This window comes from Schistocerca piceifrons, chromosome 8, assembly GCF_021461385.2.
Source record: "Schistocerca piceifrons isolate TAMUIC-IGC-003096 chromosome 8, iqSchPice1.1, whole genome shotgun sequence".
In the NCBI taxonomy this organism is placed as follows: Eukaryota; Metazoa; Arthropoda; class Insecta; order Orthoptera; family Acrididae; genus Schistocerca; species Schistocerca piceifrons.
The window spans coordinates 160,790,540-161,034,332 of NC_060145.1; the positions used below are offsets into that span (position 1 = coordinate 160,790,540).

At 41.3% G+C, this 243,793-nt stretch overlaps 1 protein-coding gene across 8 annotated transcripts; it reads left to right on the top strand.

Moving 5' to 3' along the window:
* Positions 1-76,402: 76,402 nt before the first annotated feature.
* LOC124711709 (uncharacterized protein DDB_G0284459-like) lies at positions 76,403-243,528 on the top strand. 8 transcript variants are annotated; one of them, XM_047241916.1, is made up of 10 exons: positions 76,403-76,505; positions 170,356-171,172; positions 171,257-171,400; positions 186,044-186,175; positions 187,924-188,088; positions 201,928-202,008; positions 203,285-203,368; positions 214,171-214,527; positions 224,177-224,313; positions 243,202-243,528. In XM_047241916.1, exons 2-10 carry the CDS (start codon positions 170,363-170,365, stop codon positions 243,356-243,358), a joined length of 2,067 nt encoding a protein of 688 aa, XP_047097872.1. In that variant the 5' UTR covers positions 76,403-76,505; positions 170,356-170,362; the 3' UTR covers positions 243,359-243,528. The 8 variants fall into 8 exon arrangements, with proteins under 8 accessions (XP_047097872.1, XP_047097868.1, XP_047097870.1 ...); XM_047241912.1 differs by lacking the exon at positions 76,403-76,505 and adding an exon at positions 169,925-170,051; XM_047241914.1 differs by lacking the exon at positions 76,403-76,505 and adding an exon at positions 169,925-170,051 and having other exon boundaries at positions 187,927-188,088.
* The last annotated feature ends 265 nt before the right edge of the window (positions 243,529-243,793 follow it).

Below are 243,793 nucleotides of genomic sequence, written 5' to 3' on the forward strand. Positions count from 1 at the left end.
TTCTTAGTTCGGGCACTTACCGATTCAAATGTTTCAAATGGCTCTGAGCACTATGGGACTTAACATCTGAGGTCATCAGCCCCTAGAACTTAGAACTACTTAAACCTAACTAACCTAAGGACATCACACACATCCATGCCCGAGGCAGGATTCGAACCTGCGAACATAGCGGTCACGCGGTTCCAGACTGAAGCGCCTAGAACCGCTCGGCCACACCGGCCGGCTGCACTTATCGGGGTCAAGTATTACTCCAGTAGAGTTAATAATGTGACCAAGGAATTTAACCATCTCCCTGACAAATTTAGACCTTTGCAAATTAGCTGTCACTTCTGCCACTGAGAATATGTGTGGTGTCTTTTCTAACAATTGTACATGTTCTTCTCATGTGTGTGTTTAGCTATTAGTATATCATCAACATGTAGTGTAACTTGGTCAAGCAGTTCAGGTCCTAATATATCTACGTCGGTTATATGGAAATGGAAATGAGCGTATGGCATCGTTGGCCGGGGAGCCACATTGGGCGACTTGCACGCCTGTGATGAGGATGAAATGATGATGAGGACAACACAACACCCAGTCCCCGATCAGAGAAAACCTCCAACCCGGCCGGGAATCGAACCCGGGCCCGCTTGCATGGAAGGCGAGCACGTTACCACCCAGCTAAGCAGGCGGACTACGTCGGTTATAAATACCCCTGAATTCACTTTCAAGCCACATGGCAGTACACAGAACTGACAGCTTCTTCCAAAGAAAATAAAGGCATTGTATTTCCCAGACTACTGAAAGTGAATCTTGCCCAAACAATTTCGCATGCAGCTGCAATTTTTATCTCGGTGGATTTGAGTTTCTTGTCTACTGCGACAAGTACACCAGCTCCATTCCCCACTAGCCTGTCGTTTTGATATAAACTTAAATTTTCCCCAAAGATCTCACTGGTATCAACTTCAGCTTTTAACCGGATTTGTATACCTAGTATTACATGAGCTTCACTGCTTTTCAGGAGCGCTTCAAACTCTGGCACTCTGTTACGAATGCTTCTATCGTTAACTACAAGGATTTTAATTCCCTCGCCCTTAGGGGGTGGGGGCGGGGAGGAAGGCATTCCTTTGGACATTACATTAATACTTCCAGCTCTGAACTGGATGGAGAATCGCCTAATCTAAAAAATTCATGAGTATGCCCCACACCTGGGGAGTAGTCTCTGATGTGTAGTACACATCCGACCTACAGTTATCAGCCCTGCGGTGCAAGTACAGGAAGTAGCAGCCTAACTTTTCATAGAACCTTCGAAGCCTTTAGTTCAATCCTTCCTCTTGATTCAGAACTAGTTGGCCACGATCAGTTCTAGGACAGTGCTGCAAATTGCGAGCTTCGTTGAAACTCTGTGTGCAAGGTTGGTCGTCTCAACTTTCTCTGTCAGTCGTGGAATGATCCAAATGTCAAGGAAGAACTCAGAGCTGCAGTCTGGAACCGCAAGACCGCTACGGTCGCAGGTTCGAATCCTGCCTCGGGCATGGATGTTTGTGATGTCCTTAGGTTAGTTAGGTTTAACTAGTTCTAAGTACTAGGGGACTAATGACCTCAGCAGTTGAGTCCCATAGTGCTCAGAGCCATTTGAACCATTTGAAGAACTCAGACAACAGGCATCTATTGTTCCAATGTGCGCCACAATCTACAGTTGATTGCACCTTTTTTCCTCAATGGCTGCCAGGAGAGTCATTTAAACATCTTGAATGAGAGCTGCAGGCTTACCCACTAAGTTTTTTTCAATTTTTCCATGGAAAAACTGGTAGAAGCTGACCTCGGGGAATATCAGTTTGGCTTCCGTAGAAATGTTGGAACACGTGAGGCAATACTGAACCTACGACTTATCTTAGAAAATAGATTAAGGAAAGGCAAACCTACGTTTCTAGCATTTGTAGACTTAGAGAAAGCTTTTGACAGTGTTGACTGGAATACTCTCTTTCAAATTCTGAAGGTGGCAGGGGTAAAATACAGGAAGCGAAAGGCTATTTACAACTTGTGCAGAAACCAGATGGCAGTTATAAGAGTCGAGGGACATGAATGGGAAGCAGTGGTTGAGAAGGGAGTGAGACAGGGTAGTAGCCTCTCCCCAATTATATTCAATCTGTATATTGAACAAGCAGTAAAGGAAACAAAAGAAAAATCCGGAATAGGAATTAAAATCCATGGAGAAGAAATAAAAACTTTGAGGTTCGCCGACGACATTGTAATTCTGTCAGAGACAGCAAAGGACTTGAAAGACCAGTTGAACGGAATGCACAGTTGTAAGTAGGCTGTTTAGGTTTTTTTATTGGTAACGCCACCTCTGTATGAAAATCACTGGCTGTGCTGTGTGCAGTCTGTGGCTGCTTTGCATTGTTGTAATACTCGCCATTGTAGTGTTAGGCAGCTGGATGTGAACAGCGCGTAGCGTTGCGCAGTTGGAGGTGAGCCGCCAGCAGTGGTGGATGTGGGGAGAGCGATGCCGGAGTTTTGAAATTTGTCATGAACTGCTATATTTATATATGATGATATCAAGGTAAATACATTGTTTGTTCTCTATTAATATCTTTCATTTGCTAACTATCCCTATCAGTAGTTAGTGCCTTCCATAGTTTGAATCTTTTATTTAGCTGGCAGTAGTGGCGCTCGCTGTATTGCAGTAGCTTGAGCAGCGAAGATTTTTGTGAGGTAAGTGATTTCTGAAAGGTATAGTTTAATGTTGCTCAGGGCCATTCTTTTGCAGGGATTTTTTGAAAGTCAGATTGCGTTGCGCTAAAAATATTGTATGTCAGTTTAAGCACAGTCTTGTATAATTGTTCAAAGGGGACGTTTCATATGTCGACCCTTGGCCTAGGATACCTCACTGGAATCTTCTGATTTTTTCTTGTAGTTTGTGTAATTAGTGTAGCCTTTGTTTATTGCTAGCGCGCAATTGTAGAGAAAATCTCCTTTGTAGTTGCAGACTTTCATTGTTGTACAGTAAAACAGTTCTGGCATGCATGTAGATTTGCACCAAGTATTTCGCAGCTGCAATTAACTAGATATTATTTTCAGTGTTATGTTAATGTGTTCTCTTATTTTTGCTCTTCAAATTGTGTTTTTCTGTGTTATCGTGTGAAATATTGTGACAATTATGGCGTGTGAAAAACGTAATACTAGGCTCCAAAGTAAACTGAGAAATGACAGTGAAGACGAAAGCAGTGTGTTAGCGCCACCGAGTAGTGAATTAACTGATGTTCAAAGTAGTAATTTGGTAATTGTGAATAGGGAAATGGAGCGGGCTGCAAACAATGGTGTAGACAGTGAAACAGGTAGTGAACAGGGAAGCATTATCGATCGATCGGTCGGCAACAGCTCGCCTCAGGAATCCGAAATGACAGGACACAATTTCGCAAATACTGTAGATTCAGGTTTTGGGTCATCACCGTTTTCTCAAATAAGTCAAGACACATTTTCTGCTTGTCAAAATGTGAATGTTGCCGGTGCAAATGCACCGCCGAAAAGCGTAGAGAAACAGATTCCAGACACTAATACATTATTATTGCAATTAATGCAACAAATGGAACAAAATCAGAGACAAATGGGACAAAATCTTAAAAAGTTAGACACAGTGGAACAAAATCTTAAAAAGTTAGACACAATGGAACAACACCATAGACAAACACAGCAACAGTTAGACACAATGGAACAAAATCTTCAAAAGTTAGACACAATGGAACAACACCAGAGACAAACACAGCAACAGTTAGACACAATGGAACAAAATCTTCAAAAGTTAGACACCACACTTGAACAAACACGTGAAGATTTAACTACTGAGTTACATAACATCGAATCGAAATGTCAAAAAGTCTGTAATGACGTAAAAACACAAATTTGTGAGCATTTCCAACCTATTTTTTCGCGTCATGAAAATGCATTACAGAATCATGAAGCAGCCATAAAAGAACTGCAAACTATTGTTCATGAAAATCACAACACCTTGCAAGCTAAAATTGACTCAGTTGCATCTACCGATTCGGTTACGCAACTTGCAAAAACTCAAGAAAACTTAAAGGACACAGTAGATACGATTTCAACACAAATGGACACTCTGAAACTTGGTTCAGAAAAACACACTGAGGAAATGTGTTCACTATCGGAGAAAGTAGCCGAACTTTCGGATAAGGTCACTAACTTATCTACAAAGGTAGATGATGATCTGAATGACACAAGACCTGTAGCCTTCACTGACACAGAAGAGTATGAACAAATTAGAAAATTCAAACAGAATCAAAATCAAATCAATACACAGTACAAAAGAGAAATCCGGGAAGTACAAGATCAGCTGACACAGGTAATACAAGAATTACGTATTTCAGAGGATACTCGCGCCCCAATACGGGAAGAGGGACACAGAAATACGGAACAGCCACAAAATAATAACACAGGGCATTTCGGAAGTTATGAAAGAAATTGGCAATGTGCACCGAATTTTGAGATGGAACGGCCGACACGACCTAACAATGACCGATATGCGACTCGCCGACATGATGATTTTGACTATAGGCTGTTCATTACTACACGTAAATTCAAAACATTTAAGAATTCTGGCAACGACATTCATCCACAAGCATGGCTCCATCAATTCTCTCATTGTTTTCCTCCCAACTGGTCGTTAGAACACAGATTAGAATTTATGTGTGGCTACTTGGAGAATGAACCAGCTGTAAGAATGCGATCGGTAATTCACGATTGCCACAGTGAAGGAGAGTTTTACCATGCCTTCCTCTCAGCATATTGGTCTCAAGCCACACAAGACCGAGTAAAACATAGCATCATAATGATGAAACGTTTCGAACAATCTGAATTTTCCAGTCTTATGCAATATTTTGAAGACATGTTGCATAAGAATCAGTATCTTTCAAACCCATACAGCCCCTCAGAACTCATCCGCATTTGCTTAATCAAATTACCTGAACATTTACGACATATTATTTTGGCAGGACGTTGCAAAGACGACATTGAAGCATTTCAGGGACTCTTACAAGAATTAGAAATTGACACTGACAATCGCGGAACGCGAAACCAGGAACACAACAATTACAGGTCACATCCGTCGCAATTCCGCGATGAAAGAAGTAATAACTTGACAAGGCAAGGTTATTCTTACAACGCAAATCGTGACCAAAACAGACACCACCCATATGACCACCGCTGGCAGAGTAATAATAGTTACAGAGAAAGATCGCATTTCCGTAGTAGTGACTATCACAGAGACAATCAGAGAAACAGACAATATGGGAACCAAAACAATTATTATCAAGGGAGGCAGAATAACTTCAGACGCAACAGTTCGGCGCAGAGTTACGATTCAGGGAGAAATTCTCCACCACATGACCGACAAACAAGAAACTATGTAAACTACCGACAAAACGACAGACCTGAATTGCATCAGAACTGGCGGGATTCAAACAGAGCAGGGCACTTCCGACAATGTGAATTTGTAGAAGCTAGGTCTCCTAATCCCAATAACGACGCGCGCCAACAAAGGGACAGACAATGACTCGCACCGCAGGCAGCCGCTTGCGCCGGCTGGCTCAGAGAAAAATAACATACAAGCTAACCTTGAGAAAAATTCCAGTATTCTTTACCGACATATACTGCATGATAATTGCGTTCAAGCTGAAACTCTGAGTACTTTGAAGAGTAAAAGATTGTACCACATTTCAAATGTAAAACCGTTTATTGAAAGATAATCTGCTTTTTAACTTTGTCTTTGCCATAAAACTTTTCAATTGACGCTACTAGTACGCTTTGTCAGACTTAGAATCTGTTAATATGCAACAATGTTTGAAGTTAAATATCCAGTCAAGAACCAAGAGAACTTATTTCAACAGAAATTACGAATGCATTGTTATTGTGAACAGGCGACACAATGTTGTTATTTGTACATTCTTGCTTGTTAGTTGCACGATTACGTAACGACTATAAGGCTGACATACTTAAAACATATACTGGTACTGCTAATGAGATTTTAATGCAACACTTTGGTTCACTTGAAAATACATTCTGGATTTAAAGTACTTTCTGTGAGATACCAGATGACACAGTGGTTAGTTTATGTGACAACTACACGGTTTTATCATGACGCTACTAATGAGTGACAATTTACAATGTTGCTTTTGCGGTGTATCTGTTTTATATCTGCACAGTTTTTCTGAATTATTCTGGAAAGTAAAACAGGTTTTAGTAGTAACTTTTGTAGTATAGCTACAATGAGACAGGATTTTCCGTAGCACAACAATACGTTACAGTACAGTACTTTCTTCATCACAACAATAAGCGTAATAACTACGATATCTATACACAAAGCATTTCACTTTTGTTTATCATGAGGTAAGTACATTGACTTCTGCAGAACTTAGCTTTCGGAGGACAATAACTACGACACTTCCACAGGGATTATCTTACAACAAGATGCACATTTAGTGCTACAGTACACGTATTTGAGTGATTAATTTTGTACTTAAAATATTTATTTTTAAAGATTTTTGAATTACAAAGAAAGTTTTCCGTGATACATCTCATTCCATTGCTGTAATCTGTAACACCTGAGGGTATAATTACATTAATCCTCAGGGGGGTACACGCTTACTTTGTGTACCATGTGTGTGGCAACCACAAGGAACCCTAGCTAATATGGTATTTGCTTATACAACTTTACACATCGGTACCATATTTCTCTAACACACAAATTACACAGCTATCTGATCATTTAACTGAGAGATAAACATTTTTTTACTACATCAGTGTCACATGTTTACGCAATACACAGTTGGGTAACTTCACACTTACGAAACTGTATTTTGTCTGTACTTTGTAAACTGTTCATATTTTTTCGGAATCATTGTGATACTATGAGAGTTTGAATGATGTATTTGGTAAGGGAGCATGATTTTAAAGTACGTTTGAGGTAGATGACACTATTGAAATGAGCAGAGAATTTTTTTTAGGTTTTGAAATTATTGCAGAAAGCTACGACGTTTTTGAGATTTGACTGAGGTGTTATGATGTTATTATTATGACGACGATGTGTACTATGCTGTTGAGATATGTTTATGATCAATAAGATGATGCTACCGTATATGAGGAATAAGAAGTATGTTGGAAACCAAGAATCGTACTTTAAGAGTTATGAAATGTGCGTAAATGCGTGACTGTATCACAATGCTGACGAATATTTTATTTGGACACTTATATTTATAGGATTTTCTTTCTACAGATTTGCAACGCTAATTCTTGACCTGTGAAATATTTTTATGTGAGACTGTCACTGTAGCAGAAACTGCTGTCGTAAATATTTCCGTAAGAAAGTTAAGCGACCACCTGCACGTAATGCGTCGCGGGCACCCACCTGGGCGACAGCCGCCCGAAAAACAGCCATTAGCCTTTCAGCGGCACAGGTAGAAAAAAAAAGGGGAGGCCATTATCCTCACTATTGACATTTCCTTGTTGAAAGCATACTGTGGAGCTCGTAATTTATGATATTTACTAAAATGCCTAATGAATTGATTAGAAACATTTTACATCTATTGTCTTTGTAGTTAAGAGATTGCTCATTTTGTTTAATATCTGGTTTCCAGCTGTGTTGCAGCATTGGTTTCATAAAATAAAATTAAATGCATTTGCTTATGTGAACACTTTCTGTCAACAGATCTATTAAATAATAATTTTGTGATCCACATTCTGCAAAAAAGGAGCACTTGGAAAGGAAAGAACAATAAGAAGGGACTAGTAACAGTAACTGCATACATAATATTCTTTTCAAGTACATGGTAATATTTCTTTTACAATAAGTTGTTGTGGGGCACCACTTTAATTACTTAGACATTAAGATGTGATTATACATTTCCCTTATCTGCATTGTTATCTTTAGTGTACTATTTTTTCTGCTTGAGCTATGTCATGTTTAGATATAAGCTGCTGTTTGCCAGGCATAGTGCTACTGAACTTTAATTTGTGTTACTCTGCTAAGCCAGATTTATTTTTTTGTTTGCTGCGCATTGCCTCATATTAGTTGTAATGTTGAATTGCTTGGTAATTTAGATTTACTGTAGCTTGCTTTGCGATTTTCCATTTTTTTATTGCTGTTTATATTAGTTGATTTATGTGCTGCTGCATTGCCTCGTCCCATAGTTTAGCATCTGAGCTCAGTAGATTTAAGTTAGCTTAAGAGGGGGTAGACTATATAAGAAACTGACTATGGAGAATAGGTAAAGAATGCATTGCGAAGTTATATGAAAAAGATTTGGGCCCAAATGAGTATTGTACAATCAGAAATAATTATTTTGAAAGAAATATGAACAGAATACAGAAAGCAGGCTTAGATAGGACTTTTTGGGAATAATGATGAACAAAGGGAGATCTCCATGCAAAATACTGCAGTAAAACAAACCCTGTCCTTTCCCTTTTGTGTTATCTCACTATATGTTTGTGTACCTTTGTGTATTTGTTTTCTTCCTGTCTCTGTGTACTGTTTCATAGAACTTTTTTCTCTTCTAATACTAAGTTACATTCACTATGATGAGGAATACTGTTATCCTCAAATACAATTGGCATTAATAATGTGTTATTTACTTTGTAAAGATGTTTAGACATTATTTATTCTGTTTTGTGTTAATGCTCATGTGTGAAGTTGATGTTTCGAAAGTTATTCTGATCTTTTATGTATGTACTCATGTCATAATTCCTGTAACACTGACGTATATGTCTATTTCTATTCTTTTGTAACGCCTGTTTTACTACAAATGTTATCTGTATTGTTATGTTCTTTAATGATGTATTTTGTACCTTTGTAATTGTATTCTCATGTTATAAAATTGTAATTGACACCAGTTCATCTTATTATTAACTTGTAAGTTACATTTCACTGCACACGTTTCTGTTGGTCATAGTATATGGACAATATGTGAGAAGTAGGGACTGTTAGTGTTTGCACGTGTGTTAATAATTCAGCAAGGGACTGGATAACAGCATTGTTGGTTCTAAGGACAGTTTCGAAAACTTTGTGAGTGCACAAGTGGTGGTTTATGGACTTGCTATATTATCCGCAAGACTCTTCAATGGTGATTGTGCACCTGCACAGTCGCAACAGATGGCTGCTGGCGTCTCTACAAGGACTACAGTGGGTCTGCATCTTTGATGACCCACCAGTACCATTATCTCTACAAGGACTACAGTGGGTCTACATCTTTGATGATCCATCAATACCATTATTTCTACAAGGACTGCAGTGGGTCTGCACCTCTGGTGGCCCACCAATACCGTAATCTCTACCAGGACTACACTGGGTCTGCTCTGTGATGACCTACCTACCAATATTCTTCAAAACTTCGAATGACTCTGCTGTGGGTTTGCTCTGTTGTGACCCATTACTTGTCTGCATGTCGAGAGTCAGAACTGTCTTTCCGTTGGGAGGTCAACACTACTTCTTCAAGACTGCATGGAAATCCACTACTTCTGTGTGCATTTTCTTTTACTGCTCAGACTTTGAGAAAAACACTGCAATTTTACTGTGACAAATGATGAGGACTGTCTTTATGGACTGTGAAAAAAATTTGAGCTATTGACCAACATTGTATCAATAAGTGTGTGCATTTGATTTCTTTGTTATTGTAATTATGAAAAATTTTTTCAAATCTGTATTGGCCACTGCCCAAACCAATTTGTAAAATTTTTTTGTGGGGAGCATGGGGGCTATGTAAGTAGGCTGTTTAGGTTTTTTTATTGGTAACGCCACCTCTGTATGAAAATCACTGGCTGTGCTGTGTGCAGTCTGTGGCTGCTTTGCATTGTTGTAATACTCGCCATTGTAGTGTTAGGCAGCTGGATGTGAACAGCGCGTAGCGTTGCGCAGTTGGAGGTGAGCCGCCAGCAGTGGTGGATGTGGGGAGAGAGATGCCGGAGTTTTGAAATTTGTCATGAACTGCTATATTTATATATGATGATATCAAGGTAAATACATTGTTTGTTCTCTATTAATATCTTTCATTTGCTAACTATCCCTATCAGTAGTTAGTGCCTTCCATAGTTTGAATCTTTTATTTAGCTGGCAGTAGTGGCGCTCGCTGTATTGCAGTAGCTTGAGAAGCGAAGATTTTTGTGAGGTAAGTGATTTCTGAAAGGTATAGTTTAATGTTGCTCAGGGCCATTCTTTTGCAGGGATTTTTTGAAAGTCAGATTGCGTTGCGCTAAAAATATTGTATGTCAGTTTAAGCACAGTCTTGTATAATTGTTCAAAGGGGACGTTTCACAGTGTCTTGAAAGGAGGATATAACATGAACGTAAACAAAAGCAAAACGAGGATAATGGAATGTAGTCGAATTAAATCGGGTGATGCTGCGGGAATTAGATTAGGAAATGAGAGGCTTGAAGTCGTAAATAAGTTTTGCTATTTGGGGAGCAAAAAAACAGATGATGGTCGAAGTAGAGAGGATATAAAATGTAGATTGGCAATTGCAAGGAAAGCGTTTCTGAAGAAGAGAAATTTGTTAACATCGAGTATAGATTTAAGTGTCAGGAAGTCGTTTCTGAAAGTATTTGTATGGAGTGTAGGCATTTATTGAAGTGAACCGTGGACGATAAATAGTTTAGACAAGAAAAGAATAGAAGTTTTCGAAATGTGGTGTTACAGAGGATTGCTGAAGATTAGATGGGTAGATCACATAACTAATGAGGAGGTATAGAATAAAATTGGGGAGAAGAGAAATTTGTGGCTCAACTTGACTAGGAGAAGGGATCGGTTGGTAGGGCATATTCTGAGGCATCAAGGGATCACCAATTTAGTATTGGGGGGCAGCGTGGAGGGTAAAAATCGTGGAGGGAGACCAAGAGTTGAATACACTAAGCAGATTCAGAGGGATGTTGGTTGTAGTAGGTACTGGGAGACGAAGAAGCTGGCACAGGATAGATTAGCATGGAGAGTTGCATCAAACCAGTCTCTGGACTGAAGACCACAACAACAACAACAAGACACACTAAGTGCACATGGCGTCCTTTCCTGTGGTCTGCTGCCATTTCCTTAAGGGGCTCCATTATTCGTCGTATGTTTGAATGGCTGACGATTAATAGACGCCTATCCTTTTGCGTCTGCAACCTTTAGGCACAGGACAAAGCAAGTTTCCCAACAGGCAGAGTGAGTCCCACTGACTCAGTTTTAGTTTCACTGGAAGACAGCACTTCGAACCTGTTAGCCTTGGGGACACCCTGGTCTCTGTTTACTATTTACAGGAGGCCCATACCTACCACTGACACGCCACTCCCGAAGTGGACGAGTAGTAACAGATCGCATACTTCCTGCAGAGGAGGCAGGAATCACAGGAGAAGGTGGTACTTGAGATACCATTGGTAACTCTGGTACACGACTGTTGGGAACTCTCCCAACACAGCTGCCAATCGTTTGACTATAGTCAGTGTGATTTACAACTGCTTACAAACGTCAATTAACTCATCCTGTGTTTGACAGAGTTCACGGTGGGGCTGCACTGTGGCTAGTGCAATCTTTTACAGGGCAGTAAACAAATAAGTTTACACTAAGTCTCCTGATTACCTTTTAATCTGTTGAGCTAAAAATGTTACTAATTTTCCTTTAATAACTGAAACAGTTAGTACACAAAACGAGATTTCTATTAAGGCAAGAGAATAACCTGTGGGAAAAATTACTGGTTTCCCAACTTTTTGAAGTTACCGTCGCTAACAAATTCGAAAATAGCTTTAAATTGCGATAAATGGACATAATATATACTCCTCTTAAAAGGGAAAACCAGACGCAACACGATATGTTAGTTATAAAATGTGCTACAGTAACTAAATCACAAACACTGATTTGCTACAAAATGGTTAATGAAAACTACCATGGTACCTTCCGAAAATTTTCAGAAATGTACGTTTATTGACGTTGATATGAACTGAAATCCGGGGTGATAGAAACAGTAAATTACAAATGTTGATCTGCTACGAATTAAGTTATAAACAACACTTGTAACTTACGAAAATTTTCAAAAACATACTTTCATAAATGTATCAAAGTTCTCAAAAAGAAACCTGTTTATCCATGTGATTGTAAAATGAAATTAGGGAACTATTGTTTCTGAAAGAGGATAGGCCTACTATTAAAAATTTCTTAAAGAGCGCAATATACGTTTAGGCGTACAGTTGATAGTAACAGAATCAGCGTCACTTGCAAATGTTAAGAAATTCGCAATATATCACGATGCATACAAGTACTGACACAATTCACTTGGAGTCAACTGTAATACAACAATTGTTGTACACGGACACAGTACATGTGAACGCAGGCTTCAGCACATCCCCTCATTGACGCCCGTATACGTTCAAAAATCCCAGGCATATCCTGAAAGCTTTGATAACCAGCTGCAATGCATTTCCGGAATTCATCGCACTACTATCGTGGCTAGAACACACCACGTCTTTTAAATATCCCCACACAAAAATATCTGATAGCTTCAAGTCGGGGGACATGGGAGGCCATGCTATTTGCGAACTATGACTGATTTACTTGCTATTGAAACGGTATTTAGTAGTACTTAGGTAGCCAGAACGATGATAAATTCAAGTGAGGGTACTGCTATGGCTGTGAAGATTCCGGCTCACTTGGTTTGCACATGACTGACCCAGGTCATTGACCTTTCAACTACATCATAAGATTACAACCCTTCATCTATGAGAGCACAAGCCACACCCCTTTTTTTGATGATCTCATCAGGAGATGGACACCATAAAGTTGAAAACTAGTGAGAAATTTTAATATTAGGAATGGTGGTGATTAGTAATTTTAAAAAATTGCATACCTATTTTTGAACTATTCACAAAACACACACACACACACACACACACACACAGAGAGAGAGAGAGAGAGAGAGAGAGAGAGAGAGAGAACACATGCATGCACACATGAAGTCAAAGATGGTAATAGTCAAAGATATTTATGTAAAATGGCAGCCATCACTCTCCACTGACCAACATTCTCTCCACTAACCACCTTTCTCACCTCTGACAATAAATCTCTGTTGATCATAGTTCTAAAAATGGTTCAAATGGCTCTGAGCACTATGGGACTTAACATCTGTGGTCATCAGTCCCCTAGAACTTAGAACTACTTAAACCTAACTAACCTAAGGACATCACACACATCCATGCCCGAGGCAGGATTCGAACCTGCGACGATCATAATTCTCTCCACTTCATAGTATGCATGGTAATGGTGCTTACATATTTCCACATCTGCTGTACTACCTCCTCACAAATTTTCATTTCAAACGCATGCACACAATACCAAAAAAATTATGTACATTATTTCCACATCTGCCACAGCATCATCTCTCTGATTTATACACCACAGTAAATTTCCTCTCTCTCTCTCTCTCTCTCTCTCTGTAATACTTGCTGTAATGAGGCAACAATATTATAATGTATATTACAGACAGAATGAAAGGATGTAATGCTAACTTTAATTATGAAAAAACATTTTAATACATATTACAGAGGGAATATAGTTTTCCGTTGTGTAACAGCAAAGATGACGATGTTAGTACTGTACTGTTGTAGGCCTTCTGATCACGATGCCATTCATTCCAAGATGTACGGCAAATGCTTTCTGTGTTAATGTCATTGTTTACCTTGTTAAGTCGTGGTGTACTTTAGCCTGTATGTTGGATCTGTAGTATTCTAAATGAATTTTACTTTGTCAGTAAGCGAACTGTGTGTATTTTAATAAGTTATACAGACAATTTACAAGTGGAAATATTTAATTTGACGTTCCATTGAGCGTGTAAAGTGTGCTACGTCACCGAACTTTCGTCGTCAACTTAAAGGTTTTATCAGTAGTGCCAATATGCGAGCACGTCATTGTATGGCAGTGAATCAGAGACTGGGGAAAACCGGAACAGAAGAGAACTGAAGCGTTTGAAATGTGGTGCTACAGAAGAATGGTTCACATGGTTCAAATGGCTCTGAGCACTATGGGACTTAACATCTGTGGTCATCAGTCCCCTAGAACTTAGAACTACTTAAACCGAACTAACCTAAAGACATCACACACATCCATGCCCGAGGCAGGATTCGAACCTGCGACCGTAGCGGTCGCGCGGTTCCAGACTGTAGCGCCTAGAACCGCTCGGCCACTCAGGCCGACAGTTTTATATCTTTTGCTCTGTGTATTATAATAGTGGCTTTATGCTAGGGTATGAACTTCATCTTTTGCTGCCACAGAGTGAAAGCTATATGACAGTTAGATGAAATAGCGTATTTTCCTGACGAGACATTACCTGGCTTCTTGTTCAGAGAAGTAGAAGTACTTAGCCACTCAGCCAGTACTTTCGCAATCTCCAAGCAGGAGATATATCAGTGACTCGACAAAATGTATGTGTGCTTTTCTCAGCACAAGTTGAGATTTGCAAAATGCATTTTCAGCAAGTTGAGGGTTGCTAATGTCTAACTGGCACAAATATCATATTATGCCAAGTCGAGAGTCAAATGCAGTGGTGTCTGTCACATGTGTGCAATCATTACTTTTAGTAAAAACGTTCACTTTATTTTCAGAGGGCATAATAAACTTTGATAAGAATTAGAAGTGAATGCTACTTCAATAGCACCTTCTCACGACACTGTTTGTAAGCTCTTGATGTCGTGATGAGGAAATATCGTACAAATTATTGAGTAATTACCTACTTGAACTAAGTTTCTTCTCAGCTCTAATACTGAAATGGTAGAGAGCTAAGATATGGGAGTGGTAAGATAGTGAACATAAAGAAAATAACTTATTTTAACCCATTTATTTACCACAGAGGCAAAATTTATCATCGGCAAAGATGACCAATACTAATTCGCCACTGAGCCTAAGTGTAACTTAAGCAATTATGAACCAATAAGCTCACAGGCACACCACAAATAAAAAGTTTAAATTATAGTTTCTATAACAGTACAGAGAATTCCTTTTTTGTTATCAAAATTAAATACATTCTTTGAACTCTATAAAGATTAGAAAATTGCCTGCGGTACTTACCAGATATAACAATAGTTTTTGCTGCTTGGAAATCAATAAAACAAAGACCACAATGTGCGCATAGTTTAAACATAAAAACTTCCAAGATAACGGAATACGCAACTTCTATATAGGCTTTAAGAAAGTGAACGTTATCAAAGCGACAAGCATGACCAGTTCATCAAGAGCAACCAAACACAAATCCAAAGCAAATAAAAGGGCTGAAACACATCGATTAACTTATGCGCAGTAAGTGGCTTGAGCTCGTCCCACGCCCCAAACGGTTGCTCAATTCAGTACAGATTCTAAAACACACACAGGTAATAAATTAAATTCACATGATATGTAAATGGCAAATAGCACCCGTGCCTCCAAATATGACAGAGAAAATGAGAGCAGACATCTGAGTCCGTTTGAATCACAAGCATTTAGAGTTAACAGCGTATGATTTACATAATTAGATAAACTGCAAAACATAAACGGACGTTTTAGTCTTAACTGATAGTTAAAACTTTTAAGATACCTAAAACCACAGAGTAAATGCACCAGTACCGCAGTTAAAGGCAAGTTACCTGGCAACGAAAAATTTTAAATATTCCTAAACCCAGAAAATATACACACACCAGTAGAGCTAGTGAAGACAAATCTTTCTAGATGAAGGTGAACAGACAATGAAAAAATTTTAAAGATACCTAAACATAGAAAACACATGCTCCAATAGTGCAGGTGCAAAGGAGTTTTTGTAGACCAGGTACTCACAAACAAAGCAAGATGAAATGGAAGTCCCCTTACGGACGAATAATATTGAACTCGGGCACGTCCTTGTTACTTGCGTGGTGATCCGCATTAAGCGCTTCGGCCAAAACAAGGACTAGCAGTACAAGCCACATCAGCTTACAGGGAGAACGTCAATCGAAATTCAGCAGTAAAAAACACAGGGTTTTTCACGAACCATGGTGGACAATTTACTGTACACAAGAGATGATGCTCACTGTTACTGCTGTGTCAGGCCTACGAGAACTAAGGACGATGTATGTGGCCACGTCCACCGACAGCGCCAACAGGAGACAGGCCTAGTGGAACTGCAGACTATGGTCCGCCAGTGCATAGGTAGAGGGAAGGGAACTTCTCTAGTAGGTGTACGCACGCTCCTCAGAGTAAACATCCACCATCCCAAAAGCAGCGAGCGGAGCCCCATGGCTAGCAACCTCAGATCGTGGCCCAGAGAGACTCCTTCTCATACAGTCAACCCCCCGCAGACACCCCCCCTAATTTGAGCAGCTTGCACACACAAATCTTGCTTGTAGTGCCACAAGGCCGCCACCTACCAAGACACCTGATAAACTAGCTAGATAACGAAACCAAAAGACGTTCTTCAGGCAAAGGCATGAATGTGAATGTATACTTGGTTCATGTACATTGCAGTTAAACGTTCGATAATTTACGAGGGATGTTTGAAAAGTCCGAGAGGTGGCACCACCGGCGGATATCGAGGTCGTGTTTAGTTAGTAGCATCTTTGGAAGGAACGCACAGCAAGTTTCAGCCATATTGGTCTATTTCTTTGTGTTTGGCATTCGTGTGAGTCAGGGAAGTCGAGTGATTGTCATGGACGAAAAAGAATTTCGTGTGGTGATTAAACATTACTTTATGAAAGGCAAAGCGCCTCAGGAGACTAAATAGAAGCTTGATAAACATTACAGTGACTCTGTACCTTCGATTAGAACAGTTTATAAGTGGTACAAAATTTTCGGAGTGGCCATATGGACACAAGTGACGCAGAGCGTTCTAGACGCCCTGTGGAGTGTACGACTCCAGAAATCATTGATAAAATCCATGATATGGTGATGGATGACAGAAGAATTAAGGTGTGTGAGATTGCTAGTGCTGTGGGCATCTCGAATAAACAGGTAGATAATATTTTGTATAAACAATTGGACATGAGAAAGCTATCCGCAAGATGGGTCCCGCGATTGCTCACGCTTGACCAAAAACGGAATTGTGTGAAGTGTTGCAAGGATGATTTGCAGCTGTTCAGGAAGAATCCGCAGGACTTTAAGCGTCGTTTTGTCATTGTGGATGAAATATGGATACATTACTATACCCCTGAGACCAAACAGGAATCTAAACAATGGGTTACCAAGGGAGAATCTGTACCAAAAAAGGCGAAGACCATTCCTTCAACCGGAAAGGTTATGGCGACTGTCTTTTGGGATTCGCAAGGGATAATCCTCATCGACTATCTGGAAAAGGGTAAAACTATCACAGGTGCATATTATTCATCGTTATTGGACCGTTTAAAAACTAAGCTGCAAGAAAAACGCCGGCAATTGGACTGCAAAAAAGTCCTTTTCCATCACGACAATGCACCAGCTCACGCCTCAGCAGTTGCGGTCACAAAATTAATAGAAATAGGATTCCAACTCGTTTCACATCTCGCCTATTCTCCAGACTTGGCTCCCTCGGACTGCTATTTGTTCCCCAACTCTAAAAGGAGACTATGTCGAAAAATAGAAAAGGTTTACCCCAAACACGTAAGTAGTTTTTATTTTTGAGCGGACTTTTCAAACGCCTCTCGTACGTAGATTCTGCTTACGCTCCTCGGAACTTACATTGTTATACAGAGACAGTGCGAAAACCTGTGCTTTTAACTGCTTGAGGAGACATTGTAACTCTTTGTAGCTCGCTAGTTCTCGCGTGCATTGTATTTTATCCGTCTTTAAGGTTATCATTTGTAGCTCTTGGAGTGCCATAAAAAAAAATTAGCTGCGAAAATTCTAAATTAATAGGGAAAACACCCATGGGGCGAGACAGAGTGTTTAAGGCATAGTAAATGAAGAAGTAAAAAACTTATACCGATACAGTAGTGTCTGTTGGAGTATCTATCGAGCAAGCACAAAATACTGCGAATGTTGCCAACATTGAATAAGGGTTGTTACTTGAAATTAGTATAATACTGTTTGCTGTGCTAAGAGCTAAGCAGTAAAATTACATTGGAAACAGAAATGATGAAAATCGAAATACGTCGAAGTTGCTTTCCACTTATAAGTACCAGAAAGATTTAATATTCTTTATCAAAATACGCGTAGCAAGAAGAGCTGTATGGGTTGGCGAATATCGCAACAAAGAGAATCACATATTCTGAAGCCTCACGAATGTTCACAATAAATCTACACTCCTGGAAATTGAAATAAGAACACCATGAATTCATTGTCCTAGGAAGGGGAAACTTTATTGACACATTCCTGGGGTCAGATACATCACATGATCACACTGACAGAACCACAGGCACATAGACACAGGCAACAGAGCATGCACAATGTCGGCACTAGTACAGTGTATATCCACCTTTCGCAGCAATGCAGGCTGCTATTCTCCCATGGAGACGATCGTAGAGATGCTGGATGTAGTCCTGTGGAACGGCTTGCCATGCCATTTCCACCTGGCGCCTCAGTTGGACCAGCGTTCGTGCTGGACGTGCAGACCGCGTGAGACGACGCTTCATCCAGTCCCAAACATGCTCAATGGGGGACAGATCCGGAGATCTTGCTGGCCAGGGTAGTTGACTTACACCTTCTAGAGCACGTTGGGTGGCACGGGATACATGCGGACGTGCATTGTCCTGTTGGAACAGCAAGTTCCCTTGCCGGTCTAGGAATGGTAGAACGATGGGTTCGATGACGGTTTGGATGTACCGTGCACTATTCAGTGTCCCCTCGACGATCACCAGTGGTGTACGGCCAGTGTAGGAGATCGCTCCCCACACCATGATGCCGTGTGTTGGCCCTGTGTGCCTCGGTCGTATGCAGTCCTGATTGTGGCGCTCACCTGCACGGCGCCAAACACGCATACGACCATCATTGGCACCAAGGCAGAAGCGACTCTCATCGCTGAAGACGACACGTCTCCATTCGTCCCTCCATTCACGCCTGTAGCGACACCACTGGAGGCGGGCTGCACGATGTTGGGGCGTGAGCGGAAGACGGCCTAACGGTGTGCGGGGCCGTAGCCCAGCTTCATTGAGACGGTTGCGAATGGTCCTCGCCGATACCCCAGGAGCAACAGTGTCCCTAATTTGCTGGGAAGTGGCGGTGCGGTCCCCTACGGCACTGCGTAGGATCCTACGGTCTTGGCGTGCATCCGTGCGTCGCTGCGGTCCGGTCCCAGGTCGACGGGCACGTGCACCTTCCGCCGACCACTGGCGACAACATCGATGTACTGTGGAGATCTCACGCCCCACGTGTTGAGCAATTCGGTGGTACGTCCACCCGGCCTCCCGCATGCCCACTATACGCCCTCGCTCAAAGTCCGTCAGCTGCACATACGGTTCACGTCCACGCTGTCGCGGCATGCTACCAGTGTTAAAGACTGCGATGGAGCTCCGTATGCCACGGCAAACCGGCTGACACTGACAGCGGCGGTGCACAAATGCTGCACAAGTAGCGCCATTCGACGGCCAACACCGCGGTTCCTGGTGTGTCCGCTGTGCCGTGCGTGTGATCATTGCTTGTACAGCCCTCTCGCAGTGTCCGGAGCAAGTATCGTGGGTCTGACACACCGGTGTCAATGTGTTCTTTTTTCCATTTCCAGGAGTGTATATTATCGGATCTGAAGTGTTGAGAAACTCTCTATCGAGTAACTACTTGCTACCATCATAACACTCATACAATGTGTTCGATAATCTAGTACATCTGTTTATGCTCTAATCTAGCAGGTTTACGTCGCTCCCAATCTGTATCTGCTCCACCCTTTAAAATCTAATCTCGACGACATCGGCACCTTTCCATTAACAACGAGCAAGTTTTGTTACATGGGATTCGTATAACTGCAAACATTATAATAACCTGATGGAGCACAGTTACTCGCCGATGTCTCTCCTCATACGCTAGAACTTGTATCACATACCGTTAGTAACTTCTCACGTCAAAATTGACAGTTCGACAACTCAGTGTCAGCGATTCTCTCTGGTCTGCACAGAGTCTAATTTGCTTGTTCGATCGAAAATTCTCACAGACCGAAGGTGACTTATCTGTGATATTCAGACGATTGCTTATTTGACCGAAAAAATCAGAACTACATCGCAGAACAGCTAGGAGACTTAAGAGTTACGAGAGTTAAGTGTTGCGAGAGCAGGCTGTCTGGGCATGGTGCAACACATGTTACTTGAGATATCTACAGACAGCTGTCCTTTTAAAGCCCACCGCCAGCGCACGGTGTCTGCTGAGGCAAGAAAATTTAAAATTCAGCATGCTTCAAGGTTGCTTCCTGGATGTCAATAACTCATACTTTTTTTTTTGAGACATCAGTCTTCTGACTGATTTGACGGAGCCCGCCACGAATTCCTCTCTTGCTCTTAGCTCTTCATCTGAGAGTAGCACCTACAGCCTACGCTCTCAATTATTTTCTGGATGTATTCCAGTCTCTGTCTTCCTCTACAGGTTTTATCCTCTACAGCTCCCTCTAGTAACATGGAGGTTATTCCCTGATATCGTAAACCATGTCCTATCATCCCGTCCCTTCCTATTGTCAGTGTTTTCCATATCATCCTTCTTTCGCAGAGAACCTCCACATTTCTTACCTTATCAGTTCACCTAATTTTCAACATTCTTCTGTAGCACTACATTTCAAACACTTCCGTTCTCTTCTGTTCCGGTTTTCCCCTGTCCCTGATTCACTGCCATACAATGACGTGCTCCAAACGTATGTTCTCAGAAATTTATTTCTCAAATTAAGACCTATGTTTGAGACCAGTAGACTTATCTTGGACAGGAATGCCCATTTTGCCTGTGCTAGTCTGCTTGCTCCGTCCGTTGCTGGTTGTTTTGCTGTCTAGGTAACAGACCTTCACTTCATCTACATCGTCACCATCAATCCTGATGTTAAGCTTCTCGTTATTCTCATTTCTGCTGCTTCTCATTTCTGTTATCTTTTTACGGTTTACAAGCAATCCATATTCTGTGCACATTAGACTGTTCATTCCATTCAACAGTTCCTAGAATTTTTCACTTTCACTGTGGATAGCAATGTTATCAACAAGTCTTATCACTGATATCCTTTCACCTTGAATTTTAATCTTGCTCTTGAACATTTCTTTTATTTCGTCATCTCTTCGTCGTTGCACAGGGTGCAAATTTTAAGTTGACAAACCAGAATAACTGGAAAAATAAGCTTAACACGAAAAAATGTGTAGAATCCAAAGTTGATTATTTTCGAGGGGGACATCTGCTGGTGCTAAAATTAGACTGCCACCCCAGCCCCTTGGGAGTGGGGTGTGAGGCAACTTTAAAATTTCAAATGGGAAACCCCATTTTTTATTGCAGAATCAGATTCTACATAAAAAATTTACGTACATTTTGTCGTAGGATTCTTGGTAGTTGGTGCTGTAATTCAAGAAAATCCATGTTCTCATTTTTGAGTGGAAAATGGTTAAGGATAAATAAAAAATACTTATTTACTTCGTAAATTTTGATGCGTTAAAACTAAAACTCTCCCTCTCTCCCCATATGGTGGGGTTTGAGAGAGAGGGAATTAGAATTTAACAAATGTTGACCACGAAACAAACAAAACTTACCTGAATCTGCGGAAAAAATTAATATTGGGTCAACATTTGTAAAACTCTAATTCCCCTCTCTCAAACCTTACTCTATGAGGAGAGAGGGAGGGTTTCAGTTTTAGCGAATCAAAATTTACGAAGTAAATAAGTATTTTTTATTTATCCTTAACCATTTTCCAGGCAAAAATGAGAACATGGATTTTCTTGAATTACAGCACCAATTACCAAGAATCAAAACAAATGTTTAAGACAAAATGTACGTAGTTTTTTATGTAGAATCTGATTCTACAATAAAAAATGGGGGTACCCATTTGAAATTTTAAAGTTGCCACCCGCCCCCCCCCCCCCCCGCCCCCCCCCCTCCCCCTCCCAGGGGGCTGGGATGGCGGGTTAATTTTAGCCCCAGCAGATGTCTCACTCGAAAATAATCAACTTTTGATTCGACATATTTTTTCGTATGAAGCTTATTTTTCGAGTTATTCTGGTTTGTCAACTTAAAATTTACACTCTGTATAGACAACAGGAGCGGAAGACTGCTTCCCCATCTTTCACCTCTTTCAATCCGAGCACTACGTTCTTGGTCTTCCAATCTTATTGTTCTCTCTTGGGTCTTGCACATTGTATATTACCCGTCTTTTCGTATAGCTTACTCCTTGTTTTTCTCAGAATCTCGAATACATTGTACCATTTTGCACTGTTGAAATCTTTTTCCGGGTAGATAGATCCCATTAAATTGTCTTTATTCTTCTTCTCTTGCTTCCATATCAAGTGCAATGTCAGAATTCCCTCTCTAGTGCTTTTACCTTTCCTAAAATCAAACTGATCGTCGCTAATACACTCCTGGAAATGGAAAAAAGAACACATTGACACCGGTGTGTCAGACCCACCATACTTGCTCCGGACACTGCGAGAGGGCTGTACAAGCAATGATCACACGCACGGCACAGCGGACACACCAGGAACCGCGGTGTTGGCCGTCGAATGGCGCTAGCTGCGCAGCATTTGTGCACCGCCGCCGTCAGTGTCAGCCAGTTTGCCGTGGCATACGGAGCTCCATCGCAGTCTTTAACACTGGTAGCATGCCGCGACAGCGTGGACGTGAACCGTATGTGCAGTTGACGGACTTTGAGCGAGGGCGTATAGTGGGCATGCGGGAGGCCGGGTGGACGTACCGCCGAATTGCTCAACACGTGGGGCATGAGGTCTCCACAGTACATCGATGTTGTCGCCAGTGGTCGGCGGAAGGTGCACGTGCCCGTCGACCTGGGACCGGACCGCAGCGACGCACGGATGCACGCCAAGACCGTAGGATCCTACCCAGTGCCGTAGGGGACCGCACCGCCACTTCCCAGCAAATTAGGGACACTGTTGCTCCTGGGGTATCGGCGAGGACCATTCGCAACCGTCTCCATGAAGCTGGGCTACGGTCCTGCACACCGTTAGGCCGTCTTCCGCTCACGCCCCAACATCGTGCAGCCCGCCTCCAGTGGTGTCGCGACAGGCGTGAATGGAGGGACGAATGGAGACGTGTCGTCTTCAGCGATGAGAGTCGCTTCTGCCTTGGTGCCAATGATGGTCGTATGCGTGTTTGGCGCCGTGCAGGTGAGCGCCACAATCAGGACTGCATACGACCGAGGCACACATGGCCAACACCCGGCATCATGGTGTGGGGAGCGATCTCCTACACTGGCCGTACACCACTGGTGATCGTCGAGGGGACACTGAATAGTGCACGGTACATCCAAACCGTCATCGAACCCATCGTTCTACCATTCCTAGACCGGCAAGGGAACTTGCTGTTCCAACAGGACAATGCACGTCCGCATGTATCCCGTGCCACCCAACGTGCTCTAGAAGGTGTAAGTCAACTACCCTGGCCAGCAAGATCTCCGGATCTGTCCCCCATTGAGCATGTTTGGGACTGGATGAAGCGTCGTCACACGCGGTCTGCACGTCCAGCACGAACGCTGGTCCAACTGAGGCGCCAGGTGGAAATGGCATGGCAAGCCGTTCCACAGGACTACATCCAGCATCTCTACGATCGTCTCCATGGGAGAATAGCAGCGTGCATTGCTGCGAAAGGTGGATATACACTGTACTAGTGCCGACATTGTGCATGCTCTGTTGCCTGTGTCTATGTGCCTGTGGTTCTGTCAGTGTGATCATGTGATGTATCTGACCCCAGGAATGTGTCAATAAAGTTTCCCCTTCCTGGGACAATGAATTCACGGTGTTCTTATTTCAATTTCCAGGAGTGTATATACTAAATTTTCTTTTCCATTCTCATGTATATTATTCTTGTCAGCAACCTGGATGCATGACCTGTTAAGCTGATTGTGCGATAGTTCACGCACTTACGTGTCCTTACTATCTTCGCAATCGTGTGAATGATATTTTCCCGACAGTCCAGTGCTATTTCGCCAGCCTCATAGATTCTGCACACCGGCTGGAATTGTAGTTTGCTTGCCACTTACTCCAATGATTCTAGAAATTCCGATGGAATGCGGTCAGCCCATTCTGTCTTGTTTGATCCCGGGTCTTCCAGAACTCTTTTTAAATTCTAAGTCCGGTAATGTAAACCTGTCTCCTTCATATCAAATATATTTCTTCTTCTGTCACATCATCAGACAATTCCTTCCCCTTAAAGAAGCCTTCATTGCACTCTTTCCACCTATCCGCTCTCTCCTCTGCGTTCAGCAATGTAATTTTCATTGCACTCTAATGTTACCATCCTTGCTTTTTAATTTCACCGAAGGTTGTTTTGACTTTTCTCTATGCGGAGTCAGTCCTCCAAACGATCATATCTTTTCGATTTCTTCACATCTTTTCTGTAACCATTTCGCCTTTACTGTAATGTACTTCCTACGTGTTTCATTCCTGAGGGATTCAATTCCCTGAACGTTTTTGTACTCTTTCTTTTTTCGATCAGTTAAAGTATTTCTTCTGTTGCCCAAAGTTTTTTCACAGTTTCTAGTATGTCCAACATTTGTGATTGCTCTTTTTAGAGATGTACACTCCTCTTGAACCGAATTGCCTACTCTGGTATTTCTTACTGAAGTATCCACGTCCTTAGCGAACTTCGAACTGTCTCATCATTCCTCACTACTTCAGTATCCCACTTATTCTTCTGGACGATTTACTTAAACTTCAGTCTGCTCTTCATCATTACTTAATTGTGGTCTGAGTCTATATCTGCGTCTGGGTACGCCTTACAATTCAATATTTGATTTCGGAATCTCTATCTGACAGTGACGTAATCCAGCCGGAAGCTTTCAGTGTCTCTGGGTCTTATACAAGTAGACCTCCTCCTTTCTCGATTTTTTAACTAGGTATTCACTACGACTATATGAAATTTATTGCAGATCTCGGTTAGGCTTTTTCCTCTCTGCTGCCAAGTTCATATTTTATTAGATTTTTATCTCCCTTTACAAACTAAATTTCCCATTTCGTATCGTCATATTCTTTCTTCGTCGTGCTTGCGACGTTGGCATGTGTACCTGAACCATCGTTGTTGACGATGATTTGACGTCGAATTTGAGGAGAACAACTCTGTCACTGTACTGTTCACTGTAGATAACTCTCTGCACTACTTTCCTATTCATAAAGAATCCCTATCCTGTAGTACCATTTACTGCTGCTGCTGAAATTACCGTATATTCGTCTGACCAAAAATCCTTGTCTTCTTTCCATTTCATTTCACTGACCCCCTCCAAATCTAGACTGAACCTTTGCATTTCCGTTTCCAAAATTTCTAGCTTTCCTAGTACTTTCAGACTTCTATATTCCACTCTCCGACGCATAGAATGTTATCCATTGTTTGTCAAGGTCCCCTCCCCATTGGCACTCCCCTAGTGGCAATTCGAATGGGGGACTAATATGAAATCTTTTGCCAACGGACATGTCATCATGATGCTTTTCAGTTATATGTGTCTTTAATGCAGTGACTTCCATTGCCTTCTGCATCCTCATGCCATTGATCATTCCTGATCTTTCCTCCTTTAAGGGGCAGTTTTCCTCCCTAAGGCAAAGAGAATGCCCTGAATCTCTGCCCGCTGCTCCATCGTCTCTGACAAGGCTGTTGGCTGGATGAGGGTAACTTGTTACGCCGTGTATTACTGTTACCCAGTCTTAGAGCAAACGTTATAAGTCTTTAGCAAAAGTAATAATAAGTATGAGACAGCCACCATAGAGTGTTGCGTTGGGTTTAGCAAAACAAATGCGCTCCGGAGGTATATGAATAAATCTGCATTTTGAAGCAGGGTCACTTCTCGTCGCCTATAATCAGCAGCATCGCCAGTCCTTCATAGGGCTCGGTGCCACAGCCCCGTCAACCTGCCGTCCGTGCCTGCTGCCGACAACAATGAGTTCCTCGTGGGACTTAGCACTACAGCACCAGCCACAGTCCGACTCCTGCCATTGGGCAGCGAGTCATACCCCACACTCAGGTCTCTTCATGTGCTGCCGCGGTAATACTGTGAGGGCTCCACAACGTGGGGAAAGTGGTGCACTGATGACGTCAACGGCCGAGACATCTAACACATGATTGCCATCAGCAACATAATAGGGTGCCGTCCGTCTCAGCAGACAACTGCCGACCTTGTCAGCGGCTGTCAAGTACAACAGAGGGACATTTGGTTGTCTCACTGTGCCATGTATTGCAGTCAATAAAAGTCATTTTTAATTAGTAACAGTGTTTCCAGTGGCCTACCAGCCCACCACTCACCACCATACCCTTCAGTGTGATGTCTGAAGTGGGATCTTCAAGGCCACCAGGCGACGTTTGGTGACAACGGAAGGAGCAAAAATGCCTATTATTTCTTCAATGTGGGGTGAGTGCACCGGGTTTTCTCAAGGGCTGAGCTGTAGTTCAGTGAGTGACAGGGGAACACAGGCGGTATTTTTTTAGGAAACGTAAATATGTGTTAGTTTCCACTTGGTTGATATGGGTAGTATGGGGATCACGAGAAAGGGGCGTGGCTCATTGTCTAGTAGTATAAAAGCTGTTAACCCTCAGTAGTGATTTGGGAGTTGAAGCTAAGTTCAGCCATTTTTTCAGTGTATAATAATAAGTGTGCAGCCACTGAGGCGAGAGTGATTAAGTTGTAGTAGGGACTAATATGAAAGTGCTACACTTAAGTGCCTCGTAATTTGGTTTGGTTTTGCGCGGATCAAATAATGAGGCTCTGTATTTAAGTATGTAAGATCTCACAACCCTGCGTGTGTTAGGATAGTGGTACGTTTGAGTGATTTTTCTCGTTGAAGATCGTGTAACTGCTAATAGGCACTCGTGTAGTGGTCAGTATCGCAGGTAGCAGGGTTGTCAGTTGAAATATTACTGTATCTCATTGCTACCTATTAGAACCCCTCGTAGAGCATTAAAGATAAACACCAGTCCTAATTGTCCAATTGTAAAGTGACCTGTTTCCAAATTACATAAAAAAGTAACCAGTATACATATAATTCGAAAATGATGCTTTGCTTATTAACATTGTTCTTATGTGAGAAACACAATATAAATGTGAAATTAATACTGTAACTAATCGAAAGAAATGTAGCACATGGTCAGGATGTACCAGTAAACCTATGATTATAAAATTACTACAGCAAATTAAAGAGAACATATAAAAAATTACGGTAAATGAATCTCCAATATACGTTAGCACTAAAATTCGGGCACTAGTTGATGTGTTATAAACAAATTTAGAAATGTAATTGTTACCTGTAACATAATTGGCCAGAAAATGTTATATTAACTCGTAACTAAGTTGAAAAGAGATTCACCTTGTTCAGGACTGAGATTGTAAATTTTTAGCAACGTGTAGCTCATATTCGGTTTAACTTTTAATTGTGATTTTACATAAAATTGTAAATTTCATTGTAGGTAATTGTTAACAAAAGTATAAATAGTGGTCATGCAGGCGCCTTCGGGCACTCGTTTTTTGGCTAGGGTTGCGAGCAAATGTATTGTAGGCTCACTCGTTTGTTGACTGTTGAGAACTCTGTGTCGTTTGATGTCAACTTTGGGTACATGTGATGTAACTGGTACAGTTCACCAGGCTCGGACACCAGTCCTGGAAATATATTGGTATTAAAACTGCACTGGATTTTGGACTTTATTTGGGAGTCTTCCGCAATCCTTTTCATAGGCTGCACAGCGACGAGACATGAATCCAGGAATTTTACAAAACTCCGAGAACTAAACAACTCTCAATGTTGGTAGAAGTGACATGAAAACAACAGCGCATCAACTGGGCATTTCACTCAAAACATTTGCAACGCGGAGGTGGAAAAAAATAAACATCTCACAGTACTGCAAGGAGCTACCAGGGAGCAGGTATTGGGATTCTTAAGAGGCGAAGAAGATAAGCTACAAGACGAAACGATGGAGCAGGATAAGGAATTAGAAGCACTTGATGCCGATGTGAAGGAAATGACTTATCATAAAACTCTGGATTATTGGGAGAAGTTGCAGAGAGAGTACAAGGAATGAATAATGGAAAATGGGTATACTGACATGAAAAATTTGTTAATTATGGAGAGGACGGAAAGAAAGAAAACAGGGGGAGCAGAAAGAAGAGAGAAGGTGGATGATGAAAGGGGAAGGAACAGGCTTGTGGGTGTTTTACAAGTTCCTGCAGAACGTCTGACAGTGTTGATGTTTAAACCTGTTGATCCAATGAAAAGTAGCATCGAATGTCTTGATTGGTTAGACGAGTTTTTTGGCGGAAAGATTAAATTAGTTGTAGATAGTGTAGTAATAGTAGTTCCTGAGAATTTACGTGAGGCACAGTATGACGACGTTGTCGAAAGTAAGACGAGTAAAGTAAAAGTTCCAGCTCTAAAATCCAATGGAATTGTGGAGTCTGTGGTTGTGGGAATGGATGTGTGCTGTTCTAGAGTGACTAAGTGTGGGGTTATCAAGAAGGGTGATTTCAGAGCAGCAGTATCTGCGTTACTAAATGATGATGGGGTGTTGTTTTGATGCCGGAGAGCTAGGGCCCCATACACAGGGAAGGGCATGTGCTGGTGATTTTTGTGTCGTGCAATGTGGAACCGCAGATGATGTTGTTTTTGATACTATAGGGAATACATAAGAAGTTATTGATAGCTATGTTGTAGATGTCGTGACAGAAATGGTACAGACACACACATTTTCCAGAATCAGGGTGAACTGAGGAAAAGAAAGAGGAGGCAAATTGGTTGAGTGGCTGATCAAGTCGACAGGACTGAATCTGTTGAAGAGTGTACGGCAGAGATTATGAATGTAGCGTGAACGCAAGTGCTGGATTACAGATTTGCAGAGCAAGCACGCCATGTGCGCAGCGAGCTGTTTACAGCACGGCCGTGGTCTGGCGTACGCGATGAATGTGAAGTGAGTGAGGGGTGCAAAGCGAGTCAGGAAGTAAATATTTTGGCTGGACGTCACGCCAAAGTTAACCTTCGGTGACAGAAAGCTGTTGCCAGTGTAAACATGTCACGAGGCGGGTAAGATACACAAGGCAAACCACTTAAACCGTGTATGAATACAATAAGGAGTAATTCACGTGTTACTGTGCCACCAGGCACCGGGAAGTTGTTTTGGGTGAGTAGGAGTACCAGATACCCAAGCATTTCGAGTAGAATGCGACCGGTAATGAGAACGACAGTAGGTGGGAGAAGTGCGACTACCTGTCGAAGTGTTGTGAATGGTAGTGTTGAATGTGATTCTCTTGTACGGATGGTTTTGGGAGCGCGTTGCCTTTAGAAGCATAACGAGAACTGTTGTCTCAAGGACGAAGTTCCGAAAGTTGTAAAACAAATGGTTAAGAAACCACTGGACACACAGATGAGATGCCAAGCGGAAGAAGTTAATGAAGTCAGGCGATGTCTTCTTGAAGTTGATATATTAAAGATAATTTATTAAGAAAGAAAGATAGTCATTCTAGTTTATAGGTATGGAATGGAGAGTTAAGAGTTGCTGTTGCATAAGCATGGCAAGGGGCCTAGTTGTGAAATATATTTCGTAGTATTTGAATTAATGATGAGGGCAGGGGGAAAGCTAGGGATGAAAGATGGATTTACGAAGGTACATATTAATACAGTAATTGCATAATAGTTACGAATAGCCTATTTAGTAATAAGTGCTTTTTTTCAGATTAAGGATAAAGGTAATTGTGAAGGTGGTTCGATGAACCCTCTGCCAGACACTTAAATGTGATTTGCAGAGTATCCATGTAGATGTAATTGTAGATGTAATCAAAGTATAGTCAGAGCAAGACCCGAGGGACTGAGTCTGAGTCTTCTCCAATAAGGGGGTATGTGGAGAGGGGGGGGGGGGGTAGGGGGGGGGGGAGAGCAGTGTAGTGCCACTACCCAGTCTTGCAGGAAAAGTTATGTCTTTAGCAGTTTAGTATTCGCTATTACCATATGAAATTTTTTGCAGAACTCAATTAGTCATCCTCATTTCTCATTGCTGCTGCGAAGCCCATTTTCTCCTGCGACCTTTCTTCCATTCCTCCCCCTACAACTGCGTTCCAATCTATCATGATTATTAGATTTTCATCTCTCTTTAAATGTCGAATTACGCGTTGGTGCCTGCTGACGCTGTCCGACTCCTGCCAGACGGTAGCAACTCATACTCCACGCCCAGATATCTTCACGCACTGCTGCAGTGACGCGAACAGAGAGAGGGTCTGCAAGAGGCCATGAGGGCTCCATGATGTCCAGGAAGATAGCACGCTCTGTCGTTAGTGACCATGACCTCTAAAGGTTCCTGGCCTACACGAGCCTACATCAAAAATGCAGATCGCTGGCACAGCAGCCGCGATGGATACCGCAACCTATACGTCAGTGCTGGGCAGCACAACGGAGATGGGCATGATTGCCTCTCTACCTCATGTACTGAAGTCAATAAAGTCATTCTCAATTGCCAATAGTGTTTCCACTGGGCCCACCACTAACCACCATAACCTTCAGCCGGAAGTCTTCTCCTGATGATTTTTATTCAAAATTTGAGCTGTGGTTGGATTCGTACTCACTGAGCGAGGTGGCCCAGTAGTTAGCTCACTGGTCTGGCATTCTAGAGGACGATGGTTCAAATCCACGTCCGGCGATCCAGATTCAGATTTTTCCGTTATTCCCCTAAGCCGCTGGGATGCTACCTTTGAAAGGACATAACCAATTTCCTTCTCCATCCTTCAAACACTCCGAGCTTGCGCTTCGCCTCTAATGATCTCGATGTCGACGGGATGTTAAACTCTAATCTTTCTTCTGTTTTTATGTTTCAAATCCTTCACACAGGATGTTTTGAATACTTGTTAACTTCGCTTCCCCTAGATCATGAGTCTCTTAAACTCATACTGTGTACATTACGCTAATGATTGTTTATTTTTCGCTCTACAGACACCCAGCATGACCCTACGAATACATGATGAGTACTACAGGGTGGGTAGAAAGTTTATTCCTTTTTTAAGCCACCAAAGTGTGATGCTGTGTGGAGATAGTTCCACCTTACACCAACAGGTGGTTCTGGCTATATGATCTTTGTGCTAGTCTGTGTTACTTGCTGAATCACTGTGAACACATTCCAACAGTTGTTTGTCTGCTGTTGACACGTGTTGTAGTGGTTCAAATGGCTCTGAGCACTAGGCGACTTAACTTCTGAGGTCATCAGTCGCCTAGAACTTAGAACTAATTAAACCTAACTAACGTAAGGACATCACACACAACCATGCCCGAGGCAGGATTCGAACCTGCGACCGTAGCTGTTGCTCGGCTCCAGACTGTAGCGCCTAGAACCGCAAGGCCACTCCGGCCGGCCATGTTGTAGTGGTTCACTTCCTCTAATCAGATCATGTTCTTAAATTTATCATATCTGTTTTGGTAATTTCATTATAGTTTTTCATTCAATAATTTTTTAGGTACTCTTTTATATTTACCTAAAAAAGAGCGAAAAATAATTTATATTATCATTAAATTGCAATGAGAGATATAAAGAAAGACAGTCTCCCATTTAATGGGTTGATTACACATTGCGTATTTAAATTGATCTTGAACTTTGTTCGTATACTGCTCTGTGGCTATTTGTGTATCTCATTCTTTTTCAGGGTGCCATAATTAAGAAATGGGACCAAAACGTGAAAATGGTCCTTCCCAAATTCCAGGCCTCCTTTCCAGTGGAATGTCTAATACCATAATTGCTCGAACTTTGGGTGTTGATCCAAAAACCGTTACACATTGGGTTAAGAGAGGTGATCGTAATGTTAGTGACAGCAACAGAGTTGGATAACCAACAAAACTCACACCAAACACAAAATATATTTGGTGAAGGATAAAATTAGTGTCAGTAGCTGGGCAGATGCCAAATGTCTGAATTTCTCAGATGGCTATCAACAAAGCGAGAAAACCAATCGTAAGACAACTATAAAAGGCTTTATTTGTAGACCATCCGCGGGAACAACACACTTACGTCTAGCCAACAATATCCACACAGTCAGAAAAAAACAGTGTTGATTGTAAGGCATTATGAGAAAGAATGAACTCGGATGATTTCTGTGATGCTAACCACTAACGAGAGTCCAGACACAAGCCCTGTAGAGCACCTGTAGGTCAGACTACAGGATGCAGTCTTCAGGGAATCTCATCCTTGCAATGGAGGCCAGCTTATTAGTCATGGAACTTTCGGAAGATGGGAAAGATAATGTCTTCATAATCAGGGATGCCATACAAAATTCTGAAAAAAGTGAAAAGATGACTGTCAAAATCATACATTCATATGTAGAAATGAGTTTTTGTAAAAAAAAAATGTCTGTATGATGAAGATATTCCAAAGATACTTCAGGGAAAAACGTTCTCTTCAATCTATATTATATACGTAGGGGTCATCGGCTGCTGTGATGGAAACCCTACTGTTTCGTTAGGATGGAGACCAAGGAACCTGCGTGGTGTCATTCAACTCAATAAAATAACATTAAATGTTACTTCTTTTATTCCTCAGAATGTATCTTGTCGCTATGTCCCCTGCAGCAGCTGGTGATTTCATAAGCCAGAGTGGAATCTGCTGAATCCAGAGGCAGACTCACGGCTGCCGAAGATCCCTGCATCATCCTCAATCACAAGCTGATGACTCGGAGTATGGTAGGTTGCCCATACATTGGTTCAGAAGGCGCTTCCCATCTGCTGGTCTGCTACAGATGAGGCCATGATTGAAGCGCGTGTGTGTATGGTTCACACGCCATCCTGAGAGGGCTACATGGGGTTTCCTATCATGGGGTTTCCTACAAGGGTGCAACAGGTATCGAAGCTGTCCCGAGCAACCGGTTCCCTAATGAGGTGTTTGCGAACTGAGCCTCCCCCACTGCTTGTCTATGCCGGCCGGAGTGACCGTGCGGTTCTGGGCGCTACAGTCTGGAACCGAGCGACCGCTACGGTCGCAGGTTCGAATCCTGCCTCGGGCATGGATGTGTGTGATGTCCTTAGCTTAGTTAGGTTTAATTAGTTCTAAGTTCTAGGCGACTGATGACCTCAGAAGTTAAGTCGCATAGTGCTCAGAGCCATTTTGCTTGTCTATCCCAGTCGCTCACCCTCAGTGCAGGTGTTGTCACCCTTTCTCAGACAGTGTCGTCGTCGATAGTTTTTGTTCCGTGTATTTTCCTAAACGACTTCTGTTCTATGCAGTGTACACGATGGAAGTGATAACAACAACGAAAGGGAGGCCGTGTATTTCAAGGATTTATAGGAAAAAATGAAAGAATATACGAACTGGATATGCGTCAAAAACGATCCGAGTTGGTGCAAAAACCGTTTAAAAATTTCAAATTGTGAAATCGTTGCTCAACAGCAACATTCTTATCCACCTCACAAAACAGATGTGGAGATAAAAAAAAGACTACATAATTGCAGAAAAATAGTTCGTGAAGAAAAGACAGTGCCTGTAACCCAAATTTTTAAGCAGGAATTTCAAGATTTGTAAGATAAAGGATTAGAATTCGTGGCATATATTCCGAATTATGACAGCTCCAAGACTCAATTGTGTAAGGCAAGAAGAGGAGCTATTGGGACAACCCAGAACCCTGGCTCTAGTTTGGAAAATCACCTTAGCGAAGACGTTTTGAAATTAACGGAAGCTAATAGTTTTTGAAGACTGGTGATGACTGTGTTCCAGGCAAGAGACTTCTAGTGTTTGCTTGTGAAGAAGCAGAGAAAATCCTTTGTGACAATGGAACTGGCTTATGGATGGGACATTTGAAAGCTGTTCGAAATAGTTCAAACAATTGTAGACAATCCATGTCAACATCGGAAGTACAGAAGAGGCAACTAAGATATTTCTTGTTTTATTTGCTTTGCTGCCAGACATAAGTCAAAATTCATATAAAAGACTTTTTTTCTGGATTGAAATCCAAGATGCCATAACTGCAGTGCTAGATTTTGAAATGGCTAAAATAAAAACAATGAATTCAGTGTTCCCTGAAACACAACTTTCCTGTTGTAATTTTCACTTTAACCAATGTCTGTGGAAGAAGATACAGGAACTGGGATTAATGGAAGACAACAGGGATAGGGAGGAAGTCAGATTGTACTGTCGCATGTGTGCTGCAGTGGGACATCTTCCACTTAACACTGTCGTTGAAGCGTGGATTTTAATAATGGAACAAATGCCCAGTGGAGAGAGGATCACAGCATTTGCAAACTATATGGTTGATCAGTGGATGGAAAATCCTAATATACCTATTGAAATGTGGAATGTTTTTAACCAACGACACAGAACGACGAATGCTGTCGAAGGTTGGCATAGAAAACTGAACTCCTCAATAAATCAGAAAAAACCAAATGTGTACATTCTGATTCCAAAGGAGGAGGCGGTCAATGCTATTTTTGAAATTAAAAAAGATTCAATTGGCCTAGCTCTTCAAAAGAGAAAGAAACGGTACATAGATCTTGACAAAAGATTAAAAGACATTATGAAAACATATGAAGGCTCTGGAGATTTGAAAAGGTGTTTCAAATCTCTAGCCATTTTACAAACAATTGAATAAGAAACTATGATTGATAAGCAAAAAAGGTTATCAATTTGCTACTGTAATGTTGAACAACAGCAATAACAACAAAGAATAAATAAAAATAAATAAAATTAAAAATAAAAACATTTAAACATGCCCATGTACTACGTGCACTCTGTTGTTCGAATCATGTAACGATTTCTGTCGTATAACGGGCAACATAGCTATCAAATAATAGCAACGAGATTACGATAGCAGTCACTTTCAGTGTTACGTAAAATAACGCTATACCTTGTAAATTATCACGACACAAAATGAAGCTGATAAGTAATGTGGGACTACCTTCCGTTTGCGCTTGAAACTCTCAGAGAACTACTGTGTGGCGAGGAGGGTGGGAGGGGGCAGCAAGGGGAGCCTCAATTTGTTTTGCCAGCCCGGCCCTCTGACAGGTTAGTGCGCCACTGAACGTAGGAAACCCCACGGTAGGAAACCCCACGACACCGTTGCTCGGCCACCTTTGACCAGACGTTTTCAATTGGTGAGAGATCTGGAGAATGTGCTGGCCAGGGCAGCAGTCGAACATTTTCTGTATCCAGAAAGGCCCGTATAGGACCTGCAACATGCAGTCGTGCATTATCTTGCTGAAATGTAGGGTTTCGCAGGGATCGAATGAATCGTAGAGCCACGGGTCGTAACACATCTGAAATGTAACGTCCACTGTTCAAAGTGCCGTCAATGCGAACAAGAGGTGACCGAGACGTGTAACCAATGGCACCCGATACCATCACACCCGGTGATACGCCAGTATGGCGAAGACGATTACACGCTTCCAATGTGCGTTCACCGCGATGTCGCCAAACACGGATGCGACCATCATGATGCTGTAAACAGAACCTGGATTCATCCGAAAAAATGACGTTTTGCCATTCGTGCACCCAGGTTCGTCGTTAAGTACACCATCGCAGGCGCTCCTGTCTGTGATGCAGCGTCAAGGGTAACCGCACCCATGGTCTCCGAGCTGATAGTCCATGCCGCTGCAAACGTTGTCGAACTGTTCGTGCAGATGGTTGTTGTCTTGCAAACGTCGCCATCTGTTGACTCGGGGATCGAGACGTGGCTGCACGATCCGTTACAGCCATGCGGATAAGATGCTTGTCATCTCGACTGCTAGTGATACGAGGCCGTTGGGATCCAGCACGGAGTTCCGTATTACCCTTCTGAACCCACCGATTCCATATTCTGCTAACAGTAATTGGATCTCGACCAACGCGAGCAGCAATGTCGCGATACGATAAACCGCAATCGCGATAGGCTACAATCCGACCTTTATCAAAGTCGGAAACGTGATGGTACGCACTTCTCCTCGTTACACGAGGCATCACAACAACGTTTCACCAGGCAACGCCGGTCCACTGCTGTTTGTGCATGAGAAATCGGTTGTAAACTTTCCTTATGTCAGCACGTTATAGGTGTTGCCACTGGCGCCAACCTTGTGTGAATGCTCTGAAAAGCTAATCATTTGCATATCACAGCATTTTCTTCCTGTCGGTTAAATTTCGCGTCTGTAGCACGTCATCTTCGTGGTGTAGCAATTTTAATGGCCAGTAGTGTAGTTATCAGTAGTAATGTGTTTATAGTTTGGTTAATACCTCCAAGTATATGTGGCAAGAGCAAATCATTAATGCTTATTTTCCTCTGGGCAGCACGTCAGGTGTTGAAGTGTGGACGCGTCGATGCAAAACAGTTAGTCTATAGTAACTGATCAAGTCCACTTCGTGGTGAAATTACGACTGTGCATAAAACATCATATGGTAAATTATGTGATGTGTTTGGGTGGAGACTGTTAGACGCAGAAAAAAACAAGTAACACAGTGAACCAGATCCATATTAAGGTACCAGTGATCACAATATCTGTACTTATAGCCCTAACACCAATTCTCTCTCTCTGTCTCTCTCGTTTTATACACACGCACACCCACCCACCCACCCACCCACCCACACACACACACACACACACACACAGCATCAAATCACATCACGTAAGTTCTTCCCCAGCAGAGAACGGCACAATAGTTCTCACGAAACAATCAAAATTAGCGCCACGCTAAACATATGACAAACAATGAACAAGTGAGCAGCGACATCGACATAGCACCCCTCAATGAGTGGAAAAGGTGAGAGTGAAATTATATATAATACCGGTGTGCAGTGTACTCAGTAGCAAGACAAAGAGATATCCATTAGACATACGCAACAGGACGGAAAATGTTAAGTTCAGTAACATACATAACCACTACCCACGAAAAAGTACCTCGCGAATACTTTGCAGAGGACGTACTGCCAAAACTACAAAGAAAGGGCACAAAAACCGATCTGTAAGAATGCATTTTCACAAGGAATCTAATTTTTAGGTGAGTATTCCAAACAAACCAAACGAAATGCACGTGTTGTAATTTTTGGGCATACAGTAAGTAATGGATTAAAAATTTGTATTATACCTTACGGAAATCAATTTGACTCACATAAGATGACACATAAATGTCGAAATCTGTCTGGGTGAATAGAAAGAAATAAACAGCGTTTTGCCCAAGGCGGATTTTAAAAAACCCAGATTTTAAATCGCAAACACAGAAAAGCGTCTAGAGGAGCTTCCAACCTGAGCAAGATGATTTTTTCAACCAAGTATTGTTGGTAAGCTTAGCGAAGTAGGATTCTTAAGGCGGTCAGTAAGACCTGCACGCTTTAACACTCGAATATCGTGCTCTGTCTGTTGTTAGTCATAGAATAATTTTCTGGGGAAATAGCTGTGGATCTCATTCCATTTTAAATCACTCAAGCAACCAGTGACAATTTTATCGTTTTAGAAAAAATATGAACACTGTAAGCCACTACTCAAACAATTTAAATTTTCACCCTAGTGTGTATCGCAATGGAGCATTTACAGACATTACACAGAAACTCTGATCACCAATTCTCTAACAGAGAAAAGCCAATTAGACGTCTCACTGGGCAACAACATTTAAAGTGCTTTGGAATCAAAATGTACAATAATGTGATAGTTCCATTAATGAAAATCACATCGTAATACTGTCATTCATGCAATGGCAATTATACGGTCCACCACTCCTTTTTAAATTTACGATAGTTGCGATCCAGAAAAGACTATTAAATGCGAAGAAAATCTTTTAAAAAAATCTGGAACTGAACCTCAAGTGGGATTAATATTGTTAGTAAAATAAAAATAAAATGTCTCATATAACATTTTCTCGTTAAGGCCGACTGATAAAAGAAGCTTGTGAAAGTCTTAAATCTCGCATCAACCTTAACAGAGATCGAGTTTACCGAGTGGAGCAACGAAGTGCACTATCTGATCAAAAGTGTCAGCACACACCTTTAGTGAACATTAATATAGAAAGTGCCCACCATTCTCATTTATGGCGGCTTTAATTCTGCTGCAGGCATTTTCAATGAGGTGTCCGAATGTCTGAGGAATGGTAGCCCGTTCTTCCTCAAGAACCGAAACCAGAGAATCTAGTGATGGATGCTGAGGCCTAAGGCGAAGTCGACGTTCCAACTCATGCCAGAAGTGTTTTGCTGGGCTCAGGTTGGGACTCTGAGCAGGCTAGTCCATTTCAGGTATGTTATTGCCCACACACTATTGCCTCGGAGATGCTGCGTTATGAAAGTACACTTTTTATACTGAAACGATCATCGTGTCCGAATGAGGCGTACAGTACACTGTACACAATGCTTTAAAACGTGTACGTATCCTTCCACATTTAGCGTTTTCTTAAACACGGGAACACACACTAACCACGGAAAACAGCCCCATACTGTAAAACCACCTCCTCCGTACTTCACTGCTGGCGCTACCTGACGAAACGCAACATTTCAGGGCATTCGTCAGACCCAAACACAAACTCTTCCATAGAATTTCCACATGGTATAGCGTGATTCATCACTCCAAACAACTCATTTCCAGTCATCCACTGTCCATTGAAGCCGTTCTTTGCACCATTTCAAGCATCACTTAGTACTGACTACAGAAATGTGTGGCTTATGAGGCGCAGTTCGACCATCGTACCCCATTCTTTTTAACGCATTATGTACTGCGCTCTTAGAAAAAAGTGTTCCGAGACTGTTACCTGGAATGCTCCTCCATGATACTGACAAGAGGGAGATTGAGTTAATAATTAAATCACTAAAGACCAAGAACTCTCATGGATATGACGGGGTATCTAGCAGAATACTGAAGTATTGTTCTATGTATGTTAGCCCAGTACTTAGCCATATCTGTAACTTTTCCTTTAGGAGTGGTCGGTTTCCTGACCGATTAAAGTACTCGATAGTGAAGTCACTTTATAAAAAGGGAGACAGGGATAATGTTGACAATTTTAGATCTATTTCTATGCCATCGGTGTTTGCTAAAGTTATCGAGAAGGTTGTATATACAAGGTTGCTGGAGCATTTAAATTCACATAATTTGCTGTCAAATGTTCAGTTTGGTTTTAGAAATGGTTTAACAACTGAAAATGCTATATTCTCTTTTCTCTGTGAGGTTTTGGACGAATTAAATAAAAGGTTGCGAACGCTAGGTGTTTTCTTTGATTTAACGAAGGCTTTTGACTGTGTTGACCACAAAATATTACTGCAGAAGTTGGACCATTATGGAGTAAGGGGAGTAGCTTACAGTTGGTTCGCCTCTTACTTTAAGAACAGAAAGCAGAAGGTAATTCTCCGCAGTATTGAGAGTGGTAGTGACGTTCAGTCCCAATGGGGCACTGTTAAGTGGGGCGTTCCCCAAGGGTCGGTGCTGGGGCCACTGCTTTTTCTTATTTATATAAATGATATGCCTTCTAGTATTACAGGTGATTCAAAAATATTTCTGTTTGCTGATGACACCAGTTTGGTAGTGAAGGATCTTGTGTGTAATATTGAAATAGTATCAAATAATATAGTTCATGAAATAAGTTCGTGGCTTGTGGAAAATAATTTGATGCTAAATCACAGTAAGACTCAGTTTTTACAGTTTCTAACTCACAATTCAACACGAACCGATATTTTTATCAGACAGAATGGGCATATTATAAGCGAGACGGAATAGTTCAAGTTCCTAGGCGTTCGGATAGATAGTAAGCTGTTGTGGAAAGCCCATGTCCAGGTTCTTGTTCAGAAACTAAATGCTGCTTTATTTACCATTAGAACAGTATCTGAAATAAGTGACAGATCAACACGAAAAGTAGTCTACCTCGCATATTTTCATACGCTTATGTCGTATGGTATTATTTTTTGGGGTAATTCTTCTGATTCAAAAAGGGTATTATTGGCTCAAAAACGGGCAGTTCGAGCTATATGTGGTTCGAGAACCTCTTGTCGACCCCTATTCAATAGTCTGGGAATTCTGACATTACCCTCACAGTATATATTTTCTTTAATGTCGTTTGTTGTTAGCAATATTAGCCTATTCCCAAGAGTTAGCAGCTTTCACTCAGTTAATACTAGGCAGAAATCAAATCTGCATGTGGAATGCACTTTCTTGACTCTTGTGCAGAAGCATTCTGCTGCATTCATTTTCAATAAGCTACCACAAGAACTCAAAAATCTTAGCAGTAGCCCAAACTCTTTTAAGTCTAAACTGAAGAGTTTCCTCATGGCTCACTCTTTCTATTCTGTCGAGGACCTCCTGGAAGAACTAAAAAATTAAACAAATTCCAGTGTTACATTGTTGATTTTCTTTATTTAAACTTACGACTTGTCACCTCAATATGTTTTTTATATTTCATTTTATCTGTTTCTACTATCGTGTTATAATTTCATGTATTGACTCGTTCCATGACCATGCAGACTACTCCTTAATTTGGTCCCACGGAGCAATAAATAAATAAATAAACAGCTACTGTGGGCAACGGCTATGCCGCAGTGGATAGATCGGTTTCCGTGAGATCACTGAAGTTAAGCGCTGTCGGGCATGGCCCTCGCAATGCCAACAGAGGAACTACTCGACCTATTAGTAGCGGCTCCGGTCAAAGAGAACCATGATAACGACCGGGAGAGCAGTGTGCTGACCACACGCCCCTCCTATCCGCATCCTCATCTGAGGATGACACGGCGGTAGGATGGTCCCGATGGGCCACTTGTGGCCTGAAGACGGAGTGCTTGCTTATGTACAGTCACTGTGCTAGCTGGACTACTGGTAGCACTTTGCAACTCACGAATGGTTCCCTCCGCTGGTTTCATGCAATTTTGGTTCAAATGGCTCTGAGCACTATGGGACTTAACTTCTGAGGTCATCAGTCCCCTAGAACTTAGAACTAATTAAACCTAACTAACCTAAGGACATCACACACACCCATACCCGAGGCAGGATTCGAACCTGCTACCGTAGCGATCGCGCAGTTCCAGTCTGTAGCGACTAGAACCGTTCGGCCACCCCGGCCGGCTCATGCAATTTTTTGCAAGCATTCTCTGCAATGCTCGATTTTACCTGTCTGCCAGTACGTGAAGTCTGCCTGGCATTGATCGAGCGAGATGGCGCAGTGGTTAGCACACTGGACTCGCATTCAAGAGGACGACAGGCTCAATCCCGCGTCCTGTCATCCTGATTTAGGTTTTCCGTGATTTCCATAAATCGCTCCAAGCAAATGCCGGGATGGTTCCGTTGAAAGGGCACGGCCGAATTCCTTCCCCATCCTTCCCTAATCCGATGAGACCCATGACCTCGCTGTCTGGTCTCCTCTCCCAAACAACCCAACTCTGCCTGACGCTGGCTTAACTGAAGTTGTTCCTCCGCATTTCCCCTTCACAATCACATCACTAACAGTCGACTTGGCAGCTTTAGAAGGGTAGAAATAACGCTGATGGGTTTTGTGGTAACATCCAGTGACTATACTTCGTTCATCGTAAGAATTAACCTGGTGTAAACAAACACAAACGGGATGATTTGTCAGAAGCCGTAGCACACGTTCACTGGTGTTGTTATGCTTTTGGAAGTAGGTCCTACTTATGTGCCGTCGGAAGCAGATTACTGGAAATTGTGTACATATCTAGAGGTATTAACTGCTGAGTGCATACCACAGACAATATACGCTTATTTAGTGTAAATCTGAGTCAACTGAGACACTGATGGCCTTCTCAGGTATTCAGCGATGGGTCTCCCTTTTGTTTGTAGCGGTCAAATCGACGCCAACAAGCCTGTAGATGTGTAAGATCACAGGAAGCAGCAATTCTCGAGCCCCTCCACATGCTGCGTTCTGTTTGCTAGAATCTCTTCAGTCCAGTCGCACAGTTGGTCTGATATTCCATACACTCGCATTTCATTCATTAGGCGGGAGTGCGGAACTGTATCGAACTTCTTTCGTAAGACAAGAAACACGGTACCTGCGCCTGTATCTACTGCTCTCTGTGTCTTGTGGACGAGCAGAGCGAACTGGCTTGCACACGATCGCTGCTTATGTTGGTTCCTACAGGGCAAATTTTCGGTCTCCAGAAACGTCATAATACGCATGAAACACGTTCCGAAATTCTACAACAGACCGACGTCAGAGGTATAGACCTATCTCGACGACGCTTCCACTTACACATAGTGTTACAATCGATAAATTCGCGCTAACATGGTGAAGTACTGAGTCTCGTTCGTACCGCGCGCCATCCACAATTCCCTGCACCAAGCGTCGGTCATCTGCAGGTCTTCCTTCATTGCGCTATAATTTTCTAACGTTGCAACTTCTCTGTATCACCAGCAAAAAGCCTGATGCAACTTCTGTCGTCGTCTACTAGGTCACGTCTGCTAGGGAATGGGAAAGGTGGTGTACAATGATATTCGTACATTATGTACTCTCCTGTAGACATTATACGAGGCATTTTCAGAAAGTAAGTATACTAGATTTTTATATTCTTTTAGAAGAAGTGTACCTAAAAAAAAAGAACTGTAAGATATTGTTAGTACACTTATTGACTATTTTCCCACATAATCAGCATCCCGTTCAGTGCATGATGTGAGCCGTTCCACAGGCTTTTTTATGCCCTCCTCGAGGACCCTCCCGCAGGCTCCTTCCCCCACTTCAGAACCTCTATCTGCATTTGCGCGTCAAGTGCATATTTAATTCCACTCATGTGTGCCTTCAGAGAAGTGTAAAGATGATAACTGAAGGCACTAGCTCAGGGGAATGCGGGGCGTGGTTCAAAACATCTGACCCAAACGAGTCCAAGAGCTTTTTGGTGGCTAAGCCTGTGTGAGGGCGGGCTTTGTCGTCCAACAAACATGCTCCTCTCTTCAACATACCTCTCCTTTTGTTTTGAATGGCCGTTTAGAGGCAGAAATTCGACCAAAATGATATCTTTTCGATCCCAAACCACTGAAGCCATGACTTTTTTGCGCGAAACTGTGCTTCTGAATTTTTTGGCCGATGGAGAATTGGTGTGATGCCACTGCGACGACTGTCTTTTTGTCTCAGGTGTGTAATGAGCCACCATGTTTCATCTCCAGTCACAGCAGAGTTCAGAAAGTCCTCACTGTCGAGTTTAAGTAGCTCAAGAAACACGCGGGAGCTACTGACTCAAAAAAAAAAAAAAAAAAAAAAAAGTTCAAATGTGTGTGAAATCTTATGGGACTTAACTGCTAAGGTCATCAGTCCCTAAGTTTACAAACTACTTAACCTAAATTATCCTACGGACAAACACACACGTCCATGCCCGAGGGAGGACTCGAACCTCCGCCGGGACCAGCCGCACAGTCCATGACTGCAGCGTTGAGATCGCTCGGCTAATCCCGCGCGGCGCTACTGACTCGACTTGTCTTGTGCTGCTCTGTCAGCTGTTTCGGAACCCATCTTACCCACAGTTTCGAGTATCCCAGCGTCTCTGTGAGTGCATCGTGAGGGAATTCTGGAGAGTTGTGTAAATATCGCAGAAATTTCATCCACTATCAATTATCGGTCTTCACGAACAGTTTCCTCTATTTTTTGGACCAGTTCATGAGTGAAAATGGAAGGTCTTCCACGTCTCAGTTCGTAATCAAATTTGTTCGGCCTCCATTTAACTTCTTACACCATTTAAGCACAACCGTTCTGTTGATAACACCTTCGCTGTAAGCAGTTTTGATTCTCCAAAAAATGTGGTAAGTGTTGCTCCTTCTGCGAGTAGAAAGCGGATCCCAGCAAATGGCTTGTTCTTGGCGGGATTTTTCACTGACATATTTCAGGCATTTGGACAACACAACGTGTGTTTATGTGCTATCGTGTTCCTGCGATGCTCACTCTGGTCAGGGGATCCACCTCTACCATTCGTTGCTGCCAACCTTCAAAAAATTAGAAACCGTAGCCCATTATGGTCATAGTACACTTACTTTCTGAATGTGCCTCGTACTGTGGTTGCGGCGAAAGATTTGTACGAGGGTTGAAACTTTAAGAGTGGCAACTATTTATTTACAGTTCGTACAAAATATATACGTGTTTCAATGTTTTACTAACCTTCAAAGTAGTCAACAATATTGTGTAAAGCCCGTTGCCAGCGATGTGGAAGTCGTAGGATACTCTTAGCAGTGCCAGTTGTGTTGACTGTTCGAGTGGCGCGGTCTAGTGCCCGAGGAACTGGTAGCAGCTCTGAAGCGAATGCCGTGAAGTGTTTCCTTCAGTTTAACAATAGAGTTGAATTTACGAGGGCTTAAGTCAGGAGAGTACAGTAGGTGCTATAGCACTTAGCAGTCCCATGAGTGAAACAAATCAGTAACAGCTCGCACTGTACGTGCTTGAGCATTGTCTCGCAAAATGATGGTCAGGTCCTGCAGAAAGTGTCATCACTTCTGTCTCTGTGCTGTTCATTTTTGGAACACAACCTACGACCAGCTTAGAGACAAAGGTGACGACACTTTCTGCAGGACCTGACCATCATTTTGCAGGACAATGCTGAAGCACGTACAGTGCAATCTGTTACTGATTTGTTTGACTGATGGGACTGCTAAGTGCTATACCACCTATTGCACTCTCCTGACTTAAGCCATCGTAAGTTCAACTCTATTTCTAAACTGAAGGAAACACTTCACGGCATTCGCTTCAGAGCTGCAACAAATTCCTCGGGCACTAGACCGCGCCGCTCGAACTGTCATCACAACTGGCACTGCTAAGAGTATCCTACGACTACCACATCGCTGGTAACGAGTTATACACAATGCTGGTGACTACTTTGAAGGTCAGTAAAACTTTTAAATACGTATCTATTTTGGACGAACTGTAAATAAATGGTTGCCACTCTTAAAGTTCCAACCCTCGTATATGAATGCTACTAAGTGGCAAGGCTTATCTCACTAGGAGTAAGATAGATACTGCCTACGGGAAAATTGGAGAGATCTTTGGAGAGAAGAGAACCACTTGTATGAATATCAAGAGCTCAGATGGAAACCCAGTTCTAAGCAAAGATGGGAAATCAGAGAGGTTGAAGGAGTATATAGAGGGTCTATACAAGGGCGATGTACTTGAGGACAATATTATGGAAATGGAAGAGGATGTAGATGAAGATGAAATGAGCGATACGATACTGCGTGAAGAGTTTGACAGAGCACTGAAAGACCTGAGTCGAAACAAGGCCCCGGGAGTAGACAACATTCCATTAGAACTACTGACGGCCTTGGGAGAGCCAGTCCTGACAAAACTCTACCATCTGGTGAGTAAGATGTATGAAACAGGAGAAATACCCTCTGACTTCAAGAAGAATATAATAATTCCAGTCCCAAAGCAAGCAGGTGTTGACAGATGTGAAAATTACCGAACTATCAAACTTCCTGGCAGATTAAAACTGTGTGCCCGGCCGAGACTCGAACTCGGGACCTTTGCGTTTCGCGGGCAAGTGCTCTACCATCTGAGCTACCGAAGCACGACTCACGCCCGGTACTCACAGCTTTACTTCTGCCAGTATCTCGTCTCCTACCTTCCAAACTTTACAGAAGCACTCCTGCGAACCATGCAGAACTAGCACTCCTGAAAGTTTGCAAGGTAGGAGACGAGATACTGGCAGAAGTAAAGCTGTGAGTACCGGGCATGAGTTGTGCTTCGGTAGCTCAGATGGTAGAGCACTTGCCCGCGAAAGGTAAAGGTCTCGAGTTCGAGTCTCGGTCGGGCACACATTTTTAATCTGCCAGGAAGTTTCATATCAGCGCACACTCCGCTGCAGGGTGAAAATCTCATTCTGGACCGAACTATCAGTTTAATAAGTTACAGCTGCAAAATACTAACACGAATTCTTTACAGACGAATGGAAAAACTGGTAGAACCCGACCTCGGCGAAGATCAGTTTGGATTCCGTAGAAATATTGGAACACGTGAGACAATACTGACCTTACGTCTTATCTTAGAAGAAAGATTAAGGAAAGGCAAACCTACGTTTCTAGCATTTGAAGACTTAGAGAAAGCTTTTGACAATGTTAACTGGAATACTCTCTTTAAAATTCTAAAGGTGGCGGGGGTAGAATATAGGGAGCGAAAGGCTATTTGCAATTTGTACAGAAACCAGATGGCAGTTCTAAGAGTCGAGGGGCACGAAAGGGAAGCAGTGGTTGGGAAGGGAGTGAGACAGGGTTGTAGCCTCTCCCAGATGTTATTCAATCTGTATATTGAGCAAGAAGTAAAGGGAACAAAAGAAAAATTAGGAGTAGGTATTAAAATCCATGGAGAAGAAATAAAAACTTTGAGGTTCGGCGATGACATTGTAATTGTGTCAGAGACAGCAAAGGACTTGGAAGAGCAGTTGAATGGAATGGATAGTGTCTTGAAAGAAGGATATAAGGTGAACATCAACAAAAGCAAAACGAGGATAATGGAATGTAGTCGAATTAAGTCGGGTGATGCTGAGGGAATTAGATTAGGAAATGAGACGCTTAAAGTAGTAAAGGAGTTTTGCTATTTGGGGAGGAAAATAACTGATAATGGTGGAAGTAGAGAAGATATAAAATGTAGACAGGCAATGGCAAGGAAAGCGTTTCTGAAGAAGAGAAATTTGTTAACATCGAGTATAGATTTAAGTGTCAGGAAGTCGTTTCTGAAAGTATTTGTATGGAGTGTAGCCATGTAAGGAAGTGAAACATGGACGATAAATAGTTCGGACAAGAAGAGAATAGAAGCTTTAGAAATGTGGCGCTACAGAAGAATGCTGAAGATTAGATGGGTATATCACGTAACTAATGAGGAGGTATTGAATAGAATTGGGGAGAAGAGGAGTTTGTGGCACAACTTGACAAGGAGAAGGGACCGGTTGGTAGGACGTGTTCTGAGGCATTAAGGGATCACAAATTTAGCATTGAAGGGCAGCGTGGAGGGAGACCAAGAGATGAATAAACTAAGCAGATTCAGAAGGATGTAGGTTGTAGCAAGTACTGGGAGGTGAAGGAGCTTGGACAGGATAGTGTAGCATGGAGAGCTGCATCAAATCAGTCTCAGGACTGAAGACCACAACAACAACAACAACAAGTGACAAAATGATCTTCACTGTTATATGTCCCACAGCGCTCGTCTAATGAGCCTGCCGATGTGGCCGTGCGGTTCTAGGCCCTTCAGTCTGGAACCGTGTGACCGCTACGGTTGCAAGTTCGAATCCTGCCTCGGGCATGGATGTGTGTGATGTCCTTACGTTAGTTAGGTTTAAGTAGTTCTAAGTTCTAGGGGACTGATGATCACATATGTTAAGTCCCATAGTGCTCAGAGCCATTTGAACCACTTCGTCTATTGATGTGGAAGTGGAAAATATGTGTATCTCATGCACAGTGAATAGCCATAGGGCGAGGATTGAGCGTGGCTCATGAAGGCATGACGTGAGAGAGCATAGTGGAGCCACTGCACGTTGCAGGTCGGCCTCGACCGGTCTATCCGCAACGCTCGCGTAGCCGCCGAGAAATGCGGGTGGGCGCGTGGCCGGGCTGCCTTCCTTAGCGAGCTAGCTGGAGGGTCCCAAGGCGGCCCACACCTGTCTACTTTCTCCTGGCACGCCCGCCGATTAACGAACAGACCACGGCCGGCCTCGTGGTCGGTCACAAACCATTGATTAGTTCAACCTCGAGCGTTCAACGAGAACTCTTTACGCTCGCTATTTAGATTGATCAAAAGAATTAGGGGAAGATGACTTTTAGGCGTCCGCCACACTCCACTGAGCAGTAATTGAGGACTAGATACATTTGTCGAATTATACTTTTGTCTTTCACAAATGAAGTACACGACAAAACACGATTACATCTTCGATCGTTTATATAAAAAAACTGAAAACAAGGTGCAAAGAATCATACATCCCGCCGTCCTGGGTGTTTTTCATTGGAGCTTCTATAACGTGTATGCCCTCCGTGAGCGTTTGTCACTGCCTGACACCTACGTCATCTACTCTGTAAATGTCTGCGGAAGTCACCCTGTGTGAGAGCCAATAAGAGTTCTAGGGGAGCCTGTGGTGGAACAAGACGACCCCAAACACGTCTGTCACGCTTGTCCCACAAATGCGCTATGGGGTTTAGGTCGGGAATCACCGCCGGGCATTCTATTACTTCTATGTCCAGGCTTCGCAAGACTTTCCTACTGACGCCAGCCACATAGAGGCTGGCATTAGAAGTAATTCAGGTCCATCACCGTATGCAGCAGCCAGTACAAGGTCCAACAGGATCTGTTCGTTGTAATGGCTGGTGGTAAGACGACCGTGGACTACTAAAAGATCCGTATGGCTGTCAAAACTAAAGCCTCCCTACAAAATCACAGAACCTTGGAAATCGATTTCCTGGACGACATTTGGCTGGTACTCTCACCATGAGTCTCCGCACACGAACAAAGCCATCGCCTTCCGTCACATGATATCTGGACTCGTCTGTGAATAACACGTGGTGAAGTTGCCAATTGTAATGGGAATGGCAGAATTGAAGACGGCTGCAAGATGTTGTCATGTCAAACGAGGCACTCGAACAGGACATCTGGGTCTTAAGGTCCTTTCCCGTAATCTGCTCATTACAGTCTGATCGGCCATAGCGGCTCCAGTGGCCCTTCTGAGATCTTCTTGCAGTGCTCTGGTGGTGTCGGTATAAGGCTGCAACCCAGATATGGCGAGATATCGGTCTTCACGTGGGATTTCAATGTTTCAACAACCTTGTCCATCTCGCCTTGTGTACTGACTTGTCTCCCTGTAACATCTCCACATCCTATGTATGCAGCAACACGACCGAGTTCATCAATTTTGAAGCAAACAGACTGCCCTTGCAACTTGCATTGCATTAAGATGTCGCACTGCATGTGCTTGGTTGGTTGAGTTGAGGGGAGGGGACCAAACAGTGAGGCCATCGGTCCTATCGGTTTAGGGAAGGATGGGGTGTGAAGTCGACCGTACCCTTTCAAAAGAGCCATCCCGGCATTTGCCTGAAGCGATTTAGGGAAATCACGGAAAACCTAAATCAGGATGGCCGGACGGGGGTTTGAACCATCGTCCTCCCACTGCGCCACCTCGCTCGGTGAGTGTGCTTGGCTGAATAAAATACGAAGTCCACACTGGAACACCAACAATCACTTCCTTCCGAGGGGTCACCCAACGCTGTAATGCACAAGACAGCCAATAGATGGTGAATGATTTTAATTGCTGCCTACATTGAAAGCGAGTATCTCAAGCCACGTAATAAGACCATCCCCTGTATCAAAATAAATTTAACATACCGGACGGCGATACTTCTGTTCCCCCAATTCTTTTGAACATCGTACGGGCATATTACTAAGTGGTTATTCCGAGGGACTGAATTCATACCCAGTTGCAGGTATCTAGCAACAAAAATTTGATTTTCGAGATTTCGTATAAATAGTGACAGAAGTAAAAAGTGTAAAACGTTGTCAGCCTTTACTCATTAAGAAGTACAAACTTGTCTGAAAGCATCGGCGTAGTAAGACAAGTATTACCGATAAAAACTGTGTGTATGCATTGAGGTAGCGTAACTCACTGCACGCGAATACGCAGACTGTATTCAGCAAGTAATTGAGAATGAGAGCACTTAGTGACTTCCAACAAACTTAACACATAATTTCTAATTTTTGCGAAACTTTTACTCGCTAACAACCCCCACAAAATGACGAAAGGGAAAAAGTTAATCACTTACCGTATTTTCGTTGTTCGGCAATGAAAGTGCCGCATCAGCCATGACGTTCCAATTTATTCTTTATTCTAATTTATTACTTCTTTACAACACAAAGCTGGTGTACGCACAAGTGGTCCAGAGCACACCGTTCATTGTACATTGTTGAACATCGGGTCCGCAGGAACCACCCCTACGTGTTCACATTTTGACCCAACGACATTGTCAATTACGACTGCAGTGGGCACAGGACCATCGGGTTTCGACCGTCGATCAATGGAAACGTGTCGGTTCTTCGGGTGGATCACATTTTTGTCACACTAGGTCGATGGTCATTTACACAAACGCCGTCATCGAAGTGAACGGCGTTTCGAAACGTGCATCTTGCCACGGACACTGGTGGGAGCAGTATCATGCTGTGGGAGACATTCTCTTGTGCTTACGTTGAACCTGTGGTAGTAATCGAAGACACGTTGACAGCTGCGAACAACCTGCATCTCTTTACGCCTGATGTCTTCCCTGACTGCGATGTCATTTTTCAGCAGTGTAATTGTTCCAGTATCGGAGCCTGAACCGTGCTACAGTGGTTTGAGGAACATTATAGTGAACTCACGTTGATGTATCGGCCACCAAATCCGCCTGATGTAAATGCTCTGGAATCCATCTGGGTCGCTAACAGGCGGCATCACCGCGTACGAAAATCAGCGGCCCGTTATTTACGCAAATTACGTGACCTATACGTAGACACCTAATGCCACAAACCTCCACAAACCTGCGCTGCGAGTTCAGTGATGTATTTCGATCCAAAGACGGTCAGACAAGCTATTAAGCAGGTTCAGATACAAATGGCTCCAAGCACTATGAGACTTAACATCTGAGGTCATCAGTCTCCTAAACTTAGAACTACTTAAACCTAACTAACCTAAGGACATCGCGCACATCCATGCCCGAGGCAGGATTCGAACCTGCGACCGTAGCACTAGCGCGGTTCCGGACTGAAGCGCCTAGAACCGCTCGTCCACAGAGGCCAGCTATATTTAGCAAGTAGTCATCATGTTTTAGCTCATCGGTGTATAACATATTAACTCATTTGCAAAGACGCCAGAAAGTTGAAGCTCTTTTACACAAGGGGTCCGATTCTTTAAATAAGCGAGAGCTGCTGGCGTAGGCATAATGTGTTATCAAAATAACCTGCTATTCTGCCGCTATTCATGACGAGAATCTGCAGAGCAAATGTATAAGATAGGAGGATAGGATTTAACGTTAAGTCGACATCGTTATAATTTTATAGGTGTTATTATCAGGTGCGACTGTACCCGACTTGATAGCGAAAAGATCTCATTTTTTCTCCATGTGTTCTTTCTTTCTTCAGTCTATTTTGGTCCGGTGTCTTCGCAGTATTGACTTGCCAGTGTGTCAAATCTGGTCTTTACGAGTTTCTGTCTAAGATTTTTGAGGAATTTGGTGTCTTCCAAAATATTTTTTGACTTCTTGAATTCAGATACCATTTTCTCTCGTTCACTGTATATTAACATTTCTTGAGTGGGTCTTGTTGCTGGGAGTCAGTGGGAAATGAAATGAAATGTCGTGTGGTTAGGGCCTCCCGTCGGGTAGACCGTTCGCCTGGTGCAGCTCTTTCGATTTGACGCCACTTCGGCGACCTGCGCGTCGATGGGGATGAAATGATGATGATTAGGACAACACAACACCCAGTCCCTGAGCGGAGAAAATCTCCGACACAGCCGGGAAGCGAACCCGGGCCCTTTGGATTGACAGTCTGTCAAGCTGACCACTCAGCTACCGGGGGCGGACATTGTAACAATAGTACTATCATGTCGGATGCCTACCGCAAGGTTGGGTAATTCTTATGTTGTTTTCTGGGATTTTAGTCAGTAATCATCTTCCATTTACTGCGAAAATCTTTCTCAGAATTATGTGTCACCCTTTCAGGATGTCTCTCTGCCGCGAGGCTGTTGTTTTCAGGGAATTAAGTCTGAGCCGTGTTTTGTTTTCTTTGAGGAGAAAACCTTTGCTATTATTTTGCGTTCCTCTTTCAGGATGTTTTACATGTCACCTTTTACGTAAAGTGTGAATGTTTTGCTGGCGGACAAGCTTTTGATCTGATAACCTTGTTATAGTATCTCATTTTTACTTTTTCAGAGAGACATTTTTTGTTGTAGATGTGGTGAGTTCTTCCACAAGCTCTCTTGAGTTTCCATAGGTGAATTCTCCATTCTGTTTTTTCATCCAGTAGACCTGAGATCAAGCCTAGGTACTTAAAGTGAATGACTCTCTCGACTGAACCATGTCCCACGGAATAGACGCACATATACATAGCACAATTATCTGTAAGCTTGACTGCTAAGATATCTTCTGTGCAGATGCACAACAGGGTACGTGACTCTTGCGGGCATACAAGAAACGCTGCGAGAAAATGAGGTAAATGGACAGTGGATGCTTCTAGTCTGTGGCGAGTTTAGAATTTTTGTGTGGATGGCCGAGGGGGTTAAGGCGACTGCTCACGTAAAGTTTCGAGACCCAGTCCGGTACAGTTTTCAACTTTCACCATTGGATTATTTCAAATAATATGGAAATATTTATTTTATTTAGTGTATTTAGTTTGCTATAGAATACGGGGTTTTCATTGGGTTACACCTTCATCCTAAGCAGGGAGGGATTCATGATAATTCTTTTCTCCTAGGTAGTATCGAAAATGGTATTAAAAGATGTTATTATGAGCGTAGTCGTCTTAGACGTATGTGAAGAAAGAGGTAATTAAGACTCAACGAGTGGAAAATGAAATCTTATTCTCACAGCAACCGCACATTCTTCTCACGAACCAGAGGTCGCTAAAACTCACAGCTGACGTCTGGGAGGCAAGAAATGAAGTTCGCCGATTACATGGTATGTTCATAGACTTAGCTACTGAAGCAATCAAAGAGGAATTCTAATGGATATACAGACTGAATATAAGGAATTGAAGTTTTCCTACGAGAAACTAAGCGCTCAATTGCAACTACTGACAGGGATGGTTCCTGAGTCACTAGTGCGAAAGAAGAGATGTTATTTAGACGCTGGTGGAAATGGTTCAAACGGCTCTGAGCACTATGCGACTTAACTTCTGAGGTCATCAGTCGCCTAGAACTTAGAACTAATTAAACTAATTAACCTAAGGACATCACATACATCCATGCCCGAGGCAGGATTCGAACCTGCGACCGTAGCGGTCGCTCGGCTCCAGACTGTAGCGCCTAGAACCACACGGCCACTCCGCTGGTGGAAAGCTGTTGGAAATAATATTTGGGACATCAGATAATAAGGATGTCGTGAATTCAAATAATACTATAGGGATGGTACAGGAAATAAACAGCTTCACAGAAACGACTAAAAGTTGGGATATGACATAGATCACGAATATGGAAGAGGGAATGTTGAACAATATAAAAACTATGCACAAAATAACAACAACCGAGTTGCAGCAGTATGCTAAAGGAGCGATGGAAACGCTAAACAAAGATTTTAGAGAGATACAAAATCACTGAAGGACACTAGGTGAGAATCTAGTAGTAGCCAGACTAGTACACAAACTAGCTGTTAGCTTCGGAGATGCCAGAATAGAAACTGAAAAATTACTGAAAGCAGTTCACCAAGCCGTACGCACTTGGACAGTTAAGTATAACATTATTAATACTACAGCAGTTTTTACTAGGATTACACCAAGCAGAAAAAGAATTTCCGTTAGGGTAATGACATGTCGTACCTCTAGTAAAAAGTAATACAGCATTTTCCTATCACGTTTATTCGGTTAAGGTTTACTCAGATCGGATTAGAGCATACATTAACATACAATTTCGAGTAGCGGGTTTAATCACTCGATGCGAGTGTTTAACTGAACCGTAACCAATGAAATGGATGCGTATTAATAAGCGGGTATAGGTTACTAGCGATGTATTACTTGTTTCTGAATAGAGGAATATGCGTGTTGTTACGTCAATAAGACAGCAGTTGTATCAAGGTGTCAGTCAGTATTTGTCCAGCTTAGATGTTGCGAACCGACAAGCGATCGTGTGAAACTCAGTTAGTCCTAGGAAAAATGGAAGCACCAGAATGCAGTAGGATAGTCTCAATGCGAGAACCACACTTTCAGCCGTCTGGCAATCATTGTACTTATTCCACGTTCTCGCCACAGGCAGTAGTTGTTAACTGCAATAACAATAGAACATTTAAGGGTATGATAAAATTAGAACTGCGACTGTGTGGCTTACTGAATAACTGAAACACAGTTTTATCTTCCTGCTACAATTAGAGGCACAACGGTAACTACAAGAAATCGACGAATGTTGTATCGGCTGGAGAAATCTCGAAGCGTGTTACCCATGCTAAACCTAACCTTGCTGAAAAGTACCTTGGATCTCACTTTGCTTCAGGCGATAGGTGAATTAATTATTTCAGAAAAAGGAGAAATTTCGATAAATAAAATGATACAGAATGTAAGGCAATATCAAGAGAAACGTAGACGGAATATCATCATGTTCAACGTATCAACCACTATAGTTCAATTCTTTTATCTTGGCGGCTCGCGCATGCCCGCCCAGACGCTGGAGATTGCTGCGTTGCCAGTTGCACACGACGCACGCGCCAATAGAAGCAGCGCCATAGTATAGCATAGTTCGCAAGCTTACGTGTAGGAGAGGGGGGGGGGGGGGGGAAGCGCGCAGTTCATGAAGTAAAGCCACCACGGCCGCATTAACCCTTTCGCTGCTACAAAGACGTGCTCCCTGCATTCCTCGCTGTGGGCGATTTTGTCACTGCACTGCTCGCCTGTGCAGACACATTGTGTTCCGACTGCTTTGACACTCTTTATCATTCGATTCCACAAAAACTATTTGGCTCAAAAATTAGATTTTTACCTATCTTCTTGACTGATACCTTCCCCCCATAAATGACTTAATTTTGTTTCGATGTTCAACGCAGTTATTATGCAGCATTAAATATAGTAAATCTAAGCACGAAATTTTGAAGAGTTTGCAGAGGTAAAAGTCCATAGAGTATACTTTCCGAATGGTCGATTTTAGTTGCCACAATGTTGAGAATGAAATGTGGACAAGATACCTATATATTTCATTTAATTTAAGTACCACATAAGTGTCGTATGTAATATTGAGAAATATGGTTCAAATGGCTCTGAGCACTATGGGACTCAACTGCTGAGGTTATTAGTCCCTTAGAACTTAGAACTAGTTAAACCTAACTAACCTAAGGCCATCACAAACATCCATGCCCGAGGCAGGATTCGAACCTGCGACCGTAGCGGTCTTGCGGTTCCAGACTGCAGCGCCTTTAACCGCACGGTATTGAGAAATATTCCACCTTTCGTGACTGTAACAAAAGTTTTACTTACACTGGGCACATTTGGCTTTATTTTAAAGCACTTCAATCAATCAAAAGGAAGTAGACAAAATACATTAAACAAAACTGTGGACTTACAAAAACATTAGGACTTGAATATACCATCTGTCAGTGAAGTGCTCAGAGCTATGTCAAATATAATTTTGTGTGTGGCACACACAAACAGCATTTATTTGCTAAAACACTGGTGAGCCATCACAAACGTTGAATATTGTGCTACCGCAGCACAAAACTACGAAAGGTGACTTGGCAATGGAGGACACAAAATACAGTCCTCTTTCAGGGTGTATCAAAAATGACCGGTATATTTGAAACGGCAATAAAAACTAAACGAGCAGCGATAGAAATACACCGTTTGTTGCAATATGCTTGGGACAACAGTACATTTTCAGGCGGACAAACTTTCGAAATTACAGTAGTTACAATTTTCAACAACAGATGGCGCTGCAAGTGATGTGAAAGATATAGAAGACAACGCAGTCTGTGGGCGCGCCATTCTGTACATCGTCTTTCTGCTGTAAGCGTGTGCTGTTCACAACGTGCAAGTGTGCTGTAGACAACATGGTTTATTCCTTAGAACAGAGGATTTTTCTGGTGTTGGAATTCCACCGCCTAGAACACAGTGTTGTTGCAACAAGACGAAGTTTTCAACGGAGGTTTAATGTAACCAAAGGACCGAAAAGCGATACAATAAAGGATCTGTTTGAAAAATTTCAACGGACTGGGAACGTGACGGATGAATGTGCTGGAAAGGTAGGGCGACCGCGTACGGCAACCACAGAGGGCAACGCGCAGCTAGTGCAGCAGGTGATCCAACAGCGGCCTCGGGTTTCCGTTCGCCGTGTTGCAGCTGCGGTCCAAATGATGCCAACGTCCACGTATCGTCTCATGCGCCAGAGTTTACACCTCTATCCATACAAAATTCAAACGCGGCAACCCCTCAGCGCCGCTACCATTGCTGCACGAGAGACATCGCTAACGATATAGTGCACAGGATTGATGACGGCGATATGCATGTGGGCAGCATTTGGTTTACTGTCGAAGCTTATTTTTACCTGGACGGCTTCGTCAATAAACAGAATTGGCGCATATGGGGAACTGAAAAGCCCCATGTTGCAGTCCCATCGTCCCTGCATCCTCAAAAAGTACTGGTCTGGGCCGTCATTTCTTCCAAAGGAATCATTGGCCCATTTTTCAGATCCGAAACGATTACTGCATCACGCTATCTGGACATTCTTCGTGAATTTGTGGCGGTACAAACTGCCTTAGACGACACTGCGAACACCTCGTGGTTTATGCAAGATGGTGCCCGGCCTCATCGCACGGCCGACGTCTTTAATTTCCTGAATGAATATTTCGATGATCGTGTGATTGCTTTGGGCTATCCGAAACATACAGGAGGCGGCGTGGATTGGCCTCCCTATTCGCCAGACATGAACCCCTGTGACTTCTTTCTGTGGGGACACTTGAAAGACCAGGTGTACCGCCAGAATCCAGAAACAATTGAACAGCTGAAGCAGTACATCTCATCTGCATGTGAAGCCATTCCGCCAGACACGTTGTCAAAGGTTTCGGGTAATTTCATTCAGAGACTACGCCATATTATTGCTACGCATGGTGGATATGTGGAAAATATCGTACTATAGAGTTTCCCAGACCGCAGCGCCATCTGTTGTTGAAAATTGTAACTACTGTAATTTCGAAAGTTTTTCTGCCTGAAAATGTACTGTTGTCCCAAGCATATTGCAACAAACCGTGTATTTCTATCGCTGCTCGTTTAGTTTTTATTGCCGTTTCAAATATACCGGTCATTTTTGAAACACCCTGTATGATGCTTCAAAAGAGAGAAACGCGTCTGGTCTAAATAAGTCGCTTATTACAGTTGCAGAAGAGGGATATATTTCAATACCATTGGTAAAACTGCGACTGTGGGACAAAAACAAGAAATAGAACATGAATACCATTGTGTATGTGCCATACCTTTCACCGATGGAAGTGCTTTAAAATAAAGCCAAACGCGCCGTGTGTATATAAAACTTTTATTACAGTCGCGAAAGACGGAATATTTCTCAATATTACATACACCTATGTGGTACTTAAATTAAATGAGATATTGTTATACAGTAAATATTATATGAAATTTAGGTATCTTGTCCACATTTCATTCTCAACATTGTGGCAACTAAAATCGACCATACGGAAAGTATACGCTATGGACTTTTACCTCTGCAAACTCTTCAAAATTTCGTGCAATGGTTTACTACATTTAATGCTGCACATCAAAACAAAATTAAGTCATTTATGGGGGGAAGGTATCAGGCAAGAAGACGTGTAAAAATCAAATTTTTTGGCCAAATAGTTTTTGTGAAATCGAATGATAAGTGTGTCAATGCAGTGGGAACACCATGTGTCTGCACAGGCGAGAAGTGGAGAGATGACAAAATCGCGCACAGCGCGGAATGCGGGGAGCACATGTCTGCAGCAGCGAAAAAGTTAATGAAGAGGCAAAGCACTAGAAATTTCATTCAAACGAATAAAATTCGTGAAGCAAGGCACTCCAATATTGTTTTTAAATAAAGAAAATATTAAGCACCGCACAAGAGTTGATCTCATAACCATTCACTTGGCAGCCCAACACCTTATCCGTTCTGCTACCTCAGCTCATCCAACAGTGTGACCCCATAAGGACTCTAACATCTCATGCAACTACTTATAAACGCTGTTGGTATGACTATGAATTACTCAGGCTTCGTCGGAGTACAATAGGAAATAAACAATTACCGCTGTTCTTTATTGCGAAAAAGGAGTTCGTAAGATTGAAACAAACACCTTTGCTTGCTATCGCCTGAATTAGGAGTCTTATTGCTTGTTTGGTTTAATTAATTAATAGAATATGAAGCAATTGGTATAAAGAATGCTTTTTCCAAACTTTCTGTAAAAGAAAGTCTGCTATCAAGACATTGCTTTTGTTCTATTACTTTATTTATGACTGAATGTTTCTAAAACTGAAGACACTCGTCCGTGCTCTGCACTGCTGTCGAGATCTGGCAACGTCGTTCTCTGTTCATTGGCTGACTGTGTTTTGTGACGTCAGATGCGCAGAACGAACCTAAACTCGGCCGCCAAGATATATGACGCGCACTTTAGTGCTATCGGGATACTAGCACTACCTGAGCAGTTTACTTTTGTCTAAGACGGAAAATCACTGCTCATGAGATTCCCATGGAACGGTTTCTTACTAGAAAGTAAGTCATTCTGGAATACGTAATGTACAAAGAAACAAATTAGGAAGATAATGTTAAACTAGGGCAAGATTTCTGTTACGATTAAAACAACCAAAGATTCAGAGTAAACATTAATGTGCGAGACAGGTAACTACAGGACAAAAGCACTGTGTCTTCAAGCCACAAGTGGCCCATCGGGACCATCCGACCGCCGTGTCATCCTCAGTGAGGATGCGGATAGGAGGTGCGTGTGGTCAGCACACCGCTCTCCCGGTCCTTACGATGGTTTCCTTTGACGACTACCGGACAACATAAGAGTAAAATTCAGGACGAATTTTATTAAAGTGGGGGAGAGTATTACGCGTCAAGATAGCAAGGGAACGGAAGAGGGAAAATTTTTTTAACTCCCTACCTCCATTGTTCAAACACACAGAAGTATCAACACAAGCCAGGCAGTAGGCGTAAACAATTCGACATGGTTGGTTGGTCACCAAGGGTGCGACACCAACATTTTTGTGTGCGAGCAACTCCAACAGGAAAATGTAAGACTAGTGCAGACCAACTTGTTCCCGTTACTCTCGTAACATTTTGTAAGAAGCACTAGGTAGGACGCAACAACATCTATTAGGGATTTGACGAAGCAATTATGATACTGAAACAAACTGACTAAACCAATACAGAAAAACTGTAGACGCCGACAACTCGTAATGAGCGAGACCGATTTGTCCATTGCAAGTGACGTTGCACAGCAAAATCGCTCCTTCAAGCTAAATACTGCACCACGCTAGCCTAGGGGCAATCGATAACATAACGTTATGCGTATGTAGGCGAGCGATTTGGCCACTGGAAGTGGCATGACGGAAGATGAAATTGTTGTCTAGCTGAACGCTAGCGATCCCAAAGCTCAGGGCACCCCATGGCAAGTTCGGCTAGATGACCAGTACGGGCGGGCCCAGGTACAAAGACGAGCAGCGTCGCCAGAAATGCGTAAATCCCAAAGCTGGGAACCTGGACGGCTATTGTTTTCATGGACTTTGTGCAGAAGATGCACCAGGAAATGGCGGAGTGTCAGACAAGCTGAAAGATGGCTTCTTGCAGCTCTTTGAGAATCTATAATAATTTATAGTCAAATATTAAAGCAAATTTTCGATCTCAGAAAAATGAGGTGCATCCAGTGACACGACAATGTTTTCAATATTTTTAAAACTACAGAAGTTAAATTTCATAGTGGCTAAACATTGTCAGGATGAACCTCAGAATTAACGACATTTAAACGTTTCATGCGATTTCAACAAATGATATCTCAGATGATAACATTGCACTGTAGCTATCATCCCTGAAACCCAATCTGCTCTATTTGTTTTATTTATTGACTTACAACGCCTTTTATATCTTTTTTATTACGCAAATGTTTGTAAGAACATCGTGTCCTCCACCATTGCACAGCAAATAAATACAGTATGATTACCTCACATGTTGTCATACTTCTGTAATCATTTAATGAACTGTTTACTATTTTTCCAGTAACTTTATTTAAATGATGATTCTAAGTGCTATTAAAAACTAATGGTAATTTAAGAAGAGGTCAATTGCATGTGTTAGGTGACACCACTATTGAAAAGAGTAACAAAAGACGCTTCTAACAAGCTGGCCAAAATAATTATTTAAATAACATTTGATCACAATACGTTGTCATTTAAAGTGAGTTCACTTGTGTATGAATACTAGCTTATTTATTTATGAACAAACGTTTATTAGCAATTATTCTGAATAAACTGAGTGTGTGTGGATATTTAGAGCATTATATGGGATGGCGTTTTGAAGAGCAATTACACTAGCAGTAACCGCCAGGTATTGACATAATCAGTCAAATAAATGGCATTCACGCATTTCACTTCGATTCTCTGATTATCATTTTGTTACATCTTGTGTGATATTGACCCAGTTTTGGGCATACTCTTGCTACCTGATGTGATGACCACCAGTCAATAGCAACATATGAATATGAACCAGCTTCAAGTACTGAAGCTGCCACTGATGGGTAGTCTACAAGACTACCAACACCGTTATAGTTCAGGGCACCATCTGATCTGAATTTTTAGCATAGTTCAGGTCAGATGGCCTACCAAAGGGATAGCCCAGGATCAACATTCATCACGACATCAGTCTAATGGAAAACACGGGCAGTGACGTGAGAGGGACAGAGTACTCTCAGGGGTGTCGTGGGGATTCCTACCGTGGTGTCGTGAGGTTTCCTACTGTGGAGTTTCCTACGTTTAGTGGCGCACTAACCTGTCAGAGGGCCAGGCCGGTAAAACAAATTGAGGCTCCCCTTGCTGCCCCCTTCCACCCTCCTCACCACACAGGAGTTCTCCGAGAGTTTCAAATGCAAACGGAAGGTAGTGCCACATTACTTATCAGCTTCATTTTGTGTCGTGATAATTTACAAGGTATAACGTTATTTCACGTAACACTGAAAGTGACTGCTCTCGTAAGCTCGTTGCTATTATTTTATAGCTATGTTGCCCGTTATACGACAGAAATCGTTACATGATTCGAACAACAGAGTGCACGTAGTACATGGGCATGTTTAAATTTTTTTAATTTTTCATTTTATTTATTTTTATTTATTCTTTGTTGTTATTGCTGTTGTTCAACATTACAGTAGCAAATTGATAACCTTTTTTTCTTATCAATCGTAATTTCTTATTCAATTGTTTGTAAAATGGCTAGAGATTTGAAACACCTTTCATAATGTCTTTTAATCTTTTGTCAAGATCTATGTACCGTTTCTTTCTCTTTTGAAGAGCTAGGCCAATGGAATCTTTTTTAATTTCAAAAACAGCATTGACTGCCTCCTCCTTCAGCTTTGGAATCAGAAAGTACACATCTGGATGTTTCTGATTTATTGAGGAGTTCAGTTTTCTATGCCAACCTTCGACAGCATTCGTCGTTCTGTGTCGTTGGTTAAAAACATTCCACATTTCAATAGGTATATTAGGATTTTACATCCACTGATCAACCATATAGTTTGCAGATGCTGTGATCCTCTCTCCACTGGGCATTTGTTCCATCATTAAAATCCACGCTTCATCGACAGTGTTAAGTGGAAGATGTCCCACTGCAGCACACATGCGACAGAACAATCGGACTTCATCCCTATGCCTGTTGTCTTCCATTAATCTCAGTTCCTGTATCTTCTTCCACAGACATTGGTTAAAGTGAAAATTACAACAGGCAAGTTGTGTTTCAAGGAACACTGAATTCATTGTTTTTATTTTAGCCATTTCAAAATCTAGCACTGCAGTTATGGTGACCACCCAGGCATCTTAGATTTCAATCCAGAAAAAAGGTGTTTTATATGAATTTTGACTTTTGTCTGGCAGCAAAGCAAATAAAACAAGAAATATCTTAGTTGGCTCTTCTGTACTTCCGATATTGTCATGGATTGTCTTTTCTTCACGAACTATTTTTCTGCCATTATGTAGTTTTTTTCTTAATCTCCACATCTGTTTTGTCAGGTGGACAAGAATGTTGCTGTTGAGCAACGATTTCACATTTTGCAATTTTTAAACGGTCTTTGCACCTACTCCGTTCGTATTTGACGCACATCCAGTTCGTATATTCTTCATTTTCTCCTATAAATCCTTGAAAAGACACGGCCTCCCTTTTGTTGTTGTTATCACTTCCATCGTGTACACTGCATAGAACAGAAGTCGTTTAGGAAAACACACGGAACGAAAACTATCGACGACGACAGTGTCTGAGAAAGGGTGACAACACTTGCACTGAGGGTGAGCGACTGGGATAGACAAGCAAAATGGCTCTGAGCACTATGCAACTTAACTTCTGAGTTCATCAGTCGCCTAGAACTTAGAACTAATTAAACCTAACTAACCTAAGGACATCACACACATCCATGCCCGAGGCAGGACTCGAACCTGCGACCGTAGCGGTCGCTCGGTTCCAGACTGTAGCGCCCAGAACCGCACGGCCAATCCGGCCGGCATAGACAAGCAGTGGGGGAGGCTGAGTTTGCAAACACCTCATTAGGGAACCGGTTGCTCGGTACAGCTTCGATACCTGCTGCACCCTTCAAGGAAACCCCACGATAGGAAACCCCACGAAGCTCGAGCAACTGGCTAGTTACAATACACCAGTCACTACTCTTGATGAACTGTCGTATCTTGTTGAAGCTGTATGGGCAGCTCTACATCTACACACCAACCAAATTCTGTTTGACTCAATGCCCAGGCATTTCAAGGCCGTTATTACGGCCAGAGGTGGTTGTTCTGTGTACTGATTTCTCAGGGTCTATGGACCCAAATTGCATGAAAATGTTATCACATGTCAGTTCGAGTGTAATATATTTGTCCAATGAATACCTGTTTATCATCTGCATTTCTTCTTGGTGCAGCAATTTTAATGGCCAGTAGTGTATAATTTTTAGCCTGGAAATGACTTGCTCTTGCCACATATACTTGGAGGTATTAAACAAACTATAAACACACTACTCCTGATAACTATAATTATTAGTCTGGAAATGAAGTAAACACCGATTTATTGTCGTTCAGTATACTGTCCTCAGCCACCAATAAAAACATCTGCACTTAGGGTGTTATAACATCCCGTATATACTCTGTACAGGGTAAGGCAGCTAAGACAGGCCACCCAAAATATATCCAGAATGCACTTATGCGCCTGACACCCTCTATATACTAGGTACACGTCGTGGAAACTAAGACAGGCCACCCCAAATACACTGAAGAGACAAAAAAACTGGTACACCTGCCGAGCACGCGGAAATGCCGCAACACCACATGGCATGGACTGGACTAATGTCTGAAGTAGTGCTGGAGGGAGCTGTCCATAAATCCCTAAGAGTTCGAGGGAGTGGAGATCTCTTGTGAACAGCATGTTGAAAGGCAACTCAGATATGCGCAATGAAGTTCATGGCTGGGGAGTTTGGTGGCCAGCGGAAGTGTTTAAACTCAGAATAATGTTCCTGGAGCCACTCAGTAGCAATTCTGGACGTGCGCGGCGCCGCATTTTCCTGCTGGAATTCCCAAAGTCCGTTGGAACACACAATCTCCATGAATGGATGCAGGTGATGGGACAGGATGCTTACGTACGTGTCACCTGTCAGAGTCGTATCTAGACGTATCAGGGGTCCCATATCACACCAACTGCTCTCGCCACACACCATTACAGAACCTCCACCAGCTTGAACAGTCTCCTGTTGACATGGCAGGGTCCATGACGTTGTCTCCATATCTGTACATGTCCACCCGCTCAATATCATTTGAAACAAGACTCGTCCGACCAGGCAACATGTTTCTAGTCATCAACAGTCCAGTGTCGGTGTTGACGGGCCCAAGCGAGGCATAAAGCCTTGTGTCGTGCAGTCATCAATGGTACACGAATGGGCCTCCGGCTCCGAAAGCCCATATGGACGATGTTTCGTTGAATGATTCGCACGCTGATACTTGTTGATGGCCCAGCATGGAAATCTGCAGTAATTTGCGAAAGGGTTGCACTTGTGTCACGATGAACCATTCTCTTCAGTCGTCGTTGGTCCCGTTTTTGCAAGATCTTTTTCGTGCCGCTGCGATGTCGGAGATTTTACGTTTTACCGAATTCCTGATATTCAGGTTACACTCGTGAAATGGTCAAATGGAAAAATCCGCACTTCATCACTACCTCCCAGATGCTGTGTCCCATCACTCGTGCGGAGACTATAGCACCACGTTTAAACTGACATAAATCTTTGTAACCTGCCATTGTAGCAGCAGTAACGGATCTAACAACTGCAGCAGACACTTGTTGTCTTATATAGGCGTTACCGTCCGCTTTGTGTGTTTACTTATCTCTGTATTTGAATACACATGCGTATACCAGTTTCTCTGGCGCTTCAGTGTATATCCAAAATGAATAAATATATTGGTGTGCGGTTTTCGGTAAGCTATTGCTGGCAATATTGTGAATTTCCTGACGTTCACAGGTATTTTTTATCGTTTACAGTCACCTAATTACAACATGGACTTCGTTTTTCCAATGGAACTATGTTCTTTTTTCCGTGGCATTTGAAAGAACTTTCTAAGAGACCTCCAGTGACATAACATGTGTGTGCCTTGATCAAATAGTATCAAGACAACAGCGCCACAAACCACTGCCCTACTGTCAGGAGAAAAGGTTCCATAAACAGGGCCCTACCAAATGTAAGCAAGCATGCAACTCAGATACGGTTCCTTTGTTTATTATCACGGCTGTCATACCATGCACTCAGAGTGTTCACCTTGCATTGCTACACGCTAAAAAGTGGCTCTGGAGAGACAGTACTGGACGTTGAATTTCATCTGGAGTTAACGGCAGCACAGGCCAGTGTTGCAAGGCATTTCATGCCCTAGAGAGTCGTCGGTGTTTCCTAACAGGCCTTTTGTTTCAGTTTTCGCCAAAGGAAAAAGTACAGAATTGTTAGGTTTGCTGAGTGTGCAGACCCTTTTGCGTTTCAACAACGACCGTTCCTGTGCTCTCCAAATGTTTTCTTAAGAGGGTCTTTTGATACAGGTGCGGAATGTGAGGGACATCCGGCAGGTTGGTGCCACACTGTTTGCATTATGTCCAGTGGGATGTCTTCCAATAACTGCAACAGCAGCATACCGTAGGAACTCGAGACACTTGAGTGTATCTAGATTCTCATCAGTAAAACAGGGACCAAGGATGCGAATCTTCAAAAACACGCACCAAACGTTGATAGTGCAAGAGTGTTGTTTTTATCCACTTCTCTGAGCCAATTTGGATTATCAACTGAAGATTAATGCATGTTTCGAGAATTGATTTGCCCATGGTTTGTAAACGATGCCTCTTCCTCAGATAAAATTTAGCATAGATATACCGCATCACTTTGTACTTTTCGTAGATATTCGGATAACTGTAACCAATTTTGGAAGTCACTATCATGAGGCTATAGATGCACTGAAATGTAAAGAGGATGAAATGCTGTGGAATGTAGCGTTCGAAATGGTTCAAATGGCTCTGAGCACTATGGGACTTAACGTCGGAAGTCATCAGTCCCCTAGACTTAGAACTACTTAAACCTAACTAACATAAGGACATCACACACACATCCATGCCCTAGGCAGGATTCGAAGCTGTGACCGTAGCAGCAGCGCGGTTCTGGACTGAAGCGTCTAGAACCGCTCATCCACAACGGCCAGCTGTAGCGTTCGGGGAACACTCGTTTTGTTGGTCCCTCTCGTACTTCCGCGATGTCTCTTAGTGGAATTTGCATCACGTGTAACTACTGAATCCCATCGCTCGTGCGCCGACTATAACACCACGGTCAAACTCACTTATGATAGCCTGCCATTGTAGCAGCAGTAACCGATCTAACAACTGCACCAGACACTTGTCTCATATAGGCGTCGACGACCGCAGTGCCGGCTTTGCCTGTTTACATATCTCTGTGTTTGAATACGCATGCCCATACCAGTTTCTTTGGGTCTTCAGTGTATTTGATCAAGCCCCATACATATGTCGCTGAAGTTGTCGTAGAAGCCTCTTTCAAAAACTACAGAAAAAGTATACAGTGCCACTAGAAACTACAATTCAATGTCGTAATTCGACGACTATGAACGATAAAAATTACTTGCGACCGTCAGGAAATTCATCGTATTGCCCGCTATAACTTGGCGAAAACCGCACCTCAATATGTTTACTCATTCTGGATGTATTCGAAGTGCCCTGTGTTAGCTGCCTTAACCTGTATGAAATTTAATTCAGAATGCACAATTTACATTGACATGGAATGATTATGCCGATTTTCCTCTGTCCATTCGACTAGTGATAAATTTTTACGGTGACCTGTATAGATCACTCAGCTTAACTTTCAAACAACTCGCGAATCTACGAAATGTTTAGTCAGTTCGGTGGTCCTGTTTCTCCTTCAAGTATTCAGAGTCGTTCATACAACAGCTTCCTACTGTCAAGGGGCATCGGCTAAGAGAGAGTAATAATGCAAATTGACGCAATACACTCAAATTTCGAATGGTACAGTTTACACATCATTTATTAGCGTGCCCAAACGTTTTTGTGTATCCTCAATATTTTAAGTAATGTGTCTGAAGATTCATTATACTTGCAGTGACAGTATCAAGCTTGCCTGTAGAAAGGCCTTTACAAGTTGATTTGAAGTGCTTCGATAGCAGTTGTCTACATGTAATAACGCACAAAGCAAATGACGACCTGTGTATGTGTTCTCATCATTGTATTTCCCCTAACATGTGATCACCTCTTTAGCACTAGGTCAATACTTTTTCAGTCGCTAGAGAACCGTAAAACGGCTAGTAAAGTAACAACGTGGGAGTTCGTTAAACAGCTGTTATTCGATGTTTTTGGTCGCCGAGACATGCCGTCACACTCGGATGCGGAAGCTTACGTCAGTATTCCTCCCCTCCGCTTTGCGCAGCCAAGCACACGCGAACAGTAGACCGTTGTCCATCTGGACACGCGTCAGCTTCTGCATTTGGGAACAATAAACTCCATTCCTCAAAACTCGACGCCTGCTGAAATATGCATAACGAAAAGACTGTCGAAACAGTAATGTTGCCTCCGCGTTTTATTACGTAGTATGACGAGTCGTCACTCAAACCGTTAACACTTCAATTTGAGAAGACGAAAATATACTTTTCCACAGCGCTTACTGACAATTAGGTTATCGGAATGTAAGATATGCTGGGGACTAGTAAAACCATAATCAACGTTTGCGGAACATTTTTGAACAGAAGCCGTTCATACGGTGTAGATCGTGGTATTTTACATACTGTTCAGCAAAGGTGAAAGATGACACTGCTGGAAATACTTGAAATCAATAATAATATGCTACAGAATTCCAGTTTAGCTATAAATGAGCAAAACAATTTTCTTTCTCCCTTCTCTGTTAAATTAAGTTTCCGTCAGGCAACTGTTAGATTACAATAGTAATCTATATTTCACATCCTTTTTGCAAATATGATGATTTTCACATACAACAAATAACTTTATTTTAAATTTTTTCTTAAATGTAACGATTTCTGCGTAATATAAAAAAGCACTTTTCATTGTAAACACTTTTTATCTCATCATCTGCGTATCTTCTGTATCTGCATCAGTAATATCTGTGTGAGTCGTTCGTCATTCTATCTGTAGTTGCGATATTCAGTTGTCACCTGAGGATGGCTTAAAATGGCGAATGGCAGTTTGTAATCAAATATATAACATTTTGTACCTCACCAGGAAACTGGTTCCTAATTAATACTGGTATACCTCTGTTTCAAACCAACAGCTCAGTTTACCGAATCAGTACTAGGAATAAAAACAATCTTAGTAGCTGTTTAAAGCAACATGGGCATAGGGACATATACTGAGAGCTGGTGACAGAATGGTTATGAAGATATTTAAAGCAGTGCTTGAAGGAGCCAGCAGATTTGCAAGAATAAAGCTAAGGTGGGAGAAAGGTATCTGAGAGGACATAAGGAAAACTGGAATCCAGTGTTCTGTTCAAATGGATTGCCATTTTAACTCTTCAGCGACCTGGTTAACCATAAATTAATCGACACGATATCCAAGGCCAAGTTCAGAGGAACATTTCCGAAGTCCCTCATGAAAAAATCTGAGGTCAGACGGGGAGACAGACTCTCCTTTTTGCTCTTTAGCAAATGTGATCAGGGAATGGTCACGAAAACATAAAAGAGTGGATAGAACACGACTGGAATGTAAGAAAAAAGGAGTACAAATAAACTGTTTGGTATTCACTAACGATACTGTGTTATTATCGGAGTCATGAGAAGAAGCAATTAACCAAACCGTTTTCCAGAGACAAGCGGCTTCTTTGTAGAAGTATACAGTATATGACGAACTTCTAGACACTGTTACACGGACGACATCAGAAGGAGGAAAAATTCAAAAAGGCTAAATTCGTACGAAAATCGACAGAAACTTATCTGAGAGAAGAAAAATTACAACATCACGGACAAATAAGAGAAATTTAGAATACAAACGCACAATGAACATCTAGAACAAGAAAACTCTGTAAAAATGTGACATTACCAGACAGTGATACCCCGAAGCCTTACGCGCTATAGCACGTTCGAGCTTTGTAGAAGCACGATTACTTAGGATGCTATACATTGTGGAACGAAGGATTCTCAGGTGGATATTGTGGCCTCGGATATGTACGCGGACAGACATCCGACATCATTAGGAAAGGAATATCCATGCTCATCAGATCGTAGAATGGACCGGGAAAGGCGGACACATCAGATATTGGAATTTATTGTGAACAACAGGACCAAAGTACGCAGGATCCAAGAACAGCAAAGGACTGAATTAGACCCAGGACAAAAACATGATGTACAGGAGAGCGGGGAACGCAGTAAAGAATAAGAATGAAAGAATATTGGACAAGGATAAAGACCAGAACAAAAGACGCTGATCTGAGTTAACGTAGTCTTCAAATGATCAGGAAAGACGAAATACGAATGTCATACTTCTACTAAATTCTGGCGGAAACTCATCCAAAGTTGGTGAAGATTTATAAGGAGTATGCTTCTCCATTATCAACAGTTGAGAAATAGGCTCACCAGGGAAGGTACTAGTAGCCCCCTTAAAAGAGTACAGTGGTCACATTGGAGCGATCTAGAGGGTGCTGAATTGTTACCAGCTGGTCACTGACACTTCACCGTTGACGTAAGTCATGCTAGTGAAGAAGTGTGTGTACGTGCCAGTGGGCTGTATGGATTGGATGGGTCAACGTGGAGAAAAGAAGAAAAATGAACTCTCATATTTGGACGCTTACGCCACCATACCGTGAATGGAAGTGCCCGATTTGTTTTTATACCAACGCGGGCTGTCCACTGTATCTACAAGGAATGGGGTCCCGCTGGTATCCATTTAACACGGCGTAATAACAGTGGTCGTAGAAAGATCCTAACCGACAAAGACTGGAGACGAGTCCCACGTCTTGGCAATGAGAGTCGGGTTGAAAGCCGACGGGAATTTTTCTGCCAGTGAATGTATGTGCATTTGAACCAGTTTCTGAGCGAACATTGCGAAGGGAATACATGCAATGGACATTTGGCGTCGGGTACTTTTGCTCGCAACGACACATATGGCTTCACTTGTACAGTGGCCGAAATACCACATAAACTGTACAGTAGCTGACGAGTAGGGTGATGTAGCACGACGAGTAGCGATTTTGCCTCTTTCCAAGTGAAGTAAGGTGTCGATTGAAGTGTGACCTGCAGCGTCTAAAGGGTGTACTTCAGATCGAAGATGTTTCCGTGACATTTTCAGGGTGTTTTTCGCATCATGATTTGCACACACTGATTTACTTTAGCTGGATCTGAACCGAGACGTTTATTTCAACATCCTAGTTTACCAAATATTGGCGTTGCGTTGTTTGGGGAAGGAGACCAGACAGCGAGGTCATCGGTCTCATCGGATTAGGGAAGGACGGGAAAGGAATTCGGCCGTGCCCTTTTTAAAGGAACCATCCCGGTATTTGCCTGGAGCGATCTAGGGAAATCACGGAAAACCTAAATCAGGATGGCCGGACGCGGGACAAATATTGGCCTCTCCTTTATATCTTCATGATGAGTATACCGTGGACAATGCCGTCTATCAAGAAGATAACACACGTGTTCACAGGCGTTGCACGCACACATTCTTGGTTTGACGAACACCCAGGCCCTCAATGGCACCACGACCACCTCGACTGGGCCACCCATTAAGCGTCAGGATTCTGTTCAGCCAGTTATCAGACAGGCTGATTGGGGGAGGGGGGGGGGGCAAATGGAGGATCCAAATTGGGGATAAAAGGGAAAGGCTTACCAGTTCCAGCATACACCTTAGAACCAAGGGAAACCCCCCAAAAACCTTGGTCGGAACATTAATTTATACATGGTACATCATCCTTCGTTGAGGACGTTATCCCAAACAGAAATTAAACTGTTGTGTATGTGTAAGGTGTGTAAATGTTGTATATGTGTGTATGTACGAGTTTTACTGAACAGAGTGACATAAATTCCATACAAAACGCCTGGGACTATTTCTGACTGCAGGAGAAACGTAACGATCAACAGGCCCGCAATTTGGTTGCTCTACGGGATCAAATTATCAATGAGTGGCTTGAGCCTACCTGAAGCAACTTGCGGAATTTCTACCTCTTCGAACAGCCTTCATCATCCATGCTAGGGGTGGAGTTCAACGGCATTAGCTTCACATACCCTGGAAGCCGACTATTTTTTTTCGGAGCACTGTTGCTTTATTCAAATAAGGTCGGACTACTCTTGAACGTGGTACACTCAATGAACGTTCCAAGAATACAGAAACTTGTAAAACCATCAATAATTTGTGCAAATACGGTATTGGATGATTGGCCATAGGCAAATCAGAGAAAGACTATGTTACATTTTGCTTGTAGTACTTACTGTAATTTTGCCAATGTGAATGTCGTATTGCTTGAGTGCTGACAGAAAGGAAATTTGGAAACCCACATCCCGATCATTTATGAACTGTTTAAAAAAGATTCCAACAAACTTTGTTCGCCGATATGTGACTGTGGATGAGATGTGGTGCTGGCTCACGTCAAAAATGAACGGCAATCAAAGCACTAATGGAAGCCACTAGAACTGCACGAGAGAAGATAAATATCGATTTCGAGCTGTTGGTTTAGGAACACCAAAGACAATATCGATTTCATTTACCTGAAATACAAGTGTTTTCCAACTATACAAAAGGGGCTCTAGTTACACACCACCTTACAAAGTAGAGGCCTGTAACTGACGGATATTACCGCATAATAAATGCCCGAGAATAGGAACTAACTTTTAGAAAAATAATTCATCGAGATAACGCAACTGGTCACTTAGCAATGGGATAACTGAGGGATTTTAGGTACTAATTGTTGTAATACACATCTGCTCGAATTTGCCCCTGTGTGACTTCTATCCATTCCCATCTCAAACTTTTTTTTTCGGCTGAAAACATTTCGACTAATCAAGAGTTTCTGGCAACTGAAGATGGGAATTTTTGCAGACCCTGTCGAATCGCAATTATGTGATGTGACCTTCTTACTGGGAGAACGTTGGACAAGAAGCAGTAACCTAAAAGTGCACTTTTGGTCTAAAATTCTCGATCATTATAGTAAGTTCGACGTAAGGGCCCATTTCATTACATGTGCCTTGTAAGAAACTGTGTCGTCCCAGACACTTGATTTTTTTAGTATAAAAAGAAGGCATGGAAAAGTGTTGCGAACTGATACACAGTATGGTAAGCACACTAAGAAATTTAATTTCTTAGTTTTTTATGTCACTGATTGCGGAATATTATCTAAAACGTCGTTGTACTGAAACAATATTTTCTTTTGTTTCCTTCATGTGAAGCGCTGTGAGTCATGGGAGAGATGAACACTCTCACAACTGAAGACGAAGATGTGGTGCAATGAGAACTTTCGCGGCGAAATCACCTTATTTCTGCATTTTGGCATCAGATGACTCCAATGTTTCTACCCACACAAAAATTTAAACGTTCATTCAAACAAAAAAGAACTGTATAATAATGTATTGATTTAATGTAACTAAATGTTTCATTGTAAAAAAAAGAGAAATTGTAAATATTTTATATGACAGAGAGACCATACACACTATGTGATCAAAAGTATCTGGACACCTGGCTGAAAATGACTTATAAGTTCGTGGCGCCCTCCATCGGTACTGCTAGAATTCAATATGGTGTAGGCCCAATCTTAGCCTTGATGACAGCTTCCATTCTCGCAGTCACACGTTCAATCAGGCGCTGGAATGTTTCTTGGGGAATGGCAGCCCATTCTTCACGGAGTGCTGCACTGAGAAGAGGCATCGATGTCGCTCGATGAGGCCTGGCACGAAGTCGGAGTTCTAAAACATAGGACTGAGGTCAGGACTGTGTGCAGGCCAGTCCATTACAGGGATGTTATTGTCATGTAACCACTTCGCCACAGGTCGTGTATTATGAACAGGTGCTCGATAGTGTTGAAAGATACAATCGCCACCCCCGAATTGCTCTTCGATGGTGGCAAGCAAGAAGGTGCTCAAAACATCAATGTAGGGCTGTGCTGTAATAGTGCCACGCAAAACAACAAGGGTTGCAAGCCCCTCCATCCAGAAACATGACCACACCATAATACCACCGCCTCCGAATTTGACTGTTGGCACTGAACACGCTGGCAGATGATGTTCACCGAGCATTCGCCATACCCACGCCTCGCCATCGGATGGCCACACTGTGCACCGTGATTTGTCACTCCACACAACGTTTTTACACTGTTCAGTGCTCCAATGTGTACGCTCCTTACTCCACGGAAAGCGTCGTTTGATATTTACCGACGTGATGTGTGGCTTATGAACAGCCGATCGACCACGAAATCCAAGTTTTCTCACCTCCCGCCCAACTGTCGTAGTACTTGCAGTGGATCCTGATGCAGCTTGGAATTCCTGTGCGATGATCTGTACAGATGTCTGCCTATTACACATTACGACCCTCTTCAACTGTTGGCGGTCTCTGTCAGTCAACAGACGAGGTCGGTCTGTACGCTTTTGTGCTGTACGTGTCGCTTCACGTTTTCATTTCACTATCACATCGGAAACAGTGGACCTAGGGATGTTTAGGAGTGTGGCAATCTCACGTACAGAAGTATGACACAAGTGACACCCAATCACCTGACCACGTTCGAAGACCGTGAGTTCCGCGGAGCGCCCCATTCTGCTCTCTCAAGATATCTAAGGAGTACAGAGGTCGCTGATATGGAGTACCTGGCAGTAGGTGGCAGCACAATGCACCTAATATGAAAAACGTATCTTTTTGGGGGTATCCGGATACTTTTGATCACATAGTGTACCATAACTGTTAAGAAAACTGTATCTATGTGATCTATGATCACTGTTTTTTGAGTCTGTCGAACTGAAATATAGCTCGTTCTTCGCTTGTTGTTTTGAGTGACTAAATGTAATGTAATGGTTATCCGTGTAAGAAATTTTATTGAGTATTTTGTAGTAAAAAGCTGTTAAATGAATGCCAACTGGACTTCTGTGCAGCAGTATGAGGAAACACTTTGATTAGGAAGATCAAGAGTATTAGTGGTTTTATCTGTGAAGGATGTAATTGTAAATGTAGTTCTGTGCAGTTCCGAACTGGCGTGTCTCACAGATCTAATTTGTCTTTTCGGTTTGTATTGAACTTAAAGTTTTAATTGTAATGAGGTATTTATTGCCGTTCATGCTTCTTATTACTCTAAAAAGTGAGCAAAATATGATAATATAAGTGATTAGAACTGAAAAAGTTAATCTGTTAAAAACTCAGAAATCTTTTATTATTATTATTATTATTATTATTTTACAAACGACACGGAAAGTAATGATCCGGTATAAAGAGAATAAAGACAAAACCGTTTTATTTTAGTCTGTGAGAGAAGTACGTGGGCTGTCAAGATAATAAATACTTCTGCACTCTTATACACAATATCTATACAACCCTATTTAGACAACGAAGAAACCTGTGAGTGATCGGAGAGGCGTAGTATCTGAACGCTGAAACAGGCGTGTAACCCGGCCAATTCATATGAGGAAACAGTATCATCCGGGATAATCTGTCCTCTGGGTTTCATTCAACGGCTTTTGTTTAAGGGTTAGGTCATGTGGAGATTCTCAGAGGATCCTTCGGGATCGACCCAGAGTGATATTATTCCTGCCTTAGCTCGAATACCCTTGCGCGGCGATCAACCACAAACTTGGAACTACCTCCAAGTTTTCCGACTGAACTTTGCACCATGACTCTATTATAACAGTTACACCTAATTATGTAAAACATACCGCTCTATCAACAAAACACTATTTTTTCGGTTTTGTAACGATATTTAGCAAAATTCAGCAGACACAGCGTGAGGTTTAAGATGATGAATGTCATGGCAAGTCATGTCAGATTTGGTGACGGTCACGCGAGCGAGACAAACTGAAAATTACTCAACTAAAGATTACAGCAAATGAAATTCATCTTTGCCACAATACCTTATTAAAGACTACAAATATCGGAAGGCACCTGTTAAAAGTGACTATATTATTAATCAATCGAACAAAACGTAAATGAAAATAATGAAGAACATATACTGAACCGCCAAAGAAACTAGTATAAGCTTGCGTATTCAAATGCAGAGATATGTAAACAGGCAGAATACGGCGCTGCGGACGGCAACGCCTATATAAAACAAGTGTCTAGCGCAGTTGTTAGATCGGTTACTGCTGCCACAATGGCAGGTTATCAAGATTTAAGTAAGTCTGAATGTGGGGTTACAGTCGGCGCACGAGCGGTGGGACACAGCATCTCCGAGATAGCGATGAAGTGCGGATTTTCCCGTACGACCATTTCACGAGTGTATCCTGAATATCAGGAATCCGATAAAACATAAAATCTCCGACATCGCTGCGGCTGGAAAAAGACCCGGCAAGAAGAGAATCGTACAACGTGACAGAAGTGCAACCCTACCCCAAATTGCAGCAGATTTCAATGTTGGGCCATCAACAAGTGTCAACGTGTGAACCATTCAACGGAACATCGTCGATATGGGCTTTCGGAGGCGAAGACCCACTCGTGTACCCTTGTTGACTGCACGACACAAAGGTTTACACCTCACCTGGGCCCGTCAACAAATATGATGTACTGTTGATGACTGGAAGCATGTTGCCTGGTCGGACGAGTCTAGTTTCAGATTATATTGAGCGAGTGGACATCTACGGTTGAGGAGACAACGTCATGAAACCATGAACCCTGCCATGTCAGCAGGAGACTGTTCAAGTTGGTGGAGGCTCTGTAATGGTGTGGAGTGCGTGCAGTTCGAGTGATATGGGAACCCCGATACATCTAGATACGACTCCGACAAGTGACGCGTATGTAAGCATCCTATCTGATCACCTGCATCCATTCATGTCCATTGTGCGTTCCGACGGACTTGGAAAATTCCAGCAGGAAAATGCGGCACCGCGCACGTCCAGAATTGCTACAGAGTGGCTCCAGGAACACACTTATGAGTTTAAACACTTCTTCTGGCCACAAAACTCCCCAGACATGAACATTATTAAGCATATCTGGGAAGCATTGTAACGTGCTGTTCAGAAGAGATCCCCACCCCTTCGTACTTTTTCGGATATATGGACAGCTCTGCAGGATTCATGCTGTCAGTTCCCTCCAGCACTACTTCAGACATCAGTCGAGTCCATGCCACGTCATGTTGCGGGGCTTTTGCGTACTCGAGGATGTCCTAAACGATATTACGCAGATGTACTAGTTTCTTTGGCTCTTCAGTGCCTTAATACTACAATATTAAAATATTTTTGGTCGATTTGTAGCTTACTTGACGTGAGTAATTATAATCACATGGCGTATGATGGAGTACTTTTACAGTATCACTTTCAGTCTTATTTTCCTTTAGCTCACAGTAATAATTTAGTCATTTTTAACCGACGGCTGAAGGTGTAGGGTTAATTCCGAAACCGGTAGCCTTTAATGGGGGAAATTATAGCAGAACCGAATTTTATTCCTTACAATTAATAAATGATAAGTCAGAAGTGGATAAGTTTATGATCTACAGATATTTTGTGCAAATAACGCTCTCCTGGCCACTACCAAGTACGCACCACGTTTGTTACTTAAACAGTTCTCTTAATGCGTAAATAGGTGTTTAAGTGAAATGGAGACATCGCATGAGTAACAGAGAGAAATGGCATAAACTGAAAAGAAACACTGCTTCTGTACACGTTCGGCGAGAAAACTCCGTTCGAGGAATTCCGCATTCCTCATTGGAGTGGGCCAAGGGTAGATGCGTTATTGATTAAGGTCACAATAGAGCAATAAAGGCAGTGGTACCACTACAGTTCACTTCGCTGTTGTATGTCAGTTTTAACTCGAAGCGCAGGAGTTCGTCGGCACTCAGTAACAGCAGATGTATTTGGAAGAGGTTGCAGCTTTTACTCTAAATGTCATAAAGACTTCAAGATCACAAGAATAGGAAATAACAATTCGGAACATCGCCTTTAGCCGCAGACAGCGATCGTGCAGGCGCAAGGAAACGGTTTTAGGGCCGAGGTCTTTTCCTTGAGAGAGCTCGCTGGCACGTCAGAAGCGAAGCGGTCTCCGAGCAGGCAAGCCGAGCAACTACAGGTACGTGTCTTGTCAGTGTAAACAGTGTGAGATAAGTGAGGGCTTTTTCAGTATAGGAGCGTGCACTATGTTCACTGCTTAAAGTTTAATTGTCGCTGACGTTAAGAGTCAGTACAGGACTTAACGGTTCCCACGAATGACATGGAAAGACGATACGCCAAACGCTGAAGATTATTGCGGGCGTGCTCGTTTGCGAACAACGTGGTAAGCAATAGAGAAACGTCAACAGTAGGATGTATTGTCTCAGTACTAAATAAGATGTATTACGAAAAGAAGGGATTACTAGGTCGATCGCTTTTACTGCTCTTTTGAGTATTTTTAAGCTGCGTAATTAGGTGTGCTAAACATGCCAAGCCGGTTTGGAGTACACTTGAGCTGAAGGGCTGCTTTCGTTTATCTTATATATAATATATAGTTGTGCCTGTTAGCTAATGTACCGTTATTTTATGATAGACGAAGCAAGTAAAAGTTATGCCTTCTACGAAACTTTTTCATTTTACTTTTATGTTTTATTCTATAAGACCATTACAACATTGTCATACGAATGTACAGCATGCCACCACATTAAATGAATACTTTTTAAAGTAAAACTGTTGAAGTAAGGATTAGTAACCGCCCCCTACCAGATTCTTTAAAGAATGAATAAAACAGCTTCAAACACTGGAATGGGATGGTCTTTGTAATCTGCCTCCGTTTTAAGAAATTCTAGTTTTTCACGCTTATCAAAATTTTTGACGTCATATCTCCTGAATTGTGTGCAGTACATTGATATAATTTTGCAGGTACTTTCAATACTATATGTGGATGGTGTCTATAAAATGTGTTGCGAATAGATTTACTAGTAAAGAAGAAACAAATGATAGCGTTATACCTGATGCTCTAATTTTACTGAATGAACAGCGAAAATGTAGCAAGCAATAAACTTTTTTTCATTATTTTGTGGGTAGTATAGGGAGAAATAGTTTAGAATAGGCTTGAAATGTTTTCTAAAGTTTATTGGAAGTCACTAAGTGCTCTCATTATCAAATAATGGATGACTTTATTCTAGGTAATTTGCGAGCCGTCAGTTGGCTGTATCAAGACCCCTAGACAGTTACCAATTTTAATACCTAATTTACTGTGTTAAACTTTTAACGCAGGATTATACCACTTAATGAGTAAATTATGACATTTTCAGATTCTGTGAATAATAATATGCAACAGCGAAAATCAAACTTTTGTTGTCTTTGGAAGTCGTTAAGCAAATTAAAATTGTTAGTATTCGTCATGAGTGTGAAGATAGCGTCCACGGCATGATATTCGAAGCCATATTCGTAAAATGTAATATCTACATCTGCACATAAGCCACTGTACGATGTGTGGTGGAGTGCCAATATCATCGATTTTCTTTCCTGTTTCATTCGCTGCTGAGCGAGGGAAAAGTGACAGTCTAAATGCCTGTGTACGGGCCCCAATCTCTTCTATCTTTTTCTCATTATTCCTAAGCAAGCTATGCGATGCTGGCAGCGTAATGGTGGCACTATCTTCAGTAGACGTACTCTAACTTTACCCACAGGGTTTCGCGAGAACTACAGCCCCTTTCTTGCATGTGTTCCCATGTAAGTGCACCGAGCTTTTCTGTTACACTTTCGTATTCTACCTTATATGATGCGACGTTCTCGATATATTTACCGCTAATCTTGTAATCAGATACTACAGGGTTCTTTCTCTTTGTTCTAGGCATCGTAACCTGTTTACCTACATTTAAAGAGAACTGCCATTCATTACACCTTGCAGCAAATTTGCCCTAATCTTTCTGCAGTGCCTTACGATGGTCCAAAGAGGATGTTTTGCTGTACGCAACAGTACCGTTAGCGATCAATCTTCTTGTGCCTCTGATCTTTTTTGACAGATCGTTTGTACAGGGTGTATCATAATTAATGGCGTAAACGCATACAGTTGAAAGTACACGATATTAGAAGCAAAAGAGTCTCAGCAAACATAGGGTCGAAAATGCATACCTTAAGAGCTACGAGCAATTTTTCATCTTCGATACTGTGAAAAAATCTCTTCTACTGCAAGTTCTTTGCTTTCCATATTTTGGGAACCGGTAGTATGGACCAAAACAAGAAAAATATGTCCAACAAATATGTGCTCTAAAACGCATACCTTAGAAGTTACGAGCACTTGATCATTAGAAGACTTGTGTTTCAAAGTAGCAAAGATGAACAAGCGCTCATAGCTCTTATGGAATGCATTTTAGAGCACATGTTTACTGGACTTGGTGAGGATAATTTATTATTGCGGATATTTTATCACCGATATCCATAACTTGCTTACAAACATTTAGCGGTAAGTCCAATTTTTATTTTCCTAAAATCATCCAATCTCAAGTTAGGGTCAAGCCTTTCTAATTCAATTGTATTGTAATGTAGGCCAATCTGAAGATGCCTTGAATTAGGCGAGAAGTGCGTCAGTGTTGAATTAATAAAAGCAATGCAACATCGCAAGCAGGTCTATTTTCTTCTCCTGACATTATTAGGTTGGTGCGTAAGTTCGTAGCGTTTTTGTTTTGCATGCTGCTATTCCGCTTGCTATGGGTTTATTTATCGATTGTGATCTTTATTTGAAGCTCACTGTTGCTATTTGAATTTACATAGTATCATTTTGTTATTGGAGATAGTGAACGGAGATGTGGACACCAGAAAATGAAGTGCCAAGTGGAGAAATCGGAATATTTCGACGTATTTTTCTTTTTGAGTTCTATAGTGGGATGACAGCAGCGGAGGCAGCCACAAACATTTTCACCATGTATGGGGATAATCCGATTGGATAGAACACGGCAAGAAAATAGTTTTATCGTTTTAAAGAGGATCGTTTTGACATTAGTGACTCTCCATGTTTAGGAATACCTTCGGGATTTGATGACGATCTTTAAATGATTTTATGCACAGTGAACTACGCAAGTATACTCGGCAATTGGCGAATGTGATGAACTGTGATCATTCCACCATCGCGCGACATGTGCCGACGATTGGGAGGTTCAAAACGGTACGAAATTGTGCACCACCCAATATTATTAAGATCTGTTACATAAAGATTATGTGATTAGTGACTGATGGGTTTGCAGTGCTGGGACTGTAATATTCTGCTTACGTACTGCAGTAGTACATTGTCAGTTTGTCACAGCCAAATCACTTCAGGGAACGTCTATTAGAAGAACCTATTTTATCATTAGATCACTAGTGCTACCGCAAGTGCTCAAGAGGACTGTGTTAATTTGGTTTATATGTCTAGTGACGAGTGCCGCTAAGTTCTACTACCACTTTCCTCGACGGTTATGATCTGGCGCAGTACATAACAGCAAGGACTGTTACGACCTTACCGTTTTTCTCTGCCCTATGCATTGTGTGTAGAACGTAGTTTATGATAACTGATACTAACGATGACGCAGAGGCCGATGAAACAAATGGTGATTCCTGTGGTCGATGACAACGGAGTTCACGAAGTGAACGGCTAAAAGTCCAGAGCGTTGCGAAAGTCGTATACGTGCCACGAACAGTCCAGGAAGTGACCCGAATCGACAAACGTAAACACATACAAGGTCAATCACACTATCAATGGCACGTATCGAAGGTTTCAGAGAATAGCGAGAAGTATCGAACTAGTACGGGCCGCGATATTTACGTAGAATGTCACGTCCATGGGAGCGATATGCGGCCGTGATATGAAGCTAGAGTATCTCCGTCCTTTCTTCCACATCGATACCTGGGTTGGTGGGCTACCCCAATCACCGTCAGATACAAAAATATGTTTCAGTTAAGACCCGATGCTCGAGCCAATCACACGTTTGCGAAGAAGGATCGTACACTGCTGGAAAAAAAATTTTAGTACACCGGTAAAGACGACGTCTACTTTGATCCGATGACGACACATGCCACCTGGGAGATAGTAGACGTATTCTTAGGGTCCCAACGTCGTCCACCAACAGATGGCGTAGTGGCGTAGCTACCAGAGCGCCATCTGTGTTTACCCTTTAACAGGGAGTGCTCACAGCCAGAAGGCTTTGTGTGGTGCAAACGTCTGAAGCAAGCTGTCAGCCGCGCCACGGAGACGCACTCGTGCTTCCTACAGCCAACTTAGCGAGTTTGAAAGGGGTCAAATTGTGGCCTTTCGAGTGGCGGGATGGTCCTTTCGGGGGACTGCCGCACTAGTTGGACGTGCTGCGTCAGTTTTGCAACGATGATGGCATCAGTGATTACGTGAACAGTTTCACACTTGTAGACGGGGTTCTGGACGTCCAAGCAGCACAGACGTCCGCCAGGATCGTCGTATTGTAAGGGCAGCAGTTGCAGACTGTACATCTATCACAGCAAAGATAATAGGGCATGTGAGCCCAGACGTGTTAACAGGAACTGTTGCGAGCCGGTTATTAGCAGTGGGACTACCGGCACGCACATCTCCAGCTCGTCTTCTACTCATGCCACAGCATCGACGTACACGGCTCGACTGGTGCCATCAGAGGATCACGTGGAAGATAGAATGGCATGAATTGATCTTCTGCGATGGAAACAGATTCTGCCTGCACGCAAGTGATGGTCGTTTGTGCGTGCGACATAGACCTGGTCTCCTACAGTGCATTTGTCCAAGACACACTGGCTCCAGCCGATGCCTTATGGTCTAGGGTGCCATAAGCTACAAATCTCGTTCACCTTTGGTGTTTCTGGAGGGCACGCTAGCCAGTGGTCGGTGCGTGCATAATGTTGTTAGACTCATTCATTTGCCATTCTTGCAAAGGGAAGATGATGTGTTGCTCCAACAGAATAATGCTCGCCCACACATTGCCCGTTTAGATTAGATTAGTTTTTCGTTCCATAGATCCGTGCTGAGGAGATCCTCGTGGATGTGGAACATGTCAATTTTTTTTAAAGCTGAAATAACAATACTAATAGTATGAGTGTATACAATACATCATTTGTTTCTATTAAAAAATTCATCATTGGAGTAGAAGGAGTTGGCCACTAGTAAGTCTTTCAGGCTCCTTTCAAACTGATCTTTATTTGTAACTAGATTTTTTATGTTTGCTGGCAAATTATTGAAGATGAGTGTTCCTGAGTAGTGGACCCCTTTTTGAACTAAAGTAAGTGCTTTTAAGTCCTTGTGCATTTTTGTTCCTGGCATTGTATGTATGAACAGAGCTGTTTGTTGGAAAAAGAGATGTATTATTTAGGACAAATTTCATTAAGGAGTAAATATACTGAGAGGCAGAACTTAGTATATCCAGTTCTTTGAAGAGGTTTCTACAGGACGTCCGTGAATTTACTACACAAATAATACATATTACACGCTTTTGGACTATGATAACTTTTGTTTGACTTGAGGAGCTACCCCAAAATATTATACCATATGCCATTATGGAATGAAAGTAGGCAAAGTATGCAAGCTTTTTCATTTTTATGTGGTCTATGTCTACTAACACTCAAATTGCAAATACAGATTCGTTAAGGCGTTTCTGCACTTCTGTGGTGTGCTCCTCCCAACTGAATTTATTATCAAGTTGTAATCCCAGGAATTTAAGACTGTCAACCTCTTCTATCTGCTCTTCTCCATACTTTATGCATATGCTGGATGGAAACCTCTTACAGGTTCTGAATTGGATATAGTGAGCCTTTTCGAAGTTTAATGTCCAGTGAGTTGGCTTTAAACCATCTATTAATATCCATGAAAATATCATTAGCAGATCTTTCTAGAACTACACTCGACATACTATTTATTGCAATACTTGTGTCATCTGCAAACAAAACGAACTCTGCTTCTGGCAGTGAAACTCAACGTGCTCTGCAAGATGTGCAGCAACTTCCTTGTCCAGCACGATCTCCAGGCTTGTCTCCAGTCGAGCACGTGTGGAATACGATGGGACATGAAGTGACTCGTCAACCAATAGCTCTTACAGAACTACGTGAACAGGTCGAGCAGACGGGGCATAATGTACCCCAGGACAGTATTCGCCATCTGTACCATCGACTGGATACCAGAGTCATTGCCTGCATTGCCACTCATGGAGGCTACATAACGTACTAATGTGTGTGTTTCATCATGGATCTGTAGTGTTGGCAGAAGAGCCAACGCCGTGTTACTAGTGGAGGCCGAAATGCACACGTTTTAGCTCACGCAGGCTAGCGTGAGGAGGGAAGAACTATACTGACGTGAGGTCTGGAACATGACAAGGAACTAGAATTCAGAAAGCGGACGTAATTAGTTTGACACTTAACTTTAATCCATTAATGAGGAACGTCGCTCTTGACGGTACATGATTCACAATCTTATCTGTTCAGAAGACATATAGTAACTGAATATGGGGCCTTGCTAGGTCGTAGCAAATGACGTAGCTGAAGGCTATGCTAAACTGTCGTCTCTGCAAATGAGAGCGTATGTAGTCAGTGAACCATCTCTAGCAAAGTCGGCTGTACAACTGGGGCGAGTGCTAGGGAGTGTCACTAGACTAGACCTGCCGTGTGGCGGCGCTCGGTCTGCAATCACTGATAGTGGCGACACGTGGGTCCGACGTATACTAACGGACCGCGGCCGATTTAAAGGCTCCCACCTAGCAAATGTGGTGTCTGGCAGAGACACCACAGGATCGATACCTGGCACCTCAGAGCCGCTTGTGCATTCATCTATAAATGTAATCATTTCACGAACTCCATATGCACTATTGCAACAACAAATCTTAAATGAACTGGAAATCTCTGAAAAAGTGTACCAGTTTTTTTCCGGCAGTGTATTTTGATTACTAGTCGACGATGTGGCACAGTGTTGAAGAAGATGAAATCTACTTGTTCACATGCATCCATTGTTTGGAAGATGTCTCGCATCAGTGAAGAAAACTAGTGCTTTTCCTGAATGTTGTATGCTACTGATGGGTAGAATATCCCCTAGGGGTTCAGTAATCTAACTCGGGAATGCATTCATTATTCGCACCGAATTTTGTGTCTTGAGAGTGACTGTTTCGCTGTAGATGACTGTGACGTGTGCTTGTTATGAGGAGTCTCGTATTTGTATTGCAAATGACGAGAGAGAAGAAAGAGGGTGAACCTCGGTGCTGGTAAATAGACTACTCCCCTCGAAAAATACAAAAGGGCGACGAGCACGAAGTACTCATCCAACGGATGAATCACCCTTAACAATGTCACATATCCTCTCTACGTGACAAACTGCGGAGAGGTATTAAATGTAATTCGAGACTTAGCTGCAAATTATAGTGATTAGGAGCTTTACGCCACCACCAGTCCTACCATTGCCGGCTAAATATTGTAGGCAAAAGTTTCTACTACCAGTTTTCACAGCAGCTAACCTCCGAGTCTAGCGCCCTCCATGTCGCACTTGTGTAGATATGTACCTCTACATTTCACAAGCCACCTTATGGTGTGTGGCATAGCATACATGGTATTCCATTGTCACTTCCTTCTTTCCTGTTCCATTCACCAAAGGCCAGCGGAAAGGAACATTGAAGAGTGGAGATGGAAAACGCTGTAACTGCCAAATCTGACATTTGTCAGGAAGATGATAAACCAACGTATCTCTATTGAGATCTGTATCCAAAAAATTGATACCACAGAATTATGCTGCTCACCGCATAACCATAGAATATAATGAGACAAATTACAAAGTAAATACTTTATTAAGAACGTAGAATTTGCCGTACCAGGAAACTGACTGGTCCTAAATATCAATAGAACAGTTTTTGAAAGTTTATTCTTGCAGAGAAGAAAATAGCAACCAGTCACTGTTAATAAAGCTACTGATTTACTGTTTTATTTTCCAGCAACTAATGAAAGCAACGAAAAATGTAATGTAAACGTGAACAGCCGTCTCAAAATGAACCTGTCAGTTCGAAATCGATAACGGAGGTATTTAGTAAATGAACAGCGTCATTAATAGTGGCTGATTGCTGTTATCTTCTTTGCAAGATCAACTTGTCTTTTGTACACAGCCACGAGCTAAGAAATGTCAGTTATCGACAAAAGAGCAGGAAGAAAGTTTTCGTTTAAAGTACCATTAATACTGAGACATTACGTTTTGTTTGTGACATAAGAGTACAGAAATACAGCATTAGGCTTCTGACTAGTAGAACTGTAGTCAACAAAAATCACTTCTCATACCTTTTAAATTTTGGAACACCTGAGGGAAGCACAACGTGACACAAAGATAAGCTAGAATCTCTCTAATTTTCCCTACATGACATTTTCGCGAGATATACGTATGAGGAAGCAAATATATTGGTTAACTTTTCTACAAACTTTTCGTGTTTTCTGAACAAAACTTCATGTTCACTGAATGAACCTTTCATGCTTACTGAATTATCCCTTCTCATTTATCAAATGAACCTTTTGCATTTACTGAATGACCCTTTTGTGCTTACTGAACGAACCTTTAAAATTTACTGAACGAGCCTTTCACATTTACTAAACGAACCTTTCGCTTTTACTAAACAAACCTATCGCATTTACAGAACGAGCGTTTGACGCTTACTGAACAAACCTTCAGCATTTATTGATCGAAAATTTCACGTTTGCCAAACAAATTTTTCATGCTTATTGAACGAACTTCCACGTTTACTGAACGAACCTTTTGTGCAGGCAGAACAGATCTTTTGCGTTTACTGAATGAACCTTTCACATATACTGCATGAACCTTTTGTGCTTACTGAACGAAACTTTTGTGTTTGCTGAACGAACCTTTCATGCTTACTGAATGAACCTTTCGTGCTTACAGAAGAAATATTTTGTGTTTATGGGACAAACCTTTCATGCTTACTGAATTAACCTTTCACTTCGGCAAAACAAATTTTTGCGCTTACTTAACGAAACTTTGACATTTACTGTACGAACCTTTCGATTTAATGAATGAACCTTTCGTGCTTACTGAATGAACCGTCTTCATTTACTAAACAAACCTTTCACATTTACTAAACAAACCTTTCACATTTACTGAATGAACCTTTCATGCTTACTGAACGGACCTTCCACATTTACTGAACAAAAATTTTGTATTTAGTGAAAGAACCTTTTTCGTTTACTGGACGAATTTTTCACGTTTACTGAATGAACCTTTTGTTCTTACTGAACCAATATTTTGCATTTACTGAATGAACCTTTCATCTTTATTGAATGATCCTTTCACAGTTACTGAATGAACTTTTCGAGCTTACTGAACAAGTCTTTCGCATTTACAAAACTAACCATTTGCATTTACCAATTAAACCTTTAATGCTTACTGAATAAAACCTTTCACACTTGCTGAATGAACCTTTTGTGCTTAGTGAAAGAACCTTTCTTGTTTTCTCAACGAGCCTGTAACAAAACACGCTGCTCCCCTTTACATTTTCTCTACTCCTCTATCATTTCTATCTGATGCGGGTCCCAGAGAGGAGAGCAATACACAAGTATCAGTTAAGGTTTCCACAGGTTCCTGTTGTCTAAATCGTCTGCCATATTGCAGCTAGGCAATAACCTTTTATCGATTTGTGCTCACTTACATATTTCTGGCTATAAACATTATCTCATTGATATCAACAGTATCTAAAGCAGGGAACTGTCACATCGATACACTATTCTAATTTTTCATTAGCTGAACCTTACATAACTAGAATAATTCCTGCCTTCAGACAAGCTAACAGTTTTCTAAGTCTCTTGTGGTTTTGTTTCTGTAAAAGATAACAAACATTATGACTAACTTATTACATTAATATTGTGGAGACGTTTTTACTACTTATATACTGCAGGAAACTGCCAATCATTTACAAAGCTGTTCTCAAAATATATTATCCGGAACGTTGTAAACATTTCTATGTTGCAGAAGTAGACATATGAAGTATCCAAAAGTGCAGATTATCTTCCAGAAAACTTTATGTTCAATATATTATTGAGAAAAATAAATTATCAGGTGTTTAGTACGTGTCTCTGTGACACCGAATGGTAATATACATAATATACATGCTGGTACCCAACGCATCACTTCAGATACACAGTACCTAAAAATTTACTTGCCTTAGATTGAGAAGTGTCCTTGCACATGTCAACATGTCTGACGGCGCACAAATTAGATAATATTTATCCAATATTTGAGAATGAGAGCACTCAGCAACTTCCAACAAACTTTGGACATAATTTCAAACCTTTTCCTCACTGACACCCGCTACAAAATAATGAAAGGAAGAAAGTTTATTGCTTACTACATTTTCGCTGTTCATGCAGCAAAATTTCAGCATCAGGCATCTCATTTTCACTTATTTGTTCTTTGCTGCTAAATCTATTGGCAGCAGATTTTGCAGACAATATCTACTTATATGACTGCAATCAGTGTACTAACCACAGCTCAGGAGATATGACGTCATAAATATTGGTATGCGTGGAAAATTAGCTTTTCTTAAAATGGAACGCCAAGCATCCAGGCTCCACTCATCATCTGTAGAATAACCACATGTTTGAAGTTGTTTTATACTCGTATACAATTATTTTGCAATAATTTTGAAACAGTTTATTCTGTTCTTCTCCAGAAATTATGGAGTATCCAATATAACAGATTTATGAGGACTTTGAATCTTAAAGTATTTTCTTCCACGCTCTGTTGACATTTCGTGGCTGCCACCCGGTAGATGGCTAAGGAACAAAAAATACTGTGATATATATCCGGCACACGCAGACGGCTACAGTCTGTCATCCAGTTAAGGTAAAGATCAATGGGTAGAGGTTATCAGCTGGCACGTTCAGACAGCTGCAAAGACATAATTCTTTAAAATACGCAATCATCTGCCTCATACAGTGTCACTTGACAGAGATGCATACAAGTGAACAATATTTCATAGCTATCAGTACGCTTGTATTGACTTGGATGATACAGAATTCTGGAGATGAATAAAGTGAGTTACTCGAAGGTAATGCAAAAAACCGTAGTAATTCTGGTGTATCATTTCAAAACTCCCGTGTCATCTGGACATTGACAGTCTGATTGGAGAATGATTCTACGTTCTTTTCACTTTTACTTTACTCAGTAATCTTAGTGTCGCGGAAAATAACGCCAAGAGAGGAAGTAAAATAGATAAATTAGATACTGTATGGCATATCGTCAAACGGCAGAGAGGACATCCAGTCAGTTTACAAGTTAACATAACAGTTAAACTAAATGACTATGTTGTGACTGATAATTCACAAGTATTTTTTGCCATGACTTTGTAAATGTAGGAGCAAAAATAGGAATAAACGGTTCAGTTGAAGAAGCAAGAGAATATATTAAAAACATAAGTCCGCAAAACTTTAAGCAGCTACATGTAACATCAACATCACATAGCAATTAACAGAATATTAACGTTTCTAAAAAACAAAAGCACTTATGGTGTGGATATAATTTCAAACAGAGCACTGGAAAGTTGTGCTAACTGAACAAGTAGTAGCCCCAGTGATATAGGTAATGCTTCACTGACAGAGGGAGTTTTTCCAAACTGATTAAAATATGCAATTGTTAAACCTCTTTCTAAGTAAGGTGTCAAGAGAGACTTGAATAATTATTGTCACATTTCCTTAATAATATATTTTTCCAAAATATTGGAAAAAGTAATTTACTTAAGAGTAATCTCACGTTGAAGTAGAAACGATTTACTTAGCATATCACAGTTTGAATTGCAGGGTGGTTTCTCGACTTAGAATGCTCTTTATATCAAAAACTAAAAGCCCTAAAACCGTCAATTTTTTTTTGCCTATTTGATCATGTAGATCATGTTACTCTCTTAGAAGAACTTTATCTTTTTTATGGAACTGATGGATTTAAACACAAGTGGTTTGAGTCATAATTAACAAACAGAACACGAAAGTCTGGGAAGGGTGAAAAATTTTAGTGATTGGAGAGAAACTATGAAGGGTACTGCACAGGGGTCACACCTATTCCTTATGTAAGTGAATGGCCATCCATATACCACTGAACAAGCAGAATTGGTGCTTACTACTAGTATTATAATAAACTCCACTAGAGAGAAAGCAAGAGAATGTTTTTCAAAGAATTATTAACTGTGTCCCTAAATTTTGAAAAAACGACATTTTATTCATTTCTGCACAACAAATAGAGTCATACCAACAACTGATGCAGCACGTGATCAGGGATCAGGAAATAAAGCACAATACTCCAAATTCTTCGGTGTACTTGCCGATAAAAACTTGAAACAGAAGAAGCGTATTAGTGAGCTACTCAAACAATTAAGTTCAGCCACTTTTGCTCTTCGTGTAATTGCTAGTCTCGGAAACAAACGAATCAATCTCCTGGCATATTCTGCGTATTTTCATTCAACAAAGTCTTATGGAATAATTGTTTTGGGGTGGTTAGTGTGCTACGATGAATACAGGCATGCATCAGTGCAAGAGGACGTGCTACTGGGTATTAGAGGTACCGGTGTGTACAGCAATCTGGACCACCACCTCTAAAGGACTCCCCGTATGGCGGTACAACATGCAATGTGTGGTTTTCATGAGCAATAAAAAAGGCGGAAAGTTCCTGTACAAATTCCGGAACTCTCGGAACGGAGGTGACGCAGAACCTTTTTTTTGATGGGTGTATAAGCCATAAATCGGTTGACAAAATACATTAACACTGAATAATATACTAAATACTTTGCTTTTAATTTGTGGTATCAAAAGACGAAATTTCGATGTACTAATGAAAAATGATTACCTCTAAGGTATGAGGTGTGGCTAAAATAACGGGGCTAATGCCGTCACAGAGTTAAATAGGCATGCTCCAAAGAAGAACGACCAATAACTGTGAAGCGTCAAGCCTTCGAATGCGGCATCTCTGGTTCTGTACAGAAATCAGTGTGGCCATGTCCTCCGTTGGTACAAAAATATTTACTTTGTTTTGACTGAAAAATTGTAAGTGCAATAATTGATCAAAGAACTGTCGTGAAGTTTCACATGAAACTGCTCTTGAAACCTATCTTTTACTAAAAGGAGTTTATAGGGAAGAGAGTTTATCACGTATGCGAATTTTTGAGTGGTTCAAGCGTTTCCAAGACGGCCGAGATGATGTCGAAGGTGACTCAGATCGGAGGCGCCCTTCAACATAAAAAAATAGATGAAAATATGAAAAAATAGATGATCTGATTCGATCTGACCGTCGGTTGAGTATTCCATCGATTGCTAAAACTGTAGGAATTGACAAAGAATGCATAAAGCAAATTGTACGTAACCAATTTAACATGAGAAAAGTGTGCGGGGAAACTGTTCCGAAAATACTCAAGATAGAACAAAAAGGAACTCGTGAAAATGTTTGTACTGACACTTTGGATACCACTGAAAATGATCCTCATTTCTTGGTTTTTCACTTTTGATCAGCAACGGAAGCGCCGATCGATGCATTGGTAGGACCCACCTTCACCGAGAGCGAAAAAAACCTTGAATGAGGGAATTAAGATACAAAGCGATGATGATTTTTTTTCTACATGCAAGAAATTGTGGATCTTCACTGGGTTCTGAATGACAAACTGTTGATCAACATTACTTCCTTAAGGGTCTAGCCAAACTCCGTGAGAAAATAAGAAAAAAAGGACCCGAGCTGTGAAAGATTAAGTCATGGGTTCTGCATCAAGACAATGCATCTGCTCGTACCGCACTGTCTGTTAGAAGGTTTCTAGCGAAGCACAGCATCCCATTGTGAAACCAACTACCTTATACACGAGATCTAGCACCATGTGACTTTTATCTAGCCCCCAAGGTCAAATCTGCAACAAAAGGAACAAGATTTCAGCCGTTGAAGCGGTGAAAGAAATTGTGGCATGCGTCATCAAGGAGTTCACAGAGGAAAACTTCATGTAGTGTTTCCATCAACGTAAAATTCGCATGGAGCGTTGTAGGGATAAAGGAGGGGGGTGCTAATAGCTAAACTTGTAGGTTTTTTTTAAAAAAAGTTTTGCAGCAACACTCCCGTTATTTTACAGCCACAACTCGTATAACAGTAATCTACCTTCAATAAAATATTGACGGGGTAATTTCCAGACGTTTATGACGCTGTAGTTTTTGTGAACTTCTTGTCAAATTTATTTCTTGGGGCACAACACGATATGAAACTCAACTAATCAGCTGCTGAGTATAAAACTTGGCACTTTTTGAATCCTGCCCCTTCGATGCCCATGTTTGTATCAAAAAGTTGTTTTTCTTTCGCTGTTTTTGTAAAAAAAATAAATGGTATTCCTCGTACTTGACTTTGGAGAGCGAAATACGCGCTGCTGAAGACGCGACGGCTTGCAAACTAACGCCCGCTGGTCTGCGACTGCGACTTGCCGTGGCGGTGACCTTAACGTTCGCGGAATGATGTCACCGCCGTTGGTTGCTACTCCACGCCAACGCAAGCTCTCTCTCTCTCTCTCTCTCTCACTCTTCCCTGAGCCACGGTTCGTTTTAATTTTTAGCCTCAGTCATTACTATTCTCCACCTGCCTCCGAACAATGGACACTAGCTGGTTACGAGCATGAGCGGAAGGGACTATTAGTTTTAGGCTGCCATCTTTAATCTGAGTAGGAGGACGCTGGAAAACGAGCTACTTGTATTGCATTCAGCAATATTTTTACGGAAACCGAAGGTTATCTGAGATGTGCGGGCAAAAACGTTACTCCTGTTTCGAAGTATATCTGTTGTCCGTACGTCGTCAGGAGACAGTCAGACACAAATGGAATATGGGCGCCGGAGAGATGACCGTTGGTTTTGCGCGCCGGTTAATCTGGGCGGCGTCGTTTAGGTCTCCTCACCCGTCTAGCCGATTCCTCGGCTGATTTCCTACGTGTACCTGGCACAGTAGCTTTCTTTTTATTTTTTTCTACCTGTGTAGCTTTCTAATGGAGTCTTTTGTTTCTCGTCACCCTTCATTACTGATCTCCTATTTCAGGCAATAACTACTTCATAGCCCTGTGTTGCTCTTCCCGTCGTGTGGTTCTAGGCGCTTCAGGCCTAGGCGCTACGGTCGCAGGTTCGAATCCTGCCTCGGGCATGGTGTGTGTGATGTCTTTAGGTTAGTTAGGTTTAATAGTTCTAAGTCTAGGGGGCTGATGACTTCAGAAGTTAAGTCGCTGAGCCATTTGAACGATTTTGAAGCTCTTCCCGTACTATCCTTAGCAGTTTGATTAACTCAGCTCATATATTGAAGTCTTTCTCTGCTGTACTATTCTTGATGATGATGAAGTCCCATAATCCATGACGGAGCGTAGGGGAACGATGCGGGAGACCCGCACCGCCGTAGGCAAGGTCCTAGTGGAGGTGGTTTGCCATTGCCTTCCTCCGACCGTAATGGGAATGAATGATGATGATGAAGACGACACAACAACACCCAGTCATCTCGAGGCAGGAAAAATCCCTGACCCCGCCGGGAATCGAACCCGGGACCCCGTGCTCGAGAAGCGAGAACGCTACCGCGAGACCACGAGCAGCGGACTATTCTTAGCAATCTGATTATCGAAGCACGCATTTCGAAGACAACAGCTTACTGTAACCAGCAATTTATGCTACATTACGTCCAAAACAGAGTTTTAATCGCAGCCAGTATTTTCATTGTTTCTAAAGTTTCCGGTACTTTGAATATTACTTTGTTGACAATCTTGTGGCAACATCGGAAATGAAACGCGAAGGAAACAAATTAAAAGATTATACAGTGCTACAGCGAACACCTAAACTGGATGCAACCAATTAATTCTTACCAGTTCCACTGTGCTGATAACTACCATCACAAACAAAATTGAAATTTCGGTCTGATGTTACGAAGTTTTTTATCCATAAAGGAAAACAGAAGAAATTCACTGTCAAAATAACTCTTACATATGACAAGAATGAAAGAATGTAATAAAATATTTTCAGCATTCAAGACATAACAGTTCAGTACCTTATTACAGTTAGTAATGCAGGTGGTAGTGATTGTAATTGGTCCTTCTGTTTTGTTCCAAGGCGATTTTTAAACAACTAACGAAATATTTTGCTAGGGAAATAAATCATGAAGTATATCTTGTGGCCGAAAGATTCGAGGGCTTTTCTAAGACAAGCAGTTGGTGATATTTTACTTGGTGATGAGAAGGCTGAATTTGAAAGTCTTAAAAATATTGACTGCTTACTACTATAAAGCTTTTAACACATACACCGTAAGTACACTCTAAGGTAAGACAAAGAAAACCACGCACCACGAAGGAATTATCCGAATGGGATGGAAATCAGTACATGTGATTTACGTGTACAGAGAAACAAATGATCACAATTTCAGAAAAATTACGCCTTCTATGCCCATGTTTGTATCAAAAAGTTCTTTTTCTTTCGCTGTTTTTGAGAAACCGCGCATCCCTTGATGCACAAAATGTGTCCTACCAACTAATCTATTCTTCTACTCACGTTGAGCCACAAGTTTCTTCTCTCCCCAATTCCATCCAGTACCTCCTTTACTTTGGTAAAGGATGTGTGATGGGTACCCTGTATTCTTACGTCGTGATGGTTCACTTTTCCAATTGAACTGAGTGGAGCGCATCATTAAACATCACATGTGAAAGGAAACGATCACTTTCCATTTCTACGTTCAAAATGATTTCACAACTCTATACATTGCTGCTCATCACCATCGTGAAGGGCTTGAAACAACTGAATCATGTACTGTTTGAAACTCACAAGGGCTGAGTGTACCCCACTTGCCAACAGCACTCGGCAGACCGGATGGTCACCCATCCAAGTGCTAGCTCAGCCCGACAGCGCTTAACTTCGGTGATCTGACGGGAACCGGTGTTACCACTGGGGGAAGGCTCAATAACGCGTTTGTCCACCTCTGGCTCTCATGCAAGAAGTTATTTGGCGTGGCACTGCTTAACAGAGTTGTTCGCTGTCCCACTATTGGTATCCCACCACTGTCTGGGACGTCTCCAGACATTTCTTCATTGGTCATCGGGGCTCAGTTAGAGGCGGGAATCATCACTCTAGCCAACGATATTCTATGCCGAAGACATGTCAGGAAACACACTGGACAGCGGCGGGATACCAACCTGACTGTCGCCCGCCATACTGCCCGAAAACCAGGAGTATTGGTCTGGGGTGGCATTTCGTTTCGTAGCAAGACCTCCTTGGTTTTCACCTGCTGCACCGTTACAGTGCAGCGGTACGTCGGCCATGTTCCACGCCCCGTTTTGTTGCCCTTCATTTCAACAAGATAATGCCCCACACGCGCACTGCTTTTCTTCGTGCTTGCCAAACCCTACCTTGGCCAGCGATGTCGCCGATCGCTCCCCAGCCGAGAACGTTTGAAGCAGGGAGCTCTAACCAACTCTGGATTTTAACGATCTGATGCGCCAGATGGAGGGAATTTCGCACGATACCCCACAGGATGACATTCGACGACTCTATCAATCAATGCTACGCCGTATAATTGCTTGCATACGAGGGGCGTTTGAAAAGTCCGTGCAAAGTCCGAGAGATGGCACCACCGGCGTGTATCGACGTCATGTTTAGTTAGTAACATCTTTGGAAAGAACGCACACCAAGTTTCAGCCATATTGGTCTATTTCTTTGTGTTTGGCATTCGTGTGAATCAAGGATGTCGAGTGATTGTCAAAAAATGGACGAAAAAGAATTTCGTGTGGTGATTAAACATTACTTTATGAAAGGCAAAACGCCTCAGTAGACTAAATAGAAGCTTGATAAACATTAGGGTGACTCTGCACCTTCGATTAGAGCAGTTTATAATTGGTTTCAAAATTTTCGGAGTGGCCATAAGGGCACAATTGATGCTGAACGTTCTAGACGCCCTGTGGAGGTTACGACTCCAGAAATCATTGATAAAATCCATGATATGGTGACGGATGACCGAAGAGTTAAGGTGCGTGAGATTGCTAGTGCTGTGGGCGTCTCGAATGAACGGGTACATAATATTTCGCATAAACATTTGGACATGAGAAAGCTATCCGCAAGATGGGATCCGCGATTACTCACGCTTGACCAAAAACGGAATCGTATGAAGTGTTGCAAGGATGGTTTGCAGCTGTTCAGGAAGAATGCGCAGGACTTTAAGCGTCATTTCGTCACTGTGGATGAAACATGGATACATTACTATGGTCCTGAGACCAAACAACAATCTAAACAATGGGTTACCAAGGGAAAATCTGCACCAAAAAAGGCGAAGACCATTCCTTTGGCCGGAAAGGTTATGGCGACTGTCTTTTGGGATTCGCGAGGGATAATCCTCATCGACTATCTGGAAGAGGGTAAAACCGAGCTGCAAGAAAAACGACGGCGATTGGACCGCAAAAAAGTCCTTTTCCATCATAACAATGCACCAGCACACACATCAGCAGTTGTGGTCGCAAAATTAATAGAAATAGGATTCCAACTCGTTTGACATCCCCTCTATTCTCCAGACTTGGCTCCCTCGGACTAATGTTTGTTTCCCAATTTGAAGAAATGGCTGGCGGGACAAAGATTTTATTCAAACAAGGAGGTAATTGCAGCAACTAATAGCTATTTTGCAGACTTGGGCAGTTCCTATAATTCGGAAGGGATCAACAAATTAGAACAGCGTTGGACGAAGTGTATAAGTCTAAAAGGAGACTATGTCGAAAATTAAAGAAGGTTTACCCCAAACATGTAAGTAGTTTTTATTTTTGCACGGACTTTTCAAACGCCCCTCGTAAGGGCCAGAGTTGGATCAACGCTTATTGAATTGCTCAATTTGTGAACCTCTTTTTCTTGAATAAAACTTCCAGTTTTTCTGAAATTGTAATCATTTGTTTGTCCGTACATGTACATCTAAAACTAAAAAACAAAACTCCGCCCAAACAGGCCATGAAGGCCCAACGGTACGGACGGGCCGGCGTGTCATCCTGAGCCCACAGGCGTAACTGGATGCTCATATACAGGGTGTTACAAAAAGGTACGGCCAAACTTTCAGCAAACATTCCTCACACACAAATAAAGAAAAGATGTTATGTGGACATGTGTCCGGAAACGCTTAATTTCCATGTTAGAGCTCATTTTAGTTTCCTCGATTCACCGCCAGTTGGCCCAATTGAAGGAAGGTAATGTTGACTTCGGTGCTTGTGTTGACATGCGACTCATTGCTCTACAGTACTAGCATCAAGTACATCAGTACGTAGCATCAACAGGTTAGTATTCATCACGAACGTGGTTTTGCAGTCAGTGCGATGTTTACAAATGAGGAGTTGGCAGATGCCCATTTGATGTATGGATTAGCACGGGGCAATAGCGGTGGCGCGGTACGTTTGTATCGAGACAGATTCCCAGAACGAAGGTGTCCCGACAGGAAGACGTTCGAAGCAATTGATCGGCGTCTTAGGGAGCGCGGAACATTCCAGCCTATGACTCGCGACTGGGGAAGACCTAGAACGACGAGGACACCTGCAATGGACGAGGCAATTCTTCGCGCAGTTGACGATAACCCTAATGTCAGCGTCAGAGAAGTTGCTGCTGTACAAGGTAACGTTGACCACGTCACTGTATGGAGAGTGCTACAGGAGAGCCAATTGTTTCCGTACCATGTCTGAATCAGAGGCTCAGACGGTTTTGCGACCGTGTTGGCTGCAGATTCCTTGACTTGCGCCATAGGGTGGTGGGGTTTCGGGTTCCGCTGAATAGGTCAGGAGTTCACTACACTCAGTTGGCGGCTACACGGGTAGCGGAGGCTGTGTGGCGTGAACTGGGCGGTTTTTTAGGTTAGAAGGCCTCGGGAAAGTACGGGGTGGGCTGCAATCTCAAAGGGTGAATGCAAATACAGGACGTGCTTGGATCAAGGAAAAGTCGGAATTGTAGTTGTAAATTGTTGTAGTTGTGCTGGGAAAGTCCCTGAGCTTCAAGCGCTAATAGAAAGCACAGAAGCTGAAATCGTTATAGGCACAGAAAGCTGGCTAAAGCCTGAAATAAGTTCTGCAGAAATTTTTACGAAGTCTCAGACGGTGTTCAGGAAAGATAGGTTAGGCAGAATTGGTGGTGGAGTGTTTGTGTCTGTCAGTAGTGGTTTGTCTTGTAGTGAAGTCGCAGTAGATACTCGGTGCGAATTGGTATGGGTGGAAGTTATACTTAACACCCGAACTAAGTTAATAATTGGCTCCTTCTACCGACCCCCAGACTCCGATGATATAGTTGCTGAACAGTTCAGAGAAAATTTGAGTCTCGTAACAAATAAATACCCCACTCATACGGTTATAGTTGGTGGGGACTTCAACCTTCCCTCGATATGTTGGCAAAAATACCTGTTCAAAACCGGTGGTAGGCAGAAAACTTCATCCGAAATTGTCCTAAATGCTTTCTCCGAAAATTATTTCGAGCAGTTAGTCCACGAACCCACGCGAATTGTAAAAGGTTGCGAAAACACACTTGGCCTCTTAGCCACAAACAATCCAGAGCTGATAGAGAGCATCATGACTGATACAGGGATTAGTGATCACAAGGTCGTTGTAGCTAGGCTCAGTACCGTTTCTTCCAAATCCACCAGAAACAAAAGCAAAATAATGTTATTTAAAAAAGCGGATAAAGTGTCACTAGAAGCCTTCCTAAGAGACAATCTCCATTCCTTCCGAACTGACTATGCAAATGTAGACGAGATGTGGCTCAAATTCAAAGATATAGTAGCAACAGCAATTGAGAGATTCATACGTCATAAATTGGTAAGAGATGGAACTGATCCCCCGTGGTACACAAAACAGGTCCGAACGCTATTGCAGAGGCAACAGAAAAAGCATGCGAAGTTCAGAAGAACGCGAAATCCCGAAGATTGGCTAAAATTTACAGACGCGCGAAATTTGGCACGGACTTCAATGCGAGATGCCTTTAATAGGTTCGACAACGAAACATTGTCTCGAAATTTGGTAGAAAATCCGAAGAAATTCTGGTCGTATGTGAAGCACACAAGCGGCAAGACACAGTCAATACCTTCGCTGCGCAGTGCCGATGGTACTGTTACCGACGGCTGTGCCGCTAAAGCGGAGTTATTGAACGCAGTTTTCCGAAATTCCTTCACCAGGGAAGACGAATGGAATATTCCAGAATTTGAAACACGAACAGCTGCTAGCATGAGTTTCCTAGAAGTAGATATCTTAGGGGTTGCGAAGCAACTCAAATCGCTTGATACGGGCAAGTCTTCTGGTCCAGATTGTATACCGATTAGGTTCCTTTCAGATTACGCTGATACAGTAGCTCCCTACTTAGCAATCATTTACAACCGCTCGCTCACCGATAGATCTGTACCTACAGATTGGAAAATTGCGCAGGTCGCACCAGTGTTTAAGAAGGGTAGTAGGAGTAATCCATCGAACTACAGACCTATATCATTGACGTCGGTTTGCAGTAGGGTTTTGGAGCATATACTGTATTCAAACATTATGAATCACCTCGAAGGGAACGATCTCTTGATACGTAATCAGCATGGTTTCAGAAAACATCGTTCTTGTGCAACGCAGCTAGTTCTTTATTCGCACGAAGTAATGGCCGCTATCGACAGGGGATCTCAAGTTGATTCCGTATTTCTAGATTTCCGGAAAGCTTTTGACACCGTTCCTCACAAGCGACTTCTAATCAAGCTGCGGGCCTACCGGGTATCGTCTCAGTTGTGCGACTGGATTCGTGATTTCCTGTCAGGAAGGTCGCAGTTCGTGGTAATAGATGGCAAATCATCGAGTGAAACTGAAGTGATGTCAGGTGTTCCCCAGGGAAGCGTCCTGGTACCTCTGCTGTTCCTGGTCTATATAAATGACCTGGGTTACAATCTGAGCAGTTTTCTTAGGTTGTTCGCAGATGATGCTGTAATTTACCGTCTAGTAAGGTCATCCGAAGACCAGTATCAGTTGGAAAGCGATTTAGAAAAGATTGCTGTATGGTGTGGCAGGTGGCAGTTGACGCTAAATAACGAAAAGTGTGAGGTGATCCACATGAGTTCCCAAAGAAATCCGTTGGAATTCGATTACTCGATAAATAGTACAATTCTCAAGCCTGTCAATTAAACTAAGTACCTGGGTGTTAAAATTACGAACAGCTTCAGTTGGAAAGACCACATAGATAATATTGTGGGGAAGGCGAGCCAAAGGTTGCGTTTCATTGGCAGGACACTTATAAGATGCAACAAGTCCACTGAAGAGACAGCTTACAATACACTCGTTCGTCCTCTGTTAGAATATTGCTGCGCGGTGTGGGATCCTTACCAGGTGGGATTGACGGAGGACATCGAAAGGGTGCATAAAAGGGCAGCTCGTTTTGTATTATCACGTAATAGGGGAGAGAGTGTGGCAGATATGATACGCGAATTGGGATGGAAGTCATTACAGCAAAGACGTTTTTCGTCGCGACGAGACCTATTTACGAAATGTCAGTCACCAACTTTCTCTTTCGAATGCGAAAATATTTTGTTGAGTCCAACCTACAAAGGTATGAATGATCATCAAAATAAAATAAGAGAAATCAGAGCTCGAACAGAAAGGTTTAGGTGTACGTTTTTCCCGCGCGCTGTTTGGGAGTGGAATGGTAGAGAGATAGTATGATTGTGGTTCGATGAACCCTCTGCCAAGCACTTAAATGTGAATTGCAGAGTAGTCATGTAGATGTAGATGTACAGCGTGTGCAAGCACTATCAGCAGCTGATTGGCCTCCACGGGTACACTTCTGCGAATGGTTCATCCAACAATGTGTCAATCCTCATTTCAGTGCAAATGTTCTCTTTACGGATGAGGCTTCATTCCAACGTGATCAAATTGTAAATTTTCACAATCAACATGTGTGGGCTGACGAGAATCCGCACGCAATTGTGCAATCACGTCATCAACACAGATTTTCTGTGAACGTTTGGGCAGGCATTGTTGGTGATGTCTTGATTGGGCCCCATGTTCTTCCACCTATGCTCAATGGAGCACGTTATCATGATTTCATACGGGATACTCTACCTGTGCTGCTAGAACATGTGCCTTTACAAGTACGACACAACATGTGGTTCATGCACGATGGAGCTCCTGCACATTTCAGTCGAAGTGTTCGTACGCTTCTCAACAACAGATTCGGTGACCGATGGATTGGTAGAGGCGGACCAATTCATGGCCTCCACGCTCTCCTGATCTCAACCCTCTTGACTTTCATTTATGGGGGCATTTGAAAGCTCTTGTCTACGCAACCCCGGTACCAAATGTAGAGACTCTTCGTGCTCGTATTGTGGACGGCTGTGATACAATACGCCATTGTCCAGGGCTGCATCAGCTCATCAGGGATTCCATGCGACAGAGGGTGGATGCATGTATCCTCGCTAACGGAGGACATTTTGAACATTTCCTGTAACAAAGTGTTTGAAGTCACGCTGGTACGTTCTGTTGCTGTGTGTTTCCATTCCATGATTAATGTGATTTGAAGATAAGTAATAAAATGAGCTCTAACATGGAAAGTAAGCGTTTCCGGACACATGTCCACATAACATATTTTCTTTCTTCGTGTGTGAGGAATGTTTCCTGAAAGTTTGGCCGTACCTTTTTGTAACACCCTGTAGAGGGGCATATGGTCAACAAGTCGCTCTCCCGGCCGTATGCCAGTTTACGAGACCGGAGTCGCTACTTCTCAATCAAGTAGCTCCTCAGTTTGCCTCACAAGGTCTGAGTGCACCCCGCTTGCCAACAGCACTCGGCAGACCGGATGGTCACCCAGTCCGACAGCGCTTAAATTCGGTGATCTGACGGGAACCGGTGTTACCACTGCGGGAAGGCCGTTGGTGTGCGTGTACATCGCAGCTACCGATTTCTGTTCCATCTGGGTAATTCCTTCGTGGTGCTGAAAAATTGGGCTAAGAACTTTTTTATTTTCAAAAAATCTATCCGATTTTACAAGGGAATATCTTTTAGATTCATACACATACAAACTGTACTTTTGCGAGCATCTCTGGAGTTGTTGCATTCACTATTATTGCTATGTGGGAGGCACACGGACAGAACCTCTCACAAAGCCCCACAAAAGAAGAATGGCATACCGCGAGACAGCCGACCTCGGAGACCAGTGGTGCAGCGCGAGATCATACGCCCCTTACAGTTGATCTATCCGTCAGGTAGCTCATCGTTGAAAAATGCTCTTAGATACAGGTCCAAGGCGCGGTGCTCTGTCCTGTTGAAAATCAGTTTTGAGTGTTGTTCTCTTAATGGTGCAAAAAGCCAGATGTCCGACGTATACACGTATGTGGTTCCAATAATCGTCGTTTCTGCACAAAAAGAAGGGACTCGGCGGAAAACACATGAAGATTTGGAGAACCTCTCTCGCGTTCGACTTTCGTACGTGTGTGATGGTTTCCCCATATTATTACGTCGTGGTGGTTCACTTTTCCGATACTGGTTACCTTTGTTGTTGTTACGGTCTCCAGTTTTGGTTTGATGCAGCTCTCTATGCTACTCTATCCTGTGCAAGCTTCTTTAAAAATGGCTCTGAGCACTATGGGACTTAATAGCTATGGTCATCAGTCCCCTAGAACTTAGAACTGCTTAAACCTAACTAACCTAAGGACATCACACAACACCCAGTAATCACGCAAGCTTCTTTATCTCCGAATAACTATTTCAGCCTGCATCCTTCTGAATCTGCTTACTGCATTCACCTCCCTCTTCGATTTTTACCTCTCGCCCCCCCCCCCCCACACTTCCCTCAAAACTAACTAGGTGATCCCTCGATGCACAAAATGTGTCCTACTAACCAATCTCTTCTTCTGCTCACGTTGAGCCACAAATTTCTTTTCTCCCCAATTATATTCAGTGCCTCCTCATTAGTTACGTGATCTACCCATCTTATCTTCAGCAATCTTCTGTAGCACCACATTTCAAAAGCTGCTATTCTCTTCTTGTTTAAACTATTTATCGTCCATTTTTCACTTCCATATAAGACTACACTGCGTGCAAATATTTTCAGAAAAGACGTCCTAATACGTAAATCTGTATTCGATTTAACGAATTTCTCTTCTTCAGAAACGCTTTCCTTTCCGTTGCCAGTTTACAGCTTATATCATCTCTACTTCGGCCATCATCAGCTATTTTTCTGCCCAAGTAACAAAACTTATCTACTACTTTCAGTGTCTCGTTTCTTAATCTAATTGCTCATCGTTGTTTCGCTTTTGTTGATTTTCCTAAACCTACAAATGCTTTAAAAGTATGTCTGCTTTATCTTGACCTATCTTCTAAGATAAGTTGTCCGGTCAATATTGCTGCACGTGTTCCTACATTTCTCCGGAATCCAAGCTGATCACCCCCGAGGTCAGCTTCTGACAGTTTTTCCCTTGTTCCGTAAAGAATTCGTGTTAGTAGTTTGCAACCACGACTTATTAAACAGATAGTTCGGTAATACACTTCTCAGCACACGCTTTCTTTGGAACTGGTTTTGCTATATTCTTCTTGAATATGCATCTTGCACACCAGGTGGAAGAGTTTTATCACGACTGGTCCTCCCGAGGCTGTTAGTAGTTCTGACGAAATGTCGTCTACCCCTGGGGCCTTGACTCGACTCAGGTCTTTCACTACTCTATCATTGCCTCTCCCAGTATCATATTTGCCATCTCATCTTCATCTAGGTCCTCTTACAGTTCTATAATATTGCCCTCAAGTTCATCTCCCTTGATAGACCCTCTATATAGTCCTTCGATCTTTCAACTTTCCCTTCTTTGCTTAGGACTGGTTTTCCATCTGAGCTCTTGATATTCATAAAACTGCTTCTCTTTTATCCAAAAGCCTCTTTAATTTTCCTGTAGTCGTTACCATTACGTCTCGCTTATTTTTTAATTACGGTTTCCCGTCGATGAGAATCGGTTTCCCGAGAAATCATTTATCCATTGCTTCGGTTTCTCACGTATTTGTGAGCTCGGGTTCTCTTAACTCTGCGAGCGCCACTCGCCGAAGTCTCTGCACTACAGTCTGGGTTGCTCCAGAGCACTATGAAGGCATCACGAACGATTCAGAGCTCACGAAACTACCGAAGCCGTAGTTTGCTGCAGGTCTCTCCCACACAGTGGCCTCCCAGTAGCTTGGCTTACAGGAGTATTCCACGACTTCCAGCCCTTTTCTTGCTTATGAATACATAAAGATGAAACAATCGCACTCGTTCTGCCATTAACTAAAACTAAGTTCTCAGCGCAAACTGCGGAAAACATCAGTGACCTTCAGTGTCGTCACAATACAACTGAGGCAAATACCTCTCAGTAAGCTTATGCCATGGTCGCCCTCACGACTCCTCGTAAGCTGCTTCCGCCACTCGACGGACCGATGACGACATTGTTTGCACCACTCGTGACGTAATGCATTCGTTCTTCTGGCCAGCGGCGTCCGGGACTATCAGCAGCATTATCAAAACAGCTGCCCATTACCGGTGTTTTACTTATGTTTATGTTCATAATATAGCCTCTTTTCAAGATACTGTCCATTCTGTTTATCTTAATATCCAAGTCCTTCGCCGTCTCTGACAGAATTGGAGCGTCATCTTCAAACGTCAAAGTTTTCATTTCTTCTCCCTGAATTTTCATTCCCTTTCCTAATTTCTCTTTGGCTTCTCTCACTGCTTGCTCAAAGTACGGGCTAACGAGAATTTGGATATGTTACAAACCTGCCTTACGCATTTCCCAACTACTGCTCCACTATCATGTCCTTCGACACATACAACTGCAGTCTGGTTTCCGTACAAGGTGCTGATGACTTTTCATTCTCTGTATTTTATCTCTGCCATCTTCAGAATTACAAAGAGTGTATTCCAGTCAACATTTTCAAAAGCTTTCTGTCGATCTACAAACGGTAGAAAAGTATATTTGCATGTCCCCAATATATCTGCTAAGATAAGTAGTAGTGTCAATACTGCCTCCCGTATTCCCACTTTTTCCCGTATCAAAAAATTATCTTTCCTGAGATCGGTTTCTGCAATTTTTTTCCATTTTCCTGTAAATAATTCGTGATGTAATTTTACAACCACGACATTTTTATGTGGTCCAGGCACATTAATGTGACCACTGCCTACATTCGACGTTAACGTGCAGTAACCACTCAATAGACAGCAGGTGGCAGCACTAGCAGTGGAGGGTACATGAGGTGCGATGGGGGGACCTGAAAACAGTGCACTCATTGTCATAATGCCAAGTGGAACGATTTATCAGACGTCCAGAATGGTATGATCATTGGCTTCCGGGCCAAGCATGGAAACGTTTCCAAAATGGTTAAGTTTGTAAACTGTTTGTGTGGCACCATGTTTAAATTATATCATGCATGTCAAAATGACGCTACCCAAAACCGGTGCGAGGCAACTGTGGTGCACCATATCCCATAGATGACGAGTGAATGGTGGCTGCAGAGATGTGTATGGGCAAATAGACGTACAACTGCTGAGCAACTGACTGCCCAGATGAACCAACAGGCTGCCAGCAATGTCTCCTCAAAGACTGTTCAGCGAACATTGATGCTGCAGCGGTAACTTCTGCCACCGAATGTATCAGGATGACCAAATATAGCGCGAAGAGGTAGAAGGCACCATATTAAGAGTCGTCCGAGCTTTCCAAGTGATTTATTGTTTCCAACTACAGTGCCATGTTCTCCTTGGTCTGTGTCATGGGGTCCCGCAATGCTGAGGACACCACTTTACAGTCTGCGAAACAGCTTGGCGCGGAATGGCTGCCTCAGTGACGCTGCACGTACTGTGTGTCGGCCTTGTACACCAACGGAGTTGCGTCGTCGTCAGGATGCCGGCAGTTGGCTCAGCGGTCTGCATACCTGCTGACTCAGCACTGCTCGGTGTGAGCCACAGACAGCCAGCTGCATGCCTCTCGCTGGCATGGCTGAGATCACAGCGGCAATGAGTGCCCGCGATTGGCATCCAAATCTGCGGCCCTCGCTTCGGGATGCCTCTGGCCTTTGTTGGAAGCCAGGACACCTGCCCGTGGTAGCGAGCCATGGAGTGGCCCACTGCTGGCTGGCTATGGTTCCCGCATTGGCCTCAGATGGTCGAACCAGCGACCCACCGTGGACTCGAACGCTGGCGCTCCATCTGCTGCTGCATGTAGCTGGTGGTGTGACACGCCCCACATTCCAGGAGAGCTGCCACACTTGAAAGAATATCATTATAAACCCGCACCTATTTATAAGTGGCTGTGCACCTCTGTTTTGCCATATGTGCCACTTCATGTCACGTAGTCATATCACGCTAGGTTGGCCAGTGGGCCCCTTCTGTCTGTGATTTGTGACATGTAAAACCACTACTTATACTCTTTCAGTAATTTGATGGCCCTGTGGCCTCTATTCTACTTCGCAACTGTTGGTATGCATAACTCACTCACAGCAAAATGGTTCAAATGGTTCTGAGCACTATGGGACTTAACATCAGAGGTCATCAGTCCCCTGGAACTTAGAACTACTTAAACCTAACTAACCTAAGGACATCACACACATCCATGCCCAAGGCAGGATTCGAACCTGCGACCGTAGCGGTTGCGCGGTTCCAGACTGAAGCTCCTAGAACCGCTCGGCCACCAGCGGCCGGCTCACTCACAGCAATCCGACCCACACCTGGCTGTAACTTTTGCTCAGAATATTGCACAAAACTAACTTTTCCTATCCTAAACGGTGGTGCTGCTACCGCGTGTATGGTCCTCCATAGCAGGCGCCTGTTTCATGTACCCATGCTGAACGCAATTCATCGGCGTTGGAGGCTGGAATTTGCACGCCAATACCGGATCTGGACGTGCGCTGAATGGCGACAGGTAGCCTTTTCAGCTGAATTTCGTTTTACGTTCGATCGTCGTGAAACGTCTGAAAATAAATATCCTGCAACAATCGTCGGAGTTTCACACAGAGGAAGGGGCGTTATGGTTTGGGGACTGTTTTCATGGCATTCCCTGAGCGATCTCGTTTTCTGGAAACCGCAATGGATCAACAAAAGTATGCATCTATCCTTGGGGACCATATCCACAGGGTTTATTTTTTTCCTCAGCACGATGGGATCTACCAGCAGGACACGGCAATGTGTCACACAGCTCGCAGTGTATGTATGTGGTTCGAAGAGCACCAGGATGAGTTCACCATAGTTCCCTAGCCATCAAACTCGCCTAATTTAAACCCAATCGAGATTCTGTGGGGCCACCTCGATCGGTCTCTTTGTGACTTGGATCTTCAGTCGAGGAACGTAGTGCAGCTGACCACAGCACTGGAGTCGGCATGGCTCCACATACCTGTTGGTACCTTTCAGAAGCTCACTGATTCTCCTCTATCACGTCTCACAGCGGTCCGTGGTGCAAAAGACGGTTATGCAGGCTTCTGACTGTTCGTCACATTAACACTGGACAGTGTTTCTGTGTCACACAGGATTCCAGACATACTTTTCCAGTTCCTCCATCTTGCTTGTACTGAGTGATCTATCTCAAAACCCAGATTTCCATTACTTGCAATAGATCATTTGACGTATTTGAAGCAATCTATCCTCTACAGGCTCTCCCCATTCATTATGTCTGTGTCACCTTCCTCGTTTCCCAGGCATGAATACTCCGCTTTCTTTCTGCTGATTTTATGACCTCGTTCCTCCAGTGCACGTTCCAGTCTTCCAGTTTGCGCTACACACCATCTTTGCTGATGCTGCACTACTGGACCTGATCTTCACTGATGAGCCAAAATATCATGACCACTTTCAACCGCGAGACTGAATGCTACCTAGTCGCGCAGCAGGCACGTGATGTGAAAGTATAGAAGCACAGCAGAGACGAATGCGAAATAATTCTAGCGATGATAAAGACCAGAAATTGGAAAATAGACTGATATAAACGACTTTGACAAAAGGCAGACGTGCCTGAGAACGAGCATCTCAGAAACAGCAAAAGTAGTCGGCTGGCCGCGTGCTACCATTGTGACGATCGACGGAAAGTGGTTGAAACACAGTGAAAGCACGACTAGGCAATGTTGTTGTTGTTGTTGTTGTGGTCTTCAGTCCTGAGACTGGTTTGATGCAGCTTTCAATGTTACTCTAACCTGTGCAAGCCCCTTCATCTCCCAGTACCTACTGCAGCCTACATCCTTCTGAATCTGCTTAGTGTATTCATCTCTTGGTCTCCCTATACGATTTTTACCCTCCACGCTGCCCTCCAGTACTAAATTGGTGATCCCTTGATGCCTCAGAACATGTCCTACCAACCGATCCCTTCTTCTAGTCAAGTTGTGCCACAAACTTCTCTTCTCCCCAATCCTATTCAATACTTCCTCATTAGTTATGTGATCTACCCATCTAATCTTCAGCATTCTTCTGTAGCACCACATTTCAAAAGCTTCTATTCTCTTCTTGTCCAAACTATTTATCGTCCATGTTTCACTTCCATACATGGCTACACTCCATACAAATACTTTCAAAAATGACTTCCTGACACTCAAATCTATACTCGATGTTAACAAATTTCTCTTCTTCAGAAACGCTTTCCTTGCCATTGCCAGCCTACATTTTATATCCTCTCTACTTCTACCGTCATCAGTTATTTTGCTCCCCAAATAGCAAAACTCCTTTACTACTTTAAGCGACTCATTTCCTAATCTAATTCCCTCAGAATCACCCGACTTAATTCGACTACATTCCATTATCCTCGTTTTGCTTTTGTTGATGTTCATCTTATATCCTCCTTTCAAGACACTATCCATTCCGTTCAACTGCTCTTCCAAGTCCTTTGCTGTGTCTGACAGAATTACAATGTTATCAGCGAACCTCAAAGTTTTTATTTCTTCTCCATGGATTCTAATACCTACTCCGAATTTTTCTTTTCTTTCCTTCACTGCTTGCTCAATATACAGATTGAATAACATCGGGGAGAGACTCCAACCCTGTCTCACTCCCTTCCCAACCACTGCTTCCCTTTCATGTCCCTCGACTCTTATAACTGCCATCTGCTTTCTGTACAAATTGTAAATAGCCTTTCGCTCCCTGTAATTTACCCCTGTCACCTTCAGAATTTGAAAGAGAGTATTCCAATCAATATTGTCAAAAGCTTTCTCTAAGCCTACAAATGCTAGAAACGTAGGTTTGCCCTTCCTTAATCTAGCTTCTAAGATAAGTCGCAGGGTCAGTATTGCCTCACGTGTTCCAACATTTCTACGGAATCCAAACTGATCTTCCCCGAGGTCGGCTTCTACTAGTTTTTCCATTCGTCGACTAGGCAATAAGGTTTTGGAATTCCACGCTTCATCGCATAGCGTGGAGGTCGGTTTGTAGCCCGGTCTTTAAAGCAGGATAGGCAGTGAGCATGTAAGCTCCAGAGTACAATGCTGGAGCAGGCACAAGTGTTTCGGGCCACACCGTTCAGCGCACATGGGGCTTAGCAGCGGGCAACCCCTATGTGTACACATAGCGAGCGAACGCCGAACGACATTGCTAATTACGATTGCTGTGGCCGTGGAATATTCGAGATCGTGAAACGTCTCTCCTCGTCTGATGAATCACATTTCTTCTTACATCAGGTAAATGGAAATGAGCATTTGGCGACATTGGCCGTGAGGCCCCTTACGGGCTAGGTCCGGCCGCCTTGGTGCAGGTCTTATTACATTCGACGCCACATTGGGCGACCTGCTCGCCGGATGGGGATGAAATGATGATGAAGACAACACAACACCCAGTCCCTGAGCGGAGAAAATCCCCGACGCAGCAGGGAATCGAACCCGGGCCCCTTAGGACGGTAGCCCGTCACGCTGACCATTCAGCTATCGGGGCAGACCTTACATCAGGTCAATTGTCATGTTCGAAACACGCTCCGCGTCACGGACGCAGAAGTGTGGGGGCTTGCGATAGTACGGGAGACATACACCCGGGTTTCCGTGGGACCTGTGGTAATGTCGAAGGCACCACGCCAGCTGTGGATTACGTGAACATTTTTGCCGATCAGCTAAGTCCCTTCCTGATAGCGATGGCACCTTCCAGCAGCATAACTGTCCGTGTGACAAGGCCAGAGTCGTGCTACTATGGTTTGAGGAGCATGACATTTTATTCACGTTTGTTTCTTGGCCATTGAATTCGCCTAATGTGAACTCTATGGAACACATCTGCGACACTGTCTATCGGACATCAGCTCCATGCCCAAAAACCACAAGCCCAAACTGTGCGTAGACATCTGTTGTCACGTATCTATGCAAACCAAGGATTTGTCGAAACTATACTATGCAGAATAGCTGCCGTATTGCGTTCTAAATGTGCACCAACACACTGTTAAGCAGATTGGTCAGACTGTTTTGGGCCATCAGTGTAATTTGTTGGACGAACACATCTACGATGTGACATGGCTGTATTCTTCAGAGCCTTACACAACCGCTATATCGAATGTAGTTTCAACAAGCCTTGATGTATCTTCTTTGTCCTCTGACAAAATTTGAACTCTAACTGTGACTAAGTTGTGTTGTTGGGGAAGGGGTATCCTTTTGCGAATTTGGGACGGATCTCGAGCAAGTACACTGCCGTCATGTTTGTGCCTGGTCTTGTGGAACTAAGCCTTTCTACAGCTCTTTAAGGGATGATGGGGGAAATGACGAAGAAAAGATTAGAGGCTCTTTTTCGGTAATGTTATATAAAGGTTTACGCCGTCATTAATCCAAAACAGCATAGAAACCAACCGCGTGCCGAGAAAATTTACAGTGAACAGTCTGGCGATCAAACAAACCGTTGCTAAGACCATACGTTTCCTGCTACACTCCGCAGCACAGCAGGATCACAGACAATCGTTTCTAGAAATGCATGAGAATTTAGTAATGAATAAGTAATCTGTAACTCAGATTCCAAGAGCTGCAATTTCCTGTGAACAAACAGATGAAAGGGATTGGACTTTTCCAACAGCGAAACTTGCGATCCTGAAACGAGATGTAGTGTGTCGGTAAGAATCGCCAGATTGTGCAAAATGTAATACAAATATGAGTGTTACTAATACTGTATGTGATTAATTTGAGTTGCTAACGAGAAAGACAGCAACGAAGTTCCGCAAACCTAAATTGATGGATAGCAAAGCATTAAGCACTGTAAAGTAACTTTTGTTGTTTTGTGTGGTGGAACGTGATGGTATACGAGCCTCGGACATTTGAACTGGATTAACCAAATCGTATTGCAACTTGACACTTTTCACACAAACTTATCGTACCTATACATAAAAGTGATAGGAAAAAATGTCACGAAGTTGCTTTACACACTGGCCTTCTTCAGTTATCTTCATAGATACAGAATTTGGTCAGTTCTTAAAAAAATAGCTCCATAAAAATCGCCTTTGAACATCAGAAGACTTCTGAATGCTGTTAAGTTTCCACAGTTATACTAGATTGCCCTATAGCCAAATATGTAATGTATTAATTTTAAAATCGGAAAGTCCCTGGTTCAGTTCTCGATAGTACCAACATGTTTTGGCTTTTATTTAAATGTCATGTTATTTTTATTAATGAAGTATGATTAACGCTTTTGTTAATTAACATTTCCATTTGATAATACATATATAATTTAAATCAGAGAAGGAAGAGTCGAGTGCGGGACCTCATAATTACATGACTTATATGATGTGTGACAAGGCCAGAGGAGCTAACGACTTTGTTAAACTAATCGAAATGTTTTGTACTTGTATTCAGAACTGCGACGTACATACATTAAAGGTACGAGGAAACTGAAGAGGGCCATATCGTGAGATACACTTGTAAGACCAAATGCAGGTTGAACCAAGATTTTTGGATTTGTATCCACGCACTATTTTAGAGAGTATACATGTGTTGACTAGTTCAAGAATTTATCTGCTGTGAACAAAGAAGCAAAAAAAAAAAAAAAATATTTTAGCTGATGAGCAGTTTGATGAAAAACGGTACTAAGCACACTGATGTAAAAGTGATACCAGAACATGTGGAAACAAGCAAAAAGCGCCATTTTGTGTCTATTACAATACTATAAATTGTTTTTGAACTGCATGAAGGCAACAGCAGATACAAATACATTATTCTGAATCGTTATTTCAAACTCCGATACGTGAAAGGATATTAAACTGAGCCATCGAGCCACACATTACTTTTATCAAACAGTGACTCGAAAGTATGCCTCGGACTTGGTTTTTAAGAACAATTCGTCTATGTCCACTGCCCCATTCGGTGATCACATTGGAGATATAGGCTACTCCTACGTCAAATGTAACAGGGGCATCAGAAGGAAATGTCATATGGATTTTATAATGTAGTTTAAGACTGAATTCAAGAACGTTCTGTTACATAATTCTTTGTACTCCACTGAAGAGTATCTTTACAAAAATTCGTAGATTTATATTCTAATCAATAGTAGCACAGTTATACGATGTTTCCTAGTGTTAAGTAATGTCTTCGTACTGCATTTGAATAAAATGTACATCTCTGACGTCTTTCCATACCTTTTCGCTATATAGATCGAATAAAATTAATGTAATGTAGGAAAGCGGTGGCTTTATATCATAATCAATATTAACGCTGTTATATAATAACATTTCTTAATGTCAAGTAATTTGTGTTGCACTTGTCTAAATTGTAATTTTTTTTTACTTCTTTATATATCTTTTCGCTGTGGTACCTAAGGAATAAGAATAATGTAACGAAGAAAAGCAATAGATTTATATTCCAATCAATATTAGCACTGTTTTATAATAAAATTTCTTAGTGTTACGTAATTTCATAGTGTTGCATTTGAATCAAATGCACATCTTTGACTTCTTCCCACATCTTCTCGCTGTATCCATGGAACAAGACTAATGTAATGTAGCAAAACGGTAGCAAAAGTATTGCGTGCTAAGAGCTGATTAGCATGAGAGTGACTGATTGGTTTACCCATATTGGTAATTTCCAAGAATGATTGCCTATCGAAGTCGGTGGGTCCAAACGATACACACCGGACGTGCGATCGTAAATCGATCATGCGACTCTGGTGGCGGGCGTTATGAATATATTTACGTTGGTCACTACAGCAACGACAAAAGAAGAGCGTTACAAAAATACTTGTAGGCCTAATTGCAAAGGAGATGATTTACCTTACTCGTCGTCGGCGTTGTCGTCATGTGGAAGTCCATTACGGTGGTCTGGATGGATAATTTGGCAGAGTCGAACCCTGTATTCTTCCTGATACTCGTTCGTTTTCCGCACTGTCCGCAATGAAATTGTAACGGTATTTCAGCATCGAAACTGTTCTTACACTTCGCACCACCACAGTCTACACAGTCCATTCTTTCCTCGTCCAGTAGTACTTCATATTTGCGACAAAAAGTCGAACAATTTTCTATGCTTTACAAACATGGAATTATATTCTTCGATGTGAGAGAATCCGCTGAAGAAACATCAAGAACACCAGACATCCCACTCACTAACGACGTAAATCGTCTGGCTTTACCTAACAACTCACAAATAATTCACGGAGGTAGGTAATTTAGACAAGTAAGGGAAAGACGGAAGACAGATAAAAATGACGATCACAAATCATTGGACACAACGCCCGCCACCGGAGTCGCATGATCGATTTACTATCGTACATTCGATATGTATCATTTGGACCCACCGACTTCGATAGGCAATCATTCTTGGAAATTACCCCCATTTTCATATAACTTTGTTAAGAATACGAATATGGAAGTCAAAATTATCCTAGTATTTAGGAAGAGTCGGATTTAAAGACCGAATCTAAAACTTCTAATTAACTCTTCGTTTGTGTCCCTTCCTACTGATGACATACTTTCATTCCATTTCTTATTGGTTTGCAAACTTTTCGTCTGATGCGATGGCTCCATAGATTTACCAGCAATGCTTCAGTCTGATATTATATACCTATAACACACCAGTTGGAAATTATCCAATTTTAAGGAGACCGACCAGTCAGTAAACAAAGTGCAAAATCAGTAGAATGAATAAATCGTATTTGATTTGACTATTGCCGTGTTCTATGATTTATCGTACGCCTTTTGACTTGAATTTAACATGAGCAGTTCATTTATGTTCACGAATGATAACTTACCCATACATAGAGGAGTGCTATAAAGTCGTTTTATTCTCATTATTCACGATCCCACTCTCTGAGTGTGCGCCAAGGATCTTATTTACAGTTACTGATTACGTAAGTTTTATTTAACAATGCATTTCAACGAGTTCGTTCGTGAAGCACTGGCTGAAATACAGGACGCAGTGTAAAGTGTGACGCATTCGATGGGCACAGATTTTGTATTTAGCAACTGACAGTTCTCCGACATCGTTTCCAATCCCAAATCTAACAACAAAACACAACCTCTGGTCACTTCCGTTTCCAGTCGCATTTCAAACGCTGAAACGCTCACTGTTAGTATTTTGCTTTGCGTGTTGTTGAAAGTGACAGACGAAAACGAGTGTTGTGTGTTTCGAGAAGATGCCATGGAAACTGATGAATTCCGTGTGTTTGTTTCTCGGGGGTATCTACATTTGCAGCAGGTGAGTATAATACATGATTTTTGTTCTTGACGTTAGCCGCTATACATTTTTTTTGGTTCATTTTTCTGTAATTGTGTTGGTTAGAATCGTTATGGTAAGTTGTAGTTGCAAGCAATAAAGGTTCTCAAAGTTTCTCGAACGTGGATCTTCCAAAAAACATGGTACGTTTGTGAAACGTAATTTCAATAAACCAGAGTTCACAAGAGACTCGTTAAATCTTATTACAATTCATAACAAAAATATGGGAAACGAAATTCCTGTTAACACGTGAAAGGACTTTTCATAGTTTAATTTTCTTTGTTCAAGTCACTGATTTTCCAGTTTAAATTCGACCGCGGATAAGTTCGCCATTTAGTCCAGTCAAATTGCAGATATACCTTGCAAAAGGTGGAGTAGAAGAGTTTATTTTTTCAACTCGTTCATATGGTTGGAAAGATTAGGAAACCGAGTTTTACCAACAAAATTTCGCTTGGGAAAACTTCCTGTAGTCAAAAAACACGGAAAATTCCGGCGTTTTTTCAATTTTTTCAAAATATCTCAGTTTCATTTGCTCCTATCGCTTTAACGTCTATTTTCTTTTTTAAAGAGTACAAAATTCTCTACAAATTTGATTCTTGCCATTTTTTTTCTACTTCCAATATCTAAGGCGCTACAGCGCCTAAAAAAATAACAATTTTTCAATTTTTGAGCATAGTGGCAAGATACCTTATTTTTGAACACTATATTTTCTGTTTCTGTTTGTGTAGTATAAATACATTATACATCATGTTATATGTTGGATTTAACCACCTCACCTTCAGGTATTCAATTTCTCTGTATGCAACATGAGGATTGCTGGGCACCCAACTACTGTGATTCTTACATCACTACCTTAAGTTCACTATGGGGCACCTCTGCCCTGGTATTTGTAAAAATATAAATATAAAGATACATCATTAAGACACACACACACACAAAATAATTTGTCTCAGGAAACTGAACTATTATTAGCTGCAATAGGCAACCTACTTAGTTAGGTAATTATTCTTGTGTATAAAAGCCACGCAGTTGACATTAAAAATAAGTAGCTTTATTACAATTAAAATGCATTGTCAGTTACTAAAAAATGTTGACAGTTCTGGGTGTGCAATACTTGTAATAACGCACTTTAGCGCACTTGAGACAGATATGAGCATCGCTTCCAACGTTTTGATGGGCCAGGTTCATTAGTGTCACCAGAAATACCTTGAGTTACGGATTCAGGGTCTGTACATAGAGTTGATCCCAGATTGACCTCTAAACAGCGAGTCAGCCTCAGCAAGTTCGTTGATTTCGTCAGCAGTTTCCTCAACATCCTCCATAACATCTTCTTCACTGTCTTCATATAAAAATTTTGGCACGTTTTCACAGTTGACGCCAATACATTTCTTACAAATTGAAGAACGTTTCAAACCCGCTTTTCTGCAGGAGCACGCTCCGCCACAGTTCAGCTTGCATGAGCATGAAACAATGTGAAGAAGTGCTTCAGGTGCTGGATCTTGGCTCATTATAACGGGTATTGGACCGTGGTCACTGTGAGTCCAGCCCCATTTCTCAGGAGGTTTCCAGTTTCCCATCCAACTTTAGACTTGTTGGTAAGTCCGCAACGAATGATGTTGTGCAGCATCTTGTGTAGGTGGCAACCGTGCAAGATTCAGTTTGCTTTTTGTGGCAGACTTGGCGAATAGCTGGTACCGCAAATGGTCTAGTGTGTGGGAACTGCTGACACCTCCACTATACAATGCGATAGTAACCTGTTCTGCTGTTATTATTTCTACACGGGTAGCATGTGGTTTATTGAACGTGCAAAGGGCTGAGGTTAGGTGTTCATTTTTCGCAACAATATTGCAGCACTTAATTTTCCCTTGACCAAAAAAAGCGGATGTTGTATCACATCCGCTAAAGGCGTAAGTGAACAGAATATATTCACTGTCATACTTGTAAGCTGCAGTGGAAAACTACTTGTCTTCTGCATTTCTTCTTCCTGGCTTTAAGAAAAATAAGTTTTCAGTGCCTTGCCCCAAACCGATCATGAGCACAAGCAGGTCAACATCTTCTCCTACAATGACAACACTTCTAAAATCTTTGGTTCTTGAAATGGCAGATGTTAGAATCATAACTTCAGCATCTTCTTGTGCCTGGAGCAATTCAATGCTACACTCCAGAAATTCCTTTTTAAGAAGTGTGATCAAACGCATCTTTTTTCGTTCGTTGTACAAGAACTTGTCCTGAGGGACTTGGTTCACCATCTCTGATTCAACCACAACGTCAACCGAAGAATGTTTTTTGGACCTACGAATCCTCTCAGCACTCTTTGTGCTATATTTGTCTCCCTCACATGGATACCCATCAAATACAATAGCAAATTGAGATCCAAAATGACGTTGCAGGTAAGCAACATAGCTTTGGGCTATTGACTTGAAGCAAGCATTTCGAGTCCAAGTCACTTTGTGGATAAGGTACCCTCCATCAATGACAAAAAATTTACTCGGTCCACCTGATTTCACATCTTCCACTGGAACGAAGGCCAAAGAATAAATACGCTTTTGTCCGCTAAAGAACAATTCCTACATACCTTTTCTTATAACTGATCATTAACGGCAATCAACTGTAGAAAATGTACGGCACCTGCATGCAATCGTATTACATATTGTAACACAAATAAACTTCACGCAATCCGACGTGAATGTGTTCGGAGTTACTGAATATGATGCTGTTTGTCCTGGCCCTGCAGCAGAGTGAGCTGGTAAATTCCAATGAATAACGTGATGAGTAATATATTTATGCTACACAAATAGAAACTGAAATAACTGTGTTCAAAAATTAGGTAATTTGCCACTTTGCTCGAAATTTGAAAAAAATGGTATTTTTTGACATGCTGTAGCGCCTTATATACTGGGAGTAGAAAAAAATAGTGAGAATCAAATTTGTAGAGAATTTTTTTGCTCTTTAAAAAATAAAATAGACGTAAAAGTGATAGGAGCAAATGAAACTGAGATATTTTGAAAAAACTGAAAAAAGTCCGAAATTTTCGAAGTTTTTAGACTGCAGAAAGTTTTCCCAAGAGAAATTTGTTGGCAAAACTTCGTTTTCTAACCTTTCCAACAATATGAACGAGTTAAAAAAATAAAATCTTCTACCCCACCTTTTGCAAGGTACAGGCTTTTTTTCTGACAGTTTCACTGGACTAATTGGCAAAAGGACGATATGAAAGTGCCAGTGTGTGCGTTCTTGCGGCAAACGAGTACCTACGAAGATAATTTCTTGCATTGTTTGTGAAACTTGAACAGATTGCCTGTTATTTGGCCTATATGCTTGTATCAGCCGTCTGAATCTTTGTATCTTTCCCACGTAACCATTGTCACATCTATGTAATATTTTGTCGAGAGCGTTGTAATGCTGTGTAGACAGCGTCTTCTGCCGAAACCCTACGTAAATAAATGTTCCTCTGTGTGATCGTGGTATCGGTAAACCTTTCTTCGCCATATACAACCGATGCAACAGCTAACGACTGATTTTTGTTGTAGTATTGTTTGTCTTTGATTGAAAACGTGTTCTTACAGACGTTTTGCAATAATATGCACTTATCTGCATTTACATCCATGCTCTGTAAACCACGGTGAAGTGAATAGCACATATTACGGTTTCTTCCTATTACATCAGGGAGCGCAGGAAGAATGATTGCTTCAGTACCTCTGTACACACTGTATTGGGATAACTTGTTATTGGCGATTTTTTTCAAACGGGATAAGCCATAGATCAGTCTGTTTTTTTAGTGTCACGTTCGTCGGCTTCGCCACTTCCAAATTACCCTATATCTCGGGCGTAGTGACAGATCAAATGTGTCACAATAACGAGATTTTTCATTTTTTCTTTTCTCTTAAAACTGTGGATATGTGCACCAACATGTGATATGACAGCAGTCATTAACCTCACTGGCCAGAGCCGACGACTCTTGTTAAACATACTCCTCATTGGTTCGTTCCCTCGCACACGGATTGCTGTACCGTTGTGTCCAAATTGGAGGAGAACTCTCAGGAATGTGGAGAAACAGGTCAAAAAATAAATGCCTACAACAATGCCCCTGTCGCTGTATTTGTTGAATCCCTATATTGATAAATAACTACCATTAACTGTTGGTGACATTAGTTATTTGGCAAATAAGCTATCCATACTCGCATTTTCTTCCACAAGCGGCTATATACCATATTTCAGTTTTATCATTTGCTGGTATCTTGGGAAGGTTAACGTGGCTTAAAGCAGAGAATAATTTATCACGCCCTAATGGCCTCGACTGGCAAATTCAGTTGTTCAGTTAAAAGTATGTACTGCTGAGGAAGAGGGTACTATATGCTGATGGCGGTAAGATACATCAAAAGACATGTTGAGGAAGTCATCGACTTTATTTTGTTACGCACACGGTCATCTATACAAACTGGGCTTCCATATTTTTGTTTATATTCTTTCGTCCTAGAGTCAAGATATAAATATATCCAATATCTGGTTCTGGTCAATTTTTCTGGGAGGTTTCCCATGACGGTAAGGTAAATGCCAGAACTATTAATCCTCCGCCAAATATTCCCATTTGAGAACATTGGTGCCCCACCAACAGCTCGCTGTGACTTGACTGAAAAGAACTCAGTTTTACATGAGCTGGATGTCATACTGCACCCTCTTCCCTTCGGGATAAAGATCGAATGTTGACGAAAAGGAACCTTACATATTCAGTATATTTATTACAGACTTTACAAAGAAAGATCGATGGGTGTGACCACAGATGTTTGCTTGAGAGGAATACCCCTAAGCTACACTAAAACTTCAAAACATAGAATGATGAACGAAATTCGTACTTACGTTGTCTATTTAGTTTTTAGGTTTTCTGTCTGTATAACTTGTAGTACTTGAAATTCGTTCTGTTTGGTAAAGCAAAGATGTTCTGGATTGCCTGTATCTATAGGCAGAATAAGCAGCAACTGTTACTCATCACAGAATATGGAAACAACGTTCTTCCCTCTCGTTCTACTAGCTCTACTTTCGGCCAACCAGATTTAGGTCTTCATTAGTGTCCAAAATCACTTTAAGTTAATGTCGGCATGGTTCCATTTAAAACGCTACGGACGGCATCCCGTCTCATTCTTGTCAATTAGATCGTGTTCTCCGTCTCTAAAAGCACGTAAATCATCAATTTCGCTAGCCTGATGAGTATAATTGTACATGTTTAGTGTGTTTACTCTAAATTGTCCAATCCTATTCCTAGAGCTGAATTGGTAGAAGTTAGGCTTCGGCTACCAATCATTTGTTTTTGGTTGCAGCCAACGTTAACTGGCTTACTGTACCATGTGAGGTAGCCATAGTTGTCTTCAGCGTTGTTATTGTTGTTGTTGTTGTTGTTATGGTCTTCAATCCGAAGACAGGTTTGATGCAGATCTCCATAGTACTCTATTATGTGCGAGCATCTTCCTCTCCGAATAACTTCTGCAATCTACATCATTCTTACTGTATTCATCTCCTGGTCTACCTCTACGGTTTTTACCCCCCGTTCTCACACACACTTCCCACCAGTATCCCTTGACGTCTCAGAATGTGTCTTATCAACTGAGCCGTTCCTTTTGGTCAAGTTGTGGCACAAATGTCGTGTCTCTCCGCATCCATACAGTAGGCCTACCTAGTCATTATATAAGTGATCTGCCCATCTACTCTTCAACATTCTTCCGTAGCACCATATTTCGAAAGCTCTTATTCGCTTTTTGTCTGAACTGTTTATCGTCCGCCGGCCGCTGTGGCCAAGCGGTTCTAGGCGCTTCAGTCCGGAACCGCGCGACTGCTACGGTCGCAGGTTCGAATCCTGCCTCGGGCATGGATGTGTGTGATGTCCTTAGGTTAGTTAGGTTTCAGTAGTTCTAAGTTCTAGGGGACTGATGACCTCAGATGTTAAGTCCCATAGTGCTCAGAGCCATTTGAACCATTTGTTTATCGTCCATGTTTTACTTCCATACCTGGTTACACCCCGTACAAATACTTCCAGAGAAGACGTCCTAACCCTCACATCTACATTCGAAGTTAAATTTCTCTTCTTCAGAAATGCTTTTCTTGCCATTGCCAGTCTACGTTTTATATCCTCTCCACTTGGCCATCATCAGTTATTTTGCTGCCCAGATAGGAAAACCTCATTTATTACTTTAAGTATCTCGTTTCCTAATCTAATTCCCCTGGCGTCACCTGATTTAATTCTACTGCATTCCATTACCCTTGTCGCTTTTATTGATGTTAATGTTATAGCTTCCTTTCAAGACAATGTCCATTCCGTTCAACTGCTCTTCCATGTCCTTTGCTGTCTCTGACAGAATTACAATGCCACCGGGAAACATCGTAGGTTTTATTTCGTTGCCCTGAACTTTAATACCTCCTCCAAATTTTTCTTTGGTTTCCTTTACTGTTTGCTCAGTGTACAGATTGAATAACATAGCGACACGCTACAACTCTGTATCATTTCCTTCTCAACCCCTGTTTCCCTTTCATACACCTCGACTCTTGTAACTGCCATGTGTTTTGTGTACGAATTGTAAATAGCCCTTCACTCCCTGTATTTTACCCCTGCTACCTTCAGAATTTCAAAGAAAGTACTCCAGTCAAAACCTTTCTCTATAGGCGACTTCTGCTTTCGTGTAAGCACGAAGCACAAGTTGCGGTGCACCCAAATCGCTCGGCTTCGTACACCGCTGCTGTTCATGTGCTCGCTTCTGCTCTCCGCAGTCTCCTTCGCCCCCTCTGACTTGCTATCGCTCAGCTTACAGCTAACACACTGTGAAGTCTTTTTTTAGGGATGGATCGAATATGGTACTATCTCGTTCCATCTAAGTACGTGATTTAATTTATTACATTAAAAGCTATGCAATTTATAGTACAAAAAATATGCATGCATGTGTATATAAAATTTGCGTCGAGCCCTGTGGGATCACGCAAAGCATACTGCCTCATTTGAGCATTGTTTCTGATCTGACACGATTCTCTCTTTTTTTTATGCATGGAGTCTTTTTGTATTCTGAGCCCACTTTTTCACTTGTTTCTTTGAGACTTAATTCTCTGACCCAACTTTCCACTTGTATAGCTTCTTTCTTTCTATGTTTCTCTCTTGAAATTCTATTGGATTGATTTGTGAATTTTGTAGATCATATTTGGCTTTTGTGATCAGTGGTATTGTTGACTTGGCCCATTTTATGTATGTCGGAATTCTGTTGGTGACCCTTGTTGGTGATAGCCTGCTGATGTGCCCATGGTACTTTAAACATCTTTTCCTGATATCTCCTGCTAAGTTTGATGCCTTCTTTTGAGTCTGCTAGAATGTAATCTACATCACTTCAAAAATGGTTCAAATGGCTCTGAACACTGTGGGACTTAACTTCTAGGGTTATCAGTCCCCTAGAACTTAGAAAAACTTAAACCTCAGTCCCCTAGAACTTAGAAAAACTTAAACCTAACTAACCTAAGGACATCACACACATCCATTCCCGAGGCAGGATTCGAACCTGTGACCGTAGCGGTCGCGCGGTTCCAGACTGTAGCGTCCGGCCGGCCAATCTACATCCCTCTTCTGTCTGCTTTGGTCCAAGAATTTTCCCACGCTTTTGCGTTCTTCTTTCAGAATGCTTTCCATGTCACTTTTCGTAAGGAGTGTGAGTGTCTCACTTGCATACAGTATTTCAGGGTTGATTACTGTGTTGTAGTGTCTAATCTTTCTTTGAATGGACATGCATTTCTCATTATGTATGTCTCGTGTTCAGCCGTAAGCTCGCTTCATTTTTTTTAATAGTGTTTTCTGTGAGATCTTTTCTCCTACTGTAGGTTCGAGGATTTCACCTAGATATTGAAATGTGTGACTGTTTATCTTGCCGTATTTTGTGTATAATTTTTATATGCCTCATTTTGAGCAAAGAATTCAGACTTTTGGAAAGAGATTTGCACACCAACTTTTTCTGCACATTTTTTTAGTATTTCTATTTGTTTGGTTGCTGTTGCTTCGTTACCCGAGAATATGGCCAGGCGTCTGCCAAATGTAGGTTTGATATTTCTATCTTCTCCAGGAATCGTCCCAGTCGTATTGGCGTCCATTGTCCTTGGAATTTCAGTTCTTTTCCGAGTCCCTCATTACTTTGTCTGGAAACATTTTGAACAATTGTGGGGATAATCCCTCGCCTTGGCGTACTCCAGTTTTGATCATGAAGGGGTCAGAGATTTCACCCATGAATTTAACTTTCGATGTTGTGCCAGCCAATTTCTGTTTGATTAAGTCGTAGTGCCTTGGGGTCGAGTCCCTGTTCTTCTAAGACGTTGAATATCTGTGTGTGTGTGTGTGTGTGTGTGTGTGTGTGTGTGTGTGTGTGTGGGCGGGCTCGCGTATGTAACAGAAATATAGTGAAAACGTCAAGGGGTTGTAGAGGGTATGGCATTTGGTGGTGAGCTAAATCGCACGATCCTTAAATACAAAAAATAGTTCTGGAGCGCACGTATATTAAATAATAGTCTCCAACTACTTAACTACTATTTTTTTGAGGTAACAGTATCCAGAAATTGAGTGTAACTATGTCAACTATAATATTGTAGTTTTAATAGTCTGTTACAGTATTACTGAACTACCCATCAATAATCAGTAATTGTAACCAAATTATCAAATGGAATCAAAGTATTATCAAAAAATATCATGTTAACAGAATCTTCCGTCGGTTCTTCGTAGAACAACATTATAATAAATGAAAAGCACCAGTTTGTTTTTGTTCAACAATATTACTTTTTTTGTTAACCGGGTTTCGGTTTACAAGGCCATCATCAGACATTTACTGATGATGGCCTCGTAAGCCGAAAACCGGTTAACAATAAAAGAAATATTGTAGAACAAAAGCAAACTGGTGCTTTTCATTTATCAAAAAATATTACAAGCTAAATACATATTGAAACAGAAGATACTGGATACCAATCCAGATTCCCGTTTTCTAGGCACAGAAAATCGTTAAGATATTAATGAAATTCTGTTGATTTGCAAATATCATATGTTCCATAGTAGAACTTCCGTTTCAAAGTACAAGATGGTGCACGATCGGCGAGATACGGCTTAAACATCTACATGTTACGTAACTAGTTTTAATAATATATAGAATTTTACTTGCCATAACATTTAACAATAACTTCCAAGCCCTTGAATTAAACAACACTTTAAGTATACAACACCTGAAATGCTGCACAAAACACATCAAGTCTTACAACAAGGTTTGCCGGATTACATTGACAGAATTACCGAACATTGTTTGGCGAAGTATGTGCTGAGCTGATGGCTGAGGATGAACACAATTAAGCATAAAAATTATATTTATCATTGCTAGTTACAGCTATTAACAAGTTTTTGTTGCCTTCAATTTTTTGTAAACGTCGTGCTTGTTCAAATTTTAATTTACAGTGAACGTTGCTTTTAACCTACATCGACACTCAGTTTGTTTCCAGCGTCAGACCATAAATGACCCATGTGACTGAATTTGTGATATGAATGGAATTCGAAAAATACCGAACGAGTCATACTTGTGTATCGAACAAGGGACTGAAACGCCTAACAGTTCGGTAGAACACCGAACACCCAGCTCACAACAACAAAAACAGTACTAAATGTCGGGAACCGCTTATGGCACCCTCTAGTGCACAGTCCTTCATGTCACTCCCAAATTGGTTACTATATTTTCTTCATCGTGAGAATAAACCTGATGTAAACAAATACAAACGTGATGATTGGTAAACAGCCGTAGCACACGTGTTTTGCGCTCTTCGAAGGATGTCGTATAAGTATTAGATGTCATATTGGTTATTTACAGTAAACGAAATTTAAAGATATTCTAATGTTTCAAAAATCGTATACAGTCCCAGTGGTTGTGCTCTGATTGTCGCGCCATTAATACGCAGTGTAAAAATGGCTGACGCTGTTTCCTGCTCCGCAGGGAAACAAGCGCTTAAAACACCGTTAAAAAGTGGCGAGAAAAACAGGTTGTTCCTAGTATTTTTCACACGTTTGCAGAAAAATAATCGGTCCTGAAGTTGTCCAGGGAAGTGAGAATGTTTACCATTAAGGGAGGCTTAGATGAATCGATACTTCAACAGAACGCTACTTACGTGTAGTCAATAGTTCCACGGTTCACATCATGCCTTCGTCTTTCTTTTTTTCGTTCAGTTTGGATTATCTACATTTTTGACAGTTAATACATATCTAATGATTATGTTTTTATGAAAAAATCACATCTTCTTGTTTCTAAATACTTCTTGCACGCAAAATCCCAGTTTTCATTGCAAATATAAATTCTTCATTATCGATATTTTATGAAAGATTGTTAATAAAAGTTGTTTAAATTAAGAAATCATAACAAATTAAAATTTTGGGACAAAAATGAAAAATCTTATATCCTTTTTGGCACTATATTCACTGTTATATACCACAGATGTGGTCTGTCACGAGCCATAGTGATACGTATGATAGAAACATGAAAACCAATAATTTTCACAACATCGAGCACACCGTACAGATGCGGCATTTTTATAGTTGCAACCATGCTATTATAATATGAGCCCAACAGAACCGATCTAGAGCCAAGTTAAGGGATTTCTCGCGAAAAATAACAAGACATTTAAGCTGCCAGACGTACTGGAACTAATGCGCGAACCTTTTTTACACGTCACTCCCGAACGGCACGTTGAAAGGAGAAGCGAAAATGTGGCTTTAGATTGCTTTGTGGATCTGTTGTCGATCGACTCGTTATCGACGTAACAGATGACAGTTCCAATACTAAAATGTATTTCTCGGGTTCGGAAATGCAAGGCGTTCACAGATAAGCAAATGAGTGAATGTAAGTAAACCGGCCGCTGTGCCCGAGCGGTTATAGGCGCTTCAGTTTGGAACCGCGCAACCTCTACGGTTGCAGGTTCGAATCGTGCCTCGGGCATGGATGTGTGTGATGTCCTTAGGTTACATGGGTTTAAGTAGTTCTAAGTTCTAGGGGACTGATGACCTCAGATGTTAAGTCCCATAGTGCTCAGAGCCATTTAAACCATTTGAACTCCAAGTGATACTCTCAGTGCCTTCAATGTTTAACTATACGATAAAATCTCTGGAACACGCTTTTGCGTCACACACAGCTCGCTCAGAAAAATTACATCTTGTTTAAGTTGTGAATTTTCATCTCTCTTGTTTTTGATTACAATACCTTGAACGAGAGCATATTATGCATTCCGTGTGGTCCCTGAGAAGCGTGCGGTATTGCTGAAGTTTTATTATCACCCAGTCTATGCGCTCTAACGCGCAGCATAAAACGTTTCCTTATTATCGTACTTTGCTGTACTCTAGACAGCCTGGCTTCCATTCCACTTGAAATAATATCCTTTGCGAGTCCAGCAAACGCGGAAGAATACATGATGTATTTGTATGGTAAACGCAGTTATAGACAGAAAAACCTCGGCCGCACAAAATACCACGGCAGGTAGATGTGCAGTTGGCAGAGCACGCGTGGGTATAGCGGTAGTGGTGGGGGTTATGGGCAGGCCTTTAAAAGAAATGCCAAGCGCTGAAGCTTACTTCTTTTGTAAATATTAAGTGGTGGCCTTCCACACTCACACTTGCATGGTGACCATTCAAAAAATCTGTCACATCTGCTTTTATTAATATCTAAAAAGAATTCTGCTGAAAACTCAGCGATTTGTTTTCAATTAGCTTGTTCACCATTGTAGCTCTCAGAGAAGCGTCATGACTGGCGAATTTTGTGTAAAACCTACACATTTCTCGTGCTTCCACGTTAGAAGAAAGATTAAGGAAAGGCAAACCTACGTTTCTAGCATTTGTAGACGTAGAGAAAGCTTTTGACAATGTTGATTGGAATACTCTCTGTCAAATTCTGAAGGTGGCAGGAGTAAAATACAGGGAGCGAAAGGCTATTTACAATTTGTACAGAAAGCAGATGGCATTTATAAGAGTCGAGGGGTGTGAAAGGGAAGCAGTGGTTGGGAAGGGACTGAGACAGGGTGGTACCCTATCCCCGATGTTATTCAATATGTATATTGAGCAAGCAATAAAGGAAACAAAAGAAAAGTTCGGAGTAGGTATTAAAATCCATGGAGACGAAATAAAAACTTTGAGGTTCGCCGATGACATTATAATTCTGTCAGAGACAGCAAAGGACGTGGAAGAGCAGTTGAATGGAATGGACAGTGTCTTGAAAGGAGGATATAAGATGGACATCAACAAAAGCAAAACGAGGATAATGGAATGTAGTCGAATTAAGTCGGGTGATGCTGAGGGAATTAGATTAGGAAATGAGACACTTAAAGTAGTAAGGGAGTTCTATTTGGGGAGCAAAATAACTGATGATGGTCGAAGTAGAGAGGATATAAAATGTAGACTGGCAATTGCAAGGAAAGCGTTTCTGAAGAAGAGAAATTTGTTAACATCGATTTTAGATTTAAATGTCAGGAAGTCGTTTCTGAAAGTATTTGTATGGAGTGTAGCCATGTATGGAAGTGAAACGTGGACGATAAGTAGTTTAGACAAGAAGAGAATAGAAGCTTTCAAAATGTGGTGCTACAGAAGAATGCTGAAGATTAGCTGGGTAGATCACATAACTAATGAGGAGGTATTGAATATAATTGGAGAGAAGAGAAATTTGTGGCACAACTTGACTAGAAGAAGGGATCGGTTGGTAGGGCATACTCTGAGGCATCAAGGGATCACCAATTTAGTATTGGAGGGCAACGTGGAGGGTAAAAATCGTAGTGGGAGACCAAGGGATGAGTACACTAAACAGATTCAGAAGGATGTAGGTTGCAGTAGGTACTGTGAGATGAAGAAGCTTGCACAGGATAGAGTAGCATGGAGAGCTGCATCAAACCAGTCTCTGGACTGAAGACCACAACAACAGCAACACTTAATTAATGAAACAGTTGTTATATTTTTGCGTTCCACGCATTCATAAATCATCAAGTTGCGTGAAACGTCGTGAAATGAGTAAATAATCAGCCGAATTTCACTGATTCATTGACATAAGGTACAAATTATTCATCAAGAAATTCTTTCGAATTTGTGTATGATTGGAGTTCATTCTGATACAAAGCAAAGAATTTAAACACGTATTTCACGCGTGAGAAGCATATACTTCTGTTGTTGTCTGTTCTTATTATGATAGACACTTTCCTTGACAACTAAAAAAAAAAAAAAAAAAAGAATGATATGGAGTGTACTGATTCTTATGTTCTTGGACTTCACTCGACTTTTTAATGCACCAATATTTTTGTAAATTTATTTACTTTTGCTTCAAAAGCGAATCTCTTGAAGATTATTGCCTTTGTGGTTCTGATGTAGCAATAATATTTTTAATTGATTTCTATAGCGTTGGGAAACAGTTTTGTTGCTTTTGACGTTTTATGATCACGTCTGTGTGGTCCTCCCATCAGCTACGTTTGTGGCTCCTTACTTGGTACGTTAACTACTGCAAGTAGTGCGTTCCATATAAGTTTCCTAAGTACCAAATTCACTGATTTCAGTGGAAGTCTCGTGAATAAAACTTCACATTGTTGAGTAAATATGCAGAATGCCAAGTTTTCTGCTGTTTGCAATCCATTTGCCGGCCGTGGTGGCCGTGCGGTTCTAGGCACTTCAGTCCGGAACCGTGTGACTGCTACGGTCGCAGGTTCGAATCCTGCCTCGGGCATGGATGTGTGTGATGTCCTTAGGTTAGTTAGGTTTAAGTAGTTCTGAGTTCTGAGTTCTAGGGGACTGATGACCTCAGATGTTGAGTCCCATAGTGCTCGGAGCCATTTGAACCAATCTATTTATTTGTTGTTAAAAGAAAACGACATTCTTCAGTAAATATCTGCAGGTTACAAGAAGATCGTAAATAAACTGGCCTGTAATGTACCGTTTCATAACTAATTCTTCAGTAAATATGTTTAGGTTACAAGATGATCGTAAATAAACTGCGCTGTAACATACATTTTCAGACCTCCCATGGTCCTTAGGATACTAAAGAAAGACAGTGGTGTCATTTTTAGCTTATCGCTGATTTTTGTAGCAAAACGTGCCCCCTACATTGTAAAAGCTATATCACAAATCAATGTAGACGACCGCATTCGCTCTCATCCGATATCGTAATCAGAAATGTAGCTGGCTGTCCGCTTGGAGAGTTGCCGTCAGAATGTGTAACAAAAATGAACAGGAGTGTCGTGACTGACATAAGCACTGATAATGCAATTGTTTGTACAGGGACGCGGACATAAAAAATCTGTCTTTGCTAACAGCAAGATATAATCGTGTTGCGAATCTGATTCCCGTGTCAACGCGTTGCATACGAAGCAGTAAAAACAACTGTGAACGTTGGTTAAAGACAGAGGTTTCCAAACTACGGCCCACGGGCCAAACACCGGCCAGCAAACACCATCAATCCGGCCCGTGGTTAACGGGTCAAACATCCTTGATGTCCGCCCGCCGTAATTTTTTTTTTATTGCAGTCGAACGTTGTTTGGTTGGTTGGTTGTTTTGGGGAAGACCAGACAGCGAGGTCATCGGTCTCATCGGATTGGGGAAGGACAGGGAAGGAAGTCGGCCGTGCCCTTTGAAAGGAACCATCCCGGCATTTACCTGGAGCGATTTAGGGAAATCACGGAAAACCTAAATCAGGTGGCCGGACGCGGGATTGAACCGTCGTCCTCCCGAATGCGAGTCCAGTGTCGAACCACTGCGCCACCTCGCTCGGTGAACGTTGTTTATCGAGTATCTTCCATAACGAGTGATTCGCACAGCGAGTGGAAGAAACTGTAAGAAATTAACTCACCCAGCGAACGATGATTCACGTAAAAAGTCTGTGGATAGTGTTTGTTTATTTTGAGTCTTTAATAACCATTTCAGAAACCACCTCCTGGCCTGGATCCCTCTCTTTGGCCACTGTAAATGAACGTTAAGTTAACGTGTTCTCCTATAAGTCACCGCTCTGTAGAGTAGGAGCTCAGACAATGTTGTATTCAGTCGGCTGTACTGATGGAAATGCGTCTCACGCCGCAATATGTGTCGCCCGTACTACTGCTTGGGTTTCCGCGACGATGTTGCAGTTCTGTGCAACGATTTTGCAAGAACTTTTCTTCGCCGGTGCGTAGTAACCCTTTCCCTTGCAATATCTGTTTATGAATTCCAGTTCAGATTTGTCATCGTTAACGAACACCAGTTCATTAAAGATGCCCATAAGGCAGTAGCTGTACACTTTTCGAATATGCTGCCTGTTTATTGACAAATTTTGAAGCACAGGCACAAACAAATGCCCTTAGATATCTTTCTTCTAAAACAGGATGTACTGTACTATAAATTACTCATTGCAGTACTGTATTATAAATCTATTTCAGTACTTTTTTTCGGAGTGGAACTCACTGACGTGTTCTACATGGATTTCTACGGAAAAAAAGTGTTTCACGTACCGATTGTTAATTACGAGTAAGATGCAGGTACGAATCATGCTTATTAAGCGAAGTAACAGTGTAAAATCATTTGTTTTTATGACCAGTTAAGATACACGTTAACGGACAGGTATAATGTTATTCTAATTAATTATATGAGATTTCCCGACAGTGACTAAGCGACATAATTCAATTCATGTAATGAAACTAAGCATAGTAATTATGATAAAAGAGGTTAACGGAACTATTAATTTCCCACTTAAAATTGTTTGTGGTACAGGATCAAATTTATTAGTGGATCAGCAGCGACTTCAAATGCCCATCAGTTTGCTTAATCTGTAAATATTTTTTGTATTTCATTTTGAAGAATATTTTCTCACGGGTAACTAGTGCGAAAGCGGAACAAAACAAACGAGCAAGCTTATACAACTGGTCAAACTGTGTGAGTGAACGTCTTACAAAGTTACAGCAATAATGACTTTAAATATTTATCTTTATAAAAATCGCTACATTACAAATCAACACTTTTCCAAAACTCTGTAAAGAATTGGGTCCTGAGTAAAGAATTACAGGGGATTTATCTTTAAGGTAATTTTAATTAAATACTCACTGTTAAATACATTGTATCTTCACTAAGAAACTGTAGTCACAAACCACACTACTCCCATTATACACTACTGGCCATTAAAATTGCTAACCCAAGAAGAAATGCAGATGATAAACGGCTATTCATTGGACAAATATATTATACTAGAACTGAGATGTGATTACATTTTCACGCAATTTGGGTGCATAGATCCTGAGAAATCTGTACCCAGAACAACCACCTCTGGCCGTAATAAAGGCCTTGATACGCCTGGGCATTAAGTCAGACAGAGCTCGGATGGCGTGTACAGGTACAGCTGTCCATGCAGCTTCAACACGATACCACAGTTCATCAAGAGTAGTGACTGGCGTATTGTGACGAGACATTTGCTCGGCCACCATTGACCAGAGATTTTCAATTGGTGAGAGATCTGGAGAATGTGCTGGCCAGGGCAACAGTCGAACATTTTCTGAATCCAGAAAGGCCCGTACAGGACCTGCAACATGCGGTCGTGCATTCGTGCATTATCCTGGTGAAAGGTAGGGTTTCGCAAGGATCGAATGAAGGCTAGATCCACGGGTCGTAACACATCTGAAATGTAACGTCCACTGTTCAGAGTGCCTTCAATGCGAACAAGAGGTGACCGAGACGTGTAACCAGTGGCACCCCATACCATCACGCCGGGCGATACGCCAGTATGGCGATGAAGAATACACGCTTCCAATATGCGTTCACCGCGATGTCGCCAAACGCTGATGCGACCATCATGATGCTGTAAACAGAACCTGGATTCATCCGAAAAAATGACGTTTTGCCATTCGTGCACCCAGGTTCGTCGTTGAGTACACCATCGCAGGCGCTCCTGTCTGTGATGCAGCGTCAAGGGTAACCGCAGCCATGGTCTCCGAGCTGATAGTCCATGCTGCTGCAAACGTCGTCGAACTGTTCGTGCAGATGGTTGTTGTCTTGCAAACGTCCCCATCTGTTAACTCAGGGATCGAGACGTGGCTGCACGATCCGTTACAGCCGTGCGGATAAGATGCCTATCATCCTGACTGCTAGTGATACGAGGCCGTTGGGATCCAGCACGGCGTTCCGTATTACCCTCCTGAACCCACCGATTCCATATTCTGCTAACAGTCATTGGATATCGACCAAGCGAGTAGCAATGTTGCGATACGATAAACCGCAATCGCGATAGGCTACAATCCGACCTTTATGAAAGTCGGAAACGTGATGGTACGCACTTCCCCTCCTTACACGAGGTATCACAACAACGTTTCACCAGTTAACGCCGGTCAACTGGTGTTTGTGTATGAGAAATCGGTTGTAAACTTTCCTCATATCAGCACGTTGTAGGTGTCGCCACCGGCGACAGCCTTGTGTTTATGCTCTGAAAAGCTAATCATTTGCACATCACAGCATGTTCTTCCTGTCGGTTAAATTTCTCGTCTGTAGCACGTCATGTTCGTGGTGTAGCAAGTTAAAGGCCAGTAGTGTAGTTTTGCCTTTCAGAGATCGCACATGTTGCGCACAAGATGATGCTGTACTACTGCACTCAGTGTTTCTACTGTTCGGAAAACTTCACTACTATATATTTACCATTGTCGGAAGTAGTCGTAACAATACGTAAAGCGCAGCACGCACATCGTCTATCTCCGACCAATGAAGTAAAAAAAATGGTTCAAATGGCTCTGCGCGCTATGGGACTTAACATCTAAGCGCGGTTCCAGGCAGTAGCGCCTAGAACCGCTCGGCCACCCCGGCCGGCTGCAATGAAGTAACATGGACGCTTGCCCGTAAGGGCCAACTGAAATTGCGGAGTGAAGTCCATCCCCGCTCCCTGTGCCATTGATACCTCAACCACCGTCTAGTCCTGAAACGAAAATCTGCGCGTAATTCAACACTTCAGTATGTTGATATGATTAGCTATAATCTGTCCAACTTTTCTTGAACCACGCCAGCAGTGGCCGCAGTGAATGAAGAAGTAACTAACCACTATTGTCGCCACTTGACCAAGAATTTTACGGTCAGAAGATACATTTTATACCATATGCAGCTTACGCCGCAATCTGACCACCTGTGTGGAGTCAATGACACACGGAAGTAAGAAGGTTTCGTGAAAGCGCGTTACAACGACCTTTATGCGTGGTATTTATTTGTAGCAATGTATATAAAATTAAATTCAGGCCACAGCTCAAGGTGAAACAGTAAGCTGTTCACTTCGCAATAACTACTGCAGTGTCACTGAGTGTCAGCTCGTAAAGATTTTCAGCAATGGCAAGTGTCACGAAAATTTCTGAAATGTACAGATGGTTCAGATGGCTCTGAGCACTATGGGACTTAACTTCTAAGGTCATCAGTCCCCTAGAACTTAGAACTATTTAAACCTAACTAAACTAAGGACATCACACACATCCATGCCCGAGGCAGGATTCGAACCTGCGACCGTAGCGGTGGCGTGGTTCCAGACTGTAGCGCCTGGAACCGCTCGGCCACCTCGGCCGGGCTGAAATGTACAGAGGAGTCCGGAGCAGTGCTAAGGTATCAGGCCTCAAGACAGTTTAGACAGTCTATACTGCTTCCTGGCCCCTCCTCCAAGCTCTACAAATTTGTATACCGACAAGAGAACGGTCTGACTTGTCATGCCGAAATTTGTTTAGAATTTTTTCATTGCTAACCAACTTAGCAAAAATGCCGTACGAAAAATTTCAGCTGCCGACATGAACCGAAAGTTAGTCAAAATTAGTTATAAAGTATGACTTTTTTCGCTTGGTTCCCATGCTTGAAACTTCCTCGTGCACAGCTCTGAATTCTCTCGCTACGTGGCACGGCATTGTCTTGTCTCTGCTTCCATTGTTTCTGCGAGGCCAGCGCTGAATCGCGGATTGAAAGAGATTGAAACATAACTTAATATTCATAGAAGAATACGACTTATTTCCTACATAAGTGGGAAGTATACGGAAAAAAATACAAGATTACCAGAATGTCATCATTAAATTTATTTGTTATAAATATTGCAAAAGCATGAACTATTGATAAAATGTTGGTGCAACAAGAAACTAATTAAGGACGACGTTTCACAGTCATGAGACTCGCATACAGACTTTGATGCTTTTACGCAAAACTGACAAGAGCTAGAAAAGAGTCGGGCCTGTTACTGGTATATTTCGAAATGCACCATGCGCTGCTGATTAGATTTTGAAGCTTGGAGAGACAGGAGGTAATGTGTATTAGTAATTACAATTGAAGAATATTATCACTGTGCTGGTCTGCAAAATGCACTGGTCTGTCGATGGTATTTCTTTGTCTTGATGATCTATCAAATGACTTCCAATGATGGAATAATTCTCATTCTAATGGTTGAAATAGATTCGTCGTACCACGTGGAATCCGACATAGCTGTATTTCTTTCCCTCGTTGGTAGACATGAAATTCCAACAGGGTGTTACAAAAAGGTACGGCCAAACTTTCAGGAAACATTCCTCAAATAAAGAAAAGATGTTATGTGGACATGCGTCCGGAAACGCTTAATTTCCATGTTAGAGCTCATTTTAGTTTCGTCAGTATGTACTGTACTTCCTCGATTCACCGCCATGATTTCATACGGGATACTCTACCTGTGCTGCTAGAACATGTGCCTTTACAAGTACGACACAACATGTGGTTCATGCACGATGGAGCTCCTGCACATTTCAGTCGAAGTGTTCGTACGCTGCTCAACAACAAATTCGTTGACCGATGGATTGGTAGAGGCGGACCAATTCCATGGCCTCCACGCTCTCCTGACCTCAACCCTCTTGACTTTCATTTATGGGGCCATTTGAAAGCTCTTGTCTACGCAACCCCGGTACCAAATGTAGAGACTCTTCGTGCTCGTATTGTGGACGGCTGTGATACAATACGCCATTCTCCAGGGCTGCATCAGCGCATCAGGGATTCCATGCGACGGAGGGTGGATGCATGTATCCTCGCTAACGGAGGACATTTTGAACATTTCCTGTAACAAAGTGTTTGAAGTCATGCTGGTACGTTCTGTTGCTGTGTGTTTCCATTCCATGATTAATGTGATTTGAAGAGAAGTAATAAAATGAGCTCTGACATGGAAAGTAAGCGTTTCCGGACACATGTCCACATAACATATTTTCTTTCTTTGTGTGTGAGGAATGTTTGCTGAAAGTTTGGCCGTACCTTTTTGTAACACCCTGTATATCTCTTCATAAAAATTTTCTCTTAATGATCGATAAAATGCGTGCCAGTGATGGAAAAGTCTCAGTCAAACGACCGAAGTACATTCATCATGCCAGCTGAACTCAGACTCTGTATTTCTTTGTCAACGTGATTTCGAAAATCGGCAGATAATGATTGAGGAATCTTATAACCTGAATAAGAATCTAGAAGGAGGAAGACCAAAAACAGCGACGTTCCACGAAGCAATTATCCAAATGGAATGGAAATTGGTAGATATGATTTAAATGTGCAGACAATCAAATAATACGATTTCACAAAAATTGGATAATTTGTTCGGGAGAAGGAACTTAGATACCCTCCTGATGGTCACTGTGCCAGATTCTGTTCAATTGAGGCGTTACAGCGTCAAAATCACGAGATGGGTGGGGGGGGGGGGGGCTGCCCGTAATGGTCTAAACGTGGTCAATTGGGAAGAGATCGACAATCTTGCTAGCGAAGGTAAGGTTTGGCAGGCACAAGGAGGAACAGTAGAAGCTCTTGCCGTGTACGGGACGGCATTATCTTGCTGAAATGTAAGCTCAGGATGGTTTGCCATGAAGGGCAACAGAACGGGACGTAGAATGTCGTCGACGTAACGCAGTGCTACAAGTGTGTCGCAGATGACAACCAAAGCGGCCCTGCTATAAGAATAATAATGAGCGTATGGCATTGGCGGCCGGGAGACCCCTCGCGGGGCGGTTCGGCCGCCGCTCCACAAGTTCTTTAAAGCCACTACTGCGACTTGCGAGTGAACGAGGATGAAATGATGATGAAAGACACACAACCCACAGTCATCTCGAGGCAGAGAAAAATCCTCGACCCCACCGGGAATCGAACCTTTTTTTTGTAACCATATATATTTATTTAAATATATTAACAACGATACATTTAAAAATAAGACATTTTATTCTATTAACCTATTTTATTCCTAGTGTTGGTTAATATTACTGTCATTTCATAGGTTTTCGTTTTTATATTTTTCCTTTTTCGTTTTTCTCTTATTGTTGTTCCTTAAACCCTTTTACATGGCCATTTGCCCTTTTTTTTTTTTTTTTAAACAGTGCATGGCAGGCACCAGTTTATATTTAGCATCGATGCATTGAAGGTGGGACAGTATGAGGGAAACATCGCCGTGATAGATGGTGCAGAAGTGGAAGAAACTGTTTTACATATACTACAGATTATACCTAAATTGGAGAAGAGAGAAAATTTTGTCATATTGTATAAGAGAAGCAGAAAGGAGAGTGGGAGTAAACAACAGAATTTTATAGGCACAAAGTAAAGGAAATCATTTAAAAATAATAATAATAATAATAATTACGAGTAGTTGGCGCTTTGCACTAAGTAATGCTTGTCTACTTTTGACATTGTTTTGGCTGCGAGCATGACAGATGTTTGGTGAGAAGCACTTTGTATCACTGATTTCACTAAGAAGAAACACTTTATACTACCAAATTTCACTATTTGGTGCGAGAGGAGAAAGCACTTTATCTTTTCTGTTGCACTTATTCACCATCACTGCACACGTTATTCTTGTGATGAGTGTGGTGAAGTGGCTGGTGGCGGTGCTGAGGGTCACAGACTGGGGAGGACTCTGGCGATTGCTGTGTACAGTGGAATCTGCAGGAAGTTTTTGAAGTTCTCGCGGTAGCGCCTGTGCTGCTGGGCCGTCTTGTTCTCCTCCCAGAGGTCCATCAGGAAGGCCAGCTTGTCGGTCTGCCTCCTCGCTACGATGGCGTGTGCCGTCATGGCAAGGATCCAGAGAGTCGCCAGTCGCTTGGGTCGTGGAAATGGGTTGCAGTCTGGGGCAGTGATTGCTTCCACTGTGATGCTTCCCGGCGCCGTTCTGTTGATGTGGGCCACCATCTGCTGGCACGCTTCCCAGATGTTGATGGCATTCTCGCAGGTGAATCGGTGCTCGAGGGTGTCGGTCATGCCACATACGTCGCACTTGCCACTTGCGACTAGTTTTATCTCCGCCAGTCTTTGGTTGGTTGGTACCGTTGTGTTAACTATTTTGTACCATGTCTCCTTCGCATGTTCAGGCAACACGTTTTCCGAGACGTTTCCCCATATTTGTTTCCAATTGTATTGCGGGAGTTTGTACTCAATTTTGTTTTTTGTCGGCTTCCCCCTGAGGGCCCAGTATATTCTCTTGGCTGTTCTGTGGCTGGGGTTCGCCACGGTGTCCAGAATGTAACTTTTGTAGGCGTAGTGCAGCCTGACGTGTCGCATTCTGAAGGGAATGTGCCTCGTGTCGATCGGCGCTTCTTTTGATGCGGGCTTGAATCTTCCAATTATCTTGGCTGTGACGCTGTCAGAGCTTTTGTACTGGATGGCGAGCGTTCGTTTTAGTAGAAGGGCTGCATATTTGGTCTTTATATCAACTAGACCTAGTCCCCCTTCTTTCGTTGGCAGCGAGCACGTTGCTTGCGCCACTTTGAATATATTTCGACGCCACAACAGGTAGTACACTGCGCTCGTTAGTGCTCGCGCAATTTCTGTCGGGATGCTTAAGATTTGCGCCAGGTACCCGAGCCCCCTTCCGCGGGAAGCGAGAACGCTACCGCAAGACCACGAGCCGCGGACGGCCCTGCTATGAAAAGAAATGACACGCCAGACCATCACTCCTCGTTTACGGGCCGTATGGTGGGCGACAGTCAGGTTGGTACCCCACAGTTGCCTGGGGTTTCTCCAGGCACGTCGTCGCTGGTCATCGGGGCACATTTCGAAGCGGGACTCATCACTGAAGGATATTGTGCTCCAGTCAAGGAGGTTCCAGGTCCCATACGGGCTGACAAACAGGAGTGATGGGTGGCATTTCTTTTCAAAGAGCAGCATCTCTTTGGTTGTCATCCGCGGCCCTCTTACAGCATGGCGCTATGTCGACGATATCTAGGCCCCGTTTTGTTGTCCTTCACAAGGCTCGCATTTCAGCACAGGGCGCGAGTTTCTAATGTTTATCTTCGTGTTTGCCAAATCCTACCTTGGCCATCAAGGTCGCCAAGTTAAAAATGGTTCAAATGGCTCTGAGTACTATGAGACTTAACATCTGAGGTCATCAGCCCCCTAGAACTTAGAACTACTTAAACCTAACTAACCTAAGGACACCACACACATCCATGCCCGAGGCAGGATGCGAACCTGCGACCGTAGCGGTCGCGCGGTTCCAGGCTGAAGCGCCTAGAACCGCTCGGCCACACCGGCCGGCAAGGTCGCCAAGTCTCTCGACAATTATGGGCAAGGCTCTCCAACCCTCTCAAGATTTTGACGATCTAAAGCATCAATTGGACAGAATTTGGTACGATATCCCGCAAAAGGACATACAACAACTCTGTCAATCAGTGCCAAGCCGAATAAGTGCTTGCGTATGGGCCAGAGGTGAAACAACATGTCATTGACTTGCTCAGTTTGTGAAGCTCTTTCTCTTGAATAAATCATCCAATTTTTCTGAACCACTCGGACAATTCCTTCGTGGTTTGCCTTATTTATGTGTTTTCACGAAACAGGGGAAAAGTGTGACACATGTAACGTTCTCCTTTCTCATTGTTCCAGATGTCAGTGAGGCTACCACAAGTTTCTCTGTGGTTATGGTCCGAAGTGTCGGTTCCATTCAAACAGATAACAATCATCCAGATTAATAACGGGATTTTTTATGTTTAAATATGTAAGTGCAAAAATCGTATGTTCTTCCCCCCTTGAACGAAAGCTTCCTTTTAGTGTGCATTGCTTTTTCGAAATTAGACTAATTTACATTGAACACGCAATATTCACTAAAACCGGCCGTTGTGGCCGAGCGGTTCTAGGCGCTTCAGTCCGGAACCGCGCTGCTGTTACTGTCGCAGGTTCGAATCCTGCCTTAGGCATGGATGTGTGTGATGTCCTTAGGTTAGTTAGGTTTAAGTAGTTCAAAGTCTAGGGGACTGATGGCTTCAGATGTTAAGTCCCATAGTACTCAGAGCCATTTGGTTTTGATTCACTAAAACTAGCGGCGTTATGCCCTGTATTTGTAGCAAATCATAGGGAATCATATTTATCTTCTCCCAGTTCCTAAATAAAACTTTTGCTATCTTTCTAACTGCAGTTTTATACGCTTTTTTTAAAGAAAGTAATCCGATTTGTCTAAGCTTTAATTGCGTTATAAACACGTATAATTAAGATCTGCCGTATGGTACGTATCAAAAATAATTAAAAAATATTCTTATTTAACTAACATCGCCAGAATTCCCAACGTTCTACTGCAGTTTCTTTTTCCCTCCTAAATACGATGACTCTGGCACATGATTCTAACACTGGACTCGCATTCGTGAGGACAACGGTTCAATCCCGCGTCCGTCCATCCTGATTTAGATTTTCCGTGGTTTCCCTAAATCGCTCCAGGCAAATGCTGGGATGGTTCCGTTGAAAGGGCACGGCCGACTTCCTTCCCCTTCCTTCCCTAATCCGATGAGACCGATGACCTCGCTGTCTGGTCTCCTCCCCCAGACACAACCCAACCCAATCCAACCCACATGTTTCTACTTGAATAACATTCACACTCAGAACGGGCAAACCGAAATCTCTTTTCAGTACTACTGCTTTCTCCACGCACGACAAAAACGTTTTAGTCCTTAACCATTATTTAGAAACACTAATTAATCAAGTGTGGTATTATTTCCCGCAGACTCTTCGTGAGAATAACTATCTTCAGTTTCCTATCGTCATTGGATCCGCAGTATTTAATATCGAGTGTTTTCAATCGTTACGAACCATATGTTTGCACTGTTATATTCTTCTAGAAACTTGACCATCACTGCCTGCATCATAAGATCTTCACGCCTTAGAGTCAGTCGGCGACTGTTGTAGGGCTATATCTCCATAGCGTACAAAGTATTCCATATGACCAAAAAATAATTTCTGGAGTGCTAATTACGGACAGAACCATTTTTATCCAGCCGTTTACTAGAAATTAAAAGAAACAGCAGCAAAAACGATATACAATTCCAGAGCTACACTTATGTGATAAGTAACAAGAACCCAAGAGATCGTAAGTAGAACCAAACAGTAATTTAACCACACGAAACTTGCGCTTCAAAATAGTTGTTTCTTACTTAAAAATGAGAGAATAACGAAAAAACTAACGAAAATGAAAACTGCTCCCAACATAGCACAAAAAGGCGAAGATATCCTGGGCAGAGTTAGGAATCTAAAAGAAGAGAACTAGTAGAACTAGTGTTTCGACTTACCTGTCAGCTTCAGAGACATTTAAATCAAAACATCTAGACATATTCGCGCTTTCTCACTTGTTTGTATTAGTATCCATGTAATATAATGCACCATATCAAGTAAAGTAAAGCCGGCCGGAGTGGCCGAGCGGTTCTAGGCGCTACAGTATGGAACCGCGCGACCGCTTCGGTCGCATGTTCGAATCCTGCCACGGGCATGGATGTCCTTAGGTTAGTTAGGTTTAAGTAGTTCTAAGTTCTAGGGGACTGATGACCTCAGAAGTTAAGTCCCATAGTGTTCAGAGCCAAGTAAAGTAACATGATGCGTCCCCCAGGTTCAAATCCACACCCAGAAATTTTATCCCCCCCCCCCCTTCCCCAGAAAAACTTTTTTTAGCTATTGCATGTACCATATTCTTCAACCATATGACATTATTACATTGTTTGATGTGGCTGGCGAATTTTATGGGGTTTTGGCACAGAACCAAATATTTCAGCTTACAAATTGCAAGCTGCGGGTGTGCCAACAACTTGCACGGAATAGAGCTCACTGCACTGGATAAGTTGGATAACCCGCAAAAACGCACGAATACGTCAAGATGTTTCGATTTTTTGGAGCTGCCAGGTAATTCGGAAAAGCTAGTTCCCTTCTTTTATATCCCTAACTCTGCCCAGAACATATTCCCCTTTTTTGTGCTCTGATAGCATTTTTAATACCGATTCCCAACTTTTACCCTACCATGATTTTGACATGAGAGCGCCATAGCTTGGCGACCGATGTAGATTTTTCTTGACTTGGCCGACAACTGATCCGGTAAAGCTTTTTATTGTCTTTCGAACCACGTTGCCTATATCGTAGCAGCGGATAAGCTTTCGCAAAACAACAGAGCGCCAGTTAATTACACTGTATGTGTTTGTCTACCTTCAAACAAATTTTGAACCGATTCACACAACTTTGAATCATATGATTGCATACATAAAAAAACTCACAAAAGCGTGTTTTTTGCACGTACGAGGCGTGTTTTTTAAGTAAGTACCGTTTTGGAATTTAAAAAAGACGTGGTAAGATATCTCAATAATTTTATTTTTACGTGAAAGCATGTACCTTAATCTACGCACTGACGCCATTACAGTCAGATTCTACCTTGTTTACGTTGTGTACTGAGTGTTTAAAATGCCTCAGATAATCTTGAGTCCCGCCGACTGTGAAGCACGGGCTGTTATAAGATTTCTTAGTGCTAAAGGCCTAAAAGCGATCGATATTCATCGTGAGATCTGTGCAGTTTACAGTGAAAACATGAGTGATGGAATGGTAAGAAAGTGAGTGAAAGCATTTAAAGATGGCGGCACAAATGTGCATGATGAACAACGGAGTGAGCGTCCTTCGGTCGTTAATGAAAGTTTGGTGCAGGAAGTGGACAATAAGGTGAGAGAAAACAGACGCTTTACGATTTCCTCCTTGCGGGATGACTTTCCTATTGTTTCTCGTAGTGTTTTGTTTGGCATTGTGACCGAATACTTGAATTACCGAAAATTTAGCGCACGTTGTGTACCGAAAATGTTGACGGATGTGCACGAAACCAAACGTTTAGACAGTGTATTGACTTTCCTTGAGCGGTACCACAACGGTGGTGGTGATTTCTTAAGCCAAATTGTTACGGGCGATGAAACATGGGTGGCCTACATCACACCATAATCAAAGCAACAGTCTATGGTAGTTGAGCAAGGGCATCGTTTTGCTGCAAGACAATGCCCGTTTGCATGTGGCGAATCAGACCAAATATCTCATCACATCTTTTCGATGGGAAACTCTAGATCATCCTCCGTACAGCCCCGATCTTGCGCCCAGTGTCTACCATCTGTTCCTGCACTTGAAGAAACACCTGGGCGGTCAGCGTCTTCAAGACGATGACGAAGTAAAAACAGTGGTGATGCAGTGGTTAACAAGTCAGGCGGCAGACTTCTATGAAGAGGGTATACAAAAACTGGTACAACGTTATGACAAGTGCCTCAATATTGACGGAAATTATGAAGAAAAGTAGATTAAGGTACAGATTTTCACGTAAAAATAAAATTATTGAGATATCTCAGAACGTCTTTTTTAAATTTCAAAACGGACTTACTTAAAAAACACACCTCATAAAATCCGAATGAAGGTGGATTTTTGAAAACAAATTTTCAATCTTACGGTAAAAACGCATTTTCTCTTTACTTGAATCACTTTAACCCGTTTCCGCGCTTTCAATTCGCGTAAGAATGATTTTTACGTGCAACATTTACGTCGACTTTAAACCATCGTATCTCGACAACGGATAAAAATTACTCGATAAAAAATTTCTTTTTCCTTTATCCATTTAACTACCTTTGTGCAAACCTGTTCGCATAAGTTTAAAGTGGAGAAGTGGTGCGCTCCAAAAACCACCCAGCTTCTGCGCTATAACGAAAATGTACGTGTAATTTATACAATACACTTGTTATAAGCAAACTACAGAGTGTATTCTATGCCACTGATGATGCTTCGTAAATAAAAGGAAGCACAAAAATAAATAGTTCTTTATTTATTTGCAAAGACGGATCACAACTCCAAAAATATAATATTAACAATAACAATGATAATAATGTAAAAGCAACGAGGGAACGACAGAAAACACAAAAATAATGAAAAAAGAATATTAGCTTCCATTTTTACAAAGCTTCGAACCAAGATTCGTCTTCAATGAGGGGTGCGCCCTTTATCAGACAGCTTCACTTCCCTGATCATGCGCAGTACTTTCCCGAATCCAGTGATCTCTTACAATTATCTGCAACCTCCAATCCTAGAAATACCTTTTTCTTTAATTTCCATTGCATATCGACAGATTAACGATGAGTGGTTAAAACATCACAGCAGTTTTCGACATGTCAAATGTGACAACTCCATTGTAAATTTGGAAGCTTTTATGAATCAGAATTGTGAGCATATTACGCTTATTTCCGTGAAGCATGTCTGGCCCAAGTAATTTTACTTTTGGTTTTTATAGTCACTGTGTTATTTCACATTTCTTATGTGAAACTATAATTGTTGATTGAAGCATGTCACTTGGTACTATTACGCCTCTTTTTATTTTGTATTTGTTTATTTATTTTTTGTGACTTAGCCTGAAGACCATACAGTCATCTTTCAGAGTTTTGGAGTTTTACAGGGTAAAAGAAATTCATAATTAGTTTTAAAGGTAAGATAATATTTTCATCAAGGAGAATTGCTACATAGTAGTTGGTAATGGTTGCTGACATCTGATTAGCTGTATGAAGTCCATTTGCTGGTTTGCAGAAAGTTTGCATTAAAAAATGTGATTAATATTTCCTATTGTTATTCCATCACATTCACAGTAAAGATTATCTCGAAAGTGTATTCGGTGAAGATGGTAGGGAATGATCCATGATTAAATCTCAAGTGAGTTATGAAACTAACCCGCCTTAATTGTGTGGAACCTGGAGTTCGAGGGAATCTTTGGCTGAATTTCATCATAATATTTCCCGTTAGTGGGTAATTGATATTATTTTTTCCACTGGCGTCTTATTCTTCTGTGTAGCGTAGTCTTCAGGTCTGATGATCGTAATATGATTATTTTCAAATTGCCGTTTTGAGCGGCGGTTTTCGCTAAGTCATCGATCATTTCATTACATTTAATGTTAACATGCCCTTTGATCTGTTTACATCACTGCTGACGTCGACAGAACAGGAATAAATTTTTATTCAGTCGTTCAGCGTTTCTTGTAGTTTCTTTGGCTGTGTTATTAACATTCCAGAGATTGTTAATTCGTGAGACAAACTTATCATGTTTTCGTGACACTCCGTAAATATGGGTAGTAAGCTAAATTGTGAGTGGATTGTTACTACATAAATAATGAAGACGACGATGATGCGAGTTTTATCATTTCGTATCTGTGAAAGAAGCTTCGAAACTGGCTAAGTGAGTGACGAGAATGACTTATGGTAAGATCGTATAAGAAACAGCTAACGAATGGCTAAACCGCAGTCGAACTACTATGAAAATGTGCTGTAGCTGTAAATAAAAAAAATGTCTGAGCGTATAGTTTTGAGCAACAATATACCGTTAATATATTGTTATTATAACAGACAGAAGTCAAACCGCGGCCGTATTTCTATGCCGTGTAGTTAAATTGCTAGAGTGTGCCTGAACCCAAGAAAAATAGTGTTTCCGCATTGTGGCAGCTGACGAAACTTCGTATGTACATGTAGAAATTGCACGGTACTCCCGTCGTTCTGTTAACCAGTTACCTTTCGCATTTCCCAAAATGTTGGCTGCACTTCTCAGCGTCATGGCATCTCGACTTCACGCAGTACAGATAGGAACTTTGTTTTCGTGAAGCATCACAGACACAACACAGTGCATTTGCGACTTTCCTTAGTTGATAGTTTGAAAAGACGATTCACATTTATAGTCACTGTAGATTTAGAAAAAAGTTTTTGATAATGTTGACTGAAGTAAACTCAGGAATACCGCAGTTGCGTTTCCAAGGACATGAAAGGGTGCCAGTGATAAAATAGAGAGTGAGACAGTTTTGTAGCTGTAAATTTAGAAAGAAATTTAAAGTTCGCGAAGAGGAAGAAAAATCTTTAACTTCGCCGATGGCAAAAGACTTGGGTAGTTTCCAAAAATAATTGCCTTTCGAAGTTGCTGGGTCCAAACGATACATATCGAACGTGCGATCGTAAATCGATCATGCGACTCCGGTGGCAGGCGTTGTGTTAAGTAATTTGTGATCGTCATTTTTATCTGTTTTCCAGACGATTTATGTCGTTAGTGAGTGGGATGTCTGGTGTTCTTGATGTTTCTTCGGCGGATTCTCTCACACGGAAAAATCTAATTCCATGTTTATCCAGCGTAGAAATTTATTTGACTTTTTGTCGCAAATATGGAGTACTACCAGACGAGGAAAGAAGGGACTGTGTAGAGTGTGATGGTGCGAAGTGTGTAAAACTTCGTAAGAACATTCGATGCTGAAATACCATTACAACTTCATTGCGGGCAGTGCGGAAAAAGAACGAGTATCAGGAAGAATACATGGTTCGACTCTTCCAAATTATCCATCCAGACCACAGTAAGGGACCTTAACATGACGACAACACCGACTACGAGTAAGGTATGTTGGCTCCTTTGCAATTGCAAGTATTCTTGTAACGCTCTTCTTTTGTCATTCCTGTAGTGACCACTGTAAACATACTCATAACGCCCGCCATCAGTGTTGCATATTCGATTTACGATCACATGTTCGATATGTATCGTTTGGACCCCGCGACTTCGATAGGCAATCATTCTTGGTAATTACCCGGACTGCAAAAGGCTTAGAAGAGAATTTGAACAGAATAGATAGTATCGTGAAAAATTAGGAATATTTCTGCTAGTAATACTCTGCATTCAATCATAATGTTTTATGTTCCAATGCGTTTTGCAGCTCCAACTTAATTTTCAGGGACTTCATTGACTTTTTTGGCGTTACGTAGATCTGCCTCAGTTTGTGGCCTTTATTTGGCGGCTTCTGCTTTGGTGAAAATGCGCAGGTAAAAATTTGAGTCATATTTCCATTAAAATTCTTAAGATAATACTTTGACTGTTGTGGCCATGCATCGTAAAACAAAACAGTTTACAATATTTTCACTATGTGATTAAAAATATCTGGACACTTGTTAGTGGTCATTAATATGGGGCGTGTCCAACCTTCCCTTTTGTGACGGCTAGAACCCTACTGGGTACACTTAAGGCGAGGTGTTTGAAACCTGTGGAGGAATGGCAGAGCATTCTCCCTCGAGAGGCGAAACCAGAGGCGGACGCTGGGGTCTGGAGCGAAGTCGACCTTCTGACTCAACCCCAAAGGTCTTGTGTTGGGTTCGGGTGGGAACTCCGAGCAGGCCAGTCCATTGTTAGAATGTTATCGTCCGCAAATCGTTGCCTCACACAGATGCTGCTTTACGACAAGGTGCGTTATCATACTGATAGAAACGGTCATTTTATCGGAACTGTTCCTTATGGTATGCAGTACACAATGCCATAAAACGTTTGCATGTATTTTCCCATTTAGGGTTTTGTTAAGCCTGGTAAGGGGACTACACCCTACCACTTCGTGCCTGGTGGTCTAGCAGTAAAGCGCAACCTGGAAACTCAGAGGTCGCGTAGATCGAGGCTAGTCAGGCCACGCACTTTTTCTTTTTAATCTAGCCTTCACCTCTCAACGATGTGAGGAGTCACCAGAAACGACATTCGCGTTAAACTATAGGTCCAGTTTCCCCAGTTGGATAATTGGGGTGGGCTAGAGAGACGCAAGTCAGCGAAGTGGCGTCCAATGGAAGGAGTTGTACCAGGCTCCTGAGCCGCACGGAATTATTATCGTTAGCCTAACTACGAAAAATTACCCCCTGCCGTCAACACGGTCTTCTCCAGACAACACTGTTGGCACTACACCTGATGGCAGGTCACCCAGGCAGGCGCCAAACCCAGACCTTCCATCAACTGTCACACCGTATAGCGTGATTCACGACTCCAAATCGCTCGTTTCCAGTCATCCACAGCCCATTAAAATCGCTTTTACACCACCTAAAGCATCCCTTACGATTCACTACAGAAATGTGTGGCTTATGAGAAACTGCTCGACCAAAGAACCCCATTCTTTTTTAATTGCCTACGAGCAGACATTATGCTTGCTAGACTACTGGAAGCACTTTCGAACTCACAGGTGGTTCCTTCCGCTGATTTCATGAGGTCATTTACAGCCATCACGCGCAATGCTGAATGGTCCCTGTCCGTCAGTATACAGGGAGAGTCACTAACTATTGCCACGTAGAATAACTCCAAAAATATGATAGTAGCTGAAAAGTTTTTGGGACAAATGTTGTGTGGGACAACGGGGGCCGTAATATGACGTTGGTTTTTTTGTTGCTTGGTGGGGTCGCGTCAGATATACGAAGGTCAACTTTGGTTTTTTTTTTTTTTTTTAAATAGGATGCTATAGTTTGGTACTTATTTTCTGATAGCGGCTATCGAGACGAATCTGATGATGTGTAATAGTAAGATCTTTGAGCCAACGAAGGTCAAAAAGGTGGTATGAACGTCCATTTACAGGAGGTGTTCGAAGTGGTGACCATTGGTATCAATGCAGTGCTGCAATCTTCTTATCATGGATTAAGTGGTATTCCTTATCACATAGGCACTTATCGAAGCACATACTCTGACAATTCTCTCCCGCATATCTTCAGGTGTAGACGGAACGTCTTTATAAACAATGTCTTTTACGAATCCCCACAAGAAAAAAATCCAGAGGTGTCAAGTCTGGCGAACGTTTTTGGAAAACGAAAAGCTTCTCGATAAAAATCAGGATGAATTCCATAAGCAGAGATCTTTTGAAACACAACTCGCTTTCTTCTTCCATGAAATCAGAGCGCCATAGGAGAAAGAAGCCCTAGCTGTGTTGCTTGACTTCCAGAAGGCTTTCCATGCAGTGAACAAAATACGAGCTCTCCAGCTGTGAAGAGATTTATTATTAGATTCAAGAGCTCCTAGCATATAAAACTCTATGGGACCAAATTGTCAGATATACGAGGGTTGCTCGAAAAGTACTAAACCCATTTCTTTCTTCAGCAATTCTTTATTGAACATAATGTGAATTACAACACGAAAGAATGGTGTTTTATCTGCACACCCTATTTTTCCATGTAATCTCATCCTGTCTTTGGCCTTTCTCCAGCGTGAAACAAGGGCATGTATGCTGCGTCAGTACCAGTCCTTGTCCTGGTGGCGGAGCCAGTGCTTCACTGTGTGAATCACTTCCTCATTGCCCTCGAAATGTCTTCCACGAATACTTCTGTCCTTGCAAATGACAACATTTGCTCGCTGCAACCTGTCAGGTGTGACAGTCGTGGATGGTCTTCCGACCGCTGCAAATCGTGGAGCTCCTCCGAACCTCCTTCTGATGACCTCACCCTCCGTGCTCAGTGATTAACTGTACTTGTAACGCCGGAAATGCATATACTCCTATTTCCATCTATTGTACTATTATTTTTTTTCCTTGTTTTGTTACCTCAAGATATGACATTTCTGTCTCTTTATATATTGTAATTGTTTTACTGTTTGTATATATATATTTATGCACTCATGTCGATGTATAATTGGTTTGTTTCGTAAATATTATTTGTATTTTTACGCTGGGTCTTGCCTAGGGAAAACTGCTATCGAACGATTACGTCGATAGGTCGTGTGACGAATCAAAGTGTGTAGGATCTTTGGGAGTGTTAACTCTGCCGCGTGGAGCGCGGGCAGGACAGTGGGAGTCTGGCGGGAGTAGCGAGTGGAGCAGGTGTTGTGTGACGCTCCCGCGAGTTGCCGCGCTTTCGGGGTTTGGCAGCATGTAATTGCGCTCGACTCGCGATGATAGTTTCTGACATGGTGTCGCGGACGGGAAGCATTAGCTGGCGCACATCAAGAGCCCGTTTCGCCTGGTGACCGTGTCGAGAAGAAGGCGCGCCAACATCCAGCTTCTGCAACAGCGACGGCCGACAATGAGTGACTGTCGCCACCTCCTCGATCGACGGCTTCAAACCTTCAATCAACCAACAAGGAAGACTAAAAGCACGTAAAGTTTCAGAACTGTATGGCAGACCTCAGCTTTTCAAATTGTTCCATTTGCCTCGCAAAATTACAGCAACTTAGCATGAACCTTTGTTGCTCATTGTCCCAATTGCATTGCCAAGCAGGGTCCCTTCCTTTTCCGAAATGAACCCGAGTGTCGTTGAAATTCAAACGCCAGCATTAAAATAATATGATTAGATTTCACTGCTTTAATTTCAAAGTTCAGTAGCTGGCTACAATATTTAGGTTACACGAGCACAAATTTAGAGTGCGAGTTTTGTTAGCATATTTTAGCTTACCTGTGACTGCAGCTCAGCTTGGTACGTACTAAATTTTACTATTGTTAATAGTTCAGAATCATTTAATTCAAGTTCAAAGTTAAATATCTTGTTTCTAAATTGCGTAGAGTCAAGTTGCTTTTGAAATGATTGTTGAGGTAGTCCAAGACTAACCGTATTTTACTGGATTTCGATGTGCTTCAGAAAGAAAGCTCACTATTAACTTCAGTCACTAAATTAATTTTCGATTTTCCGGTTTTATTAATTCTTTTGCTAAATTAAGTCAGAGTGTAGCGAAATTTATTACTTCTGACAAACTTTCAGTTTTCACACTACACGTGTCAACCTTCAGTTGCCACGCTTCTAGTGCTAATTATATGTGTAATAACCTTTCTTTTTCAGTTACTATAGTAATTGTCCTTAGGACTGGCGACCGTGATTTCCCCCAAATCTCAAATATCTAATTACCGCTAGTTAATTGTTAACGTAACGGCCGCACATTTACTTTCTTTATTAACTTTACCCCTTTTCAAAATTGATTTCCACCAGTTTCATTTGCATTTTTCCTTTCATTTAGATGTAACCCTTTCCTCCCTCTTTACCGATAGATTAACTTCGGTGACGATTGCTTTTCCCAAATTTCCATTAGGTACACGCGGTTTAATTTCTCACTGTCATTAAGGTCGATAAGTGAGGGGGGAGGTTACATACTGCTGTCGACAGCAGAAGCTCCATAGACTTTGCACAAGCGTTTATGGATATTCTCCACAGTTTCTTTCTTTGCAGTGAGAAATTCAATGACAGCACGCTGCTTGTAACGTACCTCACCTACAGACACCATTTTGAAACTGTCCTGCGGCTACGCTATCTGTCGGAAGTGGCGGAAACTTGACGCACTCACTCAGGAGACTTCAAATAATACATACGTAACGTTTCGCGTTCGTAGCATTGTTTTCGGCTGAGAAATAAAATGCGGTGCATTACTTTCTGGGCAACCCTCTGTAAACCACTGTGAAGTGCATGACAGAGAGTACTTCTTATAGTGCTAAATATTACGGCTTCAGTTTGTTCCATTCACACTGAGCGAGATAGAGCAGTGGTTAGCACACCTGACTCGCATTCGGGAGGACGACGGTTCAAGACCTCGTCTGGCCATCTAGGTATGGGTTTTCCATGGTTTTCCTGTAGAGCTCCAGGCAAATGCCAAGATGGTTCCTTTGAAAGGGGTGGCCGATTGGTCTTCACGATCCCATTTGGGATTAGTACATACAGGAATTTACACTGTCGTGTCACGTTAATGTGACATTTGCCAAAAGCCTAAATAACTACCTTTTGCAGTACAGATCAGTGCAAGATCTACAGGACGAGAATAAATGAGGTTCTTGAACGATATGGAGCCATGCCAATTCTAGTGCTATGGCCAGATGTGCTAGGCTTCTTGGTTGAGGATCCATTGCACTTACAGCTCAATCAAGGTGGTCCCACAGACTCTTGACTGGGTTTGAATCCAGGGAGTTTGACGCTCTTCAGAACACATACGTTCACTCCGGTCTGTGTGGCACATTGCATTGTCCTACTGGTAGATGCCATTGTGCCACAGAAAAACAAACTATGTGCAAGGGGTGGACATGGTTCTTCAGGATAGATGCATACTTGTGTCGATCCATTGTACCGTCCAGAATGACGACATCACCCAGGGAATGCCTCCAAAACATTCTCCAGAACTTAACGAACCTTGATCTGTCCTGGACCCCTTCACCAATTATTGCAGTGTGTTAGCTTTCAGAAATTTCGAGTCTTACACGCCAACGACCATCGGATGGAGCATAAAACGTGATTAATTTGAAAAGGCCACCTGTTACCACTCAGCGGATATGCAATTGCAGTACTGGCGTGCAGACTCCAGCCGCCATCACCAATGAACAGCAGTCAGCGTGGATGCCTGAAACAGGCGCCTTCTGCAGAGGCCCTATGCTGCTACGTTAGCTGAACGGTCGTTGAGGAGACACTGTTGATAGCTCCTTGGTTCATTTGGGCGTTCAGTTGCTCAACAGAAGCACATCTACTCACCTGTGCATGTCTTCGCTGCCATCGTTTACCCCTGTCGTCCACGGTTCATGGTGCACCACAGTTGCCTCGCTGCCGATTTTGGATAGCGCCATTTTGCAATGCACGACATACTTTAACCACGGTGGCACACAGTTTACAAACTTAGCCGTTTCGGAAATGCTTCCACCCTTGGCCCGAAACCCAATGATCGTGCCCTTTTGCACGTCGGTTTCGGTATTACGACAACGGCTGCACTGTTTTGCGCATCCCCTGACACGCTTTATGTACCCTCTGCAGCTAATGCTGGCTTTAGCCGTCTGTGGGTGGTTATTGCACGTTGATGTCGAACATGGGCCATGGTCACATTAATGTGACTGGACCACGTTTTACATTCCTACATTCCTCTATGATGCTGGTTCTTGAAACTTTGTGAGTATGCTCTCATGGGATATGCATCTTTATAGTTAATCCTATCTTCAAGCTTTATGCCAGTAGAGATTTTTCAGCATCTCTGCGATGCTCTCCCAAGGGTCCAACAAGCCTGTGACCATTTCTACTGCCATTCTTTGCATACATTCAATTTCCTAAGTTAATTCTATTTTGCATGGATCCTACACAGTCGAGCAGTATTTTAGGCTGCGTGATGTAAAGTTAATTTTGGGTGTGCTCTACTGGAGCTGTTACTTTTTACAACAGGGTTTAACAACTCGCTGATTCTGAGCCTAAGCACTTTCGCTTGCTCAGGCTCTTGCTCGCGAGCAGAGCAATTGTGGCTAATTGGGGAGTGGGATAAGTGCGCGTACATCATGTGGTTGTCACAGTACATGATAATCGCCAACTGTGAAATAGGAGAGGGTCGGTTTTGACAGCGCCGTCATCTAATAGCAGCAGTGACGAGTCAGGATTGTGCAACAAAGACATTGAATACTTTCAGAAAGTTGAATTCACAAAGGCACTGAACATCTTACCACGTCAGACAATACGGAAACGGAAAATGTGAATGACCTGAAAGTGTACAGGAGGTTTTAAAATTTTATAGGAATCTTTCTAAAGTGGAGGAGGAACAGCAACAAAAATTAGGTGAGTATGCCTTGCAGATGAGCTACAAAATTGCAATACTGTTGGTGAAGTTTTTGCACCCTTTCACAGATAGTGAAAGTACAGGGTCTGTCATTACTCGTCCACCTCACTGCAAGTGGCGTGTCAGTGGTAGGTCGAGGCGTCCTGTAGAGGGTGGACAGGGGTCCGGGAGGACTCAGAGTGTTGGACCAATCCCCCTAACCGACAAGTCTGAGATGCTGTCTTTCACTGAAACTGAAACTGGCGCAGTGGGACTCACTTCACCTGCTTTGGGGAAACGTGTTTTGCCAGGCGTCAAGAGGCTGCAAATGCAAAATGGTGCGGGTCTATTAATCTACATCTACATTTATACTCCGCAAGCCACCCATCGGTGTGTTTCGGAGGGCACTTCACGTGCCACTGCATTACCTCCCTTTCCTGTTACAGTCGCATATGGTTCGCGGGAAGAACGACTGCCGGAAAGCCTCCGTGCGCGCTCGAATCTCTCTAATTTTACATTCGTGATATCCTCGGGAGGTATAAGTAGGGGGAAGCAATATATTCGATACCTCATCCAGAAACTCACCCTCTCGAAACCTGGACTTCCAAGCTACACTGCGATGCAGAGCGCCTCTCTTGCAGAGTCTGCCACTTGAGTCTGCTAAACATCTCCGTAACGCTATCACGCTTACCAAATAACCCTGTGACGAAACGCGCCGCTGTTCTTTGGATCTTCTCTATCTCCTCTGTCAACCCGACGTGGTACGGATCCCACACTGATGAGCAATACTCAAGTATAGGTCGAACGAGTGTTTTGTAAGCCACCTCCTTTGTTGATGGACTACATTTTCTAAGGACTCTACCAATGAATCTCAACCTGGCACCCGCCTTACCAACAATTAACTTTATATGATCATTCCACTTCAAATCGTTCCATACTCATACTCCCAGATATTTTACAGAACTAACTGCTACCAGTGTTTGTTCCGCTATCATATAATCATACAATAAAGGATCCTTCTTTCTATGTATTCGCAATACGTTACATTTGTCTGTGTTAAGGGTCAGTCGCCACTCCCTGCACCAAGTGCCTATCCGCTGCAGATCTTCCTGCATTTCGCTGCAATTTTCTAATGCTACGACTTCTCTGTATACTACAGCATCATCCGCGAAAAGCCGCATGGAACTTCCGACACTATCTACTAGGTCATTTAGATATATTGTGAAAAGCAATGGTCCCATAACACTCCCCTGTGGCACGCCAGAGGTTACTTTAACGTCTGTAGACGTCTCTCCATTGAGAACAACATGCTGTGTTCTGTTTGCTAAAAACTCTACAATCCAGCCACACAACTGGTCAGATATTCCGTATGCTCTAACTTTGTTTATCAGGCGACAGTGCGGAACTGTATCTAACGCCTTCCGGAAGTCAAGGAGAATGGCATCTACCTGCGAGCCTGTATCTGATATTTTCTGGGTCGGCAGTTCCAACATACAGCGAATTATGGCACCCTTCAGGGAAATGGTAGCAAGGGACAAGAAAGTACACGAGATGCACTCAGTGTATATGCACGGGGGCCTCATTCAGCATGTTGAAGAGGCTATTCCAGCAGCCATTGAGGGAACACGGTGCAACCGACTGCAGAATGTGGCAATGTTGGAACAAATGATCCTTGTCGTCTAGGCTCCGAGGTCACTCTTCGGTCATTCCAGCGACTGACAGGAAGGTTGAGAAGACCAGCATTGCGCATAGAGTTACAATGAAGTTCACAATTTGCAACTTTGTGCCCAGAACTGATCGTGGGCCTTTGGTTCTGAGATCGAGTGGAAGGACTAAACCAGAGGCTTCGAAAGTTCTGTGACAATCTAGGTTGCAACGTCCAGGACTTGCGCTACAGGGTTGAGAACTGTAGGGTCCTCTTAAATGGGGCAGATGTGCACCTCACATCAGGTAGCTGACTGTGTGTGGAGTGCACACAAGGGTTTTTTAGGTTAGCCAGCTCTCCATCCAATCTAGATAACGATAGCTGTAGGAAACCTAGAATTATCAGCGTAAAATCAAAAGAAATGCCTCCCCCAGGTGAGAGTATGAAAATCCTAATGGTGAACTACTGAAGCACTCCCAACAAAGTGCCAAAGTTTGAGGCGCTCATGAAAAGCAGTGAAGCTCACATAATACTAGTTACATAAAGCTGGTTGAAACCTGATATTGATTGCATTGAGATTTTTGGCGGAAATTTAAGTGAATATCGAAAGGACAGACAAATGGCAAATTGTGGTAGTGTATTTGTTGCAGTAGACAAGAAGCTCAGATCCACGGAGGTAGAAACTGAAGCTGCATGTGAGATTGTTTGGGGAAGACCCAGTATCAAGGGTTACCATAAAATAATTGGATCCTTCTATCGCCCGCCACACTCATCTCCCGATGTAACCGAAAACTTTAGAGAAAACCTCAGTTCACTTGTACGTAAGTTCCTCAGCCTTACTGTAATCATCGGTGGCGACTTAAATCATCCAACAATTAATTGGGAAAATTTTGTTAGTGGTGGGTACGATAAGACATCCTGTGAAACTTTACTCTCTGAAAACTATGTAGAGGGATAGTTAGGAACCCCACTCATGGTGGAAATATACTGGATTTAATGGCAACAAATAGACATACATGGCCTCTTTGAGGACGCCCACATCGAAACTGGTATCAGTGACCATGATGCGGTTGTACCTAAGTACAAAGGACAACTAAAAGAAGCAGCAAGATATATATGAGCGGTATATTAGATTAAAAAATCAGTAAGGTCATATGCGAGTGAGGAACTCGAAACTTTCACCACAGAGCAGGGGCATGTAGAGGAACTCCAGCTCAAGTTTAAAAGAATAGTTGACCATGGAGTGGATAGATACGTACCCAGTGGAACAGTTCATAATGGGAGACCTCCATGGTATACAGTCACTGTAAAGAAAATTCTAAACAGAGATTACTGCATAATAGGTATAAAATAAAACATTGGGCTGCACATAGAGAGATGCTGAATGATACGCACTTGGCTGTCAAAGGAGTAACGTGTGACGCCTGCAATGACAACCGTTGGTAGAATATTGTCAAGTGATCTTTCAGAGCACCCAAAGAAATTCTGGTCGTATGTAAAGGCCGAAGTTAGTGTCCAGTTTCTAACGGATGAGACGGGAACTGAAATTGAGTGTAGAAAAGCAAAAGCTGAAATGCTTAATTCCGTTTCCAAATGTACCTTTGCAAAAGAAAACCCAGGGAAATTGCCCCAATTTAACCCTCTTGCTACTGAAAAGATGAATGAAATAAGTAGTAGTGTTAATGGTGTTCAGAAACAGCTGAAATCGTTAAAACTGAACAAAGCTCCAGGCCCCGATGGAATCCCTGTCACATTGTATATTGAATTTGTGACTGAGTTAGCCCCTCTTTTAACTATAATCTATGGTAGAGCCCACTAACAAAACACTGTGCCCATTTCTTGGAAAAAGGCACAGGTCACAACCGTCTTTAAGATGGGTCATAAATGTGATCCACAAAACTACCTTTCAGTCCTTGGCATTGATTTGTTGTAGCATCTTAGAACATATTCTAAGCTCAAATGTAATGAGGTGTTTTGAACAGAATGACGTCCTCAATGGAAACCAACATAGATTTAGAAAACATCGATCATGTGAAACCCAACTCGCACTTTTCTCTCATGATATACTGAAAGCTTTGGATCAAGGCAGTCAGGTAGATGCTGTATTTCTTGTCTTCCGAAAAGCATTTGACTTAGTACCCCACCTACACTTATATCAAAAGTAGGATCACATGGAGTATCAAGTGAAATTTCTGATGGGATTGAGGACTTCTTGGTAGAGAGGACAGAATCTTTTATCTTGGATGGTGAGTCATCGTCAGATGTAGAAGTAACTTTGGGTGTGGCCCAGGGAAGTGCGTTGGGACCCTTGCTGTTCATGTTGTATATCAATGACCGTGCAGAAAATATTAACAGTAAAATCTTGGTTTTTGCAGATTATGCAGATATCTATAATGACGTAATATCATAAAGAAGCTGCATAAATATTCAGTCAGATCTTGATAAGATTTCACGGTGGCGCAGAGCTTGGATACTTGCTGTAAACGTTCAGAAATGCAATCACCAAACTAAAAAACGTAGCATCTTGTCCAGACTTTATACCAATTAGGTTCCTTTCAGAGTATGGAAACCAACTTCACAATCATATACAACCGTTCGCTTGACGAAAGGTCCGTATCCAAAGATTGGAAATGCACAGGTCACACCAATATTCAAGAAAGGTAGTAGGAGTAATCCACTAAATTAGAGGCTCATATCGTTAACGTCGATATGCAGCAGGATTTTGGAACATATATTGTGTTCAAACATTACGACTTGCCTCGAAGAAAACTGTCTGCTGACACACAGTCAACATGGGTTTAGAAAACATCGTTCCTGTGAAACACAACTAGCTTTTTATTCACATGAAGTGCTGAGTGCTATTGACAAGGGATTTCAGATCGAGTCCGATTTCTGGATTTCCAGAAAGCTTTTGACACTGTACCACACAAGCGGCTTGTAGTGAAATTGCGTGCTTATGGAATATCGTCTCAGTTATGTAACTGGATTCGTAATTCCCTGTCAGAGAGGTCACAGTTCGTAGTAAATGACAGGAAGTCATTGAGTAAAACAGAAGTGAGCCGGCCAGAGTGACCGTGCGGTTCTAGACGCTACACTCTGGAGCCGAGCGATCGCTCCGGTCGCAGGTTCGAATCCTGCCTCGGGCATGGATGTGTGTGATGTCCTTAGGTTAGTTAGGTTTAATTAGTTCTAAGTTCTAGGCGACTCATGACCTCAGAAGTTAAGTCGCACAGTGCTCAGAGAAAAAACAGAAGTGATTTATAATAGGCTCTTTGCTGTTCGTTATCTATGTGAACGATTTGGGAGACAATCTGAGCAGCCGTCTTAGGTTGTTTGCAGATGACGCTGTCGTTTGTCGACTAATAGTCTTCAGAAGGTCAAAACAAATTGCAAAACGATTTATAAAAGATATCTGAATGATGCGAAAATTGGCAGTTGACCCTAAATAACGAAAAGTGTGAGGTCATCCACATGAGTGCTAAAAGGAATTCGTTAAACTTCGGTTACACTATAAATCAGACTAATCTAAAAGACGTAAATTCAACTACATTCCTAGGTATTACAATTACGAACAACTTAGATTAGAAGGAACACTTAGAAAATGTTGTGGGGAAGGGTAAACAAAGACTGCGTTTTATTGGCAGAACACTTAGAAAATGTAACAGATCCACTAAGGAGACTGCCTGCACTACGCTTGTCTGTCCTCTTTTAGAATACTGCTGCGCAGTGTGTGATACTTACCAGAGAGGGCTGACGGAGTACATCGAAAAAGTTCAAAGAAGGGCAGCACGTTTTGTACTATCGCGAAATATGGGAGAGAGTGTCACAGAAATGATACAGGATTTGGGCTGGACATCATTAAAAGAAAGGCGTTTTTCGTTGCGACGGGATCTTCTCACGAAATTCCAATCACCAACTTTCTCCTCAGAATGCGAAAATATTTTGCTGACGCCGACCTACATAGGGTGAAATGATCACCACGGTAAAATAAGGGAAATCAGAGCTCTTACGGAAAGATATAGGTGTTCGTTCTCTCTGCGCGCTGTACGAGATCGGAATAATAAGAGACTTGTGAAGGTGGTTCGATGAACCCTCTCCCAAGCACTTAAATGTGATTTGCAGAGTATCCATGTAGATGTAGATGTAGATTATGACGATAATATCAACGAATATACGTTGGACTCGGTCAATTCATACAAATGCCTGAGTGTAACACTTCGTTCTGATATTAAATGTAATGATCACATACGTTCAAATTTGAGTAAAGCAGATGATAGACTTCTGTTATTAGCAGAATACTGGTGAAGTGCAATCAATTTACAAAGGAGATTGCTTACAAATCACTCATGTGACCCATTCTAGAATACTACTCAAGTGTGTGGGACCTATATCAGGTGGGGGATATTGAACGTTTACAGGGAAGGGCAGCACGAATGGTCACAGGTTTATTTAACCCATGGGAGAGTGCCACAGAGCTAATGAAGGAACTGAACTGGCAGACTCTTGAAGATAGACCTGAATTATCCCGAGAAAGCCTGTTAATAAAGTTTCAAGAACTGGCTTTAAATGATGACTCTAGTAGTATAGTACAACCCCCATTGTATCGCTCACACAGGGATCGTGAGGATAAGATTAGAATAATTACTGCATGCACAGAGGCATTCAAACAATAATTCTTCCTGCGCTCCATACATGAATGGAACAGGAAGAAACCCTAATAACTGGCACAATGGGATGTACTCTCTGCTAAGCATCTCACGTTGGTTTGCGGAATATAGATGTAGATAGCAATTTAATAAAAGAATGCGTGGTAGTTGTAGCAACCACTCGAGGTTGACAGATCATGTGGTGCTGTTATCAAATATGACAATCACACGTCCTGCACAGGTAATGACAGATGAAGTTCATAGCCAGCTTGCAAAATCTTTGTAAAGATGTTGTAGCATATTAGTTAGCACTCTGTGAATGTGTAGATATCATGGACACATACCTGAATGTGACATTCTTACCGGCGATGAAGAAAGTGTAGAAAATGTAAACAAGTCAAGGAATTATTAGTTTATGTATCTACAGACGGAGCACCTGAATGTAAACTGAAGGATGTTCCAATATCCAGTTCGCGCTGATAGAGTACTTATTCAGTACATCGACAGTACAATAAACTCCCACCACCGCTTCTAAAAAACGAAGTTGAGGCACCTTCTAGCTACAGTAGGGCTTCCAGAAAGTCAGACCAGGCGAGAAAAGTAGTAAAATTATGATCACAGAGACGAGCGAGCATGGTAACTTGTTTTCGTTTTTGGTTGGAAGTGCTAGATAGAGGCGAACGCTAGCTGGACTGGTTCTCATAAATAGTACTTGAATCAGACCCTCTCTTTAAGTGTGCTCAGATGTTTTAAGACAGTATTCAGGTATTCACATAACGCCAAGCTATGCCACCAGCAGCAGCTTCCAACTTTGGGACGAAGACTGTCCGCAGTATACTAGCATTCAGCTTGTCACATGCTCTGGACTTAAGCTCCAGCAACTGCAAGCATTTGCCTGAGCGGAAGATTGTTTGTGGACTACATGGCAGCATCTTTAGACCAGCAAGTCACCTTCTGGGTGACTACCTCCTGAGTGTGTCCACCTCCTTGATGGGATATGTGTGCAAGTTAGGAGTGGTAGCTGTTGGCTGCTCTGTCACTGCAATCCCATACTTTTGGGGCACCATGTTGCTGCCCACTACCCAGGGTGAGCTCACACCTTTGAAGTCGCTCATCCTGGGGGCGATAGTTTGAGTACTTTCCTTCCCTGTGCTGTATTCTATGGCATGAGCCAGGCAACCAGCAAGTTTGTAGTTGTCACTCGTCAGCCACAGTGCATGATCCCTGTCAGCTACTGTTGTCTTGCTGACATCAATGAGTGATGTTGCCTATGCACGCCACTGCCCAGGCAGTCTTGAACACAGCGGCTTGCTGAGCTTCTGTTGCTCACAACATCACCCCAGGGCTAACGACTTACACCAGCGGCTACCAGACTCTATACCTAACATTAATAAAAGCCTAATTTGTCCAGGGATGTCTTACTAGCGGTCTGCCACTCGCTTACAGTCACCACAACCACTCCCAACACATGTCCAGACGAAGAAAGCATTGCTCCACCCTGACCTTCATGCAGCTGTTTTCTCCGTCACCTCTCAGCCCCAACCTCTTAACGGTACTGAGGAAACAGTTCAGTGTAGTGTATCTGTATTGCCCTTCTGCTGCGTTCACTGGCCCAGACACAAGATGCATACTGACCAACTAGTCATCCATCGATAAACCTATCTGAAGTGTTGTGTATCACTATTAATGTACAACTAACACTGCATCTACCTCTACATACTCCGCAAGCCACCACACTGGGTGGCGGAGTGTACCTTGTGCCACTACTGGTCATTCTCGTTCCTGTCCCACTTGGAGATGGAGCTAAGGAAAAATGACTGTCTGTATACTTCCGTTCGAGCCCTAATTTCTCTATCTTGTCATCGTGATCTTTATGTCAAAAATACATTGGAGGCAGTAGACTCTTTCCGCACAATGCCCTTTCTCTAAATTTTCTCAGTAGTATTTTGCGAAAAGAACATTATCTTCCCTCCAGGGATTCCCATTTGAATTCACAGAGTATCACCATAGTACTCACGGATTTATCAGACCGGCCAGTAACAAATATACCAACACACATCTAAATTGCTTCGCTGCCTCCCTTTGGTTCGACCTGATGTGGATCCCAAACACTCGGGTAGTACTCAAGAATGGGTTTCACTAGTGTTCCACATTCGATATTCTTCATAGGTGGGCTACAGTTTCCTAGAATTCTCTCAACAAACCGATGTCGACCATTCACCTTTCCTCCTAACGACCTTACTTGCTCATTCCATTGCATATTGCTTTTTAATGTTGTGTCTAGATATTTAATCCACATGACTGTGTCAAGCAGCACACCACTGTACTGTATTCGAACATTAGAGAATTTTTTTCCTTCTCATTTGCATTAACTTACATATTTCTGCATTTAGACAAAGCTACCATACGTCACACCAAAAACAAATTCTGTCTCATTCATCCTGCCAATACAGTCACCGACCGACGACACGTTCCGATACACCACAGCATCATCAGCAAACAGCCGCAAATTGCTAATGCTTCGACTATTGACAGTTAAAATTTTTATGTTTGAAGTATCTTCACTTTTTATACGATCTGATTTCTTTACCCTGTTATCTGATTAGCTACTCCCGCTGGGTGATGAACACCTGACCTATCGAGAGATCTCCGACAATTCCGCACATCGTAACGCAGGTTTAGAAATCTGCAGCCAAGACCGTCACAAAGACGATGGATCCTCTGGTTGAGACTTTCCATCTCTAAGGTCCCCGACTAGTTCTTGGTACAATACTGAAAATAGTAAACCCACACCGAAAGCGAGCCTTAATCTCATCCACCAGCCGCCTGTACAAACTGTGGATGGCCTCAGAGCCCAAGAAAAAGGCGCTCTGGTGCCGACATGAGACACACGTACTATTTGCAACAGTAGCTCTAATGCCTTAATGGCGACGTGAAGCTATACAAAAAAGTCAGCTCACACAAAAGCTAATGCGCGAAACAGCAACACAGGAATATAGAAAATGTAATCAAACACTAATCACGACAGACAAAAACACAAATATTATTCACTTTTCAGAATCTCGTGAGAAAACACTAAACACTCTGTACAAACAGAAACAACTACTGATGCTAATTCCCCCTCCTGGGGCTCTACTGATTACAAGCTTGAGAACGAAGTCATGAAGTGGGTGTTGTTGTCAGTAGCAGATACCCTAATTGAGTGGAACAAGTTTGCTTCCAAACAACACACACGGCGCTGACCGTCGACGTTCGCATTGTTGTACATATATTTTCATTACAATTCAGATAAATGGGGTCAAGAAATCATATTAAATGCTGTTAACTCTGTAACAAGCTACTGCAGACCACAGGTCCCTAGTACCAAAATACTCAGAAAATATTCCGGAAATACTCAGCTTCACCCTGTCTATAGGAATATGTCACGACATTAATAAAACCTGAAAATTCATTTGCAGACAAATGATTTGTATTTGAAGTGTACACATTTTGTATTTATTTATTTATTGTTAAAGACATTAGTTTTTGTCATGATTCAGTTCAATGAACATTTTTGGTTTTATTGAGGAAAAATATTTAATATCAAAAGTAGCCACATATACAGAACAGGACACGACAGATGGCGTTAACGATTTTTCAGTGTTTCTGAAGTCGAGTACAAGATATCAGAATCATTGATTTCAGGCACCACCCTTGACCTTTCCTTCAATCGTTGACTGATCAAAATCCAAGTATGTACTTCAATAATAATGATCTTCAAAGCATTAGCATACACCGTGCTCTCCAGTTCCTCCAACGCTCTTAGAGCATAATTTTGGAGTTCCTAACTTTGGCATACAGTTTTATAGCTCCTGTCTTTCCACACAGCTTGTGTGGCACTTTGATACACAGATAATTTACACATATGCAAAATGTAACCATTTATTTTACCCACGGCAGTTTACTTCCAGTTATTCCTTGCAAGTAATAACCAAGTATGTTATCTCCTTTAATGGAAAATACTGTATGTCCTACGGTTGCTACCTTCCCTTAAAAATTAAAAGCCTTTAAGGGTGGTCCAGATTGAGTTGTAAAAAGGAACAGCATGGCTTGCTTTACATTTTCGCTACCTATCTTGGGGTCACCCGGACAATGTGATCTGCGAAAAAAGAAATTATTTAGCTAGCGAAAATAAAGTAAACAGTCGTCCTGCATTAGATAATGAACGAATTTATCATGCAGAAGCAGCATTTTGCAAAGCTTATAGTTTTATTTTTTCCATGATTTTTCAGATTTTGTAGGCCAAGAGGGCTCCTCATCCTGTTATCCCACGGACCCCAAATTTCACACAGCTCATTTTTACATGCAATGAAATCAATCAGGGTGGTAGCCCCAGAAAATTTAACAAAAATTTTGGAAGATCCACCCAAATATTCATGTATTCAATACATCCTCAGTGGCACCTGTTAGTTTTTCTTGAGACTGGATGAATCCTCGCTGTTTGTGCAAGTGTGCAGTCCATTTTCGTTCCCTTGATATTTTTGGTGTGGTGGTGATTTCACTGGCGATACATAAAAACCTGGTCGCTGCCTTCATGGTTGTTTCCTGTTGGCTTGATCACACTAATGTTTTACTCCCAACTATTTAAATTTGTTGTAATATTGTCCAGACAGGCATAATCACTTTTGCCACAAATAGTCCAAAAGCTTTTCATTAGGGTCATGAAGGGTGTCTCTTTACGACTGTTCTCAGTAATGTGTGTTTTGAAATTATCTCCAGTCCCATGGTAATTAAGTCAATACTGAAACCATTTAGAAATTTTAAACATTTGGTTGGCTGTGAACCATCAGTTGTACACTATTTAATTTCAGGACGTATATCCAGCCACTTTGGTTGCACAAAATTTTGTCAATTGACCGCAGTTTCGATTGCACTAGAGCAATCTTCATCAGAATAAAAAGTTACATGGAATATGTGTAATCACGCCATGGTTTAAAACGTCTGAGCAAAGGTGCTCACATCAAACAGAAATATCATAGAAATAAAAGCTAAAATATGAAAGTATAACATGGAGTATTTCTTCTGGTTTACAGTAATACTATAATTTTACATTTTAGCTTTTATTCCTATGACATTTCTGTTTGACAAGAGCACTTTTGCTCAGAAGTTTTAAACCATGGTGTGATTATATGTATTCCATGTAACTTTTTATTCTGATGGAGATTGCCCTAGTGCAATCGAAACTGTGGTCAATTGACAAAATTTTGTGGAGCCGAAGTGGCTATATATTTATGTCCTGCAATTGAAATCATTTATTTTTATCATATTTGTAAATGACATTGTACAACATTCTCATTCCTGTGTAATTACTTACGCTGACAACGCTTCTCTGCCTTTTTCTTGTGGCAATGAGAAGGAGAGAACACGTTTTTCAATCATCAGAAATTATTAGATATTGTAGTAACCGGGACCTGAAACTCGGCATCGTAAAATCACAGTTATTGGATTTCAAAGCAGGCTACACATACTACAAATGTATAGGAAATTTTGTAGAATTTCGTGTACAGACAATGAACACTGTAAATTTCTTGGCCTGCACATGAATGACAAGCTTCTGTAGGAAAACTATGGAAATTTGTTGTACAGAAAAATAAGCAGTGCTTTATACTTGCTTAATCAGCTGCACAAAGTGTACGTAAAAAAATGACAAAAATATTGTCCTATGGGACAATTTTGTTACTTATAAGTTGTGTGATAGACATGCAAGTTGTTTCGTTTTATTTTATTACTGTTTCCATTGGTCCCAACAGTATTAGAGTTGCTAGGATATAAAAGTATTTACAAGTTGAGTCAAGATCATTTTATAAAATTTTCAGTAATCTGTAGTAGAGTATAATGTGGTAGATTCATGAAATACGTATTCCTTTAATGTAACCACACAATAGGGTGAAAATAAATAAGGAAAATAACACAACAAGATATCAGATTTGCAAATACACTATGGGATTTTCTTATGAGTCATATATTAATACTTCAAAATCAATATGATATATTTTACTGAAAAAAAAAATTATCAGAAGCAGGCATTGGTTACATGGAGAATGGCTGTTAAAACTTAAGTTTTTGAAAATACCAGGAAACAAAAAAATACAAAGTGCAACTTGTGGCTCTTTTCAAAAACTTACTTAAAATAATTTACATTTGTACTTGCTCTAAAGGGGCATCCCATTTATACAACGAAACCACACTTGTGCAACTCATTTATGCAAAAATACTAATTAATTGAGTGGAATGACTTTTGTGCCAGGTATTCTTTCAGTTTGCTCTAATTCTGGTATTTCAAGAAAAAGATTTTTGATGACAGTGGGTAAGCATTCAAAACCTTCGTTGCCTGAATAATTTACACCTTTCTCCTCAAGGGCGAAACATGTCCCGTTATTCTGTAAGTCCAGTTTTCACCTCATATTCTGACCATGATAGACGCTACTGCTTTTGAAAAAAAAGAGCAATTCTTTTTAATGAAGTATACTAGGTGGAAATACTAAGATGTAAGTGTTAGAACCTATAGTTTCTGCAGTAGATTCCTGCAAGTGTGTGTGTGTGGTGAGCACCACTAATACGGCATAACTCACTTTGAGAACTCATACTTCTTTTTGTAATATAATAGAGCATGTAAATACCCTAAGTAAGTAGCTCTGGTGGCATCCTTATGCGCAGATGATGCAGTTATGCAAAAAATAAGAATTTCAGAATGAAGTCTTTTTTGTCAGATCTAGGATATGATGGGACCAGTTTGAAATCTTTTTGTCAGATATAGGATATGGCAGGACCAGTTTAATCTCTATGTATAAAAGGAAAAAGTCCTGACTGACTGACTGACATACTATTAACCAGTCACAACCGTTAAGATAGAAACTAGAAATTTGGAGAGGGTGTTGATCTAATATGTAAGCACTGTTTAAGAAGGCATTTGTCGAAATTACATCACTAAGAGGGCTAAATAGGCTATGCAGAATTTTCTGAAAATATGATGCTATTAAGGCAATTTTCTCAATCAGAAATTTAAAAAAAATCATATTTCAGCATTTTTGGAAATTTGATTCCTAAGTGGGTGAAATAGTGGGTGAAACGTTTTTGAAAATAATCCATTATTAAAGAACTACTATAACACTTTCAAACCTACATCTATAAAAATCTGTATCTGACATCTCAGTTGGAAATAAAAAAGAGCATGTTTCAGTGTTCTTTGAAATACAACCCCAAAGGAGGTGAAATAGGGGATGACAAGTTTCATTATGAAACCATTTTTAAAGCTAAGTCTAAGAAAACTTCTTTTGGCTTCTCAGTATTAAAAAAAACACAGGTTTCACTGTTTTGTAAATTCAACCACTAAGGGAGGTGAAATAGGGAATGAAAGTTTTATGTAAATAGTTCATTATGAAAGCATTTTTGAAGCTAAAATTATAAAAATTTATATTTTTTCTCAGTTACAAATAGAAGAATATGTGTTTCAATGTTTTTGGAACTTCGACTCCTGTGGCTGATTTCAGGGATAAAATTTTTTTATGAAAATATAATGATGAAGGTAGAACTATGAATATAGATATTTCGTTTCCCCTAAGGGAATGAAATATTGAATGAAAGATTTTTCAGAAAATAAATTATTAAAGAACTGGTATAGCATTTTTAAAATTACATCAATGAAAACAGGAATTTGACTTCTCCAAAAAAAAAAAAAAAAAAAGTTTCTGTGTTTTAGAAAATTCAATAAAAAATATTTTTTCAGTGGTTTTGGAAATTGAATCCCTAAGGGGGTGAAAGAGGGGATGAGGAGTGTTATTGAAAATAGATCATTATGAAAGCAGAATCACTTTTTTGGTCAGAAGTACATTCAGAAAAGACAATGCTTCTATGATGTTAATTAACATGAAAAGGGTAAAAGGTCTTACAAATGAGAATTAAGGCAAATAAAGCTATTTAACAGTCACCAGGAGAAATCAGATGCCACAACTGCATAAAAAAGAAACGGATTTTTAATATTTTAATTTTTTCAGTAGGGCTGCTATAAGTTTACAAAGTTCGTTTTGCTGTAATTATTACACAACCTAATCATTCCTGTGACAAATCAGTCACAAATTTAAATGCAATTCCATGTACAGGAATATCCATTTTAGATGAGAGAATTCAGAGTCACATTAGTTTTAGTAATAATAGAACCATTTATCCAACTTGTCTCTCTTTTTTTTAACTTGCCGTATGAAATTAAATTGGACCTCTTCGAAGACTTTAATTATGCAAAGACTGACAGCCATGCTAAGACTAACTAATTCTTTGTATAGTGTGTAGATTTACACATGATCAGTGGCATAAAAGTTATACTAAAGAAATACAGAACAAAAAAATCTGTGCAGATCATATAGTCTATGCAAGCGAAGCTGCAGGTGCTAAACTAGCTTACTATAGATATACATTCCCAGTAACTTAGCAGAGTCCACCTGCTGTATTTATTGTCCATTACATTTTATATATACTGAAGCGCCAAAGAAACTGATATAGGCTTGTGTATTCAAATACAGAAACATGTAAACAGGCAAAATACAGCGCTGCAGTCAGCAACGTCTATATAAAACAAGTGTCTGTCAGAGTTTTTAGATCAGCTACTTCTGCTACAACGGCAGGTTATCAAGATTTAAGTGAGTTTGAATATGGTGTTACATTCAGCCATGAGCGATGGGACACATCTTCCCCGAGGTAGCGATGAAGTGGGGGTTTTCCCGCATGAACATTTCACGAGTGTACTGTGAATATCAGGAGTCTGGTAAAACATCAAATCTTCAACATCACCAAGGCCGGAAAAAGATCCTGCAAGAACGGGACCAACGACGACTGATGAGAATCATTCAGCATGACAGAAGTGCAACCCTTCCGAAAATTGCTGCATATTTCAATGCTGGGCCGACAACAAGTGTCAGCATGCGAACCATTCAACAGAAAATCATCGATATGAGCTTTCAGAGCCGAAGACCCACTTGTGTACCCTTGATGATTGCACAACAGAAAGCTTTCGCCTCTCCTGGGCCTGTCAACACCGACATTGGACTGTTGCTGACTGGAAATATGTTGCCTGGTTATACGAGTCTCGTTTCAAATTGTATCTAATGGATGGACGTGTATGGGTATGGAGACAGCATCATGAGTCCATGGACCTGCATGTCAGTGGGTGACTTTCCAAGCTGGTGGAGGCTGTGTAATGGCGTGGTGCGTGTGCAGTTGGAGTGATATGGGATCCTTGATACTGTTCAGGCTGGTAGAGGCTCCATAATGGTGTGGGGTGTGTGCAGGAGGAGTGTTATGGGACCACTGATACGTCTAGAGACGACTCTGACAGGCGATATGTAAGCAAGAATCCTGTCTGATCACCTGCGTCCATTTATGTTCATTGTGCATTCCGACTCACTTAGGCAATTCCAGTAGGACAGTGCGACACCCCACACGTCCTGAACTGTTACAGAGTGGCTCCAGGAACACTCTTCTGAACTAAAACACTTCCGCTGTCCACCAAACTCCCCAGACATGAACATTATTGAGCATATCTGGGATGCCTTGCAATGTGCTGTTCAGAAGAGATCTCCACGCCCTTGTATACTTGCGGATTTATGGACAGCCTTGCAGGTTTCATGGTGTCAGTTCCCTCCAGCACTACATGAGACCTTAGCTCAGTCCATGTCATGTCGTGTTGCGGCACTTCTGCATGGTCGCGGGCCCCTACACGATATTAGGCAGGTGTACCAGTTTCTTTGGTTCTTCAGTGTATATGTGCTGTTGTTCTTTCTGTCTATATAATGACTTTTTTTTAATTCAGAGACAGTCCGTTACAGCTAAACCAGTTGAGAGTACCATCAAATACATTATCAGCGAAGGGTTTCAGGTTTTTCCATGTAGTGGTATCCAGTATAAGAAAGGTATCATCTGCAGAAAGAATTAACTTGCTCAGTGTAGTAGAAGAGAGTGGGAGGTCATTTGTAGATGTAAGAAATTGCAACAGCCCCGTCATCTAGCCTTGTGGTACTCAAGTGCTAACTGTGCCCCACCTAGATGAAGCTAGCATTCCATTACTATCAGCAATTGTTCCCCTCTGCTTCCTATCTGTTAGATAAAACTTAATCTATGTCACCAATTTTCTGCTTAATCCATAGAATTCCGCATTATTTATCAAATATGATGGTACACAGTCGATAGGAACATTAGATTCCAGCTGGTGCCTACTGAGAGACCTTGTCAGAAATCAAACTGACAAGAATTAACTTGCTCAGTGTAGTAGAACAGAGTGGGAGGTCATTTGTAGTTATAAGAAATTGTCACAGCCCTGTCATCAAGCCTTGAGGTATTCAAGTGCTTACTGTACCCCACTTAGATGAAGCTAGTATTCCATTACTATCAGTAAATGTTCCTCTGTTAGACTGACTGTTGTGGATTTCAGGAGATTAACAGTTCTTCTGAACACCTGTTTCTCTATGGCCTTGGAAGAAATTTGTTGACAGGTAGGCTGGACAATAGTTAGAGACATCAGTTTTCACTCTTCTTGAAAAGAGGTTTCACGATGTATATTTTAATCACAGTGGGGTAATACCTTGATGCAAGGATTCATTACATATATGACACAGAACTGCTTGTGTAATCATGACAGTGCCAAAGTATCCTTGTAGTAGTAGTATCCACCACAGAAGAACTTTTTATTTTCTTCTCTTTGATTCTCTTCTTGATTTTACTAAGTGTGCTGCTGATGTCTACTTGAACGGAATACTGGTGGCACAAAAGAGAACTGTTCGCTGATACCTAGTCTGATATAGATGGTGGTCAGGTGTCATGCTCTTATTGCAAATGAATGTGTCACTGTATAATCCTTGGATTTATAGAAACTTAATCATATTTTTGTATACAGTCACGACAATATGACCAAAATATTAAGAAAAACGTAAGTAGAGCGCGAAAAATAAGCACAGTTTTTTCAGTTAGAAGTAAAAAACCTAATCCACATACGAGCAGCTCAATGTGGTATAACAGATTGCCAGAATTCATAAGAGCTCATACAGGAGGCTATTAATAACAAACTTAAAGTACTTTTTTAGTATGTAAAAGTTTGTTTTCACTGAAATATTTCTAAGCTCCTTAAAATACTGTAATCAGCCCCAGGTTATGAAACCAAAATTTGCTAGACAGCAGAAACTGCAGGTTAGTATAGGATGTCGATTTGTACAAGCAATGAAGAGAGATATAAAGGTATCTGTAGTATCTATTCCTTTTCAACTGAAATGCTCTTGATCTCCAGAAAGCCCGTCGCACTGAAGCTGGGTCTTCAGTCTCAGGAATAAAAAACCTGGTATCACGACATTCTTGGGTCATGTATTGAAGTCTGTGTTTTTTTTTTAGTTCAAACGTTTTTGTTTTCTTCCGTCGGTTTTTTAATATAGGATCATCGTTATTTTCCATAGGAAGGGAACTCTACGTTGACGGGAGAACGTGCCTACTTTGTGCCTGATTAAATATTTTGAAGCTTTAAGCCCGGTCCACACGCAACGATCTGTCTGCGCAGACATCGGCGCAGATGTCTGTACATGCAAAAGTTCGCTGCAAATCTGGTGTGTTCACACGACACAAACCCCAATCTACTACTCTCCCGCCATCTGTCGGTGTAGAAAAGAAATATCAGTGACAAGCGACTACGCTCCCCGAAAACGTCAAAATTTAATTCAGTTATTTTGAAAAATAGAAATGGAGGAAGTTCTGTTGTGGTCTGTGTTCGCAACTTGTGTTGCAAAAAACATTCAGACCAACCGCAGGAAACAGAGAAAGCGGTCAAAATGGTGCAGACAGTGGCTGCTAAAGCGAAAGCAGTTTTGTCACGTAAATTTACTGCGAGAGTTGCAGGGCGAACCTGTTTTGTTTTACATAACCTCGTGTTCCATTTCCTCGCACATTGGCACTCCAATTTCATCTTCAGTTGTACTCCTGCTTGGTCTTGGCGTTTCTTGATCACTAAGAAAGCCAAGTAGATCAAAATACCATAACGTTGGCTGGTATATTGGATCTACTCCTACACCAGATCTTCTAGATTTCTGAACTTTGGATAACTCTTTTCGGTAAACAGTTCGCTGACAGACTAATTTACTTGACTTGCCTTCATGAACTCATCTTTCAGGAAAGCGTAAATAGCTTCACATGTGTTGGGTATTATTTCACTCAATGCTTGTTTCGATATTGCAGATGAAAATTCCAAATCATTGTAGCTCCTTCCTGTTGCTAGGAATCTTAATGTTACTGCCAGGCGTTCATGAGGAGAAATTTCCCTTCTCATACAAGTATTTTTCTCATAATATGAGGGGTTACATGCTTTAAGAGATAATTATAAGTTTCGACATCCATCCGCAAATAATTTCGCCAGTTCGCAACGAAATTATTTTTTTATTGCCGTTTCTCTGTTTGCCGAGTCGCCAACTGCCCGCAATTTTTCAATTAGAGCATTGTATGCTGCTGTCTTTTTGTCTCGGTCACTATATTCTTTACTTTTAATCTTCCACAAACATGGGTGGTTTCTGTATATTTCAATGAATTCACTTACAAACTCTCGAGAACACTGACGAGTATCAGCCATTTTAATGCCCTGTGCACACAAATACAAACACTAGACTGAGCAAACAGCTGTTTCGCGCCAGATTTGCGACGATCTCCTGTCCACACGCTCCAACTTGTCTGCGCAGATGTGGTTTGAATCGACAGATTTGAGAGGTTTCGCTCAAACCTCCAACTCCAACTTCCAGGTTTGCACACACCTCAGGTTGGTGCAAATCTTCTGTTCACGCGCAACGATCTGTCTGCGCAGATGTGATGTGCGCAGACATTTGCGCAGACAGATCGTTGCGTGTGGACGGGCCTTTACACTTATAATAATGCCTGTTTTTACTTTCACTATTTGCGATAATTTCGGTTTTCGATTCTGGATTTAAGCTTGCTTGTTTGATGTAATAGCTTTTAAAAGATAGCACATTGCGTTCAGTCACAACAGATTTCCCAAATACTGATGCATTGAAACACACCCTACTGCGCACGTGTACCTTTGAGCGTTTGAAGGTTGTCATCGATAAAATTTTTGGACTTTAGAGATGATAGCCTGTGTGCAAAATCTGTGACTCAGCATCTGTAATTCTCTTCTTTTCTATTGGTGCGTTCGTAGCCACTACATACACACTAGTTTTGGAGTAGTTTTAAATGCAAGATATGTGTATAATATTGCATTCCTTGCATGTGCACGAATTCCAGTCTCTGTGGTATGAATACTTGCAGTTTGGACAGGTACTGGTTTTAGTATTGTATCACAACAGGCCTGCGCCCGCAGAAAAGTTTGAATTTCTATTTTTAAAGATGACATGTGCGCCTATCGCCGGAATGACGTGATTCACTGGGAGCGGGAGCCGGTGTATTTGAACCACTTGTTGTGCAGTACTAGTGGAACCAGTGCTGTGCAAACTCGTGTGCATTAGGAGGTGTACGGTTATTGTCTGCATAAGTGCGAGCTGATTGTGTCGCAAAACTTTTTCTGCACATATGCTGTGTTTATATACACGTAGATTTCATCTATAATCTTTCTTTTGTTCAGATACGGCATGGGCGGCGGAAGGAGAAGGCGGGCATATAATAAGAAGCAAGCCAAAAGAAAACGCATGCAAAATTTGTTAAAGCGCGTGAATGAGGAAAAGGAAAATTTAGTGGAGACTGATTTATCAGCATTTTCTGAAGACTGCAGTGTAGACAACGTATTTGATGCAGGGACTCCTGAACGCCGCAAAAGTGTGAGTGAAGCAGCTGAATCTTCTTGTTTGTCAGAAAAAAGGAAATTAGATTTCTCCCCTGCAAGAAAGATTTTCAAGAGAACTCGGACTTCGGCAACGCCAAGAAGTGAACTGAAATGGCCCAGCAGTGGTTCTCGCACACCAAATCTATCGTCGTGGTTATTGGAGGCTGAACAGATATTTCGACCGTCGGCTGATCAAAGTGATGATTTGAAGAATATTAGCAGCTGTAGCACTATCAAGAAAAAAGGCACTAGGAAAGATGATAGTCATTTTAGAGACGAGGGTAAAATTTTTATTCATTCTACTCCAAATATAAGGCAAAGAACCCCATCGCTTTCAAAGTTAGACCGAGTTGGAGCCAGTTGTGCAGACTGTTCAAAAGGGTTCTACAAAAAACGAACAAAAAGTTTGAGTTATGGCTCAGTAAGTGAAAATAAGATATCGTCTTCAAAGTCTTTGACCCAATTATGTTTAGACTACTCTACAACGCCAACAGCTAAACCAAAACAAAGCATCAAAACACAGCTGAAGCTTGTTCATCTGATACATCAAGGAGATGTCAAAACATATGATGCAGAAAACATCCAAGTTATGCAGGCTTCAAGTGCTGATGCTGGACAGGTATGTATAACAGGTGTAATCTGTGCAAACACCATTGCTTTGTTTTTCCACTTTTAATGCCAACTTTAATTTATAATTCCACAGAGTGAATCAAAGAATGGGTTAAGCTTAATGCAGTCAGCAAGTGGAGATGAAGCTCAGAAGACAATTTGTTCCTATGACCGTACGGAACAAATGAGTACGGTGCACAGTTCAGGCTCCATTGAGAATAGTGTGTGTTTGTCTCAGGTACATATGCTTAGTGTTAACAGCTATTCATTTAATTAGTTATCTCGTTTTCTATATTGGAAGAGTATTATGGAAACCTGTGTGTTGTGTTCTGTATAACCTGGAGACGCCTGTGTGAATATTAGATTACAAATAATGTCTCTCTCTTTCTCCCCCCCCCCCCCCCCCCACTCTCTCCCCCTCTCTCATGTGGTCCAGACTTTCAGTTAATATCTCCATCCCTTCACTAGTTATACTTTTACCCCTTCTTGCGTGTATTCATTTTGCTCATTACACAAGAAATTTAAATGCTGAAGATTTCAAAGTGTTTAAATTCACTTGTCTCTCATATTTTTATTGATGTAGACTCTGCATGTTGTTATGTGCCTTCTTTGCCATTTCCATTTTCACTTCATATTCTGGAAACACTTATGTGCATGGTAGAGAGTATTTCCCATTGTCCCATGTCTCAATGTTGAATGTGTCTGTGCATGTTGTAATCAGTCTAATTTTCTGAGAGTGATTACATACTTGGGGGAGGGGAGGGGGTATATTCCTCACTTAATATTTGTCATTGAAACTTTTTAAGGTAGGATTTTGCAGTATAATTGGCATCTTTATTTTCAAGAATCTGCCAATTCAGATTTATCCGAGCCTAATTGATGATCCTATTTCATATTGCCATAGAGTTCTACATCGAGATAGTAGTGTGAGTTAAGATTCCAGTTTGGGCTTACAAGTCATGAACAGCACAGGTCCAAATGCACTTACCTCGGTATGTCTGATATTGTTGTCTACTGATGACTCTTGGAATGTGTTGTGTACTCCCTCAAAATATATCCTCGTGACGGTCGCAGATTTATTTTGACAGGCACTAACTCGTATGATCTGAAACAGTGATAGTGAAAAACAGCTTTGCGGCTCACTTTTGTTTTGTCTGTTACCCTTCTTGTAGATGGGTGTGATACGGGTTTTCTTCCAACGAGATTTTGTCTGAGATGTGTATTATGGATAAGAGAGTTACTAATGCAGCTGCATAATCTGTGTATAATCTGATAGCTCCTTGGGGCCCTGGATCTTTGTTCAGTTTGTGGTTTCAGCTGTTACTCAATGCCACTATGCTAATATCTGTATCGCTCATCTTTGCAGTGGTCCAAGAATTAAACTGAGTAGCATTCCTGGAATTTCCATTGTAAAGAAACATTGAAAAATGAGTTAAGCATTCCTGATTTAGGTCAATGGAAGTGTCAGATTCCACCCATCTGCTTTGACCTGTGATGTAAGAGTGTTGTGGTGTGTGACGTCATTACGGTGTGGAGTTTGATGTGTTTGTGGATGTCATCTTGTTTTGTTTGATGTTGCCCTCTGGTGATTTTTCTTGAGTTGTGATGTTTTGTGTATTGATAGTGTATTGGATGTGTTATGATTTATGTATGGATGTTTGATTTTTGAGGTGTTTTGGTTTTTTTGTGGTTGACCGAGGCCTATATAGGTCAAGGGAAGTGACAGATTCCAATGTTCGTAGTTTCAGTTGTAGCTATTGGTGTTTTGGTATCGTCAGCTGTGGTTGACCTGATTTTTCAATAAGATTGCTAAAATGTACAGTGAAGGCTTCATGCATTTCCCTTTTGACAGCCAAAAGTGTTTCATTCAGCATCTGTCTGTCTACAGTCATGTACTTAATTTTTCACTTATTATGTTATAGTCTGTTCAATTAGAAGTTTCTTTGTGGGAACTGTATACCATGCCTCCACGGGGTTCTGCCTATTGTGAATATATATATTATTTTTTTTTTACTGTGAGTAAAACTTTGTATAATTTTACGTTTGATTTGCTGTGAAATCAGTTGCCTTGGTTAGGACTCAGGCAATAGGGAGTGGTCTATGACATGGGAAGAACGCATATTTGTCTGCTTTGACTGGGCTGCTAGCAATGCCTGATGACAAATGTGTGTACAGCACACAATTCTATAACTCCAACTTGAATGCTACTTTGTTGTATGCCATTGGCAACAATGGGCAGTCCACAGGTAACATTAGGAGCTCTGGTTGGAGGAACTAAGTTCCATGATGTGAAGTGTCAGTCAACACGTTATCCTTATCATACTATACATACATACCTGTGCAATCCTAGGTCAACCATATTTCTGCACTTGATACATATGTATGCATGTTCCTGTAAGGGGGTAGATTTTTGAATTGTGGTAAGTTTCAGTGTGGGCATCTTCAACCGCAGATCTATATTGTGTGTTATTTTCAGAGAAAGCATTTACTATTTATTTTATATTTAAGATATTCCATTACACTGCAGTATTATATGTTTGTGTATTTAGTATTGTTTTGTAGGGTGTCTTGTCATGCTTGCTATTGGGCTCAGGTTCTTTCTAAAGCTTCTGGTTTTATCGCAGGTGAAGTGGTGGCTGATAGAAGCATCCAAATAAACATTTATGTCTACCCTTGAGAATGAGCCTTGTTGACACTCTCTCACATTGAGCAACAGTTGCGATTTCAGTAGATTTGAGTTCCATGTCTTCTGTTATGTTTTCGTTTTTAACCAGATTTCTGTACTTCGTATTATGTAGGCTTCATTGTTTTGTGCTTCAAACTCTGGTACTTTGTTGTTAATGCTGAGGTAACAAGGGTCTATCCCACGTCAGTCTTACAGTATAAGGGGCAGTCCATTGAAAATGAGACAGATGAGGAAAATTGAGTAAATGGTTTATTATTTCAAAATTAATCACCATATCTGCTAAGTTATCCCACTGAAAAACAGTACAGTCAGTGCCTGCATGGAAAAATGTTCGAGGTTTCCTACAGAACCATGATTGTATCCAGATGTGCATCTTTTCATCCAAAGCAAATTGATGGCCATGAATGTCTTTCTTAAAGACTCCAAAAAATATGGAAATCATAAGGAGAGAGATCGGGATTGTGCGGAGGATGTGATAGGACTTCACAGAGAATCTTCTGCAGCATATTTGAAACAACCTCGGCATTGTATGGGCCTGCCCATGTTGTGGTTACAGGCAGGCTGCTGTATGAGAGCTAGTGTTTGGTTGCTTGAATCCCTTGTCTGTTATCTACCAATTTGACCTTGCAAAATAATGGCAGTTTCAATGATCTACTTAACCACTTGGGGCTTGGCATATCACTCTTGTGCAGTATACGATACCTACTTGTGTCTTTCATTTAGGCCTATACCAAAAGCTTTTGACAATGTTGGCTGGAATACTCTCTTTCAAATTCTGAAGGTGGCAGGGGTCAAATACAGGGAGCGAAAGGCTATTTACAATTTGCACAGAAACCAGATGGCAGTTATAAGAGTCGAGGGACAGGAAAGAGAAGCAGTGGTTGGGAAGGGAGTGAGACAGGGTTGCAGCCTCTCCCCGATGCTATTCAATCTGTATATTGAGCAAGCAGTAAAGGAAACAAAAGAAAAGTTCAGAGTAGGTATTAAAATCGATGGAGAAGAGAAAAAAAACTTCGGGGTTTGCCGATGACATTGTAATTCTGTCAGAGACAGCAATGGACTTGGAAGAGCAGTTGAATGGAATGGACAGTGTCTTGAAAGGAGGGTATAAGATGAACATCAACAAAAGCAAAACGAGGATAATGGAATGTAGTCGAATTAAATCGGGTGATGCTGCAGAAATTAGATTAGCAAATGAGACACTTAAAGTAGTAAATGAGTTTTGCTATTTGGTGATGTTCGGAGTAGAGGATATAAAATGTAGACTGGCAATGGCAAGGAAAGCGTTTCTGAAGAAGAGAAATTTGTTAACATAGAGTGTAGATTTAAGTGTCAGGAAGTCGTTTGTGAAAGTATTTGTATGGAGTGTAGCCATGTATGGAAGTGTAACATGGACGATAAATAGTTTAGACAAGAAGAGAATAGAAGCTCTCTAAATGTGGTACTACAGAAGAATGCTGAAGATTAGATGGGTAGATCACATAACTAATGAGGAGGTATTGAACAGAATTGGGGAGAAGAGGAGTTTGTGGCACAACTTGACTAGGAGAAGGGATTGGTTGGTAGGACATGTTCTGAGACATCAAGGGATCACCAATTTGGTACTGGAGGGCAGCGTGGAGGGTAAAAATTGTAGGAGGAGACCAAGAGATGAATACACTAAGCAGATTCAGAAGGATGTAGGCTGCAGTAGGTACTGGGAGATGAAGAAGGTTGCACAGGATGGAGTAGCGTGGAGAGCTGCATCAAACCAGTCTCAGGACTGAAGACAACAACCACCACCAAAAATTGGCACAATGGTATATGTGCACAGACCTTGGCCACAGGCTGCCCTTTGAGTTTAACACCCTCTATTGTATAAAGGCAATCACAGCACTGGTGAAGGAGATGATTTGCTTTATTTGCTGCGAACTGGATGCAGTTGTGAAACTACTGTTTTCTCAGTACACAGATATTGTATCTCTCCTGTAAATGGTTCAATGATGTAACATGGGTAAGTCAGACTGGGCCCATAAGGAGACTTCTTAAAGACAATCATCAAAGTTCATCCACCTGTCACAGATGTCATTCAAAATAAGTATTACACAGATAAGATGTTGCAGAATGCAACACTGTCGGTTGTGCCTTAAAAAAGAAATTGACACTGAATTTAGTAATGCTAGTGAATATGCTGTTAGACCTCTCTCTAGTGATGCAGCAGAAGAAATAAAAAGGGAAACACACACAAATGCCTCCTCAGAAATGTTATATTTTCTCCATGGAAAGGGCATCTATATAAGCGACAAGATCCTCACATGACAGTTCTTTTAATGAATGAGTGCAGTGGTACCTTATTTTACCTACAACAAGAAAATCGCCTCCTGTTTAGTGAATCGTAATATTGATATATTGGTTACTCCTGCCTCTCTCTGCATTTATGATGTGCATTTTATCAATGTTTTTTTGCTGGGCACTGACTACTTCTGTTCAAACAAAGTGCATTTTATGTAATTGTACCAATGTGTTTTCCCCCTTCCTGGTCCTGGGGTAAGAATAGGGCCAAGGTATTCTTGCCTGTCGTAAGAGGCGACTAAAGGGAGTATCACATGTTTCGGCCTTTGTGATGGACCCCTGTAGGGTTTGACCTCCATTTTTCAAAATTTTCCCGAAGAGCTAGCCAATTGGGGAAAGGCACCTTATATGGTGCATTATGTCTATGGTGCATTTTCCACTATGCAGTGTCACTTTCTGTGCCGACAATGACCATGGACTTCTTTGTACCTGATATCCAGCATGTTAGCCAGTCTGTTGTGGTGGGGCCATCATGTACCCTGTTGGTTGTAGCCCCCTGACAACACAGGGATTGCTCTGCTGATGCCTGCGCTGTTAACTCCGCACATATGCCAAGGAGTAGGTGCCAGTCATCCTGGGGCATCGGGACTCCCAGCAATGGCCATCCTGGCAGGTGGCCTTTGCTGCGGCTGGGTGGCGCCCGTGGAGAGGGCTCCTGGTCAGGAGTGGGTGGCATCAGGGCGAATGACATGCCATGAAGCGTAGTACATCATCTCTTGCTGGTGGTGCACCGCCAGCAGTCTCTAAGCGGGCAAAGTCTAACTTTAATGCTAAGGAAACCTGGTTCCCGACAATGCGGACCCCTGCCCTCCGTAGCTATAAGGGATATTACAGGAACCATAGAGACTATAATTGAGTGTCAGGTGGAGTTTGTGTTTATGTCCTAAACTCAGTCTTTAGTGAAACTGTGTCCCTTCAAACCCCTCTTGAAGCCGTGTCTGTCAGAATACGGACGACACAGGAAATAACTGTCTGCATTGTATATCTTCCTCCAGATGGTGCAGTACCCCTGAATGTATTAGCTGCACTGGTTGATCAACTCCCTAAACCTTTTGTACTTTTGGGAGATTTTACTGCCCATAACCCCTCGTGGGGTGACACCGTGCTTACTGGCAGAGGCAAAGATGTCGAAACTTTACTGTCTCGATTTGACCTGTGCCTGTTAAATACTGGGGCTGCCACGCATTTCAGTGTGGCTTAAGGTTGTTACTCGGCCATTGATTATCAATTTGCAGCCCTGGACGTCTCCCATCTATCCACTGGAGAGCACATGACGACCTGTGTGATAGTGACCACTTTTCCATCTTCCTGTCACTGCCCTGGTGTCAGGCCCATGAATGCCTGCCCAGGTGAGCTTTAAACAAGGCGGACTGGGAAAATTTCACCTCTGATGTCACTGTTGACTCTGCATCACATGGTAACATTGATGTGATGGTTGAGCAGGTGACACAATCCCTCGCTCTGTAGCGTGCCCTCCCCGGTGAAAGACAATCCCTTGTTGGATGCCGGAAGTTGCTGAGGCAATTACAGAGTATTGGCGAGCTCTACAGCGATATAAGCGACACCCTTCCCTAGACATCTGGCTCCATCCCCGTGTATGCCAGCTTATAAAACAAAGGAAACGGGGGTGCTGAGAGAGGTATGAGTCAACTATTGGGTGCCACATGTCACCTTCCCATGTCTGGACAAAGATCAGATGTTTTTTGGGTACCAGACCCCAACAGGTGACCCTGGCGTTATAATCAATGGCGTGTTATGTACCAATGCAAACACAATTCCCCCCCCCCCCCCCCCAGCCTTCTGCACCCACAAATGGCGGATGGAAAGGAAAGTCCTATCTTTCACTACACGCCACAGTGAACCTTATAACACCAAATTTACGGAGTGGAAGCTCCTCAGTGCTCTTGCATATGGCCCCGACATAGCTCTTGGGCCGGATCGGATCCACAGTGAGATGTTTAAACATCTCTCGTCTGATTACAAGTGCCATCTCATCATCATCTACAACTGGATCTGGTGCGATGGTGTCTTTTCATCCCAATGGCGGGAGAGCACCATTGTTCCAGTGCTCAAACCCGGCAAAAACCCACTTGATGTCGGTATCTATGGTCCCATCAGCCTCACCAACATTGTTTGTAAGCTGCTGGAACATATGGTGGCGGTGCTGGTTGGGTTGGGTCCTGGAGTCGCGTGGCCTACTGGCTCAATATCGGGATGGAGCTGCTGGAACATATGGTGGCGGTGCTGGTTGGGTTGGGTCCTGGAGTCGCGTGGCCTACTGGCTCAATATCGGGATGGATTCCGCCAGGGACGCTCTACCACTGATAATCTTGTGTCCCTCAAGTCTGCCATCTGAACAGCCTTTTCCAGACGCCAACACCTTGTTGCCGTCTTTTTTGAACTACGCAAAGTGTATGACACCACCTGGTGACGACATATCCTTGCCTCGTTATACAGGTGGGGTCTCAGAGGCCCACTCCAGATTTTTATCCAGAATTTCCTGTTGCTCCGTACTTTCCGTGTCCTTGTTGGTGCCTCTCATAGTCCACCCACCCATATCCAGGAGAATGGGGTCCCACAGGTCTCTGTATTGAGTGTATCACTATTTTTAGTGGCCATTAATGGTCTAGCAGCAGCTGTAGGGCCGTACGTCTCACCCACTCTGTATGCAGACGACTTCTGCATTTCGTACTGCTCCACCAGTACCAGTGTTGCTGAGCAGCACCTACAGGGAGCCATCCACAAGGCGCAGTCATCGGCTCTCGCCCATGGCTTCCAGTTTTCGGCCGCTAAGTTGTGTGTCATGCACTTCTGTCGGCATCGTACCGTTCATCTGGAACCAGAACTTTACCTTCATGACTAGTTTCTGACGCCCGATTGACATGGCTACCTCACCTTCGTCAGCTTAAGTGGAAGTGCTGGCAGCACCTCAATGCCCTCCACTGCCTGAGCAACACCAACTGGGGTTCAGATCGCTCTACTCTATTGCAGCTCTACAAAGCCCTTGTTCAAGCCCGCCTTGACTGTGGGAGTGTGGTTTATGGTTTGGCGGCAAGCTCAGTGTTGCGTGTACTTCACCCAGTGCACCACTGTGGCATTCGCCTAGTGACGGGAGCTTTTAGAAGGGGTCCGGTGACCAGTGTCCTGGTGGAGGCTGGAGTCCCTCCATTGCAGATCCGACATGCACAACTGCTTGCCAGTTACGTTGCACACATTCATAGTTCTTCTGAACATCTGAATTACCGTCTCCTTTTCCACCCGCAGCAGTTTATCTCCCGCATCGGCGGGCCAGGTCAGGGCTAACGATTACAGTTCACATGCGATCCGTTCTGTCTGAAGTGGAGTCCTTCCCTTTCCCACCTCCCATCCAGGTCTGTCCGCATACACCTCTATGGTGTACACCTAGGCCGCAGATTCATCTGGACGTTTTGTGTGACCCGAAGGACTCTGTTACTCCTACCGCTGTCATTTCCTCTCGATTCTTGACGTATTCCGGGGCTCTGAAGTGGTTTAAACAGACTGCTTGATGGCTTGATGGTCATGTTGATTTTGCCTACGTCCACAGAGGCCATTTTGAACAGCATTCCTTGCCCGCTGGCTGCAGTGTATTCACTGCAGAGCTGGTTGCCACCTCTCGTGCACTTCAGTATATCCGTTCATGCCCCAGGAAATCATTTCTTGTATGTAATGACTCCTTGAGCAGCCTACAAGCTATCGACCAGTGCTACCCTTGCCATCCTTTGGTAGCATCCATCCAGGAGTCCATCTATGCTCTGGACCGGTCCCATCATTCAGTGGTGTTTGTGTGGACTCCAGGACACGTCGGCATCCCAGGCAACGAACTTGCCAACAGGCTGGCCAAACCGACTACGTGGAAACTGCTTCTGCAGATGGGCATCTCTGATCCTGACTTACGCTGTAGCATTTTTCGGCTTTGGGAGATGGAACGGCATAACAGTACACACAACAAACTGCGTGTGATTAAGGAGACTACGAATGTGTGGAAGTCTTCCATGGGGGCCTCTCACAGGGAATCAGTTGTCCTCTGCTGGCTCTGCATTGGCCATGCTTCTGCGACCCACGGTTACCTCCTGCGCCGTGAAGACCCTCCTGAGTGTCAGTGCGGTGCCTGGTTGACAGTGACCCATATTCTGGTGCACTGTCCCACTTTGACCGCCCAGCGATGAAATCTGGCTTACCGGACTAGTTTCTGCTAATTTGACGACGCCTCATCGGCTGATTCAGTTTTACGTTTTATTCATGAGGGTGGGTTTTATCATTTGATATAAGTTTTAGCGCATGTCCTTTGTCCCTCTGTGTCCTCCACCCTAGTGTTTCTAGGGTGAGGTTTTAAGTGTTCCAGAGTGGCTGGCTTCTCCTTTTTTTATTCTCATGGTCAGCCAGCCATGGTAATTTGCTTTGTTGTTTTAATCTCTTCATCCATTTCTGTGGTTCTCTCGTCCTCCTTTGTCCATTTACATGTATGTTGCCCTTCATCGTTCTTGTGATTTTTCCTTTCATTCCGTTTAGAGTTGTCAGTCTCATTTGTTTTATTCTCACACTTGTGACTTTGTTTATTCAGAACAAGGGACTGATGACCTCGTAGTTTGGTCCCTTTCCATCCAATGTATTTTCACTGATAATCTTTCATGTATTTCTCTTGTAGAGCCTTGGAGAATAGCATAAAGCCAAAATGCGTAAGCCAGTACAAAATTAATAAATACAGTGGTCAAGACCAGTATCAGATTTTGAGTGCATTAAAAGTGACTGCAACATCTCTCGAAGCAATATGCATTTTACTGTTGAATAAAGTAATTGTGATTGACACCTTGCAATGTTGGAAGGCAGTGTTGCCTGCATGCAGCCAGCCACATTGAAGAGGCTGTGTGTATACCAACGGAACAGGCAGCACAGTGAGCATGTGGCACATGAGGAAGAACAGCAGTTGGCTGGCAGCTGCCCTACCACTCAACTTGCTGAAATGTTACTTTAAATGAAGTATGTGTGGTATTCCTGAAGTCCACAAGGAAGGCCTACCATTATAACCTGGTAAATTATCCAGTAAAGGTGAAGTGATATCTGCATTCCACAAGGAACTGTTATAGGGCCTCTACTTCTCCTAACCCATATAAACTATTTAAGAGAAAGTCTGAGCAGCCCTCTTGGATTGCTTCCAAATGATGCTGTCATTTACTGTCTAGTAAGTCACCAAAACGTCAAAACCAGTTGCAAAATGACTTACACACAGCATCTATGGTGCAAAAAGTGACAATTGACTATAAATAACAAAATGTGTGAGGTCATCCACATGAGTACTAAAGAAATCCATTGTATTTCGGTTGCACGATAAATCGCACAAATTCAAAAGCTGAAAATTCAACTAAATGCCTAGGAGTTATAGTTATGAACAACTTAAAGTTGAAATGATCACATAGATAATGTTATGGGGAAGGCAAACCAAAGAGTGCATTGTATTGATGGAACACTTCAAAGGTGCAACAGATCTACTAAAGACTGCCTACACTATGCTTGTTTGTCCTCTGGTAGAATATTGCTGTGTGTTGTGTGTCCTTCTCAGATATTATTGACAGAGGACATCAAAAAAGTTCTCAGAAGGCAGCTCATTTTGTCTTATTACAAAATAGGGAAGAGTGTCATGATATGAGAAGCAAGATGTGGCGGCAATAATTAAAACAAAGGTGTTTCTCTTTGGTGCAGGATTTTGTCACGAAATTTCAGTCACCAATTTTCTCCACTGAATGTGAAAATATTTTTCTCAGCAACCTACATAGGTAGAAACGATCATCATAGAAAATACGAGAAATCCTAGTTCGCACAGAAAGATTTAAATCTTCATTTTTCCTACACATTGTTAGAGAATGTGATTCGAAGAATGCTCTGCCAGGCACTTACGTGTGAACTACAGAGTAGTGAAGTAGATGTGTGAGCAACATCAGGACATTGACAGAATTAAACCTAAAGTCTTCTGACAATATGTAGACTGTACTTTTTTTAGTGTTTTCCTCCATGTTGAGAAAGAGCTGCCAAGATGGAAACATCTCAATTAAATGCAGAGTATATGAAAGGTGCACGATCCTTATTGTCGCGTGTCTTTTGCGACCAAGTAAGTCAGCCATAGTAGAGCATATCATCTCCGCATGACATTTAATTGATTTTTCTACTACGAAAATCTTGTCCACAACAAAACCCTTCTGGGACTCAGATATTAAGGAATCTGTGTAAACGTGTTTCTCAGGTCTTATTAATTATGACGGCAGTCTTCAATTGGTCTAGTTAAGGCTTCAGGCCAGGGGTGATTTTAAAATTTTATTAGCCACAGATAGGAGGTGTTGCGTCCCTACACACACACACACACACACACACACACACACACACACACACACACACACCACAGAGAGTGATTTGGGGGGGGGGGGGGGCGCAAGGGATTTAGTGTTGTCATTGTGACCCAGAGGTGAGGTGGCGCAGGTGCCAATTATAGCTCTACAGCTACATTCACAGTAGGCCAACGAATGACAGCCAGTTATGTTGTTGACAGAGATTTGCTTAGTGTGTACAGGTGGCAAATCAGAACCAATAAAGTGGTTGGCCTTGGTTGCGGTTTGGTTTGCTGGCTGTAAAATCAAAGCATTGGCAGTTGGTTGGCATTGGGATCCCTCTCATAGTGTTGATGCCAGATCAAATATTTGTTGATTCAGTAGCGATTTTGTGTCTCTCTGGAATGGGTGTGTATGTGTTTCCATACATCAACAAGACATACTGAGTATGTTTTGTTCATCTGTTTTGCTCTTTGATTTAATAAGAGCATCATCAGAAACTCTGGAACTTACTGTATAAAGTACAGTAATTTGCTGTTAAAGAGCAAAACCATTCGGTAAAACATACTGAGTGCTACTCGTGGCTGTCCTGAAAAACTTAGTTGCTGCTTCCCCTGCAGGCAATGACTGCTCTTGCTAAGGCTAGGTATTCATTGTATTTAAAAATACTGGAGTATAGAGTGGAATATGGAGAAAGCATTAAAGCTTATAGTTGTAACACGAATGGAAATGTTTATGGGCCCTTACGAACAAACTGAAAAGACTAGGCACTTGGAGGGAAATAACTCAGCTATTAGAAAAGGGAAATAACTCAGCATATTAGAAAGTGATATGCACTATATAAAAAAGAAAATGGTGTTCTTTATTGGCATGTTTTTGCTGTGAATGACAAAGAGATACAAACAAAAGTGGGAGTATCTATGAACTTTCTGCTGCAGATACAGCTCTCCTAAAAGAGGTGGTATCTTTGGGAATTTTAAGGCTTACACAGTTCAGTAACAGATATTATGACATAGCCTATATTCTAATTCAACTTTAATATAGACATTAATTTTGTCCTACCTTTTCTGAACATCAGCTTCTTGTGGTAAAATAAATATTGCGAATGCTGTGACTGCTAAATCCTCTTCTTTCCTCATTAGTCAGTGAAATTGTAATTAAAACTCTACTCTACAACAACAACAACAAAATGGGAGCATCAGCAAGCTATCAAAGCCAACGGTGATTGCACATGACCAAATCCCTTGGTTCAGGCTCTTTGTATGGTGTGAAGGAGAAGCCCAACACCAGTGCCCTGGTGACCAGTGTTTGGCTGAATGCAGTCTGTCATTCACTGGCCTAGTGTGTACGTGTCACACAATTAACCATGCTCTCCTTCTTATGGATTATTTTAAAGTTCTGAATTGATTAGAATCATATGACTTTTGTAATGAAAGTGTTGCTGATCAAATGCCTGTCACTTTGTATTCCACTATTTCTTATGAAGGCTCCTTCCATGTTCTACTCTCCTAGTGCTTACTAGCATAAAGAGACTTACTGCATTTGACTATAACATGATTTTATTAAGTTATTAATTTATAAATGGATGTATAAGTAGTTAATTTTACCATTCAGTAGGCCTGAAATGGTCATCTAAGATGTTTCCTTTGTTGTGCATGTGTACAGTATAGTTCGATTTCTGAATACTCTGTATTCTGTCCAGTATTTTGTTGCATAGTTTTTAATACTTTAATTTGTGATTGCTTTTGTCGAGACATGTAATAAGTGGAGGTAGTTGCCTTTTTGAAATCTTGGGAACCGATTTCACAAGGGGCTGCACTGCTATCAGATTTCTGTAATTATTCATGTTTATGGCATGTGAACTTCAGAACTCAAATATCAGTGTCTGAAAGCAGTTAGATGAAACAGTCGGAAATTCCCGAGAAAATGCGAAAATTGACTTTGAAGTTCTCAGAGTGACCTTAATTTATTAAAGGTAGGAGAGATTTTGGAGTGTTGCATGGCTCTGTCAGTAGCACTTGAGGGTGGTAGCCAGTGGACTGCTGGTTTGAGATCATCTTTGCTCATTATTTTTTTCTGGTTCAGTTCAAACACTTGCATCATTTAAATATAAAGTTCATTAAGTATATGGCAACTCACACCCCTAATTATCATTTTTTATGGAAAATGTGTGTTTTCTTACTTCTGATTATTGTAATACCATGGAAAAATTCCTTCTTTCTGTTCATTGATCATAATTACCTCGTCACATGTTACATACTGTTTTCGTGTAAGGTTTGTAACGTATAATGGAATAAGTCTTCTGCTAGTAACATTGCTTCTTCAGAAATTACCACTGTTTGTGTTGGTTTGATGATGCTATTTTCTTTGATGATTTGCTTGTAGTATACATATATATATTTCATGTGTAATCTTGAAACATCACTGCTTAAGTACCCTTCAGCAACATCATCTTGTGCGGGATCAGGCAAATTGCCATTGCCCATGCTCCCCTCCCTCCCTTATTGAGGGGTTGGGAGAAAACTCTGTTGCCTCCTCTGCCCACACCAGGATGTGGTTGTCTAGGCTTGGTGGTCCAGCTGGGTCCTCACCCTACCTGCTCTTTTACTCTTCTTCTCCCTTCTCCTGTTGTCTGTTAGACTTGTTCATCTTTTGTCTTTCTATGCTTTTCTTGCCCTGTCCACATTGTTAGTCTTTCATAGACAGTTTGAGTGGAGTTAACTGTGGTAAGTGGCGGGCACTGGGTGATGTATGTTACTTCATTGCTGCTCTCCAGATGAGGCACCTTGCATGCCCATCATCCTCCCTTTTGTCCCTTATCTTGCCTTCATTGACATTTCGTACACCCCCCCCCCCCCTCCCCCCTCTGGTGCTAGAGTTTAGCATGGTAGGCTATCTCTCATGTACAGTCATGTAGACCTGTCTGTCTGAGGAAAAAGGGACTGATGACCCTATAGTTTGATCCCTTTACTCATCCAACAACCCAGCCAACGAACAGTGGCATGAGATCTCAGTTTTGGCAACTGATGTCAATGTTAACCAATAGTAACGGGCATACTGCAGAGGTTGTAAAAATGCACACATGAGAGTCTCTCTGTGAAGATACTCAGATATTGCATTTCTATTAAACTCACATGCACTTCTCATAAAAATGATAGATGTGTGTTAATTATCATATATTTAATCAATTTTATATTTAAATGATGTAGGTATTAGAATTCAACTAGATAAAAAAAATACTGAAGCAAGACTTCAACCAGCACTCCAGCAATTACAGCTCAAGTGCCCCTGACAGAGCTACATGTCTTGTTATAAACTGACCTATATTTAGTAAATTAAGGCATGCTGGAGAACTTCAGGATCAATTTTCTTGAATTTTGAGAGCTGTGTTGAACTGCTTTGGCCAATTTATATTTGAATTCTGAACTTCGCGTACCATAGATGTGAAAAATTACAAAAATATGATTACTGTACCCCTTATCAGTAGGCTGTTGAATGTAATCGTGTATAAGTATTTGTATTCCAGGAGACAACAGGAAGCCCAAAAGACACCAGCATAAAAAGTATAAGAGAGCATGGGAAACCAGTTAAGACATTAGAATGTGTAGAAGAAGTGGACACACCAGCAGATAGTGGAAACTGTGATATGACATATCAGGTAAATAGGTTGTAGAATTTTGTAGTACTTAAGGTTTTTTAGATTTCTTAAGGATTTAAATTTTCTTAAGTCTGACATTTTAACAGTTGAAGTACTAAGTGGTGAAAATGAAAAGTTTAAATGGCAATTGAAGCCTTTTGATTGTTCACTGTTTCCTGCAATACATCTTCTGTGCAGTAGCTCAACTGTAGTTCATAGCCATCCAGATGGATAATAAACTGAGATGATACTAGCACATAAGTAAGTTAACCAAAAGTTCCAGTTTTGCTTGCTTCAGACATAGAAGTATCTCTCATTATGTTAACTAGAAATATCTCATTATGTTAACCTGCAGACAGAATTGCTGAATTACAACAATGCATTTTGACATTTGAAACTTCCTGGCAGATTAAAACTGTGTGCCCAACCGAGACTCTAACTCGGGACCTTTGCCTTTCGCAGGCAAGTGCTCTACCATCTGAGCTACCTAAGCACGACTCACGCCCGGTACTCACAGCTCGCAGGAGAGCTTCTGTAAAGTTTGGAAGGTAGGAGACGAGATACTGGCAGAAGTAAAGCTGTGAGTACCGGGCGTGAGTCGTGCTTCGGTAGCTCAGATGGTAGAGCACTTGGCCGCAAAAGGCAAAGGTCCCGAGTTCGAGTCTCGGTCGGGCACACAGTTTTAATCTGCCAGGAAGTTTCATATCAGCGCACACTCCGCTGCAGAGTGAAAATCTCATTCTGGATTTTGACATTTGCTTTGCAATTCTTCCTAGTTCGTAAATCTTGAGGCTAACAAATTTTTAAGTGGTAAAATACACTGGTGGCTTGATGCCCTCTTTTTTTGGTGCTACTACCAGAAGAGTTGTCTGTGTCAGCATTGGCATTTGCCTTCTTTCTTGTTTCTCATTGGTTATAATTATACAACACCACTACCACACGTAGAACTCTTAATTCACCCACATTCTGTAGTTATCAGTACTAAACAAATACACTTCAGACAACTTATGGGCAATCCAATGATGTTCAGTTGTTATTGTAGAATAATTCACTGAATTCAGACCAACTTTTGCTGTTTTGAATGCGAGACATTGTCAATGTTGTGTGTTCCCCACCTTGATGTGCTAAAAATTTATTTAATTTTTGTGAGGTAACTCCTGACATCTTTTGGAACTGAATTATTCACATTTTTTGTTGTCATAATTGTTCATTGTGTTTGTTTGATTATGCAAGTGGATGATAAAGAAGACATATTTATATCTTAAGCAATGTTTTCTCCCCATGTTCAACATTGCTAGCATCATTATCAGTGGCAATTTTTTTGTTGAATCCTGCACTTCAGTTTTTGTCAGATTGTATGCCGTGCTTTCATAAACATGCTGCCCATATTCTAGCAGACAGGGACAGTATTATGTCCATGCGAATGCAATTTTATACTGTTAAATGAGTGTTTGGAAAGAATCTCATTTTACCGAAAATTTGGGCATGTGTGAAAAAAAAGTTGCCACTGACGACATCTTTGGAAATAAGAATGCAAAACGTGCATAGTCTAAGTAACTGTCACAAATTTCAGCTGCGTAGAAGATTAATACACAAACTGAATGAATTATTATAGCTCAGGTAACTATGCAATTCATACACATGGAAAAATGCTACTAAGTTTAATGAATGGTAGTAGGTGAATAACTGTCAATTTGTTGTGTTTGTTAGACTCTTCTGACTTGTTTTAATTTTTGTGCTAGTCGTGTGTAAAGTATTATTGTTTTTAGCAGGCCTTGCAGAGCATACCACCTCATGTGCAATGTCAGCCATTAGACTTGTGTGAGCCATTGAATATTGGTGAAGCCATCAGGAGGTACAGAACGTCGTTTACGTTGAATTGGTCCTCATCTTTAGCAAAGCTCATTGAACTATTTTCGTGGCTAGCAAAGAAAGTGAGAACCTCTGCTTTACTGTTAATATCTATGATATGTAGTTCAAATTCTGTAACAAAGTGGTTGAGTAGTAAAATAAGTGCGTAATTAGTGTAAATTATTAGTTATATTCAGTGTCTGTAGATATGCAGTTTCACGCCAGTTGGATAAATTTTTCAATTCTGTACTGTATTTCTTTGGTTCTATTTATTAGCTTGTTTTTAAATAACTTCCGTTCTTAAGCATGCTTTTAATTTCTGTCATGAAGCTGCTGACGCAATAGTAAGAAAATTTATGATAATACATGTTAGCTGTACTGAGGACTGGATTTCCATAAGATAACATCCTCAGAGATGAAAATCGTACTTCTTTGATGAATGATAAGAAATAAGAATAAAATATAAACATGGTATTTTCAGTTATAAATGTTAAATCTTGTTCCTTCTGCTGCTGCCCTCTCCTCTGCTCGATAACTGTGTGTCTATTTTTGATTTCATGCAATGTACTGAAGATACTTGGACTGTGGAGCTGCACCCCCTCCCCCCCCCCCCCCCCCCCCCACAAAAAAAAAGTCATCACATAATTTCCAAACCACTTATTGTCAATGGCATATGAAATAGTGTCTTCCGCGTTTGTTGATAATTAACCCTTTCGCTGCTACAGGCGTCCTCTCTGCATTCGGCGTAAGGATGGCTTTGTTATGGATGTACTGCTCGCCAAATGTTGGTGCCTGTGTTGAGAGATGCTGTTGTAGATGGCAGGAAATACATATATGATTTTTTTGAAAGCTATTCAGCGAAAAAAAATTGATTTTTGCTCATATTATACTCTGATATCTTCGCTTGATGACTGATTGAATTTCATTTCCTTATATGCCATAATTACTGTGCTGCATTAAATTACTTAAGACTGTGTGAGAAATTTTAAAAGTTTTGCAGAGATAAAAATGCATTGCATAAACTTCGCATGTGGTTGATTTTAGGCCATACATTACAGCAAATGAAATGTAGAGATGATCTCTAAATTTTATTTGAAATTGAAAGCAGAACAATGCCTCACTTTATTCTAGAGTTAAAGGGTTTTATATCCGATGGCTGGTCCAACGCGACACGCCCATTCGCGTTCTTACTCATTGCGAATTGTGGGCATAACAACTGTCATATCTAATGAATGATTAAAGGTATCAAAAGGAGGTTTTCTGTAAATGATAGCACGTAATGAGGCACATATGTTGTGTGATAAATGCTCAAAAATTTTTTGTTCTTAGAAAAATGGAAGTAACTCCATCGACGGTAGTGAGAGATCAGTGGCTCAGGATGCTTTTATAGACATCCATAGCAGTGAAGGAAAACCCAGGTGTCCTGCATATACACGTCCAACAGCACCTGGGGAGCAGTGGGGAAAATATGTGTATACATGTCCACAGCAGTGCAAAGTTAATTAGTTTAGGAATTATCCGTACTCACTACAGTGGAAGTTATGTAGGAATTTGCTTTGCTGGTGAGAACGGTGTCCTCCTTAATTATTAAAATAAGAACAAGAAGAGTGCTTCTGACACAAGCAAACAGTGTTGAATCTGAGGCTATAAGAGTTTCAGATCTTATGCTCATAAGGAGAAGGGACAAGTAGAAAAGGGGAAAATGTAGAAAATGACAACTGTATAGGAGAAGTAACTTGAGGTAAAGTCACTCCAAATTCTGAACCAAAACAGACAAATGTAGAAAGTTAGAAAGAAGGAACAATGCACTGGAAAAGAAGTCAAAATCCTGTAATACATTCTTACTTTCTGTAAGTTTTCTACAGCTTCTCTCTCACCAGAGTTAGTTTGCTTTCTCACATTTCCTAACTGTCTATATTGTACCTCCTATACAATTGCTTATAATGAAAAATATTTTTTTATAAACTTATGGCAGTTAGTAAAAAAGCTTAAATTAGCTTTCCAAGAAAAGAAACTGACTTATAACGTTGTTGTGGTCTTTTCTGCATCCCTCAGGATACGAACATAATCCACTACATCCATGCAACAAATGTCCCACAAAGCAGGGTTACACTCTACAATCAGTAAATGCTGGTGGAGTAGCAGGAGAACACAAAGGTTACATTCAAAGTCGGAAAGCAGCAGGACCAGAGGAGACACATTCTGAATTCCATAAATTGTTTGATGAAGAACAAATAGATTGGATGATAAAACCATTCAATAAAAATTACGTATATTTCAGGTACCATTCCTCAGTGCCCTCAGTCAAGAGTTTGTAATCTTGGCCAAAAAAAAAAAAAGCCAAAATGTACTGATTTCACAACAAATGTGATAAGTCATGTCATGAAAATATTTCTAAAAATTATTCACAAAAGAATCTACAAATTCTCTCCATTAAAACTATATCGGAAGTGAAGACATGAACTGTGGTGTCTGTGCTTGTTCTACTGATTATCAAACAGCTTTTTAGTGAGTACAACATTGCAAGACAGTCAAGGTGCTGAAAAACAGTGGGGTATATGACAACGACCTGGATCATAATTAATTTGTATTGAAACCAATATTCCACTACAAGAATAGAAAATGATAAAATGACACATTAAAGATATGCTAAGGAGTGAGACGGGGCTGTATTTTGTTGCCACCAATATTTTAGCTCATATTCCCTTCAAAGAAGCCAATGAAAATGTTGAAGAAAGAATTGCCTTGAAGCTGAACAGTATCCACTACACTAACTGTAATATTTGCTGACAGCTTAAATAGCCTTAGACATCTTGTATCCTGCATCACCAAAAGATGAGTGTTGTGGGCTAGAAATAAACATAGGTGAAACAAAATTCATTGTCATCAGCAAGAAATATATACCATACTGTCACTTAAACCATAAATATGCCATGTTAATTATTAATTATTTGACGTAAGCAGCTTCTTGGTGGTAGTTTATTTTGGGTGTTGCCTTTCATCAGCAGTATGTGTACTACAAAAGAGCTTTCTTCTAATACATTACTTCTAGTATATGTAGTAGTGTTTTATGTGTGTGTGATTTTTCTTGTCTTTATAATGTAAGTTGCCATATGCATAATGGTTTTTAGCATGTGCCAGTGATATTATTTCATAATAATCTTGTAGTAATAAGATAATATGCTTTATACATACTTAAATGCAATAAGCATAAGTGTTTTTATAAAAATATAACCACACAATCAGTGACAAAACATAGTGCCTGTCAGTTCTATATATTGCTGAAAAGGGCAGCTTACTAAATACATAGGAAGAAATATGCAATTTCCCCATATAACAATACATCCTGTCCACCCCGATAGCTGAGTGGTCAGCTTGACGGATTGCCTTTCTATGGGCCCGGGTTCGATTCCCAACTGGGTCGGAGATTTTCTCCGCTCTGGGACTGGGTATTGTGCTGTCTTCATCATCGTTTCATTCCCATCTGGCGCGCAGGTCGCCCAATATGGCGTCGAATGTAATAAGACTTGCACCAAAGCGGCTGGACCTGCCCCGCAAGGGGCCTACCGGCCGGTGACACCAAACACTCATTTCCAATAGATCCTGACATTCTAAATTAATAGATTGATCTACAAAACCAAAAAATGTTGAAAATTTCATTAGTATTCTTTAATGGAAATAATTTTCTTTGTTACGCTAACAGAGGTAATACAAATTAGAAAAAATAATCTTTGCATGCACAGCAATTGCCAATGACAACTGCGTGTATTTTCATTAAAAAAATACCTTACTTTTTGCATATAAAGCTTATTGTTAAGAAATATTGTCACTGGCATATGCTAAAAAGCGTTGCATAGAAGGCATGTGAAATTGTAATGATATGAAAAATCGCATACACAAAAAATACTACCACATATACTAGAAGTAACATAAAAGAAGGTCTTTTGTAACCCAGATATGCCCAAACCTGTGCAGTAAAATAAAATACTACAAACAAGCAGGTCACATTAAACAGTAAATCATTAATGACATATTTACAATTTATACAAAGCTGCAAAGCACCAAATGTAACAGACATTTCGTATTGCCTAAACATTAATGGTGAATTTATTGAGCAAGAAAACAAATTATACATACCTATAAACTAACATTAACAACAAATAGGAGAACTTGAAAGAAATTAAAGTTCCTGTTGAGAAAGCAGGAGCTGCAGTTCGTAAAATGACAGAGCCATCACCTCTTAATCAAAACAAAATTAAGATTTCTACATTGCTACATGTTTTCCATTCTTTTCTGTGGATGTGGGACCTGAACTTTGTCTGAGATGACAAGCAAATGACTTGAGGCATTTGAGAGGTGGCTGTCCTGGAGAAAATCTAAGAGTACCATAGACAAATAAAATTACTGACAATGGAATTTTCTGTGAAATAAAGAAAAACAGGTTCCAAAGGTAGTAAAATGTGGAAAACTACTGTTACAACCCCCTGAACTGGGATTGTAATACGTCAGAATGACAGAGGGGTATGTTTTGGGAAAGAACGGTGATTCATGCTGAAGCATGAAGGGAAACACTGTCAAGAATGTCATTGATTTTATTGCATCGAAGGTTCACAGTGAGCCTTCTGCTGATCCCAATGATTGTGCCTCGCAGAGTCCATGCATGGGTCAATGTCAATGCCAGAATCTGCTGCATCGGTGTCCGGCTGCCCCGCCTTGCAGATGTAGCCCTCCTACTGACATCATAGATCAGTGGGCACCGCATGTGTCGGTTTTGCCGGTAGCCTGGGACACGACTGGCTGCTCCCTCAAGCACAACTCGTGGACCTCATGTAGTTTGCCAGACAGAAACTGCTGACCACCATCGATGTAATGAGCCTAAGCAGCTCTGGCCATCCACCCAACTCAATAAGGGACTGCAGACAGCTCTGCATCGAGGAGGCCATGAGTTACAATGCCCCTGCTCCGCCTCTACGGACAGAGCTTGCAGTCTGCTGGACAGTGTCACCCAGAGCAGCGGAGGCTAGCAGACCTCTCACTCCTTGTGCTAGTGCAGCTCCCAGATACAGCTTGCCCCACCACAGCTTTGGCGTCTCTCTGCAGTGAAGGTTGATGGTAGTTTAAGTGGGCCGGTTGGGTGCTGATATCCATCACTAGAAGGTTGTTGTGATTGACCTGCAACTTTCATTCTGTCCAGTTTTAGATGTGAACAGAATGATAACATGACTGCCCCCTTTGAACTTCCAGGCTCGCTTATTTATATGTCTTTTCTCTATGACTGAATAAGTTCCTCTAAAGGGAACAAGTGGAGTGCTCTTTAATAATACCATGTCACTTTTCCTTAGCCCACTTCGGCCCCTACACATAGGTCACTAGGTGCTGTTGCAACTGCAATCTATGGGTTCTTCACAGCATGTCAGTGCCCTCTGCTGCCCTTAGTACTTCACACTTGTATACAGTGCCCACCAGGCTGTACCTTCTTGCCTGCACGCTGTGTCGTAGACCTGCCTCGCAGCTGTTGTTTGCTAAATACCAACATTGCCTGACGTGAGAAGTCTCTCAGCTACTACCTTACAGCCATAGATGCAAGAAATTTACAAGAATTCCCCAAATCCATGCCTGCACTTACTTGTGGCGCAGCACTACAGTATCTCACCCATGTTATGAGGCCTGGAAACTGGTATAAACTTCTGCATAACCATTTTTTTTTCTTCTTTTTTTTAAGGAAAGATATCTGGTAAAATGAGGCTGAGGGAGAAAACAGCATCTTGACTCAGAAACTTAATGACATGGACTTCACACAGGAGAGAGAAACTCTCTTGAACAAACAAAAAATAATAAAGTTGTGATGGTCACCACCATATTGAATGGATAAGCACTAGGAGGAGGATTGTAATTTTTCCAGATTTCTGGTAGTAGGCAGAGTATCTATGGCTCCACTTGTTAGACAGTTGGTTTTACCCCAACGATAACTTTCTTCTTCTTCTTTTCATGTATTAGGGATATTGCCTGTTTATGGTTAGGTTAAATGTAATTTTATATGCAGATGATCTAACTTTGATAAGAGAGAATGATTACATTCAGATAGAAGTCTGTAAGCTGCAGCAGATAGCCTAAGATTGCAACCTAACATTGTCTGCAGATAAGAACAAAAGTGATAGTATTTCAGTGGAGTCAATCAGTAACATCTAAAATAGGCTTGAATAAATATTTTAACTACCTAGGATGCCACATCACTTATCATAGGCTATAAATCCTTGACACTAGGTTGGTAAAACATTTATCCAGGTGACAGCATAACTCATTTGAATTGGGTCCATCAAATTGCACTTGTAGATTCTGAAAGTGTAGCTATCTTGTGGCTACAGTGACAATGTCATACAGATAATTTATGCATTGAGGGATCGTGTATGAGAGTTGCTCCAAGTATCTTTGAAAAGTGGCTAGTGCACTTGATATGCCAAAATGTAATCTGGTCTACCTATACAGTCCCTGTAGTGTATTTATCACTGAGATTTTCCAGGCTTCTACATCCAGTTTTAACTAGGTGTGCATCTGCTAAATCTATTTTGGGGACTAGCTTTTCCCATAGCTCCTCTGGCATTGGAATAGAGTAGATATCAGAATTACTCTGGACATTGTTGGGAGCCCTAATATTGACATGACTATATTAGATCCTGTAGGTTTCTTAGCAACTAGCATAGACTTTGCTTACTATCAAGATGTAATGGATGCAATAAACACAATTCCTTGTAACCTGGCCAGTTCTGCATTTACCAGATTTACCAGTTCACACATGGCAAATAGAAATGTTTGAGCTCTGCTAAACTGAGGCTAAGCTGAGTATTTTGGTTATGTGAGCTGTAAAATGTTTTGTACGACCCAGTTAAGGTTTAAACAATTGTGTATATTGCTGGTAGTGGTCTTCAGTCTGAAGACTGGTTATGATGCAGCTCCCCTTTCCATGCTACTATATCCTATGCAAAACTCTTCATCTCCGAATAACTATTGCAATCTATATACATTAGAACCTGCGTACTGCATTCATATCTTAGTCTCTGTTTGCAATTCCCCTGGCCCCTCCTATCAACACATCCCTTCTGTTGGTCGAATTGTGCCACAAATTTCTTGTTTCCTCAATTATATTTCAGTACCTCCTCATTAGTTAAGTGATCTACTCCTATAATCTTCAGCTCTTTTTTTATTTTATTTTTTTTATTTTTTTTCGCCACATATTCTCTTCATGTCTGAACTGCTTCTCCTCTAAACTTAATTTTCATACAAGGCTATACTCCAGAAAAGACTTCCTAACACTCGAATCTATATTCGATGTTCATATTTCTCTTCTTGCTGTTGCAAGTCTACATTTTATATCCTCTCTTCTTCGACCATCATCAGTTATTTTGCTGCCCAAATAGCAACACTGTTCTACTACTTTAAGTGTCTCATTTCCTAATCTAATTAGCTCAGCATCACTTGATTTAAACTCCACTACATTCCATCACACTTGCTTTGCTTTTGTTGATGTTCATCTTGTATCATACTTTCAAGACACTGGTCATTCTGTTCAACTGCTCTTCCATGTCCTTTGATGTCTGTGACAGAATTACAATGTCATCAGCAAACCACAAAAGTTTTTGTTTTTTCTCTCAGAACTTTAATTTCTTATCCAAATTTTTCTTTGGTTTCCTTTATTGCTTGCTCAAAGTACAGACTGAACATCATCAGGGATGGTCTAAAAGTATGTCTAACTCCCTTTTCAACCACTTCTTTCCTTTTATACCTTTAGACTCTTAACTGCTGTATGGTTGCTGTAAAAGTTGTAAATAAGCTGTATTTTACCCCTGCATTTTCAAAAGTTTTCTGTATGTCTACAAATACCTGGTACATCGGGTTGCCTTTCCTCAACCTATCTCCTAAGTCATAGACTGTATTGTCTCAAGTGTTCCGGTATTTCTCCAGAACTCAAACTGATAATTGGTGTCAAGGTCATTACATGTCAAGTGGTCTAGAGGTCCTTGCATGATCATCATGGATTTTGATGATTTTGTGTTCACTTTCACATGTTCCCACTGAACGTTGGTGAAGTTTTACTTTTGTCATTATAATATCTGTAGAGATATAGTCGTTTGTTTGATCTCGCAGCACAGCTTTCAACAGTGCACCCAAGTTTTCGGCATCTTTTGAGACATTTTATCTCTGGCAAAATGTTCTTGAAAGAAACAAAACTTAGCCATTATGTACAACTTTTTGCACTCTGTTAAGTGAAATAATTAAAAAGGAACTTAGGGAACTTTTGTATGGTTAATTCGAAGTAGAGAGCTCAAAAAATGGTTGCTCGAAAAAGAAAAGATAAGTTGTTTAGCCTTTTTATATCTCCGGAAGTAATTGAATAAATAAACCTGAAACTTTGCATGTGATATCTTACCAAACCAATACAAAGTCTTAGAATACAAAATTATTCCTCTGCTGCTTTTCAGTACTTCACAAACTGAAGTTCTACGGTTGTTTAATACTGCCTGGAGAAGGTAATACTGAAAGTTCTGATTACTAGGAAGTGAGGTGGAAGAACTCGAAAAACTTCAAAGAAGGGGTGTCTCATCGTGACGCATGATATATTTCAGCCTGTTTTTCTGCTATGAAAGCTACACCATCAGATGGGATACACACCTCAAAATTTGACTGTACATTGCCGGGGCACTAGAGATCTAAATTGTTACTGTATTAATTATATTTAAGTGCCTGACAAATGGTTCATCGAACCACCTTCAGGTTACTTCTCTACCACCCTCGGACAGTGCATGGGAAAACTGAACACTTAAATCTTTCGATGTCAGCTGTGAGTGCTCTTATTCTATTATGATTATCATTTCACCTGATGTAGGTGAGTGCCAACAAAATATTTTTCTATGCTAGTAAAATTATCACACAACAGCTGTAACATACATCTTATGAACTGCCTTCGAATTTTATGCTACTGTCACATTGTGTAAATTTTGGAGAAGTTCATAGCAGTCTGCCCGACATATTTTGGAAAGGATTCCATGTTATAAAGAATTTTGAGTATGTCTTTATTCTGCAATGCAATTGTTGTGCTAGTTTGATTCCTGTTAAAAGTACAGCATATTTTGTGTTTGCATAGTTGTGATTTATGTGGAAATTTCAGGTAGGAATGTCAACAATATAGGAAAAGAGATTGTTGCTTACCAGAAAGGAGACATGTCAAGTTGCAGACATGCACAATTAAGACACTCACGTAAAGCTTTTGGCAGCAGAATTCGTCACTAAGATATATGATATATATGCCATTCTCTCTCTCTCTCTCTCTCTCTCTCTCTCTCTCTCTCTCTCTCTCTCTCTCTCTTCCTTTCTCCCCCCCTCCCTCTCTCCCCCTCTCCACACACACACACACACACACACACACACACACACACACACACACACAAGCAAGCAGGAAGAGATGAACGCTGTCTGGTGAAGTGTGCAGGGACAAGACTGTCAACAGGCACAGTGCAGGAGGTTGTGGGGCAGGGAGATGGGGTCAAAAAGAAGAGAAAAAGTAGTGGGGAAAGACAGTTAGATTCCTTGGCAGAGGGCTGCAAATAAACATGGTGGGAGATGAAATGAGGAGGAGATGATAGGACAGAGGGGTTGGAAACTGTTGGGTGGAGGGTGTGGGGACAACCATAGGTTGAGGCTGGGGTAATTACGGGAGTGGAGAATGTGTTGTAAGGATAACTCCCATCTGCGCAGTTCAGAAAAGCTGGTGGTGGAGGGAAGGATCCTGATGGGTCAGGTAGAAAAACAGGCATTGAAGTCAAGTACATTATTTTAAGCTAAGTGTTGTGCCACAGGTTGGTTTGCTTTGTTCTTGGCCACAGTTTGGCAGTGGCCATTCATCCTGGCGGTCAGCTGGTTGGTTTCATACCAATATAGAAAGCAGTGCAGTGATTGTAATGGAGTTGATAAATGATACGGCTGCTTTCACAGATGGCCAGGCCCCTGATGGGCCAGGATGAACCTGTGACAGGACTGGAATAGGAAGTGCTGCGTGGGTGGATTGGGCAGGTTTTGCACCCGGTTCTTCCACAGGCATATGATCGTTGTGCCAAGGGGTTGAGACTGGGAGTGGCATAGGGATGGACTAAGATGTTGCGGAGTTTGTGTGGGCAATGGAACATCACTGTAGGAGGGGTGGGAAGTATCTCGGGTAGGATGTCCCTCATTTAAGGGTATCATGATAGGTAACCCCACGTGATAGTGGCATTCTGGCCTGAGATGTTGGAGTTGGCAGTCATGGGTGCATCAGGTTTGTGTGTGTGTGTGTGTGTGTGTGTGTGTGTGTGTGTGTGTGTGTGTGTGTGTGTGTGTGTTTGTTTTACTGATGAATGCTATGGCCAAAAGCTTTATGTGAATGTCTTTTTAACTCTGCCTGTCTGCAGCTTGACAAGTTTTCTTTATGGTAAATAGCAATCTGTCTTTTCGTACATTGTGATTTATGTGGAACAATAGTGCACTAGTGAAAAATTGTACAAGTGTATTACTGTTATCCATGGTAGCTTAACCACTGCTGGTTTCTTTGAGAGACAGAGAGAGAAACAGCATCCCCATCATCATATAGGGACCATGTCTGATAGCTGTACAACAGCAGCCAAGATTAGGTTTAAGTGTTAGAGGCCAAAGTTAGAAGAAGTCTCTTCTAGGAGCCTAAGCTCATGCTTGCTTCTAGCTGCTTGAATTTTTTACTGATTTCAGTACATTGCTGTTCGAGGGAATCTGTACTACTGGCCATGTGGTGCCACTGATGGTGCTGAAGTAACTGCAATAATGTGCTGGTCTAGAACCCAACACTTGTCACTCCTTGATAGCCAATAATATTAATTTGCTGGGCCATGTGCATGCATAAAGTTTATTAAAGCATTCTTCTGCTCAGCAGCGGCTTCTCAGTTATTTCCAATCCACGACTATTGCTCGTAAATGCATGCAACATATTGTCCTGACTGGAGGTCCAACATTAATATGAGAGGATGGATCAAATATAAACCATGATTGTTCTTTTACAAACCTTTTTGTAAATGGACAGCTGTGCGATATGTGCTGATTGTTGCTTTCATTTCCAGCTATGGTTCTCCACACCTAGAATGTTGTTGTACAATTTCTTCCGTCAGAATGGCAATGTTAGAGGTATTTTGAAAATACTTGTGGCACAGTTTGGGAACAACACTTTGTGAGAAAGACTCAAGTGTAAACATGGCACTAACAGTTTTCACAAGGATGAGAAACAGCTGAGAATGCATCTCACAGGCGTCTCCAAGGATTAACAAGGCAGAATATCCACATTGTTTGCCAGCTTATTGGAGACGATCACCAATTACAGGTGAAATTACCACTGAGGAGGCTGACATAAGCTGTGGTAGTGCTCAGGTGATCATTACTGACAGCTTTGGTTTACAGAAAGTGTCCACTGTGTTGATGCCCCATCTTCTCACTGCAGAGCACAAACTGCCTTGTCTCAGTGTGCAGATGGCTAGTGACAGGCTACGAAACTAAAGTGGGACATTTTTTGCACTGGATTGTGACCTGCAATGAAATGTGGTTTCACCCTTACACCCCTGAATCAAAGAGAAGGTGGAGGAGGGAGGCGGCAGACGAGTGTGGAATGGTGCAAAAAGGACAAATCTACACCCATCAGAGAGAGAAACTCTCTCTCTCTCCATGGGGAAAAATCCTGCAGAAGTCTTTTTTGATTTTAAATAAGTTCTCTTAATCAGTTTTCTCCACAAATTTTGTACTGTGAATGTTGCAAACTATTACCAACTTTAAGACCAAAAATACCTGCATATCCGAGAAGGTGCATTTGCCATCCAGGATGTGATCATGCTTCATGACAGTGCTCGAACCCCCGAAGCTGCCCAAACTAAACAAAAAATTCAGAAATTGTTCTGGACCACACTAGATCATCATCCCTACAGTCAGGACTTAACCACCCAGCAATTTTCATTTGTTTGGACCTCTAAAGGAAGTAGCTGGAGGGCTCAGATTTGACATTGATGGCACTGTCAGAGTGTTTGTGCATAACTGGCTGCTTCCAGAGCCACATTCGTTTTACAAAAATGGGATCAAGAAAATGCTTATCTGCTGGTAAGAATTTTTTTCCCATTAAAGTTTGTGTGCATGAATTTTTCTCGAACTTAAGTAAACTTACAAAGAAAATTTGATTTATATTTCATTCTCTCTCGTATGCCCTTTGCTACTGTCACTAATTTTGGCCAGAAAAGATGATGCATCATTTGAAACTCTGTTGACCTGTATTATTTTTTCATCAAAAGGCAGAAAGTGAGGATTCTCTGTAGTTCCTGCTGGAGTATGCCCATATTTAAATCTCCCTTCTTGTAACACTGTGCGAGGTGGTGCAGTGGTTAGCACACTGGACTTGCATTTGGGAGGGCGATGGTTCAAACATGCGTCCGGGCATCCTGATTTAGGTTTTCCTCGATGTCCCAAAATCGCTTCAGGCAAATGCCGGGATGGTTCCTTTGAAAGGGTATGGCCGACTTCCTTCCCTAATCCAATGGGACGGAAAACCTCGCCATTTGGCCCCCTCCTCCAAATTAACCATCCTAATCCCTTCTTTTAATGCTTTTTCATTCAATTTATTCTTTCCTGATGAAAGCAAATTTAATACCGTTTTGTCAAATGACGAAACAGCAAATCTGGTTAGCTTAGGGTTTCAAATGATGCAACATCTCTGCTGAACAAAATTAATGATAGTAATGAAGGAGGTCTGTTAACATTGGATCTCAAGACAGGATAATATGCTGCATGTGTTTACAAAAAACATTGACATTGATGGGTTGGAAATATCTTAGAGATCTGTGCTGACAGAATGATTAAATAAACTTTATGCACCCACATGGCCCTGCAATTTCATTTTATTGGCCATCAAGGAATGACAAATGTTGAGTTACGGAACAGCACGTTATTGCAGTTATTCCAACATCATCAGTGATATTGTCTGACTGGCAGTATGGTTTCCCTGATGACATCAAATAGAAAATTATTGAGACCTACAAAAAACTCAAGTAGTGTGAAGGGAGCATGAGCTTAGGATCCTGAATGAGACCTCTTGAAACTCTGGACTCACACTTAAATCTGTCTTAAGATTTGGGAACCTGCGGTAAAGAAAAGCACCCATAGGTGCTGTTGCACAGCATCAGCCACAGCTCCAGTGGCAGTGGGATGCTGGTTTTCTCATTTTAAAAGAAACCATCAGTGGTTAAGCCATCAAGGACCACAACATATTTGTAAAATTTTTATCAGTACACTAATGTTCCATATAAACCGCTATTTTGTGAACACAAAATATGCTATACTTTAAACCAGAATTAAACCGCCACATAAGTAGCATTGCACAGTAAAATAATACTCTAAATTCTCTATAACATGAATCCTTCCCCCCCCCCAAAAAAAAAAAAAAAAAAAAACTGCTGTGAACTTTACCAAAATTTTCACCATGTGACAATGCTGTAAAACTTGAAGGCAGTTTACATGATGTGTATTGCAGCTGTGTGCAAAAATTTTATCATCTGGCTGAAACAGATCATGATGAATCATGACAAGCTACACTGTTAAAAAAAATAAAGTTCTTGTGAGTTGAACTCAATTCCTAGTCAGCAGTACTTCCAATACTAACCTCTTCAGTGAGTAGTAAACAATTGTAGAACTTAATAAAAGATACCAGGTTTGAGTACCAGTGGACTATGGGCGCATTTTCAATGCACGTCCCCATTGTCGTTTTTATATGCCTGTATTGCAAAACCTAATGTAGGTTGTTAGGTAGTTTAGAACATAGTCTTCCTAATGAAAATGTTTTAAGAGAGGTTACAGAAGTTTGCTAAAAATACCCAGTTTTGGCATTGTTACAGAAATCAACTCTGCCCTCAATTTGTAAACTACTGGAAAGCGGTAGAAGAATGAAATTTTATATTCTAGGACTATATATATTGGTAAGTTATTATGTGTAAGTTTTATGAAAAGCTAAACTTCACATTTTTTCATCCAACTTATCCATACTAAAATTGCGCAAGAAATCTTTATTATTGTTTTACTCAAGAGGATGCAAGAAGTTGTAAAATATGGCCAAGTTTTGTTTGTTCGAATGTCTCGAAGTTACCGTAAACTCAGGGTGCCCTGTTGAAAGCTGCATTATGGGTTGAAGCAAATGACTATATCTCCGAAAGTATTATAATGGTAAAAGTAAAACCTTACCTATGTTCGTTGGGGACATGTACACATGTTCACGCAAACTTTTAGCAAAATCCGTGATGGTTTTGTGGGAACTTTTTCCAAAAATAGACCACTTGGTATGGAGTGGTCCATCAGTATTTTTGCAGCTGTGACATATTTAACAGATAAGGTTGTAATAATCACACCTGTCAGTATGCGCTTTCTTGGAAGTTGAAATTATTACATTCTTCTTGAAATCTTGGAGTATTTCACCTGTCTTGTACATCATGTACACTAGACAGAATAGTTTTGTTGTAACTGGCTCTCCCAAGAATATAAATACCTGTGAGGGAATGTTATCTACTCAACATACCTTGTTTCCACTTAGGTCTTTCTGTGCTCTGTCAAATTGACATAGATATATTTTAGCATAGTAAAAGCAGTTGCTGCTGTTAAAATAACATACAGCCTAATGCCCTGTTGATATCCTTTGAAATTCTGTTCTGGAGGTTAAGTAGAACTGCCAGTTTATCATAGTAACAGATTTAGTGTTTTCGTGCTATTATTTTCTTTACAAAGAGTCTCTTAGTTTATTCCAAACATTTTTTGTTGATATCATTCCAGTATATTAAAGGAATGTTTCATCCCACTGATGCAGTAAGTGATGGACATGTGTTCGTGGAATTCCATGTTTTTTGACTAGCTATGTAGTATTCTTTGCATAATTGTGTGTTGGTATGTACTGAACCTTGTTTTGTACTCTTAGGCATACTTGCTGCGTTTAACATCTGACATATCTTACACTGTTGATTTTTTTATTGTGTCTTCCGCAAAAACATTTTCTTCCTCCTTGTATTTTTTACACTTTGAAGGAGGCTATTCATATTAGTGTGATAATATTGTATGCTGCACAGGCTACATTCCCTGTAAAATTTTATAACTGAAATAATCTCTGTACAGTACTGTTTTTCACTTTTGATCACTTGCTTGCGCTCCATATTTTTGTATATTTGTTGCTTAACTGTTTGTTGTAAGTCCATCATTAATTTTCTGCAGGTGTACAGTGTTTTGAAAAGGCTTGCGAGTAGATCGTCCACATCAGAAAGCTACTGCTGCAATTGCTCTAAGCATGTTTCACAGGTAATTTCTCATACATACTAAACATGTATCAGTTAAAAAATGCTAGAAAGGTGAACATTTGCAGAACAAAGATGATATGAAAGTAGATACTTGTACATTTACTTTGTTTGCATGGTACTGTAATATATTTTAGAGATAGCAATCATTGCTGGACATGTTCAGCTTTTCTTGTTCGATCAGTCTCTGGAGCCTGCAAAAAATAACATTCAGTGTTTTTTTATCTACGATTACATCAAAATTTTAAGAAATGCTTCAAAAATTTGGGGGGGGGGGGCTGTCTTTAATGAACCAACACAGTTTCCTTGCTATGAACTTTGTGTCTTTAGTATCTTTCCTCCTCTGTTTACAGTTGAATGATAAACTATAATATAGAATTAAATTGATGTTAACAGATGGAAGGCACCTTCACCCAGCTCTTAAATGCCCTAATGACAAAATAATCATAATCATAATCTTAAGCAGTATATGTTTTTATAAAATCGGAGATAAGCAAACCACAGCTAATTACAGAACTACAATACCCTGTTTTTACACTTTTCAAAGGACTTGGAAAAAATGGTGTAAACTGTGGGAAAATGTAAAATGTAGGAAATGACTTAAGTTTTTCTGGTTGTGTGTGGGGGCACCCTTTCATTTTCATAGTTTTCTATGATATATGTAGACAATAGGCAACAAAATACTCAGCAGGTAATGTTTATTAATTAATAAAGGTTATCTGAATTTTGTGCAATGTTTAGCAGGTGACATGTCATTCACAGGAACTATAGCACAACAAATTGCATTATAAACAACTTAAACCAAGCAGTCACCATGATGATTTACATGTTTGCAAAGATAAAGTGATGCAATTGGTGGTTTTAGTATTTACACTTGATGCCTATGAAAAGTGCCGGCCAAGAGTATACTGCATTAAAGATCTCTCTAAACTACATCATTTTTAGTGTAACTTTCCTGCGAAAGTGATGTCAGCAGATGTATACAGTACCGGCCACTTATCTAGCCGTTTTTGATTTTGTAAATAGAGGTGCATGAAATATTGTGAAGTGCATTAAATATGGCACTGCATTACAGATCAATCTGCCACTGTTGCCTTTATTTCAGTGTCACTGTCTTAGCAGTTCGCAGCCAAATTGTCTTTTTCAAATCAACATAGACATTGGGATTGCGATAGAGATTGGTCTGTACCACAGTAAAGATTACAGGGAAAGGTACCATATTACACTTAACCATTTTAAGCACACATTTACAAAACACTAAGCCGTTCTTATTTATTATACAGTCCTTTAATTTGGGTGGTCTCTAAATGTGTCATGAACAAATGGGTACGGTAGTTACTGGTTTTTAGCCAAAGAATCCAAAATTGTGGGTTGTTTTGATTTTTTTCAGTGTGGTTATCAAGTTCGTAAACACATTGGAAAACTTCTGCAGCTGAAATATTTTTTTAAATTGTTCTCACTGCTGCATTAACAACTGCAATTGAGGGAACCTCATTGTCCTTATCACTATTACTGCCACTTTCTGCACTTTCAGTGTTTTTATGTGAAAGTCTTATCACGTCATCAACAGAAACTCTTTTTACAGTGACAACATGATTGTGAGTGTGTACGAAATCATGAACCTGAAGTTGCAGCTGCAGCCTTTCCCCATGATGAAGCGAGCAGTTTTTCACTGTTGTCACTAGCACTCAGGTCTGGTGCATCAGATCCATTTCCTTTGTCGGCTTCAATGAATCCTGCTTTTCGGAAGCAATTGGAGGTGGTGGCCACCATAACTTCTGTCCATGCCTTCGCAGTATAATGCAAATCATCTAAAACTGACACTTTAAAGGAGGCATCCAAAGGCTGTAATTTGCTTGTGCAGTTCGGTGGCAGAAACTCTAGTTGCACATTACATAGACTTGTATTTCTGGGATGTGCGGGGTAACAATCCACAATAAGAGAGAGTTTCTGCTGTGCATCAAGGCAATGTGATTGTTCTCATATAATTCTGACATCATCCATGCTTTTTTGTTGGTAGTGTTTTTATATTTTTAAAACACCCTTGTTTTTTAGATTTGCCAATCACGAACGGTTTAATTTTTTCGGAACCATCTGAAAGTTCATGCCTAACGTTGTCAGGCAAACTTTACTGTGTTTACCTACATGGCAGTCTTCGCCTTTGAAGACAAGTGTTTTATTTGGCAATATGCTGAAAAAAAGACGTGTTTCATCAATGTTGAAGATACCCTTCAGTTTATATTGTTACAAAAGTTCCTGTAACCTGCCGCTCTGCCATTCAGTAACAGATTTTATGTCCACACTGTTTCCTTTGCCAAATACAGTTTTATTCACTACATTGTACTACTTCTTAAATCTATCTATCCACCCATTAGATGCTGTAAAGGCCTCAATCCCAAGTGCATTGTCAACTTTAGTGCCTTTTCGTGCAATGTCACACTGTTTATTGGAATTTTGACACATGTGCTGCCTGAAACCAGGTTCCATAATTTCTTCCAGCTCTGCATATTTCGAGTAGTTAACACTTTTTTGTAATATGGCCCATTATTGCTTGCACTTTCCAAAATAGTCTCTGTTTTTCACAATACTGTTCCATGTAGATACGGGTATTCCTATACTCTGTGTTAATGCAACACGTGTTGCACGGTAAGCTTAGTCTTTCCAGAATTTTTACCTTTTCTTTCATAGACAGAGTTTTCCTGCCTGTTTTGGTGATACTGGCTTTTTCCATCTTAAAACTGCAACATGAAAGGAGCAACTAATGACACACTTCGATCTCATAACACAAGGCTACTATCACTCTGCATAGTACACACAAACTCTTTGCACAACAGTTGTCAAGATTAGCTGTGTCAACAGAAATCGACTCACTTTGGTTGTAGGAACAGGCTTGTCAATGTTGTCGACATTTGCTAGCAAACGACACTATGTACGGTTCATATACAAACCATAAAAGAAACTACTGTATATTATTAAGTTACAGATAGTGGAAAATGGATGTCCTCTGCAAATGATCATTATCACACGACGAAGTTGACACCGAAACCATGTGACTACAATAAAGTAAGGATACTACTTATTGTAGCACACACTACTGAAAGATAAAGTTGGTATCAACTCAAAACAAATGAATGTTCCTCAAGTTGCATTTTCTTCCAACTTCTGTCAAAATGTTACTCCCGTCAGCCACCATGCCAAGTAGTTGTTGGCAGCGGCAGGATACAAATCACGATTTGTTCTGACTTGTACCAGTTCATGCTGAGTAGAGGACCTTGGTGTCAAGAAAGTCAACTGTGTAACATATGTAAACACTACTTGAAGGCCAGTGCAATGTCTGCATCATTTTATGTCAATCACGCATTTTTGCCTCTACGAACACTGTTTCGTAAATCGTGGGAAAATTATTGATATGTTAATGTAAAAATGGATGCGAATTAACATTGTGAACATAGGAAATCTGATGAGAATGATAAAAAATGTCAAGAATGGCAGCAAAACATTAATTCTGGGAACATAAAAGAAGTTTTGTACTGTAATTAACTCATTCTTGCCTTTTTTAAAAAGGCTTTCCAGAAAGTGGTGTACAGTAGGTTACCAACTCGTGTTTTCTGAGGAAAACTCAACTGCACTTGTGACTTTTGTAAATGGTAATTCATGGAGACAGTCACATAGATCATCAAGAATGAATTTCTGGCAGCTAAACAAAAGAAAAATTATCTTGTCATTGTCTGGACTGCAAAATTTTACTTGCCGAACTGAAATGTTATGGTATTAATGGTTCCTTTCTTCCTTAATTTTGATCTTATTTTTGTAATAGAAAGAAGTCACCACATTTACAGACTGACACAAGAACAAAATTGAACTCAGAATTAGGAAATGTAATTTGAGGTCTTCCAAAAGCGAATCATTAAATGCTTGATTAAGTGAACAAAAATCATTTTCTTACAGTCAAATCTGTCACTGAATTGTGCTCTCATCCTAAGTGTTTCATTTTGATTCTTCGAATTTGAATGTACTATAGTTACATCTCTTGTTGATACACAAATCTGCGCGCATAGATTGCATAGGACTGTTCTCATCCTCACTGCAGATTTTCATATCACAACCTCTTTCTCAGTGGAATAGTTGATTTATAAAAACATTGCAATGCCAATCCTCATGAAAAGTAAGGCATAAAGCAAAGTCACATGTAGTGAAACGAGGTTACAACAGGCAGAATACCTGAACACAACATAACAGCCGGAAACGTGAAAAGCTAATGGGATTTTAGGGGGAGGGGGGGGTGGAAAATCCACTGCACACTTCAATTCGTCAGCAACATGCAGGTACCTGAACAATGGCATTAATTATATTTGACGTTAGTACTTAGCACTCAGGGGACAGCAGGAAGGCCAGACTGAATTTGTCAGTAACACTCGAGAACAACACAGAGCTCTGCTTGAACTCGATATCACCTTGGGAGCTACAGAACATCAGTCAAGTGTTAATTGAGGGTCCAAACTTGACATTGCAGAAACATATTCAATGGTCTCTTAAATCTTACACCCAATTTGTAATACTGGGTGTTTCAACAAGGACTTTACAACATTGAAAGTTCATATAAATTAATTCATAGTACCTACAAAGGTGATCGTAGTGTCACATTGTAGGGAAGTACCTCAAGTTTTGTCTAGCATAGTTCGCTAGTGCCGAATCGCACTATAAGGAGCACTAGCAGCAGTTGCATTAAAGATGGCTGCCTTCACTGGACTCAAGCCTGGTAGCTGTGTGGTTTGGTTTGAAGAATCTAAGTCAGCGACAATAGTTCAACATAATTTCCGTACCAAGTACACTAAAGTCCTCGTAGTAAGCATACAATTTGAGTGGCATAAATGTTTTCTAGAAACAGGGTGCTTAGTAAGACATGGAAAATAATCAGGTCCTCTAAGCCGATCTGACCACGTTGTTGAGTGAGTGAGGCAACATTTTGTCAACAGCCTACTTATGACTGTTTGGTGTGTGTTGAGAAACCATTTGCATTTGAAACCATACAGATCAACGATCGTACAAGCAATAAGAGACATTGATAAAATTGCTCACAAGAACTTCTGTGCAGATATGTTAAATAGATTACACGAGGATGAACATTTCTTGGACAAAATCATCTTTTCTGATGAGTCAACTTTTCATTTAAGTGGCATGGTTAACACACACAACTAGGATTTGGGGCAGTGAAAATCTACATCAAAACATTGCAAAAAAGTTCATGATAGCCCTAAACTGAATGTTTTTTTGTGCATTGAGCAAGAACAAAGTGTAGGCCCCTTTTTTTCCTGCAGAGAACCATCAACGGGATAGTGTATCTAGATATGTTACAACAATTTTTGATACCACAATATGATGAGGATGACCAAGAAAGAAATGTTTACTTTATGCAGGATGGTGCACCACCCCACTACCTGGCTGATGTACGGGATTTTCTCAGTGACTGCTTTCCAGGTCAATGGATTGCCTGTGATGTGCCAATTGCATGGCCCCCACATTCCCCAGACCTGACACCACTTGATAATTTTGTTTATTTATTTTTTTAATGGGGATTCATCAAGAATATTGTGTGTATGTCCTGCACTGGTTTCTCTACCTGAACTTAAAAACAAGAATTTATGCCCCTACTGAGCAAGGACCTGCAATGCTACAGTGACTTCTGATGGTATGTGTGCAGGATAACCAACAGAAGCCACATACAGCATTTTTACTTTAAGGTAAAAAAGTTTGATGTATTTCCCTACAGAACAACACTAAACCCATCTCTACATCTTCTTCCACTAACTTTATTTGAATTTTTGAAGTTGTAAAATCCTTTTTGAAACACCCTATTCATTTTTCGTCATCTATATTTTAGACCGATGTGCCTCACATCAGAGATTCAAGTAGCAGTGTACTAACTAAAAAGAATAGATAATAGTAATTTCAAAAAATATTTAGTTATTTGTTTATAAGAGAAGCTGGAAGGGAAGTGGTAGTCAACTTTAGAGACAGTGTTGCCACTTCACAAGCAATTCGACTAGAGATGATTAGGCAGTACATGAGATGTATCAGTTTCATGTGGGACACCCTATAAAGTCTGGTGCAGAAGTATTCAGCAAGGTCCAAACTAACTTAAAGCAGGACATTGGGAATCCTTACCAAGAAAACTGCTTTTAGATGTGGATTGTCTGCTTTTCTGCCATACCCCATTTTCTGCTTTAGAGTAGTTGAGTAGTGTGTGCGCTTTAATGCCTTGACTACACTGGAACAGGGGACAGGGCTTTGGGTGAAACTCACATTGTACACAAGCCCTCGGCAAGCCCACCTGTTGCTTTACCTATTTCTCTCCTCTTATTGATCGTCCAACTGATGCTCATTACTATTTTGCCTTCTTCCTTTTACTGTGCTGAATCTGTCAGTAGAAGACATTCTTTGCTCTGTAATGGTGTTTACCCTTCATTGGGCTTGCAGGATTTGGACACAGAGTGGGGCTTTCTTCACCAGTGGATATGCCCTGGGAGACCCCTCGCCTGCTCTGACCTCCATACTAGCCTGATCTATACACTTCTCTGCAAATTTTTTCTCGGCTCTAGCATCAGTATTGTCATCAGTGCCTCAGTCTCACTGTTCGTAAGTACATTTGTTGTCAGAACATGTACTTCGCTGGTGTCACTAATTCCTGGTGAATTACCCCTGTATCGAGGGCCTGATGACCTTGCTATTTAGTCCCTTAACCCCCAGTTAACCAACATGCCTTATCAAGAAAAATAACAACATACCTAATTAAGCACTCCTGTAAATTATCTGATTATCTAAATTCAACTATTGGAAACTCATATAAAAGACATAAGGACATGTAGATTCCATGCCTACATATTGCAGACCATCTGGCAATTCTAGCGGAGAGGCTGACAACAATGGAACAGATAGAAACTCTCAAGGTATTTATTGAAAGAGATGGCCTCCATTTATTTTTCAAAATACAAAGTCCATTTGCTCGAAACAACCTACTGAAAAACTGATTACAAAATGTGGACGAATACAGTTCCATGCTTAAAGTATTTCGGTGAAATCCTTGCATTATAGGGAGAGAGATATTGGCACAGAAAATTTGCATACAAAAGCTGAGAAGAGCTCATGGTACATCATGTACAACAGTATGCCCTTAACACAAAAATCAGGCAGTATAACACTGTTACCAAGCCTGAAGCCTCATACGCTTGAAAAATGCTTACATTCCACAGACAAATTATCCTGAAGATAACATAAGTGGATATAGGTTATAATGCCGCCCGCCCCTTCCCCCCCACCCCCCACCCCACCCCACCCCACCCCGCACCTCATGGCAGACATCGGAAGAAGAGGCCTGAAACTTTGTGGCCAAAGACTCACCAAAACACATACACTCAGAAAATTATATGTACATAGAACTACACAAAACCATACTTAGGAACCAGCAGATCAAAAAGGATTTCAGAAAGGCTCATACAAGTCGGGACATTTTCAACAATAACTCAGTCAATCAAAAACAACAAATGGGAAGTACTGCCAGAAAATGAAGTCACCACCACACCAGGGACACAAATGACTGAAGGAAGAAAATTAAACTGTTGGAGAGAATCTGAGAACTTCTTGGAAACCCTGAAGATTGAAATGTAACAATGTTGCATGATCAGATGAGGTCAAGTTGCACTTAATAATAATAAATTTCAGATCTGAAAAGTAGCAACTTTCAGTCTAAAATGCGTGACAAGTAGTAATGTATAATAAATGAACATCTGTATTTACAGATTGTAAATGTGCTACCAGCATTTACTGTTATAGTTCATCAAAATTTAGGCATAAGAGTAATCAGTTAGTGTGTGTGTGTGGGGGGGGGGGGGGGGGGGGGGTTTAAAGCAGTGTTCTAAATCTTATTCATGTGGCCTCAGCTGCATGGTGACGTAGTTAACCCCTATTCCTTCCATTATTTGTGTGGTTCTTCCACTTCAAATTGTGACAGACAGGTACCCCTAGAGACTTGAAGAATACGGCTGATTTCATAGACTTATTGCGAGATGTGTAATTGACCAGTAATAGGTCCCTCTGCATATGTGTGTGTAATAAATTATGTATGTTCAGTCAGCTTACCAATCATTTCCACAAGGTGCTGAACACTAGCAACCTCCTTCGCATCTTTTAACAGTTTAATGACCACCTTCCTGTATACATCTGAGTTATCTGCAGACAGACTTGGAGAGCTCCAGACATTACCTGCTAAATCATTTATGTGTGTTATGGGCTGTAGCAGCCCTATTAAAATGCCTCCCCAACAAGAAAGATGTATAAAGTTTGTTTGCTGGGAAGTTTTCAGTCCACACACACACACACACACAATCACACATTTTGTTTACCATGCAGTACTGCAGAACTGAGCAAAGGCAGTTTCGAATTTCATAAACGTGACATTAGTTTGTGCTCTACTAGGTATTGCCTTCTGGATGTTGTGCATAAACAGAATAAATTGTGATCAGTGTTTTAGGAAACCATGTTGACCCCTACAGTGGAGGTATTTTGTCTCCAGAAAAGTTACCAGTATCCAAGCACATGATTTGTTACATAATTAGTGTTTTCTGCAACTCATCTTGTGTCGTCTCTTCTCTTTACCTCTTTCTTGGGAGACAACAGTGCATCTATTTTGGCAGTGAAGGAATATGTTTTAAAGAAAAGCTATTTTTCTCTGTTTCTGTACCTGCACGCTGCTGTTTGGCAAGTACTGCTTTATCATCATTTATTTGTATGCATAAATATTCCACCCTGAATGTTCCAGTATTGTGAACGTCCTGGTCTTTAAGATTTAATCGAATGAATGAATGAATGAATAAATAAATATTTTTGAGAGGTTTACTGACATACAGTAGTTTAATCTGAGTTTGGGGGAAGAACAATTGAGTGGTTTATGGAGTATAGATTGTAGAAAAGTTCAAATTTCTTATTAAATGTAATAGAATAATTTGAATCAAAATTTGTCTTAAGTCAGGCTGTCACAGTGCTGACTCATAGGGTGCGGGCACTGCTCAGCTCACCTTCGGGCAGGCACAACTCGTATATGCTACCTGCAAAGCAGTCATATGCATGCTTTTTGCTTATGTGCCATGTACTTCGCCACCCCTGTCTGCGTGGACTCAGTCAATGCTGTGGGATCTTGTCAGTTGTGGTCCGGCTGCCTGGGCAGCAGGCTTTTGCTCCTGCTCACCTATTCTCATGGGCACAAGACTGTCCACCGGTGGACACATGAGCTGGAACAATGTGTCTTAACACATGGTGGGGTAAATCTGAACAGAAAAGAGGAGAAAGATACATGTATGGTGAAAAAATTTTTCGGCTAAAAGCTAGGTCTCTTTCTTGATTCAGCAGTCTCGATGTAATAATGATAACTAATTACACCGCAAGTACTAACTTAAATGTGTAAACACTTAAAAACAGCCTGTGTTTGGAAAGAAAGTTGAGAATAAATAAGTACTGTTGGAGTAGCATTATTCAAAAGATAGAAAATGGGACAAATTTGATTAATTCCATTTTTGGCAAGTGACTAGCCATCACGAATAAATGGCTGCCATCTTGAAGGCTTGCTGGTGGAACCAGCTTGCATAACTACTACATAATAAAACAATGGAAAATCCAGGGTGGAATGTAACAATACGAGAGAAGGAAAAAGTTGCTACTCACTATATATCGGAGATGCTGAGCAGCGATAGGCACAATAAAAAGAATCGCACAATCATAGCTTTCGGCCATTAAGGCCTTTGTGTCTGCTGTAGGCGCGTGCGCGCACGCGCTCGCGCGCGCACACACACACACACACACACACACACACACACACACACACACACACACACACACACACACCCGCGCGCGCCTACTGCTGACAAAAGCCTTAATGGCCGAAAGCTATGATTGTGCGATTCTTTTTATTGTGCCTATCGTGGCTCAGCATCTCCACTATATGGTGAGTAGCAACTTCCCTTCTCTCGTATTGTTACAACTACATAATAAAGTAAAGATACCGGAGATTTACTCTGGTGCTTACTAATTTAGTTGATAACTGACATCAGTTCAACACTACGTCTCTTGAGGGTATGACAAAAATTACTAGATCACTAAAAAGTAAAGCTGTCGGTAGACAGAAGCACAGATGTGTTGGTGGAGATGTCAGGCAATAGGCCCAGAAGCTGAGAGAAATTTCACAGTGTGCCATGTGTGATGAATCAATGAAATTAAGTCATTGGGCATTGTAACTTGCATGATCTGTTGTACTTCTTTTGTTGTGGTGCACAGGCTAAGAGAAATTGATAGAGTGCATATGTTTAGAAATGTTTAATGGTTACAGCACGAGTCGAGTTAATTCAGTATTTCCATGTGAAATAGCACTTTCTGTGGGTACAATGAGACATATGTATCGGGCTGAAAGAAGTGAGTTTTGAATGCTGTAATACAGAGATAAAATTGTGGCATCAGAATGTACAGAGTGCCAGTTAATCCCATGGAGGCTGAATTTTTGTTGTGGGATTTGACTTAGAATGAGTATCAGATTATTTTTTCCATTTAAAATGTTAGACTTTACTCGATGTAGTTGCTCACTTAAGTTGATCTATATGAAGGTGTGGCTTGAGAAACACAAGCAAATGTATAATAATCACAGTTATAAAGCTTTCAGCTAACATGCTGCTTCACTTTTTGATGATGCTTATTAGTTGTAAACTTCCTTGTCAGCATGTGCCCATTGGTCAATTGGCACATTGAATGGAATGTGTGTTGCAGGTCGCCTTAGAAGAAAGACTCATTCAGGTGGAGCGAGAACTGGCGACACTGCGACAGCAGTTGGCGTCGTGCCTGACTGCCATTAGTACAGCTCCACCGCCACCTGCACCTTCACTGCCATGTTCAACTGGTGCTCCTCCTCCCCCTCCACCACCGCCACCTCCTCCCCCTCCTCCCCCTCCTCCCCCTCCTCCACCACCACCACCACCAGGATTACTGGCTCCCCCTGCAAATAAACTGGGCATTGTGAGCAAGAAGAAAGATCACCAGCAGCAAAAGGCAGACACCCGCATGACAATAACTGTGGACGATCTTCGTAAAGTGCAGCTGCGTAAGACACCGTCTGTGCTCCCAAAGGTGAGAAAATGGGTATTATTGCTGTTAAGCATTGATGCAGTAACAAAGGCTGTTGCTGAATCCTCCACTTCCAGTCCCTAAACTGTAATGTGAAAAACGTTTTAACTGAGAATTTTGTTAAGTATCTAATTGTTCCTGATGACGCTACTCCCAGATGTAGTAAGATTCAATTACAATGATTGTTTTAATGTGAAACAAATTTATCTACAGTGTGCATAAAATGTCAAAGGTGATGTAGATGTGTATGAAGGAGCAGTTGCACATAAAACTTAGAGGATCGTTGAAATATAAACCATAATATCATTAAGTAGCTTTGTTGGTGATACATACGAGTACAAATAGAGTGTATTTTCGTATATAGATTCTGGTGAAAGAAATGCTAGTGTTGTTTTGTACATAGTTTCTGGGAAAAGAAATACTGTTTCTTCATTGGATAGATAGTTTCTGATAGCTTTGTGAAAGAAAACAACTCACTGTCCCAGTAGCCAGTTTCACACTTACAATGTGATTGGATTGCAGTGTTGTGTTGAAAGCATTGCCTTTGTAATGTCTTCTTTAGTGGGCCAAACGTGACAGTTACAAGAGAGAAAATGTGGACTGGAACATGGATTTTCAAGAGGTTACCAATGTAGCTTTGTAAGTGTTGCAACCTCAATAACAGTAATGTGGTGATCATTTTCCACAAGCTCATACATGGCTTGAATATTGTCTTAATTGACGGTAGACATCAGATGCTTTTTATGGCTTTGATCATCTACTTTATCATCACTGAACTGTATTTGGAGTCCTTTCAGAATGTCATTTGTTGCCATACCTACGTTGGTGAGAAAGTTAATATGTTGCACAGCAGACACTTGTAATTCCTCTTTATTCGCAGTATTCCAAAATGACAGATCTGAGTGTCCATCAGGTGCTTGGCTAATCCTGCTCCATTCTCCTTCAAATGATCACCAGCTCACTGTGCTGCTCATATCACTATTAAAGTAAAAAAATGAATAATGTTGTGGTCTATATTTCAGTGACCCTCTGTTTTCATGGTTCAGAAAGAAAAATAGGTAAGTACATTTGATTCATCGTACCGTTGTTCTCAAACACAACTTTACGTACGGCGTCTTTGTTCTTAAAGTGTAACGTTTGATCATTACTTTTCAGTTAATATTTTCCACTGTCCTACAGAAAATACAGCTGTGCAACAATCTTTGTTAGAGAGAATCAAAAGTATTGCTTTTGAGTCACAAAACGCAGCAGACATGAAAAACCTGGAGGTAGTATTGTAACACAGCAGATTGTGTATGATCAGTAACAATTACAATAGGGTGGAGGCCAAGGAAAGGGTGCCCCATTGACATAAATGCAATTGGAAAGTGCTGTATGGATAATTTGAGACCTGTAAATGAGTTTGTTATAGAGTGAAATTGTGTGTGAACTGAAGCTAAGGCTCTTAATTGTGTGCAGGATTTCTTACTAAAAAGCAACATTTTGTCTTGTGACAGTCTTATTTTGTATTTGTATCTAGAAATTGAGATATCATGACATGCTGGTTATCAAAATTGTTTGTCATGTTTTTATACCAGTGACACCATTGATGCACGCCATCACTCACGACAGTCAGTCTGTATATGACAGATTTCACAATGACTGTCAAAAGCTTTGATTTTTTTAATTCACTAAAACCACATTATATCTGTATCTATCTTGACGAACGTGGAATGTTATCTAATGTTCCACATTTTTCAAGATTTTTAAGTGCAATCGTCAGTCTGAATGAATGGCTGCTGTGGGCAAGATAGTTATACTGGAGGACGCGTTGTAATGGATCTGGGAGATGTGTTATTTTCTACCAGATTTGTTGATACCAAATCTAATGAGGGAAGTTGTAAATGTTTTCTTATATTTTTGTCAGATTTTTTTTTTTTTTTTTGGTAATGTGCCTTATTTTATGCTAATTTACTTATATTTTTGAGAGTGACGGCATATTGATTAATATTAGTAGATGTGACGAAGAATATCAAAGAGACTGTCTACAAGTGGAAGCTTGTGTGTTGTGTAAAATGTCTTTGACGCTGGAGTCGTCTTTGACCGTAGTCAATCGGCAGTGAACTCTCGGTGTGTGTTGATGTTGGAACAATGTGCAGGTTGCCATCATAATAATTTGCTAGTGAACAGGAAAAATGAATTATGTTACTATTTTTTTTTTTTCAATATAAACATAAAGAAGAAACCACAATCGAAGAAATGGTATTTGAAGCACCAAAAATGAGGCAAACGCATTGAACCAGGTCATTTCTGCAGCCGACGAAACAGCATTGTGGAATCATACTTTCACTAGACGACTGAAGCAAACACAAAAAGACAAATATCGTCTTGTAAGCATTTCATGGAAAAGGTACTGTCAACAAATATGCTAAATACAGTACATAAAAAATAGTGAGCATATTTCAGCGTGCAACTGTGAAGGCTCATTAGCGTGTCTGCAGGCAGACACAGCTGGGTAAGTTACCTACCACAAGTAAACCTTACAACAGTGCCTTCTGCACAGGCAGAAGCTATTCGCTCACCCCTACCCATTGGCATTTGGCTGGGGCAGTACAGTTGCTTAGGCAGCGATCTGGCTACCTGGCTTCCTGCATATCAGCTTATTGCCCCTCAGTGCCCAGGAGGCCCAGCTACCCACAGTTGGACATTAAACTGGAACAGCTTGATCTAATAGTTTCATTCTTCAAGAAACCATTATTCATGATTCAGTGTATTAACAAGTGTTTTTGCCCCCCCTCACATACTATACTCCATGTTACTTTACTGTTTTATTGTGTGCATCATATGTTTCTTATGTTACCATTACATTATTTCTTTAAAATACCATCCCACCCCCTTAACCATGACCTTTTCTCTCTCTCTCTCTCTCTCTCTCTCTCTCTCTCTCTCTCTCTCTCTCTCTCTATAATTTAATTTGTTTTATCATTTGGAACATTGTGCCTCTGAATATTATTGTTTTTAGTGTTTCACCCAACTATGATAGGACATTTTCCCAAATTCGTCATTCGAAGAATACATGGTCATTTTAAATATGCTGATTAAACTTTGTTCATGAGGTCAGTGCTTTTACATTGTATAATAGCTTGGGACTTGAAAATGTAGGATCTATTTTCGGTGAAATTATCTATTTTTCTGTGGAAATTTGCATCAACTTTTTTGTTTGTAAATGATTAGACATATAATTTTGCCTGATGATGGAGTATGAGTGCTTTGAAATTGAGTGTTAAAAACAAAAGTTATGACTGGGGAGCTTTTTGACTGGATGTTTGTTTTCGCAAAAACTTCAACAGTTTTTTCTGGTAAGATCTTTGCGTGTTTTATTCTTTTTGGCATTATTTTCCCCCTACCGAATTTGATAATTACAAAATCTGCAGAGTACTGATTTCAACCCTTCATGGGAATTCATAGCTGTGCAACCTGTACTTAATGCTACAGATGGCACCAACAAGATACTTAGCGTACAACTAAAACTGAAAATACCTCTATTTGCGCATTAGGGGAAAACATTGTGTGGTCAAAATATGTTAATGGGTTTTGTTTTTTTGTGAAGTGTGAACAACATAAACTGGCAATCAGCCGTCAACATAAAGAAACTAAAAACATGACCACTAGAGGCAAGAGTGTTAGAACGCAAGCCCCGACCCCATGTCTCACTGGCAGCTAGCCTACATCCGTGTTCTGGAAAAGCACAACCAACAACATAGGGATTGTCAACCTCTTCTGGCCTTGTTAGGGCTGTAATTGTAGTCTGTAATGGATTAGGATCACTCATTTCAAAATAAAAAATAACAAACAACCCACAACACAAAGCCTTATACCAAAATTTGAACCCCAGGTAGCAGAAAAATGTAAGTGTTCTAAGGTGTTACGTCCCATGGCAGAGTCTTATATTACATTACACAGTGTATCTTATACAGACCGTCCTACTGCCCACCATTGGCGCAGCACCAGAGTATTGAGCGCATTGATACACTGTTGGATTTGTATTTTTTATTTTGTTAACACCTTATGCGCATTTGGCTCATCATATGCTTTGCATTGCCAGTAACTGAAAATTGGCCACATTTTCAGTATCTATAAGCAGAAAATGAAGCTATTTGAAACTAGCTCTGATAAAATAACTCATCTGGATAAAATTGATTTTGAAATAGCACTTATTAGACAATTTTATTTATTTATTTATTATTTTAGGCAGAATTCACATCTATTTTCGCATTTACCACACCTGTGAATTTTTCAGGTCCATAGCAATAGTTTAATACATGGTTTTTCTTGTATCTACAGATCAAACTTCAGCAGTTTGAGGTAACACACAGGTTTAATTTGAAGAATTTGTAAGGTTCGGAGGGGAAACAGTGTCTCCGGCTCAGTCTAGCACTAAGGCAAATGTGAGGAGGGGTCTGGTGAGCACGTGACAAAGTTGGCCTTGCAAGGGAATGTGTACTACGTGCCTTGGCTACGTAAACTGCACTTTACCTGAATTCAATTGTAGCTGGATTGAATTGAGTTTAAAAGTGGACAAACACTCAACCATGGTACATATTTCTACAGGAGACAAATTAATGCTAATAAAAATATGTTCTCACAGAGCACTTGAAACATGGCACAATAAAATTGGAGCTTCAAAATGATGCAGTAGTTGCTACTGCTCTTTAGTACTGTTGATTTTTTAATGTTGGCAACAGCATCCACCCAAAGTGGTATGATTTCTGCCAATTTAGCTGTAAAAAAAGTCAGAGAGGACAATGAAGTTTTGTCATTCAGTTTGCGTATTTTCTCAACACTCTAGGAACTGTGAATTGTAGCAGTCGATAACGGATTCTAATCGCAGCTGTGACTGTTGAAAAATGGGAATCTAAGAGTTCTTGATTCACTACTGGTTCACTCGGACAATATGATGACAATTTTAGGTTAATGACAATTCATAAGGCAGAATTCTGGTTCTACAGCTCAAATTTTTGAGGACCAAGCCAGGGAAAGTCATGAATTGGAGGAGAAGGTTGCTCAGTATGTGTGACAGAAACACAGAACATTTCCCAGTTGTTCGAAAAATTATACTAGCGAATGTGCCAAGACTAAAGAATCAGCACAACAGTATTGGTGAATATGGTGTGTAGGAAAGGGGGAGGGGGGAGCATCAGGCAGAAGGTTCAGGTGTCCTTCAGATTACATTTAGCTTGTTGATGTGTTATGTACATTATAGGTGGAACATAAATGTATACAGCGACATGAAGGAAGACAGATGTAAAATTTTGTGTCATAATTGTGTATTGTGTTGATAAGTTCAAAAAGTGAGCTGGAGAGGAGAAGCATATTATCTAGGACTGGTGATATTTTTAAAAATGTGGAAAAAATATCTGCTGCACATTGTAAATATACTGATGGTTTTAGAGCTGTATATTTAAATATTGATTTAGTAGTAGATATTCTGTACATCAACAAGCTAGCAGTCTGCTTTTCCCCTGTAGAGCAAGGATTCAAAGGAAAATGATGCACGTTTACATTTGGTGATAACCACTTTGCTAAAAATGGTAATTGCATGTAAGTGGCACAATAAAATGTGCCCGATGGGGACGTTGTTCAGTTTCATCACATATCGGATTTGTCTGGAACTCTTCATGTCGACTTCCTGTCTTTCCCATTTCTGCAAATGCCAGCGACATAGCAGCTGCAGTGTCAAAATTGCATAGTGAAGTTCAACGTTGCAGTTTCTGTTAGTAATGCCGAGCGCATGAGCATTTCCCCTCAGACATCTCCGTCCACTGTAAAGACCAATCTTGTCGCTTAGATTTTTGTTCACAATTTTAAGCAACTGTTTTTGAAGAATGCCAATGTGAAGAAATAGCAACCAGTTGCATTAAAAATTGTTTGTTAATGCAACTGATGTGCTATTTCTTCACATCGGAAATCTTGTTATTCCATTCACACTACCACCTCCCAGTGCAGTTGGACTTCTTTGTGCCACCTGTACTTGCTTCACACAGTCAAAGAGAAAGACTGGATGTGATGAAAGCTTCAAAAGTAGTCAGTGTCCATCACACAGCAAAAGGAAAAATTATGTTTTTCTACAATTTCAAATATTTACCCAAAGTTGCCAAAAATTAAATTAAAAAATAAAAATATTGGCACTTGATATTGCAGTTTCAATATTGATGTATTGGGGAAAAAAATAATGCTGATGTATATCAATTCTTGGAAAATATGTCAGTATTTAACCAACAACCCTAATATTATCTCTAAATCTTTCTATATGAAGCTGTAGCCTTACTATGTATTGAACTGGTTGCATGAAATTTTATCTTCGGCAAAATAAATCTTAACACTTGCAGAGGTGAGTTATGGAAAATGTGTTAGTAATGATTATATATTAGAAAGAGATAGCATATTAAAATGACGTTCTTTCTTGTACTTTCCCCTCCCCACCCCACTCTCCCCACCCCAACCTGTAGCCATAGACCTCAATAAAAATGCTGCATTGTATCATAAATCTCCGTAAACTTTGTTCAGTCTCTGTACACAACATGTCAACTGCTGTTAGCACCCCCAAATGATCTTCTTTATTAAAATATTTCACCAGAGAATCTAAATCATATATTACATAACATAGGTGTGCACTAAGCTAAAAATATTAGTTATTTGTTGTTCACTACTGAGGCAGTTGACAACTGTTTTTGAGATATCCCCTACCCATAGTCCATTCTGGACTTTCCATTGTTTGGGTTTACTATTTGCTTCCTTTCCATCCCACAATCCTTGGTGCTGCTTCCCTTTGTTACTATTCTCTGTTGTATTACATTATTCAGTGTCTGTCCTCTTCTTTCTCTACTTTCATATGTTTCATTTTGCCTCTCGAACCGCACAAGCTGACTTGTAAGCCATCCTCTATCAACAGCCTCATCCTTGCACGACACACGGCTACGTGCCCGTGCAGATTGTACACATGTCCCACATTCTTTCTGTCAATATAATTCTTTTTGTGCCTTTGAGTTGATAACATTACCTCACTTTATCTTAGCATGCTTCCTGTACCACACATACTTCATTGCACCCCGTACCTAACAGAACTGCCCCACTTCCCTTGTTCAAGCACGCAACTTACCTCACCTAATCCAATTACTACTCCTCCCATCTCCCATTATACACATCTGTGCCACTTTCTTTGTGGACTTGTCGACTGACAAGCTGTCTGTCCACGTGAATGACCACTGCCAAACTGTGGCCAAGGGGCAGCTGGTCAACATAGTTGCTGAACATGCCGCCCAACATGATTGTTTCATTTTTATGACTGCTTCATTGCCTGTGCCATCTGGATTCCCCTCCCCTACCCTCCTCTGCCAGCACTACCTCCTGTTGCTGCACCTAACCATATCTTGTCCCTGCATGTTCCCACAGGCGGCATTAGCATCTTCTCTCACCCCTTCCCTGTTATCCATCCCCACTCCCACTCACCCCACACTTCTTCCTTACCCCCACAACCCATCCCAGCTAGATTGCTGCTCACATCAAATGCAGCTGCAGTCAAGCCTTAGCACTGGAAACAATGGCCGTGTGTGTGTGTGTGTGTGTGTGTGTGTGTGTGTGTGTGTGTGTGTGTGTGTGTGTGTGTGTGTTTTTCCTACTTGTGTAGAAGCACTTTATCCGAAAGCCAAAATATTTCTTTCCAAGTGTGGTGGTACAGATGTTTAAGAATATATCCAGCAAGAGCAGGGTTAAATCACTGTCTGGCCAATCTAATACATTTCCTATTGTTTTTCTGAATTGAGCAAATCCCAGTGTGATGTTTTAAACAGTTTTCCTCCTTCCAATCACTGATAAATTGGAAGTCAGTCTTTAATACCTTTTAGACTCAGAATTACTCCCCACCACCTTCACCCTTAATTTTTTTTATTTTATATATATAAAAACAAAGATGTAGTGACTTACCAAATGAAAGTGCTGGCAGGTCGACAGACACACAAACATACACACAAAATTCAAGCTTTCGCAACAAACTGTTGCCTCATCAGGAAAGAGGGAATGAGAGGGAAAGACGAAAGGATGTGGGTTTTAAGGGAGAGGGTATTTAAATATGTCTGCTTGTGTCTGTATATGTGTGAATGGATATGTGTGTGTGTCTGCTTGTGTCTGTATATGTGTGGATGGATATGTGTGTGTGTGTGCGCGAGTGTATACCCGTCCTTTTTTCCCCCCTAAGGTAAGTCTTTCCGCTCCCGGGATTGGAATGACTCCTTACCCTCTCCCTTAAAACCCACTTCCTTTTGTCTTTCCCTCTTTCCTGATGAGGCAACAGTTTGTTGCGAAAGCTTGAATTTTGTGTGTATGTATGTGTCTGTCTGTGTTTCTATCGACCTGCCAGCGCTTTCGTATGGTAGGTCACATCATCTTTGTTTTTAAATATATTTTTCCCGTGTAGAATGTTTCCCTCTATATATATAAAAATTACCAGTGTTATCTTTGAATTATTCGCACACAGTCAGTAAAACAACAAGCTATCAAAATCTAAACTAAAGCTTGTAGAGAGTTATGCTACCTCATACAGACACCCCACCCCATTTATGTCTGACCAATCAAGCAGTGTAGGCTACCCCCCCCCCCCCCCCCACACACACACACACACACACACACACACACATATGCTGCTGCAAAGCATAGTATGAGACATAACATTTAAAGTAGCTTGATGGCCAAAATAATTGAACATATAAAGTTCATTCAGTGAAAATAATGAAGCAAAATACATTCATGTGTAATCCCTTTACTGCTGTGGAAATAGAGGAACGATTAGTTTGTTTTTCGAAGACATTGGTAACAAATGCGAAGATAACTTTACATAATTAAATTGCAATGTTGGTGCAAAATTAGCAAGTTGTATTGCTGAATTATCTTCCTCTTATTGCAGGGCATATGTTGACATTGGACATGGCTGTATTGTGTGTTCTTAAAATTCATATTTCTCTAAGCATGAGTGTCCTGAAACTTCTACAGTGACAAAAGTACTAACATTGAAGCTGACCCTAAATGCAAAAGCGTAAAAGCTTGTGGCACAGACGTACAGACCTGTGATATGGTGGCAGCTCACGAAATATAGCTTAGTGATGGTTTCAGCCTTGTTTATGTGCCTATTTGACCTCCAAACTCTATTGTATTCCAGCAATTTTTTGCTTTTTGCATAAGATGTTCCATATAGTATTTGTACTGTTTTTATGTGTTCCAATGTTGGGAAACAAGATTTGTTAAAACAAGAAATTGTTAAATGCCTAAAATGCTTGGAGTGTACTTTCAAACTTTCACTAACCCTAGGCACTATTTGAATGAAGCAGTTACTGTGATTGTCTTCATGAGCACGAATTTTTGTCCAGATTGAAGGAAGATATGTACGCAGAATTGGTTCCTTTTTGTTAATTTATTTTAGTCCATCTGTTATTTTTTCTCATTGATTCAATCACACTAATTACTGCTGAGGATTTCAGAACTCTTGCTAATGAGTGATGAATCAGATTTTATTTTTGTGACTAATTCAGTTGTGTTGCAGGCCTTATGCTCATGTGAAGTCAGTGTATTGTTCATTTTCAGTTTGATAGTTTCAAGTTATTGTGGTGTCTGATGTTTTCAGAATGAAACATTACGAGGCCCTGTTGTATCTGTGGAGATGTTGCGATCGGTAAAGCTGCGACCCAGCCACAGTCGGCGCAAGAGCACCTGTCGTAATTATTCACAGGCTGGTGTTGGTGTATCGCCTTCTTCGTCCAGGTACTTGGTAAAGCCAGCTCCTCCTCCTCCTCCTCCTCCTCCTCCTCTTGTTCTTCCTCCTCCTTTACCTTCAGATTTTTGCCCTTTTTCTTCATTGTATTAATAAGTAAAGAAATATATTGTTGTTAGTATATATTTTAAAAAATCAAATTTAGTGTTTTCTGACCAGTCCACAAACCAGAGTTTCTGTGAAGCATGACATGTAGGAGATAAGGTACTGCTGGAAGTAAAGCTATGAGAACAGGTCATGAGTTGTGCTGGGGTAGCTCAGTCAGTAGAGCACTTCCTGTGAAAGGTGAAGGTTCAAAGTTTGAGTGTCGGTGCAACACACAGTTTTAATTTGTGTAAATACTGTTCACCTTCAAATTGCAGGCTACTCTCTAGTCTCAGTATCAAGTAAATTCCTTACAGTTGTTGAAAAATATCACATAGAAGAAAACCTCTTCTGGTACTCCATCTGACACAGAAGAAAACTTTGGAATAGATTGAAAAATCAGCCAATTAGTTCAAATAATTGTTTATTATCCCTTGACCATGGTTTCGATATTTGTAAAAATATCTTCTTCAGAAGTATTGGCTCTAAAAGATTTTGAAATATAACTTTGTTTCTAAAGATGTATTTTATAAACTGACAAGCTGTTTATGTTGATAGTGTTCACTGCTTTGTTGTAGTTGATAGATTGTCCTTTCTTGTGTGTCCCAACAAAACATTAGGTTATTTTACAGAACATAAAAATCAAAGTTTCCCCCCCCCCCCCCCCCACCACCACCACCACCACCACCACCACCACCACCACCACCAACCTTGTCAACTAAGGAAGGTCAGTCACACATTTTCCTGTCCTAAGACCATTGCGCAACAGTAGTGGTGCATTGTGAGAAGAGAATGCACCTTCTGGGTTTCCTGCAGAGATTTTGCTGCAATACGGATCATACATGCATCACAGTGTGAGTGAAGAGGTGTAGCAGTACTCCAAAGTTAAATTGTGCCAGATAGTAAAATTCGTTCCGTACAATATGCAATATTGACATTGCTATGCTATGCAGTTGAGAAAAAGCAGGTACGGAAAATTAAGTGAAGGCACTGTTCTCTGCACAACAACCCAACACCCTACACATCTCACTCAAAATTAGCTTTGCTTCAGGGTTTTCGATGAGAGGTTTAGAAGCTTCTACCATACAGTACAAATCTTGTACAATGAATTTTCTACTACCTTTTGGGAAACTGAGAGAACATCTGCGGATTCAGAAATTTTCCAATGATTACAATGTTCATACAGCAGTTCTCGAATGGCTCAGTGACCAAGGACCAGATTTTTTTATTGTCGAGGAATTGAATGATTGCTAGAATGTTCACACTATTATTTATAGGGACTTAGTGCATGTGTTGAAAAATAGTGTCTCTTATCAGTGTTGCTTTGAAGTTTGGTGCAGTATTCAGTAAGTCACTTGGTCTTCCATAATAATCCTGTAACCCACTTATTGAGGTCCCCTTGTATTACATTTATTCGCTAATGTGTATGATCAGTGGCCTAGATAATGACATATCCATTATCAATGAATACGTAATTGATACACAATAGTGAATTGTTGGATACAAATAATTGGGTTGGGCAACTAGAAAGAAGACTGGAAAAATATATTAAACTAACAACAATGAATGTGTGCACAATAGAAGAACCTTACCACTAACGATTCTTTGTGTGAAGTATAAGCCAAATGCAAATGGAAGCATATTAAGTCTTACTCCTGTTGTATTCAAAATTCAGTGTTTCAAATTATCAAATTAAATGAATCATAACTACTCACTGTTTGGTGGAGGTATTGAGTGGTAGTTAGGCAAGGAAAATGAACAGCTGACTGCAAAATGGTAAAAGACATGTCTCAAACAGTTACTTAGTGAGAGCAGGCATTGCCTACAGGGGAAACAACTACCGCTGAAATTAATTTTTCAGAATAACCACAAGTCACACTCCACATGTTTCATTGACAGTTCACTCTTTAATTTAACAAGAGCATCATGAGAAACTCTGGCATTCATTATTTCACACTGTGAAGTATACGACAAAGTGTGACAATATGGAATCTTACATTGGCATTAAAGGACGTATTCCATTTACAATATGACTTATGTTTAAAGTGCAGTGGTTGGCTGATCAGATTGCCAGTGCCACAGATTAAGTTGGCTTGCAAAAGTGGTTGCACCATCCATGGCCATGGCCAAAATCATCATCTTCACTTCAAGATTTAGCTCTTTTTTATTTTGACTGTTACGGTACCCATCAATGCAATTCAGTTATTACACTACCATAAAAAAATGGTGAACTACTGCAGTTTGTTATGAAATTCATATTGCTACAGGAAATACAAATTTTCTTCTCAGTCGCAACTTTTATGGGCATGTATAGACATGTCATTTCTGCACCAGACAGAATTTCGTTGTACTGCAGTTTCTGGTGATGCTCTAGTTTAATTAAAGAATGAAACTAATCAATACAACATACTGAGTGTGACTATCCTGAAAAACCCAATTCACACTTATACAATTCAGAGAAAGTAATGTTGGAAGAGGGCTGGGGAGCGGCGAACCACAGGTAATACATGCTAGAAACAGCCATTGAAGTATACCATGTTGTGCTCAGCAACACCCTTGGCTTTGGTTGCAGTTCGATGATGGCCTGGCCGTTCATCCAAGTGGTAAACTGCTCTGTCCTTATGCCAATCTCATTTGCTGATGTTTGCCACAGGACCATACCCATCTGAAAGACGCAGGCATACAGTATGTCTTAGTGTCATCAATGCCTTAGTTGCACATCCTTAAGGTTGATCCACATGCAACAATCTGTCAGTGCAGAAAAAATTGTAGCAAATGGAATGGAAATTTGTGCAGATATGAGATACACACAGAACTGGCACTTTGGAGTTTATGAAAAATAGTTCAAATTTGTAGACTCAAGCTAGGGAGTTTATAAAAAAATAGCTCAAATTTGTAGTCTCAAGCTACAATTTGTCTGCACAGGTGTGATCTGTGGCTTGGAATCTGCTGCACTCTAGTGCAGGAAACATGTTTGAGTAAGCTGTATGTTCAATTTAGTGTTTCTAGTCTTTGCTTCCACATGAAGCTTGTCTATTCTAGACATTCATAACAGGTTGTGTATAAGCTTCAGACAGGTAATTGAAAATCCCCAGACACACTGAAACAAAGTAAAAGTTACCTCATTGACCCCCTCCTGTAATTTATTAGAATATATGGAATTATAAACATGTAGAAAAGTGTAAAATGATGGTGATTATGAAATGAAATGATCGTATGCCATTATTGGCCGGGAGACATGTCTGGGTTCGCTGGGCCGCCTGATACATGTATTTCTATTTGACGCTGCTTCAGTGGCTTGTGCATTGATAAAGATAAGATGAAATAAATAGGAAAACATAAATACCTGGTAACGTAGCAAGTAAACTCCCTGACCCGACCAGGAATCAAACCAGAGATCCCATGGTCTAGTGGCAGCAATTGTCCTGACCAGTTTAATTGTTCATTCTACCTGACATGTACTTTACAACTTTCAAACTTGGCTCACAGAAAAATTTTCTACACAGGGTAATGTCCTGAACTGAAATATCTTTTGCAAGTACATGATCAGTTGCTGCTGAAATTCCTTCCCTAGACTGACCTATACTAAGCCAGCAGTAGATTAAAACTGCCATGCGAATGCACAAGACTTGCGACAGTTTGTACAGACAGGCGTCCCCAGTGACAATGCTCAACCCTGTGGCAGTGTGTATTGCTGAGCACAATAATCTAAACTTCAATACAGCTGCTTCACAACCTGTACTGTGTGGTGTCGATCCTTTCCCAAACACAATTTCTACAGAACTGAGTATGGGGGTACTGTTACTCTCATACCCTGGTTACGTAATTTGCTGTCATTGTCCTTCATCTACCTCATCACCACTTCATCCTGGCCTGCCATAAACATTTTACTTTATACTTCACTATGACAGTTCCCTCTGCAGTCTTCCTCTCCTTCTGTTCCATCCTGTCACCACTGACTGTCTCTGATGCCCTTATCAACAGAATACGAGGTGCATTAAAGTTGTAAGGCCTCAGATTTTTTTTCTAATTAACTACTCACCCGAAATTGATGAAACTGGCATTACTTCTCGACGTAATCGCCCTGCAGATGTACACATTTTTCACAAATCTGACACCGTGATTCCATGGCAGCTGCGAAGGCTTCCTTAGGAGTCTGTTTTGACCACTGGAAAATCGCTGAGGCAATAGCAGCACGGCTGGTGAATGTGCGGCCGCGGAGAGTGTCTTTCATTGTTGGAAAAAGCCAAAAGTCATTAGGAGCCAGGTCAGGTGAGTAGGGAGCATGAGGAATCACTTCAAAGTTGTTATCACGAAGAAACTGTTGCATAACGTTAGCTCGATGTGCGGGTGCGCTGTCTTGGTGAAACAGCACACGCGCAGCCCTTCCCGGACATTTTTGTTGCAGTGCAGGAAGGAATTTGTTCTTCAAAACATTTTCGTAGGATGCACCTGTTACCGTAGTGCCCTTTGGAACGCAATGGGTAAGGGTTACGCCCTCACTGTCCCAGAACATGTACACCATCATTTTTTCAGCACTGGCGGTTACCCAAAAATTTTTTGGTGGCGGTGAATCTGTGTGCTTCCATTGAGCTGATTGGCACTTTGTTTCTGGATTGAAAAATGGCATCCACGTCTCATCCATTGTCACAACCGACGAAAAGAAAGTCCCATTCATGCTGTCGTTGCGCGTCAACATTGCTTGGCAACATGCCACACGGGCAGCCATATGGTCGTCCGTCAGCATTTGTGGCACCCACCTGGATGACACTTTTCACGTTTTCAGGTCGTCATGCAGGATTGTGCGCACAGAACCCACAGAAATGCCAACTCTGGAGGCGATCTGTTCAACAGTCATTCGGCGATCCCCCAAAACAATTCTCTCCATTTTCTCGATCATGTCGTCAGACCGGCTCGTGCGAGCCCTAGGTTGTTTCGGTTTGTTGTCACACGATGTTCTGCCTTCATTAAACTGTCGCAGCCACGAACGCACTTTCGACACATCCATAACTCCATCACCACATGTCTCCTTCAACTGTCGATGAATTTCAATTGGTTTCACACCACGCAAATTCAGAAAACGAATGATTGCACGCTGTTCAAGTAAGGAAAACATCGCCATTTTAAGTATTTAAAACAGTTCTCATTCTCGCCGCTGGCGGTGAAATTCCATCTGCCGTACGGTGCTGCCATCTCTGGGACGTATTGACAATGAATGCGGCCTCATTTTAAAACAATGCGCATGTTTCTATCTCTTTCCAGTCTGGAGAAAAAAAATCGGAGGCCTTAGAACTTGAATGCACCTCATATTAAATCGTGTTCCTCCTTGTCTCAAGTCTCCACCCCAATCCTTAGCTACTACCTCTGTCTATATCAGAGTACACTCTCTGATGCTGTATTCGTTCCCATTCTACTCCTGTCCTGTGCCTCTAGACTTTAACCCGGCCCCACCCCACCCTTTGTTTCTCCCTCCCTTTTCCTAGTCAGCTTCATCTGTTACGTGAGTAACTTAGAAGTAGATACCTGTGGTGTAGCAAAGCAGTTCAGATCACTTAATAAAGGCAAAGCCTCTGGTTCACATTGTACAGGGTGTACATAAAGTCTAGGAACACTTTCAAATATTTATTGCACAAGAACCAAACATTGTACAGATATCGTACACATGTCATTTTGAAGAGTTTTTTCCCTCTCTTCATGTATACCACCAGAGTGTAGTTTGGTAATTTTCCGGTAGTCAGCGTTAGTCTCAAACGTGGCGAGTTCAGGTTTAGAGCGAGCTTTCTGTGTGTTGAGTTTGACAATAACAAGTGTGCTACAACTGTGCAACAGATATTTAGAACTAAGTACAGTAAGAAGCCACCAACAAAGAAGGCAATTTACCACTGGCATAACAAGTTCGTTAAGACGTGTTGCTTGTGTCCAGCAAAGAAAAGCGAATGTTCCAGTGTGAGTGAAGGGAATGTGGAGCGCATAAGAGGGACATTCATAAGGAGTCTAAAGAAATCGGTGTGTCGTGCATCCCATGAACTCAAAATGGCTCCAATGACTGTGTATTGAAACCATTCAAATTGAAGCTAGTGCAGAAGCTCAATGATAACAGAGACAAGCGTTTAGAATTTAACTCGCAGTTGCCACAATTGAATGAGGATGGGGATGGCATTGTTGATCACTTACTTTTTAGCGACGAAGCCACTTTTCACACTAATGGGGAAAGTGAATAGACGTAATTGTTGAATATGGGGTGCAAAGCATCCACAGGAAATGCATTAAATTTGAGCATGATTCCCCAAAGGTAAATGGTTTTTGTGCCTTGTCATGTCAAAAACTGTACGGACCATTCTTCTTCGCCAAGAGCACTGTCACTGGATATTCCTACTTGGACATGTTGCAGCAATTTACTGATGCCTCAAATGCAATCGGACTCTCCGTTCGTCTTTCAGTAGGATGGGGCTCAACCCCATTTTCATTGTGAAGTTCATGGGTACCTGAACACAGAGCTGCTGCATTGATGGATCGGCCGTGCTACAGAACTGTTTCATAAAACGGCCCTCCCCGATCACCAGATCTCACTCAGTGTCTTTTTTTCTGTGGGGACACATTAAAGATCTGGTGCATGTACCGCCTCTACCACGTGATGTAGCAGAGCTCCAGGAGAGAATATAGGAAACGACTGCCACAGTCGACGATGCCATGCTGGGATGGGTATGGCAAGAATTCGATTACCGTATTGATGCCTGGCAAGTCACTCGTGGTTCGTGTATTGAATGTTTGTAAAAAAGACTTCCAGAGTTTCTCTTCAAAATGCATCATGTATGACATCTGTGCAATATTTAGTTCCTGTGCAATATTTAGTTCCTGTGGAATATTTAGTTCCTGTGCAATAAATAATTGAAAGTGTTCCCAGGCTTTATGCACACCCTGTATGACCAACACGTTCATTTCAGAGTATGCTGATACAATAACACCATACTTGGCAATCATATAAACCTCTCTCTCTCGTCGAAAGAGCCATACCTAAGCAAGTCAAACGAGTACACAAGAAAAGAAATGTGGATTCAGAAAATACCATTCTTATGAAACAAAAGTAGCTCTTTACACTCACGAAGTAACAAGTGTTATCAACAGGGGATGTTGAATTGATTCCATATTTTTAGGTTACCAGAAATCTTTTGAACACCATTCCTCACAAGCAATTTCTAATCAGACTGCGTGCCTTTGTAGTATCGTCTCGTATGTGTGACTGGATTCATCTGATTTCCTGTCAGAAAGGCCACAGCTCATCATAATTGATGGACAATCATTAATAAAACAGAAATAATATCTAGCATTCCCCAAGGAAGTGTTATAGACCCTCTGCTGTTTTTGATCTACATAATCGATTTAAGAGCCAGTCTGAACAGCCCTCTTAAATTGTTCGCAAATGATGCTTTAATTTGTTCTCTTATAAAGTCATCAAATGATGAAAACAAAGTGCAAAACTATTTAGACTCTGTAGCAATTGACTTTAAATAATGAAGTCATCCATATGAGTACTAAAAGGAATCCACTAAATTTCGGTTACACGACAAAGCATACAAACCTTAATGCTGTAAATTCAACAAAATATTTAGGGATTATGAGCAACGTAAATTGGAATGACCACATAGATTTAAGCCAAAGACTGATTTATTGGCAGATCTCTTAGCAAATGCAACAGATCAGCTAAAGAGGTGGCCCTCTTCTGGAGTATTGCTGTGCTGTGTGGAATCCACATCAGATAGAATTGACAGAGGACACCGAAAAAATTCAAAGAAGGGCAGCTCATTTTGTATGATTACGAATTGGGGTGGCAGTCATTAAAATAAAGTAGTTTTTTGTTGTGGCAGGATCTTCTTATGAAATTTCAATCACCGACTTTGTAAATATTTTGTTGGCACCACCTACATAGGTAGAAATGATCATCAAAATAAAAGAACAGAAATCAGAACTAGCACAGAAAGATTTAAGTGTTCGTTTTTCCTCGGCACTGTTCAAGAATGAAACAGTAGAGAAATAGCTTCAAGGTGGTTCGATAAACCATCTGCCAAGCACTTAATTGTGAATTGCAGAGTAATCGTGTAGATGTAGATCTTGATCTGGTTCACCCAGAGCACACTCTTATTGTGGGCCATAGTAATGCATGCACACACATACATGTTTGTGAGAGCGTGCAGTGTTCCAGTTGTATAAGCCAGAACATATATCTTTCAAAAAGATTGATGAAGTTGTAGAATTCAGAGTCATATACGAAGGGGTACCCTAAAGAAACTGAACTTACTGTTTTTTAAACTTATTTATCACATTTTCAGCACAAACCTTATATCCTCTTCAGAGTACTCTCCACTTGCACTAATAGACTTGTCTAATCTTTTATTCTATTTTTCAAAACTTTGTTCAAATTCATCATTTGTGATGCTTGTAGCACCTCCCCCCCTTTTTTTTTACCTTAGCAACATCACTAAAACTCTTTCCTTTTATACGATATTGCAGTGCCTGTGTCACACAGATGACTATGCACTGAGGTGATCACAGCCGTTATGAAACATACCAAATGAATTCGCTATTGCGAATAATGACTATCATCAGCTGTAGAATGGAATGACGACAATGAAAATTTGTGCCAGACCAGGACTCAAACTCGGATTTCCCGCTTATCATGAGCGGTTGCCTTACCATCTGGCTATCCGTGCACGACTCGTGGCCAGTCCCAAACTTCCATATGTCGTCAACCATGCAACTACAATATCGTATTTATCTGCTGATACCGGGCATGCAACTTTCCAGTACACGTCTGATCTGTACGGGAATACACATAATGGATGTGCGAGTACAGATCGCAGGCACATGGTTGATGACATATGGAAGTTTGGGTCTGGCCGTGAGTCATGCACGGATAGCCACATGGTAAGTCAACCGCCCGCAATAAGCAGGAGATCCGTGTTTGTGTCCCAGTCCAGCACTAATTTCCATTGCCGTCATTCCATTCTATAGCTGATGGTATAATCCGTTCATCATAAGAATAAACCTGTTGTAAACATTGCACTATGTATTCTTCCGTATTTGCTGGAACCTTGTTGGATTTCAGTTTCACGTGGGACTGCAGCCAAAACCTCTTGAGTACTGTCAAATACGATAATAAAGGTAAGTTTTGTGCTGTGCGTTACGCTCACATCGACTTAGCCATAATACGGGACAACAGCTTTACCAGCGCATTTAACTTTGATAGCACTGGCCGGTCGGCTGGTACAGCTAGCCTGCAGTGACATGGCCAGCTGCAGTTCACATGTAGAAAGAGATGAGCAGAGGAGCATTACAGCTTCGAAGGTCATTTAATTTTTACACAGAATGAAATAATACACTGTAAATATACTGCTATATGCTCCTTAGAAGACTAGGCGAAAGCCACAACACGTTATCATTTTTAGCTGACATACTATTCTAATTAGAAACAAGAATGATGAATATTCCTGACTTAATCACAGGGTAATTTTTCTGCATAAGCTGTGTGTAATGTAAGAGAGTATTGAAGGATTTCACTGTGTAGTTAAATATTGAAGCCATTGAAGGTATTACCTACATACAGTCTGGTAATCTCTTAGCACCTTCCTTACTCGAATCCGATAAATACATTTCAGTTCTGGAAATGTCACCTGCTACTTTGATAACGAGCCTATCAACAACTGAATCCATGAAGCCAACAAGGCGCAGCCTTTTCTCATCTTCTTTTGTGACAAGCCATTGTATATTGCGCCAGCGTTTGGCAGTGACATGTGAAAAAGCTGCTTAATGTTAATTCCAGTACGTCTGGCAGCTTAACAGTCTCGTTACTTCTCGGGCCAAATCCCCCATTTTGGCTCCAGATCAGTTCTGTTGGGTTCATATTGTAATGGTACAGTACCAAATGTAAAAATGCAACATTTGTATGATGATGTGCTCGATGCTGTGAAAATAATTGTTTTTCGTGTTTCTAAGATACTTATCAACCTCTGTGGTATAAAATGATGGCCATAGTCCAAATAAACAGGATTTGGTATTTCATTTTCACCTTAAAAATTGAATTGTTATGTTTTCTTAATTCAAAAAACTTGTATCAACAGTCTTTTATAAAACATCGATAATTAAGAATTTGTATCTGAAATGGAAACAGGAATTTCATGTCCAATATGTAATTAGAAATGAGAAGACATATATTATTCATAAAAAATGCATAAGAGTTTTATAATTATGAGATGCAGGTATTTCAAATTGAATGAGGAAAGTCAAATGGATAGGGGAAGATATGAACCAGTGCACGGGTAATCGCATTTGGTTCTTACTTATTACGCTACTATCCGTGCTACACATTCTGTGCGCAAAGGTTAATCAACTGCATAGTATACAGCCAGGGGGAAGATTTCAAAGCCGATTATCTCCGTAAATTTACAAGAGACATTAAAAACAGCCTTTTTCTCGGCACTTTTTAACCGTGTTCCACGCACATACTTCACTACAGAACAGAAAGCAGCCTCAGTCATTTTTATATTGTGCATTAACAGCGTGACAATCGGAGTACAACTCTGCAGAGGCAGCAACTGTACATGATTTTTTAAATACAAACTACATAGCTAAAGCGTGATTAAGAAAAACGTTGATTGCTGTTAATACATTTGAATATCTTAAAGCTTAATTAATGTAACTTAATAATAATGATATGAATATAATAGAGGGAAACATTCCACATGGGAAAAATATATCTAAAAACAAAGATGATGTAACTTACCAAATGAACAGGCGCGCGCGCGCGCGCGCGCACACACACACACACACACACACACCAAATGAACAGGGGCGCGCACACACACACACACCAAATGAACAGGGGCGCGCACACACACACACACACACACACACACAAAATTCGAGCTTTCGCAACCTAAGGTTGCTTCATCAGGAAAGAGGGAGGGATAGGGAAAGACGAAAGGATGTGGGTTTTAAGGGAGAGGAGTCATTCCAATCCCGGGAGCGGAAAGACTTACTTTAGGGGGAGAAAAGGACAGGTATACACTCACACACATGTCCATCCGCACATATACAGACACAAGCAGACCTATGTGAAGGCACAGAGTTTGGGCAGAGATGTCAGTCGAGGCGGAAGTACAGAGGCAAAAAGGTTGTTGAATGACAGGCGAGGTATGAGCGGCGGCAACTTGAAATTAGCGGAGGTTGAGGCCTGGTGGGTAACAGGAAGAGAGGATATATTGAAGGGCAAGTTCCCATCTCTGGAGTTTTGATATGTTGGTGTTAGTGGGAAGTATCCAGATAACCAGCACGGTGTAACACTGTGCCAAGATGTGCTGGCCGTGCACCAAGGCACGTTTACCCACAGGGTGATCCTCATTACCAACAAACACTGTCTGCCTGTGTCCATTCATGCAAATGGACAGTTAGTTGCTGGTCATTCCCACATAGAAAGCTTCACAGTGTAGGCAGGTCAGTTGATAAATCACGTGGGTGCTTTCACACGTGGCTCTGCCTTTGATCGTGTACACCTTCCGGGTTACAGGACTGAATTAGGTGGTGGTGGTGGTGGGAGGGTGCATGGGACAGGTTTTACACCGGGGGGGTGGGGGGGCGGGGTTACAAGGGTAGAAGGGTAGGAGCCAGAGGGTAGGGAAGGTAGTTTGGGGATTTCATAGGGATGAACCAAGAGGTTACGAAGGTTAGGTTGACGGCGGAAAGACACTCTTGGTGGAGTGGGGAGGATTTCATGAAAGCTGGATCTCATTTCAGGGCAGGATTTGAGGATGTCGTATCCCTGCTGGAGAGCCACATTCAGAGTCTGATCCAGTCCCGGAAAGTGTCCTGTCACAAGTGGGGCACTTTTGGGGTTCTTCTGTGGGAGGTTCTGGGTTTGAGGGGATGAGGAAATGGCTCCGGTTATTTGCTTCTGTACCAGGTCGGGAGAGTAGTTGCGGGATGTGAAAGCTGTTTTTAGATTGTTGGTGTAATGGTTCAGGGATTCTGGACTGGAGCAGATTAGTTTGCCACGAAGACCTAGGGTGTAGGGAAGGGACCTGATGTCCAGGCGGAGCTTCAAGGAATCCTTAAAACCTTAGGCCCCCTACAAAACCTTTCACGTGACTCCATCAACCTCCTGACCCCACCAACACCTCACACCCCTACCTTCTACCTACTTCCTAAAATTCACAAACCCAATCATCCCGGCCGCCCTATTGTAGCTGGGTACCAAGCCCCCACAGAACGTATCACTGCCTACGGAGATCAAAAACTTCAACCCATTACATGCAGTCTCCCATCCTTCATCAAAGACACCAACCACTTTCTCGAATGCCTGGAATCCTTACTCAATCTGTTACCCCTGGAAACCATCCTTGTAACCATTGATGCCACTTCCTTATACACAAATATTCCGCACGTCCAGGGCCTCGCTGCGATGGAGCACTTCCTTTCACGCCGATCACCTACCACCCTACCTGAAACCTCTTTCCTCATTACCTTAGCCAGCTTCATCCTGACTCACAACTTCTTCACTTTCGAAGGCCAGACACACCAACAATTAAAGGGAACAGCCATGGGTACCAGGATGGCCCTCATACGCCAACCTATTTATGGGTCGCTTAGAGGAAGCCTTCTTGGTTGCCCAGGCCTGCCAACCCAAAGTTTGGTACAGATTTATTGATGACATCTTCATGATCTGGACTCACAGTGAAGAAGAACTCCAGAATTTCCTCTCCAACCTCAACTCCTTTGGTTCCATCAGATTCACCTGGTCCTACTCCAAATCCCACGCCACTTTCCTTGACGTTGACCTCCATCTGTCCAATGGCCAGCTTCACACATCCGTCCACATCAAACCCACCAAAAAGCAACAGTACCTCCATTATGACAGCTGCCACCGATTCCACATCAAAACGGTCACTTCCCTACAGCCTAGGTCTTCGTGGCAAACGAATCTGCTCCAGTCCTGAATCCCTGAACCATTACACCAACAACCTGAAAACGGCTTTGGCATCCCGCAACTATCCTCCAGACCTTGGTACAGAAGCAAATAACCAGAGCCACTTCCTCATCCCCTCAAACCCAGAACCTCCCACAGAAGAACCCCAAAAGTGCCCCACTTGTGACTGGATACTTTCCAGGACTGGATCAGACTCTGAATGCGACTCTCCAGCAGAGATATGACTTCCTCAAATCCTGCCCTGAAATGAGATCCATCCTTCATGAAATCCTCCCCACTCCACCAAGAGTGTCTTTCCGCCGTCCACCTAACCTTCGTAACCTCTTGGTTCATCCCTGTGAAATCCCCATACCATCTTACCTACCCTCTGGCTCCTACTCTCGTAACCGCCCCCGGTGTAAAACCTGTCCCATGCACCCTCCCACCACCACCTACTCCAATCCTGTAACCCGGAAAGTGTACATGATCAAAGGCAGAGCCACGTGTGAAAGCACCCACGTGATTTATCAACTGACCTGCCTACACTGTGAAGCTTTCTATGTGGGAATGACCAGCAACTAACTGTCCATTTGCATGAATGGACACAAGCAGACAGTGTTTGTTGGTAATGAGGATCACCCTGTGGGTAAACATGCCTTGGTGCACAGCCAGCACATCTTGGCACAGTGTTACACCGTGCAGGTTATCTGGATACTTCCCACTAACACCAACCTATCAGAACTCCAGAGATGGGAACTTGCCCTTCAACATATCCTCTCTTCCTGTTACCCACCAGGCCTCAACCTCCACTAATTTCAAGTTGCTGCAGCTCATACCTCACCTGTCATTCAACAACCTCTTTGCCTCTGTACTTCCGCCTCGACTGACATCTCTGCCCAAACTCTTTGCCTTCACATAGGTCTGCTTGTGTCTGTATATGTGCGGATGGACATGTGTGTGAGTGCGAGTGTATACCTGTCCTTTTCTCCCCCTAAGGTAAGTCTTTCCACTCCCAGGATTGGAATGACTCCTTACCCTCTCCCTTAAAACCCACATCCTTTCGTCTTTCCCTCTCCTTCCCTCTTTCCTGGTGAAGCAACCTTGGGTTGCGAAAGCTGTGTGTGTGTGTGTGTGTGTGTGTGTGTGTGTGTGTGTGTGTGTGTGTGTGTCTATCAACATACCAAAGCTTTCGTTTGGTAAATGCATCATCTTTGTTTTTAGATATAACTTAATAATAAGATATTTAATACATAAGTAGGACCTACTTCCAAGAGTGTAACACCAGTGTACGCGTGCTACGACTTCTGACCAATCATCGCATTTGTTTGTTTACATGAGGTTTATTCTTATGATGAACAGATTGTAGTCACTATTCGCAGTTGTGAATTCATTTTATATTTTTCCTTTTATATCTTTTTTCATTCTAGGAAACTAAAAAGTCACATGGGGCAAGGTCAGGTGAGTATTGGGGGGGGGGGGGGGGGGTGAGCAGCAGGGGTTGTACCATTTTTGGTCAAGAATTGTCATATAGATAGGGCTATCTGAGCAGGGGCATTGTCTGGATGGAAAAACCGGTCACCTGACTGCCACAAATCAGGATGCTTCTGCCACCCACTTTTGCGCAGTCTTTTCAAAACTTCCAAGTGGAAAGCCTGGTTACCTGGCTGACCTTGTGGAACAAACTCTGAGTGGATGACTCCTCTCACATTGAAAAAACAAATTTGCATGGTTTTAATATTTTATTTCATCTGACAAGCTTTCTTGGGGCAAAGCGAACATGAAGTCTTCCACTGCCTTTATTGGTACTTTGATTCAGGATCATAAGCATAGCACCAAGTTTTGTCACCTGTGATAATTTTTGAAAAAAGGTTTGGATCATTTCGGGGCTCTTCTTTCAAAGCACAGCGTGCTTCCACCTGACTTTGTTTTTGTACAGTGCTCAGCAGTCGTGGCATGAATTTGGCAGCCACCCATTTCACTCCCAAATCTGCTGCCACAATTCACTGCATTGAACTCCCGGCAGCTCCACAATTTCTTCAGTGTTCAGTTGTCGATCTACGTTGATGACTGCATGAATGTTTTAACTTTTTCATGAGTTTGGGCCATAAAATGATGACTAGAATGAGGTTTGTTATAAATTGACATTTCACCATTCTTGAAACTGGAAAACCAGTCAAGCACATGAGTCTTCTCCGTAGCTTCATACTTAGGTGCTGTTTTTAACATTTCAAGAGTTTTTCAGTTTTTCCAAGCAAAAAGCATAACTTCACCACCACATGCTGTTCATGAAAATCGGCCTTTGCAAAAAGAACAATCACACAAAACAGTTGTCACAATAAACTCTGCTGAAACTAGGCCTGACCACCTTCAGTGATAGCACTCAGCTTACCGACTCTGAAATGTTCTTTCTATATGTTCCTAGTGGCAAAATGCATACAAAAGCTCGGCCCACCAAAAAAATTAGTTTGTTTTCTTTTGGGTACCCTCTGTAAACTGCATTTGTGGGGGAGGAAAAAAGAAAATAAACAACTTTACAAAACAGCAATATATATAATAGTACTTACAGTGGAAATGTCATATTTTGCTTGGTTCATTTTACAGCAAAACTAATCAGTAAGTGACATTAGTTTTCCTTTATTTGGCTGTAACCATTATACAACAGTCTACATAAATATTCCTGGTAGTGTGCCGCTCCAGAACTCGAAACTGTAACCTTTGAATTGAGTGGGCAAACACTTGACTGACTTAGCTATCTCAAGGTGGCTCACAACCCATTTGGCGCAGTTGTTAGCACACTGGACTCACATTTGAGAGGACGACAGTTCAATCCCGTGTCCGACCATCCTGATTTAGGTTTTCCGTGATTTCCTTAAATTGCTTCAAGCAAATCCCGGGATGGTTCCTTTGACAGGGCACGGCCGACTTCCTTCCCCATCCTTCCCTAATTCGATGAGACCGATGACCTTGCTGTTTGGTCTCTTCCTCCAAACCAAGCCAACCCAACCATCACAACCCATTCTCTCTTTCCCACTTTCCGAACTTCACAGGAGCTCTCCTGCAGACTTTCTGGCACTAACACTTCTAGAAGAAAGGATTTTGTGAAGAAATGGCTTGGCCACAGCATAGTGAAGGCTGTTTCAACACTTCTCCGTGAGACAAGAAGTTTGCTCCTGGACGGGAATAAAGCATGTAGGTTACCCACCAGATGGCCATATTATGCACGCCCTATACATGCACAAGCTGTTTGGCCACTCTTGCCCGAAGTGTACAGCCAGTGGAGTAAGATTGCATATGCTACAGCTCAGCTGCAAGACTGTCCGCACATCAGCCATTTGCTCATCCGTGCCCCTGTCCCATGTCGACCCATCGTCCCACCAACAAGTATACAATCTGGCACAGCCTAGCCTAGGGGGATTGTTTCCAGAATGACTTCTCACTCTGGATTAGAACATGTGCCGATTTGAAACTTAAAGACAGTTTAAAACTATGGACCAGACAAGACTCAAACCTTTGCCTTTTGCCAACAAAAGGTCTAGAGACTGAGCTGTCCAGACATGACACGCGACCCACCCACACAGCTTAACTCCTGCGTACCTTGCAGGACACTAACACTCCTGGATGAAAAGATGAAGGTTCTGTGTTTGAGTGCTGGTCTGACAGTTTTTGTCTGGCAGAAAGTTAAGATTGGCGTGCACACACACTGGTGGTGAGTGAAAATTCATTCTGGAAAAGTCTCAACATCCCACAGTGCCTCATTGAGTTTCTTTAACCATTTTTAAGTAATCAAATCGGCTAACTGTGTGGGTCAAATAGATTTTTGTCTAATAATTACATGCGAATAAAGGAAAATGTCAATAAATGGATTTGTGCATACTGCGTACTCCAATTGGAAGAAATTATTCGAAACAAACAATGATCTATAGAATTTCGGAAATTTTTCTTTCACTTTATTTCAGTCTTTTCTTTCACTTTATTTCAGTCTTTTCTTTCACTTTATTTCAGTCTTTTCTTTTACTTTATTTCAGTCTTTTCTTTCACTTTATTTCAGTCTTTTCTTTCACTTTATTTCAGTCTTTTCTTTCACTTTATTTCAGTCTTTTCTTTCACTTTATTTCAGTCTTTTCTTTCACTTTATTTCAGTCTTTTCTTTCACTTTATTTCAGTCTTTTCTTTTTCACTTTATTTCAGTCTTTTTTTTTTCACTTTATTTCAGTCTTTTTTTTTTTCACTTTATTTCAGTCTTTTTTTTTTTCACTTTATTTCAGTCTTTTTTTTTTCACTCTATTTCAGTCTTTTTTTTTTTTTCACTCTATTTCAGTCTTTTTTTTTTTCACTCTATTTCAGTCTTTTTTTTTTTTTCACTTTATTTCAGTCTTTTTTTTTTTCACTTTATTTCAGTCTTTTTTTTTTTTTTTCACTTTATTTCAGTCTTTTTTTTTTTTTTTTTTTTTTTTTTTTTTTTTTTTTTTTTTTTTTTTTTTTTTTTTTTCAGTCTTTTTTTTTTTCCACTTTATTTCAGTCTCTTTTTTTTTTTCCACTTTATTTCAGTCTCTTTTTTTTTTTTTTCCACTTTATTTCAGTCTCTTTTTTTTTTTTCCACTTTATTTCAGTCTCTTTTTTTCCACTTTATTTCAGTCTCTCTTTTTTTCCACTTTATTTCAGTCTTTTTTTTTTTCCACTTTATTTCAGTCTTTTTTTTCCACTTTATTTCAGTCTTTTTTTTTTCACTTTATTTCAGTCATTTGCATTTTGGCTTAGTGTCTTTGTTGAAATTAATAGTATTCAGCTTCGTTTATTTATATTGTTATTGTATATCACATTTTTATATATAAAAGTTAAAATAACTTAGCTGAAAAATAAACAGGGTTGCATTGTGTTCTGACATCACTTCCAGAAATTGGCTCTCAAGTGAAGTACTTCAAAACTTATATACAAACGAGTGCTCAAAAACAAGGAGAGTGATTTTTGTTATGTACACTGAAAACAGTTAACTGAAAACATCTAAATCAATATCAGTTTTACAATAAAATGCAAAATTTTGTGTAATTTCTTTTAATGTGCTTAACTGCTGCTATTAGAAAAGACATTCTCGACTTTTGAAAAATTTACTAAGGCATACCATTAGACACAACCTGATAGACCACATAATAATTTTAGATGTTAGGACTCTGTTGCATTATTTTCAATATAAAATGGGGGTTGCATTATTTTCAATATAAAATGGGGGAAGATGTGAAAACTGAAGGCACCTGGCCTTGCTTATTTTATCAAAAAAGTTTGCATGTTCTAGAGTTTTAAATTTGAAATTCGAGCTACTTGAACATTCCATGCCTTGTGTCCTTCCCCTCAACTTACAAATGAATGAACTAGGTCATCTGTGGAATACAGTAGTATAGTTGTGTGTCTATTAAAGTGTTATATATATATATATCTCTCTCTCTCTCTCTCTCTCTCTCTCTCTCTCTCTCTCTGTGTGTGTGTGTGTGTGTGTGTGTGTGTGTGTGTGTGTTTTAGATAAGTCATAACATAGTAGATGTACTGGAAAGTGTATCTAGGAAGAGGTTCAAGATATAACTTATTAGTGAAGTATTTCACTTTCACTGAAAATTTTTCTATGGATTATTATTTTTATTATTATATTGATTTTTTGTTTATTTAATTATTTAATATGAACAATTTTGTTGTTTATTGTCTTAGTATATTTTATAGAATTGAATTTTTAAATCATAATATATTGGTAATGTAAGTGTTTTATGAAATATTATTTTAAATTTTTTAAAGTAGCCCTCCTACTTTACAATTGTGTGTCTTAACAGCAGTTTTCTTCTTATTGTAACAGGGAAGGATTTCCGTTCCAGAGGGTACTTCGGAATGTTGATACAAATATTAAGGTTGTGGACTCGTCTGGACATACAAGTGCAGAAGATTCTTTCAGGGAAGTGAAGAAAGCTATGCGGAGGCTGAGCACATCAACAAAAAGTTCAGAGGAGCACTGAAATGCAGTTTGTTTTCATAAAGATGCGCAGTGGAATGAATATACCTTTTGAAACATCTGCTACAGTACAGGGCTAACAAGTTTTATATTTTTAAAGATTATCTGTGATACAGTATTTTATAGGCAGCATTTTTATCTTTTAACAATAATTCATAAAAATGTATTGTTGCATATGTGTACAATAAATTTTTTGATATCACATCATTTTCTTTTACTTAAAATACCGGATTAGACATGTCTGGTGTCAATCTATCTTTTCCAACATTGTTGATACTCCTACCTGGAGCTTGCATTTTTTATTGAAATTCTGAATATTCCTAAAGGAACGTTACATAATGGGAATAAATCCTCTTACTATTTCCAGACCCTCACTTTGTTCAAAGCTTCATTAACTCATTTCAAGGCTGTAGGTCATATATAATGTCTTAATATCACT

Excerpts from the sequence above, each read along its gene's own strand:
- LOC124711709 (XM_047241912.1), top strand. The coding sequence starts at position 170,002 with ATGTGCACGAATTCCAGTCTCTGTGGTATGAATACTTGCAGTTTGGAC. Across the intron at positions 202,009-203,284 it reads TTCTAGGACTATATATATTG|GTGTACAGTGTTTTGAAAAG; the intron begins GTAAGTTATTAT and ends AATTTTCTGCAG. Across the intron at positions 214,528-224,176 it reads CACCGTCTGTGCTCCCAAAG|AATGAAACATTACGAGGCCC; the intron begins GTGAGAAAATGG and ends TGATGTTTTCAG.